This window comes from Mus musculus, chromosome 16 (genome assembly GCF_000001635.26).
Source record: "Mus musculus strain C57BL/6J chromosome 16, GRCm38.p6 C57BL/6J".
Classification (NCBI taxonomy): domain Eukaryota; kingdom Metazoa; phylum Chordata; class Mammalia; order Rodentia; family Muridae; genus Mus; species Mus musculus.
Genome location: NC_000082.6, coordinates 3,771,671 through 4,026,698, shown reverse-complemented (window position 1 = coordinate 4,026,698; position 255,028 = coordinate 3,771,671). Strand labels below are relative to the sequence as shown.

Genomic DNA, 255,028 nt, shown 5'->3' with positions numbered 1-255,028 from the left:
GGAAGTATAGCCTCTAAGGTCAGGATCTGCAGAGAACTGCCTTGGTGCCTACAGCTCAGATTTACCCATGCTTGGGATGTGGAAGTAGGAAAACATCAAAACAAGGATATCTATATATCTATATGTAGGTATATATATATATAGTGTGTGTGTGTGTGTGTGTATCAACAAATGAACAGTCTTCAGAGTTCAAAGCAGGATAAGAACACTTTGGATACCCACACTTACCAAATCACAAGTATTGGGTAGAATACCCAGAGGGCTATCACTTGATTTTATTTATTTATTTATTTATTTGTTTGTTTGTTTGTTTTTGGGTTTTTTTGAGACAGGGTTTCTCTGTGTAGCCCTGGCTGTACTGGAACTCAATTTGTCTGGCCTCGAACTCAGAAATCCGCCTGCCTCTGCCTCCCAAGTGCTGGGATTAAAAGCGTGTGCCACCACTGTCCGGCAGGGAATCACTTTAGAAATAGGCTAAGTTAACTTTAGAGCCAAGGCAGCTCTGGACTACTTGATCTGAGCTTAGAAGCTTCTGAACAACACACACACAGCTCCTGAAGGAACTCTGCCTGCCAAGGCAAAATCTAACATGATTTAAAGGGATACAACAAACTTCACCAACAGTTAAAACTCCTGACACCCAATGAAAGGAACAAAGCACCTGTGAGTGTTCTCTCAGGAAGATGGAAGTTGGGTAGGGTTTGAAGGAACAGAGCTTTCCTATAGAGGAAAATTAAATATCAACTAGGAGGAAGCAAAAGAAAATGCCATATACCACCTCAGGCTGGAAACAGGTGCCAAAGGAAGGATTCAGATCTGACAAAATGGATGGTCCTTACTCCCCACTGGATGGTAAAGATCCTCTGCTGTTCTAGGCTGTGGCTGGTGGCCAAGAACTACCTGCAAAGATGACAACAAAATGAGCTAGAATGCTGTCAGAAGGAGTTGTGGGAAGACAAAGGCACCCTGGTATGAGATGGAGGTCACTTATAGGGATCTAACTTGAGATGACCATAGCCATCTTGGCTGTAACTGTCATTATGCCTACTATGATGCTGCCCTTCAGTCTACCCCCTAAAGGACGAACACAGCTAAGATACCTAAGCTGTTCTCTTTTTTTCTTAACATTTATTTATTTATTTATACATTTTATGCATACATGTATTTGTATGTGGCCATGTACACCAGTGCATGCAAATGCCTTCAGAGGCCAAAAGAAGGCATCAAATCCCCTGCAGTTGGAATTTACAGGCAGATGTAAGCACCTAACATCACGCTGGTAAACAAATTTGGACCCTCTGGAAGCGGTGCTCTCTCTTAACTGCTGAACCATTTCCCTAACACCTTTTAAATTAAAAAAAACTTATTATTATTGGTGTATGACATATGTATGGATACAGGCATGGGTGTGTCTCAGTGAACATGTGGTGTCAGGCACAACTCATAGGAGCTGGTTCTCCCCTCTCATCAGGTGAATCCTAAGTGCTGAATCAAGATTAGACTTGTAGCAAGGACCTTTACCCACTCAACTGTCAGCTGGTGGCGCACACCTTTTAATCCTAGCACTCAGGAGGCAAAAGCAGGTGGATTTCTGAGTTTGAGGCCAGCCTGGTCTACAAAGTGAGTTCCAGGACAGCCAGGGCTAAACAGAGAAACCCTGTCTCGAAAAAAAAAAAAAAAAAAAAGAAAAACCAAAAAACAAACAAACAAAAAAACCTGTCAGCTGGCCCTAACCATTTAACTGGGCTTTGACTCTATCAAGAATGGAGAAAAGCTGAAGGCATTTTAGTTGACTGCAGCTCCTTTGTCTAGATTGGTATATATGCTCCTCTCCTTGCCTTAGGATGTGGGGACACTGGTCTTTCCAATATCCAGGATATACTTCTACTTAAAGTCCCTGATAAACTGGACTTTGTAAGTTGGATATGGTGGTACAAACCTATAATCCCAGCACCTAAGGGGGTGACATAGAAGGATTGCCTCAAGTTTGAGGCCAGCCTGGGCTGCATAGTGAGTATCAGGCCAGCCATAGCTCCAAATCCAGACCCTATCTCAATTAAATGAAATAGTAAATAAGACTTTGCACAATCCTGAATCCATCTGCCTCTGTTTGGTTTTCCAGCCTCTTACACCTTTAGCAGGCTAGTTCTTACAGACTAAGATCTGGTTTTCCAAAACACTGAACTTACCAAGACATTGCCTAAGGTAATCCTTAATCCCTTGTGCCAGGCTGAATCAGAGGGCAGTACCAGCAAAGCACACAGAACCATCCTTGATAAAGATTAGCATCAGCAAGGGAGAAAGGCTTGTGTGCCCAGCCTTTCCCTGGCAGGGAGCATTCAAAGCTGAAAGGTCACTAGGAGTCACTATTATAAATTTTCAGAAGACACAACCAAGAATCATAAAATACTTTAAAAAAAAAAAAAAAAAAAAAAACACCTCGAGCTGGAGAGATGGTTTAGTGGTTAAGAGCCCTGGCTGCTCTCCCAGAGGTCCTGAGTTCAATTCCCAGCAACTACATGGTGGCTCACAACCATCTGTAATGGGATCCCATGCATCCTTCTGGAGTGTGTCTGAAGACAACTACAGTGTACTCATATAAATAATAAATAAATATTTTTAAAAGTAGCAAGTAAAATTTAAAAAAAAAGAAAACAAAAAAACAACAACAACAAACCTCACAGAAAGCTGATCCAGAAACAAGTGTTAAAGGAAGTGGCCAATAAAGGCATAGCCAGGGACTGTAACTACACTTCATACAGTCAAGAAGTTATGCGAGACCGGGCGTGGTGGCTCACGCCTTTAATCCCAGCACTCGGGAGACAGAGGCAGGCGGATTTCTGAGTTCAAGGCCAGCCTGGTCTACAAAGTGAGCTCCAGGACAGCCAGGGCTATGCAGAGAAACCCTGTCTCGAAAAACCAAAAAAAAAAAAAAAAAGAAGTTATGCGAGTACAAGGAAGGAACAGGGAGAATAAAAAGACTCTGAGTCCTTCAGAGGAAAAATATCTGAAATGAAAAAAAAAAAAAAAAGGTACAGGGGCTGGAAAGATGGGTCAGAGGCTAAGAGCACTGGTTGCTCTTGCAGAAGACCAGGGTTCAATTCCCAGCACCCATATTGGTGCTCACAGGCACCTGTAACTCCTGTTCCAGGAGATTTGATGCCCTCGTCTGATCTCCACAGGGACCAGGTACACATGTGGTAAAAATGCATGTGGGCAAAACATTTGTACAATGAAAATATAGATATAAAAATTTTTAACCAGTATGCTAGGTGAGTTAACAGCAGATAAACATGGAAAAACAAGAGATCGGTGATTTGAAGACCCAGCAATATAAACCATTCAAATAGGCACAGAAAGAACGTGTCAGACCCACCAAGCAGCATAATGTGTGTATGACTGACAACCCCACACAAAGGAAGCTAAATACATCTAAAGAAGCAACAGAAAACTTTAATAGCTGGGTGGTGGTGGCTCACGCCTTTAATCCCAGCACTTGGGAGGCAGAGACAGGCGGATTTATGAGTTCGAGGCCAGCCTGATCTACAGAGTGAGTTCCAGGACAGCCAGGGCTATACAGAGAAACCCTGTCTTGAAAAACAAAAAACAAAAAAAGAAAAAGAAAAGAAAACTTTAAACTATAAACTTACAGACCTGAGGTCAACTGTACCAGATAAACTCTAAGAAACCTGTAGCCTACCCCAGCCTTGAGCAGGCTGGTTCAGACCTGTTCCACCATTGAGAACGAGACCACCTAGGGTGGAGTCTTCCAATTTAGATAGGTCTGCCACCTCTGCCATTTTCTCCGGGACTCCGCTACCTGCTGAGAGGCTGAACCTGTTCTCCTGACACTATCCTGATGATATGAGATCCTGGCGTGGTGGGGGATGGGATCCCCCCCCCACACACTTTATAAGCTCAGACTCTCAAGTAAACTTTGGGCCTTGATCAGTATCCTTGTCTTGGTCTCATTATTTCTCTCCCCATTTTCTCCCATGCAGCCCCAGCCTCGCTATCAGGAACCTGGTTCGTGTAGCTGCGAGCGGCTACAGAAACCTGTTCTATTCTAGTCCTTACACGTAGAAACGTCTGCAAAGAGACAGATGGGAAAATCAAGTGTGCACACCAGACCCAGGAACACAGTGAGACAGAGGCAAGATAAGCTAAGAAGCCCATGTACCAGAACAGGCCGCGCAGGGCAGAAATAAAGGCCACTGAGGCAGGGGTGTGGACAGAGCTGCTCTCTCAGTGAAGCTCCATCTCCCATCACCACACTTTAGCTCAGACTCCCTTCAGAGGCCCATCACTCCCATACCAGAACCAGGTATGTGCACATGTAATAAATAAATCATCTTTCTACTGTCATCACTGAGGAATCAAACCTTCAGCCGACATCATACTAAATGGGGAAAAATTGCAAGTGTGTCTTCTAAAATTATTAACAAAACAGGCTATTTACTCTATCTGCTGTTTTTCAATATAATGGCTGAGTTCTTTCTTTTCTTTTCTCTTCTCTTCTTTTCTTTCTTTAACTAATTTATTCTTCTCTTATATTTTACATTCTGACCACTGTTTCCCCTCTCTCTTCTCTTCCCAGCCCTCCCCCCACCCTCCAGATCCACTCTTTCTCCATTTCCCTTCAGAAAAGAGCAGGCCTCCCAGGGATATCAACTCAACATGGCATAACAAGTTATTATACAACTGGGCACAAACCCTCATATCAAGACTGGATGAGGTAACCCAGTAGGAGGAAAAGGGTCCCAAGAGCAGGCAAGAGTCAAAGACAACCCCACTCCCATTGTTAGGAGTCCCACAAGAACAGCAAGCTACACAACCATAGCATATATGTAGAGGAACTAGCATAGACCATGCAGGGTCTGTGATTGTCACTTCAGTCTCTGTGAGTCCCCGTGAGTCCTGCTCAGTTGATTCTGTGGGCTGTGTTCTTGTGATGCCCTTGATCTCTCTGACCTCTGCAATCCTTCCTCTCTTCCTTGTGATTCCCCAAGCTCCACCTAATGTTTGGCTGTGGGTCTCTGCATCTGCTCTTAGCAGTTGTTGGATGCTGCCTCTCTCGTGAGGATTATGCTAGACTCCAGTCTATGCATATAGCAGAGTATCATTAGGAATCATTTCATTGACTTTTTTTTTTTTTCTTGCTTGCTTGCTTGTGTTTGGCTGTATCCCAGGTCTCTGGGCTCTCCTGCCTCTGCTTCCTGCCATCCAGGCAGTGCCAGGGGTGGGCTCCCTCTTGTGGCAGGGGTCTCAAGTTCCAGCTGTCATTGGTTGGCTATTCCCATAAGTTCTGCATGCACCACCTGCACACTGTGCAGGCAGGACAAATTGTAGGCTGAAGGTTTGTGGCTGTGTTCTTGTCCCAATCCCCACACTAGAATCCTTGTCTGGTTACAGCAGGTGGTTGATTCAGAATTAGTAGGCAGAACAACAAGGTAAGAGGAATACAAATAGGAAGACAAAACAAAACAAATCCATGACCTCAACTTGCACAAGAAGATGGGCTCTCAAAGGACCCTAAACACTGCAGAAGAAAGCACTTAATCTGGAAAATCTTTTCAGTCAAGTAGTGGGATACAACCACAGTGTAGAACCGCCAGTAACCTTGTTTTATTTGTTTTGTTTTGTTTTGTTTTGTTTTGTTTTGTTTTGTTTTTTGAGACAGGGTTTCTCTGTGTAGCCCTGTCTGTCCAGGAACTCACTCTGTGGACTAGGCTGGCCTCGAACTCAGAAATCTGCCTGCTTCTGCCTCCCAAGTGCTGGGATTAAAGGCATGCATTATAATACACAGCAAAAGACCAAATCTCAACAGGCATAAAACAAGAGCCAAGTAGTGGTGACGCATGCCTTTAATCCCAGCACTTGGGAGGCAGAAGCAGGCGGATTTCTGAGTTCGAGGCCAGCCTAGTCCACAGAGTGAGTTCCAGGACTGCCAGGGCTACACAGAGAAACCCTGTCTCGAAAAACAACAACAACCAAAAAATAATAATAATAATAATAATGCTAAGTGTGGGCCCCAAGACCTGGTTAACCCAGAGACTGCAACTATGTGACCCTGGCCCCAAGTTATTTCTGATTGGTAAATAAAGATACCGACAGCCAATAGCTGGGCAGAAGACACTTAGGTGGGTTTTAGGGTTCCCAGGCTTGGGGGAGGGGGTCGGAGGGAACCACAAGAAAGAGAGAAGGAGGGGAGTGGGGGTGGGTGGGTATGGGGGACTTTTGGTATAGCATTGGAAATGTAAATGAGCTAAATACCTAATAAAAAATGGAAAAAAAAAAAAAAAGAAAGAGAGAAGGAGTGGAGAAGAAGCGGCCATGGGTTAGGTGAGTCATGAGTTGGAGTTAAGAGCAGCCCACATGAAACATAGTAAGTAATTACTCAGGGTTATTGATAGGAAAGTTGGTTCTAATAGCATAGAGAGTAGATATCTACCCAGCTCTTGTGCTGATAATTGTAAATAATAAAAGTTGTGTGTCTTTTATCTGGGAACTAAATGGTCAAAGACAGGGTAGAAACCCCAATAGGGATTAGGGGTTATCCCCAGTCATTATCAAAGCCAAATAAAATAAACATAGTCTGAGTCTCATTTATTTGTAAGCTAGTCAGGGATAAGCTTAAATTGCTTGTACTACATATGCCAGTAACAAATATGCTGAGAAAGAAATCAGGAAAACAATGGGGTGGTGGTGGTGGTGCATTCCTTTAATCCCAGCACTCAGAGACAAAAGTCTTGTGTTCAAGACCAGCCTGGCCTTCAGAGTGAGGTCCAGGACAGCCAGGGCTACACAGAGAAACCCAGGCTCAACACCCCCCCACACACACACAAAAAAAAAAAAAAAAAAAAAAAAAAACAGAGCAAAACAAACAAAGAAACAAAAAGAAAAAAGAAAAAAAAAAAAAAAAGAAAGAAAGAAAAGAAGCCAAGAAAACAATTCCATTAACCAGAGCCTCAAACATAAAATGCCCAGGAACAAACTAAGACTCAATAAGCTACAGGGGGGAAACCTCTATAGTGAGAACTTTCAAACACTCAAGAAATCTAAGACCTGCCATTCTGATGGATCACAAAACCAATGTTGTGAAAATGGCTGTATTCCTGAAAGTGATCTATAAAGTCATTGTAGGTCTCTTGGAAATTCTAATGATATTCTTCACAGAAATAGGAAAAACAATCTCAGTTTCATACAGAAGGTCCTGAACTGTTGATGCAGTCCTTATATCCTGCGATGACAGAGTCCTTTTCAGAAAGTCCTTGTCTCAAAAAACCAAAAGAAAAAAAAAAAAAAAAAAGAAAAAAAAAGAAAAGAAAAAAAGAAAGAAAGAAATGGAATACATGGAATTAAAAACTTCTGCACGAGCTGGAAACTGGGAGAAGGCTCAGTGGATGAAAGTATTTGCCACAAATCATGAGGACCTGACTTTGAACCCTCAGGACCCACATAAGAGCCAGTCATGAAAGCACCCTGAATGCCAGTGTCCTTCAGGACAATGGTCAGCAGGAACAGAGGACTCCCCAGAAGTCCTAACTAGCTTAACACATTCAGGAGAAAATCAATGAAGAAATTCTGCTTCAATGTGGAAGACAAGACCAACGCTTGAGAGTATCTGATTTCTATAAATGGGGCTTTAGCACATGCTTGCATTTGTGAACACACACACACACACACACACACACACACACACACCTCTACACAGTAAATGAAACCATTAAGAGAATGAAGAGAGAATACAGAATGGGAGAAAATCTGTGCCACTGACATATGTAGTTAATATCTAGAATATATAAAGGACTAAAAATTAAATAATATAAAAACCCACCCACCTCAAATCAGTCACTAGATGGGTAAATGAATTAAACAGAAAGATCTTAGAAGTACAAACGACCCTACCCACTATACTACTTCAGGGCCATGTGGAGACCTATGACCACAACCTCAGTAGGGTTCCCCATTCTGGCTTCTACCTCCATCTGAGCACAGTACTGGGTCTTGTGCCTCACCTCCACAGAGCAGCACCATTCCTAATGTGACCCCAGCCTCTGCCACCTAAGGATCACCCGCAGAGACATCGGCCCCTGCATGGACTTGGGAAGCTCAGCAGCAAGCGTCATCTGTGCCCACAATAGGCTTGCTCCTGAGCTGCATCTGTCCCTAGCTGAGCTGAGCTGAGCTCACTTATGAAAACACACTAGGACACCAACAGAGTGGTGCCAATACTGAACCCCAAGCAACATCCAACTGGTCCACACCCCAACAAGCTGGGGTAAAGCAAATAAGGATCTAAACACCCACTCAACAAAGGCTAGATCAAGTCTCATACCAAGAAAACAACTGATGGCCAAATCCTATCACAAAACACAACATGAACAACCAAAACAGTATCTCTTCTCCAGAAATTAGCACCTCCTACACCACAATGTTCCCCGAGGAAAGCAATTAATCCATTTCTTTTAGATTTTCTAGCTTAGTGGAATATAGGTTTTTAAAGTCCCTTCTCTTTCTCAGCCTTTGTCTTAGTCAGGGTTTCTATTCCTGCACAAACATCATGACCAAGAAGCAAGTTGAGGAGGAAAGGGTTTTATTCATCTTACACTTCCACATTGCTGTTCATCACCAAAGGAAGTCAGGACTGGAACTCAAGCAGGTCAGGAAGCAGGAGCTGATGCAGAGGCCATGGAGGGATGTTCTTTTTTTTTTTTTTAATTTTAATTTTTTTGAATTTTATTTATTCATTATATGTAAGTACACTGTAGCTGTCTTCAGACACTCCAGAAGAGGGCGTCAGATCCCGTTACGGATGGTTGTGAGCCACCATGTGGTTGCTGGGATTTGAACTCCTGACCTTCGGAAGAGCAGTCGGGTGCTCTTACCCGCTGAGCCATCTCACCAGCCCCCGAGGGATGTTCTTTACTGGTTTGCTTCCCCTGGCTTGTTCAGTTTGCTTTCTTATAGAACGCAGGACCACCAGCCCAGGGTTGATCCCACCCACAATGGGCTGGGCTCTCTTGGCCCTCCCCCCTTGACACTAATTGAGAAAATGCCTTACAGCTGGATCTCATGGAGGCATTTCCTCACGGTAGGCTCCTTTCTCTGTGATAACTCCAGCTTGTGTCAAGTTGACACACAAAACCAGCCAGCACAGCCCTGATTTTGGTTAGGTCTTAAGGTGCATCCTAAGTTACTAATATGAGATCCCTCCAGTCTTTAGATGTGGTCACTTAGTGACCTCTTGGGACTGCCTTCGTGTCCCATAGATGCTTGGTATTACTTAATGATGCACCTAGAGACCTTGGAAAAACAAACAATACCCCCAAAAAGTAGACAAGAAAAGAAAATATAAGTCAGGGATAAGATTAATAAAGTAGAAATTTAGAAAGAAATAAAGAATGCAGGGAGTTGGTTCTTTAAAAACATTAACAAGGCCGGGCGTGGTGGCACACACCTTTGATCCCAGCACTCTGGAGGCAAAGGCAGGCAGATTTCTGAGTTCAAGGCCAGCCTGGTCTACAAAGTGAGTTCCAGGACAGCCAGGGCTACACAGAGAAACCCTGTCTGGAAAAAAACAAAAAACAAACAAAAAAACCGCTCGGTCTTAGCGCCATCTTCCTTGAGACTCCTGCGCCATGAGAGCGAAGTGGCGGAAGAAGAGAATGCGCAGGCTGAAGCGCAAGTGAAGAAAGATGAGGCAGAGGTCCAAGTAAGCCAACCCGTGCACCCATGACGCCTGCAGGAGAAGAAGTGAGGGATGCTGAGGGCTGGAACAAGCTATCCGACTGTGTGCTGCCATCGGTAATGAATCTCAGTAGACCTGAAACGTCACCTCGCCGTGATCGCCTGGAGAAATGACTGCATTTCTTACAACCAGAACAGTCCCTCTGCCCTGGACCCCCGGCACTCTGGACTAGCTCTGTTCTCTTGTGGCCAAGTGTAGCTCGTGTACAATAAACCCTCTTGCAGTCAGCTGGAAAAAAAAAAAAAAACATTAACAAGACCAACAAATCTTTAAAGGTGTGACCCAGCAATGCTGCTTTGAGGTCTCAAAGAGGTATTTCATATTCATAGAAACATCATTCACAGTAGCTAAGATGCAAAGTCAATCCATAGATATATGGATTACTAAAATACAAGTATGATATATAGGTACATCATGAAATTAAATCAGAATTACAAAGAGTCTTTTGATACATGCTATAATATGTATGCACATGCTCTGTGCATGGGGGCACAGGTGGGCATTTATGTGCTTGTCTAGCAGGTGGAGGTCAGGGAACAACTTTCAGGAGACAGTTTTCTCCTTCCACCCTGGGTTGCAGGAGCTCAGACTCAGGCTTGGCAGCAAGCACCTTCACCCACTGAGCCATCCTGCTGGCCCTCACATGGATGAAACTTGAGGTTATTGTGCTCAATAAAATAAGACAGTCACAGAGAATCACTACATGATTCCACTTCTAGGAGGCACTTACAATGTAGAATGGTCAAGCTGTCTAGACCATAATTCCTGTATCCACTGGTACTGCCAAGGCTAAAGGGAAAGTCAAACCTGAAATGTAGAGGAAGCTCACTGGAAAAGCTAGTATCTACCTGAAATGTGTCCATTGTGGATCTGACCTGCCACCTGGGAAAAGCTGTCAAATGTGATGAATCTCTTAGTTAGGGTTTCTATTGCTATGAAGAGACACCATGGCCACAGCAACTCTTATACAGGAAAACTTTTAACTGGGACTGGCTTACAGTTCAGAGGTTTAGTCCACTATTGTCAAGTCAGGAAACATGTTAGTGTACAGGCAGGCATGGTGCTGGAGAAGGAGTTGAGAGTTCTCCATTTGGATAGGCAGGCAGCAGGAAGAGAGAGACACTCTGGGCCTGGCTTGAACATCCAAGACCTCAAAGCCCACCCACAGTGACACACTTCCTCCAACAAGGCCACATCCCCTAATAGTGCCACTCCTTAGGAGCCTATGTGAACCATTTTCATTTAAACCACCACAATGACATCAAGGAGGTAGTGCTGCAGGCATCAGAGGGTGAGGTTGTCTCCTGTGACACCCACTGGTAACCTTTGATGCTGGGGCTGGCATTGCCGTCAGTAGCCACTTTGTCAAACTAATTTCCTGGCATGACAAAAAATTCTGCTAGAGTAGTAGTATAGTAGAACCTCATGATCCACATGGACTCCAAGGAGTGAGAATCCCTGAAACGCTCATCCCAGCATGAACACACCGAGTAGTTTCCATCCCAGACCTGTAGAAGAAGGGGAAAGACTTCAGAGGGCCCTGCTGTCTACAACCATCAATACAGTTCAGAGTGTGTAGTAATGTATGCCTGAGGTGGCAGTATTATCAAGAAAACAAGCAAAGCAGACTACATTAACAAAGAAAATTACCAGTAATAAAGGAATATTACAAGGTAATAGATGGGACATTTCTTCATTAAAAAAAAAAAAAAGGTAAAGGGCTAGTGAGATGGCTCATCGAGTAAGAACACTGACTGCTCTTCCAAAGGTCCTGAGTTCAAATCCCAGCAACCACATGGTGGCTCACAACCATCCATAATGAGATCTGGCACCCTCTTCTGGTGTGTCTGAAGACAACTACAGTGTACTTATATATAAAACAATAAATAAAATCTTAGAAAGAAGGAAAGAAAGAAGGAAAGAAAGAAAGAAAGAAAGAAAGAAAGAAAGAAAGAAAGAAAAGAAAGAAAGAAAGGAAGGAAGGAAGGTAAAATAAAGCCAGGCAGTGGTGGCACACACCTTTAATTCCAGCACTTGGGAGGCAGAGGCAGAGAGATTTCTGAGTTCGAGGCCAGCCTGGTCTACAAAGTGAGTTCCAGAACAGCCAGGGCTATACAGAGAAACCCTGTCTCGAAAACCAAAAAAAAAAAAAAAAAAAAAAAAAAACCCCACACCCAAAAAAAAGAAGAAGAAGAGAAGAAGTAGAATTCTCAGCTTCTCCAGAGAGCCATGCCTGCCTGGATGCTGGCATGCTTCCCTCAAGAATGATAATGGACTGAACCTTCCAACATGTACGCAAGCCCCAATTAAATATCCTGTATAAGACTTGTCATGGTCATGGTGTCTTTTCACAGCAATGAAACACTAAGACAGCTGGTTAGGTTTTTGTCAACTTGACACAAGTCATTTGGAAAGAGATAACCTCAATTGAGAAAATGCTTCTATCAGGTTGTCCTGTAGGAAAGTCTGTGGGTCACTGTCTTGATTAATGATTGATGTGTAGGCGGCAAGCCTAAGTCCTGGGTTGTAAAAGAAAGCAAACTGAATAAGTCATGGGGGAAAAGCCAGTAAGCAGCACCCCTTGGAGCCCCTGCTTCAGTTCCTGCCTCCAGGTTCCTGCCTTGACTTTCCTTCTGTTGAACTGTAAGCTGTTTTTAGCCATGGTGTTTATCACAACAATGTAGGGGGTTGTTCTGAGGCTTTGATCGGGAATCTGCATGTGAACACTGAAGGTCTTGTTCCCCAAATGGTTCTTGATCGGTCAATAAAGATGTTAGTGGCTAATGGCTGGGAGGAAGAGGCAGGACTTCCAGGTTCCCTCAGGCAAGCTGGGGGACACCGGAGGAGGAAAGAGAATTCATCATGTTTTGGAGGCAGAGAGAGCATGTGAGATCTCAGGTGGAGTGGCCATTGGCCGCTTCTCTGACTGAGCCTGGGGTAGCAGTAGAAAGATTAGAAATGTAACTAAGCTGAGGGCAGATTTAGAGGTGTTCAGCTGGGAGTGAAGGTGAGGGCACATTAGCTGCAGGAGGCTTAGAAGTGTCTGGCCATTGAGACCATTATTAAAAATAAGTTTGTGTGTGTGTGTGTGTGTGTGTGTGTGTGTGTGTGTGTGTGTGTGTGTGTGTGTTTTATCCAGGCTGATGGCTGGTAGAGTGGTACACCCAGAGCTTAGAAACGACACTACACAGCAACGGAAAGCACACCAAGACAACCTCTTGGCCATCACATACACACTTTCTCTTTCAAATAACTTAAAACAACCCAATAATTACCTAACCATAATATTATATGACTTTTTTGTATCCTTACTCATGGCATTAATATTGTTTTCAATTTTCAGATTTTGTTTCTGAACAAAGAATAAGGCCACAATCAATATACTTGGTATATATGTCAAGTCCAAAGAAAACTCCATTTCACCAAATTCTGATAACTAGGCAAAAGCCAGCATTCTTCAGGAACTTGTGAAGCCTAAAGGAGCCATTTCCCTTATCACTGGTAGAAGGGGCAAGTGTCTGGCTGTGGCACCTCTTAGCATTGCCTCCAGGCTCCCTCAGCGCAACAACTGCTCCTTACATGGTTCAGAGTCCAGCCTTCTAGATCTTCCCACCTTGTTCCCTGACTGTAAACTCCCCTTGGTCACAGGCTTCCCTCCCCACAGCTACTCATTCTCAGGATAGCCCTGCTATTTTGGCTATGCTCTCTCTTTTTCTTCATCTCTCACCCCACTTCTCCTACTCTGTTCCTGCTTGTCTCTTGGCCAGATCCAGTCTACTACTGGCCATGTTCAGTCTGCTGCTTTCTCTCTCTGCCCTGGATCCTCCCAGATGCCTCTGCCTGTCCTCTATCTCATATCTACATTAAAAACTCCGCCCTAACCACACCATAGAGCACTCGTGCTATCAGTTTCTATATATATATCTTAATGAACGTATATCTGTGAAAGACTCCAAGAAAACTTTCTGGGTCAAAGGGTAAAGTTTTTCTTTTTACCTTTGCTCTTTTCTAGTGTGTGTGTGGTATATGTGTAAGTGGGGGATGGGTGTAAATGCATATTCCTGCATGTTTGGAGGCCAGAGAACAGTGGGTGTCTTAATTACTTTGACATAGGATCTCTCATTGAATCTGGAGCTAGGCTGAAGGCCACACAGCCCCAGCAATCCTCCTGTCTTTCTCGGATGTGCTAGGGTTATAAGCACACATAGTTACACCTGGCTTTTTACATGTGTGCTGAGGATTCAAATTCAAGTTCTTATGCTTGTGCCAAACACTCTGACCCACTTTCCCATCGCCCTAGTGCGACAACGAAGAGTATTTCCAGTTATAATTCTTTCCTTTACAGCTTCTCCTGATGAATATCAAGTGGCATTTGTGGGTTTGATTTCAACTTTCCTAATGATTAATAAAGTTGATCATGTACACTTTAGCCATCTGTATTTTGTATTTCTTTGACAAATTCATTTAAATCTTAGGACTGCTTTCTAGTTGGATTGCCTTTTGTTGAGTTACATAGATTCTTTTAGGGGATGGGTATGAACATATTTCTGTAGATGTGTGCACATGTGTGCAAATACATGTGTGTGCTTGAGGAGGGCGTGTAAAATTTGTTTTAGTAAAAGAAGACTCAGGGCTGGAGAGATGGCTCAGTGAGTAAGAGCACCCAACTGCTCTTCCGAAGGTCCTTAGTTCAAATCCCAACAACCACATGCTGGCTCACAACCATCCATAAGGAGATCTGACTCCCTCTTCTGGAGTGTCTAAAGACAGCTACAGTGTACTTACATTTAATAAATAAATAAATCTTTGAGCCGGGAGTGGTAGCGCATGCCTTTAATCCCAGCACTTGGGAGGCAGAGGCAGGCAGATTTCTGAGTTCGAGGCCTGCCTGGTCTACAGAGTGAGTTCCAGGACAGCCAGGGCTATGCAGAGAAACCCTGTCTCAAAAAAAGAAAAAAAAAAGGACTCGTATATGAAGATTAAGATGGATGTGTGTTTCCAGAATAGAAGGGGGAAAAAAAAACCCACCTAGAAAGCATTTGCAAGTTATAAAAAGCTGAGTAAATTTTTTATTTTTTAATTTTAAATTTTTTTTTATTTTTTGGTTTTTTGGGTTTTGGCTGGGATTAAAGGCGTAAGCCACCACTGCCCGGCTGAGTAAGTTATTTAAAGAACACAGAAGATGAAACTTAAAGTTAATACATATGGTTTTAGATCAACAATTACAAAAACTGGCAAAAATGTATGTCAAATGAAAATTTATTTAGAAATATTTGGCTATTAAATATCATACCGTAGTTAAAGTCCAGATGAGTGCAGCCGGTCCTCTGCTTCTTAACCATGCTTGGAGGCGGTTATCACACTGTCAGAAGGACTAAAGGGGAGATTTCCCCTTGCTCTCCAAGGTCAATGAGGTCTCAAAGAACTGTGGGCCATCTGTACAACTGTGAAGTCACCTCAGTGGACACTAACCAGCAAGCAGTGTACACAGAAAGTCACTACACAGTAAAGATTTCTTCTACACACCCATTTGGTTTTTCGAGACAGGGTAACCCTGGCTGTCCTGAAACTCACTCTGTAGACCAGGCTGGCCTTGAACTCAGAGATCCACCTGCTAAATTAAAGGTGTGTGCCACTACAGCTAAATTTACACCACCCCTTTTAATCAGCTTTAGAGCTGATTAAAAGTTAAGATAGGAGCTGGGCATGGTGGTGGGAGGCAGAGGCAGGCAGATTTCTGAGTTCAAGGCCAGCCTGGTCTACAAAGTGAGTTCCAGGACAGTCAGGGCTATACAGAGAAACCCTGTCTTGAAAAAACAAACAAACAAACAAACAAACAAACAAACATAAAAGTTAAGATAGAACTGAGCCCCCAGACCTCTAAAGCAGCTTGGTAACCTCTGAAAAGGGGACTAATGAGCCACCCAAGTATCCCTCATCTTGCCACTGGACCATTTCTCAGGACTCACAGCTGAAATTGCTAGACTGAGGGCTTGATTGCAGAGTATTTGACCACATTGTGAATTGTGGACTTAGATTTTTCAAAACCTACTTTAATAAGGGTTCTTAAACACTTTGACCTCCATTCTAGCCCACCGTCCAAAGGTAGGTGAGAAAAAATGGTAAACAGGACAAGTGGATGTGTGTTGGGACCTAGGTAAATTAATGCCTAAATAAAATGTTAAGGCCTAAGTAACTTACCTGAATAGCCTGCCATTATAACAAACTTTTCCTACATGTCTGCTGTTACTAAGAAACTTCTTTCGTTCTTTTCTTTTTCTTTCTTTCTTTCTTTCTTTCTTTCTTTCTTTCTTTCTTTCTTTCTTTTTGCTTCCTTTTTTTTTAAATTGGAAACGGGGAAACTTTCTAATGCCAAGACTGATTCCATATTCTTTCATGTTCTGTGCCCCTGGAAACCAATAATGATAGAAGTCAGTAGACCTGCTTTGTATAGTTACCCACAATAAGCTTGGACCTAAACCAACCACCCAGCAGCACTTCCTGCACCTGCATATGAGCTTTTATGATATAAGCTGCCCCTGGGATGGACCCCAACATAAGAGAGCACCTGCACCAATATAAGAAACTATTTGGAATAAGACTTCCATTTCGAGTAGTGGTCTAGTAGAGTTTAAGTTCCCAAGACCTCCTTAGGAACTGACATCCTACTTGGCAGAAAAAGACATCCTGGTTGGCAAGTAAAGACATGAATGTTAGACAAAGCCCATCCTGGTTGACAAGTTAGGACATGAATATTATTAGACAAGGCAAGTCCCCTGCCACAGCCGAATACCCCAACTAATGGAAGCAGGATAAGTATACAACAAAGACCTATTCCTAAGGAAGTCCCCTATCCCTAAATCCTAATTGTGAAGTAAACTGATACAGATGTCCATGGAATTCACAGATGTTTTGGGCTTGAAACCCCCATAGGATCTTAACTCAGGGTCATGGTTCAGATCCTGAGTCTGGACTATGTCCCTGGTTGACCAGTCCTGGGGTGTGGGCTCAACAGCTTATCCCTGTCTGACTGAGATCTGTGTCCATGTGGTTTGTGAGGTGATTCCTGAATTCCAACAATGTGGACCTGTTTAGAAGTAATTCTTTGGTGTGACTCCAATCTCCATTGTCAGGACACCAGCAGTCCAGTTCAGTAGTTCAGGATACCAAACAGAAACCAGCAGCTGTGGCACAATCCAGCAGAAACCACCAGACCTCTGCTGAATTGGCAGGAGTTGGTGGTGAAAGAAAATAAAAACTTGAGATCTGTGATTCATGTAATTTATGTCAAATAGCCCAAAGAGTTGTTTGTGAGCTTTGAAACCTGGGGCTGAGAACATAGCAGAACAGGCTAGGACATGCCTGGGCAGGACCGTAGTTAAGACAGTCCTGAGGCTGCTTGGCCATAAAGATAAAGAGAGATAAAGATAATGACTGGCCTGGCGCCTCCCTATCTCCCACCCTTCTGATCTAAGTTAAATGTTAACAGGCTGCTGATGTTTAAATGGACCAATCATGTGAAACCACGCCAATTCCTCCCCCCAGCCCCAGCCCCTTTTCTATAAAAACCACTAGCTTCCAAGCCTTGTGGTCAAAACCACTGTCTCCTGTGTGAGATACGTTTCGACCTGGAGCTCCGCCATTATGGCTCCACCATGTGATCGACACCTCTGTCTCCTGCGGAGATGTGTGTTGGCCTGGAGCTCCGTCATTAAACTACCTCATGCTTTTACATCAAGATGGTCGTCTGTTCATGATTCTTGGGTGCGTGCCGAATTGGGAATTGAGAGGGGGTTTCCCCACTAGGTTCTTTCAGTGGGAGCCACCAGGTCCAGCCGGAATGCCTTGAGTTCTCTGCTGTGCCTTTCTCAATGAAGTGAAGATCAGTGAAGATTTGGGACCAACCAAGCATTGAAAGGCTAGATATGCAAGCACCCCCATCACTGTCTGTTGAGTCCTATTTATACTCCCTTCAAACATCACATGTCCTCTCACGGGTCTCGCCTCAGTAAGACATCACATGAGTCTGCATCACGTGACACAACCAGAAACTTCCACTTGAGTGAATCCTGAGATTGTGTTATTTACTGGAAAAAACAAAACAAACCAAACAAACAAACAAAAATCCCTGTTACTAGTTGTGTTGTGGCTCAGCCCTTTCATCCCAAACAATGAAGGTAAAGTTAGTTGGTAGAAGGAAGCACAGTGTTTTAAAGTGATGTCTAAGCCAGGCAGTGGTGGCATGTGGGACTGTGATAGGCAGCCTATTTTGGTTGAATGGGGCTTGTTCTGGTGACCCAGTAGAGAACTCTACAAGGGATGGAAAAGCGAGCCATGTTCCCACAATCAGATGCCTGAAACCACAGAGCCTCCGACTCCATAATTCTGTGACTATCAGTCATGCAGACAATGTCCCAAGCTTCTGACATTCTGGCTAGACTCCACCCCCACAGTTACCTGACTATAGCCAGGTATGCTCCTCCCCACAGTTACCTTGGCAACAGCAAGATAGCCCAGCCCACTATAAGAGGGGCTGTTTGGCCCTTCCTCACTCTCTTTAAGCTCTCACCTTTCTTCTAGCCCTCCTTCTCTCTCCCTTCCCCCCTCTCTCCACATGGCCATGGCTAGCCTCTCTCTTTCTACCTTCTCTCCTTTCTCCCTGCCTTTCTACAATAAAGCTCTAAAATCATAGACTGTCTCTGATCAAGGCTTGCCGTGCTTGAACGATGGGATAGGCTTTCTCCTAATGAGCCGCGTCTAACCTCCTGCCAGAAGGCCATCCTGTGCTCCAGCCACAGACCTGACCAAGGACTCTAGCCCACAAGGGAGCCATCCTGCGCCCTCTTCTCCCTTTGGCCCTGGGGCTCAGTGCAACCCCAGGGGACCCCCCATTCTGTTCTCAGCTCTGCTGCGGTATCCAGCGTGGGATGCCAGAGGCTAGGAACCTGGTGCCTAGGACTGCCCCTTGTCCACCACCCGCCGAGCTGGGGCCAGTGGCTTAACACAGCATCTTGGGGCATGTGGAAAGTATACGCAGCAGTCCTCTCCTGTCTGCCTGCCCAGAGCACCAGAACTCTGGCAGGATGCGGAGTCTTTCCCATTTTCCCCCACATGCCACTCCCTCTTTCCCCCACATGAACTGCCTTGCAGTGGCACATGCCTTTTATCCCAGCACTTGGGAGGCAGAAGCAGGCAGATTTCTGAGTTCAAGGCCAGCCTCGTCTACAGAGTGAGTTCCAGGACAGAGAAACCCTGTCTCGAACTCTCCCTCCCCTCCCCAAAAAAAGAGGGATGTCTAATTGAGTGGCAGACAAAGTGATGAATCATAGAAAGATTTGACAAAATAGGATGTGGCCAACTCTCAAGAGGAGGGGAAAACAAAGCTACTTGAGGGGCAGTGCAGAGATAGGAGGCAGTTTTATTGGGATAGCTGTGTAGAGACAGGTGGCAGGCAGAGAGAGAGAGAGAGAGAGAGAGAGAGAGAGAGAGAGAGAGAGAGAGAGATGGAGACAAAATAACAGACAATGAGAGGGAGCCAGATTGCCACAGTAGTTTGAGACCAAGCAGAGAGAAGCTGGATTGAATTAGGCAGTGTGGAGAGGAGTTTGAGCCAGAATAGCTGAGTTGTACCAGCCAGCCAGATCTCAGAAAGAATAAAACGGGTGAGCTTATTCAGCAGTAAATCTGAGAGACTGAAAACATTCTAGGCCTAGATAAGATTGTACAGAGGTTGAAGTTTCCAGGACCAGGTCTAGGTCAGCAGAGTGAGACAGGAAGCCTGCAAGAGGACATTTACATCAGGAGAACAAAAGTTACTTTTACAAGACTTTTTATCAAATAACCTCTGTTTCACCAGCTCTTGGAAATTCAGATCAGGACAGTTATCTTTTGGGACCAACTTGATTTCTTGGCTGCTGTAGTATTCCATTCTTGAAAGGATTATCTCTGACCCCTGCTAAAGATGAGATTTGTGCCCTCCTCTAAGAACAGTGTTGCTTCCATACCAATAGATCCAGATGGTTCTGAGCGACCAAACCTACTCTATCTTGAGATCAGACTCCATCAAAAAAAAAAAAAAAAGCCTAAAAAGTTGGTCTACAGCTAAACCCAAGTTACACCCAAGTATCAGAAAGGACCCCATGACTTGTCCTTGACCCATACCCCAGAGTTACTCCTTAACTACTTCCTAACAACAGCCAATCAAAGGTCAGTCTGATTGTTTCAGATGTTTACTTTCAGACCATTTATGATTGTTCATAGTCTTGTTTCAGAACACCCACCTGTCTGCTTACAATAGTTATTTTATTAGATGCTTGCCAGACTAGACACTCACCACCCCACTTACTCTCACTTCCTATCCCAATGAAGGTGAGAGACCAAATCTTTTGGGTTCAGACTCCATCTTAGAGAACCTGACCTAAGGTTGAACTCAAGTGAACCAACAGGTGGGTCGGTACCTAGCACCAGCTTCCAGGCTACCTCCTAACAAAACCTGCATCCAGTTTCCAGATTATTCCCCAATAAATTTACACCCCCAGGTTACAAGCCTGCCCCTGGTACTTCACTTCCTAACCACAACCAATCAGGAGGAAGACAAAAGTTTATGGTTTGGCTCCCAGCACAGCCAATTATGTTAAAGGCCAAAATGTACCCCACCCCCATCAGATGTGTACGGGGCTAGATACTGCTAGCCTCTATAAATGCTTGCCTAAAACTAGGCTCAGGGATCCACCTTCCTGCCTTGTCAGGGTTGGCAGGAGCCCAAGCTTGAGCTTGAATAAAGAGACCCCAATGCAGTAGCATCGAAATCGGCTCCTTGGTCAATTGAGGCTCATGAATGTTTTTTGGCAGTACAAAGGTTTGGGGCGTCACTAAACCATTGTCCTGCTGCATCAGCAGCAGGGATGGTGGTGAGTAGGCCTAAACTCGAGTTTATAATAAAGAGACCCTAATGTGATTACATTAGGTTGGTCTCTTGGGGCTCGCAAACAGCTACAACTATTCCAGATGGTGCCTAAAGACCTAGGAACCAGACAAAAATTCAGTAACAAGGACATGGCCCTTATCCTCACACTCTGGCTCCTTCCTTTGGTCTTTCCTTTCTTCCCTCTTATCCTCATCCTTACGTTTTCACTCTGCCTTTTAAATGTTTTACTTAGCACACCTTCTTTCCTTATATCTGAACAAGGATGCTCTGATGTAAGCGCTCTCTCCACCGCAGCCCCATTTGTTCCTGATACATCTGCCAGAAGACCTTTTGGACACTGTGGAGTTCTGGGTGCAAGGAACCTTCATCCCTTTCACCCCAGAGCAGATACCATTCTTACATGTAGTGTATGCTACAACAGATTACTCAGCCATAGGAAAAATGAAATATTCACTTATGCAAGCCAAACAATTTTATGATCCTGTTTATATAAACACACAAACTTAGAAGATTACCAAGGGGCTGGGGTGTGGGGAGGGACTAGGGCTGACTGCTAATGAGAACAAGAAGTTTCTATTTGAGACTATAAAGTTTTCTAGAATTTGATATTGATGATAGTTGTAGAGTCTTGTGGATAAGGATCTATTGAAACATATATATATATTTTAAAAGATTTACTTATTATTATATGTAAGTACACTGTAGCTGTCTTCAGACACTCCAGAAGAGGGAGTCAGATCTTGTTACAGATGGTTGTGAGCCACCATGTGGTTGCTGGGATTTGAACTCTGGACCTTCAGAAGAGCAGTCGGGTGCTCTTACCCACTGAGCCATCTCACCAGCCCCGAAACATATTTTAAAAGGATTTCACAATTGTTGGCATTCCTTCTAGGCTCTGCCCAACAGTTACCTGGCAATACCAGGTAGGACTAGCTTGCTATAAAAGGGACTGTTTGGCCAGGCAGTGGTGGCACACTCCTTTAATCCCAGTACTTGGGAGGGAAAGGCAGGTGGATTTCTGAGTTTGAGGCCAGCCTGGTCTACAGAATGAGTTCCAGGACAGCCAGGGCTATACAGAGAAACCCTGTCTCCAAAAACCAAACCAAACCAAACCAAACCAAACCCCTCCTTGATCTCTCTGCCCCTTCTCTCTCTCTGACTCTCTTCTCTCCCTGATCCCTTTATCCCCCCTCTCCCCTCTTTCTCCATGTATTCCTGGCTGGCCTCTCTCCTCGATTCCTTGTTCCTCTCCTCACCTACCCTTTTTCAATTCCCCCTCCCATGCCCCCAAATAAACTCTATTCTATATTATACCTGTTATATTATATACTATACCCGTACCTCAGGGGGAAGGGATGCCTCAGAGTGGGCAGGCCTCAACATACTGCATCCTATAATTTATCCTTGGCTTAAAAAAAAAAAAAAAACCCAAACCACAGCAATATCTTACTTTATATCTCTAAGAATACAAAAGTGTGGTCTTCTTTCCAGATCTACTCCTTCAAATGTTCCCAGTGTTCTGTGACTCATCAAACGCTCAGATCCCAACTGTGTCATCGTACAAGGTCCTCACTCTCTTTACTAGTCATTTTCTTCCTGACTCCTAGATTAGAGTGTTGCCTCTTGCTCTTTTAACATGAGATTAGAAGTCAGCTACTACCTAGGACCTCCGGGTGACGCTGAAACCCATAATATGAGCCCACTGGGGCCTCCCGCCCTTAGGGCTGCACTAGCCAGGCACTAAGCCTGTGCCTGATGCTTTTTCCACACACATACCATGAGGGGATGCCACCACACGGTTTCTCATTTATTTATGCATATGTCTACATGTACATTTACACACCAGAAGGGGGCATCAGATACCCACGGGACTCAGTTAGAGATGGTTGTGAACTGGGAACTGAACTCAGGACCTCTGGACAAGCAGCCACTGCTCTTAATCGCCGAGCCACTCCCCGTTACCACACTTCATTAAACGCGACCATCAGTACCCTCACCCCGAAGCTCCTCAGCACTTAACAGAATTCATGGAGCGAGCGCTATCACCGCGCAGCCAGCAAGACTACACTGCTAGCTCGTGTGACCTCACACTGCCCGGAAACGTTGTAGTTGCTTTGAGAGACCGGAAGCCGACCCTCATCCCGCTTCCCCAACTCGGACCACGTACATAGTCTTGCGCACGCGCAGATCATGCGCCTGCGCACTCGTCATTCTCTGCTCGCAAGCCTCAGGGCGCAAGCGCAGCCCCGCGCGGTTCTCCGTTAAGAAGGTGCGGCTGAAGCGCGGGAGGTAGGAGGAGCTCGGCATCGGCCTAGAGTGTCCCGGTGCGGGGGAGTAGTGGTGGGGGTTGTCACTTCCCGCGGTTTCCCCTCTTCTGCGAGGCCTGAAGCCGTCTGTCTTGTCAGCCTTCCCCGGACGCCCGATCTTGACCGGTCCGCGGTGGAGTGACAGGAGCTGCACCGGGTAGACGGGGGCAGCGCCTGCCGGGAGGGAGGTAGGGACAGCCCAGCGATCAGAACCTTCTGTCTGGTTTTAGGGCCGTCAGGACGTTTCCCAAGGCAGGCCCAGTCCTTTTCCGTGGGTCACCCGTAAGGGTAGGCGGGAGGGTCCACCCTGCCCGAATCCATTCATTCCCTTAATTCCTGCTAGGAGCTGGTAGGCAGGTAGGATGCTGAGGAGGCAGGATTCCCCTACCTGGAAGCTGGCAGCCTGGTGGAATCCGTTATGTCGTTCAGCAGATATTGGTGGAGCACCTCCCAGAGAGGACAGACTTATGACTTGATTGTCAGGAGAGATGTGGGGACTCAACGCTAATGTGTCGTAGAGATTTGCACATCTAGCACAATCAAATTCAGTTTGTTTTTGCCTAACGTTCCAGGTCCCTGAGAACTGAATTGACCTCTCTGTCACTGCAGGCCTCTCCTTGCTACCATTTCTCTTCACTGTCTTCCCCCTGTATCAAACTCTTTGCAGTTTATGAATTCAACAGATCGTTGCCTAGCATTTGTTATAAGTTGGGTACCAGATAGCCCAAAGAAAATACAAGGTAAATAAATGTCTATCTAACTGATATGCTGAACTTCACTAACAGATAATTGAGTGAGTAGAAACATAGGCTCTGATACCCTGGAGCCACACTGCCCTGCTACTTCAGAACGGTTCCTTACACTGCTTGTGGCTGATTCCTCACCATAAGGAAAAGCTGACAGTAGATTGTATTATATAGTATTGCTGTAAGGATTAAATGGGCTAAAGATTTGAAAAGCAATTAGCATAGCATTGGGCATATAAGCTTTCAATGAATGTTATGCCCTGCAAATGATTATAAGCTGTGACAGGTGTCACTGTGGCAACCATGTGTGACAACATGGAGTGAGGTGGGGGAAAGAGCCCATGTGAAGGAGTAGGGGAGACGTCTATAAGATTATTGCACTATGTATTTGGAATGAATAGATTTCTGTCATTGGGTTATATAGGGAGGTGTGAGAGTGTGTGTGTGTGTGTATTCTCATCTGTTAGCCAGATGAGAATGTTGGGTATACTATTTTATCACTGTTGGCTTTCTTGAGACAGGGTCTCTCAGGAGCTTGCAAATTTTCAAGTAGTCTGGCCAACCTTCAAGGTTCAACAATACTCCTGTCTCTATCTCCCCTCCCATCCTCAGCACTGGGGCTACAATAGTGCCTCCACACCTGGTTTTGTTTTTTTTTTAAACATGGGTGCTGGCTATCTAAACTCAGGTTCCTGTCCTTTTCAGTAAGCACACTTACCCTTACTCACCAAGCTGTTTCCCCAGACCCAGATTATTCAGTTTTGATTTTGAACTAGAATATACTGTTTGCCCTAATAAACATTCATGCCTGTAAGAGCCAGCCTTTCTCTGCAGGCAGCTTAGAGAGCTCTTATGGACTCAGAATAGAAAAAAGGTGGCCTTTCTGTCTCCTGAATGTACAAGGATATATATATCCTTTTTCTCCTTATTTCAATCATTTTGCAGCATCTGCTGACTGTCCCATAAGCTGATCAGGTGACAGCTGGAGTCCTGAGGCCACTCGAGATAAGCTCCCTGTATTTGGGGAGCATATATCTGTGTGGCAGCTGCTCTTCATATTTTTCTCCAATTTCAGTAAAAACCACGTGTGTGCGTGCTTATGTGGTGTGTGATATGTCTTGTGTGTGATGTGCTCTGCACTGGGACATCCTGTGGAACAAGTGTACTTGTAACCAGACTGTATTTGGAGACTTTCCTCATACCTGACATCCTCTTGTACACCGTGGGAAAAAATGACATAAAATGGCAGTAGCTGTCTAATTATACTTAGATGCTTTTGGTTTTCCACAGATATAAAATTAGATGAACCTACGCCCTTTATCACTGTGGAGATCTTGGAGAATCACCTGATCACAGAGTTCACATGTGTTCTATCTCAGAGGCAGCTGTTGGACAACAAAATGCTCTCTCACTTGTGAAGTTTTTAAACAACTTATTTAGCTACGGGTCCAAATTGAAGGAAGATATAAAAGTCACATGGAGAGGAGGTCAGTACAAAGTCTCCGAGTAAATCAGAGAGAAGAGTTGCTGAGCTGCAGTGAGGTCAGAGGCGTGGGAAGGCCTGAGTGGGCTCACACACGAGTTCCTCATCTGTGGACATGGTTCCAGGTCGGTCCTCACTCCCCTAAAGACAAACCGGAAACCTTAAAACAGGTCAAGTGATGGAGGAGTCAGATGACGATTTCAAAGAACTCTGTGCCAGCTTTTTCCAAAGGGTGAAAAGAAATGGGACCAAAGAAGCATCAGGAGAGAGGACGAGGCAGAAGGCCTCTGGCCACACTCAGAACCGAGGCAAACGGAAAGAAGGCCGCCAAGTTGCCGCCAGGAGCAAAGCTCTTCAAGGCCCTTCAGAGAAGAAACCTCGATTAGGCAGCCAGACCCCTAGGACTACAAAGCAAGGGGCACCCAAGTCTCAAGAAGGGGGCCCAGCTCTCCCTGCGAATGGGAAGGGAGACGTTCTTGCTCCTACCCCAGATCAGCCAGTGTTGTGTGAGAGAGCACAGAGCATTCAGACAGGTAACCAGGCAGGACTCACTGCCAGATTTGGTTCCAGAAAGGAACCAAACTGATCAATGCTGTTGTTAACCAGGGCTCAGAAAATCTACTATGAAAGCAGATAGCTGGGTGTGGTGGTGCACACATCTAGTCCTAGCACTTGGGAGGCAGAAGGAGGGGAATCTCTGGGAGTTTGTGTCAGCTTAGTGTCTACATACTGAGTGTGGGATAGCCATGGCTATGCAGAGAGAGATCCTATCTCAAAAACAAAAAGGCCAGACAGCAAATATTTTGTTGTTGTTACAGTTCACATGTTTATGTTGCAACAACAATTGACTCTCTTTATCTATGCGATTCCAACTCTGTCCGAAGGTAAACATTTGATAAAAGAAATAATTTGTACTTAATATGTCCAGACTTTTTTTCTCGTTTTCATTCCCTAACAACACCTTGTAGCAACTATTTATATAGCTTTTGCTTTATATTGGATATCACATTAATATATAGGTGAATTAAAGTACACTAGGTATGCACAAGTTAAATGTAGATAGGTAGTAATTTTCAGGGGCACCGAGAACTGATCCCCCCTCGATACAAAGGGTCAACTCTTCCTAATGGCAGCTGTGGTGAGGAAGCAGCCCAGGACGATGTGGAGGTGAATGGGGGCCGCCGTGTGCTGATGAAACTTAATTTACAGAAATAAGCCTAGCCCTACAAGCAGTTTGCCCAGTCCTCTGTGTGCTCCCATGAGTGTGTTTAGAGCTTTGTGCTCCATGAGCTTTTTGTCACTGTTTATGTAGTTGACAGTAGTCATGTCAGCATAGAAATAATGGCACCTTTAGTATATGTGTGAATTGATTTTAAGGTAGGTACATTGGAATGGTCCAGCCAGTTTGCTCAGACTGAGGAGGCTCTCAGAGGATGGGCTGACAGCTTCCTCAGCTATCTATATGCTTCATCTAACCCTTCACACAGAACTGAAAACCAGACTTACATGTAAGATGGGCTCTGCCGGCTCCTGCTTTCTGTTTCCTCACTTTCTCTTCCTTACTGTAAAAAACATTTCTAGTGTGGGTGCAGAGTCTTTCATCGATGGTCTTAAAGTCTGACCTCCTGGAGACTGCTGAAGGACTCTACAGCCCTGCCCAGGCATGCTGGCCATTCAGTCTCTCTCTCTGCAGCCGGTGAAAGGCCTCAGTGATTTGCACATGCAAACCTGCACAGTTAGCCTGTAGCTTCCTGGGCTCCTAGATCTCCACTGAAGGCTGTAGGTGTATCTCAGGTTAAAACATGGGTCTAGGAAGAGATAAACACTTGTCATTAGTATTTCTTTATTAATAACATTATTGAGATATTGCTCATTACATAATTTTAAAGTATACAGTTGAGTGTGTTTAGTACATTCAGCATTATGAATCCATCACCACCACTACATAACTCGAGAGCATATTCGTCACCCCCTGCAGAACCCCAAGCTCAGCAGCAGGCACTGCATCCAGTGCCTTCTGCCGTTGTGTGTTTGCATAGCTGCAGTGAGTGGATGAACAGGTCCATGACTAGTAAAGAACTTTTGGAAATTTGAGTCTAAGCTATACAACAAAACCTGTGAATATTTTCTTCCTTGTCAGAGAGTGCTCCCAATGGCAACTCCCAGCCTCTTCCTTCCTGTTTCACGACAACTGGTGTACCAAGTCCCTCCAAACCCAGAGTCTCAGAGCTGGTTCTGCAACGGATGAAGCAGTTCAAGAGAGCAGACCCTGAGCGCCTGAGACACGCCTCAGAAGAATCCCCCCAAAAGACTGCACTGGGAGACGATGTCCCAAGGAGCCCTCCAGAGGAGACAGTGGGAGAAAATGGTACGGTGAGCATGCTCTGCCTTCTAAGATAAGTTACATTGTGTAGGAGAGGCAGTGCAAGAAGCCGCTGCCTTTATTTCTGTATACAGCTTTCTGTCTGCTCTTTACCTCACCACCTCATTGGAGCTAGCCAAAGAATGGAGTGTCCCTATAAAAACTATTTATGTTTTATTTTTAATTCTGTATACATTATGTATCTGTGTGGGTATGTACATGGGAGCATGGCTACCTGTGGAGGCTGGGAGAGGGTCCTGGCTCCCCTTGAGCTGGAGTTGCAGGCAGTTGTGAGCTGTCTGACATGGGTCCTGGAAACCAAACTCTGGTCCCCTGTAAGAGCACTGTACACTGAGAACCACCAAGCTGCCTCTTTACTCCTGGTTTCTTCCTGGACTTCCTCACACAGCCTCGTTCTTCTTTTCCTTTCTCCCTTTTCATTCCCCTCCACACTGCTTATTATGAAGCTAAGCTTTTATAGAGAGTTGGGTTTGTGTTTGTTGTGTGTTTGTGTTTTAAACCACAGTAAGGACTGAGGAAATTGTTTAGTGAGCAAAGTGTTTTCTGTGCAAGCATGAGAATTTGAGTTCAAATCCCCAGCATCTATAGCTGGGTACACACTGTGATTCTAACCCTGGACAGACAGACAGAACAGATATCCTGCATATCAGATATTTACATTATGATACAGAACAGTGGGAAAATTACAGCTATGAAATAACAACAAAATTATTTGATGGTTGGGGGTCACCACAGCATGAGGGACTGTATTAAAGAGTCACAGCATTAGGAAAGTTAAAAGCTGAACTGCTCTGGGCTAAACATCTTGGCAACCATTCTTTTTTTTTTTAATTTTTTATTAGATATTTTCTTCATTTACATTTCAAATGCTATCCCAAAAGTCCCCTATACCCCACCTTCCCTTCCTGCTCCCCTACACCCCCACTCCCACTTCTTGGCCCTGGCATTTCCCTGTACTGGGGCATATAAAGTTCGCAAGACGAAGAGGCCTCTCTTCCCAGTGATGGCCAACTAGGCCATCTTCTGCTACATATGCAGCTAGAGATATGAGCTCTGGGGGTACTGGTTAGTTCATATTGTTGTTCCACCTATAGGGTTGCAGACCTCTTCAGCTCCTTGGGTGCTTTCTCTAGCTTCTCCATTGGGGGCCCTGTGTTCCATCTTATAGATGACTGTGAGCATCCACTTCTGTATTTGCCAGGCAGTAGGATAGCCTCACAAGAGACAGCTATATCAGGGTCCTTTCAGCATAATCTTCCTGGCATATGCAATAGTGTCTGCGTTTGGTGGCTGATTATGGGGTGGACTCCCGGGTGGGGCAGTTTCTGGATGCTTTCTCTCGTCTTAGCTCCAAACTTTGTTTCTGTAACTCCTTCCATGAGTGTTTTGTTCCCTATTCCAAGGAGGAATGAAGTATCCACGCGTTAGTCTTCCTTCTTCTTGACTTTCTTGTGTTTTGCAAATTGTATCTTGGGTATTCTAGGTTTCTGGGCTAATACCCACTTATCAGTGAGTGCATATCAAGTGACTTCTTTTGTGATTGGGTTACCCCACTTAGGATGATATCCTCCAGATCCATCCATTTGCGGCAACCATTCTTAAAATGGTCTGTGTGTGCCTAGAGGGTATAATGACCTTGTAAGCAAGAAGGATCTCCCTCTCAGAATGTGTACAACAGGAAGAGAGGGGCTTTCTACACAAGCCTGAGAGCCCACCTAAGACTGAGCAGGTATGAAGAGCTCCTGGAATCCCAGGGGAGACAGATACAGGAGATCTCTAGGGCCGACTGGCTAGTGACATTTAGCAGGATTGATGCGCTCCAGGTTCAGAAGAAACCTTGCCCCGTGAGTTAAGTGGAAAGTGACCAACAAAGACACTGTGTTAGTTAGGATTTTCCTTTTGTGAACGGACACCATGACCAAGGCAAGTCTTGTAAAGGACAACATTTTTTTTTTTTTTTTTTTTTGGTTTTTCGAGACAGGGTTTCTCTGTATAGCTCTGGCTGTCCTTGGAACTCACTCTGTAGACCAGGCTGGCCTCAAACTCAGAAATCCACCTGCCTCTGCCTCCCGAGTGCTGGGATTAAAGGTGTATGCCACCACACCCGGCTAAAGGACAACATTTAATTGTGGCTAGTTTACAGGTTCAGAGGTTCAGCCCATTATCATCAAGGTGGGAACATGGTGGCATCTAAGCAGGCATGGTGTAGGAGAAGCTGAGAGTTCTACATCTTCTCTGGAGGCTGCTAGCAGAATACTGGCTTCTAGGCAGCTAGGATAAGGGTATTAAAGCCCACACCCACAGTGACACGCCTACTCCAACAAGGTTGCATCTCTTTTTTTTTTTTTTTAAGATTTATTTATTTATTATATGTAAGTACATTGTAGCTGTCTTCAGACACTCCAGAAGAGGGAGTCAGATCTCGTTACGGATGGTTGTGAGCCACCATGTGGTTGCTGGGATTTGAACTCTGGACCTTCAGAAGAGCAGTCGGGTGCTCTAACCCACTGAGCCATCTCACCAGCCCAAGGTTGCATCTCTTAATAGTGGCACACTCCCTGTGCCAAGCATATACAAACCATCACTACACCCAGTATCAACCTGTGGTCTACACACACACACATACACACACACACACACACACACACACACACACACACACGTATGTACATACATATGTCCTGGGTTTGAGCTCCAATACCACAAAAGAAATAAGGCACCAAAATGAAGTTGTGCTGTTTTTTTGAGCTCATGACAAGAGTTATAGACTGAAGTAATATTTGAGAACTTGGGAGTCATAAAGTCCCCATGGCAGGTATATCCTGTGTGTATCCTGAGTCTGTTCAGAGAGCCAGAACCACTCTATCCTTTGGACTGATGCTGACTCGATTGCCAAAGGCATTTTACACTATCCTGACTCAGTAGGAGGTCAGCATTAGAAGAGGCTAAGCTAGAGATGCAGAGTCCCAGACTGGGCTCCACAAAGCTTTTCAGGTACTGTGCGTACACACTGACATGTGGAAAGAGCTGTCCTCAGAGTCTTCCCTGCCCAGTGCTCACTCTGCCTACTCAGTGCCTATGAGCAGGCTGCAGAGTGCTGCTGGTTTTAGTTTGCCTGTGCTCTTCCCAGTGTCCATGATGCAAGAGCTATAGACATGACAGAGAGGCATAAGATGGTGGAGGCTGTCTGTTCTCATGGATCTTGGATGCTTCTCCACTCCGCAGAGTATAAACTTGATGCCACAGACAGTGATGCTGCAATGGCCCTGGCCTTACAGCAGGAGTTTAGAAGGGAGGAAGCATCCTCACACCATGACAGCCTGGAGGAGAAGGGGTTGTTCTTCTGTCAAATGTGTCAGAAAAACCTCTCAGCAATGAATGTAACCCGGAGGGAGCAACATGTGAACAGGTAGGGGCAGCACTGTGGGCGTCTTGCTGTCTTGCACGGTGATAGCATCTTAGCATCATCAGTGTACCAGCTTTCCAAACAGCCCACTGAGGTGGAACTCTCACGGTGGAGCCCGTCCACTTACAGGGTTCTAGGCCTCTGTGGCCCTGTCACCACACCAGTTTTGGATTCCTTTTACACCTCCAAAGGGAACACGGTACCCCTTGGAAGTCACTGTTGCCCTACTCACTGCAGACCATGACTTGCCAACTATCTCTCTGAGATATGCACTCACATGTGTGCAGTCACACGGTATTTGTCCTTTTGTGTCCATCTTCCATGGAACCGTGTCCCCAGAGCTCATCTATATGTGTGTCAGTGTGTCATCTCCCTACCTCACTCTTTTTAATGGCTAAAATCAGAGCCCATTGAACGGATAGAATGCATACTCTTACTTGCATAGCCAGACACTTGGGTTCCAACCGTGTGGGTTTTGTGGTACAGCTGCTGTGAACATGTGTTTCATGTTTGAACACTTGCTTTCATTTCTCTGGGGTCTTATACTTAGTGGGATTGCTGGATTGTAAGGTAACTGTTATTCTGTCCTGGATTTCTTTAGCCACCTTTGCCAACACAAACCTAAATTTAGTGTCTGAGGCTGACTGCTAGGAGACTTCAGGTAGTATGAGGGGGTCAGCGTTTAGGGAACATGTTTACATGTCGATGTGGATCAAGTATTTGCTATAGTTCTTGTTTCCTGAGAGGGTGGTTGTGTGTTTACTGACTTCCTGCAGATGCCTAGATGAGGCAGAGAAGGCACAGAGACCTGCTTCACCTCGGATCCCTGATTGCCCAATATGTGGGAAACCGTTCCTCACCACCAAGAGCCGAATCAGTCACTTGAAGCAGTGTGCGGTGAGGATGGAAGTGGGTCCCCAACTCCTGCTTCAGGCTGTGAGGCTACAGACAGCTCAGCCAGAGGTGGATGGCAGCCCTCAGGTACCCAGGTAAGACAATGAAGGGGACCACAGAATGGTGTTTCCACTCCAGTTAGGCATTCCTTAGACAGTTCTTAAGGAGTTGGCAAGAACAAGCTCTCTGGGATTCTGACATGAGACATTCCAGGAAATTGGACGCAGTCGAGAAAGGATTTAGGAGCACGAGGAGTCTGCATGCAGATGGGGCCATCCATGCAGAGAGTTGCTATGCTTCCTTGAATCCTTTCTGAGATGTTGCCAGTCCATAATCCTGCAGTGGCCGCTCTAGCACATCCAAGAACTTGGTATTTGCTTTACTTTGTGTCTTAGCTGTGCATTGTGTTTCCACTTTAGAGTAGCTTCATTTTCATGCTATTAATGTCAGATTGTTGAGCACAGTTGAAAGAATTGACTAAGCAGAACTATATAGGAGTGTATATTATTGTCTGAGAATCTTGTACAATGGTTTTTTCCTTCATATTCATCCTCCTTCCTCCCAAGAATGTATTTTTGTTTTTTTGGTTTTTTTGGTTTTTTGTTTTTTTGAGAAGGGTTTCTCTGTGTAGCCCTGGCTATCCTGGAACTCACTCTGTAGACCAGGCTGGCCTCGAATTCAGAAATCCACCTGCCTCTGCCTCCCAAAAAGTGCTGGGATTAAAGGCGAGTGCCACCACTGCCCGGCCAAGAATGTATTTTTTCATTTGCACAAATTAATGCCTGTATATTAAACTAGGAGGCTCCCCTAAGAGCTGGGAAGTGGTCCTCAGCATGCAGATGCCAGGTGGGCAAGCAGCAGAGGGTCAGCTCTGTTCACTGTCCCTGATCTGAGAACAACTAAGTTGACTCCAGCTTTCAGGGAGCAAAGTTAACAGCAGCAGCAGCAGCAGACGTGTGTGCTAACCACTACCTGCACATGGGTTCTAAGCCACTGGGCTGAGCCGTAGCTGTGGTCACAGAGGGCAGAGGAGGTTCTTCAAGCCAGGGAGTCTGTGTATACTTAAGACGTCTGTGTATACGTAACACTGTAGGGCAGGGCAGGAAGCCTAAGGCCTTCAAATAGACATTTAGTCTATTGCTTGTCTCACAGATGAAGCATGTATACCTTAAAAATACCTCCAAAGATGGTGGGGAGAGAGTCCCATAAGGAAAGGACTTTGAATTTTCTCTCAGTGGGCTTTAAACATTCCTCTACTAAGACCACACCTTGGCATTTGGGCTTCGGGATATTGAGGATTTCCTGGGCAGAGCACACATGCCAACCTGACTTGAGTGCCTCCTTGCCCGCCTTCTCCTTACTTACTTACTTACCTGCTTGCTTCCTCACTGCCCAAGTCTTGCCATGGCTCATCACACATGGCTCCTGGCTACTGACAGCTCCCTGCCTGTATTACTCAGGGTTTTCTAGAGTCACAGAACTTATGGATAGTCTCTATATAGTAAAGGAATTTACTAATGACTTAGAGTCTACAGCCCAATTCCCAACAATGGTTCAGTAGTAGCTGTGAATGGAAGTCTAAGGATCTAGCAGTTACTCAGTCCCACACGGCAAGCAGGCGAAGGAGCAAGAGCTAGACTCCCTTCTTCCAATGTCCTTATATTGTCTCCAGCAGAAGGTGTAGCCCAGATTAAAGGTGTGTTCCACCACACCTTTAATCCCAGATGAAAAGTGTAGCCCAAATTAAAGGTGTGCTTTACCACACCTTTAATCCTAGATGACCTTGAACTCGGAGATTTAATCATCTGGAATCCATAGCCACTATGCCTCAAGATCTCCATACCAAGATCCAGATCAGAAACTTCTATCTCCCAGCCTCCAGATAAGGGTCACTGGTGAGCCTTCCAATTCTGGATTGTAGTTCATTCAAATATAGTCAAGTTGACAACCAGGAATAGCCACTACACCGCCCCCTCCCCCATACAGTTAGCTGAGGGATTGTTTACATCTTCAAAAGTGACACAAAAATATCTCCAACTTTCCCTGTCTTGAAGGGGAGTGTGAGCTTTTGTAGAAGCCTGAATTAAGACAACAGCTGCAGGGCAGGCTCTCAGAATTGCTTCCTACCACGCATCTATTTGTCCAGCTGCTGGGACTAACTCAGAAAATAGATTTCTTTCTTGCCAGAGAGCCCTTTACGTACACCTCTGTAAGGCAGTGGCAGGCCAGCTTAGGGAGGCTGGTTGGTGGTAACAGAGTCTGGGAGACCTTGTCTTTCAGCCTTATATAGAGGTGCTGCTGTAGTCCTCCTAGAGGAGGGAGAGGATCCTTTGTGGCCAGGACTGCCTTGTAGTGGTTAGGGGTGGTTCTGAAGTTTCAGTGGGCAGAACTCGTTGGCTACAGAGAGCCTACTTGGAGCTATAGACTACTAGGGTTTGGCCACATCTAGGTATACAGGTTCCACCGATGGCAAGAAAGCACCTAGGCCCTCTGGTGTCTGCCTTGTGCTAGATTTCTAGGTTTGGATTGAGCTCACAAGGAATCAGGTCAGCACAGGGAAAGCCCAGGCAACTGTTGGTTCATTGCAATGGTTCTCTCCCTCTTGTTTCTTGCAAGATTTCTATCAAGAGAGGCCCAAATTCAGAGGCACTCACTGACCTTTCTCTATGGCTACCCTTTAGTTTCAGCAACAACGTTGGAGGTTTGAAACGGAAAGGAGTCACCACCAAAAGGGAGCCAAGGAGGAGGAAAGTCAATAAGCCTGAGGCTCCGTCTGAAGATCTGTTGGTGGCCATGGCTCTGTCTCGCTCTGAGGTGGAGCACTGTCCAGTTGTGCCCCCGCTCAGACTGGAAAATGCTTTTTCTGAGAAGATAAGGCTAGGAGCAGGTACATGTGGCTGAAGCCAGGGCCTGGGGAGGGCTTGGTGGCCAGTGCTGTCTGAGAGTTACCATGGCCACTCCTGGGATAAGCGGTCAGAGCCATTTCTGACTGAGTCACTTCTGTTTATCTCTAGAGAAGAAAAGTCGCAAGAAGAGACCCCCGGTGTGTCCCCCACAGTTGGTAACCCAAGACTCTGAGACCACAGGTAGACAGATTGAAGATCGTGTTGCCCAGCTTCTGTCAGAGGAAGCAGAACTATCTTGCACCCCACCACTTCTTGCCAGCAAGATTTCTAAGGAAGAATTGGAACCTGCAGGCTGGCGAGCACGGCTGCCTGAAGGGAAGCGGAACTTTCTGTGGGAACTCAGCGCTCTCACAGGAGCCTGGGCTGAGGAGTCCTTCTACACAGTGGGACTGTTTCCTCCAATTGTGTCCCAATGCCCTTCCAAGGTGAACCCTGCTCCTTAAAGTACATAAGTGGATGGGCTTTGGGTAATCTAGAAATGCAAGCAGATACCAGGGCTGAGTAAGGAGTCTAGTGAGTGGGACATGGAGGAAGCAACAGAGGCACATTATGCACCGCATTGTCTCTGTGGCAACTTAGTAGCACTTCTAAGAAAATGACTTTGGTCCCCAACTCAACACAGTCCTCATTTAAAATGCAAAGTCCAGGCTTAGCCGACCCTGCATAGATCCTAAATTCTGTCTGAGATAGAGCCTTGGAACCTGCATCCTGCATACAAACTACATACAACTGCTAGATGTAAGTTGATATTCACCTAAATGGGCGACTGATTCCAGGGGACCCTTCTGATAACTGGCCCTCCTGTACACTTGAGGGCATCAGGTAGACCTGAGCTATAACAGAAGCTGCCAACACAGTTTCCCAGGCTGCTCCTGGTTGTGAGCTTAGCCCTGTCCTAGCTGTGCATGTGTAGGATGGTTTGGGAGATTATGTGTCGGTGACAATAACCACCCAGTCACTAGCTATTCAACTTCTTTCAGGAACCCCAGCTACCATTGGAGCTGCCCAAGCAAGGAGAGCCGAGTCCACGGCGGCCACCTGCTTCCCAGAGCAGCCTTCCTGTGAGCCACAGCCCCAAGATCCGGCTGCTGTCCTCCAGCCAGAGGGAGCGTCAAGCCCTTCAGGACCTTGTGGACTTGGCAGTGGAAGGGCTGAGCTCTAGCCCACAGCCCGGGAGTCGGGGCGTACCCACAGGTGGGACACTGGGCAGGTTGTTGGGCCTGCCCCGTGGAATCTGAGGCCAGTGACACTAGAGCATGGTCCGCTGGGAGGCTCTGCTCTCCGTTCAGTGGAGAGTGTGCTAAGGCACTTTTATACTTTGCCTCAGGGATGAAGATGATGCAGAACATTTGAGTCTTAACGATTTCACATTCCTAAAGTTAGCCCAGGACAGAGCTTCCTAGGCTAATCTGGCTGTTTTATAATCCTCCTACTTCCCTGTGATGGAGATGGGTAAAAACAATTGGGGGAGAGTTGCTTTAAGTAAAGATGTCCTTAAATAACATGTGTACAGCCAAACCTAGGTTCATCCTGCCTGCTTGGGAGATGATATCCTTTTGATCTACAAATCCTTCTCTTAGGGTTGGACCTGGTACCTAGCAGCCTTCCGCTGACGGGGTTTGTCCTTCCATGTAAGAAGACCCTGAAGAAGGATGACAGTGCCTCAGTAAGTACAAAGGCTGCTGGGCCACAGTGACTTGGTGGCTCTGCCCTGGCTCTGTGGTGTTTGTCAGATGTATACTTTGACACACGTGATGGAGCTGAGAGCCCCAGGACGTCTGTCTCTTTTCTTGGGTCATTGCCACAACGTCTTCTGCCATTGCTGTGCCTGGATAATTTAGGTTTTCTCAGTACTCAGTACTCAGAGCCTCTCCAAGTGACTGCCTCATCCAGGCTTCTGGGTTTTTGGGTTGTTTTGTTTTTTGTTTTTTGTTTTTTTTCAAGACAGGTTTTTCTAAGTAGCTCTGGCTGTCCTGGAGCTCACTTTGTAGACCAGACTGGCCTTGAACTCAGAAATCCACCTGCCTCCATCTTCCAAGTGCTGGGATTAAAGGTGTGTGCCACCACAGCCTGGCTGTTTTTTGTTATTTTTAAAGATTTATTTATTTTATTTATATGAGTACATTTTAACTGTCTTCAGACACACCAGAAGAGGGCATCGGATCCCATTACAGATGGTTGTGAGCCACCATGTGTTTGCTGGGAATTGATCTCAGGACCTTTGGAAGATCAGCCAGCGCTCTTACCTACTCTGTTTTGCGTACTTGTTTCTTAGTGATTTTCTTCACTCACTAAGGACTCACTGTGCCCCTTCTGTGTGTGGATTATGGGGTGAGCTCTAGCTACCAATCTAGTGTACTGTGTGACCTTGAAAGATGGGTATTTCATAAAGTTGGTGTATTTCCATAAGGACCCTCTTATGCAAAGGGCCATTTGGTGATGTTCTTGCATGTAGCTTAGAAGTACTGGGTTCCTGAACATCTCAGGCTCCAAGTCCTGTGCATGCAGAGTGTAGGAGGTGGGAGGGTGTCTTTATCCACCACTGTCCCTCTCTGTAGGCCGGGGGATACACTGTAAGAGAGAACCTGGGAAAGGAAATAGCATTTGCCATTCTGGCTCGATGATTGATGTCTTCAATGTAACCCAGAGGTATAACCTTGTGCCTCTGTGTACATCCTGGAAAGGAAAGCTTAGTCCTGGCTCTTGGTCTGCCCAGTCATGAGAAGTTAGCAAAGTGTTGGAGGGAGCTCACAAATCTCTTCCTCCTCCTCTTACAGCTCTCTCTTGGGTTATTGGTGACAGACTTTGGGGCCATGGTCAATAATCCACACCTGAGTGATGTCCAGTTCCAGCTTGACAGTGGAGAGGTGCTTTATGCACACAAGTTTGTTCTTTATGCGAGATGCCCACTTCTTATTCAGTATGTAAGTACGCAGGCCTGGGAGCCCACCACCTCCCCTCCCTCTCCCTTTGCTTTTCCCTCCCTCCATTTGTATTTGCATCACTGTGAGACTCCTGATCACCCTCTCTCTGTATTGGAGCATCACATTCTTGCTTCAGTCTCACATTATAGGCTTGAGCCACCACACAGGAATCCAGCACACTGCTTGATCTGCGTCAGGAAGTCCCAGACACAAGAGTGTCTGATCTTTTAGTACTGCAGGGTGATATTATCATCTGCAAATGTATTGGGCCATATTCATGTCTATCTTGCACTCGTGTGCAACTAAACTTTTTATCTACTTTGTGGGTTCTTTCTTCCACCCACCTAACACTGGGTAGGAGAGAAAAAAGGGTAGAGGGGAAAAGGGGTGACAATATCGTTAGTCTACTTCCTACTGATTGAGGCAAGTTTGATCTTCTCTGTCAGCATGTCTCATTTCTTCTTTCCATATCTTCACACATGACTATCTGACAAACCACAACCACCAGCCGGCCAGCCCCTTGTATTGTGGCTCTAGCATTTATAGATCCTCTAAAAAGTCCTCAGCACTCCAAACGCCACTGCAGAACACAAGGCAAATCACAGCCAGCTGCTGTGGACAGTCTGAAGCAGCCCCACATCCCACAGCTGGGATTAAAACAAAAACATCCTTATATTTCTGTGTTTTAAAGAAACCAAAATTCTCACTATACTCATGCAATCCATAGACCCAAGTCAGATATGCTTAGAGTCCATGATACCTCTGTCAGGTGGAAGCTGACCTTAAACATCCATCCAGACTACAGAAACTGGCCAAGACTGCTTCCTACCCCTCAGGTAGGATCTCAGGCTGTCAGAGGCTAAAGCCAGACTCTTGTTTCTCCACCTTCAGGTAAGCACTGAAAGCTTTTCTTCTGAAGAGGACGGGGATCTGACCCAGCGTGCTCTGCTGAGTGATGTGAGCTCGGAGGCCGCCCATGCATTTCTGAACTACCTCTACATGGCAGACACTGACATGCCTCCCAGCCTGGTTCCGGATCTGCGTTCCCTGGCCCTAAGGTGGGATTGTACTTTCCATCCACTCCACAGCCTTTAGAGCTGGTGACATGGACTGGGAGATTGGTATCTCAAGTCAGGTTGTGCTGCCTAAAGGCCAGGGCTAAGCCCGCCAAAACTTCTTTATATTTTTTAGTCCCAGATTTATACCAGCAGCCCTGAATGGTATGTGGTAGTTGGCTAGAATGGTTGCTTGCAGAGTGCTGAGAGCTGGGTGGGGGGTTATACTTGGCATGGTGGGATGGTAGCCCATGGCTTCAGTGCCCTGAGACAGACACCTAATGCAGCCCCTCGACTGCCCCCCTCCCCCAAGAGCTACCCTACATCAGGTTCCCAGGATGTGTGCATCCTTGTGCCTCTTTGAAAAGCTCAGTGATGGTGACTTGTGATACACCAACTGGGTTTCAGAGCCTTCTGATAGGTGGTCAGCCGGGCCTGCCAACAGTTTTTTCTGCTGTTGTTTTTCTCAGGTACAGTGTCTTGAGGGACTCTCAGGGCAGCATGTGCTGCCTGGTTTTGTAGCCCTACCTGCTCCTGTGATTGCCAGCTGAGTCTGACGCACCTTCAGTCTATTAGCACCAAAGTTAAAGCACCATGGGTGCTGGCCAGAGTGATGACCAAGTACATTCTGGGACAAGGGGAAAGGCCACAGGGGATATCCCTGTTCCTCTTCCTGAGCTCTGCTCTGGCCACCTGTCCCCAGTGTAAGCAGTGATGACCCATGTCTCCCTCCCAGCGCAGGTTTGGTGTGAGTGACCTTGTTCAGCTGTGTGAACAAGTGCCCGCCGTGGTGGACTTAGAGGGAGAACAGCCAGAAGAGACCAGTGAGGACTGTGAAAGCCGAGCAGAGACTTTCCTGGAACTCCTGAGGTCGGTGTGGGTAGACAATGAGGAGGAAGTGGAGACTCTGCTGAAACCTGAGCTCTGTGAAGAAGAGAGAGAAAGAGTGAATGAAGCAGAAATGGAAGAGATATATGAATTTGCTGCTACGCAGAGGAAGCTTCTCCAGTGGGGGAGAGCAGCAGACCCAGATGGGAGCACTAACCCGCATGGGGAAGACGGTGCAGTTTCTGAGCCTTCCCTGGCAGGTGTCCAGAGTAACAGACAGCTAGAAAATACAGAGCACATGGAGTCATCTGGGTTAGAAAAAGAAGAGGCACTAGCCAGCTGGGAACAAGAAGGACATTCCACTCCACTGCAGGACCAGTGCCCAGACTGGGCAGGGAAAGCAGAGGCCCAGGATGCATTGGGGGAGGCAACTGACGACCCCAGCTTCTGCAGCCGCCACAGGAGGGGGAAAGAGTGCTTGCCTTTGCACCCAAACAAGGCCCATGGCTGCAAACAGCCCCTTCCATCAAATCCAAGAGTGTCATCTGAACTGTCACAAATAACAGTTGATCATGAAGAGCAGAGTGACCATGTCAGGGAGACGCAGGCAGACATGGCCCAGGCACCTACTCCACACTCCTGCAGCCTTGTGTCACAGTCTTCTGTGGATGGAAGTCCCAGCCAGTCATGGCTTCACCTATACCACACAAGTCATTTGTCCCCCTCAGTGTCCCAGTCACACAGTAGCATTTCCAGGGTGGCATCCCCAAGATCACTGTCTCCAACTACACCAACTAAGCAGAGGAGGGGCAGTAACATTGTCACATTACGGAAAGATGCTGGCCACCACAGAGGCCAACAAAGTAGCCCCATAGCGGGACACAGAAATAGGGGCATCCTGATTTCCCCAGCAAAGTCTCCACCCATTGACCTCACACAGTCAGTACCCGAGCCCCTGAGCCCCAGGGCCCAGGATCCTCTGCATTTCGTGAAAAAGGAGGATGAGGTCATCCTGTTACTGGACTCAGATGAGGAGCTGGAGCACACCAAGACAGAGTCAGTTTCTAAAGATTCCCCAGAAGGAAGGAAAGTTCCAGAATTTAGCCCCAGGTCCTCTGAACTGTTTTCAGTCATTGATGTTGAAGAAGATCATGAACATTTCCAAAGCCCACTGAAGAGAGAGGCCGGGCTACAGCACGGGGAGGAAGGACAGCTGGGAAACCAGTCTGCGCTGGGCTGCAGAGACATCCCCTGGCTGCTCTGCAGCCAGAAAACCAGCCTGGATGAGGACAGTGCTACAGACACCTCTTGGCTGGTGCCTGCCACTCCAGGGGTCAGCAGGAGTCGTGATTGCTCATCACAGACCCAAATCAAAAGCCTTAAGACCAGGATTCCGTCAGATGAGACTGCTCAGCAAACACCTAGACCTAACTTAGAACGCAGGACCATGCTGGAAACAGCCCAGCAGTTCTCTGTGATCATGCCACACACACAGCCTATTACTCTAGGAGCCTTTGACAGCGGAAGACAGGCCTACAGAAGCCCTTCCCATCCCTACCCCAGGCACCACAGACTCTCTTCTTCACAGCCATCATGTCCTGGCCCTGATTTTACCAGGTGGTCCCAGAAATCTTCCGCACCTAGACCATGCCTGCCAAATCTGCCTGCAGCTGATGATGTGGTAGAAGTTGGGGACAGTGATGATGAGGTGGCTTCCCATCAAGGAAACAGCAGCCCCGTGCTAGATGGTGACCCCCCAGGTCCCATGGGTGACTACTGTTGGAATGAGCCTCTCTCACCAATTCCAATTGACCACTTGAATCTGGAGCGGACCGGCCCCCTGACCACAAGCAGTCCCAGCAGTCAGGTCCTGGAGGCTTTGCACAGTGATGACTGCCACTCCCCGGGACTTGGTACCACCCCCATCCGAGGAAGCTGTGGTACGCTGAGAGAGTCTCAGGAACGGTCCTCACTGGCTGGCTCTCCAGAGGCTCTGTGGGACGACTGGAATGAGGAGGAAGGACAGTCTCCAGAGGCCCCACCTGTGGCTCAAATGCTGAGTACCAGAACTCGGAAGCCAGACAGGCCAGAGACACCAAGTGAGTGGCTATGAGGCCTGAGAGAGGTCTTGACCTGTACTGTGGAGGTGGGGGTGGGAAGATGAAGGGCTTACTCATCCAGGCAAGACCCTGCCTTTGGTGTCCCCCCCCACCTCCATAAAGTAGGAAACTTGGCTGTCTCCCTAGGATATACTAGTAAGTATATAAGCAGCAAGTCAGCCTGTCCTAAGCCTGCCTGGATCTCAGCGCATGCATCTATTCAGAGCCCCTTTCAGAACACTGATGCGACACCTAGAGCTTAGAGCTGTCAGCAGACATCACCTTAAGACGCGCACAGTGAAGCTGCTTGAAAAGTTAAGTAATGTGATAAAGCTCTGGCACAGTGGTAGAGTACTTACCTAGCATTCACGAGGGCCTTAAGTTCAGTCCCTGCACCACGTGAACACAGAAGTTCAATACACACACCTGGGGGTGCTAACACATGCATGTAACTCTCACACACAGGAGGTGGAGGCAGGGGGAGCACAAGGCCAAGGTCACTGGCAGCAGTGAGTGTAGCCTGAGTTTCATGCAAACACTTGCTGTCTTTAAAAATAGTTGACTGTACTGACTGGCATATGCTTTTTAATCCCAGCACTCTGGAGGCAGAGGCAGGCATATTTCTGTAAATTCAGGACCAGCCTGGTGTTCAGAGTGAGTTCTAGGATACCCATGCCTACACAGAGAAACCCTACCCTCACCCAAATTAAGTATAGAATTACCATAATTGGTCTAGGTAGGGTGATGTACATCTGTAATCCCAGGAAGGAAGACAACAGAACATGTGTAGGGAGGAAGTTCAGTCCATAAAGTGCAAACATGAGGGCTAGCATCCAATCTCCAGACCCCACATTAGAAGCTGGGCCTGGTCACACACGGTTGTGATCCCCACACAGGGAGGTGAAGACAGGGACATCCATGGGGCTCACTGGGCAGCCAGCGTCGGAGCTTCTCATGATTGTACACACACTCATACACACAACACAAGTAACACCACAGAACCCAGAAACTCCAGTCTCACCCAAACTAGTTGAAAACTGGGATTCAAATAGATAATCATTCATTCCTAAGAACACTAGTCACAGCAGCCAGAAGATGAAAAAACCCAACACAGTGGGATGTTGCAGATTGATACGTGCTGCCTGTGTAAGACTTAAGTGTGACTTACGGTCACAGGAGCTAATCACACTGCTCACTCATTTCTTTCCATAAAATACATAAAATAAAGAGGGCTGCAACAGACTGGAGCTTTCCCAAGGTGGAGGCGGGACAGACTGCTCACCACATACAAGGTTCTCTTTGGATTCAGAACTAGGTTGCCCAGTAATGTAAACACTAAATGGTAGGTAGTTCACTTTCAACTTTTTATTTCAATCTCTTGTTTTTTAAAGAAATGGGACAGTGTACCGTGTACAGCACAGTGAGTACTTAGCAGGCATGGTGGACTCCACCCAGCACCCAGACACAGCTCAAGCGAGGAAGGTGTAGGGGAGTGTGACCCCTGGCCCCACCGCAGACAGAAGGATGTTACTTCCCATGCATTCCAGTCTTTCAGAAAAGCACAAAAGCCACAGCCCCTGGCAGGGAGGACAGGACACTAGCTCTACTAGACCACCATGCGGTCACAGCCATGCTGAAAGGGAGTGAAAGCAGCCACCTGCTGCTTCCTTCTCAAATCCCCAAGGGCACTGGGCCGCTGACAGTGGTTTGAGAACCCAGCACCGCACTGAATCTCCATTTCTCACCAGGTCCCAGGCAATACACAGAACCACTGCAGGAGACTGAAGCAGACTTCCAGGCCTTCCAGGCAAACACGGAAAAATGACAGGAGCCATGTTCAACCTCTGCAGACAAAAGGAGAGGAGAGGGCTGGCTAGCTCTTCCCATCAGTCTTTTTTTTTTCTTAGGGTTTTTGTTGTTGTTTTGCGGCAGGGTCTCCCTCTGGGTTCCAGGGTAGTATGAATATTTTGGAAGTCCCAAGTCTCAGCTTCCAAAGTCCCGGAGTTACAAATGTGAGCTTCAACCCCCAGCTTGTGGTTATAAGCAGGTGGAGTTTTGTTGTGTGTTTGGCTCAGGCTTTCCTAGACATTGAGGAAATTCTTTTGCCTAAACTCAGTTTTGAACTAGACCTGGCATCTCCATTAATCTTTTGTTTTTCCAGACAGCCCTAACTGTCCTGGAACAGTTTCTGTAGGCCAGGCTGGCCTTGGATTTAGGTATCCCCTGCCTCTGGCCCCTGAGTGCTGGGATTAAAGGCGTGCGCCACCCTGCCCTGCATGCCCTACCCCCACCCCAAGCATTTTTAAGAGGATATACATACAATGTATGATCTTTTGCAACTGACTTCTTAGTACAAGATTTCAAGATTCACCTCTTTCCTTCTTTATTATATCTAAATACTGTATCCATTCATCCATTAGTAGGCAATTGGGTTGGGTTGTGGTAATTAATCCTGTTTTGTGTGGACATAAATTTCACTTCTGATACAATTAGGTCCAGGATTGAGGGTCATGCTGTAACTGTGGTTAACATTTTGAGGAACTACCACACTTTCCCCACAAGATACTGCTTCATATTAGGTCCCTACCAAGACGTGTGTGAGGTGAAAGTTCCAGTCCCCCCACCACCTCCTGCCAACACATTTCATGTTTCCGGTCTCGTGGCTATGAAGTGTTACTGTAGTGTGTTTGATACCTGACGGCTCCTGCTGAGTGCCTTTTATATATCTTTTATGTAGTTTAGTGGCCATTTGGAGAAATGCTTGCCCTGTCCTTTGTTTATTTATAATTATATTGTTTTTTTCTTTCATTTACTTATTGTGTGTGCGCATGTGCATATGCCACAGTGTACATGCAGAGGTCAGGAGACAGCAGTGGGCGTTGGTTCTTTCCTTTCCCTGTGTGGTTCCCAGGAACTGAACTGAAGTTATCAGCCTTGGGGGTTGGCACCACTGCTCACTCACCTACATCTCCCTAGCTTACACTGTCTCTATTGTTGAGGTAGGAAATTGAGATGAGTATGCTAGCTTGAGCATACTCTGGGCTGCCAGTTGTCTCCGCTGTCACTACATGCCAGGATAGGAGCCTGCTCACTGGCATTACTGTTGTGTACATGATGTGGTTCTTGATAACTGTTGTATATTGCCTTCCAAACGGAAAGAACAGCTCAAACGGTGAAGGTGGTCTCCTTGGGCACAGTGTTGGTAACCGTCTGTTCTTTTCCATGGTGACACTTCCAGGGCAAGAGGTGGTAGCAGACCCATGCCTCTTACACTAAGTCATGTGCTTCTCATGTTTTATCCAGAAGGTGCTAACCAGAAAAAGAACTTGCCTCCCAAAGTGCCTATAACTCCAATGCCAAGGTATTCGATCATGGAGACCCCGGTGCTGAAGAAAGAACTGGACAGGTTGGTAGTGTTTCTCCAGACTTCCTTTTAGGTGGGCTCCTGTGATGAATAATGAGGCCCAGGAAGTAGAATGACCCAGCACTTGGTCCTTCAGGGCTGGGAGACGCAGCTGGGCCTTAGCTTGGGAGGGAAGTTCTGCAGTTTGATCTGCCCAGGCTTGACTAGAGTAAGTGGCTGGGCTTTTCTTAACCCTTATCAGATGTGAGCTTCAGAAAGCTAACAAACAAGATGCCTGTAGGTCTTCCTGCTCCATGCTGGTAGAGATGGAACCCTAGCCATGCCAGCCAAGTAAGGAGACTTCATTTTGTAAAGCAGTGTGAAAACTGTCCCATCCCAAGCAGTGCTGCTCCTCAGTCTCCGGTACTCAGTGACATCAGTGCTCTCACTGTCCCCAGGACACTGTGGGGACATCTCTGGCACGGGTAGCCTTTAGGGAGGCTCAGTTGGCATGTGGCCACATGGTTGGTTTTGCATGCCCCAGAGAGTCAGGCTTGTAAGATTTCTATCCACTCAAGCCCGTTACTCGGCAGCAGAGTGTGGTGACAGGGCTGCACTGTTGGCTGCTGGAGTTCATCTGTTTCTACACACAGGTTTGGAGTCCGTGCTCTGCCCAAACGCCAGATGGTTCTAAAACTGAAGGAGATTTTCCAGTACACTCACCAGACTCTGGAGTCGGACTCTGAGGATGAGGTCCAGTCCCCCCAGATACCCGCAGAACTACCTTGTCGCCAGGCATCTACCACTGAGACCTGCAACCCTTCAAGGTCAGGAAGTTACACCCAGCTCAAGGCCACTGCAGGTCTTAGGACTCAAAGATCCAAGGGCCCTACTAAAAGCAAGAGTCTTCAACATCAAGAGAAGCAGCTCAATGAAAGTATTTCTCACCCAAACAGGTTGCCAACTGGGGAGCCTTCACATCCTGATGGTGACGCCCAGCTCCCAGCCTCCCAGGAATCCATGGCTACCTCTGTGGACGGCAGTGACAACTCCTTTAGCTCTAAAAGGTAATGGAGGCAGCAGGGTCAGTCACATCATGTGTCCTTTGAGTGGTGGGTCTGAAAGGGCGTTAGGGAAGCATAATGGCCAGTGTCCAAAAGTACATTGATGTCTGGGCTTCTCTAGGAAGCCCACGTGGCTTAAACGTCCATTCCCTGAGTCTCCACTACAGCCTAAGGAGCCCTGTAGTTTCCTTATATGCCTGAGCTTTCTGGAAGGGTCTGGAGGAGGCAAGTCCCACCTATACTGGCCTGGCCAGGGAACCAGGAACCACAGAGACCTTAGAATACCATCAAAGAGTCCTGTCACATGTCAGGCTCAACAGAACCATGAAAACAGTCGTTCCCTCCGAGGGTTCCTGGTCTTGGGGGCTGTAGAAAAGGGTGTCACACACACAACACCCTTGTTCTTTTCAGCTCCTCTGCTGAGTTTGGAGCTGCGTTTGAGTATTCAGATGAAGACAAGGATGAGGAGGTCGGGGTCACTGCATCACAGGCCGCAATCCAGGCCGCAGACACAGAGGAGGCAGTGAGGCGCTATATCCGCTCTAAGCCTGCCCTGCACAGGCAGGTCCTGAGGTACCAGCCTGTGGAGCTGGCCGAGCTGCAGGCTGAGCTGAAACAGAATGGCATCCCTGTGGCCATGGGCAAGCTGTCGGACATCCTGGACGCTCAGTGCATCACCTTCACCACTGCTGCAGCCCGAAAGGAGAAACTCAAACACAAGAGACGGCAGCCCTCAGGCCGAAAGAAAAAGGATCAGAAATGACAGGCCTCCACCCAGTAGACCTGCCAGAGGACCTGGGCACCTAGCATAAGTCAGGCCTCTGCAGTATGTCGTAGGATATGGGCCTATGTCTGTGTAAAGGACAAGAACTCGAGCGTACTTTCCTGCACTCCAGCTCCGTTGTCCCCTTTGGACTCAGAGCACACCCTTCCCCCCTCAGTCAGTGCCAGTTTTCCCCCTTTGGCCCAACCAGGGTCCCCATCCTGTGTGTTCCTGAAAGGCAGTGGGCCACACCAGCGACCAGAGCAAGACCTGAGCCTTCTTCACTTGCCTCTCTGTGTCCAGCACACCCAAGCACAGCTGCCCTATATTCTGGGACAGGCAACTGGGTCCAGCCTTCTCAGCATTGAAACCAGCCCAGCCGCCATGGCAGACCAGACACCGACGGGCGGCCTGCACCCTGTGCTTGCCCAGATACTTGCCACTGTCACCAGCATCCTACAAGTAGGGCCCAGCACAGCTATGAAGACCCCCAAAGTAAGCATGTTTGTGGGCTCCACCCATTTGTGTTAAGCCTCCTTGACCCAGTGTGGACTCTGGGACCAGAAAAAAACAGAAGTTTGGGTTTTCACAGCCTGTGAGTGTCCTTGTGTGTTTTAAATACAGTGAAGTTGTTTTATATAATGTGCAATAAAAACAAAGAAGACTTTATTTAAAAATAAATAAATAAATAAACTAGACACTCCTCTCTGAGAAAACCACCGGGAACACACAGTGAGCTTGGGCCCCCTGCTCTGCTGCCTACAACACCTTTGCGCGTGTTCTTTTCTTGGGGTGCCAGGACTGCTTACTGTCCACTGACCAACGGTTCCTCGAGAACATTGTCTCTGTGTTCATCACACTAATGGGGTCCTCACGGGCACTAACTGCTGCTGCTGCTGCTGCTCAGGGAAGCAGGCCAGGGACAGTCTCAGTCAACTGGAGTGTCACAAGTACCAGGCTGGGCCTGTTGGGCCTGCTGAGTCAGCTTGCCTTGTTAACACCGACCTAGATCTGTTTCCAGGCTATGTGGAAAGAAAGGTCAGCCAGCCATTCTTTTAGGAGCTAGAGTGCAGTTTGATGATAGAGCACCTGCCTCGTATACCTAAGGCTCTGGGTTAAGTTTCTAGCACTATAATAAGAAAGCTACGACATCAAGAACAGATTCCTGGGAAAGAGTTATGAGGTGATCTCAGAGGCCAGCAGTGCTTAGGGAGGTGAGAACACAGCTTGGTGTTTGTGGAATGTGTCCTGGTTGTGGTCAACCAGAAAGAAACCATTCCTGCGTTTGATGGCCAGGCAGGCAATTGGAAGCCAAGTGCCATGGGTAGTCCAGTGATAGATTTCTGAACCCCTGAACCTATGTATCCAGCATCATTCACTTACTTTAAAACAGCCAGTTGCTGCCTCTGGAGGAGGTAGGTTAAAGTGAACGTAGGCAATGAAGGCGTGGCCATCAGCCAGAGCAGCGGCCAGCAAGCAGGGACCTTCCCACAAAACACCCTGGCTCCAGCATCACAGCACTGGGCCAGCTGATTGAAATCAAGGTGCATGGCTGCCTCATCCTTCGGTGATGCTGAAGCTACATGGGCACTGGGACTACTCATTGATTAAAGTGAGGAGGAGTCCTCTTCCAGAAACCACACTGCCTTCATATGGTTAGCACAAGAAGTACTTAGCCCCAACACAGAATGTGTGCTGGACACAAGTACATCATACATATCACCAGATGTGGTCTGGGTGGACAGGGAGGTCTGGGTAATATGAACAGACCTCTAGCCTGTTCACTTCTGTGGTCCAGCCCTTGCCATGGGCTAGGCTTGTCTGTGTTGAACCACAGCCTAGCTTGGATAAACAACTACTAGCTCAGGTAAGGAAACCATAGGAAAAGGCCCCTGACTGCAGGCTGGAAGCCTTACACTCCCCAAGTTAAGAAGAACTGAGCCTACTAACTGCCTTGCTGTTTGCTCTCAGGTAACAAAGTCTCAGAGTGAAGAAGACCCTGGAGAAATGTGTATATTTGGGCATGTGTGTATGCATGTGCGTGCACACACACACACATCAGAATAGCCCATGTATGGGGCTGGTGGCCATTACTGGGAGGAGAGGAAGGAGCTAGCACTAGGATGTTCCCCAAGATCCTCAGGAAGAAGGCTGTTTCCTCTCCTGCTAGATCTCTGGAGGAGGCAGGCTGAGCCTCTTGGGCCTCGTGTGACTGGCCCACAAAGCACCTTTGCTGCACCCCTTGGCCAGGACTATAGCTCTCTGCTTCCCCTGCTTAGAGCCTCCTCAGGCTTCCCATGGTCTGCCACGGTGTCCACAAGTTCCCAGCCTGCTCCTCTGTGCTCAGTAGGGAAAGAGATGGGTGGCAGACGTTCCAAAACAGCATTTCTAACCTAGCACCAAAGTCCTACCTCTCCATGGGAAACAAAGGTCTGCCACATGCCTCCTGCACCCCTGCATGCAGGCTGCTCTCAACATCGGAACTCAACAGATGCCTGAGAACTCTGTGTGCTTGCTGAAGAGCCCAAGGCCCCTTGGTCACTTGGCTACCACGTCTCCTAAGTCAGTCAGAGCTGTCACAGTAAATGGCTTCCTTCCCCCCTCCCTACTCCCCCATCAGTAGAAGACATTCTAAATGGTCCATTTATTGCAAGCTTTTTTTTTTCTCTTTTGATCGCTCTCAGCCACGTCCTTGTCCTTATCCTTTCTTCTGCATCTGAGCAGGACACCTACCTTCCTGCTGTGAATAGCTGTGTGCTGCATTCCAGGGTCCACTGACTCACAGGGATAGGGCTAGGTCAGAAGCACCTCTAGGGTGAAAGACGTGCTTTAATAAGAGGAAGGTCACTGGGTATCAAAGCCTGGAGGCATGCAGGCATTCCGGCCCCACTGACTATCTCTCAGCAGTGTGACCTAAACCCAGGTGCTGACCTCCTCCCTGCCCCCTGCTTCCCCACCCCCCACCTTCTGACAGTCTGTTGGAGGATGGAGAATGAATGTCAACAATTTTGGCACTGTACCCATCCCGAGCACATGCTGTGAGGATGCTCAGTCCCAGAATGGAGATCCAACATAACTTCCCTACTCTGGGGGATGTGACAGAACCAAAGAGGTGAGCCTGGGGCCAAGCAGCTCACTGATTTGTCAGCGAGGCTGTTAGCTTTTAAAACTAGACAGGAAGGAAGGTTGAGGTGGAGGACAGGAAGAGCTGAGGGGCTGCAGTGACAGTGGGTGGGCTCCTGGGGACTACAGGATGTGGTAGGTCTGTCACTCCCAGCCCTGGCGTGATCAGTGTGATAAACTCCCCTGATCTCTTCAGAGAAGGTTTCCTCAGCTCTGGACAGACCAAGGTCTCAGCCTCAGCTGACCTGCCACTGACTACCCAAGGCATTCAGCCATAAACATGGCCTCCCGCTCACTGGAGCAGAGCTGTGCCCAGGAGCATGCAGGCGGAGCCCTTTAGCACCCTGGAGCAGCCACCATGGCAGGAAGGTAAGTAGCACCCAGAGCACATCGGTGCAAGGGAGGACTCAGGAAAAGCTGCTAGGGAGGGTAGAGGCTCTGAAGGCCTGAGGGCACGAGGAGGCTACGGAGTGCTGAGCCCTGGGTGTTGGAGCTGCTGGGTCTGGATGCGTCAGTGTCTGGTAGACTCACTTGTGCCCAGGGTGATGATCCACAAGTTCTAGGGGAGAAGACCCAGCTCTGTGTTCTTGGTGATGGCATGGGCGGAGCAGGATGCATTGCAGGTTGCAAGTAAGCAGCACCACGATTGGAACCCGGTTCCTCCAAGGCTGTGATCCCAAGCAGGTGACCCTCTTCTTGTGTTCATTTGCCACCTGTAAGTGGAGTCACAACTCCAGCACCTACCCCAAAGGTCAAGGGGCGTGCTACATACAACTCCCAGCTTTCCCATAATACCCCTCCCCCAGGGCCACTCCTAGCCACACCCTGGCGTTAGTTAAAACTTGTCATTCTGAGACTGCTAACCAAGGGAGGCCTCTGTAAGAGGTGTGGCTGCAAAGCCTAGTGAATGTTAAACACAGGGAGTGTTAGCTATGGTGTCCACCCATGGACAGGCTTCTAGGCCCTGGGGCTCCTCCCGGCTCCCCTCCTTATCACAGGCTCACTTTGGCCATCCCGCAACGGTTGTATCTACTTTGCTGCTGGGAGGGCTAGATCTACCTGCTTGCTGGTACTCCAGGTCAATGCTGTGGTGTATCCTTAGGGCAGAAGTTACTTCTTTCAGGATGCTGATCTCAGAAACCAGATAGTTGCTATGGTTGCTAAGTCAGGCCTGGGGAGGGAGATGAGGGTAAAGAGTAGGTCATACAAAAAAACCCAAGGTACTATGTGTGTGGCCAGAGATATGAACAGTGCCGCCTCCCCCTGCCCCCCCCTTCCCCGTCCCCACCCTAGCTAAGCTAGGTGGGGCAAGGCCGGCATTTGGAAGGGACTCACCTGGCTCAGGCCGGGTCTGTGGCCCTGGCAGAGAAGCATGGCACAGAATAGGCTCCACCAGACATAATGCTTTGCCAGAGTCAAGAAGCACTGATCTAAGTCCTTTGAAAACATGGTTGCCTCATCCTCTTGTTTACAACAACCTTATTGTTTAGCAGTAATAAGATTATCTGGTGGGCATCCAATTACAGAAGGCAATAGCTAGCCTTGTTCCATGCCCTGACAATATCCTACTAGAAAGCATCCTGACCTTTGCCATGGACAGGCTGACAGTGATCTACTTCAGTTGGTCCAACTACATTTGTATTTCTGCACAGTTGCCAACTTCAAAAGTCAAGATGTACCTTACAGGTAGTGTTTAATCAATGTGTAGAAACTGGCACCCAGAGGTCTCTTGTGCTGCCTCTCAGGCAGAAGCAACCCCAAAAGTGACTATTTGACATCTCTTGTTTCAGATTGGTTTGTCCAGATTTTAAGTTCCCTGGAAATGGAATCCCAAAGCATATTCTTTAGTGGCCAACTGTGCAGGCATCCGTGTGATAGGCTGGGCCAACTGTGCGGGCATCTGCGTGATAGGCTGGGCCAACTGTGCGGGCATCCGCGTGATAGGCTGGGCCAACTGTGCGGGCATCTGTGTGATAGGTTGGGCCAACTGTGCGGGCATCTGCGTGATAGGTTGGGCCAACTGTGCAGGCATCTGCGTGATAGACTGGGCCAACTGTGCGGGCATCCGTGTGATAAGCTAGGCCAACTGTGCAGGCATCCGTGTGATAGGCTGGGCCAACTGTGCGGGCATCTGCGTGATAGGCTGGGCCAACTGTGCGGGCATCTGCGTGATAGGCTGGGCCAACTGTGCGGGCATCCGTGTGATAGGCTAGGCCAGTGGTTTGTGCCCTTTTCATGTTTCCCATGCTACTGTTGATGGGTATTGGTTGATTTTACTACTTTGGCTAATTCTGAGTAAAGCTGTCAAGAACATTCTAGAATCTGTGTCTTGGTGGAAATACATGCTTATGATCCTAGATCTATCGTTTTCATCTCCTTCAGTGATGTTTTTAGTGTAGAGGTTGCAAACTTTTTGCTAAGTTCATTCCCAGTATTTGATTTTTTTAATGATATCAGTTTTGATTTGGTTGTCGTTAGCACGTGGACTGTTTATGAGCACTAACCCTGGGTCCAGAACCCTACCAAACTAAGTCATCAGTTTTAATCATTTGTTTATATACAATTTTGAATTTTCTGTGTCTAACTATAGCTGTGAATGTCTTATTTTTTATCATTGTGATACTTTCTTCTGTGTCTCCAAGTGTCTGTATCTCAGGTTTTAGTTGTTTATTACTGTTGTTGTTGTTATTATTAATTAGTGTGTGTGTACACACATGCACATGTGTTTCACTGCATGCATGTGGAGATCAGAGGACAATTTCAGGAATCAGTTCTCTCCTATAATCTAGGACCAGCACTCTGGTTGTCATATTTGTGCAGCAAGCACTCTAAGCTACTTTGCCAGCCCCATCCTAATTTTTAAAAAACTAAACCATCAAACAAAACATTATGCTTAGTGAATAGAACTAAGGATAATACTCTATATTATTTAAATATTTTATTAAAAATTTATTTATTTATTTATTTATTTATTTATTTATTATATGTAAGTACACTGTCTGTGTCTTCAGACATGCCAGAAGAGGGCATTTGATCTCATTACAGATGGTTGTGAGTCACCATGTGATTGCTGGGATTTGAACTTAGGACCTTCAGAAGAGCAGTCAGTGCTCTTACCCGCTGAGCCATCTCACCAGCCCCATGTTATTTAAATATTTTAACGAATATGTATTACTTTCATAATTCTATAAGCAATCTAGTGAAGTATAAATGAGAAGCAATGTTTGTTATTGAAATTTGAGCAATTAAAATTTATACAATAAGAAATAATTCCTTAACTCCATTACTATATACTTCCAGCTTTTTCCTGTAGAGAGACAAAATGGCATCCTGTTTTATTGTATTGTTATTTTTAATTTTTAAAAAGTAGCTTAAGTTTTATATGTGTGTGCACATATGTGTCTGTGTACATATATGCACATGTGCTTGCAGGTGTCCAGAGAGGCCTAGAGAGGGGAATGGATTTCCTGAAGCTGGAGTTACATTGGCTGTAAGCCACTTGATGTAGGCGCTGGGGACTGAACTTGGGTCTTCTGAAAGAGCAGCAAGCACTCTTAACCACTGAGCCATCCATCCAGGCTCTGTATTCTATACTTTAACTTTTTCAGTATAAAAATGTAAATATGCTGTAGATCTGGGGCTATAGCTTACTGGTTGACTGCTTGCCTACCACAACTGAGACTCAGGTTTAACTCCCAGCACCACACAAAAGGGGTCAGCATTTAACTTAACTACACTCAAAATTATACATTTTGTATAAATTATGCCTTCAAAAAGGTGTTTTGAACCTTTATGACATTAAAAGATAAAAAGTATGCCATGAAGCCTGGTGTGGTGGTAAACCTTTAAGCCAGCATTTGTAAGGCAGAGGCAGGCAGATCCCTGTGAGCTGAGGGTTGGCTTGTCCTGCATAGTTCTAAGACATCCAGGGTTATATAATGAGACCCTAGCTCAAAATAAAGAGTACACTACATGCATTATTCCAGTTAGAAACACTGAAGGCCTTACTTTACATTATGACCTCATAGAATTGCAACATAGAATTGGACCAAATTTATTTTTATCAATCTCTTGTAGAAAAGAAATTTACACTTTCATTCCTTCAACTTCTTCCTGTTGCCAATGTGAGTTCTTTTAGTTCTTGTAGTTCATTTTTGAGTATCTGTCTAATTATTTATTTAAGATAAATTCACACAAGTGGGGGCTAGGGAGAAGGCTCAGTATGGGCACTTGATGAGAACATGAATTCAGATTCCTAGCCACTCGGTAAAAAACTAGGAGTGTCTGTCCTGTGGTGGATGGAGAGAGGATGATGTCTGTGGCTGGCAGGCCACTAGCCCAGTTCTGGATTCAGTGAGAGACCCTGTCTCAAAGTAGTAAGGTGGAGGGAGAGAGATGGAGCGGGACATCTGATGTCCTCTTTTGGTCTGGGCACATGCTAAGGCATTTGCACTCATGCGTCTGTGCATGTATCATGTGGAGCAGTGAATTAGTTAAATTGCTTTGGCTCTCAGTGGGTCATGCATGCTGCACCTTCCCAAGAGCTCTCTGGATTCAAGAAGACACACACACACACACACACACACACACACACACACACACACACACACACACGTGCACACCTTCCCAAGAGCTCTCTGGATTCAAGAAGACACACACACACACACACACACACACACACACACGTGCACACCTTCCCAAGAGCTCTCTGGATTCAAGAAGACACACACACACACGCACACGCACACACACACACACACACACACACACGTGCACACCTTCCCAAGAGCTCTCTGGATTCAAGAAGACACACACACACACACACCTTCCCAAGAGCTCTCTGGATTCAAGAAGACACACACGCACATGCACATGCGCACGCATCCATGGTGCATTAGCATGCCAGCTAATTTTTATATACTTTGACTAGTTCAATGACTGAGCATTTCTAAACCTCCTCATAGCTAGCACATACTTCTCTCTGGTATTCCTGGCTCAACACCTTCTGAATCTATATTTTACCTTTTCTGTCCTGTTGCCTTCTGGGAAGCTCCCCCATAGGGTCCATTCCCTTTCCACTTACATTGCTGGATGGTTTCTTTCCTGCAGCTCTTAAATCTGATCCCTCTGCCTTTGAATCATGGCAATTCTCCTCTTCTACCCCTCTCTCTTGGTCTCTTGCTCGTGCAATCTAAAAGTGCTGCCGTTTCCCTGCCCAGCCATTGGCTGTATGGCAGTTCTTTATTATCAACTGAAGTCAATTGTGAAGAGGGACCCTCATGTCTGGAAGTATGGCTTTTGGGAGCCAAAATAAGACAAAGCATTAGAACCAATGCCCAATATCTCACCCTTTCTGTCCAAATAAAGAGAGGGCTCTTCTGTCAGATATAAATTGAGCATAACCATAAAAATTATGTAAATTACAAAGCATGATATATAATTAACACCCAGTGTATCATAGTTGTCAATTAGATAAAGTACTCTACTATTTATTCCAACTTAAAGAGTTTACAATTCTTTATCTGAATTATGTTCTGATTTTAGTTTGTATTACCATCTGAAAACCATCTTTTTAATATAATCTTCCTCAATGTTAAACAACTTGAGTTTGATTATGAGACTATAATTAGTTTTCAACCCTGTCAGAAATCCAAGAATGAATTAAATGTTACCTGAAGATATAGGAAGCACAAAACATAGCTTCCAAAACATAACCAATCTGTAGAGACAGCTGACTACCTGGACAGTCCCTCATTCCTCAAAGCATTGGAGCATCTGTCTTCAGCCTTCTGCCCAGAACCATCGCACAGACCTTGAAATGAAGCAGGAATTGTGAAGGGTTTGTTTATGCTGTCTTGGCAGAGCTAAACTGTCAACTATCCTGTATCATGTGTCCTTTCCTGGACAGATTTTTTTGTCTGTAATTTTTGTCCAGTAGCTATTTTGCTATAACTGGAGCAATTCCATATGGAGGTTTTGATGCTCATTTTTTTTTCTTTGAGCCAACAAGGGGGCGGGGCGCTATCAGGAGCAGACATGTCTCTAGTCAAATGATCTTTAATAATGAATTAATATTAAATCTCATATTCCGTGGCTTTCTGATTTTTGAAGACTACCTGTCTATATAAAGTGTATCTGAATTGTTGAACCTTGACTACTATCATGCACACATAGAACACTCACGCCCACACATAAAAATTTAACTCTCATGTGTAGATTCTTTAAAAGTACAATCTGTTATTGATTCTTTGGTGTAACTTTTTCTATCCTTATTTTTTTGTTTCTTTTTTATTTTTATTCATTTATTTGTTTATTTCTTATTAGATATTTTCTTTATATACATTTCAAATGCTATCCCGAAAGTTCCCTATACCCTCCCTCCACCCTGCTCCCCTACCCACCCACTCCCACTTCTTGGCCCTGGCGTTCCCCTGTACTGGGGCATATAAAGTTTGCAATACCAAGGGGCCTCTCTTCCCAGTGATGGCCGACTAGGCCATCTTCTGCTACATATGCAGCTAGAGACACGAGCTGCGGGGGGGTGGGTACTGGTTAGTTCATATTGTTGTTCCACCTATAGGGTTGCAGACCCCTTCTGCTCCTTGGGTACTTTCTCTAGCTCCTACATTGGGGGCCCTGTGTTCCATTTTATAAATGACTGTGAGCATCCACTTCTGTATTTGTCAGGCACTGGCATAGCCTCATACGAGACAGCTATATCAGGGTCCCTTCAGCAAAATCTTTCTGGCATATGCAATAGTATCTGGGTTTTTATCCTTATTTTTAATGATGGTTCTTAAACACTTTAAGCTCCCTTGTAGCTCAAATACCAGAGGTAGTAGAAAAGAAAGGATACAGGGTGTGGGAGTGGACCTGTTTAAAAATGTTTCTTTGAAGCAACTACTGTCTGTGTCTGGAAATTGGCAATTCAGTTCACAGGGCAGCAGCAGCAGCTCAATCCATTAGTAAACACTTCATGGATGCACCAGCATTCCAGTTTGGTCGTCTCAGATTATCAAAAGCGGTGACACGACCTAGCAAAGACAGCCAGGCCTCAGCCTTTGCTTGAGTCAGCAAGAGGGACCTGTAGGGACACCAGGAGAAGTTCTTGTCTGTGTCTCTCTCAGGGAAGCAAAGATCAGCAAAGACAAGAAATTCACAAAAAATATTGCATCGTTTTTATACTAACTTGTATTTCAACCACCTATGTGTTAAGACTGCTTGGTCTGGAGAGATGGCTCAGATGTTAAGAAGAGCACTTGCTGTTCATGCTGAGGTCGCACGACTTGTTCCCAGCTCCCACGCGGTATCAACTCACATGCACTTATAACTCCAGTTGCAGGGCACCTGACACCTTCTTCTGGCCCCCACAGGTAGTGCACAGACATGGTGAACATATGCAGGAAAAGTACTCATAACACATAAAGTGAAAATAAATAAATCTTAAGAAACAGATCCTTAACCCTGCCACATCCTCATCACGGCCATGGCGTGGTTTTCATATTTACCAATTAAAAACTCCTATCTCAGCATTTTTCCTTCTGGATTTACAGACTTTTTTTCAACATTTTAGCCACTTATTCCTATGAATTATACCCTCTTTGTTTCTTTGTTTTGTTTGTTTGTTTGTTTGTTTGTTTTTGAGACAGGGTTTCTCTGTGTAGCCCCAGTTGTCCTGGAACTCACTTTGTAGACCAGGCTGGCCTTGAACTGAGAGATCTGCCTGCCTCTGCCTCCCGAGTGCCGGGTTTTAAAGGCATGCGCCACCACTGCTGACTGCTTGTATTTTTCAAAAAGATTTATTTGGGGGGCTGGAGGAATGGTTCGGTAGTTAAGAGGACCCCAGCACTGAGCGAGCAGTTCAGTGCTGTCTGTAACTCTGGTTCCAGAGAATCCGAAGCTGTCTTCTTGTCTCCCTGTACACCAGACATACACATGGTGTACATATGCAGGGAAACCCTTACATCCATAAAAATAAATACATCTATACTTCCAGCACTGTGGGGCACAGAGGCAGAAGGATCTCTGGGGTTTTCTGGCTGCCAGTGTATGTCAGGTTCAGTGAGAGAGCTTGTGCCAGTGAGTAGTGCAGAATGTAATGCAGCAAGGCACCTGGAGACACCTGGCACCCTTGCTTGGCCTCTCCAGGTGTGTGTATCACACAGACCCATGAGCATATACCACACACTAGCTATCAAACATTCACATACTTTCACATTTTACTAGTTGAATGAATGGATGAATAAAAAAATATATAGTCTAAATAACAGATAATCCTCCATTTCTTTTAAGGAAAGGTCTTGCTATATAGTCCAGGTTCTTTTCAAGTTTGTGTTCCTTCTGCCTCCACCTCTAAAGTGCCAGGATAAAAGCCATCTACCACCACACCTAGTGACCCAGTTTTCAAACCATGGTCTCCATCTTAGATCAGCATCCATGCTCCCAGCCATGCGACCTTAGGAAAGCCACCTAACCTTGGCTTCTGTCTACGAAATAGCAGAAGTAAAGGGAAGGAGGGTCTTTATTATAAGTAAATTGAATGATGCAGATATGGAGCTCAGCCGAGTGGGTGGGATGTAGTATGCCTGTGGGAAACATCACACAACATTAGCTGAATGGTGATAGGAACGGGGCATTGTCCGCAAGAGGAAAAGAAAACTAACGAGAAAACTGACCAAATATTATACCTAACCATTCTATACAGAGCCACTCCCAGTATACACACAGCAAAGGCTGCTGGCTGGCACTGCTAAAGGGAAAGGAAGACCAGTCACTAATGCAGGGACATTGTTCAAAGCAAGTGACAGTTCAGAAATAAGAAGATAAAATGTGGGGCTGAAGAGATGGCTCAGCAGTCAAGGGCACAAATGGGTACAAGCTATTCTCGCAGAGGACCAATGTTTAGTCCCGAGCACCTGCCATAACTACCTATAATGCTAGCTCCAGCAGATCTGGCACTTTTCTTCTGGTCTCTGTGGGCACATACATGCTTGTGCACAAACTCACAGAGACACAAACCCACACAGACACACATACACATACAGACCACACACACACACACACACACACACACACACACACACACACACAAATATAGCTCTTATTTTAAAATATTTATTTATTCCTATTGAAAAGCCACACGCTTGAAGAAAACTAACATAGGAGTGATGTACCAACAAAATGCTTAGCTCTCTAAAATACAATGAAATACAAAAATTCTTTTATACCAACAATTTTCAGAGTGACAAAACTATTTTGTAAGTGCTTAGATGCAAGTAAGAATTTCCAAGCTCTAGATGAGAGAAACAAACAAACAAACAGGGTTTTACTAGTGACACTATAAAAAGATCTATGTATTAGCACAAATCCAAACACGTAGGTGCGGCATCGGCCCTGATCCACCTCCCCTCACACCCCTACTTCCAGACTTTCCCCTCCCACACCCACCCCTGGCTCTCCCCCTTGGTTGAACACTTAGCAAAAGCCAGTGGATTTTGGAGGAGGAGAGAGTGGTGCCATCTTCTGCCAGCCTTACATTCCCAGGTTAGTCCATCCTCTGCCAGCCTTACATTCCCAGGTTAGTCCATCCTCTGCCAGCCTTACATTCCCAGGTTAGTCCATCCTCTGCCAGCCTTACATTCCCAGGTTAGTCCATCCTCTGCCAGCCTTACATTCCCAGGTTAGTCCATCCTCTGCCAGCCTTACATTCCCAGGTTAGTCCATCCTCTGCCAGCCTTACATTCCCAGGTTAGTCCATCCTCTGCCAGCCTTACATTCCCAGGTTAGTCCATCCTCTGCCAGCCTTACATTCCCAGGTTAGTCCATCCTCTGCCAGCCTTACATTCCCAGGTTAGTCCATCCTCTGCCAGCCTTACATTCCCAGGTTAGTCCAGCTCATTGGACTTAAACCTTAAACACAAACACTGTGCATTTATTGACTCTCCAACACATGTATTGAATGGTCATCCTCTTACTGATGAACTTGTAGCATCTTCTTTATGAAAATGTTCCTGCTGAGTTAAACTGACACCAATCCCTAGAGTTAGTCCAAAACCAGGGGTCTGTGACCACAATCACCTTTTCAGCTAATCACTGAGAACCCCGGGGCAGCCAGCACTGGCCAGATTGTTGGCAGTTAAGACAACCATTCCCAGGTCGTCTTAGGCAGGGCCACTGCCAGCAGTGTGCAACTGTGATGTCTGCTTACCCCGTCTCCACCCGTGTGTGGGTGACTGGTTTCTGCCTACGAGTCCCTCAGGGGCTGCTGTGGCACCCTGTACCTGCTGAGGAGGAACATAGATGGGACAGGCTGTGGGAGAGCTTTAAACAGGCAAGCTGGCTGTGGCGGAAGAGTGTGAGCAGGTGGGATATGCATGGCTTTACCTCGTGCCAGCTCCGTATCACTGTCCTTAGCAGTGAATGGTGCTTCCTGCAGGCTGAGAGCCAGGGAAGCTGAGAGAAGTAGCTATACTGCTGCTCTGTTTTTTTGCTTTTGTTTTTTGTTGGTTGTTTTGTTTTTTAAAAAAACCTTAAACGACTCCTTTTTAGAGCAGTTTTAGGCTTACAGAAGAATGGAAATGGGTACAGAGTTCCATACACTGCTGCCTGAGTACCATACTTCCCATACAGGGCTGCATTTGTTACATGAAGACCCTCAGGTTGTTAGCTTAGCTGACACAACATGATTACACAAGTCCAGGTGACTCTAGGGCCCTCACTTGCATAATGCAGTGACACCCACCCACCCACCACTGCAGAGTCACCCAGAGCGCCCCTGCTCCCCGCCCCCCACCTTGTCACTGCCCCTTCCATTCTCTGCCTTTCCCAGGATGCTTATTAGACCAACTCTGCATTGTCCCCTTCCCAGACTGCTTACTTATTCCTCCCAAGAGTGTCATCATTGCCAGGTCACAAATGAGGAAACCCAGGTGTAGAGTGGGGTGACACAGCCTATCTGAGGCCACCCAGCTAGCAGGTGTTAGAGCCAAAGTCCAAGTCCAGAACTCCAAGTCCTGTTCACTTGACCCTGGCATCTTTATGATTATTTTCCCTGGCCAGGAGACAACATAGGTTCCCCAGGGTCAGTCCTGGCTCTGTATTCACAACTTCTGGCTGCAAACACAGACTCCACGAGGAAGCAAGAGGTGTGGACAGACAGAGAGACATGCCTGGCCTACAGTGTTGGCTCCCCAGCTGAGCAGGTGAAAGCCCTTGTGGATCTGCTGGCTGGGAAGGGCAGTCAGCTGCTACAAGTCCGGGACAAAATGCCAGACTCCCCACTAGGATCCCAGAGCAATGGTAAGTCTTCCATGAAGCGAGCATAGGCAATACGGGAGGTACCTGAACCCTCTCCCCTTGCCCTGGCACCTTACCTTTCTTGTCCTGTGTCCTGCAGAGTCAAGGATACCGAAGCACTCTGAGGCTCTGCTGAGCAGGGTGGGAAATGACCCAGAACTGGGCAGCCCCTCACACCGGCTGGCCAGCCTCATGCTGGTCGAGGGCCTGACAGACCTGCAGCTAAAGGAGCATGACTTCACACAGGTGGAGGCCACGCGTGGGGTCTGGCACCCTGCCAGAGTTATCACCCTGGACAGGCTCTTCCTGCCTCTGTCCCGGGTATCCATCCCACCTCGAGTCTCTCTCACCATTGGAGTGGCTGGTGTGGGCAAGACCACGCTAGTGAGGCATTTTGTTCATTGCTGGGCCAGAGGACAGGTGGGCAAGGGCTTCTCACGGGTTCTGCCCTTGACCTTTCGGGATCTCAACACCTATGAGAAACTGTCTGCAGACAGACTCATCCAATCCATCTTCTCAAGCATTGGGGAAGCTAGTCTGGTGGCCACAGCCCCAGACAGAGTCCTCCTGGTCCTGGATGGCTTGGATGAGTGTAAGACACCCCTGGAATTCTCCAATACCATGGCCTGCTCAGACCCAAAGAAGGAGATCCAGGTAGACCACCTGATCACTAACATCATCCGAGGCAACCTCTTTCCAGAAATTTCTGTCTGGATCACCTCCCGGCCCAGTGCTGCTGGTCAGATCCCTGGGGGCCTAGTGGACCGGATGACTGAGATTCGGGGCCTTACTGAGGAAGAGATCAAAGTGTGTCTGGAGCAGATGTTTCCTGAGGAGCAGAACCTCTTAGGTCAGGTCCTTAGTCAAGTGCAGGCCAACAGGGCTCTGTATCTGATGTGCACTGTACCAGCCTTTTGTAGGCTCACGGGGCTGGCTCTGGGTCACTTGTATCGCACCAGGCTGGCCGTCCAAGACATAGAGCTGCCATTGCCTCAGACCCTGTGTGAGCTCTACTCTTGGTACTTTAGGATGGCTCTTGGTGGGGAGGGCCAGGATAAGGAAAAGGTAAGTCCTAGGATCAAGCAGGTGACCCAGGGAGCTCGCAAAATGGTGGGGACATTGGGCCGCCTGGCCTTCCATGGGCTGGTCAAGAAGAAATACGTGTTTTATGAACAAGACATGAAGGCATTTGGAGTGGACCTCGCTCTGTTGCAGAACACTCTGTGCAGCTGTCTCCTGCAGCGGGAAGAGACCCTGGCCTCCTCTGTAGCTTACTGCTTCATTCACCTGTCTCTGCAAGAATTTGTGGCAGCTACATATTACTATAGTGCATCCAAGAGGGCCATCTTTGACCTCTTCACCGAGAGTGGCATGTCCTGGCCCAGACTGGGTTTCCTCGCCCATTTCAGGTGTGCAGCCCAGCGGGCCACACAAGCTAAGGATGGAAGGCTGGATGTGTTTCTGCGCTTCCTCTCTGGCCTCTTGTCCCCAAGGGTCAATACTCTGCTGGCCGGCTCCCTGTTGTCCCAAGGCGAGCATCAGAGCTACCGGGACCAGGTGGCTGAGGTCCTACAAGGCTTCCTTCATCCTGACGCTGCAGTCTGTGCACGTGCCATCAATGTCTTGTACTGCCTAAGTGAGCTGCGGCACACAGAACTGGCCTGCAGTGTGGAGGAGGCCATGCGGAGTGGGACCTTGGCTGGGATGACCAGCCCCTCACACCGCACTGCTCTGGCCTACCTCCTGCAGATGTCTGACATCTGCTCCCCAGAGGCTGACTTCTCCCTGTGTCTCAGCCAGCATGTCCTCCAGAGCCTGCTGCCCCAGCTGCTCTATTGTCAAAGCCTCAGGTGGGTATGGGGTCCATGCAGGGAAAGAGCAAAGGAGAAAGAGCCACTGGAATGGTTCCTTGCTTCATCGCACCCCTTTCCCTGTAGTCTGCTGAGATTGCTAGAGTTCCACAGCTGGGTGCTAAGCCATCATAGCAACTGATTTCGTTCTAGAAGCCACAAGTCTGAGGTCAAGGCATGGGCGGTACTCCCATGAAACCATGTCAGAAGGGTTCTTCCTGCCTCTAGAGCTCCCGTGGGCCAGCAGTCTTTGCTGCTCCCTATCCTCCTGTCACATGACCATCTGCTCCTGTGTCTCTGTCTTCACAGGACACTCACTTTTCCTAAAAGGCCATTATCATACTGGAGTATAGGTCTGCCCTATGTCAGTGTGATATTCTTTCAGCTATTGCATCTGTAGTGAGCTTACATCCATATAAAGGTACATTCTTGAGACAGCAAGGTTAGAATTTTAACATGGAAATACAACCCAACTGGGACCAGGCACTGTGACTCATATGGCAGTCCCAGCAGTCAAGAGGCTGAGGTAGAAAGACTGCTGAGATCCAGGGCTACATAGCAAGATTGTGTGTGTGTGTGTGTGTGTGTGTGTGTGTGCATATATAAAACAAAGACTGTGTAAGCAGTGTTGGCAGAAGCTTCACCCTCAGCCATACTCTGAACCAAGCAAGGAGAGAGGAAAAGATGTAGAAAGGTCAGGACCTGAGAGTGGTTTTGGCACCTTCAGAAGGAAAGCTAGCCACAGTGTTCTACATAGGTACATGGTATACAGAGCTGCTGTGACAACACACTGCAAGATGCCACCTAAGTGGAACAGCACAGTTCGCAGGAACCGCCTCAGGTCACCTCAGGTTACATTAGGTTACCCCACAGAGAAGTCTGAGCCCAGTGAAGACGTGAGGCTAGACGTTTGCTCTGAAGCAGTAGAACCACAGTAAGACTGAGAGGCGGCACAGGCCTCACCCTGCTCGTGGGCTGTAGGACTACTCACTGTCATGGCTCCCCTGCCCAGGCTGGACAACAACCAGTTCCAGGACCCTGTGATGGAGTTGCTGGGCAGCGTGCTGAGTGGGAAGGACTGTCGCATTCGAAAGATCAGGTAACACAGCCCCTAGTGAACCTGCCTGTTGCATGGTCCCTTTCTGCTCAGTTAACCAGTGGCACCCTAGGAATAGTTATCTTTTTAATGTGTGGCTTAGAACACAGTCTGCTTTTTCTCCCCTTTTGAAAGTGCCAATGGATCAGGTACCTGGTCTGTAAGAAGAGGGAAATGACCAGGGAAGGCTTGGACTCTGCCAAGTCCTCATGCTGCCCTGACTTGAGCATTACCTTCTGGATGCTTCTCTCAATATTTACTCTCTGATAATAATATTCTGAGTACAGGATTACATCTTAGGTAAAAGTTTAAAAGCTTAACATTTAACTTTTAATTTAAATAATTTTTAAGGTGACATTTGAGAAATGTTTTTAGGTTTATGTGTATGAATGCTTTGCTTGCTTGCTTCTTGTGTCCACAGATGTCAGAAGACAGTGTCAGATCTCCTGGATGGGAGTTAAGGATGGTTGTGGGCAGCCATGTGGATGCTGGGAATTGAACCCAGAACCTCTGCAGGAATAAATGCTCTTAATAGCCGAACCTTCTCTCTAGCCTCAAAATCTTTTTTCTTTTTTGACATGGAGTCTCATGTAGTCCAGTTTTGCCTCAAACTCACTATATAGGTGAGGTGAGCCTGAGCTTCCATCCTCCCAGTGCTGGGGTGACAGGAGTGAGTGTGCCAGCAGAGCCAGCTTACGCCATGCTGGGGTGGAACTCCGGTGTCATGCATGCAAGGCAAGCATGTCACCTACTTGAGCTAATCCTCAGTCTGTTTTCAAACATTTAAATTTAAAGTCTTTATCTGGGTGCGATGTACATGCCTATGATCCCAGCACTCTTGAGGCTGAGACAGGAGGATTGCCTGGGCTACACATAATGAGGTCCTATCTCAAATAAAATAAAATCACATTGCTTACGTTGCAATTAGAGAAAAGTATGTATGCTGACTTAAATGCTTACAAAATGTCACACTTTCAGATGTAAGCAACGCTTGGGGTCATGGAGAGATCATGGAGATGGTAGGCAGGCTCCGGAGAACTGTGGAGGAACTGTAGAGGAGAGGAGATCAGTGTGGAGATGGTAGGCAGGCTCCGGAGAACTGTGGAGGAATTGTAGAGGAGAGATCAGTGTGGAGATGGTAGGCAGGCTCCGGAGAACTGTGGAGGAACTGTGGAGGAGAGGCTTAGGGAGGAAGTGGGTGCTGGCTGCGCCTTGCTAAGGAAGGGTGAAAATGTATCTGCTCTGAGAGAGATGGTCTTGACAGCTTCTCATGTCTGTTATGTCTCACAGGCAGTTCTCGGCCTTCGGCTCATGACAAAATACCCACCATTAGTGTTGCTGAAACTGAGGTTCAGCAATGATTCTGAAGACAGCCATGTCTTCCACGCTCATGCTTTCCCTTCTGGTCCTCAGTGACACTAGTTTACAATGTCCACACCACTGCAGAAAAACACACACGGCTGTTTATGAGATATTATTTATACATAAGTCCTGGGCCAACAAAAGTGGGCTGGTCTTCAATCGTTTTGACACTGGAGGGCAGGGAACAAAGTCTTCTGTAGTCCAGGCAGGCCTTGAACTCAGGATCCCCAACCTTCCAAGTTCTAGAAAACAGGTGTGTATCACTATACCTGGCTAGTATTCCGATTTGTTTATTTGTTTATTTTTGGTATCACTATGCAGTCCTGGCTGGCCTTGAACTCACAGGTAAACAGGGCTAGTCTCTGGCCCACAGAGACAGGCCTGCCTCTGCTTCCCTAGTGTTGAGATTAAAGGTGTGCACACTACACCTGGCTCAGACTTATTTTTAAGTGATGGAGCTCATTTGAAAAGCACCAAATAAAAGGCACAAAGGGAGAACTGTTGGCATTGAAGGGCCTGGTCCACTTAGCTTCCCTTCACCTTCCTGGTGGCCCTGGTACCAGGATCCTGAACTCCTTGGAAGACACTCCACTCAAACATTGCAGGGATTCTCGTGATGAGCTCCATCCTAAGCTGTTGGCTACAGAACTAAATAGTTCTCAACTCAGGAAGCAAAACTGAGTGGACCCACTGTATGCCTCTGGAACTCCTTTCCAGGCACAGAAAGGCAAGCCTTTTTTAAACTTAAAAGTTAATTTTGTGGTAATTTTCTGCCATTTGTTGTTTTGTACTAGAGGAAGGCTAGTATCCATGCTCTGCTCAGAGTAGTTTGTACTCGTTTCTGAGCACTATCTCTTTTTCAGGAATTTCATAAGCTAAGGGTACTTGGAATTCACCATGGTTTGGGGCATTTGAACCACAGAAACCAGCAGCAGCATTTGATATTTTGCTTTTCCTTGAGAGCCACGTGAATATTATGCCACTGGTTAGAGTCTATATGGAAGAACTCTTTAATATCAGCAAATCTACTGGATTTGCTTTTTACTGTAATTCAGACTTTTACTGCATTTATTGTATTTGTGCTAGTCTCCTACTCTCCCTCCTCCCTCCCCCTCCTTTTCCCCCTCTCCCTCCCCTCCTCTCTCTCTCTCTCTCTGTTGTAAAAATGCACACACCACAGGACCATATGTGGAGGTCAGAGAACAACCATAAGAGTCAGTTTTATCCTTCCTTTATTTGAGTTCTGGAGATCAAATTTAGGTTTCAGGCTTGGTAGCAAGTTCTTTTACCCACTCAGCCATCTTCCTGGCCCCAAATGCAAGACTTCTAACATCATGACTGCACATTTGTAAAGTATGTATTGTGCAAGGTGCTAGATGAATTTCCTTGGGCCCTTTTGTCAGGATGAAGACTGTCTGGCCCACTCTGACTCTATCTTCCCAGGCTCAGGGGTCTTCCTAATCCTGACTTTCTGCTCCGCAGTCACTTTGTCTCTGCTCATATCCATGTGAGTGATGTTGGGAAAGCAAGGGTTAATCATGAGCCTAATATCAAAGAGGAAGCAATGAGTCACAAGCTTGAAATAAGCACTCTCTCCTTTTTCTCCCTTCCCTCTGGCAGCCTGGCTGAGAATCAGATTGGTAACAAAGGAGCCAAAGCCCTGGCCAGATCCCTCCTGGTTAACAGAAGCCTCATCACACTGGAGTAAGTAGGACACTCTGGGCCCCTGGAATAAGAGAAATTTAAGCTGTTTTCTGTCTTTGACATATCTTGACTTTCTCCATCCCTTCTCCCACTCTCAGACTCAGCCCGTTTAGAATAGTCAGTGGCTGAGATCTTGCAGACCACATGTCCTTCCAGGAAAGCTGGGAAAGCAAACTCACTGATTGTCTCTTGAACTTCATTTCACAAACACTTAATTTTTGACCCTGACCTGGAACTGTCTTTGTCATCACCACACTTAGCTCACTAGACCATCACATCCTGTTCTCTTCCCTCATTATGTGGGGAACATAAAATGTTGGTGTCATTTTTACCCCTCTTCCCACCTCAGTAGTATTTCCTTCACTTGTTTCTACTAGCCTCCGGAGTAACAGCATTGGACCACCGGGGGCTAAGGCTTTGGCCGATGCTCTGAAGATAAACCGAACGCTAACTTCTCTAAGGTATGTGGTCCCACTTCTGGCCAGGAAAGGGCCCAGAGGACAAAATCCTGGCTACAGGAGATACTGTAAAGTGGGGAGGATTAAACATGGAGGCTTTGGGATATGTCATCAAGCTTCACGTCCCAGATTCTTCCAATTCTGTGTGCTGCTCTAAGTCCCCAAGGTTTCTCAGGACAGTGAAAAGCCTACAGAAGCATCCAGAAGATGACATTTGGTATAGTTTGCTATGTCCCTTTTAGGAGCCTGTGGATGTATCTGTCTAGTTGAGGGTATACTACTGTTCTGTTTTCTTTTGTTTTTCTACTTATTCAAAGGAAAATTTTGTTGTTCTTGTTCTAAAATAGGGTCTGGCTAGGTAGCCTTGGCTGACCTGGAGCTTGCTATGTAGGCCAGACTACAGTTCCACCTGTCTCTGCCTCCTAAGTAATGGAATTAAAGGAATTAAAGGTGTGCACTACCACACCCAGCACCAGGAGAGTGTTTCTGTCTGTTTTTTTTTTTTTTTTTTTTTTTTTTAAAGACAAGGTTTCTCTGTGTAGCCCTGGCTGTCCTGGAACTCACGATGTAGATCAGGCTGACCTTGAACTCAGAGATCCACTGTCTCTGTCTCTCAAATTCTGGAATTAAAGGTGTGGGCTACCACTGCTTGGCAAGGTTGATTTAAATTTTTTTATTGAAATTTAATTCTATGCAATTTTATCATTTTGAAGTTTATTGTTCATTGGCATTTTGTACATTCACAATATTGTGCAACTACTACCTCTGTCTAGTTTCAAAATGTTTTTGACTGTTAGTATTTGCTTTCTTTCTCCTTTTCTCCCAGCCCTTAGCAAGTTTTCTACTGATTTATTGATTCTGGACATTTCATATAAATAGAGTTATACAGTAAGAGTTTTGTGTCCGTCTTCCTCAACTAGCATATTGTTTTCAAGTTCATCAGCACTGCAGCATATTGGTATTTTCTTGCATTTTATAGCTGAATAATATTCTACTGTATGGGCAGAGCACCGTTTGCTTATCCATTCATGTGCAGACAGACATGTAGTGTGTCTTTTTTCACACTTTTATCCAGCTTCTATCTTTTGACTATTGTGAATAATGCTGCCTGCGACATTTGTGTAGAAGTATTCAAGTACCTGTCCTTTGTCCTTTAATCCTTTGGAGAATATACTTAGAAACAGAATTGCTGGGGCACATGCAAGTCTAAGTTAAGAACTGCCAGACTATTCCACAGAGGCTGGACCAGTTGACATTCTCATCAGCAGTATGAAGCTTCCAGTTTTGCCACATCTTCACTGTTACTTGGGTGCTATGGCTCTTGATTGTAATGGGAACTACCTTGACCTCACTTTATTACACCAGTAGGTAGCATGGGCACTTTGTTTCTAGTTGTCGGGCAGCTACTTAGGGGTGATGGTCCTTGAAAATGTCACATCGTCATTGGTAAATCTTTTCACAGAAGTCAGTTGCCTCCTGTCTTGGGCCTCTAAGGCAGGTATGCCCACTGCAATATGGGTTCAGGCCACTGCTGGGCATCTCTTGCTCTGCTGGTAACACACTCCTTCTTGCCTCTTTAGCCTCCAAAGCAACGTGATCAAGGATGACGGTGTCATGTGCGTGGCTGAGGCCCTGGTCTCCAACCAGACCATCTCCATGCTACAGTGAGTGGACATGACTCCCACTGCCCCCTCCCTTCTGCTGGCCTCTGCCTTGCTCCTGACAGAGAGAACAGGAGACAATCTCGAGGCTTTCTGACCTACCTGTATAGACCCTGGAAGGCATGATGTTACCTGCTTTTGCAGAGAATAGGTTTAGCTTTGGTTTTTAAAAACCTACTTTTAATGATGGTTTTGAAATGCTTTAACTTCCCTTCTAGCCCACCACCCACCAGAGGTAGTGGAAAAGAAAGATTACTAGGATACGGGGAAAGTGGGCCTGTTTAGAAATTGTTCTTTGGAGCAAATCCCATCTGTGTTGTCAGGTCAGAAGGTCAGTTCACAGGATTCAGCAGTAGCAGCTTGAGCCACTTGCAAATACTTTACCAATACACCAGCAGTCCAGTTCAGTGGTGTCTGGATAGCAAACAGGAATCAGCGGCATTGGCATAGCCTAGCACAAACAGCCAGGCCTCAGCAGAATCCGCACAAGTCAGCAGGAGGAACCAGCAGGGATGCCAGGAACAGTTCTTTGCTATGCCTCTCTCAAGGATGTGAAGATCAGTGAAAATGTGAGACTAAGAAGCATTGCAAAGCTAGTTATGCAAGTCCCTGTCACTGTCCACTGAGTCCTATTTATATACTCTCTCCAAATATCACGTGTCCTTCACGTGTCTTGCCTAAGCATGTGTCTGTCTTAGCAAACTTGAGTCTGTCTCAACTGACATCACTCTGCCAATTGGCCAGAGTCCGAGGGAGTGGCAAGAAGCTGCCCGGAAATTTTTGGTGCATTTCTTTCTATGGAGTCATGAGAAACAGAGCTCAGCTATGCAGTGTAAGGTGAACCAATACATGCTTTTCATTAGCGAAGAGTCCTTTATCACGCTGTGTTGTGACCCAAATATACCCCTCAATGAAAACACAACTCAATTAATGAATACACGCTGTGCGCCTAGATTGGGCAGGTCTACTGCTACACTACCATCTCCTCCATCTATCTCCCTTAGAACTTGCGGTTTCTCCAGGCTATGTGCTTCTTCTTCCTCCTCCTCTGTGTCCTCTCCCTCTTCCATTTTCTTCTTCTCTCCTCCCCCTTCCACTCCACCTTCCCTTTTTTCTGCCCAATCATTAGCTCTCCTTTATTTTACAGATTGAGGTGGGAACAGGTTTAAGTTGTCCTTTTGCATGCTTGCCTTGGCAAAACACCATTCAACACAACTGACTTTCCAAAGGAACCATAAATTTCCACTTCAAATAGGTATGAAGAACTACTGAAAGCAAAACAAAACAAAACAAAACTTCTGCCAACCCCGAAAATCATCTCCACAGATGTAGGAAAAGAACACTGTACTCTTTTATTGAAAAAGCTCTAAGCTGGGAGTAGTGGCACACACCTTTAATCCCAGCACTTGGGAGGCAGAGGCAGGCGGATTTCTGAGTTCGAGGCCAGCCTGGTCTACAGAGTGAGTTCCAGGACAGCCAGGGCTATACAGAGAAACCCTGTCTCAAAAAACAAAAAAAACAAAACAAAAAAAGAAAAAGCACTAATGTGACGGTAAAAGCAGCATCATGACAATTGCCAGTGAGGTTGCAAAGACAGAGCTCCTGCCCTTCCACAGCCCAGCAGAGGTGACTCCTTCCATGCATGTTCTCAAGGGCAAGCACAGTCACTTGCTGAGCCATCTCATGGGTCCCTGTCTCTTTCCATTGTATGGAGGGTGTTCTAACTTTACACAGGAGAGGTCCTTTCCCATCTGTCCTGTACCTCTTCCCTGGGAAGTTTCTTGAGGTGGGAGGCAGATGGGATCTAGTCTACCTTGCTAGCTGGCAGACTTGTGCATGAAGTCTCTCATACAGGAGGCTGTCGATCACTCTCAGCCTCCTGCTCCCAGCTGCACCTTCACCTTAACTCTGTCAATGACCCTTTGAGTGTAAATGGAGATGGTTCCCTATTTGTCTTTGATCTCACACCTGCAACCCAGACTGGCTTTGGCCTGGGTGTGATTGTGGCTGGCTTTGCTGACAGACCCTTCTCATCTCTCACAGGCTACAGAAGAACTTAATTGGGCTCATAGGAGCCCAGCAGATGGCAGATGCCCTGAAGCAGAACAGGAGCCTGAAAGCACTCATGTGAGAAAGGTCGAAAGGCCAAATTGGTATTCTTGGGGTCAAGCACAAGGCCATCCCTCCCTACGTACTTGTGGGTAGGGGATGGATGATGGAATAGATGGGTGGATGGATGAGGGGATGTGAAGGAGGAGTAGATGGATGGGAGGTAGGTGGATATAAGAGTGGATAGATTGATGGCTAACTGGGTACAAAGAGAGATGTCTGAGGGGTTTAGAGAAGGACAGGGTAGGCCTCAAACCTCACAGGCATACTTTCATTACTGCTTCCCTGCTCTCAGAAGGAAACATCATCTCTTGGCCATCTTCATATAAAGTCTCAGACATACCTCTAAGGGCTAACCTTTAGTTCCTTCCAAAGAGTTACAATAGGGGGGTCACCTGATCACCTGTAGCAACTACAGATGAGGACAACTGAGGCTCAATTGCACTGGACACCCTTGAGACAGAGGTGGTCTCCTCTGAGCTCTGACACCTAGGCACAACCCACCACCATGTGTCTCTTGCAGGTTTTCCAGTAATACCATTGGCGACAGAGGTGCCATAGCCCTGGCTGAGGCCCTGAAGGTGAACCAGATCCTGGAGAACTTAGAGTGAGTCTGCCTGGGAAGAACTCTCCATGGTTGATAATCACCCTTGCCTGAGCCCATTTCCATGAGGAAAGCCCTACCAACCCTAGCCCTGTGCTCTCTGCCCCACTGTCCATCTTTTGTCCTGTTCTGCCCACAGTTCCACTTCTCTGCAGTTTTAAGAATGACAGTGTCCTATGTGAGCACCAGTGGCTGAAGAAAAGCTTTGGAAGGTGTGGCAGGGCTGGCTGCATTCTGCTGCCACGTTAGGATGGCTTTGCCACTTCATTTTCTCTGGAGTGGACCTAACATGTTTGCAGCCCTATGTCAAGGCTGCAAACCTCAGGGCTTATCTCCTTAAGGAGATAGGACAGGCTAAGTCTCCTGGCCTCGAGCTGGAAGGAGCTTGAAAGTGGTGTGGGAGAGGAAAGGGGGATGAGGAGAGTAGGTCCTAGGGCCCCAGCTCCATGCTGAATCCCATGGGCACGGCTCCAGGCTGGGTCAGACAGCTCCCTCCAGGTCTCAGGACAGTCACATCAATAGTCCCTTGTCCTGTGTCTGCAGCCTACAGAGCAATTCCATCAGTGACATGGGAGTGACGGTGCTGATGCGAGCCCTCTGCAGTAACCAGACACTCTCCAGTCTCAAGTAAGCCCTGACCCCCAACCCCACAGCCAGGATGCTGTCCCTTTGACCAGTGGGAATATAAGGCCTCTGGGACTGGAGAAATCTGTAGTTGGTACAATGGTTCTAGAATGTGGCACCATCCCTTTCCTTACTTTGTCAGTTGTGGCACCAGGGGGCTGCTCCCCTAAGTATAAGTCCTTCAGGTGCCATTTGTTCCTCTTAACTCAGAGCCCGTCCTTTTCCTCTGCTGTGTTCTAGACTGTCGGCAGTGCAGAGTAGGATACCGATTAGAACCCTGGCTAGCTGGAAGAGGCTCCTTCACATTTTGTCCTAGGAGTCCAAGGGCCTGTGGTTTCTTGGGGTTTGAAAAGCCTAAAACCTGGACTTGCTCTGTCAGAAGCCTCATTACATGATTGAATGCCCAGTCTTATGTCTCCTCAGCCTGCGAGAAAACTCCATCAGCCCAGAGGGAGCCCAGGCCCTCACTCAAGCTCTCTGCAGGAACAACACTCTGAAGCACTTGGAGTACGTGGTAGATAGATATGGTCTGGGGGGATGGAGGTCAAAGGGGGATTCACTTCTTCCCCTGCTCAGGTCACCATTATGGTGGGTTAGACCTTGGCATCATCACAGCGTACAAGGTTGGACAAGGGCTTGACTTGGGAAGGGTCAGCAAGGACACCTGGGATCTATCAGCAACCCTGACATAAGAACTCTCCAGCCTTATCCCTGGAGATGGATAAGCACATGGGAGAGAACCCTAAGGAGTTGGCATGGAACCATGCTGATAGGCATTAAGTCCTGTTCTTGGTTCTAGCGTCCTGGTGGCACACCCTGTAACGACACTGAGCATTCTTGGCACACCAGAGTTCTCTGTTAATCACGAGCCATATAAACTCAGTATCAGTGCTGAGCATGTTTTGGGGAGGATGGGAACTGGATCCCTAGTGACCAGGATGGAGGCTTCATGGTAGTGCCTTACTAGCTCTTGTTCCCTTTCTGTTAGCCTGACAGCTAATCTCCTCCATGACCGAGGTGCCCAGGCCATTGCAGTAGCTGTGGGAGAAAACCACTCCCTCACACACCTTCAGTAAGTCTCCCCTCCCCAGCCTCCCTTCTCCTCAGCTGCAGGGCCACTCACAAACCAAGCATGGTAGCTGGAACCTGGATTTGGGACAGGCATTCCTATCCTGGGTTTGTATTCCTGAGGTTATCCTCAGATAGACCTAGATTATGAGGCAGGAGTCATGGCTGTGACTCATGGTGACCTGTGCTTCATGGAGAATATCTGAGCTGAGGCCCTCTGGGTCCCCAGCTATACTTGGTAAAACACTGGCCCTCTGGGGGCTGAGCCTGAAGGGAACTACAGGAATCCCGCTGCCAGATCCTACACAGACTCACCCAGCCACTAGACCTCCTGGATCCCTAGAGCCTCTCCAGTCTATTCTTGTGCCATGTGGTTATGGGTCTGTATCTTTCCAGCCTGCAGTGGAACTTCATCCAAGCTGGTGCGGCCAGGGCCCTGGGACAAGCACTCCAGCTGAACAGAACCCTGACAACCTTAGAGTAAGCTGGCCTGTGGGGATGAGGGGTAGTTTTCAGGCACAGGGACGGTCTGATGATCTTTAAAAATAGTTTCCTCTACAGCTGGGCATGGTGGCACATGCCTTTAATCCCAGCACTTGGGAGGCAGAAGCAGGCGGATTTCTGAGTTTGAGGCCAGCCTGGTCTACAAAATGAGTTCCAGGACAGCCAGGGCTACACAGAGAAACCCTGTCTCGAAAAACCAAAAAAAAAAAAAACCAAAAAAAAAAAAAATCTCCTTTATCATAAGGTTTCAGTCCTCATCTGGAGGCCTGGAGGGAGGGAGGGAGGGAGGGAGGGAGGGAGGGAGGAGACAGACAGACACAGACAGACAGACAGACAGACAGAGCTGGGATATGGTGATTCAGTTTTAATTCCAGCACTTGGGAGGCAGAGGCAAGTGGATCTGTGAATTTGAGGCCAGCCTCATCTACAGAGTGACCAGGACATCTAGGGCTACACAGAAAATATTTGTGTTTGTGTATGTGTTAAGTTTGTGAATGTGGGTGTGCATGTGAAGGTGGACCTGAGTGGACAACCTCAGGTGTTGGTCCTTGCCTTTAACCTTGAGACAGTATTTTTTCCCCCTTTCTATATATGCCAGGCAATCTGGCTGTGAGCCTCTGGGGTTTCTCATTTGCTCCCAGTCTCCCTGGAGGAGACCTAGAGTTACAGACATGCTACTGCATCTAGCTTTATGTGGGCTTGGGCATCTTAACTCTGGACCTTCTGCTTACAAGGCAAGCCTTTACCCACTGAGCCGCCTCCACAGCCCAAGGCTTAGATGTGTGAGCCTCCTTTGCATCACTTTGTACTTTCTTCTCCATCTTTCATACATCTCTAGCTGGCACTTCTCACTCTCTTGCTGCTTTAAGACACTGGTGTTCCTCAGGGTTCCAGTTGCTCAACTTCTGATGACTCCCACATCATTACCTGGGTGATTTGAATGAGAACAGCCCCCATGGGCTCATATATTTGAAGATGGTGGCCAGTTGGTGGAACTGTGTGGTTAGAATGAGGAGGTGTGGCTATGTTGGAGGAAGTGAGATACTGGGGATGGACTGTGGAGGCTTCAAAAACACAAGCTATTCCCAGTTAGCTCTCCCTGTCTTATGCCTGTGGATCCAGATGTAAGCTCTTAGCTACTGTTTCAGCACCATGTCTGTCAGCTGCCCGCTGCCACATTCTCCACTATGATGATGATGGTCCTAGACTCTCATCCTCTGAAACTGTAAGCCTCCAACAAACTCTTTCTTCTCTAAGTTACCTTGGCCATGGTGTGTTATCAAAGCAATAGAAAAGTAACTCAGAAACTAACCCAGTAGTGTCCCTTCTAGCACAGCAGTCCACAGCCATGTTGCCTCGTACCCTAAGTGTCTCAGGTATTGCAAGTTGCTGCATCCTTTTGCATGTAGGCCTGCTTTTAGTTCTCCCTCTGACCACTGGGACCAATCATTGTGCAAGCTTGGGGCTGGGCTCCCACCACTCCCAGCTCATCTGCAAGTCCTTCTGACTTCTCCACTGCCCCTCCTACAGCTTCTGTCAACTGCCACCATCCAAGCCATTGTGTGACCTTCATCCACAGCTAGGCCATCCTCTTCAAGCTGCTAACCAGAGAGCTTTCTAAAACATCCATCTATCTTATAAGTGACTGCACATGTAACCCTGAAGCCTGGATTCCAAGGTCCCTAAAGCTCTGCCTCTTCATACTTCAAAGCTTCTGCTCTCATCATTCCATGAACTCAGCTGTCTCCCAGGTTTCTTTAGATGTTCCAGTTTTTTCTGTCTCTCAGTACCTGGTTTGGCTTAGTTTATTTCCTCTGGGTACCACACTGGGGTAGGGACTTCGCTGGTCTTCCCTGTAGCTTAGACCTGGCCTATCAATTTGCTCATTTAATTGTGCCTTCCTAGCTGAGTTCTGAGAGGGCATTAATAAGTTGTCTATTGTGGTAATAAAACATATAACCAACACCAACTTGGAAAGGAAAGGATTTATTTCCCCTTACAGCTTGTAAGCCAGTCCATCTCTGAGGGAAGCCAGGACAGGAATTTAGAGATAGAAGGGGTAGAGGCCACCAAGGGGTGCTGCTCACTGGCTTGCTCAGTTCATTTTCTTATATATCCCAGGACTACCTACCCAGGGTTAGCACTACCCACAGTTTGATGGACCATCCCACTTCAATAAATAATACATAAATTGGCCACAGGCTGTTCCTGTTCACTTGTCTCAGATGACTCTAGTTTGGGTCAACTTGACAAACACTAGCAGTACAGGGCAGAATGGTGCTTGTTGCTTTGGCCCTCAGTACCTGGGACATGCTCAGATGCTTGCTAATGAACACAAAGTGTTTCCTGACACATGGCAATGTCCATTTGTCCCAAACCCATTTATTGTCCCAGAATTTGCTTTTGTCTTCCAACTGGAAGTAGGAGAAAAGATGCATAAAGCCTAGCCAGCAAGAACGGCAGAGCAGGGCGGTGCTGGCACATGTCTTTGATCCCTGCATTCAGGGGGAGAGGGAGGAAGATTTCTGGATTTGAGGAAGCCAGGGGTACACAGAAAACTATCAAAAAACAGCCTCCCTCCCCACCTAGAAGAGTGGTGCCGAGAGGACTTCAGGTAAATCTTCCTGTTGGTTTTGAAAAGCACACTTTTGGTCTCAAACCTTGTTGATAGCAATTTCTATGTCTCTTTTCTTGTCTGCCTTGGACAGTTTGTTGAGATAAACACAGACTTTCTAGGTTCCTGTGTGCTTAATGCTTATGAGGCCAAGGGCACAATGGCTGCCCAACAAAGACAATTATCTAAGGTGACTTGATGTAGGTCTGGTGTGTGTAAAGGGACCAACCCCATAGACCTTTCCCAGAGAGTTGGCTAGAACTCTGTTTATACCAATGGGTCACACTGTGTTCAGCTTACAGGAGAATGCCATAGGGGATGAAGGAGCTTCCTCAGTGGCTGGCGCACTGAAGGTGAACACAACCCTCATTGCTCTCTAGTAAGTCCTGTGGGCGTGGGAGCCAAGTAGATCACCCCCTTCGCCACCCCCTCATGCCACAGCCATCTTTGTTTATTAGTCTGGGAAAGCTGTTTGGCTTTTCTAATATTAGTGATTGGGTAATCAAACATGTAGGAAGGATTGCAGGTATAGACAGCATTTGCCCCAAGTCCTTCCAGAAGACTACCCTATCTCCATCCATATCATATGTTCTCAGGTGTCAAAATAGAGGTGGGAGATGCAGTGTTCTTGGAAGAGTCACAGGAAAACAGTCCTTAGTGCCATTTCTCTACAGAACAGGGAGGGAATTCCGGTGCAGGGCAGGGAGAGGCCTGGAGCACAGGAGGCCAATTACCCACTGATTGCATTAACTCTTGTATAGCCTACAGGTGGCCTCCATTGGTAGCCAAGGGGCCCAGGCACTTGGGGAGGCCCTCACTGTGAACAGAACCTTGGAGATTCTTGAGTGAGTATTCCTGGTGACGTTGACAGATGTTTGCTGAAAAAAAAAAAAACCCTGAAGCTACAGATTCAAAAGGAATAACTATGAAGACAGACATCTATACAGACAGATAATTTCATGATCTTGTGGGTTTTATGCTCCATCTTGTCTGTCCCCACTTTGTCTTCCCCTGTAGTCACTATGGCACTATGGGTTGGGCCTGTTCCAGATAAACAGGTCCAAAGACTCTATTTAGTGGTATCTCCCCAACCCCACACCCCAGGAATCAGCAGCCAACTCCTGGTGTTGGTGGGGCTCCCCACATGCCCATGTCCCTTCTGCTCACCAGGGTCCTGAACCACAGTGCACTGTGTACCGTGGGATGGAGAGTTACTGCTCCTATCTCAGCCTAGGTTTTCCTTCTCTGGAGTAGAAAAGGACAGGCTTCCTCTAAGTGCATAGGAAGAAGCCATCCCAATTCCTGTGATTGGTAATGTCCAGATAAGCCCATACCCATCCGGAGGGACATTAGTGTCACCCCACAGCCTATCTCTGCACCTTAGGCTTCTCACTTGCCCTGACAGCTTACGAGGAAACGACGTTGGGGCAGCTGGAGCCAAGGCCTTGGCAAATGCTTTAAAGTTAAACTCCAGTCTCCGAAGACTCAAGTAAGTGATGTGTGACCCACATGCAAGCCAAAGCAGCCAACTTCTGCCAGCACTTTTCAGATAAGTACACAATTTCCTCTGGTTAACTGCAGTGTTCTGACTATTACTGACCACATCCACCGAAGGTAGCTTTGCTCGTTCTCCTTAAATAATTTACTTATAATTTACTTACAATACAAAGTTCTGGTCTTGAGTAGAGTACCTGGTTACAGCTTAGAGGTCAAATGTCAGTCTAGCAGTTGCTATGGTGCCTGTGGACAATCAATCAGAACTGCTCATGCCATCCTCATCTCCTTATGTCTTTTCTGTCCTGAAGACTCACCATGGTTCTCCATTTCTTCTCTGTCTAGTCTCCAGGAGAACTCACTGGGGATGGATGGGGCCATATTTGTTGCCTCTGCACTGTCTGAGAACCACGGTCTGCACCATATTAAGTGAGTACTGAGTGGCACCCATCTTTTCCAGCGACTTTGGCTGAGCCCCAAAACTGCTCCCAGACCAGGTTCTGCCTTTAGTCCAGTTCTGGGAGTGAGGTGATCTGAAGACACTCTGACAACTCCACGGGGAGACTAGGTCTAAGAAGGAATGTGCCAGAGTGGTGTGTGTAGGAGGGATCCTAGAAGGGCAAATTCAGTAGGGTCCTGAATTCATTATAGTGACAATCACTCTATTAAAGACAACCTGAAGATGCTGAGGTCTGCCCTAACTCTTCTGTCCTAGTCTCCAGGGGAATCCCATTGGGGAGTCTGCTGCCAGGATGATCTCAGAGGCCATCAAGACAAACGCTCCCACATGCACTGTGGAAATATAAGGAAAGTTCCTGGAGGACCATGCAGACTCAGCCAGAAGCTTCTTCTCAGAGACCTCTGCTCTCTGCAAGTCTTCCTGGAGTCGGAGATGCTGCTGGGCCAGCTCTAAAGCTGCTCTCAACAGGAGGGGAAGGCGCTCCAGCAGAGTTCACAGGCATCTTGCCTGCCCAGGGTCAGCCAAAGGAAAATGGCTATTGTTTTGGGATGAAGAAGGGAAGGGTCTGCCACCAGGGTCTGGCACTCAGGAGCAAAGTCTCAAAGCTCCACAAAGTAGGAGGTTGGTCCTGGCTTACTCATCCCCAGGGTCTCCACATGACCCAACTCAAAAGAACATAAGACAAGATAATGACAGTGTTCCTGCCCTGCACACTCACATGGCTGGCACCATCAGTCTCTGCAGTGTTCCTGCCCTGCACACTCACACGGATGTTACCATCAGTCTCTGTAGTGTTCCTGCCCTGCACACTCCCATGGCTGGCACCATGAGTCTCTGCAGTGTTCCTGCCCTGCACACTCACATGGCTGGCACCATCAGTCTCTGTAGTGTTCCTGCCCTGCACACTCCCATGGCTGGCACCATCAGTCTCTGCAGTGTTCCTGCCCTGCACACTCACACGGTTGGCACCATCAGTCTCTGCAGTGTTCCTGCCCTGCACACTCACATGGATGTCACCATCAGTCTCTGTAGTGTTCCTGCCCTGCACACTCCCATGGCTGGCACCATCAGTCTCTGTAGTGTTCCTGCCCTGCACACTCCCATGGCTGGCACCATCAGTCTCTGCAGTGTTCCTGCCCTGCACACTCACACGGTTGGCACCATCAGTCTCTGCAGTGTTCCTGCCCTGCACACTCCCATGGCTGGCACCATCAGTCTCTGCAGTGTTCCTGCCCTGCACACTCCCATGGCTGGCACCATCAGTCTCTGTAGTGTTCCTGCCCTGCACACTCCCATGGCTGGCACCATCAGTCTCTGTAGTGTTCCTGCCCTGCACACTCCCATGGCTGGCACCATCAGTCTCTGTAGTGTTCCTGCCCTGCACACTCATACAGCTGGCACCAGTCTCTGCAGACTTCAAGCCCACTAAGCACATTAACTTGCCCAAAGGTGACAATGGGTTCATTTTTTCAAGAGAAGAAGAAAGTTTTGGGGTGTGATCCTTAGATACATATGGAGAAGATATGAGAAATCTGGGAAGATGAACGAAAGGTTAATGCTAAGACTCTGGAGTAAGGGTTCAGTCTCCAAGGCTCCGCACTCTTTATAAGATCTCTCAAACATCTACCATGCCTGCCATAGTTGGCGTCCAGCACACTGGTTGTCCATAGCGAATTACATGTTGATACCTTGATGCCATTACCCTGATTTTAAGCTTTCAAAACCTCTCCAGTGGCTGTAGCTTTCCCCATGGAGGAAATAAGCTGTGCTTCCCTGTGGCAAATTTCTTCCATTGTCTGACTGAAACAAGAAAACCTAGGCGAACTAAGGCACTAAGATAAATGCTTATAAAGACCACAAAGTACAGGCGTGGTGGCACACACCTTTGATCCCAGCACCTGGGAGGCAGAGGCAGAGGAATCTGTGAGTTTGAGGCCAACCTGGTCTACTTAGTAAATTCCGGGACAGCAGAAACTACATAGTGAGACCCTGTCTTAAAAAAAATGAGGGGGCTGGTGAGATGGCTCAGTGGGTAAGAGCACCCGACTGCTCTTCCGAAGGTCAGGAGTTCAAATCCCAGCAACCACATGGTGGCTCACAACCATCCATAACGAGATCTGACTCCCTCTTCTGGAGTGTCTGAGGACAGCTACAGTGTACTTTAAATAAATAAATAAATAAGTCTAAAAAAAATGAGTATGCAGGAGCTGGACATGTGGAACACACTTGTAATTCTAGTGCTTGAGAGGACAAGAAAGGAGAAGCATAAATTTGAGGCTAGCTAAAACTAAAAAGTGAGTTTCAAAACAAAAACCTAAAACTTGAGTATTCAGAAGACTTATCATGGCAGTTGACAGTTGATAGTGAGAGGTGATGCTGTATATGTAGGAAAAAAGGCAACACAGCAAGTAACGAGACAAATGCAGCCTTGACAAAGAGATTAGATTTAAGCCAAGAATAGCCTGTAATCCCAGCACTTGGTGGAGGCAGGAGGATCAGTAGTTCAAGGTTGTCTTTGGACACATAGTGAATTCAAGACCAGTTTGTGCTACATAAAATCCCATCTCAAGAAAACAAAGGAAAACAAGTGACTAAGTTGGGACAAGTGAACAAACATCACGTGTGACCAAGAGACACAGCGCTGATGGAGTAGTTCTGCCTAAAATGTTTACCCAAGCCTAACTGTAGCGGTATGGCCACACAAGACCCAAACAGGAACTGTTGACTAGGCAGCTCTGCCTGCAGAAAGATGTTATAGCAGCCTGGAGATTGTTTTAAATTAAACAGGAAAAAAAAAAAAAAAAAAAAAAGACCTAACAATGAAATACATGATCCTTAATTGTCTCTCAGGCTGGAGCAAAAATACAACCTTCAAAGAATATTACTTGGAAAGGGAAAGTGTACTCCCTTGGTTTGAAGGGTAGTGTTCCTGGGTACAGAATGCTAGCTTTCTTTGGTACTTTTATGATGTTGCTCTCTGACTGGGGTTCCATCCAGCTCTCGGAAGTGGTCCTGGGCTCCTTCTCTTGCACTGCCAGCAGCAGCAGCAGCAGCAGAACCACCACCACCACCACCACCACCACCACCACCACCACCACCACCACCACCACCACCACCACCATGCTGCTCTGTCCTTCTGACTTACCTTGTTTCTGGCCAAAGCTTTCTGGACAGCAGTCAGTCAGCAAACGAAACCTGGGAAAGCTCTAACCTATAGAAGCCTAGTGTGTGGGGTGAGGGCCTAGTGTATGTGGTGAGGGCCTAGTGTATGTGGTGAGGGCCTAGTGTATGGTGTGAGAGCCTAGTGTATGGTGTGAGAGCCTAGTGTATGGTTTGAGGGCCAAACATTGTAAGGAAATAGGGTGCTCTCCAGAGATTCCCAGAGCAAGTTCCACCAGACCTACAAGGCTTCCCTTTCCAGAGTCTACTCTTGAGGCTTCCCAGCTGTCTGGCTTGCAAGGTCTCGAAGCCAAACTATGGGTCTAGAACTGAGATAAACCGCTAACTGGACAGTGGTTTGGCTTTCTCCCTACTTGTTCTTTGTTTAATTTTGGACAGTTTCTGCTGCTGTCTTCTGCATTCTCTCCACAGCACATCTTCTGCTGTTAAGTGCAGCCTGCTCCTTTCCGTCTCAGACCTTAATTCTGTTAGGATGAGGCATCACCTTGGCTCCTCCAGCTTTAACGCTTCCCTCTGTTTTCCACATCACTGAACAGTGGTTGTCATTCACTCTGGTCTCTGCTGTGGTCCTTGTGTATTTACTCCCTATGAAAATTTCATCCTCCTCTTCCTCCCTGCTTCTCTCTCTTTTGCTTCATTCTTCCTTTTGTCTCCCTTCACCCCTCTGTTTTTGCTGGAATTCTGGGAGAGTACAGAGATAAGTGTGTTCTGTCCATAGGTTTATCTGGAGCTCTCTCCTGACTGTGCATTTGTCAGTCATGACTAGACACACATACTATATGTGTGTTAGTGTATTTCCAAAGTGTCCCTGAAACTTGCTCTTTGTACCTCCTGACTGCTCTCAGTTAACAAATACTCAATTAGGACGCCACAACTCGAAGCACTTTTCAATACAACTTTCCCATAAGGAGTAGTCCCCAAAGCCTTTTTATCCTCTCAGCATCCCTTTAGACACTTGGATCTAGTTTAAGGCCATCACCTGAGCTCGTCCTACAACACTAAGCCTTGGCTGGCTCAGAACTTTCTATATTGATCAGACTAGCCTTGAGCTCACAGAGATCCACCTGCCCTGTCTTCAGAGTGCTGGGATTAAAGATATGAGTATTATGCTCAGCCCACAGTGATCTTTTCCTTTCTTTCTTTCTTCGGGAGTTTGAATATGCTTGGCCCAGGGAGTGGCACTATTAGGAGGTGTGGCCTTGTTGAAGGAAGTGTATCACTGTAGGTGTGGGCTTTCAGACCCTCCTCCTAGCTATCTGAAAACAGTCTCCTTTGGCTGTATTTAGACGAAGATGGAGAACTCTCAGCTCCTTCTCCAGCGCCATGCTTGTCTGTACACTGCCATGCTTGCTGCTGTGACTGAACCTCTGAAACTGTAAGCCTGCCCTAGGAAAAAGTTTGCCTTTGTAAGAGTTGCTTTGGTGTCTCTATACAGCAATAAAACCCTAAGATATTCTCTTCCTCTTCTCTTCTCTTCCTCTTCTCTTCTCTTCCTCTCCTCTTCCTCTCCCTCTCTCCTTCTCTTCTCTTCTCTTCTCTTCTCTTCTCTTCTCTCCTCTCTCCTCTCCCCTCCCCCCTCCTCCCCCCTTCTCCCCTCCCCTCCCCTCCCCTGCTCTTTAGGAAAGTTCATGACAGAGGCAGGTGGATCTCTTTGCGTTTAAGGCCAACTTGGTCTATATAGTGAGTTCCAAAACAGTTAGGGCTACACAATGAGACCCTGCCTCAAAAAAAAAAAAAAAAAAAGTTCAACAATGACAAACGCTAGTTTCTATATGTAATAGGTAGAATTTAAAAATAATGCTTTCAAGTAATGTTTAATTATATAAAAATGCAGTGTTGAATACATATTAAATCACACCTATTTGTGTGAGGAGTCGTGTGTGGGTACTAACATGCCTGTGCTGTTGTCAGAGGATAATTGGTGGGAGCGAGTTCCCTCTATGTACCATGTGAGCTCCTTTCCCACTAAGTCATGTCACATTTCACATTTTGTACATTTTTTTTTTTTTTTTTTTTGAGACAGGGTTTCTCTGTGTAGCCCTGGCTGTCCTGGAACTCACTCTGTAGACTAGGCTGTCCTCGAACTCAGAAATCCACTTGCCTCTGCCTCCCGAGTGCTGGGATTAAAGGTGTGCGCCACCACGCCTGGCCATTTTCCACATTTTAAGGAGAGGTAAGTAGCTTTTGAAATCTTCTATATGTGGTATATGCACGGGCTTAGGGAGATGGCCTAGTGCGGATGGCCACCTTCTATACAAGCATGAGAACTTAAGTTTGGATCCCAGAACCTACATAAAAAAGATGGAGTGACAGAGTGGGATGCGTGCGCCTTTAATCACAGCAGTGTAAGGCAGAGTGATGCACATCTCTTCGAGTTCAAAGCCAGCCTGATCTGCATAGGAAGTTCCAAATCAACCAGGGGTACACAGTAAGACCCTGACTCAAAAACAAAACAATAACAAACAGCAAAAATATGGGCGTGGCTACACATACCTTTAACTCCAGCACTGTGTACCAAGAGCTTGTTGGCTATCCAGCCTAGATGAAAAACAGCAAGCTTCAGTTCAGGGAGTGACTGTTTCAAGCACTAAGGCAGAAAGTAATTGGGAAGACACCTGATGTCCTCCTCTGACTTCTACATGCATGGGCAGGGGAGCCTCTGAACTCACAAATGAACCTCTGTGAGTTCAAGGCCAGCCTGGTCTGCATAGGAGTTCTAGACTAGGCCCTGTCTCATAAATGAAATAAGAAATGCCAGTTGGGCTGAGGATATAATTCAGCTGATACCAGTCTGTCATGCAAGCATGAGGGGCTGAGTGCAGTCCCCCAAGCCCTTAGTGTGCGCTTGTAATCCCTGGGAAGCGGGAGATAAGACGAGCCGATTGTCTAGTCAGTCTCGGATAATCGATGAGCTCCCAGGCCCTAGTAAAAGATCCATCCCTACACCCTCCAAAAGGTGGACAGCTCCTGAGGAACAAGTACAGTGCTTGTCCTTTGGCCTTCACACATACATGCCTCCTAGCACAAGCACACATGATTGCTAGCATGAGTAGGTAGCAGTAGAAGTTGGAGCTACACTTGTTGAGGGAGCCAGGCTGGGGAACTATATGATGGTGGCATGTAATTTGAAGTGAATCTGCCTCCCAGAAGGACACTGGTCCTCTGAGAGAAAACAAAAGAGTCATAATCTGGAGCCTTGATGATCAGCCTGTGACCTGATCATCAAGGAAAACTTATTTAATAATAATAGGGCTGGTGAGATGGCTCAGTGGGTAAGAGCACCCAACTGTTCTTCCGAAGGTCAGGAGTTCAAATCCCAGCAACCACATGTTGGCTCGCAACCATCCATAACGAGATCTGACTCCCTCTTCTGGAGTGTCTGAGGACAGCTACAGTGTACTTACATATAATAAATAAATAAATAAATAAATCTTTAAAAAAAAAAAAATAATAATAGCAGCCAAGACTTATATGGTATCAGTCTGTATTTCTCCTCAAAGGATTTTCTTGTAGATTTGAATGACTTAGAACACAGGTATGGGGATCCCAAGTGTTAGGAGATAGACAAAAGAACATCTTTGTTGGGGTTAAGCCCAGATGGTGTAGTGAACAAAACACATGTTACCTTTCCAGCCTGCCGAGTCCCTGTGTACCTATACATCTGAGGCTCTTAATCTGCCTGGGCCCCTTGGCAAGGTCAGAAGTCATTGTCACTTTCATCCAAGGGCTCCGGTTTACGGATCCTTCGACTGGGCTTAGCTGGTGAGAGAGCAATGCTTTCATCTTCCAAATCGTCATCATCTTCTTCATCATCTTCCATGTCAATTTCACTGTCCTCCGAGTCTTCCTGAAACAAAGAGATGGCAAATATAACTGAGGTGCTAGCTCACACTGATAGCTTGTCCTTAGAGACCCCACTTTATCCTCCAAAGTGCAATGACCAGCAATACCCATGTGGTGGAGGTTTGTGGGGACACAGCACATTGCTAGCTGAACAAATCCACTAGCCTGAGGCTATATAACTAGTAACTCTTTATCAGGGTTGTTGAGCAGGGGTTGGCTTTCTGTGGATGTCCCTTAACTCATGCTCAGGAACCTCGATGCTGCATGGCTCCTGCAGTCCAGAGACCCAGTGCAGGAGAAAAGGAGGCCTATTCCAGGTGGAGGTGGAAAGCAGTACAGATGTGGGTAAGAGGGCAAGGTGAAGGGTGTGCAGCTCCTTCATGGTCTGGATCCAGGGAGTACCAATTCGGGCTTTCATTCTTACAACAAGTCCTGTGTTCCATGTATATAGACTAAGATGGCTGGTCACCCAATCTAGACTATTCCTGAATATTCATACACGTTAGAATTCTCTTCTTTAAAGAACTGTCACTTCCTCCAGCTACTCTACTCTGTTTCCTTTCTAGCAGAAATTCTTGAGAAGGCCAGACCTATTGTGGTACAAGCCTACAATTTCAGCATTCCAGAAGCTAAGGCAGGAGGATGACTATTAATTTAAGGCCAGCCTGAGCGACATAGAAAGACCATGTCTCACAGTGAAAAAAAGAAAGGACATTCTCTGGGTAAACTACTGTTCTCAAGCATCCCCATGTACTTCCCCTCCATTGCCTAAGCACAGCAATCTACCCCATATCCCCAAACCACTCTTATGAAGACCCAAAAGACTCTGATCCAGTGGGGACACAGTCCTGTTTCTTTTCTTTTCTTTTCTTTTCTTTTCTTTTCTTTTTTTTTTTTTTTTTTTTTTTTTTTTTTTCCGAGACAGGGTTTCTCTGTGTAGCCCTGGCTGACCTGGAACTCACTCTGTAGACCAGGCTGGCCTTGAACTCAGAAATCTGCCTGCCTCTGCCTCCCAAGTGTTGGGATTAAAGGTGTGCGCCACCACCGCCCGGCTCACAGTCCTGTTTCTTAAATTCCAAACTTTAATTTCAACTGTCTACTCCATACCGCATGATGTCTAATAGGCCACACACCCGAGAATGTCTAAAACCAAATTCCTGATCCACCTTTTCAGCCCCTCCTCAACTCATCTCTGTTTCAGGAAGTTAAAGCCCTGTGCGTTTAGTCAGTTACACAACCGAAGCAGTGTGTATGTTCTCCTCTTCATCACACTGGTGCAGTCAGCTAAGAAAACAAGATGGGTCCGACTTTGGAAACATTCAGACTCGCAGCACTTCTCAACAGCAATGTCCTCACGTTCTCAGGATACAAGGCCCTCCCCTCCAGTCTACACAATTGCAGTCGCTGCCTGCCTCTCCTGGGCTTACAACTGCAACATTCCCTATCTTATGAGGTGCTCATCAACCCCACACAGGTCCACACTGCCTGTGCTGTCTCTCATCACTCTCAACTTAGTTCCTCCATTCTGCCACTGCCTAGGCACTGGAAGTGTTCACACTCCCTGGGCCCAGGGGCTCTATCCACCCCAAAATGGCTCACCCTGTCCCTTATTCAGGCCTCCAATTTCTCATTAGAGGCCTTGCCTGATCATGGAGAAATAAAATCCCTTGTCTCTGTCATTTCTTACCTTCTTGAACTATTTCTTCCCTAACAACCATGACTATAGTATGTCTGCTAGACTGTTCCTAGAACATATGTGTCCCAAAGGCAAGGACTGTTTTTGTTCCCTGCTGCATTCAGGACCTGGCACTGATAGGACTCAACAGATTCATGCTGAGCAAACACATAGAAGCCCTGTGACAGAGGGGCTGTGTGAATACAGCTTCCATGAAATAAACAAATGGGAACACCTGAGCCATTAAGGATGCATGAATTCTGAAAAGCATGCAAGCAGATACAACAGAAGCCAGACACACTCTCCAGGGAGCACGAGCTCTTTAGGCCAGATCCTCTGCGCTCAGCCTTGGGTGGACAGGAGTAGATGCAGCTACCTTATCATGTGCATCCTTGCTGTTAAAAAGAAAGCTATAGCTGAGTGATTTTCCTGCCTCTCTAGTGACTGCCCTAAGAATTCAAGGTACACGTGTCTCTGTGTCCTGCTAGGCAAGGCTAGGCACTAGCTTGCTCCTGTGAATCTAAGTAATACCGCACTGTGGTACTTAGTAAGTCAAGCGCCATACAAGAGTATAAGGTCCTGTTTGTCCCTGTCAAGGTGCTAGTGCCAGACCCCAGACATAGTCCTGTGCCTTATGAACTGACCTTGGACACCAATCCAGTGTCTTTCCAGTACCTTTGCTACATGGGCCAAGTAGCACGGACAGGGACTGTAACAGAACAGGGCTCAGAGAGCCCGGCAGTGCATACCTAGCCTGCCATTTTGAGAACCCAGATTTCCCTTTTTGGTTAAGTTCTCAAGCCATTTATCTATCCTGATCTCAGCCCCCTACCAGGTGCCTCCGAGGCCCTGGTCTAGGAAAATATCTTTTCTGTGTTCCTGCTCCAGAACTGTAGAAGGGTACTGAAGACAGGCGGTGCTGGAACATGCCCTTGCTATCAATACTTCGTTTCTAGGTTATAATTCAGGGCCTGATGACCGCAGCCACCTTTCTCATCTTTGGTCTTGGTGTTTGGGCCTGCTTAGTATGGTAATGCAAGAGATCACCCTGCTTCTCTCACAATGGGATCTGTTCTGAGGGCTTCCTGCCCAAGAGAGGAGGCATTACCCTGGAGGAGAGGACCTGCTAGCCCTGAGCAGGCCAACACACAGCAACGAACAGATGAGGCAAGCAAAGTAAACCAACCTGCTTCCTGGAGCTGGGAGTCCTGCATTTACCTAAGAGGGCTGGTGCTGCTTGCATCTTTGGAAAGTGAGAATGGAAAGAATCGTGAGAAGGTGGCGAAGCAAAGAAGGGCAAAGGGTGTGCATATTTGTGTGTAACAAGAAACAAGCTCCTAACAAGCAAGGGAGAGCCAGCCCTTCACAGGCAAACCATGTGCTGGAATAGGCAGCTCCCTGACAGCGGGCAGCACCTAAACTAAGCTATGAGCACAGCCCCAGACCAGGGGCACAGGAGTGTTGGGAGGGCGATGGACTCACGTCTTCATCCGAGTCTCCACCTTGCATTGCACCCACGATCCGTTTGCTGGGCCTTCCTGAGAAAACAAACCACAAAATGATGAGATCCTTGGAAAATATGGCAGAAAATGGCATCTAAGACCTTGGAAAACTGGGGAAATACCAGCATACACAATAATTTATGTACTTAAGTGAGCTCCAACAAACAGTAGTCACGTTCCTGTATCCCCTTCCCTCTATTCTGAGAAACTCACTCTATAGTCGAGGCTGACCTTGAACTCTTGATCTTGCCTCAGCATCTAGAGTGCTGGGACTATAGCTGTGCATCACCATGCTGGAGCTCTGCACTTCTACTTTGAAAGATGAGACAAAGGCAGTAAAATATTAACATATCAGGGTGATAACAAACACTTGCAATCTCAGCACTCAGGAGGAGAATCATTGGGAGCTCAAAGCTAGCTTGCGCTTCACAGTGAGAATGTCACAACAACAACAATAACAACAACAACCAAAACAATAAAATTAACATGGGCTGGCCACTAAGCCTAATTATCTGAGTTCAGTCTCCAGAATTTACATGTTAGAAGGAAAAAACCGAGTCTCACAAGTTACCTTTGGATATGTGTCCAAGTGTGCACATGAATGTGTGTACACACATAACTGAATATAATAAAAATATATAAACATTTTATACGAAGGCTGGGGGTATAGATCAGTGGTGGAGCATTTATCTATATACTTAAAGTCATGGATTTAATTTCCAGCACCACAAAACAACCACGAAAAGAATCATGAGTATTTGAAAAACATATCCTTTGTTCCCCTGGCGATGGGCAAAGAGACCCCTTGTTGTTGTTGGTGTTCTTATATCAGTCAGGGGCAGAGCAGATGGCAGTCCTTTGTTCATCCTAGCTTCATGCCTGGCTTGGTGGGCAAAACTGTTGTGTGCCTAGGACTCATAAAAATCAAATCAAATCCTGTAGTACAGTATGGAAGGAGGAAGGCAGGCCTGTGGACTGCATTGCCACCCACAGACCTGCCCTCCAGTGCGTGACACTGGTGGGCCATAGACACTTGCTTGCCACCATGCCACACAGCATGGATGGAGGATGTCGCCCAGGGGCCCACCAGCCATGCGGCCAGCCTGCAGTGGGAGCCTCCACAATGAACAACTATGTGCTGGTCAGATGGAAGGAGAAGTGGAGCAGCTTGAGCATGATGAAGAGATGGAACTGGGGTGGAGAGGGTAGCTTGTTAGGAGTGGCCAGACTCACCACCTGGGGCCATGATGAGGTCCTAGCCTAGCTGCCACTCAGGGCCATGTGTGAGTTTTTGGCTACACTGTGGCAGAGGTTGGTGTTGGTGTCCGTGGCTCATACTTCCACTAGAGAACATGGGGATGTCCTGGCCAGGGCAGCTGATGGAGGCCATGCAGATGTCCAGGGGCTGAGCATAACTGGCCTGCCTCTCACTGGATGTCCTGCTCTGGAGAACTGTCCCCCGCCCCCCAGAGGCAGCACTTGGGAGAGGTGGTCTACACCTTGCCCAGGTAGCACAGTGGAGCTGGACCTGCTGGCAGAAGTGAGTGAGCCTGCCCTGAGGGCATGAGTGTAGAAGAGCTGATCTCGTCACTCATCTGCCATGGGGTGGCACAGACACAGAAGTGATATACCCCACCCCACAAAGCTGCCTTCAGGGTCATGAGCTTGGGAGAGCTGGCCCTGACTCTACCAACTACAGCACTGAGGAGAGCAGGCCCTGCACTTCGCCTGAGCAGCACAGCAGAGCTGACCCTGGTGGCATGAGTGGGTGTGGGGTATTGGGGTGGGGGCAGTGCATGTGAGCCAGCCCAGAGGTCGAGAACTCGGGAGAGCGCCTTACCATTTGTCTACCATGAGGCAGCATAGGTGCAGGGTGAAGCCTTGCCTCCTTTGCAGCACACCGAGTGTGGCAGTCAGGAGAGCTGGCCCTGCCCCTGGTCAGGCGAAGCACTCGGGAAAGTGGGCCCTGTACCTCACCTAATCAGCACAGTAGTGCTGGCACTGGCTGAGGGGCAGTGGGTGAGCAAGCCCCAAGGACAGAGTGAGGAAAAGCTAGCCCTGCTACTAGCCCTCTGCCCCTTTTCCCCTTGTCACCTAAGGCAGTCAGGAATGCCAACCCTGGAATCACAAGGGAGAGTGAGCTGGCCCTGCCCCTTGCTGGCTGCAGCATTCTATAGAATGGGTCCTGTATCTTGCCTGGGCAATACAGTGGAGCTGGCACTTACGGTGAAGGCACAGGTGAGCCTGTCCCGGGGGTGTGAGTACTGGCCCAGCCCTCGCAGGCTGCAGCACTTAGGAGACTGGGCCCTGCTCCTTGCTGGGCAGCACAGTGGAGCTGGCTCTGGAGGCATGGGTACAGGTGAGCTGGCCCCTAGGGCACAAGAGCAGGAGGGCTGACCCTGCCTCCTGTTGTTAGCCTAGCCGGAGCAGTGCTGGAGAGCTAGCTAGCCCTGGTGGTGGGGATAAGGGAGAGCCAGTTTCCACCCAGGCCCAGATTTAGGACTCTGAATTGGTCCATTCCAAAATCTCTATCATTAGTGAATGGTTGGGAGGCGTGAAAGGGTCAGTCTACAGGATCTCCATGACACGGGGCAACAATAGGATAACCAGGAGAAGTTCTAATGACGATCCAATGTTGACGGTGTCACAGAAGTCAGAGATCTTGAACCAGATGAGTGACTCATTGCAATGACTCATTGCAAGAGATGTGTGGACAGAGGGGTAGACTGTGGGACACACTGTGACACACTACAGCTTCCATGATGAGATGTTTCCTGTGCTTTGTTTGTGTGTGTTTTATTGGGGGTGGGGTAGTTGCAAGGGTGGATATGAGGGGACTGGGGTGCATGATGTGAAACCCACAAAGAACCAATAAAAAGTTAAAAAAGAAAAACATATCTCCTTAGTATTTGGGGAGGAAACATCACTGAACTCCACTGTTAGGTCACATTCAGTAGAACTTTGTTGCTATCTATGGAAAAAGAAAAAACATTCCTCTTTTGTGAACCAGTGTCACTTGTACTTGGATCGAGGTGGAAGCTTCAGAATGAAAATGTGACTAGGCTCCAGACAGTGCAGGAGGAGAGGGGCGCTGCTGGGGGGGGGGGCCCAGAACTGTTAGACAAGTGCAAAGTCTTATGGCATTTGCAGATCCTAGCCATAGGTTCTGGAACTGTGCTACCTGATTTTACTCTGCAAGTACTTAAGCAGAATTTGGAACAAAACTAACATTGAGCAAGTTACAGTTTCTCTAGTGTTGGCTCCCATCCATCAAATGAGGTTTGTAAGAGGCTCTTATGTAACACCTTTTCTGTGTTAATTCCTTGGCCACAAGGGATAGACCTGCACTGACCAAAACAAATAGTGCAGAGAGCTCAGATACAGAGGCCATTTCTGAGATATCTGTGGGAAATCTGAAACCACAAATGTGAACCAGCTCTTCCCAGGGACAGAGATAAGAATATTACATGCGCAGGGCATAGTGCTGCATCCTGTATCTCAATGCTTAGGAGGCCGAAGCAGGAGTATCAGGTTGAAGGTCATCTTGAGGTACATTGTGAATTCAAGATCAGCTTAGCTACATGAATCAAACAAAAGGACTATTAGAGGCAATGCAGTTTGAGAGACAGATCCTGAAGAACAGATTGGGACAGGAAGTGTTTCCAGGGACCCTTCTCAGCACACTGTGGTTTGCAGTTCTAAGCAGCACTCACCCAAGCTTGCCCTTGGAGTTCTGAGAAACAGGCACGAGGAACTGGGTGACAGAAGGAGTTACATTACCTTGCATGAGCACCTCCATCGCTGTCCGAGGCTTAGACATCCGTCTGTCCTCCAACTCGCTGTCTGATTCATCATCCTCTTGGATGTCTATGTCTGAGTCATCATTGCCTAGCAGAAAGACCACAAGGCAGAGTAAGAGAGCAGGTCTTCCATTACAGTGTAACCTCTTCTGCCTCCTATGGCTCCAGTGCAAAATCATCTGCCTTTCTTAGTTCTCTTTTCATCCATTAGATTTTATGAGACTCCCTGGATTTATTCACAGGTACTTCGTGAAATGTTAATGTAGACAATAATATGCTGTATTTGCTTTGAGCAATTTTTCAAAGTGAAAAGAACATGGACCAGGTGTTTTCAAAGCATTATGACAGTCTGAAATTTTTACAAAATCGAGTAGCTGGCTGTCAAAGTGGAAGTCCTGGTTAACGGGGGAGAAATCCACTCTGTTCTTTGTCAGGCCATATTGCTAATTTAAGAGCCTTGATCCTAACAAAGATAGAAGTGGATGTGAAAGAACAAGGCGGGTGGGATGGAGGTGAGGGGAGAGCCAGGCCTGGGCTTCAGAGGAAGCTGTTCTGAGACAGCGCTGAAGTGACATTCTTACTGGGGAAAATTCTAGAATAAAGGCATACATACGTTGATGGGGTTGTGGCTCAGGGCTAACACATGTGCTTATTTATTTCATTATTTTTCCTGCAAAGCTCTGAGTCTAATCCCTAATACCACATACACAGACAATCAATACTTTTCTTCTAGAAAAAAAAAATTTTTTTTTTAAGTAAATTGTATCTATTCATTAGGGGAGGCATTCAGGCATACACTGCATAAAAGGCTATTTTTAGTGCCATCATTTTAAATATATTTATTTTAAATATATGACACACTGTTGCTTTCTTCAGACACACCAGAAGAGGGCATCAGATCCCATTACAGATGGTTGTGAGCCACCATGTGGTTGCTGGGAATTGAACTCAGGACTGCTGAGCCATCTCTCCAGTGCTCAATCTCCCAGAGTTGGAACTGAAAGCAGCTGTGGGCTACCTGATGTGGGTGCTGGAAACCTAACTAGGTTGTTCTAGAAGAGCAGCAGTGTTCTTAATCATGGAGTCATCATCTCCAGCCCCCAAATCACTCTATATACATTTTCTAAATACTTGTTCATTGTCTTTTGTGTCTGTAAGCTGAACATTTCCAAGACAGAACTAACAGAGACTATAACAGGAAGATAAAGCTCTCTGCCTAGTGCCTTACTGTACTCAGGGAGTGATGGTTTGGGAAGGAGGGTCTTGGAGGGGTTTGCAGTTGCTGGCCTGACACTGACTTAGAAGTCAGCCTAGAAATCCAGCAGTTGTTGGTCTTCCAAAAGGCTTTGCTTGGTACCTGCATGTGAAAGTAATGGCAAGGTAGCTGGATCCACCTGGATATTAAGGGAAGGTAACCTGCTTTCTAAGAGCTGTGTTCTTAGCTCAGGAGGAAAGCCTGGGCATTGCAGCAGTGTCACTGAGAACATCCTTCAAGACTACCAACACAGTTTGAAAACCACATCTTCTACAAGTCTATACAGAAAACAAATCCATATTAAAGTAATTTAACACCACTCATTTTAGTTTCCCTCCTACTCCATCCATAAAAATTACGATATTAAATGCTTACTCCACGCAACAGAGAGGCCACTGCATCAGTTGGTCTCTGCCTTGACTGACCTAGCACTAAATCAGCAGGAGCCTGCTTTGCTACAGACTCGGTTCAGGTTTTCTAAAGGATTCCCAGAAGTCCCTGCTCTTCCTAGACTCTCTGAGAACAGGTACAACAGGAAACAGATACAGGGAACAGGCAGGTTGGAGAAAAGCTGGGTGCCCAGGTATATTGTTCTGACCACAAGAATAAAGACATTTCATCAAGAGAACAGAACTGAGCAAGAGAAGCGAGTCAGTGCAACAGAACTGCTGTAGCAGGAAGAACACACACTGCCATTGTTCCTTCTGTGGAACTGTTGCCCTGGTGTCATCCTGGTGAGCAATGCTGGCTCATTACGGAGAAGACTCCCTCTCAGAGTCGAGGCCTCATGTTTAGTACACTCTTCTACAGGTTAGGGCCTTGGTAAGCACTCCTGGATGACTATGGTTGGGATTTGCAAACAGGCAAGTGAGGTCTTTCACTGACACTGCATGCAACAGCACCCTTTCAGCCTGCCCTAAAATATGGGACCATTCACACTAGTAGGCATAATTTTCATTCATAACTATTTATTACATAGAGTTCAAGCTAACTGTAGCATTTAAACAAACACAAATGTCATGAGTATCATAAGAAATGAATATTAAAGCCAGGGGTGGTGGCACACGCCTTTAATCCCAGCACTTGGGAGGCAGAGGCAGGCGGATTTCTGAGTTCGAGGCCAGCCTGGTCTACAAAGTGAGTTCCAGGACAGCCAGGGCTATACAGGGAAACCCTGTCTCGAAAAACCAAAAAGAAAAAAAAAAAAAAAAAGAAAAGAAAAGAAAAAGAAATGAATATTAGCTAGATGCTGTATAACTGGAAGCAAACTTTATTATCATTGAAAATAGATTCTTCTCTCATACACTCCATCGCAACCAATTTCCCTTCCCTCCATTTCTCCTAGCTCCTATTACCTTCCCTGTGCTCTAGATCCATTCCCACTGTTTCCTCTTCAGAAAGGAGCAGGCCTCTAAGAGAGGACAGCCAAACAGGACAAAACAAGATTCAGTAAAACAAAGCAAAAGCCCTTAGACTGGGGCTGGACAAGGCAACTCAATAGGGGGAAAAGAGTCTCAAGAGTAGACAAAGAGTCTTAGGTAGACCTTTTACCACGATTAGGGGTCCAAGCTAACAGCCATCCATACACATAGAAGACCTCTGCAGACCCATGCAGGCCCTGTGCTTACCATCACAGTCTTTATGAGAAGCAAGCTGTCTGAGTAAATTCAAATGTCACTTAATATAAATCTGTGAGAAAATTGCCATCTGAAAATATTCTAGTCAACAATGACAGATATCATCTATTGTTCTTACCACAATTAAAAATGAGAGAAAAGAGTTTAATAAAAATAAATATCGAAACGCTGACACCATTGCATACACTAGCAAGATTTTGCTGAAATGATCCAGAGAGAGCTGTCTCTTGTGAGTGTATGCCAGGGCCTAGCAAACACAGAAGTGGATGCTCACAGTCAGCTATTGGATGGATCATAGGACCCCCAATGGAGGAGCTAGAGAAAGTACCCAAGGAGCTAAAGGGATCTGCAATCCTATAGGTGGAACAACAATAAGAAGTAACCAATACCCGGAGCTCATGTCTCTAGCTGCATATGTATGAGAAGATGGCCTAGTCGGCCATTAGTGGAAAGAGAGGCCCATTGGTCGTGCAAACTTTATATGCCTCAGTACAGGGGAACGCCAGGGCCAAGAAGTGGGAGTGGGTGGGTAGGGGAGTGTGTTGGGGACTTTTGGGATAGCATTGGAAATGTAAATGAAATAAATACCCAATAAAAAAAACAAAAAACAAAAAACCCTAAAAAACAAACAAACAAAATAAAACAAAAAAACCCTGTAAGTAACTCTGCTAGAGAAATGTACATAACTCATTGTGTGCCTGTCCTGCAAAGCTGATAGCCCGAGTTGATCTCAGGAACTCGTGTAAACATGGAAGGAGAGAGGACCAACTACAAAGTTGTCTTCTGACTTTGACGTCTGAATCACGACACACTCACACCACCACTTGCACACTTGGCATGTGTGCACATGCGTGTCCAGCAAACACACACATTCTCGAGTGTGTGCGGGCGTGCGGGCGTGCGTGCGTGCGTGCGTACTCTGAATGAAAATCTTAAACACTTAAGTAACTTCACAGCTGAAAGCACTAGTCAGGCAGGGCAGGGCCTTACTTCCACTCTTGAGCAGTCGCTTCTCTTCTTCCTTTAACTTATTTTGCATCAGACGGAGAGTATTTTCAGCTTCCTGTGGAGGAAAGAAACAGACTCAGAATAATGAACTTTTGTGGATGATCTGATTCTTCACCACTGTGTGAATACTGAAGGGCTTGTCATATCAAGCAAAAAACCCACGACAAAACAAAAGAAAACAAGGAAGTTGTTTATGGGAAAATGGCTCAGTGGTTTGGGTCACTGGCTGCTCTTCCAGAGGATCCTGGTTCAATTCCTTGTATCCACATGGTAGCTCACAACCATCTAAACACCAATTCAGGAGGTCTGATGCCCAGTTTTGGCCTCTGAGGGCACTGCATGCACACGGCACACAGACATAGTTTCAGGCAAAATACAAGTATACAAAATAGACATGTATATATCTTTTCAAAAAGTTAAAGAGAATTTGCTTGAGCAACCTATGAGGTCCCTAAACCCGTGCTCTTCCTCTTTCCAGCAGCCTGTGGGAGTGGCCTAGAAAGTTGATGCTCTGGCTTCATACCCTCCTCCCGCTCCACACCACTCGAAAGGAAATGAGGGACACAAGAGAAGCCCAGCATGTGTGCTGCAAGGACAGTGGACACAGGAAATGTGTGCAGACAGCCACAGCTCTCAGGCTCACAACAAAAGAAAGCAGAAGTGTTTCTTTGTTTCTGCCATTCTGCTTCACCACTCCAGTGTAGGACGGTAAGAGAAAGGAGGAGATCGCCGGGTGGTGGTAGCGCACACCTTTAATCCCAGCACTTGGGAGGCAGAGGCAGGTGGATTTCTGAGTTTGAGGCCAGCCTGATCTACAAAGTGAGTTCCAGGACAGCCAGGGCTATACAGAGAAACCCTGTCTCAAAAAACAAAAACAAAACAAAACAAAACAAAAAAAAAAAAAAAAAAAAAAGAGAAAGGAGGAGATCCTGATCACAGTGCCTGGTGTAGAACCAGAAGGGGGTAGTATGGCAGGAGTGTTGGCAAATGGAGCCCTGATTAAGCTGGGCATGGTGGTATGTATCTTATCATCTCTGCATGTAGGAAGCTGAAGCTAGAGGCTGGTCTGGATACCATTGTGAGACACTGGCCCTCTCACTCCCTAAAATAAACAGGAAACAGCCCTGACTATTGTCAAGAAGCTGCAGTGAGGTCTGGGGAGGTGTCAGGTGTTTGCTGCTCAGTCACTAGTGCACATGCAAACGCTGAGGACACATGCAGCTCTCTGTCATCTCTGCAGGGGTGACCAGGCCAAGGACTTACTTCAAACCTCTCCTGCTCCATCCTGTGGTGATCCTCAAGCTGCTGCTCCAGGTAAGCCAGGTTCCGGAACTTCTCTAGATAGACGTCATACTGCTTCTGCAGGTCTTCCTCAACCTTCTCATATTCATCCATAAAGGCCGGCCTAGAGTGAGCAGATGGCATAGAAAGGTGAAGCCAGTCAGTGTGCAGGCGTTTGATTTATATTTAAGACTCCCAACTTCCATCATAATGAATTTCTCCCAAATACATCATGAAACCTCTAATTACACAAGGTCTTCACTCTGAAAACTGCTTAAAAATAATTCACCTCTACCTGTCTCTACCCACCAAAAGAACATAGTTTTGGTTTTTGTTTGTTTGTTTCCCCCCCCCCCCCCAATATATAATAAGTCTTTTATTGTCCAAAGAGCCCAACTCATACTTGTAGTCAGGATGTTGTTTCTGGAGCTAGGTCCTTGGGTCTCACTTGTCAGCCTGCTTCATGGTTCCCTTTTCAGACACGTAGATGCCATCCTAAAACTCTGAGATCCTTGTTTTTAAGTGTATGGCTTGCCGAATCAGAGCCAATGAATTTGAAACAAGTTCAATATCATCTCCTTCAAGGATCAATTCATTCCTCTGGGCTCGAGAGACAGAACAAGCAACACCTGTCCTTACCAGAACCCTGTGGATGGATTTTTCACCCAAGAAGTTTCAGATTTCCACCACAGAAACATTCTCCTGGATAACGACATTGCTGAGGACGTGAGCCTACACAAACCTCATCTTGTGACAAGAGCCCAGCGCGACATCCTTGATCGAGTTCTGAGCATGACTGCACATGCTTCTGACAGTGGCCAGCCAGGTCCTCTGTTACCCCACCATTTGTCAACCCAGAGCCTCTCTTTGTTTTCAAGGAGACTCAGCTCTATATCAATGTGATTGAAGTCCCTCTGCAGTGTCCCCCTGGGGCCCTTCACACTGATTGTGAACCCCTTCAGAGTGATGCTGACATTTTAATGTTGACAGTCTGAGAATTGTCTTCATTCTCACAGTAGATGGGACAAAAAGTGAACATGTATTCTTTATAAATCACTGAAAAAAAAACACTGAAAGTAGGAGAATTAAGTGAAAAATTCCGTATAAATCACCAACAACATCCACCGAACATAGCCTACATACTCCCAGAATTTTTTTTTAGAACAACTCAGCAAAATAAAATTCTGGTTTATTGTTGGACATTGTTTCACACATACATCAAACAGGCCAAACCAAAACCAAAACCAAAACAACAACAAAAAACCCCCAGCAACTTCATAGACAAAAAAAAAAAAAAAAAAGAAAAAAACCTTTTTATCTTTGGCCTTTTTAACCATCTCATACAAACCAACTACTTATAGTACAGTACGCTAGTTACATACGTAAAAAAGTTACTGGAATGGTCAAAATAAGATTTTTTTTTTGTTGTTGTTGTTTTTGCTTTTTTTACAAGTTTTTTTTCTCCTTTGAGATTTGAATGAACATGGTCACACCCCACGTGAAGTCTGAAGTAGGACAGAAAATGCTCTGAAGGCTGGTTTGTTCACCTGTTATCTTTAAAAATGGCAGACCCCTAACAATATGTACAAAAATATAAAATGTAAATAAAAAATGCAAACAAATTTTCCTTTTAAAGTATTTTTAAGAAAACAAGCAGGGCCTGGAAAGTTCTGGTTTCTTTTTGCCACTCATGTTGCCAATTCATGTTGTAGTTTTGGTGGGGTGGTGGAGAGAGCATGTCATTTGTGGGTGGCACGCCCCGCTGAGGGCGGGTGGGCGGGGCCTGCTTCTTGACCACGTTTAAGTTCTGAGATGGGAAGTGGAGGTGACTAGGTCACGGTGCAGTGTGTAAGGTTACTTTTCCTTTTGCTGTCTAGTCATCCTCTTCGGTCTTCTGCTTCTGGTGTCGACATCGTCATCCTCCTCATCCTCCGCTATCCGCTTGCCTGTAGGAGCCTCAGCTTCCTCACCTTCATCTCCATCTTCTTCCTCACCCATACCTTCTTCCTCCTCCTCCTCTTCCTCCCCACCTTCTTCCTCTTCTTCATCTACCTCATTGTCAGCCTCCTGCTTGACATTTTCTTCATTTTGACTGTTCCATTCCCTGCCTCCTCCACAACTTTTTTCTTCTCCTTCAAGTCCTCGGTGCTGATCTTGGAGCTGGTGTCCACTGCCCAGTCTGACATGGTGGGGCACGTGGGTGGTCCGATGCTTCGAGTGAGGAATTAGTTGAGTTCGAGGACTCAGGCGAGAAAGCTGTCTGCTGGAGTCCGTGTTGGAGGCGGTGGGCGGTGAAGGTGGCTGTAGTGAGCGGGAGCATGGCCCGGGAACAATGCAAAGATGGCTTTTCAGAGCAGCCAGTGGGGGCCAGATTTTTTTTTTAGTAGGGTCTAGTGCAGCCTAGACTGTCCTTGGTGAATTCCTGACCAGCCCCCTGAGTGCTGGGTTTCATATGTGTGCCATCATGCTAATCCCCTAAATATAGGTACAGATAGAAATAAGTGTGTACGTGTATATTTCTTTTAAAGATTTATTTATTTATTTTATTTATATAAGTACACCAGAAGAGGGCACGGGATCCCCATTACAGATGGTTGTGAGCCACCATGTGGTTGCTGGGAATTGAACTCAGAACCTCTGGAAGAGCCATCTCTCAAGCTTGTATGTGTATTTTTTTGAGACAGAGTATTATTATGCAGCCCTGATTGGTCTAGAACTCACTATGTAGGCCAAGCTGGCCTTGAACTCAAAGATTTGTCTACCTCTGTCTTCCAAGTACTGTATTAAAGGTGTATATCAGTATATCCAACCAAGAATGTATATTTTTAATAAAAATTAAATCACGTGGGACACACTGTGATACACTACAGCTTCCGTAATAAGATTTTTAAAAATGCTATCTTAATTTCCTTTCTTTGAGGGGGAGGTTGCAAGGTGAAGGTGGATATGAAGGGATGGGTGAGTAGCTTGGGATGTATGTGAAAGTCAGAAAGAACTTGTTACTACAAGTTAAGAAAAATTAAATCTATTAGCACATAATTCTGTGGATTTCACTTCAATGAATCACAGCCTCCCATAGGGTTAACATAGTGTTAACATATGTTCACTGAAATATTAGTTCTGGCTTCTGAGATGCTTGTCCATGGCATCAAGAGACCACATGTCAAAATACGGAATGCTTCACAAATCTGCATGACACCCCCACAGGCCCACACCACTCTGTCATTCCAGTCGTAGTGTATGTGCTGGTAAGCAAGCACCTGAGACAGTTTTTAAAATGACACAAGGAGTTGGGAATGTGGTATTTGAATGAGAACAGAGACACAGCCTCATAGATTTGAATGCTTGTCCCTCAGTTTGTGAGAGTATTTGGGAAGGATTAGGAGGTGTGGCCTAGTTGGAGAAGGTGTGCCATTGGGGGCGGGGCTTTGAGGTTTCAAAAGACTTGTTCTATTTCCAGTGTGCTCTTTCTCCTGCTTCTGGATCAAGACGTGAATTCCCAGCTGTTCATGTCTTTGTTCCAGCATGGACTCTAACCTCTGAAACTGTAATCCCAGCTAAATGCATTCTTTCATAAATTACCTTGGTAATGGTAACTTTTGCTACAGCAATAGAAAGTAAGACAGAGGATGAAACAGATGGGAAGAGAACACTAATCTTTTAAAATTAGAAAAGAGCAACTTTTCTATTTAAAAGATTTGGGGCTTGCTGGGGGTAGTAGCACATGCTTTGAGTACCAGCATTTGGGAGGCAGAGGCAGGCAGATCACTGTGAGTTCTAGGCAAGCCTAATTTACATAGTGATTTCCAGGACAGCTAGAGCTACATAGTGAGATCCTGTTTTGAAACAAACAAACAAACAAACAAACAAACAAACTTACTTTGGGTGCTTTGGGGCTGAACTAGAGTGAGTTCTGCTTTAAGGCTGACTTTGTTAGTGAGTCCAAGGACTCTCGTGGCAGTGATTTCAGCAGAGGAACAAGCGAGGCCCTGGGGTGGGGGTGGTATGTGAGGCCCTTTGGTGACTTGCTCTTGATGCCTGTGGTTTGCCAATGCTCACTCCCAACATTGTAAAAAGAAAAGTCAAAAAATATTGAGACCAAGGAGGGAAAGCATAAACGAGTAAAGAGAAGACACAAAGAAAATCTGAGGAATAGACAAAAGGTTCCACTGACATAGGCAATGTTCTGGCCACTAACACACTGCTCAGTGGAGCTGTTTTTTCCACGGAGCCAAAGTTATAAGGAACATGAATTGCTGACAGGTGAGTAGTTATCAAAATGAAAAGTCTAAAATCTATTCAACCCAGAAGATGAGAGTTTGTTCTGTTTCAATATAACATATGGTAAGATTTTAGACGGCCTAACTTAGTAGAACTCCCTCCATCTGGATTTACTTTGTCTCATGTTACAAGAAACCACAAAACTTTCAAGAGGGCTCTAGAGTTCGGCCACGTTGCAGACATATTAGCAGCAGTGCAGAGAGTGGGAGAGCACAGCAGTCTCCTCTTAGGACAGGAAGCAAGGAAACTGTGGCATGGGGTCTCTGTGCATGCTGCTGCTTTTTGATGGCTGAACAGCTTATGCCACGTCCCTTCCTCCAACCTAATGTCCTCACCCACAGATACTCTAGTCACTCTACCTGACACTCTGCAGGGTCTGCAGTCGCTTCCGATTTCTTTCCAGTTCTAATTTTCTCTTTTCAATTTTGGCTTCTAAGTTTGCTTCATCAGAGGCCACATTATTAAGCAGGTCTTTAGTCTTCTGAACCTGGGCCTACATTGAATAGGAAATAGTGAGATAAGGTGCCACGGAGTGCTGTCCCCTGACTCTGAGCACAGAGTTCCTTAACACTTTGTGCAAAGCAACATCACACAAACCAACAAAGCCCACCCCTCCTCCACTGTAACTTATTAACAAACTATTTCCAGTGACAGGAGTGAAAGGAGGACACGGGGACAGGAGAGCACCACTCTTGTCATGAAAAGTGCATGTTTCTTCCATGGAAGCAAGCAAACATGGCGAGAAGAATGACAGAGACATTCTAGTAAAGACAGAGAGGTCACAGGATCTGTGTCCAGCCTGCTTGCTTAGCACTGGGCACTGGTGGATCACTGCACTGTCAGCCTTCACTTGGGCTGCTCCCTGGTTACAAAATACCAACCGAGGAATTGGAGACACACACACACACACACACACAGAGTTTGGACACACAGTTACATACATGGACACACACAGTCACAGATACACAGACACATACACAGACAGGCAGACACATCGATATAGATACTCACATAGACACAAGACAGACAGACACAGACATACACAGTTGGCTCAGGAGGGGACCAAACCCAAAACCCTCATGAACTAGCCTCAGCTCTGACCCTTTGTCTGCTTTGATGGACAAAGAAGATTCCTTTTTCTTCTATGGTAAAAGCTCAACTAAAAACTAAAATAAATGGAGAAACTCCTTTATTGGTAAAGTCAAGGCAGAAATGGATCCGACAGCAGCAACTAGCCATTCTGATGAGATGCAGCTTTATAACAAGGTCTAGGCACAATGGGGCCGAAGCTCTGGGCTGTTGGCACTACCGGGGGTCAAAGACCACTGGCTACATCCGCAGACACCCCTATATTTCTAAGAGCACATTTACTTGAAGGGCATGGTAAAAAGCAAATGTGCTGGCTTCATATTCAGACTATGTGAAGCTGGCTGTTGGGCGCCTCGTGTTTCAGAGTACCAAATGAGCTACACCAGAATCGGGAGCACAACTTGGGGGTGAATGAACCTCCTCCCCATGTTGTGACTGTCTAACCCTGCATGAAATTCTTCTTCTTTTTTTTTTTAATGGTTTTTTTCTAGACAGGGTTTCTCTGTATAGTCCTGGCTGTCCTGGAACTCACTTTGTAGACCAGGCTGGCTTCGAACTCAGAAATCTACCTGCCTCTGCCTCCCAAGTGCTGGGATTAAAGGTGTGCGCCACCACGCCCGGCTCTGCATGAAATTCTTGATGGCAAGGTAGGATTCCCCTCTGGTACTCTGCATGTATGTTACTATACTATAAATGTTTTTCTGGCTGTTTACCTGCTGGTCTTTGCAAAGCCATGGGATCCACAAAGAAATGACTTTGGAAGAGTAGACACTTGTCAAGATTCTCAGAGACAGGGCATCTTTTGAAAGTACAATTATTGTCATTGGATTTATGGCTTAACTGTTTTGTGTAAGTAAAACCAATCATTTCTGTGGCATTTCTGTATATGTGCTGAGGGACCAATCCTAAAGCTTTACATATGCCAGACAAGTAATGATCACTGAGCTGTAGCTCCAGTGCAGCACACAATTTCTTTGATTCTTCCTTTAAAAACCACTAGAGAGCCAGGCATGGTGGTGCTTGTATTTAATCTTAGCACAAAGAAGGCAAAGGTAGGCAGATCTCCTGAGTTTGAGACTAAATTGTTCTACATAGTGAGTTCCAGGCCAGCTAGAGCTACAAAGTAAGCGCTATCTTAGAAAGCAAACAACAAAACAACAGCAACAACAACAACAAACCCAAGTGGCACGAGCAAACACACATAAAAATCTTTAAAACGAAATATATGTATATATATATATATATATATATATATATATATATATATATATATATATATATATATATTCATTGATTGCAAATGCATTACAAATTCTAATGCAAGTGCAAACTCATTCCAGCAGGAAGGTGGTGGGTACTTGCTCAACAACTTTTTTTTAAATTGTACAAGTATAAGTCTATGCACATGTGTGCAGTGCCCACGGAGGCTAGAACAGAGCCTCAGATACCCTGTAATTGGAGTTTCAGAAGGTTGTAACCTAGCTAATGGGTGCTGGGAACTAAACTTAGGTCTCTGGAAGAGCAGCATGTGCTCCTAACTATGAAGCCATATTTCTAGTACCCTTAATCAATAATCCTTGCTGACAATGAATACTTTCTGATTAAGTCACACAATAGCTTAGGGAATTATCTGACATTAAAGTCTTTTCTGTAAGCTGGGTGTGGTGGCGCACGCCTTTAATCCCAGCAGAGGCAGGTGGATTTCTGAGTTCCAGGCCAGCCTGGTCTATAAAGTGAGTTGCAGGACAGCCAGGGCTACACAGAGAAACCCTGTCTCGAAAAACCAAAAACCAAAAAAAGCAAAAAGTCTTTTCTGTATCCTTTAAGGAAGAAAGATCAATGTATAGACAAGGATCTCCAGCTTCTCAAATAGCTGACCTGTACTCTGCAGCTCCTCTAGAACCCATGCCATCATTTTGCTTTTGCTTTCAGAATTATGAAACATCGGAGGTGAATATTTTTTGACAATGAAGAGTTCACAGGAGCTGTCCATCAAGAAACTAACTGTGTCCCTTCGGGAGGACCAGCTTTTAACATTCAGTGTTCAAACTGTATTTGGCCATGCTCACTTGATTCAGTTAGAATATTGGTGTGCATAAAATATGGCTATTTACACACTTTTAAGTGTAGACACCATCCTGCAATTACAGAACAGACAGAATACAAATACAAAGCACTTGCCCTGACTAGGTGAGCAGAGACTGTGGTGAAACCCAGTCACATTCCTCCTTTTGTGCTTCCTGTTACACAGAAAACAGGAAGCCTACAACCAGGCAGAAGCATAGTATGTGGCCACTCTTATGTATTCTCAGGGTCATTGCTGTCTCCCTGTGTGTCTAGGGACACTTCTGTAGCTGGCAGGAGCAGCAGGCAGCTGTCATGGTTCTGGGTGTTCTTCAGTACTGAACGCTCTCCAGCTCTCCTTGTGTTGCGTGACCTCATGTTTTGTTAAGTGTCAGCCAGCTAATTGATAGAATGCTTCTAGATTGTCTGATTGGTTAAGATTATGCATCTCTGGCAGGAATACCACAGAGAGACTTCATCCTATAAGCTGTCATAATTTAAATTATTTAATAATGACACTTTAGTCCCTCCCTTGATTGAGGGGTGATGCTACAACTCTACTTGCTCTCTTGCTTTGTAATAAGTATCGTATTGGTAATGTCCTTGATGAATTTTTTTCATTTGAGAAGTGATTGTTTGCTATTTCATTGATCTATACTATAAAAATCAACTATTGTAATTCATTTATTTTGATGTGTAAACAGTCCCTGGTTTGGTCAGGGGAAGCCCATCAAGTTGGCACATGTCTCTCCTACAGACCTCTGGTAACCTTTGAACACCTTTATTCCTCTTAGTACAGTAAGAGGCTGTACTACCTAACCAGTTCTGGACTGAGCTATTTTTCCTGGGTGTCCTGGCTCCTATTAGTAGAGAATGGCGTTTAAAAGCCAAGATCCAGGAGCTTGCTATACTCAGAGCTTAAGAAAGCATGGTGGAGTTATGTACATGTGGACATACATGAATAAACAAAACTTAGCCGACAGTGGGGGAGTGGGAAAAGATGGCCACTGTACTACCTGTTACAGGGCAGCTTAGAATTAAGGGTTGGGGTGTAGCTCAGTGGTAAAGTATCTGTCTAGCATGTACAAGGTTCTGAGTTCTAAACCCTTCTTTATACAGAGACAAAAAGAAAGCCTGGAATTATTTAAATGCCCAGTAGTGAGGAATTGGCTAAACAAAATAGGATAATACTCACCAAAATATCAAAATAAGAATGGCTACATTACTTTAAAACTGGTGAATTTTTGGGGGGTGGGAGTGGGGTTGTTTTGAGACAGGGTTTCTCAGTGTAGCCCTTGCTGTCCTGGAACTGACTTTGTAGACCAGGTTGGCCTTGAATTCAGAGATCCACCTGTGTCTGCCTCCTGAGTCCTGGGATCAAAGGCGCGTGCTATCACTGCCTGGCAAAAACTGGTGAATGTTTAATAACTTGAGAAACTGCTTTTACCTAGGAAGGGAAAAGTAGTAGTCCTAAGGTAGTAATCCTAAACTATCCTCTAAGTTTTCTGAAGTACTCCTTGTTTCTGGCCCCTCTTACTCTGTCTAGTGCACACAGAAAATCACATATTTGAGTCCTGGGTATTAAACACAACGAATAGAAGCAATACAATCTTACCAAAAGATCTTTGATTGCAATCCTCATCACCTTTTCAGTCTCATTGATCTCTAGAGGTCTAGCAATGGCTTCTGTCCTCAGTTCCTAGAAGAAACAAAATCACTTATACACTTTGAGTTTAGTTTTTAATTTCTATTAGTCGCCAATTTTTTCCTTAAGAACCTGGTTGTTTCCTATAATGTGCTTGACCTTGTAGCCATGCCCCAGCCTTAGACTCCCCAGACTGCTGGGATTGTACATGCTCACCTTCACGCCCAGCGATGTTCCCTCAAAGTATGTGCTATATATGTCACACGAATTCTCCAAAGTTTAACTCAGTGGTAGAGACTATGGCTCAGAATGTGCAATGCCTGCAATTCAATCACTGATACCATTAGAAATTAAAAAGCAACATTTACAATAGAGAATATTTCTGTGCAGAACATCTATAAATGTTCTTCAATGCCTACCTAGCCTCTCCTGAGACTTCAAGTTTTCATTTCAGCTCGGGGCCCCATATGCTCCTGGCAAACCTTAAATTAATATCCATTAATATCCAATAGCTAATAATTTAATTTTTCTCCTAAATTCCATGGGTGACCCACATGACCACTAAACACAGGTCAGTCTGCTGTCTGTGTATGTCCACAGACCCTATAACCAAGCCTTGTGTTTCTGCTTGTCCCTGGATTAGAATAGAAGTTATTCTATTCTAATGGTGCAACATCATCTTCCAACTACCTGGAAGTTGGTCACAAACATTTATGTTATAATCATCTGGGAAAAGTTTGAAATTCCTAATGCCTAGATCATATTCCATATCAGTGACATTAACATGACAGCTGGCTAAAGATGTCTGGGTAAGTCTGGGGTAGTGGTGGCAGTGAGTTCTGGGAGCCATGAACTGAGAGATACACTACTGAAAGCAATGCAGAGAAGAGGCCAGGAAGAAAGTCACAGCCTCAGGCCCGCCGTATATTTGCCAATCCTGACCTAGAAGTTAATGATATTAACCAGCACAGATGCAAAGCCCTACTCTTAACCAAGGAGCCATTTGCAAGTGATAGCTGCTAGAGAAGGAAACTCAGTTTTCTTCATGGCGTGACACCCAAAGCATTAGTCACACTCCTGGCAAGTTCATGCTCACGAGTGGCTCGCCAACACAAAATGGACTCCATGCCTTTTTCTTTTGATTGTTTTTTTTTGTTTGTTTGTTTGTTTTTTGGTTTTTCGAGACAGGGTTTCTCTGTATAGCCCTGGCTGGCCTGGACCTCACTTTGTAGACCAGGCTGGCCTCGAACTCAGAAATCCGACTGCCTCTGCCTCCCGAGTGCTGGGATTAAAGGCGTGCGCCACCACGCCCGGCTCTTTTGATTGTTTTTAAGAGAGAGAAAAAACCATGGAGTTGGGAATGTAAGGGAGGAGGAATTTGGGAGAAGCTGGAGGAAGGGAAAGAAGAGGATTAAAATATATTGTATGAAAAGTATTTTTAATTAAAAACAACTAACACCAGTGGGCAATGCCCACTAGGATCAGAAGAGGATTCATGCCCTCTACCAGTTTCCCACATATTAGCCCACTCAATCAGGAATGAGTATAAGCTGGAAGATGTACAGGGCAAGAAGTAAGAGAGACTCTTCATTCCTAAATGGAACACTACTCACCCTCAGCTCAACCTCTTTGCCCAGCAAGTCATACAGAGAGGCTCCTTTGGCAGTGATTTCAGACGCAAGCTGTCTGGCTGCTTTCAAATCTGCAATCTGGACAGAAAATTCCACATACAGAACCCACAGTTTTCAACAGGCACTCAGCTGCTACCCTGCTAGGCTCCAGGCAGGCATGTAACTACAGAGCACGTTTCAGCAGCCCTTCTTACTGATGTAGGATAGAGCTCCTGGACACCAACGTGGGAAACTGACAACACGTAAATGGGACCAAATCCAGGACACCTGCTCTCTCAGAAACCCATCTGTAACATCAAACTGAATTCACAACTAGAAGTATGTACAACAGAAAGGTGAAATGCTTCCTATTTAGACTAGTAGAATGACCACAGGGGCAACCCGAAGGCCATGCATCTCACGGCCAGTACCTTAGACTTTCCTCCTAAGACCTTCTATGAAGCTCAGGGAGACCAGCCCCACCAAGCACTTAGACTCTCCTGGCTCCCATAGGCTGTGCTGACAGCTCTGATGACGAGTCAGACTTTCTTAGGCTGTGCCCATCCCCTTCTTCCTTCAATGCTAAATCCCCAAGGAGCCCAGACAGACATAGGCACCCTTGCTCCCTCTCCACTTGAAGTAACACTACCTTCTCTCTTTACTTCCAACCTACCAGCAACAACGTAGCTTCTTAATTCTCAGCAGATTATCCCTCCCTCCTTCCTTCCTCTCTCTGCCCATGCTGTGACCCTGTTACAGTTCTAGCTTCTCCTCTTAAGGCCCAGGGCAGCACTCTGCATTTCTATAGGCTTTGCCTGCCTGCCTGGTAGCAAGTACTCCCATTTCTCTCTCAGATTCACCTCCCTGTTCCCACATCGCCACAGTGGTATAGGCCACAGCTCAGCCTCTAGCAGACTCTTCCTTCTCACCCATGGGTTTAACCCCCTGCATGCTGATGCCTTCTACCTCAGCTTTAGTATCACAGACAGACTCTTCCTAGGCATCTCCACTTGGACATCCAAAAAGTTAACAATATCTGCAATGGGACACAGAACAAATATTTCACTAGCCATGGTGGCTATTTTTATCTTTAGATTACTTAAAATTTAAATAATATTAGAGCCTACTTCCTTGATTATGCTAGCCACTTTAGCCAGTGGCTTCTGAAAAATATGACCAGATGCAGCCCTTGCACACCATTAATCAAGTCTGGCAACACAACTTGAGGATCTCATGTCGTCTCACCTTCCTCAATCATAACCAAACCCATAAAATCTGCCATTGAAATACAACTGAAACTGGACGAGGACCTACACGGTGGAAACCAATTCCCACAATGGCCTCACATAAATTAACTTTTAACAATGTCTGAATCTCAACTTACGAGATTCTCTGGCTCCGGTATGTGTCTCTCAGGCAAGCATGATAATCATGATGCTTTCTCCGGGTTCTGGGAGAAAAGAGCTGTCCCGGCACCAGGTTAATGTGTGTTCTTACCTGGGAGCTTTTCATTCCTCAGTTCTGCATCTGAGCCTTGGGCTGAGAACCTCTTCAGTTGCTTCCGCTGAGACCCTTTTACGGCAATATCTGAGAAGGCCCTGATGATACCTTTTCTACCCTAACACAGTAACTGGGAAATTCTTCATTCTTTTGTTTGTTTGTTTTTCAATACAGGGTTTCTCTGTGTGGCGCTGGCTGTTCTGGAACACACTCTGCTGAAAACTCCATTTTCCACCCCAGAGTAAGGCTTTCTTTTTTGAGGCCAGAGGGTTTACTGAATTTACCCTCTAGCTTCCTCTGCTTTTCTCAAATGAACAAAACAGTTATCTTGGGACCAGTCCTGACTCTCACCTCATGGCCTAATGGCCTGTCCCTTCCCTCTCACTTCTGCTAAGAAGTCATGTATACCTGAAGTCCTTGATGGCCCTGATTATGATAACAGCCCCGACCCTCAGTGTGCTCCATTCCTACACTGCTCTGCTGGTCCCCAGGACACTGACTGCATTAGATCTTCCACACCTCTGCCACTGTTGTTCACATTCTGATTCCTCCAATTAAGCAGCAGGAAGTCAGGATTTCTGTCCTGTGTTTATACCTGTATCCTCAGTGCCTGAACATAATATGATAAAATTAGGCTGTAAACCAATTGGATTTCTCGTGATTTGCTTTCATCCCAACACTAACGAGAACAAAACTGTTACCACAGACTGAAGAACCAGCCTCAGTCAGCCAGCAAGGAAAGACAGTGCTGCAGGTTAGACATCTTCTACTGCCACGTTTGAGACACAGACATCTGCTAGCCACAGACTTCATCATCTTTACCTTGGAGCCGAGATCAAACTTGAATTTGCTGATGTCTTCCTCTCCTACATTGGAGCCCTCCATCCCTTTGGTCTTCATTGCATTATAGAGAACAGATGTGATCTTCAGCAGCTCTTTCACTGCATACCCGTCAGCTTGATAGAGCTTCTTGGTATTGAGTTTTATATGTGCCTTTGTGGCCTGTTTTGAGACAGAAAGTTTTGCTTTGCTTTCTTTCTTCAGACAGGGTCTTACTATGTCACTCAGGCTAGCCTGACACTAACTATGCATCTGTTTAGGCTGGATTCAAGCTCTCAGTTCTCCTGTCTTATCCTTCTAAGTACTGTAATCTGAAGCATACCCTGAAGCAGGATATTTATACTATAGCTATACTATAGTACAAATCCCATGCAGGGAATTTGAGAATGTCTCTGCCAGCAACTGTGATACAATTCTTACTGAGTTGGGGTTTTTTTGTTTTTGTTTTTTCAAGACAGGATAAAACACATTGTAAGTGTCTCATACTGTGATAAAGAGCAGCCTGGGAAAAGACCCCGAAACTACAGATGCATGCATCTTTGACCCAATAATTCCAGTTCTAAAAACTACTCTAAGCATAGACTCACATACAAAATGAAAGCCACAGGCTATTCATTTCAGCATTATTTCAAATAACAAAAGTTATAAAATACCTAAATACCTATATAAATAACACAATTGTGTGAAACTTATGTAAACAATATTAACTCAAGTGTAAGAGGAAATTCTATATGCATTTGAGAAGTTCTCCAAAATATATCATTAAGAGATGATAGCAAGATGTTACACAACATGTATAAAAGGGAATATGTGTGTGTGTATGTGTATATATATATGGATGGCACACCCACTCCAGTGTGTGTATATATATATATATATGGATGGCACACCCACTCCAGTGGAGTATGCGTGACAAGTCCAAAAGCTTGGCCGCAGTTCTGAGGCAAAAACTTTCACGGAAACTGGTCTCCTGGAGTCTTTGGTGCCCCATAACACAGATGTGTTTCAGATTTGTCCTTGCAATAGTTGTTGAAGGGTTCTGTGTGCTTTCCTTCAGTATTGTTTTATTATAGGTGCCCCCAAGGAATGATTTGACAAATAGCTAGTTAGACTGAACATTGCTTCCTGGCCTTTACCAGTGTTCCAATGTCCTACCTAGGCAGTCTTTGATTCCAACACTGAGCTTGGAATTTCATAAGAATGTTACTTATTCAGATGAAAGGCCTCCACTATTGAAAGAGAGAGAGTGAAAGAAATCAGGCATTACTATCTACTCCATAGAGTTAGAAATTTCAGGGCAAGTTTAACAAAGTAAGTTTAGAATTCTTATTATAGTCATGTATGACAGACTACATCACCTAATAGAGGAAAGTTGGTGGGCTCCTCTGGTAAATGGAGGTCCCTCACAAAACACTTAGAATGACAGCTGAGTCACTCCCATATGCAGGAATTTACAATGGTTTAGGAAGATTGGGCTGTGGTTTAGGAAGAACTAGAGTATTGCATTATTCATGAAAAAGTTAGCAAGAGCAGAACCCTCCCTAGTACATACTTCCACTAGCCAAGAAGAATAGCTTAGTTAGGTATTTACTAAGAGCTGGCTGGTGGTGGGTTAAACAATAAATTATGAGAACTACGGCTTGGGCGTGAGAGCCCTTGCCCCTGGAACATAAAGACCTCACACCTGGCTTCTAAGAATAAGCTGGCCGTAGATAGGGCTGACTCCCAGTTGTTACACTGCCTGGTTCCTGCCAGTCTTTATGCATGCATTTTTCTGTTTTGTATAAAGAGTCATTATGCATCAGGTAACCGCAATGTACCTTAGCTGACGTGTCACCTAATTTCCTTATTTGCTTCTGTAATATAAGTCTGATACTTGCTTTGAGAAATTACATTCAGATCCAACACTCTCTGGTGTCCGTGTCTGTTTGTCACTTGCTGACTCCTTGCCCACCTGAGTACCGGGACCCTGATTTCTCCTGAGTGTTGAGGGACTCCGAAAGAGCCAGCTTGCAGCATGTGTGTTTTATTACTTATCCAAAAATAAACAAATTAAACTATACATGTAATGAGTCAAAAACCAAATAAACACTTTGGTAACACAGTTCCAGAGAAGCCTCAAGTGGTTTTAGAAAGTAACAAGTCTAACAGTCCCAACCAGGAGTCATCTTTTCCTAATTTATGTTTTGGTGCCGTAAAATAACTGTGAACTAACCATGAACTGGGCAATTGCCTTAATGAAGAAAACTCTGTCTTGTTCAGTCTCAATGTCAGAAGGGATGTCAGTCTGCGGCTCATACCTATTAGAAAGAGAACATGCGTGAGCCAGTCCCACAGAAAGTCCCTTGAATTCAGGTGTGGTGGTGCATAACTATGATCTCAGCACTCAGAAAACAGAGGCAGGCAGATCTTGGTGAGTTCCAGGGCAGCCTGGTCTAAATAGTGAAACCCTGCCCAAACAAACAAACAAACAAAAGCAAAAAAAAAAAAAAAGTGTCCATTAAAGAGAAAGTGGATGATTGACTGTTGCTAAGGTGAGGTTCTCCAGGCTCCATCCAAAGAAATATGATTAAGCAGAAACTTCAAAAGCAAACAAAATAACCAGGGAGCAAATTCCAACCCACACCTGAGATTCCGTGTCTTGGAGCACAGGGTGGCTCAGTGGGTGAATGGGTCGCCTACCAGGCCTGGCACTCAGGATTCACAGAGTGCAAGAGGAGAACCAACTACAAGCTGTCCTTGAACCTTCACGTGTATGCTGTAGCTAGCATTAATCCATACATGTATGTGTATACACACATGCCTAGAGGGTAAAGGGGCTTGCTCTATAAGCCTTGAGACCTGAGTTCAATCCCCAGAACCTGTGTAAAGATAGAGGGAAAGAATCAACTCAATACTGTCCTCTGATCTCCACATGTGTGCATATGAACACCCGAAAAGGAATAGTAAAGTGTAAACAAACCAAGTATGGGACCCAGGCCACAAACTAAATCTAGCTCAGATGTTTAGCTTTTGTGAAAATAACCAAGACCGTGACTCAAGCTGATAGTCCTTGGCCCAAGATAGACACGAGGGCTAAATAATTCACTTTAAGGAGTGGCAGAGCTGTGGAAATTACTTGGATTTACTAACAATTCGCCAAGGCTCAGAAGACTGAGACTCTCACCCTTGTATTTGTACAGTTTGAAAGACAAGAATACTTTTTACACTTTAAAAGCAAAGAAAATGGGCTGCAGAGGCAGCTCACTGGTTTAAGAGCATATATTGTTCTTCCAGAGGACCTGTGTCCAGTTCCTAGCATCAATGTCAGATGGCTCCCAACTGCCTGTAACTGAAGAATATTCAACAGATATCTCATGTAGACTGAATTTTAAGTGTAGCAACTCATACAATATTTACTATCTGGTTCTTAACCCAAAAGGTTGTCAATCCTAATACAAGGCTTTTAACACAATGAAAAATCTCCATTATGTCTTGTTTTGGATTTTTAGTTTATTTTAAATTATGTGTACGTGTGTAGGTCTGTGTGTAAGGATGTGTGCGTGACTACCAGTGCCCAATGAGGTCCGGTGCTCTGCCAGAGCAGTACATGCTCTTAACCTCTGAGCCAGTTCTCCAGCCATATTTATAATACATCTACTACAGTATATCCTGAGTGTGCGAGCAGGCCCCTGAGATTCTGTGTGAGGGTTGAAGTGGAGGCTGTACCAACACTCTCATGATGACAGTCACCTCCTCAACGTTCTTCAAACGCTCGTCATTTCTTTCATCTCTTAAAAATGAAAGAGACAGGGTCTCTCACTACGCAGCCCTGGCTTTCCTGGAACTTGTTATGTAGGCCAGGCTGACCTTGAACTAACAGACATCTACTTGCACCATCGTGCGTGGCAGCTCTTTATAAGTTACAGCTAAGTCCATCCTATGCAAACCTCACTGTAGCCTTCCTTTGCATTAGAAGTTCCAGTTAGCTACTGAATGAAACCAACTATCCACACCAAGGTGTGAATAAAATGCATTCTAACCTTTTCACAAGCCACAGAAGCACTTCAGAGACAAGCCCAAAGTTGGGTGTGCGGAAATTCTCCATAGAAATATGGCGTGGGTACCCCAAGGCTCTCATCATCTCGGTGAAATCTGTGCAATATAAAACACAGTTCAGTCAGTCCTTGTCAAATAGCATCTCCTTTTGGAAAACAGTTAATCTAATGCTTTCCTTTCTTATCAGGTCTTCTCAACTCCAGGTGCTGAATTCATCAATTCTAGAATGGGGAAAGGAAAGGGGAGATTTGAAACAATATCTAATCCATCACCTGAAAAACACCCAAGTTCAACGATAGTAGATTTCCTTTGGAGAAATGGGGCGTAGGTATTAGCTGGGGCTTTAATTTCTCTCTGGTAGCTGCCTCTTTGCTATCCAAAATAAAAATTACCTAGCCTCATAAAACATGAGAAAAACACGTTGTTAGAACAAGATTATACATTGTTTTTTTTCCTCCAGTGACCATATATGATTTTCATGACATAAATTTTAAAGATCAATTACTTTATAGTCAGAGAAAATTTAATAAGAGAATGGCTGAACTATCTGCAGTATTTAGATTTACTGTAAAAAAAAAGATTAGTAAACAAGCTGGGCGTGGTGGTGCACGCCTTTAATCCCAGCACTTGGGAGGCAGAGGCAGGCGGATTTCTGAGTTCGAGGCCAGCCTGGTCTACAGAGTGAGGTCCAGGCCAGCCAGGGCTACACAGAGAAACCCTGTCTCGAAAAACCAAAGATTAGTAAACAGTAATATTTTAAGTTGGGAGCAACTAAAACAAAGCCACACTGCTTGAAAGAAAGGAGAAAACAATGATGAAGAAAGCGAGGCTTACAGATGAGCAACCAAGCCTGGCGTGGTGCTGCATACCTTTAATCCCAGTGCTCATAGGCAGAGGCAGATGGACCTCTGTGAACCTGATGCTAACCTGGTCTATGAAACAAGTTCTAGGTCATCCAGGGCTGTTGTTCAAGACAGGAAAAAACCTTGTCTTGAAAAACAAGTAAAAGAGAGCAAGAAAGCAAGAAAACAACCAACATTTCTGAGTTCTTACAATATGCTGAGATCTTGACCATGGTTCCTGGCAATGTAATGTCTACTCATGCTTACGGGTATTCAAAATGTACATTCAGCATTCCAAACAATCTATCTGGGCAACAAAGCAGGGCAGGCAGACTCTGCTAGGTCACGAAGAGATGGTAGAAAGATAGGAAGCATCCTTCCCTTATTTCTTTCCCTTATATCACACACACACATATATCCCATATATGTATACCCTTTATATTGCAGCTTTTCCTTATACCTCTATGAAAAAAGTCAGGTTTTGCCTAAACACTCCTTTTAGCTAAGTAGTAGCTATCAAGTTCTCCACTGTTATAAATGGTGACAGTCTCATAGATTACACACTATACAGCATTTATTTAAGGTAAAAAAATATAAATCAGTATAAATTCTGAAATACTCCTTTTAAATATTCTTTCCAGTACAATGATCACTATTCAATGATCCCAGTAAAGTGCCAGCCTCATCAAAAACTACGTGGGACAGTCATAATTACACTGTTTCAAATACCCTCAAACCCTAGACAACACGACCCTAATAGCTGCTACTCTTCTGTAAGTGAAGTAAGATTTTTTAGGTCACACAGTCCCATCACTCTAGCTGTGTGAACCAGGGGTAGCTATACTACTTAACTTGCAGTTAAAACTAGGAACAATAAGGGTGAAATATAATCACCTGCCACAAAAAGGATGTTTCCCCCAAAGAGTATAACGAGTAAGAGTAGTCTGCTTCCCCACTCTCTAGCCAAGTTCTCTGCCCAGTATTTGGCATTCAGGCAAGCTGGATTCAAACTCTAAAGCAACTCGTTCAATTACTTTGACCTCTTGCTGCCTGTTTCATCTCTAACCAGGGCACAAACCTGCTAGGAGTAAATGAAATATTGCCCACATAGAGGACAGCATGTGACAGATTGTAACATACAAACAAACAAAACAAACCCTCAAAAATGAACAAAACAACCTAGCAGCACTAGCCATCCATTCATCCGGCCACTTCCTCGGCTTTACTGGTTCTTTCTACAAACTAAATGCAGAAGAAGTCTCCATTTCCGCAAGACCTTTCTAATGCGGCTGCAAATGTGGCCGTGACAACCAGAGATAAAATGAGGTGAAATTAAACATTCAGTTCTTCAGCGGCTCGAGACACATTCCCAGTGTTCTAGCTACACGTGGCCAGTGACGGACCGAACTTTCCAAAGGTGCTGTAAAGTTCTGTCAGCCCCTGGCTGGCCCAGGGACCCACGGCCTGCCTGGGCCCACGGCTCTGGCAGGGGTCCGGCAGGGGAGTCTCGAGATCCTGGGAAGCCCACGGGAAAGCCGGGTGCAGCCTTACTGCGGAGGTCGCGGAAAGACATGGCGCTCTGGTCCCCAAGAGTCCACTGGGGCGCCGCTGCCCGTCTCTGTAGAGTTCGCAGGCCCAGCGCTCTCCGGTCTCTATAGCAACGCTCAGAGGCCTTGGACAGCGTGCGGACCAGGCCAAACAGGACAGGAAGCGAAGAGGGGTGGTGAGCGCAAGCGCAGGACACAGACCAACAGGTGGCGCCAAGCACCTTGCGAGCTGCGCAACGTCATAGTCTTTCAGAGAGCGCTTTTGGCTCTGGTCCCGTTGGAACTCTCATTACCTCACTGATATATGGAGCACATTATAACCTTTTGTGACCGAGTCTCCTTTGTATTTGTAAAAGCATAGCTAAACCCCGCAGTCGAAGCCTCATAAAGTATCCACAGAATGACAGGAACGAAGATACCCTACCCTGGGCAGAATTCGAGACCTGTACCCGGAAGGCTTTTGTGCACGCACAGCTAGTCAGTATTCCCGACAAGCCGGAAATTGGCGCCCAGACTCGCGCGCCAGAGGTTGCCCTGGAAACTGTGGAGCGAGGTAGTGCTGGTGTACCACGCCTAGGGTGTCAGGGTCAGCACAGGCTCTACAGAGAACTCTCCTTGGTGACTGCTACGAGTCGAGGACAACCGCGACAAAAGCAGGGCTGGAGAGAGGAGAGCTGTGCCAGGAAGGGTGGGCGATAAGGAAAATGGGTAGGTGCAAGAAGTAAAGGTGCCCTTGGCTAGAACACGGTGGTACTGACCAAGAGTAGATACTTAAGGACAAAAATATGTGGGGTAGGGCCATACATTCGTGGCTAGTCTAACATGGGGGACAATGCATTTGAACAGTCTTTGCAACAAATGGTTTTGAAACAATGAGCAATCCATAGCAAATTAATATCTATGTAAAAAACAATGGTTCATACACCTAGATGTAAAACCTAGAACTAAATTTTCTATAATGAAACAGAGTTGTGGTGGAGTTAAGATTCTAAAGAACCTGTAGTTTTATATTTCTACCAGCAGAATAATTGTTCCAGTTTGTCAGAATGCACAGGAAAAAAATTGGCATTATCTACATACTGCTTAACCTATGAGAAAATGGATAATTAGACAAGTGTCACCCAGAACCATCTTCTCAGCATGATTCAGATCTCTACAGGTTTGTTCTCCAAATCCTCGTTCTCCCTGCCACAAATGAGGAAGCCTAGCGAATGACTTTCCAGCATACCAAAGCCAATTTGTCTTATGTGGCTTGCTCTGAATCTAACATCAACAAATTTACCCTAGGTTTCTGGTCTCTTCCCTTGCCCGCCTCCCTCCTTGCCCCTGACATACCATACTCTCCCAAACTAGGAGGTCCAGGAAGACTAGTCTTTACTGTGACATCATAAGGACCAGTTGCTATGGGAGACCTGCAGATCCACCCCCTAGACAGGGGAGAGCAGGCCCTACTGCACAGAAGGCCTGGCCACTCCTCCCCCACCATACTGGCCCTCCATGGAAGCCTTGGTCTGTGCATTCTCTGAGCTTCGAATAAGAGAAGGTGCCTGGCTGCAGGGAGGAGCAGCAGCAGAGATGCCACACTGTCCCAACCTGGGCCCAAAGCTACTGGGGAGAGCCCAGGGATGTGCATGCTTGGGAAGGGAGTAACTCCTGATCTAGGCTATATGACTGGGCCAGGCATGCCCTCTTGTACCCACTGTGCTTATATACACTGGTGCCAGCATACTCTTTTTAGAGTAGAGAGCACAAAACGAGCTTGAAGTGCTCAACGGGATCTCAGTGCCAAAGTCCTGGGCTGCTTGGGCGCCTCTGTTAGGGGAGCAGCGGAGTAGTGGGAATAGACAGGAACTAAGACTGGATAGCCAGGGAGTAGAAGCTACGTATGAGTTGGTACTTGCATTTCCCCCAGATGCTGTTCCCACTGGCCATCACCCTCCTGCTCTCTCTCTCTCTCTTGCAGATGCAGTGAGCTGGGCCCCAGGACGCCCCAGCCACCCTGACACACCACCCAACATCTATGAGGGAGGATTGGGGGCCCAGCAGCAGCAGGGCCCCAGTGCTCAGGGAAGCAAGCCCAAGAACTTCCGACTGCGACACCTCCGGAGCCTGGCTCTCTACCTGCCAGGCCACATGCAGCCTGCTGGCCAATGTGGAAGCCACTGGCTAGGCCGGCTCATGGCTGGGGGCAGCCTGACACGGCCTGAAGGCTCACCCTGGCCCCTGGACCTGCCACAGGGGACCCTGGGTCCAGGTAACAGCCATTGCTCAGCCCTTCTGGAAGCCCACTTGCCCAGGGACAGCCTGGGAAATACAGGTAAGCTCTGTTAAGGCAGGACTAAAGACACGAAAGAAAGACTGAAGGGAACTCAAATGGGCCTTTTCATTTCCTAGCCTTCTGCCAAGAACTAGGAAAGGATGCAGTGGCCAGGACACACTAAAATAATGTCATGCTCCAGGGGCCAAGATCTTGTTTAATTTTTTTTTTAATCCGTGTGCCCCACTATTGATTCAGAACATCAATGTACACAATAAGTCCTTTGAAGTCTCAGGACCACAGCAAAAGCCTTTTGGGATGTGTAAGGCAGAGGAGACAATCTGGGATAGGAGTTCTAGGTTCCTATTCTCTCTATTTTGATGGACCTTGGACAACTTTGCCTCAGTTCCTTCATTTTATAAATGAAGGATTCATGACATTTCAGGTTTGACCCACTGACATCCCTTCCTCACCCTCACTAGTTCTTTCAAGGAAGTAGTGCCAAGGAGGCACTGCCTTGAAGGTTGTAAGGGCCGAGGACCCCAAGGTAATGTTTTAGATTGGGCCCCTCTGAGTGACTTTTCTTTCCTCTTTCCTCAGCTTCCAGTTCCAGCATGGACCCAGCCAAGGGTGTCCCCTCCCAGTCTGGTCCCCCCGAGGGCTTGGGACTCAGGCCCAAGAGGTCCTGGAGAGCCTTGGAGGAGACCATGTGTCCCTTGTGCAAGAGAACCCGCTCTGGGGCCTTGGAGAGGACATAGGAGCCAAAGTGCCAGGGCTGGGGAACAAGAGGGGAAGGATGGCCGAGGAGGAGGAGGCCAGTGTTACTGAGGAAGGGTTCGTCCCAGCGGCAGTCCTCCCCATTGAGATGGCCCCCAGAGTTGCCCAGCAGGAGACCTGGGCTAGTCTGGGGAAAGCATGAGGGAGGGAGGGAGGAAGGAAGAAGAACCATGAGAGGGACAGAAGAAATGGAATGCCCATGCCCTTGCAGCCTGCCCAAACTCCGGTCAGCCACTTGTACCTGGGAGGTCAGGCCGAGCAGAGAATCGGGTTCCTGAGAGGCCAGGAGTCCTCAGGTCTAATCTCAGTAAAAGCCAAGGCCTGCACCTTCTTGTTTGTTTGTCATTAAGCCAATCCAGTTAACATAGTCCTGCATCCATTCCAGGGGTTACATGGAGAGTCAGAGCCAGGTCCAGGGAAGCTTTGTGGATGAGAGGCTGCTGAAAGTGACAGCTCTGGCAGGCAAGCAGGGTCTCAATAGGCCTAAACAGGACATGGCATTCCGGGGCAAAGGACGAAATGGGGGTCGAGTTTAAAGAAGGAACCAGGACACCAACCAATGCAGATGTGTTGGCCTGGACCCCGCACTGTCCCCATCAAGGTTTTAGATGAGTCTATGGCCCCACAGGAGCCCATCAGGACTGGCACAAGTTTCTTTCAGCTGGACTAGATTTCAGGTACTTGGACCAAGTCTTTCTTGTGATGTTCTGTAGCCTCCCAGTAATGCCTTCTCCCAGGCTGTGACCACCTAAATTAATTGTCTCCAGATAACATCAACATCCACCAGGGACATTCCCACACAGGTTGTTAACATGACCAAGGCCTCTGCTGACCATGTGACTTAATTACCCTTGGAGCCTTGTCTAAGCTATGATGCAGGTGGAGGACAGGAAGACTGGAGAAAACTATAAAGTTGCCCACATGGCCCAGGTCCTACCTCCAAGCTGAGAGCTGACAGTGCTGGTATGAGCTGGCAGACAGCTGCTAAGGACCTGTAAGAAACAGGCCAGTGAAGCCGTGTGTGGTGGCACATACCTTTAATCCCAGCACTCAGGAGGCAGAGGCAGGTGGATTTCTGAGTTTGAGGCCAGCCTGGTCTACAAAGTGAGTTCCAGGACAGCCAGGGCTACACAGAGAAACCCTGTCTGGAACACCCCCCCCCCAAAAAAAAAAAAAAAAAACCCAAACAGGCCAGTGATTGCTTTCAGCAGTGGAAGCCTTCAAGTTCACAGCTTCTGCAGGACAGCTGCCTGCATGCTGAGCCATCAAGACGACGGCAGCAAGCTCCCCAACCCTCAGCCCTAGCCCACAAGGGCAAAGCACAGATATGGGAGCCAATAACTAGAGACAGGATGAGACTAATGAAAGTCTATTTATTTGTAATGAGACTACACGCTACAATTTGTTCAACACTGGGCTGAACACTGCAATGATTATGGGACTAAAGGGAGACAGGTAGAGGCCTTTGAGATGGATTTATGAATGCCCAAGTGAGAACCTTCTGGAAGACTCTTCCTTGACTACACAGGGCAGAAATGAAAATCACATGATCAGCACTGACTGAAAAGGGAGAGGATGCAGGGCTGGGGCCTCAGCACACAACCAAAACTAGTCAGGACTGGCTACCTGCTGGCTAGTTCTGTTGAGGGAGGGGGATACTTTACTGCCTTGCTATTCCTTTGTGGGGACCCTTCCCCCTCTGAGGCCAGGCAGCCTTTGGCTGGCTCTACAGCCTGAGAGCCCTGAGCCAGGAGATGCTGAGGGAGGACGCTGAGGGAGGAAGCACTCAGTAATGAGGCCTGTCAATAAAGCTGTTTTTCATCAGCCTGGCACAGTGAGGGGCTGTGGACACCCTGAAGGGCTCCTGTCATACTGCAGCAATTCTGGGCAGGACTGTGACAGCAAACACTTGAGGGCACAAGGGAAGGGATGCTGGAAACTTGAGATGTCTGCTGCAAGCACAATTCATGGTACTGACAGAAGCCTCTGCCGCAGAGGCTGAAGGACCACAGGCACCAGCTGCTACTCCCAAGGCCAGGTCCCATGGGTCCACAGTAGCAAAGATGTCAACACAGAGCTCAGCCACCTCCTGTCTGCATTAGCCCAGGCCTTGAAGTTTCAGCTTCTAGAGGATAAGCATGGAAGGAATCCAGAAGCCAACAGCTACCTGTCCTTGGCCCAGCTCCCAGTGTGGTCGCTATGTGGAGCATGCCAGGATTCAACAGGCAGGATGGTCCTTCTGGACGGAAGAAGTGGGCAGAACACTGGGAACAGGGAACTGTCCATCTAACTGTCTATGCAGAGGACTGATTCCTGAAGCTTTAAATTCTTGTGAAGGGCCAGCCCCTCTTTCTCTTCCCCGTTTCCAGCCTTTCATGGAGGAGTAAGAACGCTTCCATCTATACTTCTTTAGGGCATTCCTAAACAAAAACTGACATTCTCCTTGCTGTGCCTCTTTATTCTAAGGTTCCTGTGTCTTCAGGGTCAAAATGTCCACGTTTTCAGCAAAATTCAGTCCATCTTGTAGGAAGGAGCTGAAGGAGCAGGAGCAGAGAAGCCTGGCAAGCCCTTTCCCAGTGAATGTAGACACACCTGCCAGGCCATTGGGTGGTGCCAGGGCATGGAGGCAGGGCAAGGACTCCAGGTAAAAAGGAGAGCCTGAGGGGAAGAGAGTATGGCATGTGAAGGCACTTTAGGATGCTTACCTACCTCACTATCTGGCCTATGGGATTTAGCTGAGCCAGGGTATACCAAAACATGAGGTCTTCTCCAGCCCAGTTTTATCAGTGGCTACCAAGCTCTCCTGGGACTTTATACAAATATAAACACTGTCAAGATTCACATCTGGATGTGTATCAAGCCTCTATGTGGATGCTGCAGCATCCAAGTCTCTTCCAGATCTGCAATTCTCTGTTCTCTCGGCCTGGGATCCCAGCTCTCAGCAATCAAAATTGTTGCATCAAAGCAGAATCTTATCTTCCTGTAAAAGTTGTCAGCATGGAAAGTCCATGTAGGACTTTGGAGAATGCCACATAGAGATGCACTGGTGACAGTACTGGTGTCAGAGTGGCAGGCATGGACCACAGATCACTTGGTGCCTCTTGTAAAGTGAAGCTGAGTAACTGGAGCCCCGAGTAGGAGTTACTTGATCTTCCTGTAACTTTCCAATATTCAAATCATGTAAATCCATCATTTTAACAAAAAACAAGAAAGGAAAAAGAAAAAACTTTGTTCAGGGCCTTGGGAGGTAGCTCACTGGTTACGACCATTTGTTGCTCTTTCCAAAGGACATGGGTCAAATTCTCTGCATATACATGGCACAACTGCCTGCTCCTCTAGTACTAGAGGATCCAATGCCCTCAAATTCTCAAGATACTTAAAAACATTAAAAAGAAAAAAAGCCACTCAGGGGCTGGAGAGATTGCTTGGTTGGAAAAATGATTGCTATACAAACATGAACCCGTACAAAAAACCTGGTTTGCAGTTGGGGAGACAGAGACAAGAGGATCTCTGAGGCTCACTAGTTGGTCCAGTTAAATCAATGAGCTGCAAGTTCCACAAGAAACTCTGTCTCATGCCGGGTGTGGTGGCACACGCCTTTAATCCCAGCACTCAAGGAGGCAGAGGCAGGTGGATTTCTAAGTTCGAGGCCAGTCTGGTCTACAAAGTGAGTTCCAGGACAGCCAGGGCTATACAGAGAAACCCTGTCTCAAAAAACAAAACAAAAAACATAGAGAAATCCTGTCTCAAAATTAAGGAATAACTGAAGAAAATGCACAATGTTGAACTCTATGCTCCACAAATGTACACATGTGTATGCATATGTACATGAACACACAAAGCCCAAGGAGTAAAGGGTTCTGGCAAGTGGTTTGAGGTCTCTGGTCACTTGCTCTTCAAAAAGCTTCTGGACCCCCTATGAACTGTTCACGAGTAACCTGCCTAGAGACTTCTTGTTGCTGCAAGCATCAGACTCCCCAGGTCCTACCTGTTCCTACCTGTTGATGACCAGTATATATTCTGCTCCTGAGCCAGCATAGCACCGGGCCTGCAGCTGGGGCAGGCTGATGGGCCGGCAGGTGGCCACCAGCTCCTCGAAAAGGACAGCAAAAGTCAGACAGACAGGAAAACAGGTTCCACAAAGTGCTGAGGACAGAGGCCTGGTGGAGGCTGCCCCAATGGCATTACATGGTACGGCTGTACTCTATGCCACCTTTGGTGGAAATGCTGGACCATGGCAGAAAGCTGCAGAGCAGGCTGTGGGCCTGGCGGTAGATCCTGTGTGGGATGGAGCAGGGGCTCAGGTTGGCTAGTGCTGAGCCCAGGTGCTGGATGTAGTCTGTGGGCTCTGTCAAGGAAGATATTCCATGTGCCCCCATCTGCCTTGCCATTGTACCCATATGGCACACTGCATTCAACTGGAAGCCAAGGGCCTATTAAACCCTAGAGAATACTAGAAAGGCTCTTTAAATAGACCATTAATTTGGGAATTAGTGTAGTGGAGCCACATAGGACAATCATCATAAGGAAATGAATAAAGAATAGGGGTAGGATCTACATGACAAGTATTCCTAGTTCTGCAGAGGGGCAGAGCCCACCCCAACAAGATGTTTTAGTAGTGCTAACCCCTGGTTGACTGTTCCTGCCTGACTTCATGTGAACTAGGCCTATGGAGTTTTGGATCACCTCTTTCCTGTTTTATTTTCCTCTAAAATGAATCATTTCTATAACGCGCACACATACACACACAGGCACATGTGGTATATCTTGCCCTATGACTGTTGGAACATCTGATTTCCTTCCCACCAAACAAGGACATCATTAGTGGGGAGAACTGGGGGTGAGTGAATACACCTTGGAGAAAACAACTCCAAGGCCTGAACTCAAGTGTTGCTCTGCCATTGTTTCCTTCCTTCTCTGCACCACAGGCTGCACAGGCTTGTATCTCCTATGTCTACTGCTAACCTCTAGAACAGGGTATTTTCCATACTGAATGGATGAATTAATCCTGGGCCCAGAGTTAAAACTTAACCTCCTTGCTGGGCTGTAGTTGCCAGGGAGTGCCAGCTTTCCTAATGTATGCAACCAATCAGGTACACCCAACCTGCCCATACTATGAGCTAATCAAGGAACAATGCTGCAAGCTAAGCCACTGACTGTCACCCAAAGGTGGCCACAGTTTCTCTAGCCCTCTAGCCAGGAAATCATAAAGCCTTCTCCTGATCCCTTCCAGCAGTAAAGGATATAAAATGGTCCAGGGAGGGTGGCCGCCATTGATGTAGAGGACATAGGTGAAGCCATCTTTGAGGACCCCTCGAATGGAGTAGTAGTAGGGCAGATAGTGATGCTGCCTAAAGTCTCTGTTTTCATAGAAGTTTATTGCTGTATTGTTGGTGGTGAGAACATGCAGGTAGATGGCTTTGCAGTGGTCCTGGGCGGTGGTTGAAATATGATCCTTTAAACTTTCTAGTAAAAGGGAACCTGGGAAAGGAGATGAAGGTTTCCCACAGCAGGGCAGTTAAGAGAACATAGAAGCAAGCATGGCTTCTGCAGGAGTCTAGAGGGTTACACTCCCAGATCTGTAACCAACCTCTGGTTACCTTCCACTATTAAAGCCCCTAAAAGATCCTAGCTACACAGAGCCCATGAAGTGCATGCCACTGTGGGCCAGAGATGTATCCTGGAGGAGCTCTGGGACCACAGTGGACATTTGCCAACCTTTCAAACAGCAAAAAGTGTAAACCAGAACCCAGAGAGTGTGGGAAAGGCAGGCCTGGGTAAAAAAGAGGACTGCTACTCCCTGCTGTGTGCTCTATAGAGTAGATAGGAATTTGATAACAAAGGGTCTGATAAATGCTGCAGAGTGCCATGACTTCATTTATGTTTCTTATTCTGAACTGAGAATATCTTGCCAATAGATCACGACTATGTCTGGCAACAGGAGAGGTAAGGGAGGTCTGTTCTTCCCTGAGATTGTCCTAGGGAGACACACTGGGAGGACAGGAAGACAGGATTTGTCCCCAAATAGGGATAAGGAAGAAGAGACTAAGGGTCCTCTAAGATGAAGACCTCAGAAGAAGTGACTAGTTTGGGTTACAAGGGTGTTAACTGGCTAGGGGAGGGGTGGTTTAAACCATGAACTCTCTGCTTCTTACCTATGCCGTGTTTCCTGAACTCTTTCACCACTCCCAGACTGAGGATGTATGCAACTTGTGTATCCACAGAGAAGCTGGAGGCTAGAATATCTCCATCCTAAAGAGAGAGTTAGAGAAAATTAGGGCAACTCGGGTGCACAGGCTCAAGACAGACCCCATCTGCATATCTACAAGTCCACTCTGCATATCCTGAGGTGGGAAGCCACAAGGTGGGCAGGGGGATAACAAAGAGGCAAGGAGAGCCCCACTGACACACAAACGATTAAGTTCAGGCCCTGTTGGCAGAAGGCTGCTACAGTTCGGGCACTTATGAGGAACATCTCAGAGATGGTGGACTGGGACTTTATGGCAGAACCAGTCATTACAACAGGCTAAAAGCCAATGGCTGGGAGCAGGGATGTAGCTTAACAGTAGATTGCATGTCTGGCATACATAAGGTCATCGGTCTGATCCTAGCACCCTAAGAGAGAAACAAAAAAAAAAAAATGACTGTCAAGAGTGGTCATATCTAGGCTGTCAACAAGCAGTGACAGCCACCATGCTGTGAGATGGTGGATTAGTGGAAAGCTGTGTGACGTTTATTTGTGAGTCAGGGGAGAGGGCACATGCGAAGCACAGCTCAGAAGACATCCACGGAAGTTGGTTCTCTTCCTCCTCCACGTGGGTGCTAGGAATTAAACTCAGCCTGTCTGGTTTGTACTGCTGAACCATCCTGCCAGACCAGGTGCAAAGCTTTAAAGGCTTATAAAGGAAACCATGCTGTGCCGGTGACCACAGAGCAATTTAGACGACAGCTCTCCCCTGCTCTGCTGCATGCTGAGCAGAGCAGCACACTGAGATATACTATAGCATGCTGCTCCACCAATCTATCTGATTACGGACAAAAATGCCTCATGAGAAAGTCCCGACTCTGACCATGAGTTTCTCATGATAGTCCCACCTCTTAAGAATAAGAGAGCTGTAGCATGTGTAAGGCTTCCCTTCCAAGAAAGGACACTGGGCAACTTGGCTCTTCTGCTTCTCATTTATCAAGTAGCTCCTATATGTTAGGCATGGGCTGAGCCAGGACTTGCTCCTTGCTCCCTGCCTAGAACTCAATACTACAGTGAACCTGGACAAAGCAAATGTGGGGAGGGGATAAATTTACTTCTCTAGTTAACAGAAGCCCTGGCTGATGATGGTAGCCCAAAAAATAGACAGGGAAGGGCCCCCAAGTCTATGGAAAGAGTAAACATAATCATGAGGCCCTCAGACAGCATGCATGGTGGAAGAAGACAGTCACTAGGAAAAAGTCCCAGGGAGGGATCATCAAGAAACAAGGTATGGGCAGGTGAAACAGATTCAATACAAGGAATATCCAAGGGATGCTGGCCCGAGTACCCTCTCTCTGCCTAAGCAATGAACACTGTGAGGTGGTGGATCAGGAAAAGGCTGGGCTAGACAAGAAAAAAACAAAAGACCACCCCCACAAAAAAAAATCAGAACTAAAATATCTGTTACCCCACCTCCCCCAAATAATGTGCTAAGATATAAAGTTTGTGCACACAGTGGTCTGGGATCTTAGGAAGACATGTTTCTTCCTCTTCCTCTGGGAATGGGACTCAGGGTCTCCTTTATATTAGACAAGCACTCTACCACCAGGGTGCTGCTCCAAACTCACTTCCCTCACTTCCAAAGAAACAACCTCAAGCAGGCTGGGTGTAGGGTGTACATCTTGGATTCCAGCACTTGAGATGGAAAGGCAGGTGGATCTGAGTCTCAGGCTAACTAATGAATCCCTGTCTAGAAAGGAACTAACAAACAAACAAAGAGAAAGAGGGAGGAAGGGGAAAAAGAAAAAGAAACAAAAATAACCTTAAGCCAAACAAAACCATTTGCTGGTTGGTAGGAGTTCCTTTCCTGAATGTGGTAAACTAAATTCTGTTCCATTGCTACAACCAAAATTAACAGGAGAAACCCCACTGTAATCAACCACAAAGATCTTTTTAGCTGCACTTAAAGTCTTCCAGTCTGCACTTAGTAATTGCTCAAATCCTTGAGGGTTCTGAGGTAGTTCTTTAAGTAGTCCACAAAATTGAGTAAAAAGAAAATACATTTTCACTAATCCCTAACTGAAACCTAGCATATTCCTCAACAGATTACAGCATTATTGGGGCTCCTGTAACAGTGCCAAAAGCACAAATCACAGGCATCTGCGTGTCACACAGCAATGGGTCAGATTCCCAACGTGTCATTTCTGCTTGTTCTTACTTCAAAATGCTCACCTTATTAGGTCCACTAGTGGACTTATTCATTATATTATTCCATGAACAAAAATACAGGCTGGAGAAAGAGTTCAGCAGTTAAGAGCATTCTCTTGCAGACATGAGTTTAATAGTGGCATCTTACAACCACTTACAATTCTAGCTCCAGGGGGATCCTCTTTGGTTTTTGTAAGTATATACCCCCACATACAGACATATTTGACTTGCTACTCTGACCCCTCTGGTCACAAGCTGCTGAGAACAGAGGCCAGCGCTGGCAATGTGACCCCATTGAAACATCCCTTTCAGCCATCACAAGGCCAAGCTTTTGGAGCACAGACTTACCTCTTTATGGATTTTGGTCCTATTCTTTATTTCAGCTACTATCATTCCCACAATGGCACCTCTGTAGGTTGCAGCAAGGGAGAAGAACTTCTTGTTGGATGTGATATCACGATACCATGAGTCTGGGTACCTGAGGGAGAGAGCATACTCAGGTGAGTCAGAGGGACCCAGGCTACCTGGCCTATCACTTACAGTCTCAAAGAAGCTACCTGCCCATGTGGGAATTTTTTATGTAAAAGATGTGTGAAAGGGTGGAACCCTCCAACGAAATCGTCTCCACAGAATAGTTCCTGGAGGGATAGCACACGGCAGCCTGCTCCTCAGTATGAGCTGAGACCTTAGAGCCCTTAGTGACCTGTGAATACTTAGGTGGTCTGTGAGGAATTCTATGAGGGCTGGTAAAATGGTTCAGCAGGTACAGGTGTTTGCAGCCAAGCTTCAAAACTTGAGTTCAATACCCAGGACCTGTATGGTGGTTGGAGAGAAATGACTACTGAAAATGGTCCTCTTTGAGTCTTTCTGGCCCTGAAGACTAGGCAAGGTGATTCAAGGAAGAGCCAAAGTTCATGGGTATGTAGACTAGGGTTTACAATTCCTTACTAGACATGGGTGGGGACACGACACATGACTAAGTGATAGAGAGGCTGACAGCCAGGCACCTGAGAGGTGTACAGGCCTCTAACTCAATGTAGATCTATACAACCTTAAGCCATCCCTCAGCAGGGCCTTGTTTCTGTGCTTGCTGCACTCTTAGGATTACTTTTTAGTAGTGGGTTTGCTAACTTTTTTTTTAAAAAAAAGAAATACACACACACACACAGACACACACACACAGAGACACACACACACAGTAGCTGTCTTCAGACACTCCAGAAGAGGGCTGTGAGCCACCATGTGGTTGCTGGGAATTGAACTCAGGACCTCTGGAAGAGCAGTCGGTGCTCTTAACCACTGAACTCTCTCTCCAGCCCAGGATTGCTAACTTGGATAGTTTGTTTCATCTTATAAAACATAATAAGCACTGTTAGCCCACATTCCTAAGAAGTTGGCAGTTTATATTTCAACACGGATGCAGAGTGGGGAGTGCCCCTACTTCTCTGCCGGCATGGAGCAACAGATGTGAGATGAGTACTCAGGAAATACCGACGACTTAAATACAGCACCTTGCTTAGCCTTGAGGCTTTAAAGTTCATGTCTATTTCCTCACAAACAAAACAAAAAACCCCAAACCTGTTTTTTCATTATCATAAAATAATCTAAAAATAAGGCAAGGAAAAACGGAGGAGCCCACAGGTACTAATAATTCACTCCAATAAAACTGCTGACAGTAATTATTTGGTAGTATTTTGGGGAGGTAATAAATGATCCCCACCCAAAGTGAAGGTCTACGGGTAAATCTCTCAGACCTCCTACCTCTTATTTCTCATTCTCACTTGTAACCTAGAATTCTTCTACTCCAGTATGGACCACAGAAACCAGAAGAATTCCTTTCCTCTAAAGCCATCCTGATTTTCTGCATAGGTAGCCATGAAAAACTTCTCTGTCCAGTCTTGTCTGACAATAGATCTATTACCACTCACTGTTAATCTTGAGGGTCAGGTTGATTAGACTAGGAAGTACAGTACATTTCTGGGTGTGTCTGTGAAGACATTGACAGTTTCACAATCTGCATTGGGAACTGCAGGCTCGCCGGAAGTGTAGAATCAGGAAAGGTGGGGCTTGGCTGGAGGAAGTGGTTCACTGAGGGAGTGCCCTTAGGGGAAACAGCTTGCTTGTAGCCTTCTCGGTTACTACTCCCCTTGACTTCCTGTCCACTGGACTGTGAGCTGCCGTCTCAAACCCTCTCTGCCACAATGTCCTGAAACCTCTGAAACAACGTGGAAAATAACCCTGATCATTCTTAAGTTGTTTCCCTCAGGTATTTTAGCCATAGCAATGACAAGACTAACACAATCCTCTCCTCCAGAAGAGTCCTATCCAGTGCCAGAAGAGGAACTGCTGCAGAGGCAACGAGGAGTCTACGCAGATGGGCCTCACTGTGTCTTCCACCTTCACTCCATTAGAAGAAGAGAATACGCTTTGTTTGTCTGACTATCTCTACACCACAGCCCATGCTTTGATGAACGGAATTCACCATGGGTATTTCCATCCTCAATCTGAAGGCCCAGGTCAAATAAATCTGTTATTCTCTTCTCCTGCTAACCCTGGCTTTTATTAAAGCGTATCAGCCACGGTTCTCACGAAGGGCACGGTCCTTCCCCTTCTTGTACAGTATATAGAGGGTTTTATCCTCTAGATATTTTATCCTTTTTTATATTTTTAAACGAAAGCAGAATCTGGAATGCACTGCTCTCTAGTCAGCTTTCACTGCATATTGGGTAAATGAAAGAGGAAGGAAAGGGAGGAACCTTCTGTCAGTAAATATGCTTCTTTAACAGATTTTTGTTCTTGGATAACTAACAACCCTTTTTAAAGACAGGCTCTCTCTCGCACAACCCAAGCTGGCTTCAGAGCTCAGGCTGGCCTTGAACCCCTGACCTTTTCCTGCTTCCACTTCCTGAATTCTGTATTTCAGACATATGCCGCCTTAGTAGCAGCACTGCATTTTTATATGTACATATCCTAACACAGCTAACCAACTTCTTACACTGGAGTTGCTCCTCAGTTTCCTGATTACAAGCAGCCGTAGACATCTTTGTAAGTAAAATTTCCCATAGACCCTCTTAAGGAAGGTGAGCAGCAGACACAGAGACCTGAGGGTCACTGCCTAGTTGGTCAACTTTACATAGCAACTTGGGACCATTATGGTCCTGCCAGACCCAGTCTTGCCTCTTCCAGACTCAGGAATTACAGATCTGTGCATGCAGCCACTGGAAATACAGAGCCCAACACTCACTCAATGGGAAACCAGTCGCCACACAGGTGCTTCACAGTGTCTATGTCATCGTGGCAGAGGAGGCGCAGGCTGACCTCGCTGAGGGCGCTGGAAGGCACCACCTCTGTCATTCACACCTGTGGGGAGAGGAAACAGCATCACCTGAAGGCCTGCTTACCTGTTCCTCTACACCAACCCAGGAGCTGAGTGACGAGAGACGGCTAGTGGCTTCCCAGCACAGAGATCTTCTTGTGGTTGCCCTCACTGCAGATGGAGAGGAGCTGACTGCCTCTGGTCCATGTCTCTCTCCTCTCCACTGGAGCAGCACCCCACTCTTTAGCTTTCCCCCAGGAGTGACCACAGCTCTTGCCTGGCTGGTCTTTTATCTAACTGCTGTTCCTTCACTTGCAGGAGGCAAAGTGATTCAAAGAAAGACCTGGACTCAGCAGCCTGGTGGGTGGAAGCCAGTAAATGGTCAGATACTCGTGGCAAATAGCACTGGCAGAGGGCAGGTCACATACTGCTTCTCCTCCCTGCCTAGCAAGAGAAAAACTCTGTGACACTGAAAATAACCAGATGCTAACGACTGTGCGGGGAAGGGAGGGCTGAGGCTCACATCCATTGGCCTCATGCCTAGGCAAACACACTACCTACCACCAAGCTATGCTCCCAGCCACTTTAGTTTGAGACAGGGTCTCCCTAATTTGTTCAGGCTGGTCTGGAACTCACTCTTGTAGGTCAGGTCTGGGAAGTCAAGTGCTGAGCTCTACCAAAAGGGCAAACCGCCATTCTTTTTCTCTAAGTTGGAAGCAGGTAATTCAAAGGAAAAGGACTTTACATCTATCCTAGCTTTTTGGGAGGAACTGTGCTGTCAACCTCCCATGGCCAAGGTGAAGGATTTTTTTTACAGGGCCACCACTAGGTAAAAGTAAAAATGTTGACAGACTCAGTGTCATCACTGTGGAATCTCAAGAGGAAATCTCCAAGTCCAAAAAGACTCCTCAAAGAGTAAGAGACCAGCAGGAGAGGGCTGCTGTGGGGCAGGTGAAAGGCATGGACACAAAGTACTTAGCCTGTACAAACAAGGAGACCCATACCATCAAGCCAATTTCTCCAGTGTCTGTACCTCCAGTGGGATATGGCCCAAACTTTTGGGGGTTCTTACAAAAATTGCTAGGCCTGGACCTAACCATAGCCTTTAGACCCAACTTTCTGGTTGCAGAGGGTCCTAAACATACAGCAATAAGGGAAGTGACATCTGACAGATAGACATGTAACCTTTTACATCTGGGCTCTCCAAATGAGAGAAAAAAGACAAACAAACAAAATGAAGAGAGGCAAGGAGATCCTAAGGCCAAATGTAGTGCCTAAACCTATATCATGAAAAAAATAAATGGAAAAAAATTAGTGAAACTAAACCACAGGCTGGCTAGTATACGGAAGTTATTATGAAACAGCTGTTAATTTCCTTAGAGAAGGCAGAGGCCCCACAGGTCAAGGAGATACATGCTGGAACATTTTGGAGTGAGCTATCCTGGTGTGTACTGTAAATGGGGAAGGTTTGTTTTGTTTGAAGTGTAGTGGAGTTACAGCAACCCTAGCTAATACAGCATCCCTGGGCCTCAGGGCAGCGGCTTCTCAGCCTTAGCTTCTCAGCCATGACTGCCAAGAGTCACGGGAAGCATCTACAAGGTCAGCTTCACATCCTTCTCCTGGCCTAGGCAAGCTCCTCTCAGACAGGCTGAAAACACAATGTGTGGCATCCCTTCTCTTCAAGAGTACCTCACTCTACCAACACCTGTGTGAGGCATCCCATACATCTGCCTCTCTATTCCTCCAGCGTCCCTTTCCTACTCTGGGTCTAAGTTCTACCTTGCTTGTAAGAGTACTATCCGCTGCGTCCTTCCTCCTCAGACTCCACACTGCTCCCTGCAATACTTTCTCATCTCTCTTCTGTCTATAGTAGAGGCAGGTATTATCATAAGCCTTCCCTCAATCAAAGTATGAGCAAGATTATCAAAAGCTTCCCCATGTGCAAGGTAGGAATCACAAGCCCAAAGGCTCTTGAGAATGTGAGATTTCACAGACACAAAGTTTATTGTTTTGAAAAGCCAATAAAGATGAATTCTAAGCTCCTTCCTTTAGGAGACGGAGAAAAGGAAACACACTAGTGACTGATACAGGACACTGTCTAGTACATCAGCAAACTGGACTCAGGGCCTGAAGTGTGTGTGCGCGTGTGCATGTGCATGCACATGTGTGTGAGTGCGTGCACGTGCGTGTGGTGAAGGCAGCAGCAAATACTATTCACAGCTTGTTTGTTCAAATGAGCAGCTGCCTGTGGGTGAGAAGCCATCTTCATGGCTGCCTGTCTGCTTCCAAAACTTCAGAGTAGGAAAATGAATAATTTGCAGAGTGACAAGAAACAAACACCCACCTCTCTGTTTCCAAACAGCATTCCTCTGAAACACGAAGTCTCTGTGCTTTGAAGGGAGCCCATAACATATATATTGAGCATATATGATTTGAGACACATTTACACACACCCCACACACACCCACGCACGCACGCATGCACGCACGGACGAGCGGATGATATTTGCAATCAAAAAGTGGTTATGGAGGAGGGACTGAAGAAGGGTTTAAGAAAACCATATAGGATGGAGGAGGAGAATATGGCTGAGTCAGCAGAATTCTTGCCTATCCAGTACAAAGCCTGGGTACAATCTTTAGTGGTGTACACTAACTATAATCAAGGCATTCAGGTGTTCAAAGCATTCTTGGCTACGGGGTGAGTTTGAGACCAGCATGAAATATATGAGAATGTTTCAAAAACATCATACACACATATGGAAGTCAGACAGGGTCATGCACATCATGAGCCCAGGACTTGAGAGGCTCAGGCAGGATAATAATGAGTTTGAAACCAGAAGTGATACATAGCCAGACCTACCTCAATATATCAAATAGTATAAACCAGCCTTCCACGACACCAACTTCATATAGATCTAGCTTAGTAAGCTGTATATTTGGCCACATATTCATCTCAGGTAAAACCAGTGTCAGATGGTGAAGTCCCAAGTCCAGACCTAATCTTTTATCTCTAAATCAAAAATTCTCTCCATTTCATACTAAAAACCTATTTAATCATTAATTTCTCAAATTTGTGTGGCAAAGTCAGGCTTTGTTCAGGAGGCTGGAGCAGAGGTCAGAGGAGGGCAGCACACTGTGGTGCCATTTCTATACACTAAACAAGCTTCTAGAGAATACAGAGATGGAGCCCTACAGTCCTGTCACTGAAGCTCTTCGGACAAGTCTCCTGTCTTAGTTGGTTTTCTATTGCTGTAATCAGACTTTATGACTAGAAGTGATCTGGAGGAGAAAAGGCTTATTTGGCTGATACTCTGTTTCAAAAGAGCCCAGCACTTGGGTTAGAGACAGCGCAGAAGTTCAAGACCATCCTCGGTGGCACAGGAAGTCTGACACCAGCCTGGACTACCAAGACCCTGTCTGAAACAAACAAAAAGATAGGGAAATGTCTGCTTGGCATACTTCACTAACATCAAAGCTAGACTTCCTTGAAGGGTTCATGCAGCCCAAGAACTCTTCTGCTACTGTACAGAGAACAGCTACAAGATCCCCTCCTGGTGGTAGAGTGCCATGCCCTCCTGTGAAGTCTGTTTGACAGGCTGAGAAGCCTAGAAGCCACTCATGAGGCAAAGAGTTTCATGGAAACTCACCTCCTGGAGTTTTGACGTTCTCATTAACCCATATACTCATACCCTATTCCCGAGTTAGTCTGGTGTATGGATCCACGTGCTCTCTTTTAGTATTATATTATTATAAGTGCCTCTTAAGACTGAATTCTGACATACGTAAGCCCTCGCCAGTGTTCCAAGGTTCCAGAAGCCAACTAGCTTGGAATCCAGTAGAAATGCAGTAAGGAAGTTACCTACTCAGTAAGTAATTAAGCATTACAAAAGATGGAGCCAATAGCTCAGAGCTGGTCTGCAAAGTATTTACTAAGGACAGTAGCAAATCTCACCCAAACAAGGAATCCCACTGAGATAAAAATCTTCAATACAGGCTATATTGCATATTAGAAGCAAGTTGGTGAATTCTTCTGACAAATGAAGATTCTCCAGATACTTAAAAGTTACACTCATATAAGAATTTAGCAAGGCCTAGGAAATAGGGGGGCATTCTGCTAAGAGCAGAACCCCCTGGTGCTAGCCTTCACAAGGCTCAAAGGAGTAGCATTAGGGTGTGAAATCCTTACCTGTCATTAGCTGACCCTAGGCAGGACTGCTTTATCTTTACTGTAAACATTTACCTGGTTCCTGTAAGTCCTTTTGAAGTCATTCCTTTGTTTTGTCAGGCAACTTCAATGTACTTTGCCTGCTGTGACTTCCTACCCCTTTTATTTTCTGTACTATATAAGACTGGTGTTCACTTTGTGACAATACATCCAGATTCTACACAATCTCTCGTGTTGGTCTGTCTGTCACCCCCCCCCCAACTCCTTGCCCATCTGCACCCAGAGAAGCGTTCCACGCAGACAAAGGGATCCAGAGGGTCTGCAGCAGTAGAGGACCCAAGAAGGAAAGAAAGCAGGCTACCCAGTTCAAGGGAGACCTCTCAGGGACAGAGGGATTTGGTTTCAGCATCTCACCTGTACCCTCCCTGTGGCAGACCTGCCCCCCTGCCTCACCAACCTTTCCATTCTTAATGGGGATTGCTTTTAAAAAGTGTTTTATCTCTATATTGCTTCCATTTATGTTTCTCCAGAAATTAGAAATTAAAAAAAAAAAAAAAAAAAGCCGGGTGTGGTGGAGCACGCCTTTAATCCCAGCACTTGGGAGGCAGAGGCAGGCGGATTTCTGAGTTGGAGGCCAGCCTGGTTTACAAAGTGAGTTCCAGGACAGCCAGGGCTACACAGAGAAACCCTGTCTTGAAAAACCAAAAACAAACAAACAAGCAAACAAAAAAACCAAACCTATGGAAGCGTAAAATTTCGTATAAATATCCACCTGATCATGAAGTCCCCTTTTTGGCGCTCAGGCCCCACAGGTACCCCTCCACTGCACAGCAGTAGGGGACTGTCACTGAGCAGAACCACTCCTGTCTGAACCCTCCTCAGTAACTATGGCAGGTGTTTATGTTCTCCACAACTAGCTTGCATATTGTTTGAACCTTCTGCAATGAGCTTGGCTTATTTTATTATTAAAAATAAAGACTCTGAATATAAAAATTCCTAACACATTTTGTACTAAAATAATCTCACAGGTTGTTTTAACTAATAATGACAAGGAAACTTTACAAAATCCAAAATTAAAAACTTTGTAAGTCTTAAGGTAACTATTTCATGAAAGCAAATAAAACCGTCTATATTTAGAAAGAGAGGTGTGAAGATGCATGGGTTGCAGACGCTGCTCACTGCTGAAGCACTCGCCTGGTGTGCTGCACAAGACCCTGGTTCCATCCCTACCACTGCAAAAGACAAAAGAAAGCAAGGGTAGGGGCTGGAGAGCTGGTTCAGTGGTTAGGAACACTGACTGCTCTTCCAGAGGACCCAGGTTCAGTTCCCAGCATCTACACACTAGCTCAAAACCACCCTTAATTCCAGTTCTAGAGGATTTGATGCTCTCTTCTGCCCTCTGCCTGAGCTTGAACAGTGATGGAATTATAGGCACAAGCATCACACCAGCTTCACTGTATTTATTGTAAAGATTTATTTATTATTGTGTGAATGCCTGCATTTTTTTTTTTTGCTCTCTATTGGGGTGCCTGGTGACCAAAGGGGCCAGAAGAGGGTGTCAGATCCCCTGAGGCTGGAGTTTTAGGTGGTTGTGAGTAGCCCATGTAGATTAGGAACCAAATCCAAGCCTCTGAAAGAAAAGCAAACATTCTTAACTGCAAGCATCTCTCCAGTCCCATAATTTCATTTTTTTTCTTTCTTATTATTTTTTTTAGTAACAATAACTATTCCACAGCAATCAATCAAGCAAGCAAGCAAGCTGGGAGCTTTGAAAACTAGTTATTTGCTTGGGCCTTGCCCTCGCTTACTTGAAAATTCATTATATATCTCAGGTTGCTTTCAGATTTGTGACAATCCTCCTGCCTCTGCCTCCTGAGTGCTGGGATTAGAAGTGTGTGTGGTTATGCTCTAAAAATAGTGTTTTAAAGTAACAAGCTTTTCGTCTTCTTATGGAACAAAGGGAACAAGGCCTTTTCCCATTATTTGTTCTTTGTCTCTATTCACAGCCACCTCCCCCTCTTGGAACTCTGAATTTGTGTTTGACATTTATTTCTAGCATCAGTGCCTGAAATGCCATGCTATTCCTAGGCTGCTGGGTTTAAAAGGCAATGTTACAAGTCTATTTAGGGTAAAATAGGTAGTCGTCTACTTATAATTCGAAGAAACATTTGAAAATCTTGATACTGTAACACAATTGATTCTTATATTTTGTCTCTAAGACAAGGTCTCTCTATGTAGCCTTCACCTTCCTCAAACTCACTACATAGACTAGGTTGGTTTCAAACTCACAGAGCTCCACTAGCTTCTGCTCCTCAAATCGTGGGACCAAGGTGTGCACTGGCACACCTGGCTGAATCTCACCATCATTTTGAGGGTGCATGGTCTCTCCTGGCCAGGTGGACACTGACTGAGGTAAAGACATGAAAAGGGGCCTGAGCTGAGACATGGGACAGTTAACCATCACTTGCTGTCACATTCCTAGCCACTGCAGCTTGGAGCTGTGGCTACGTTAGAGTTACTGCTATGACCCTGCCACCTCTGGACTGAGATACTCTAGCTATTTAACTGCTCAGCATTACTCGAGATCCTAAACCACTTCCTGCAGAAGTACTAGCTCCCAGGTTAGATACCTTTTCTTGTCACCCCATAAACACTGAGCAACCCCCTGGTGCTCAGAGAAGAGAATAAACTCTTATGCATTTAAACACATGGGCCAATTAACAGCATGAGTTATCTGGGCTTCAGGCAGACCCTCAACCATCCAGCCAGTCAGCCTCCAGAGACCAGGATGATATACAGGGAAAGGCAGTCTGCCCTGAAGTTATGAAAGTTACAACCGTTTGCTGAATCAAATTCAATGTCTGAACTGGCCTGCACCAGACCCATCACCACTTTGCAGACAGCATTTTACCTGAAAGCATTTCATACCACATAAGCAGAACTTGCTCCAATACAGTCCATACCCTGGCCTTGCCTGCTGCAGAGGATGTACTGAGGTGTCAGACCCTTTCAGGAGGCGGTAAAGATGAGATGTAGATACAGAGGAGCCATCACTTCTGAGAAGACATGTTGGTTAAGCTACTCAGGTACATGGGACCTCCATCTTATTTGAGCCCAGCAAACAGACATTCCTTGCCTAGAACTCAAGTTTTTTGTTTTTTTTTTGTTTGTTTGTTTTTTGTTTTTGACACGGTTTCTCTGTGTAACCCTGGCTGTCCTGGAACTTTTTCTGTAGACCAGGCTGGCCTCGAACTCAGAAATCTGCCTGCCTCTGCCTCCCAAGTGCCAGGATTAAAGGTATGCGCCACCAAGCCTGGCCTAGAACTCAAGTTCTAACAACTCCTGTCTTCATCTGTCTGTTCCCTGTGCCGTCAATGCAGGACTCTATGCACCTGAGCTTCTCCACACTGCACTAAGAGGCACGCTGAGGCACCACAATCTCTCCTCTCAAGCACTCCTGAGCTTCTCCACACTGCACTAAGAGGCACGCTGAGGCACCACAATCTCTCCTGTCAAGCACTCCTGAGCTTCTCCACACTGCACTAAGAGGCACGCTGAGGCACCACAATCTCTCCTCTCAAGCACTCCTGAGCTTCTCCACACTGCACTAAGAGGCACGCTGAGGCACCACAATCTCTCCTGTCAAGCACTCCTGAGCTTCTCCACACTGCACTAAGAGGCACGCTGAGGCACCACAATCTCTCCTCTCAAGCACTCCTGAGCTTCTCCACACTGCACTAAGAGGCACGCTGAGGCACCACAATCTCTCCTCTCTCAAGCACTCCTTGGTTATAGATAACCTTTGGTCTTGGTTCAGGACTATCTTTAATCCCTCAGATCTGACATCCAGAAATCTTCCATTCTGGTCAGAAGCTTGTTGTTGCTATGCAACTTGGACAAGTCAAATCTAAAGATACTCTCCACACGGGTGTGTGGGTGTGGTTAAACAAACACTGACAAAATCTCTTCAAGTTACAACTTAAAGAGGTTAAAGATAGTAAGGACAAGACACATTGAGACTTAAAAAAACCAACAACCCGAAATTGTATGTTTTATGCTGGTGCTGGTGTGCTGACACCAGACCAGACTTAATTCTGTGACAAGATGTAACAATTTTCATGGAAACCCAGCCCAGGAAGCCTGATGTGGGGTTGTCTAGGTCTGTAAGATGAAAATCTAGCAAACTACAACCTTTTTAAAGAGTCAATGCAAACCCCACTCTCAGGGGGCTTACATCTGGCATATTATTCTTGTTGTATACAAAAACCCTAAAAGGAGGTGTGTAGACTTATGTTCCCTGCCATGAGCAGTGTACTACTTTGGCACGATGGCCCTTCGGCATCCTCTAGTTTTTAATCACATTGTACTAACTCGCAGTTCACTGGTGTGTGCATCTCTCTCTGTGTGTACTTATATGCTGTTTTTGTCCCAGACCTTCCTCTTCCTGACATTTCGGCTGGTAACAAGGTCACAGGCCTTCTAAAACTCTCCTCCATGTCACATGGTTTTGTGGACTCAAGTCTTTGCATAGATGATTTCGGGAGTAACATGACTTTGCCTGCTGGGTCACACAAGCCAGCAGACAAGCCAAGACTAATTCAGGGATTTTATGTTTCTAGTACTTTGAAAAAGGAAAAGCTCTTTGGCAACTTCCTTAATTAGCACTCCAGACACCACAGGAGCCACAGAGTTAGGCTGTGAGTCTCTTCTTTCAAGACCAAAGGGTGACAAGAATGACCCAAAAGCACATGGCTCTGGGACTTGGCAGAGTTAAGAGATCAATAAAGGAGCCAAAGTTTATGTTTATTGCAGCCTGGCTCCCCAAGCCTTGGGTTTTGACACCAGCAAGGCAGGCATTTGCTGGAGGTTCAGAAGGCCCAGAGTACCCTCTCCACAGCCCCAGCCCAAGACAGCAGCACTGGTCATAGATCCCCTTTTCTCCTTGGCAAATGTTTTCTCCAATTCAGAAGAAATAAGTCAGAGGCGATTATGGAGGGTCCGCTTAGCTTCCATGTGCCGGAATACCAAAAGTACTGCTGGAATGAAAAGACGCGACAGACCTAAAGCAGGGTCCTCGGCTTTCACGCGTGCAAAAAGTCGACAATTACCCCCAGCTCAACAAGTCCCTTAAGGGAGGCAGGCTGGAGCTAGAAGAGTCGACCAGACCCTTCACCTCCAAAACCAGAGGATGCCGCCTTTCCATCTCCCAATTCCTGCAATTACTGGCTGAGGGTCCCCAGAAAGGCCAATTCCCGACGCCCCACCGCGCCCCTCGCCGCCGTCACGGAAACAAACTGGGCGCTAAGAAGCGCCCCGCGCAGGGGTGGGTAAGGGGCTCTCCGGAAAACCCGGCCTCCCACGGGCGGGCAGTGCCCTCGGTGTCGCGACAGCGACCTCCTCACCGCCCCGATTTGCACCCGCCGAGGCCCCCGGCTGCCTCACCTCGGACGGGAGCCGGCGGCAGCGGACGGTGTCTCAAGGCTCAGCGCATCCTGGGGGAGCCGGGAAGCCGGACGTGGGACTGCGCGGTCCCCCGCGACAGATTATGTAACCGGCAGGGGCCGCAGCCGGGACAGGGAAGGCGGCCCCGCGGCACTTCCGCCTCTCCTGTGCTGCCGGCGGCGCAGCCCGGAAGATCATTGGCTGCTACGCCATGTGGCACCGCCCTCCCTGACGCCGCCGCCACCATGTTGGGAGCTGGCAAGCCTCTGGCCGCTGGCGGGACCTGCTCCCGAAGCCTCCCGCACTGGCGGCGGAAGCTCAAGACAGCTGCGAGCCGCCCAGCTGCCCTTGCGTGCATGCGTGGACACCGGCGGCGGCGGGCCGGGGTTTCCGCGCCTTTCCTCAATCAAGCGGGTCAGAGGGCGCCTTTCCTCGATCAAGCGGGTCAGAGGAGCTCCGAGGCCTCCCTAGTCCTGAGACGCACGGCTCCGCCGCTGGCCTGCTCTTCCCCCACTGGAGGTTAGTATTAATAGATGCTGGCGCTGGTGATTGCTAGAAGCCCTGACTCAAAAGGCACCGCCCCGCGCTCGCGCTGACAGCCACAGAAGGGTGGTCGTGAGCTATCATTGCAGTGGACAAGTGACATTGGCCTTCAGGGCTGGGTGGGGGTGGGAGTTCTATATCCAGATGTAATTCAGAGATAATTCAGTTCGTGTAACCAGAGAAAAGCTTGCTGACCAACAGTTTATTCTTTGCTTTTAGATAACTAAAATGGTATGTAGTCAAAGGCTCAACCAACCTTAAAAAAATATTAATATCCAAGAAATACATCAGTGCTACATCCACTCCAGTAGTGACTCGCATTACAGGTTTAGAAACCTGGAAGCAGTCATGAGGTGAAGACTTTCACGGAAACTTCGCCTCCTGGAGCCTTGGCATTCCAATAGCACGTATACTCAAACCCTGTCCCAGCGTTAGTCTGGTGTATGGATTCGTGTGCTCTCTTTCAGTATTGTTTTATTATAAGTGCCTTTAAGGATTGATTTTGACATATAGCTAAGCCTTTGTCAGTGTTCCAATGTCCTGACCCTGAGCTTGGAATTCAGTAAGAATGTTACCTATTCAGTAACATTCAAATTCACTTCTAGTAGAGACAGTGAAAATAATCAGACATTACAATTTACTAGAACAGAGCTAGAAAAGCTCAGGGCCAGTCTGCATAGTAATTACTTAGAACAATAGCTGAGTTTCACCCAAACACAGGAATACACAATGGCCTAGGAAATAGGTGGGTTGGAGTATTACTCATGAAAGGGTTAGTAGAATGGAATTCCCCTGGTGCAGGTTTTTCACTAGGCCCAGAGGAATAGCATAATCAGGTATTTACTAAAGGACCACTGTAGGTGGGTTTAACAATAGACTAGCATTGCATCAGAGCATTCACCTGGCTCCTGTGTTTGGCTGATCTTAATTAAGGATTGTTTCTATTCTCAGTTGTAAACAAGGCCTGGCTCCCATTATCTTTTTATGTATGCATTTTCTTTGTTTTGTGTAAGAACCAATGTACCTTGGCAAATGTATTCGCCTAGCCTTCTTGTTTTTCGTCTGTAATATAAGACTGGTGCTCAATTTGACAAATTACATCCAGATACAGCACTCCCTTGTGTCTGTGTCTGTTTGTCACCTTTTTCGTCCCAACTCCATGCCTGCCTGCAACGGGAACCCTGAAATTTTTTTCCGCGGATTGAGGGAGGCTGACTGAGGCTGGTCCAAGGCACATCAATACATTTTTGTGTCTCAAACTGTGTAAAACATCACGATCTTAGAAACATAAAAAGCCATAGTCTTTAAACATCTTGGAAAGTAAGGTGTACCTCAATTGTAGAATTTTGTGGTTTCATATGTCACTAAATGGTAGAAGGCTGCCAGCCTTGTACACTTCCATCCCCGGATAGATACAAATCAACCATAAATAGCTAACAGTCTTGCCTGTTAAGTATGATATATATGGCTAGCAAAATCTATGTAGAGCAACCTTTATATTTTCCTTTTATGTCAGTATTAGTTTTTAATTTTTAAAATATTATTTATTTTTATTTATACTGTTACACTGTAGCTGTCTTCAGACATGCCAGAAGAGTATATCAGATCCCATTACAGATGGTTGTGAGCCACTTTGTGGTTGCTGGGACTTGAACTCAGGACCTCTGGAAGAGCAGTCAGTGCTCTTAATCACTGAGTCATCTCCCCAGCCCTAGTTGTTAATTTTTAAGGAGGAATGGAAAATCACTGTGACAAAATGAAGACTTATATAATTTACAACTCTAGACTAATGTATTTATTCGTGCTACTGTATGCAAGCAGCTGTGAGAAGCAGGGTTAGACCCATTCAGGCACTTTGAGCATTCAATACAATTATACTTTGTGTGTCATTACTGAAATTATTTCTAATTAAACTTACTGAAGATTGGTCTTGGTGTGTTGGCACAGGAGAGGCTGAAGCAAGAGGGCATGTGATAAGTGCAACTTGTGACACAGCCTTGAAATAACATTGCTAACACATCAACGAGAAAACTATGTTAAGTGTATTCTCCATTATCCAAATGTTCAGATTTGAAACTTCAAAGTAAAAAGGTGAGGCTATGAAAAGAAAATAGCTTGTTTTCCATTCCCCTGCATCTACATGCTGCAACATAGTGATAAACCTATTCAGTGACAGAGGAGAAGCCAACCCCAACCTGCATCCTCATTCTATCATATGAGCTGGGGTTCAGTATCAGCATCCCCTTGGGGCTTGTCAGACTCTCAGTCAGAATTAGCATTTAACTCAGAACAACATCCAACAGGGTCCCACGTGAATGGAAACGGCAGTAATGATTGAGAAGCACATTCTGGGTGATGACAAAGTAAAGACATTCCCGGGGTTCTAAAAGAACCTGGCAAAGCCTTGGTGCACCGATTTGAAGAATTCAGAACTGCCTGATGAGAACCTGTCTCGTGTGCATGCGGGCCCAAATTTGTATGGGTACATATGTATGCAGGTGCATGTGCACGTGTGTAGGCGCAGAGTTGATGTCAGATGTCTTCCTTGATGGCTCGCCATGTTCTTTACTGAAGCAGAGTTCCCCAATCCCAACTGAGCCACCTAGCTGGCTTGCCACAGGGATTCCCTGTCTCTGCTTCCCATGTGCTGGGATTACAGGAGACCACCACGTCTGCCCAGCTTTTATGTGAGCTCCAGGGACCCGAGTTCCACTCTTCACACTTCGCAGCAAGTGTTTGATTCACTAGGCCTTCTCTTAGCTCTAAAACCACCATCTTAAATACAAATGAGGAAACGGTTGCTATGTTCCTGGAGCTTCCTGTGCATTAGATATTGCATTAATTAAGCAAATCTCACTTGTCCTCAGGACAAGGTCAGCACTATGATATTACAGTGACAGGAGAGGTAGCTGACCCCTAAAAGACAAAACAAAGAGCCTTGGTTCCAAAGTCATCCCTACAAGGGTTATTCCATTAATGTCACCTTGCTCTGCCCTGACACACTGATGAGTTCAGCTAACCCTAGCCCAAACAGGACAGGGTTGGGGGACAGGCATCTTCTGGTCACTGAGACTGGTCTGAATCAGCACGGTGCAGTACTAAGCATCTAAGACTCTTCTGCCTTCTAGTTTCATTATCGTTTGATGTATTTTATCATGTTTCCTCCACTTTACTTAAAGGCTATAGCTTTCTAATGACCATTCATTCCCTGCCTCAGTTACTGAATTAAGTTTGCTATAGCTTGAACAAAGCTGCCCCCTCTCCCCTTTGGTTTGTTTCATCTGGAGCCACTGTGCTGAGTTCTGCTTCTTTTCCCTTTGGCTCCTAAGTACTTTACCAGGCATATGAATTGTCTTCCTCTGGCTTACTCATGGCCCCTTTTACCTTCTGGCTTTTGGTCAAACAGATTGCTAAAGGTACTGCAGTGGGGGCAAGCTGGCAAACTGGAGAAACCAAGCTGCCGAGCATGGCCCTCAAAGAGAAATTCTGCCTCAGCTCCCAGCAGTTTCCTAGCTATGGAGACGAGGATGTAATCAGGCTTCTCTGACCCAGAGTCAGCAGTAAGCTTTCAACAACGTGCCAGGCTCTTTACTTCTTCTCTGAAGTCCTAAGAATCTCCAAAGTCAGGAATTGAGGCGTGTTAATATTCCCCCTGGTCCTCTTCTTCATGGTCTTCCTGCTCTATCTGGCCTGTAGGAGAACAAAGTCTAGCACCGATCCCTAACTCCAACCCTAAGTGATACTAAACACCCACTGTCTGGAAGGCACCAGCCCATGGCCTTACCTCTGATCTGTCTGAGGAAGGCAGTAGATAGATGGTTTACATCTTACCTCTGATCTGTCTGAGGAAGGCAGTAGATAGATGGTTTGGGGAAAAGAACAGAGACTGGTATCATGTTATTCTAACAATATTTAGGCATTGATGAGGAATACTGAAAGTTAGAAGACACACTTTGTTCACAGAGGTTGTTCCATTCACAATGAGGCTTATGTTCTGCTAAACCTACCATAAGATTAAAAATATCATGGGCCATTGTAGTGGCTACTCCTGGTTGTCAACTTGACTATATATATATTTGGAATGAACTACAATCCAGAATTGGAAGGCTCACCAGTGACCCTAATCTGGAGGCTGGGAGATAGAAGTTTCTGACCTGGATCTTGGTATGGAGATCCTGAGGCATAGTGGCTATGGATTCCAGAAGATTAAGACAGGGAGATCTCCGAGTTCAAGGTCATCAGGGATTAAAGGTTCACGCTCGCTCCTTCGCCTGCTTGCCGTGTGGGACTGAGTAACTGCCAGATCCTTGGACTTCCATTCACAGCTACTACTGAACCATTGTTGGGAATTGGACTGCAGACTGTAAGTCATCAATAAATTCCTTTACTATCTAGAGACTATCCATAAGTTCTGTGACTCTAGAGAACCCTGAGTAGTACAGCCATAAATGCATTAAGGGCTGGAGAGAAGGCTCAGTCAGTAAAACATTTGCTGTGTAAGGATGAAGACCTTGCAGACTCCCGGCACCCACATAAACATGTGTAGTGTGTGGGGTTCCAAGACAGGCAGACAGCTTAGCCAATGTGACAAGTGTTCAGTGAGAGACCCTGTCTCAAACCAAAACCAAAACCACAATAAGTCACTAACATGTATTTCTAGCCTCCACAGCATGTACATAATAATATGTGTATTTGCACAAGTGCTTGAGTGTGTGCACGTGTGAGCACACACACACACACACACACACACACACACACAACATTAAAAGTTGGATATAGGGGCTGGTGAGATGGCTCAGCAGTTAGGAGCGCCGACTGCTCTTCCAACGGTCCTGAGTTCAAATCCCAGCAACCACATGGTGGCTCACAACCATCCGTAACAAGATCTGATGCCCTCTTCTGGTGTCTGAAGACAGCTACAGTGTACTTACATATAATAAATAAATAAATCTTAAAAAAAAAAAGTTGGACATAGTGGTACATGTCCATACTCCCAACACTTTGGGAATTGGAAGCAGAAGGATCAGGAATTTAAGGTATTCCTTAGCTACATAACTAATTTGAGGCTAGCTTGTGTTACATGGAATCTCCTAAACATTGAATTTATTACATTTAACCTACCAAACATCATTGCTTTGCCTAATTTAATATGCTTAGAACACTTATATAAGTCTCTAGTTTGGCAAGAAAATGTCTAAGACAAAGCCTGGGTTAAAAGAGAATATCAGCATCTCATGTAATCTCTTGACTACCTATATCCAAACAATCCAGGCAACATAGTGCACTGCAGAGTGCTGGATGATTATTCTGCTCAAATGGTTGACCCCACACCTCAGGAAAGTATCGTACCATAAAAAGATCAAAAGTTGAGATATGGTTTCTACTAAATGGGTAATGATCCACCATTGAAAGGATGTTGTTATGTGGAGGAATACTAAATTGGGGAAGTTTCTTTAGGAAAAGTTCCTAGAATGTCGGTTAAAATTGGTTTTAATTAAGCACATTTTAACTTTGGAAACCAACCCATTTGCCTGCCAGCAAGGTTTTTACTGGTGCTCTCTCATTCCAAGAGTGAGAAGACCACCTGTTACAGCAGTGCACATGGCCAGTGCCCTGCTTGAACAACTGAGGCAGAGAGCACCATACTGCTTTCTGCTTTTTTTTTCCCTCTCTCTCGCAATTTCTTCTTGAGACAGCGTCTCACGCAACCCAGGCTAGCCTTGAACATGTCATCTAGCTGCGGCTGGCTCTGAATGACTGATCTTCCTGCCTCTACCTCCCTAGAGGTACTTGTATTGTACAGATAGTTGCTAACAGGCCCTGTTCCATTTTTGGTTTTGTTTTTTGTTTTAATTTAAAAGAACCATCTACATTTAAACTTTACATGATTTTTACAAATGTGCCCAAGATGTTTTGAGTCTGATTTCACAAAAAGTGATTTTCTGACATGAAACCATTTTTTAAAAAGAAGGATAGCATGTCTGTGGCAGACACTTTAGACAGAATAAAAGGATGCCCAGGGGAAATCTTTCCTGGTTGATTCTAGTCCTAGACGTCTCAGAAAATCAGTTACCAGTTTCCTGGTATCTCTTTAGGGATTTTATTCTCATGGTGAAACACTCTCATCAGAAATAAAATCCAAGTGTGTACTTGACTGGGGTGACACACATGCCTGTAATTCCCGGACTTCTGAGACAGAAAAATCAGGAATTTGAGGCCAGGCTCCAGCTTAATAACATGTTCTAGCCTAGCCTGGAGGACCCTGAGGCCCTGTTTCAAAAACAAAGTGGGGCTAGGGAAATGACCTAATGCATAAAAGTACTTGCTATGCAAGCAGAACCCACATTTGATCCATAGAACCCATATAAAACCAATAAGAAAACCACCAGGTGTGGTGTGCCTATAATACCAGCACTGGAGATGCAGGGAAAAGGAGGTCTCTGGAACTCAACAGCCAGCCAGCGAGCTAATGAGCTATGAGTTCTAGGCCAGTGACAGATCCTGTCTTAAAAAAACCAGACCAAACCAAAATGTGGACAGCACTTGAGCAGTGACATCTGAGGCTGTCCTCCACATGCACAGGTAGTCGAACATGAAAGTCTACACACACACACACACACACACACACAGTACAAGGGTCAAGCTTTGAAGTTCAATTCTTCATTTATTTACAAGGCATTGTGGATTCAGAGCACACACTGCTTTGGAGATCTGTGATATTACACTGTGTGTGTTTATGTGTGTTGTGTGATTATTGTGGAAACAGAATTTGTAGAACTGAGTATGAGAGAATATATATTTGCCATGTTAAGTACTGTGGGAATCCTTCAAATATATTCTTTTATTTTTTTCAACAACCCTGAAAGGTGTCCTTAACTTTGCAGTGAAACACCCACCTAAGACCTTTACAGTATGCCCACTGTCAAGGACAAAAGCGTGATGACATGTGATCCCTCAATAGAAACAAGTCCTTTACTTGAATCACAATTTTCCTGACATACCTGGATACAAACTCAGTTTCCAAAACTAGCCTTTCCACAATGACATCTGAACACATCTTCTCCAGGATCTTGTTTTAAAAAACAACCTTTAAAAATAAGCCTCTTCATAGTGAGCATAGCAGCACTCATTGTCCAACATCTGCTTCTGTCTTGGGAGTCCTCAGGAGAAGAATGGCTCCATGAGACAGTCATGAGAGAGGAGATTATCCAGGCATGTGTTTCCAAAGGCTTTATTATTATTTGCATGGATCAAAACCAGGACAGGTCTGGGAAAACAGCTCAGTACAGTGTTTGTAAGCACGGTATTAGTTCAATCCCTGAACCCATACGAAAATGTTAGGCACTTGTCACCCAGTAGGGAGGTAAAGGCAGGATCCCTGGGCATCCCTGATTGGCCAGTCTAGCCTAATTTGTGAGTCCCAGCCAGTAAAAGACCATCTCAAAAACTATCCTCTGGCCCCCAAAGGCGTGTGCATTCATGCAATGAGCATGTTCATGACCATGTACACACACATCCAATCCAGGAAAAGCAGGAGCCACACATTTTACTTCTAAAATCCAAAGAATTTTTTCTATTATGAACTAACACAAGTAGGGCTGAGGAGATGGCTCAGCAGTACAGGACACTTGTTGCTCTTCTCGAGGACCCATGCTGCTCCCAGCATCCTCATGGTGGTTCACAACTACCCGTAACTCCATTTGGGGGATATGACACTTTCGTATGACCTCCTTGAACACCAGGCATACATGTAGTGTACAGACATACATGCAGGAAAAACATTCATACACATAAGATGGATCACCGTAGATCATACCACTTCAGAGTCAGGTCCAACACAGGTAGACTAAGTTAAGCATGTGACCACAGAGTATCTAGTGTCAGAATGTTAGGGGAGTACCATGGAGGGCCTGGTTCTCTATTAACATTGAGACTGGGCCTGGCAATGGGACAAGAGATGATGCACATACTAAATATAAATACTTGCTTATTTCTTTATGGTCAGAGTCACTAGAATAGTCAGACACTTATAACAAAGAGTATACCTACTAACTTCTGAGTCTTTAAAACGCCCTCTATCTTTTCAGTATTGACAATTTAAAAATTAACACTATTTGTTTATTTGGTTGTTTTTTGAGACAGGATATTTCTGTGTAATAGCCTTGGCTGTCCTGGTCCTTTGTAGGCCAGGCTGACCTCACACTCAGAGCTCCATCTGCTTCTGCCTCTCAAGTGCACCTCTTAAAGGTGTGTGCCACCATGCCCTGGTCACATGAACTACTTTTAGAATTGAAAAACTGTATCTGCATTTTGAAGGACAGGGAGAGAGAGATTTGCTCTTGCTATGTGTGGTTTGCCTCAAACTTATCTATCCTGTTGCTTCAACCTTCCGAATGCAGGGATTGTGGGTCTATACCATGACACTGGTCTCTATCACTCTTTCTGATGTATTTCACTATGCAGCACTGACTAGCCTGGAACTCAGTATGAAAACCAGGTTGACCTTGAATTCACAGATATCTGCCTGTCTCTACCTCTTGAATGCTGGGATTAAAGGCCAGAACCACTACACCAGACCACACCAGTCTTATGTTATTTTAATTCTATAACATCTTATTAATATAAACATATATATTAATTCTATATTATACATCATATATTTATATACAATATAAATACTATATTGATACATAATTTATATATAATAAAAATATAACATTGGCCGGGCAGTGGTGGCACATGCCTTTAATCCCAGCATTTGGGAGGCAGAGGCAGGCGGATTTCTGAGTTTGAGGCCAGCCTGGTCTACAGAGTGAGTTCCAAGACAGCCAGGGCTACACAGAAAAACCCTGTTTCAAAAAATCTATCTATCTATCTATCTATCTATCTATCTATCTATCTATCTATCTATCTATCTATCTATCTATCTATATCTCCTTGATTAGTATCATCAGAGCTTCACAAAAGACACCTGGCTAGAGAGAGAGAGCTTCCATTCACACAGATTTTACTGCTTTACTGCCATGGATATGATAAAGGTGAAAATGGAAAAATCTTGCAAATCATGGACTTTTTTAGCTTTTGTGTCTGTGTAAGTGTTTATGTATGTACATGGAAGGATATTTAAATGTTTTTTGTTTCAGAAATAGGCTTGTGTTTATGCTTATGTCAGTGTTACTTAATACATTAACAAACAATATAATCATATATTAATAGAGAAAATTCCTCCATTTATAGTAAAAGCTCAGCAGAATGAGAGTGTTTTGCTATTACAATGTTTTGGGCATCTCAAGGGAAATACAGTGTCATAGGAAGTAGATTTGGATTAATTTAAACTGCATATATTAGGTAGCCAGGAAAAAGTTCAAAAAGGAAACATAATTGATAATGGGGAAAGGAGAAAATGATTTATATATTCAGTTAATACAAACGAGACAAAGATGGTGGTAGAAAATAGACAATAATAAACTGTGCTACAAATATCAGGAAGTGGTGTGAAAAGTGTCAACAAGTAATGTTTGTTTTGATTTAGACACATTTCATGGTAGCTCAGGATGTCCTCAAACTATGGAATTGAGGCTGACCTTGAGCTCTTAGTTTTTCTATCTCCACCTCTGTCTGGAACGCTTCAGTCAGCAGAGGGCATGCATCACTACCATGTACTTGGTGCTAGGTACCACAAAAGCTCAAGCTTTCATGTTTATTTCTTAGTCCACTTGTTGGGCTTGGTAGTTAACGACTACAAGAGGTGAGGGGAATGTTGACTCCACCCATCTCAGGGCTAACCTCTTCTCTGGTTAGATACTAAAGTGTTACTCTAGGCTTAGGTTCTGGACACTGGAATTGGCTCATCTTTTTGTAATAACTGAAACAGGGTTCAAAGTACAGAACCTTACATCTCTATCAGAAGATTCTTAGTTCAAATGAGACATCTATGAAAAAAAATGGCAAGCACAAAACAAGAGAAAGATGATCATGAGTTGTATCAAGATGAGATGAACATGCCTTTGCTGTAGGATTACATACCACTCTTCTTCAGTATTTTGAAGTGGTCTAGGTCTGTAGGGAAGTTTGTTCTCATTTTTTCATCTGTCAGTGAAGCATTTGGGTTTTTTACCCTGGGGTCTTTAGTGATCATTCCCAGACAATTTAGATAATAATGGATAGCTTGTCCTTGTGAGAATGTTACTGACTTTCTACTTGCATTTTTCCTTTACCCAGAGTTTTTACTTTGTAGTTAGATGGCTAGAGTGTGTCAGACTCTTCTCCCAGTGACAGAGCACTTGCATTGATAGGCCAAACCCTAATGAATCTTTATTCTTGAAAAACTTGGGATGGGTCCATTAAACAAAAAAAGTTAGCATGCAGTAGCTGTGTTCCATTGGCATTATCAACATATTTAATAGGAAACACGGGCCTGTATGCTGCCACTGAGCCCCAGAATGAACACAACTGCTTTAATTGTTTCGTTAGATTCTGTTGTTGGCAGTTGAAACTATCCTGACATTCTGTCAAATCCCACTACTCTTCACCTCAAATGTTTTAATAACCATGCAGCCAATCCCTGAGTAACCTGACATTAGCATAACAGATTATGTTGGCACTGGGTGGGGTGGCCTCATCTCTAATCCCAGCACTTGGGTGGCAGAAGCAAATGGATGTGTTCGATGTTGGAGGCCAGGCTGGTCTACAGAGCAAGTTCTGAGCAGCCAAGGGCATAGAGTAAGACTCCATCTCTAACGAAAGAGACAAGAGACCTGGGGTTTATTTGGAATTTTCAAGGTACTAATCTTGTTTGTTGACCCCCAAACTCTTTCTCATAATCTGGCGAATCTTTTCACTTAACATCTTATAATAGTTTAAATTGCCCTCTGTATTATCAAAGAGAGGCACTATGGGCTCTTTGCAGCTGAGGAAAGCAAAGTTAAAAGGTGTCCAGATGTGGGTTTGGATCTAGCTACTAAGGGGTACTGAGGCAAGACCTTAATTGCAGGTCTACTGGGGCTATACAGTGATTTCAGAGTTAGCTTGGGTCAACCTCATTTCAAAATAAAGTTTAAAACAAGGATAGGGGTCTGAGCTCAGTGGTAGAAAGTCTACTATGCGTGAAACCGTAGTTTCACCCTCAGTACCAAAGGGGGGAAAATTGGCACGATCATCTAATTAGTGACAGTTCTAGAAAGAGCTCGACTTTATGATTTTGAATCTTCAATTCGCTGCTCAATGTTGGTTACAAGAACATTTGCCACTAGGGCAGGTCCAGACATCCTGCGAAGGAAATCCGCGGTCTATTCCCGCTCGATGTCCGCTATGGGCCCCAATCATTTGGTTGGACTACACCTGTCGGGTACAATGGTTCATGTCCCTAGAATACTTCGGGAACGGACACGAGCAACAAGGCTAACCTGACCTGAATTTGTGATTGCACAAAGATAACCTCTTACACACCGTAGCCCCACAATCCATCTGAGACTGGGCTTGGGCCCAAGCTAAGCCTGGATCTCGGGGCCTCTCATTCACCTCACCCCCTCCTACCGAAAGCTCCGGCCCCCCCAGCGTCTGTGTGTTCCCGCCATCCGTGATCGACTCCAGAGTGGTCCGGTCTCTGCTTTCGGAATCACCGTGTCCCTCAGGGACCATTCTACTGCTCCGACTGAACATATCAACAGGCGGGGCACTCACCACCGAGACCCAGCCAGAGGAACCGGAAACGGCTGCTTGTAGAAGCTCAGGAATAGCCTCTCAGTTGCCAGGTGCGATTCAGGTCCTCGGGAAGCTGCTCAATTGGTCCATTAAGGAGGGACCGCCGCCTCGGGAGTACGCTGGCCAATCAGGATGCAGGATGGATGGGGGGGGTCGCTTCCGGCGGTTTCCCTGCAGCTACTGCGTGGGGAGCATGGGAGCGTGGGAGTGTTGTGGTGGCCTCCGCCTCCTTTGTCGCGTCTCGGCTGGGCGTGGCTTCACGCTGCTTCTGCCGGGTTGGGCGAGGTTGTCGGTACTCCGGGGCTGGTGAGTGTGGCTGTTTCAGAGCTGTTTTGGAGAAAGAAGCCGTCAGCTCAGATTCTCAAAGGAGCTTGAGGGCGAAGTGGAAAGGCCTGGCAGCGGAGTTGGAGACTCTCCACTCGAAGTGTTGTCCAAACGTGGGGACTTAAGGAGCCCTTCCTTTCCCCAGATGGCGTCCACGCTCCCCACATCGGATGAGCAGGTGAATTGTGTCGCTATTTTCCTACAGGTGTCCTGACCTGGCGGCAGTTAGACGCGCAGGTCCTGAGGCGCCTCCTCAGATAGCCCTTTGACCAAGCTGTCTTACGTTTCTTGGCTTACCGACTTCCTCATTTCAGAATCATCAGGTGGAGGAGAGCCCTAGCAGGGGTCTATAACAATTTCTCAAAGTTATCTTGCTGAAATGCGTCTCCAAATGGCAGATTCCTGGGCTTCACACCTGTTGAATAATGATAATTAAAACCCAGGTGAATTTTACACCAAAAGCTCTATGGGTTTACAGGAACAGTAAACTTAGGAGAGAACTAGAGCTTTAGGTGGTGGTGGTCGTGATGTGTGTGTGTGTGTGTGTAGCTGAGCAATCACTGATGAAAAAGAAACACAAACTAGCAAAGAATGATGTTAGGAAACTCCTAAAAACTATTTCTCAGGATTCTTACTGGGCTGGCCAGTGTCGTCCCCCCCCCCTTCCCCTCCCTTCTTAGAGAATCCGAAATAATTTCTCTCCCCAAGAATTGTTCACTTATCTTTTCAGGAAAGACTACGTTCTCACGGTGTACTTCTTGATTCTCACACCACTGTTTGAAAATTTATGTTTATGCTCTCTCCCCCACCCTATTCAAGCCATAGAGTTCCCCCAGGGAGGAATATTTTACACCAAGCCTTTTCGCCTTAGAATGCGGAGGGGTTTAGCTCTTTTCAGCCTTCCAGGACACTCAACTGACCTGCTAGCTTTTTATACTAACAACAGTGCTTCTGTTTCAGAGACCACTGCTATTTGAAGATCTGGATGTGTATTTTTCTCAAGAGGAATGTGTGAGTCTGCACCCTGCTCAGAAGACCCTCAGCAGAGAAGCCCCATTGAAGAGTTTTGAGAATTTGGACTCGATAGGTAAGACAGTTGTTTCTCCTGCATTATGGAACTTTCATCAGTTCTAGGATGAACATTGTATGCCTTGTCCACACTGGTGGTGGATTGAGACCTATCTGTGACACACACACACACACACATATTGTGTATTATGTATACGTATCTATCTATCTATCTATCTATCAAAATCACATGTATATGTGGATTTCTATAGCTATAGCAAGAACTTGTAGGAGAGAACAAGTGTCAGAGTCAGATAATGTTTTCCCTTGTGTGAGCATGAGGGCCAGTGCACATGCATTAGTGTGCAGGCCAGTGGTGATGTCAGGTGACTTTCTCATTTGTTCTCCACTCTACTTACTGAAGTCTAGTTAGCTAGCTTGCCTTGGGATCCCCTGTCTCCATATCCTGAGTGCCAGGATAACAAGGTGGGCCACAACATCTACCTGGCTTTTTCTGGGTGTTGGGGATCCAAATTCCTGTTCTTAGCTTACACTGTAAACATTTTATATGCTGAGCCATCTTCCTAGCCCTGAAATGATTTCTTAAAAGAAATTCAGTCAACAATAGTGACCATGGTTTCATATATGTGCCAGTACCTTGTAATTTCCTTAAATAATTGTTGGAGTCAAATTAATTTTACTCAGAAAACTTCATTAACATAGAGACTTGTCATTTGCTAAAGATTAGAAACAGATTTTCTCTTAAGGGGGTATTTTGCCTTTCTAACGTAAGAGTAACCATATGCAGTATCCCTATGCCTGCATAGACATCTAAACTATTTTTCAAAATTCATGACTTATATTTTCCACTTCTGCCATGTTCATGTTATCCTCTATCTTCTTGAATATATGTGTGTATGTATGTATGTATGTATGTGTGTATGTATGTATGTATGTATATTATATATGTGTGTGTATGTGTATGTATGTGTATATATATGTGTGCGTGTATGTATGTGTGTGTATATTATATGTGTGTGTATGTGTGTGTATGTATGTAAGTGTATGTGTGTATATTATATATGTGTGTGTATGTATGTGTGTGTGTGTATGTGTGTGTGTATATATATGTGTGTGTATGTGTGTGTATATATGTATGTATGTGTGTATGTGTATATATGTGTATATATATGTGTGTGTATGTATGTTTGTGTGTATATTATATATGTGTGTGTGTATGTAGTGTATATATGTGTGTGTGTATGTGTGTGTGTATGTGTATGTATGTATGTGTGTATGTGTGTATATATATGTGTGTGTGTGTATGTTTATACTTAACAACCCAGGGTCCCCTTGGTTCTTTTTTGCCAACTTTCTCAGCATATCCTTTCAGCTCATCTCTGTTTCTTTTTGTCATACGTGAACTCACAGAAACACTTTGTACCAGGAACCCCAAGTGGCCACACTTGGCTGAGATGCTGGTGGATGATTTTAACACTCCTTCCTATCCTTCATTCGAGTCTCTCCAGAATTATTCTTATCTTCAATAGCCAGCCTACAGGAGCCCCTCCCCCGTCCTACTTCTGCTCCCTCAGCACTCTGCCTTCCTGATGCTCACCCTTGTCCACCTGGCTCTTACCTGCTGCCCTCATCAGTCTCAGTGTCACCTACTGACCTGCAGAAGAACTCTCCACCAGGGAACCCACAGTCACTGCACCTGCATAGGCTTCAGCGTAGACAACAGTAACCAAACACATGTTTATGAACATAATATAAATAATAGGACATTTATATATATTTATAAATATATATAATAGCTCTTTTGCTACTTTCTTTGCTGATTTTATTTATTTGGTTTTATGAGGCAGGATCTACGTAGTCTTGGCTATCCTGGAACTCCCTAATGTAGACCAGGCTGGTCTTGAAACCACACAGATCTACCATCTCTGCCTCCCAAGTGCTAGGATTATAAGCATATGGACACACTAATTTTAAATATATGTGTCATTTCTGGGTCTATTTGTATTGATTGGCTTTTCTTCTTTTTTTATTTTTATTTTTTATTTTAATTAGGTATTTTCTTCATTTACATTTCAAATGCTACCCCAAAAGTCCCCCATACCCTCCCCCCCACTCCCCTACCCACCCACTTCCACTTCTTGGCCCTCGAGTTCCCCTGTACTGAGGCGTATAAAGTTTGCAAGACCAATGGGCCTCTCTTTCCACTGATGGCTGACTAGGCCATCTTCTGATACATATGTAGCTAGAGACACGAGGTCTGGTGGGTACTGGTTAGTTCATATTATTGTTCCACCTATTGGGTTGCAGACCCCTTTGGCTCCTTGGGTACTTTCTCTAGCTCCTCCATTGGGGGCCCTGTGATCCATCCAATAGCTGACTGTGAGCATCCACTTCTGTGTTTGCTAGGCCCCGGCGTAGTCTCACAAGAGACAGCTATATCAGGGTCCTTTCAGCAAAATCTTGCTAGCGTGTGTAATGGTGTCAGCGTTTGGAAGCTGATTATGGGATCGATCACCAGGTATGGCAGTCTCTAGATGGTCCATCCTTTTGTCTCAGCTCCAAACTTTGTCTCTGTAACTCCTTCCATGGCTGTTTTGTTCCCAATTCTAAGAAGGGGCAAAGTGTCCACACTTCGTCTTTGTTCTTCTTGAGTTTCATGTGTTTTGCAAATTGTATCTTGTATCTTGGGTAGGCTTTTCTTCTCATTATATGAGTTGTGATTACTATTCTTTACATGCCTGGCAAAGTTTGACTGGATTTTTAGATATTAGTTATTTTATATTTTTTTCTTGTTTTTTTTTTAAAGATTTATTTGTATTTGTGTGTACATGCGTGTTTTGCCTTAATGTATGTCTGTGTCTGTGCACGATGTGTAAGCCTGGTGCCCTAGGAGGTCCCATGGAACTAAAGTTAGAAACGATTGTGAATTGCCATGTGGTTGGGAATTGAACCCAGATCCTCTGGAAGAACAGCTGGTACTCTTAATAGCCAAGCCATCTTTCCAGCCTGTACAGATGTGATTTAAAAAGAATTTTTTTTTAACCTGCAATTAATTGAATCTGCAGCCATACATACACCTGTGGGTATTTAGGGATGGCTATATTTGAAAAAAATATTTAAAAGGAGTTGTCTATACTAGGTTTAGGCTTAGTTGGCCCTCCTTGAGCTAAGACAGTATTTGCAGTCTACACATACACAGCAGCTCTATTGTGATCGTTTTCCGTGAAGCATGTAAAAGTGATTCTGTTCGGAGGAAGAGTAGCCTGGGACTCTGAAGCTAGGAATCATAGAGCTCTGAGAGGAGAAGGTGTCCCAATGGAAGGGGGTGCTGAGACACAGGGGCCCAAGGAACCACACAGCTCTGAGAGGAAGCCTCCTCAGCAGAGGGGTTGTAGCTCCCTGGGGAGGCGATCCTCAGCTGAGCTCTGCCCTGCTCCTTCTCTTTGCCTCTTCATTGGTTCTTTTCTTTGTAGCTTCTTCTAATGAAAGAGTCCCACTAGGCAGAAAGTATGGTGAAAGAAGTTTATTGGATGGCCCAGGGTATAGAGGGATGAATCCAGGGATGGCTGCCCCTTGTTCCTGGGAGCAGACAGCAAGGAATTAGACAAAGGGGCAGGGCTTATATAGGATTTCTGAGGGGGTGGAGCTTCTCAGGGCAGAGATTGCTAGAATGAGGATTGGTAGGATTGCAAGTTCTGAACTTGGGGGCTAGAGAGGAAGTGCTGACACTGTGGGACACCCCTTGTGGGATACTCTCTACAGTGGTGTTTCACGGAAGCAGGCGGCTGAGGCAGGAAAGAAGGTGTTGCTTCTGTGGACAGCTTCTCATGAAGGCAGTAGGCTGAGACAGGAAAAGAGTCTCCATCAAGCTCCTGCTGAGGCAGGAAAGATGAGCCACCGTGGACGAGCCCTAAGCGTCCACTGCTGGCCGAGATGTGCCATTTTGACAGGAACCACCGTTTTTTGACAACTGCCAGGGCATTTTACCAAGGCCAAGGCTTCTGCCAAACGCTGCTTAGGAACTTCAAGATAAAATTCTAGAGACCTTCTAGGGATATAGAACTATTTTTGATAATTTGTTTATTAAAGTAGTTGTCTTCTCTTTTCAGATAAATATATCTAATTTCTATTCCAGTTTTGACTACTCAACTCTCACTTGAGATAATAAAAAAATCCTAAGGACCTAATTAGACTAAGCAGAAAAACTACATTTCTGGGCACTGCCTTCCAAGGTCCTTACTACCTATCCCACTGAAGCCTGTTTTAGAGACATTCTCCATTCCTTCGTGCAGATTGACCTGGAACCTTGCAGTGCACCCGTATGGATAGACTTTGATATGGGGAAGTTGAGAGCCTGCTGGCTCCTAATTTTGTTTATGTGATAGCATTCAGTTTCCTGGTCTTCTGTGTAACTACTTGAACATGTTCTTTCTCTAGCGTTACTTAAAGGTGGTGTCTGTTTTGTTTTTATGAACAGGAGGGGAAGACCAGACTGAAAGCAGTCAGGAGTTGAGCCTCGAGCCTGTGGAACTTGAAGAGCTGTCTCTAGAAAAGGACTCCATTGCTGCACCCGTTGTTCACTACTCTGAGCAATCTGAGCAGGATGATGAAATACTTGAAGACAAAATGTCAGGTGGAACGTTGACTTGCAAGACCAAACTTATAAGCCTCTTGGTTACCATTGACAACCAAACCCCATTAGTAGAATTATCTCAATGTTTAGGAGTTAAAACACTTTCAGATATTATTGAAGTTCCTTGGGAAGAAGCCAAAAATGTGTACAAGTGTCCTGACTGTGACCAAAGCTTCAGTGATAATACATACCTTGTTTTGCATCAGAAAATTCATTTAAGAGAGAAAAAGTATAAATGTAGTACCTGTGAGAAGACCTTCAGTCACCGAACCAACCTGAGGACACATAAGCGAATCCACACTGGTGAGAAGCCTTACAAGTGTACCGAGTGTGCTGCCAGCTTCCGACAGCAGTCACACCTGTCTAGGCACATGAATAGCCATTTAAAGGAGAAACTATATACATGTAGTGTATGTGGGAGAGGTTTTATGTGGCTCCCAGGATTGGCAGAACATCAGAAGAGTCATACTGATAAGAAATCTTATGAATGTGCTGACCACAATCGGGAAGCAAATCTGGCTTTGCCTGAAGAGAGAGGTTCATCAGACACACTGCCCCAGCACACACACTGTGTGAAGACCTTGGAGCAGCCCTCAGACCCTACTCTCCCTGAGAAAGACCATAAGGAGGACTCGAAAAACTGCAGTATTGATGATGAGGACTTTTTTTCATTCTCCAGATTCAAACCCTTACAGTGTCTTGATTGTGACATGACTTTTCCTTGTTTCTCGGAGCTTGTCTCTCACCAAACCATTCATGACCTGGAAAAACCTCATAAGTGCAAAACATGTACAAAAACTTTTGCTTTCGAGTCAGAGCTTGTATCCCATGAGAAGAGCCACAGAAGAGAAGAGCCTTTTAAATGCACAGTGTGTGGGAAGAGTTTCAGTGTGAGTATGCAGCTCGTCACTCATAAACGAGCCCATAGGAGAAACAGCAAGTAAATACAAGCCTTTGCTCGAATTGGGCTCTTCAGTGTCTGTGTGGTGGTAAACACTGCAGTGCACAGGGCACTGTGCTAAGCAAGCACTTTACACACATTCCATGGAATGTTTCAGTATTATCACATCTGATTAGATCTGAGGAGATAAATCAGTGTTACATAGATAGTATGTGAAGTCAGGATTTGAACCCAGTTACTGATCAAATTCCATTTATATGAGCCAGGGAAGCATAAAACTGTAAAATTCAGTTTTTGACTGCTGGGTATGGTGGCTCACACCTTTAATCCCAGCATTTAGGCAGCAGAGACAGGATTTCTGTGATGTAAAGACCAGCCTAGTCTACATAGTGTGTGCCAATCAAACCAAGGCTACATAGAGGGACTCTTTCAAAAACCAAAATAATTCAGTTTTTGTTAAGATGAAGGTTGTTTTACAATTCATTCTTTAAAAATGTTATTTCTAAGAATATTTTAGGAAGGGGAAATTTATTTTTTGCCAGTCCTATTACATGATATATCTAGAAAAATAAATGTTTTTATATTTGTTTTTATGCTTTTTTTGTTAAAGCTATTTCAGTGTAATGTTTGGTTTTTTTTTTTTTAAATGTGAATTTCTAGTTTAGGATTCCATATAAAGTTACCAAATTTGCCAACTTTTTAAAAGTGTGTGTAGGGAGCAGGGAGGCACTTTTTTAAAGTGTGTGGGGAGAGAGTCTCCCTGCTCAGGGAGCCCAGGCTGGCCTCAAAATCATCATTTTCCTGTATTCATCTTCCACGTGCTAACATTACTGGTATATGCCACCATGTCCAGGTAGTTAACAGCTTGATGGCAGTCCACTTTCAGACTTGATGGCAGGGATAGGTCCTGACACTGTCAACGTTAGACTTTACAGGGAGTACCTGTTCCTTTCTAAGGGGGTTTTCCTCCAGATCCCACTGAAGCACATTCCAGGCTGGTTATGAATAGTTAGAACTACTTCTTAGAGAACATGCTAAATACTGTGGTTATATTATTTTTTTTAATCTTCAAAAAAAAATCTGCGACTGTCCATGTTTTATAGATGAACGGAAGCTTTCAGAGGGTAAAGTCCATCCTTTGCTAAGCACATTGCAATGAGGCTGACATCTAAATTCAGTGACATTGCACTACTCGCTGTTGGTGTTTGTGCCACATGTTAATCCTACTAAGAGACAAGGAAGTGGGGAGAGGGAGAAGGAGACAGTCCTTATGGAGGCTGCCCTGGGACTTACTGCCTGGAGCCCATTGTGGCCTTTGTTTTATCCAGAGCTTTATTTCATTGCTCTTAAAAAGCCACAGAAGATTCTACGGCTTCATGCTTGAATTCCTTGTCAGTATATTAAATCAGATTTGTTTTCATTAAATTATAACTCCTCTTCTCCATCTCCAAAGAAAAAAACATATAACATTGTTGAGTTTTTAATCAAAATAATAACATATATGTCTTTAGGTACTGGTATTACAGATAAATATTAGAACAAAATATTGTCATACAGTGTGGTTATTAAAAGAACCAAGAATGTAAGTCTACATTCATATAGAACTACACTTTACAGCAAAATGGATTATATACCTATTAGTAAAACTTAACTCTTTTTTTGGTTAGTATGCAAGGATGATTTCATTCTGTTTAAGTGGACTATAAAAGCAACAGTATTTATTAAAATAGAATTACTGCTGGGAAATTTCATGAACAAAAAGCCCTCTTGAAGGCCAGTGGCTGCAACGTAGTAAGTAACTGGGCAGTGTCTCTTCTATAGAAGTACAAATGGAGAACTTCATGTACAAAAAGACACCAGCCGTGCAACTAAGTTCTTAATATTTACTAGAGACAGGAAGATCACTGTTGCTGAGTGAGATAAACTGAAGTCGACAGCCTTGCCTCATCTGTCATCCTGTCCTGGCTGTTGCCCCCTCCTAGAGGCCACTGTTTCAGCTGATCCACAGTTGAGACTGTATGCCCTGTATGTCAAGGTCAGATTTGGCTGGTTTCTCCACATTTAGGATGTAAAGCATCATTCTGTCAGGGAGTTGGGCGTCTTAATGGCTTTCAGGGCTCTTCAGCCCTCTGTCAGAGATGCTTTGAATTGTATAGAAAGGTAGTCTCGAGTTTTCACCTAACCCTGGGATATAGTGGTTGATAGACAGCAGTAAGAGCATTAGCTTCCTACTCTTGCTTCTCAAGGGAGGAACTGCTATGGTGCCTCATGGGCTCTAATGTTTGGGTGAAGGCTGAAGAGTTGAAGGACAGGGAGTAAAACTGGAAAAGAGCCCCCTTACTCATGAGAGTTGGCACCAAAAGAAATGAGAAAATGGCTGATAGAAAGGTTGGAAGTTGTTACCTTTTTTATTTGTTTTTGCCTCTAAAGAAATACCAAAGAAGTTGAGTTTATGCTTCGGGTCCTGCTGTACATCTTTTTGTTTTGTTTTTCAGGACAGGGTTTTTCTGTGGAGCTCTAGCTGTCCTGGGCCTGGCTCTGTAGACCAGGCTAGCCTCAACTCAAGACATCTGCCTGCCTCTGCCTTGAGTTGCTGGGATTAAAAGTGTGCGCCACCACTGCCCAGCCTTGCTGTACATCTTAACATGGAATTCACAATTTACCTCTCAGTGTTTGTGGTTTTCTGCATTCTCCAGACTTTGAAAGACCACTCACAAAAGATTAGGGAAAAAGAGGACTTTTACAAAAACTATTACTACATGTGCGAGTAGTTAAATAGCCTTTGATATTGGTATTGGTGATTGGTATGCAGAAAAAATGAAAAACTGTTATGTCAGTTACTGTGAAATATTTTTAGTTATTTCCTTATCGTGTGCTTGTTCCTAAAAACATTGGTTGTATGTTATTTTCAAGCTGTTCTGCCTCTAAGACGTTGAAGAAAAAGCTGTGGTGTTTGGGCTACCTTTATTGTGATGGCCTTCTTATCCTCCTAATAATATTGCCAAGTAGGGTAGATTCCACACGATTGCTCTTAACCCTTGGTATTAGCAAATCATATAGGTGCTAATAACGAATATTGGATACAGTCAATACAGGAATATAAAATGGAATGTAAAAGCCTGTTGCTATGAATGGTTAGCCATCTACATGTTGTACAAGGAATGTTGATGTTATGAAGTGTGGAAACTTGGTATTGAAGATGTGAACTCAAAGCTTTGTGGATTTTTTGATGCCATGATAAAAATGTGAATAAAACTGTTCCTTACCATGACGGTGGGGATACCAGTTTCTGTTAAACTGTTATTTCTGATGCCAACAGCATTTCCCAGTGGGATTTAGATGCTAGCTAGTACTTGCACTTTGTATTTAAGAGCTGTTCGATTTTGTTGTTGAAGGAGTAGAACACAAATTAGTTTTGTGCTGCCAAAAATAATTTGTCCATCTGTCTCTATAACACTGAAGACAGCCAGCACAAGAGCTCAGGCACTTCAAGGACATTTTTGTCTTTGAAGCCTAAAGTTCTATAAAATTAAGTAGCACTGTTCTGGTGACTATAAGATGTCAAACAATCTAAAAATACAGATTTTGCTTTAAATCTGTAATTTACTGTATACAAAGGGAGGGGTAGGTTACAGCTTTTATAAAAAAAAAAAGAACCTATTTTAAATGTTTCTTGAGGTCAGGGGATCTCAGTAGGAAACTGCTTTTGCTTTGACTATTTGTTTAAAAGGTAAAGATGTTTATTAAATATATATTTAACTGGTTTAGTCTTGTTTATTAGAACTATTTAAGTGATATTAAAAAAAATGGCTATTGCTTATCTTACCAAGACCTGTCTAACTACAGATGTTTTGTCTCTTCAAATTGAGACCCTTGTCTACAAGCGCAGTTTAGAGAGGAAGAAGATACAGCATATTCATTTAAATAAATACCTAAGAGTATTCTACCATGTCTAGTTATCTTAATGCCTAATTAGGTTTCTGTATGCATTTCTGTTTAACGTTTCAGCTTTACTGCTTTGTTTTTGTTTTGTTTTTTGTTTTTGATGGATTTTCACTGGTCTTAGCTCAACTGTGAATGTGTGCCTCTGATGTGCAATTTATCATCCAATAAATGTTGTGATGACAGCAGGTGGTGAACTTTTAAAATATATACTTCAAGAATTTTCTGTTGCAGTAATGTAAATTTGAAACAGCTGGTTGGATAATACTTTAGAGAATATGAAAGAGTGAATGAATATACTTCACATGATAAAGGAAATAGCGTATCCTGTTTCCCGGAATTCAGTATAAAGTTTCAGCATTATTCCAAGACTGCAATAGATGTCTACCCACCTTCACAGTCTTAGTTGCACGGTAGCGGTACAGGAAAGGTATCGCTGCCGCCTCTGAGCAACTGTTGTCAAACAGACAGGTTCAGCTGGGAAGAAGTATGGTAAATAGTTATCTCTTACGGTTTCCTGTAGCTTTGGAGCAATCCTGGTGTATAGGCTGGCGCTAACAGATTCCATTTGCCCCGGAGCCAGTTGGGAAGCCGAATGTTGAGGCCACTTCCGGTGTTTCCTTCTATCAGCACGTGTACACTGCTCTGGCTATTGAAGCTGGACATGCAGCAGTGCAGTTTGGTGAGGTAGGTGTGGTCTGTCCCATGGCCACCCCACACCTCTAAGGTCTCAGCAGGAAACGGCTATAGACAGAAGACATCTGCCCTGAGGTTACTCTGGACTGAGTGAGCATGTCTGTGTGAGAGTAACGTGTTGAGGCTACAGAGACCTTTGTTTCTATAGCATGATGGGAAGCACTGACCAATGTTGCACCAGAGGAAGCCGCGCTGGTGTGCTCTTACGCCTGATTGGCTTTGAGACTGTCTCTATATGTTGCCTACATTAACCATTACCATAGGTGCTCAAGCAGGCTTGGTCCTCGCACATACCCCCTCCGCACAGCTCGACCCTTGGGAGCAGCATTCTATCTAATGTGCTTCCGATTAGTCAGTGTGTTCTTGGCTCACCTTGGGTAAATGGTTTCTCCTGAATGATTTTAGCCATATTTATGACTGCACAGATTTATCTGATGTCAGCCCAGGTTTCTCCTCTGTTGCAATTCCTGTACCTAAAACATTCTCCTTTGAACATTTTTGAGAAATCCAAATACCTATCTGACACTGCATACATTTAGCTTGTTTGCTTCCAGGTCATGGTACTCTATCCATACAATTGAACCTCCTCTTCTTCCTTCACACTGTGATTTCAATGTTTGTCTCCCAAAATTCATGTTAAAATCCTAGCTCCCAGGGGATAGTTTTAGAAGGTGGGGGACTTTGGAAAGTGATTAGGTCATGAATGTGAACCCCTTATTTAGTTACCTTATAAAAGAAACTTGAGAGAACTAGCCAGAACTCTCCATCATGTGAGGACCCATCAAGATCACACTATCTATAAAAGGGCCCTTTCCAGATACGGGGGTCTGCCAGCACATGAGTCTTGGACTTCTCCACCTCTAGGAATATGAGAAGCCAATTTCTTATCTATAAATTTTCCCAACTCCTTATCCATTCTTCCATGAATTTCTGTGAATGATATCTTACTATTTCTCAAACATGCTGGGGATATAATTCAGTGAAAGGGTTCTTATTTAGTATCTGGGAAGCCCTGTATGGGTCCTAGCATTACAAAACAAAAACCAAACCAAAGAAAGCCCAAACCTGCTTCTCTACTTAATTGTCCTCATCCAAGAGTAAACTTTATCCAGCCAGTTAAGTAAAATAGTCAAGTATGGTGTGATTGGGTCACCATTCAAAGACACTTTCTACTGACATTCTGTTGTCCTTAGGATAACAGTGAAGTCTACAATGAGACCATTTCTGTTATGTCTTCTCCAGCCATACTATCTAGCTACATGTGGACTTCCAGTTCAATACACCAACTTCTTCCTTGAGAAGTTGTGCATATATCCAGGGAACAGAGGTTGTGCAATGTTAGGGGTTGACCTTAGGGCTTCATACATTGCTAGGCTAGGTACTCAGTTCAGGCACTATTTTTTAAGGAAACCACATGTCACAAAAGGAAAGGTAAGACTGTCCCCATAAATTCATATATTTGAATGTTTGGTGTCTGGTTGGTAAACTGTTAAGGAAGGATGTGGTTCTCCTAGAAGGTGTCTAGGGGCTTTGAGGTTTCAAAAGCCCACACCAGCCGCCCCACCCCCACCCCGGCCAATGCCTTTGGGTTAGATGAAAACCCTCAGCTTCTGCCCCAGACCATGTCTGCCTATCTGCCACCATGCTTCCTACCGCAATGGAAATGGCCTAACCCTCTGAAACTCTAAGTAAACCCCCAATTAAACATTTTCTTTTTGAAATTGCCTTGGTCACGGTATCTCCTTACAGTAATAGAACAATAACTAAGACAGAAATCCATGAAAAAAATAAAACAGTAATTGTGTCATGTGTTTTGTTGTCCTAGAAACTCAGGAGGCTGGGGCAGGAGGACTGCCTGAGTCCAAGAATTTGAGGCCATCCTAGGCAACACAGTGAAATCCCATCAACCCATACCAACCAAAGACCCAGTTAGTAAACTAAGAAACAACAACCTGGAACTCAGATCTGCTCTTAATTGTCTGTCTGGCTATGTGATGTGGTCTAGAGTATGTGGATTCTGAACATTTGTGGGGGTTTTCTTCCTAAAATAGTAATAACAATAGAAAAATAGTCTCTCAAGTCTGCTGCATGAGATGAGTTCAGTCCCCATAATTGGAAAAAAGTCTTGTATGTCAAGTACTTACCAACATCTGTTGCTTATGAAGTAATCAATACCATCTTTATTTCAGTGGGAAAATGTTTATTCCAAAGACTAATAGAACTATTTTAATAGATATTTAAATTTTCCTTAGGAACCACAAGCCATGCATGACTGGCACAGGGAAGTCTGTGGGTGATGTGACCCAACAGGCTTGGAGGAATGATAGAAATTGTGCTCCAAGGGTCCTTAATTTCATTAAATCACAGGGATGTCAGGCTACTTTACACTGGCAATTTAGAAACAGAGAATTTGGTTCCTTGTATTTTGACAAGTAACAGCTGTTTTCATTACAGATATGTACCGCTGGGCACGCGTGTACATCTGTCATCCCATCCTGGTTAGGACAGGAGGATTGCAAGTTTGAGGCTAGCCTGAGTTATGCTGGAGATTGTATCAACCCTCACTGCAAAAACAAAACAATTACACAAGAATGTATTTCCAAAGAATGGGAGAAACTGTTTTCAAGGACTTCATCATAAGGACTTCATCCCAGAATATTTAAAGAATTCTTAAAACCCAGCAATAAAAAATGATAGCCCATTTTAAAAGGGCCACAGAGATAGTTATGGTGGCTCACATTTGTAAACCCAGGACTCAAGGCTGAGGCAAGAAGACTGCTGTAAGCCCAGCCAGCCTAAGCTACAGAGCAAAGACTCCTGCTGGAAAACAACAGAGAGCAAAAGATTTGACAAACAGGCAGGAGCAGTATTTCAAACTCATGGCCAGCCTGATCTATGTAGTGAGTTCTAGGCCAGCCAGGGCTATACAGCAAGATCCTGGCTCAAAACACCAGAGGGGAGGGGAATTTTAAATAGCCATTTCTTCAAAGCAAATATAAAGACAAGAAACAAATACATCATTAGTCATCAGGAAAAAGAAAATCAAGACCATAAAAGAGACCACTTTACTCTGGGATAACAATAATCACAAAGACAGATTCCATGAAAACTGTACATGGTGACACATGCCTGTAACCTTGATACTTGGGAGGTGGAGGCAGGAAGGTCACGGTCAGCTAGGATTGTGAGTTCTATGCCAGACATGAAAGCCTGCTTCAGAAAGCCAAAATCTGAAACAAGACAGTAATTATGTTAAAGGTGTGCAGAAACTGGCAAGTGTAAAGTGTAGTGTAAGCACGTTGGAGACAGTTTGATCAGCAGGATTATCACATGGCCTAGCAGGGAGCTTTGCTCGGCCCCTAGGCATGTACCCATGAGAAGTGAAACATAAAAACCTGGATATAACGTTAGAACAACATTACTCTATTCACAATAACCAGGGTGCAATTACACAATTCCATCAACCAATAGAGGGACTGAAAGCCCCTTCACACAACACAACAGGACTAGGGAAGAAAGTGTTGACGTATGACACAGTGCACACCTGGTGTGCACAGAAGATATTTTCCAGAGGCATAAGCTGTGACAGGAGCAGGCAATGACTGCTAATGTTTAAGCTTCACTTCTCTGTGACACTGACAGTATCTTAAAACAAGACTGGAGTGACAGAGGCACAGCTCTAAATGCTGTATGGTAAACACTGAACCGTATACTATAAGTGCACAAGTTTTCTGGTACGTGTAATACTTCAATGAAGCAATAACGGAAACATTTTAGTTTGAGGAGCAGTCTTGCACTGTGAGGAGTCACTGCCAGTCTTACTGGAGTGACAGTTGTACTGTGGGATTGATTGGCACCTTACCTGCTGGATATGAAAAAGGGTTCTTTTGGTGTACAGACCTCCACTACCTGGGGATGTTTCCCTTCTCCTTGGGTCTCCCTGGGGCTAACTCGGGGAATCAAACACTGAAAGCAGGAGTCACCCCTAAGCTGACACCAGTATGTGCTAGGCAGGACCCAGAAATATGGCAGAGCCAATGGGATGGGTAGGAGCCAGAGCTGCATGATAGGTTATTTTCTTAGGTTGGGGTCCAGGAAAGGGAAGCTGGCCGCAAGGAAAGTAGGTAGGTCAAGACTGTGCGGAGGCTCTGGGGAAGCATGAATGGATGAAGGAGATGAGGGAACCCCTATATCTGAATGCAGTACCCAAGAGCCTTCTGTGCCATTGGACCCTCATGCCATCCGTTGTTGGGAGGTGAGCCTCATACAAAGGAAAACTGGGCTGGGGACAAGCAGGCAAGGCAGCAGCATGGCCTTGACACTGTTTGGAAAAGAAAAATGTTAACTGTGAGTTTGTCACATAAATTAAAGGTTTGAACAGGTGCCCAAAGACGCCGAACGATTACTGCTGTGTAATCCGAAGACAGGAAACATACTATGAAAGATTCCAGGTAGCAAAACTCTAGCCATTGCCCCCGTGCCAACCCTTACAAACAATCCTATGTTCCATCTCTTTTGGAGATCCCCTTTTAGTGACCAAGTTGACATACATGGATGGAAGGTAGGCCAAATGATGGTCCTCCACGTATATCCTAATCCTTGGAACCAGCAGATGATCCCTTAAATGGCAAAATGAACATTTTGTAAGTATTACTGAAGATCTTGAGATGTGGAGATTATCCTGCTATACCCAATATAAGCATCCAAGAATGGAGTGGGCTGCTAGAAGCTGAAAAAGTCAAGGAAACCAATTTACCTCTCAGAGTCTCCAATGGGAAACCCTGCTCAAGGAGATTATGGCTGAGGCTGATTTCAGACCTTTAACTTGCAGTATAAGCGAAGTTTTGTGTTAAACCACCAAGTTTGCATTCAGTTGTTATAGCACCAGTAGAAAACAAATTCAGACATGACTAAGAAGTTATTACAAGACAGCAGTGAAGGTGGCTTAGAGGAAAGTTGTGTGTGTGTATGTGTCTATGTGTATAAACTATAAAGGCTCTGGCTAGCAGTGGTGTGTGGGCTGGGGAAGAGGTAAGGCCCAGCTGAATATTGAAGATAAAGGCAGTGACTTGGCATTGATGCCTTCAGAAGAATGGCCACCACATCCTACTTACACATATCTGCCGAAATGGAGGAAGAGGGTGCCTTCCCTAGGGTGATTACTGATTGGGCTCTACTTTCTACTTTAAGAAAACAAGAGTTTGGCATGGGAAGGTTCCTAGACCCACTTCTGGAACTCTTAACATTTTATATAAATATTCTGTTATTTTAAAAGGCTATGGAGGTACAATTTACCTATCATAAATTAATCTATTTCAATAATTTTCCTGGAGTCACTTAATTGTATAACCCTTCCCATAATCCAATTGTAAACACCGTGAACACACTAGTCACAGTTTTAAAGCTAATGGCTTATTTAAGAACAGGCAGAATTCCCCTGTCCACCAGAGCAGTACTTACTTCTCTTGGGAGCTTTCCCTTATATCGTGGGCTGGAGGTGGAACACCTTTTGTAAATCAAAAGTGCTTTGACATAAAAAGTTCCCTCAAATATAATTCAAATAAAAGTACTGTCTACTTACTTAGAAACTTTTAATCAGACACACACACACACACACACACACACATTCTCAATTTGTCTTTAGTTATAGCAGGGTTTGGGGTCACATACCTTTTTACCAGCACTTGGGAGGCAGAGGCAGGTGGATTTCTGAGTTCCAGGCCAGCCTGGTCTACAGAGTTGAGTTCCAGCACTGCTAGGGCTATATAGAGAGACCGGTCTTAAAAATAAATAAAAGTAATTAAAAACTACCACTACCAAAAAAGTCAGTTGCAGAAAGACTCTTAGAGGACTCTCCGGTGAATGCTTTCTTTGCATTCTCATCAACTGCTCAAGTGTACACATGAAAACAACTGTATTTTAGAAGATGAAGATTAATTAATTAAAGTCACTTGCAGCTCATTCTGACTATTCTTCAGTAACTAGTCCTCACTCTGCCGAGACTGCAGCTCTCTGTGCTCCAAGACCCAGATCAGCTTTCCTTATAGTCAGGCCCCATCAGCCTCTTTCTGACCTCCTTACAAGTTGATTATTGACCCATCACTTCCCAAAGGCCACTTGCTCTGTTTGTAAGTCACAAAAGATACTTTGCGATTTACAGGCAAGTAAGAGAAGGGAGAGACCAAAAGCCTTTCCCTAGGACTCTACAACACACAGCATGGCTTCAGTTCCCGTGGTGGAGCCTGTGGTGCTGGTGGAGGTTGGAGCTTTGGCGAAAGCATTTGCCACAGTGGCTGCACTGGTATGGTTTCTCCCCAGTGTGGATTCTCTGGTGCAGTTTCAGAGTTGACTGCCTCCCAAAGCAGTTTCCACACTCCCCGCAGATGTAGGGTCTCTCCCCGGTGTGCACTCTCCTGTGTCGCTTCAGCTCTGAATTCCACGTGAAGTTTTTCCCACAATCTTCACAGCTGTAAGGTTTCTTGGCTGGGTGGGCTGCCTGGTGACCAAGACACTGCAGGAGGCCACTCAGGCTTCTTCTTCGGCCTCCTCTGCTTCTCTTTAACTCTCTCAGCGGGTGACCTCTGAGGGGATTACTGATATATTCCAGCTCTCTGCAATGTTTCTGGTAGTGGGCAAGTGACTTGGGAGATTGTGGGGGTCTGACCTGCCATTGCAACAATCGGGCATCACTTGCAGTCACCCCTCTTGGCTCAGGGCTGTGCAGGGTACCCCCTTTAGGTCTTCCATGTAAGACTGTGCATGCCTTTGCTCCTCTTGCCTCCTCCTGTTTCGGGTTTTCCTTGTCACCTCTCATTCTGGAGGACTCTATAATTAGAAATAATATGCTTTGTTTTCTGCACTTAGAAGAAAGAACTCCAGGAATAGAAGTTTAAATATGTTGTGAGGTTTGTCAGCCTCTGCTGGTGGCATGTGTGCATTAGCCTCCTATGGACCCATCAACACAAGGTTCCCCACCCTTCATGTGATGAGCCAGAATCTCTGAGGCTTAGCCCTGGGAATCTGCACAGTTAATTAGTTCCTGGAGTGTCCCTAATTTATAGTAAAGCTAGGAACCAAATTATCCTTCTGTCCTTCCAATCTTTAAGAAAAGGTCAAAAGGAGCTGGAGAGATGGCTCAGTGGTTAAGAGCACTGACTGCTCTTCCAGAGGTCCTGAGTTCAAATCCCAGCAACCACATGGTGGCTCACAACCATCTATAATGGGATCCGATGCCCTCTTCTGGTGTATCTGAAGACAGCTATAGTATACTCATAAATAAAATTTATTTATTTATTTATTTATTTATTTATTTATTTATTTATTTATTTATTTTGTTTTTCGAGACAGGGTTTCTCTGTGTAGCCCTGGCTGTCCTGGAACTCACTCTGTAGACCAGGCTGGTCTTGAACTCAGAAATCCACCTGCCTCTGCCTCCCAAGTGCTGGGATTAAAGGCATGCACCACCACTGCCCAGCATTTTTTTTTTTAAAGGTATAGGAAAACAGACAGAAAAAAATCAGAACTAAGTACCAACAATGATGAAGGATAACAATTGAAGGGTTATTATTCATTGACAGGGCCAATTGTATCACCTAGGTTGACTAAGTGATCCTCTTAAGTAGCTGGGACCACAGACATGTCCTACTGTACCTTGAATTAATATCCCTTTCTTACATGGACAAAGACTAACAGCCTCCTTCACTTCAAAGGATGATAAATCCAAGGACTATGTTGTTTTTCTCACTGCACTGTTGACAGCCTAAGTATTTAGAGAATGGAATACAAATTAGATGTGTATCCTAGTTAAAGGAACTGTCCACCTTCTGACAGAGCTGAGGATCAAGATGGATCTGAGCTAGACTGGGCCAGGGAAATGGAGACTTGGGAAAAGTTTGTTCTCATGTGCTGAATACACACTCACCATGACATCTGGAGACAGATGTGACTGCTGAGCATTGGAAACGCCTAATGTGGCTGGGGAGCTGAGTTTTGGATTTTAATTAATCTTACATGTAATGAGGAGCTCAGACAGTTATTGCCAAGTGATTTCATCAAGGTTTTGCTTCGTTCACTGAGACAGGGTCTCACATAGCCCAGGCTGGTCTCAAACTCACTACAGAACTGAAGGTGATGGTAAGCGCCTGACCTTCTGCCTCCACCTCCTAAGTGCTGAGATCCCAGGCATTCATCACCACGCCTGCTGCCTGCCTGCCTGCCTGCCTGCACGCCCGCCCGCCTGCCTGCCTGCTGCCTGCCTGCCTGCCTGCCTGCACGCCCGCCCGCCCGCCTGCCTGCCTGCCTGCTGCCTGCCTGCCTGCTGCCTGCACGCCCGCCTGCCTGCCTGCCTGCCTTCATCAAGGATATTAAGAACAATTCAAATGGGAAAGAAATCATTTTCTGGCAAGTGGCCCTGGAATCACTGGATTTTTCTCTTCTTCTTTTTCTTTTTTAAATTTAATTTTAATTTGTAATTCATTTTTTACACTCCATATTCCATTCCCCACCCCTCCCTATCCACCCTCCGACTGCTCTACATTCCACACTTCTTTTCCATCCCACCCCTTCTCCTTGTGGATGCCCCCATCCCCCACCCCACCTGACCTCCAAACTCCCTGGGGCCTCCAGTCTCTTGAAGGTTAGGTGCATCGTCTCTGAATGAACACAGACCTGGAAGTCCTTTACTACATGTGTGTTGGGGACCTCATATCAGCTGGTGTGTGCTGTCTGTTTGGTGGTCCGGTGTTTGAAAGATCTTGGGGGTCCAGATTAACTGAGACTGCTGGTCCTCCTACAGAATCACCCTCTTCTTCAGCTTCTCTCCGCCTTCCCTAGTTTAACAACAGGGGTCAGCTGCTTCTGTCCATTGGTTGGGTGCAAATAACTGCATCTGACTCTCAGCTCACAAGCTTCAAAGAGTACCAAAGAATCCCATTCTGTCTAAACATCTACCTAAATTTATGGGTAGTGTAGTATCTGGGAGTGGGGGTGGGGGGTGGGATGACGGGGTCATAAAGATGAAGCCCTTATGAATGGAATTAGTGCCTTGTCAAAAAGATGAAAAGCCTCATCTTTTCATCATTTGCTGTTTTGTTTTGTTTTGAGTCACATGGGACACATGGCAGGTACTACTGTGTGGTCCTCAGACACTGCACCTGGTGGTACCAACTTTGGACTTCTTTTTGTTTGTGTGTGTGTTACAGTATGGCAGTATGGTGCATTTGCTTGTGTGTGCCTCTCTAAAGCATAAGAGACCAGAAACAGATGTTGAATGTCCTGTCACTCTGCTTTATTCTCTTGAGACAGGGTCTTTCACTGACCCTGAGCTAGATCTCTCGCCACGCCCATGCCCAGCACTGACCCTGAGCTAGATCTCTCGCCACGCCCATGCCCAGCACTGGCCCTGAGCTAGATCTCTCGCCACGCCCATGCCCAGCACTGGCCCTGAGCTAGATCTCTCGCCACGCCCATGCCCAGCACTGACCCTGAGCTAGATCTCTCGCCACGCCCATGCCCAGCACTGACCCTGAGCTAGATCCCTCGCCACGCCCATGCCCAGCACTGGCCCTGAGCTAGATCTCTCGCCACGCCCCTCCCCAGCACTGGCATTACAGGAGCCAGGCCTGTGTATTTGGCTTCTAGGGATTTGAACTCAGCAAACACTCTTACCCACTAAGCCAACTCCCCAGCTGATTTTAGGCTTAACTTTTAAAACTGTTAATAATAAATTTGTTGCCCAGTCTAAGGGGCTTTTGTTATAGTAACCTTAGTGACACACACAAAATTATCATATACAAAAAAGACTAACTCAAAATGAATGGAAGAACTAAACAACTCTTTAGAGAACATAAATGTGACTCTGAATCATTTGATTGGGCAATGGTATTTTAGCTAGGACTCCAAAAGCCAAAGCAAAGAAAAAAACCTCAGAGACTATCAATAAGAAAACCTTGGGCTGATGAGGCTCTGAGGGTAAAGGCAACTCTGGCCAAGCCTGATGACACGATTTGACCCCCAGGACCCACATAGTGGAAAAAGAGAACTGTATCTCTGACTTTCACATATGCACATGGAATGTGCATGCCCACACATACAGGTACACTGAAAATAAATAAAAATGTAGTACAAAAATTTTAAAACATAAAAACAGTTGTGATTCTTGGAATACCATCAAAATACTAAAGATAATTCACAGAATGAGAGAAAACATTCATGAGTTATCATCTGTGAGGTCTAGGATCCAGACCCCTCCCCCTTTTAACTCTTAAACCTCAACAATAAAAATACAAACCTTCCAAGTTAAAAATGGGCAAAGCATATGACTAGCATTCTTCTATAAACTGGGAGTGATGGCAAAGGCCTCTCGTCACAGGATTTAGGAGATAAAGGCTAGAGGAGCAGGAGTTCAAGATCACCCTCAGCTCTGTAGTGGCTTTGAAGCCAGCCTAGGCTACATGAGACCCAATAACCAAAGACAAAATATCAGATTTCCTTTTCACAATGTCTTACTATATTTACTCTCTCTCTCTCTGTGTGTCTGTGTGTGTGTTTTAGGGATAGTTGTTTGTAAGATTGTGTGTGTGTGTTAGGGATGGTTGTATGGTTGTGTGTATGTGTATTAGGTATGATTGTGTGTGTGTGTTAGGGATGGTTGTTTGTATGATTGTGTGTGTGTTAGGGATGATTGTTTGTATGATTGTGTGTGTGTGAAGGTCAGAGAACACACCTTACAGGAGTGATTCCCTCCTTCCATCATGTGGACCTCAGGGATTGAAGTCAGGTTTCAGGCTTGGTGGCAAGTACCTTTACCCACAGAGCCATCTCACTGACCAGGATATATAATTTAATAAACATATGAAATAATGGCAAACACAACTCATTAGGGGAATGAAAATCAAAACCTCAAGGGATATTACATCATAATAAAACAGCCCAAAGGAAGTGCTGGCAAGGATATGGACAAGCACCCTCTGCTTTGTGGATAGGGCTCTCAGACAGGGCAGCCACTTTACAAATGAATCCAGTGATTCTTCAACAGACAAAGAAACACCCAAACAGGCTGGGTATGGTAATGTGGACCTTTAATCCCAGCACTTGGGAAGCAGAGGCAGGTGGGTCTCGGTGAGTTCAGGTCTACAGAGTGAATTTCAGACCAGCTGGGGCTGCATAGTGAGACACTGTCTCAAAAATAATATCAGTTATCATGTGTAATTTTATAAGGCCAGGAAACTGGATTAGTAAGTAAGGGTTACTCAAGCCAGAGACCAGAGTTTGATCTCTATAACCCAAATAAAGGTAACAGGAAAGAAATGATTCCACAAAGTTGTCCTCTGACCTCCATAAGTGCCCTTTGGCACCCCCCCCCATAAATAATAAATTTTAAAGGGGGTATATGTAACACAACTGCATTTGCAGAGCCATGGGAGGCTGTGATGGAAAGAGGCTGGTGAGAGAGCCAGAGTGGTTACCTGTCTCAGTCAATCTGAGGACTGGTTCCTGGAGGACAGTCTTCTCCCAGTGGTGAGGACTCAGCTGCTCGTGAGATCCTTCGCAGGAAGGCTCTTCCAGAGAGTCCTCCTGAATGTCTCTGCTGGGAGTTTGGGGTTGAAAGTCTCGAAGTTCTTGTTCTACAAGCTGAGCTCCTGTTTTCTCCAAGAGCACCTTTTGCCCTTGCATACAAACAGTCACCTAGGAAAAGGGCTATCCATTAATTCTCCATTCCTTGATGAACTGAGAGCAACATGCCACTCACTGCTATAGAGTGACCCCCTTACCCTGGGAAGAACTGGTAAGGACCTAGAGGCCACCAAAAGGAGGCAAAGGGAAAGCAGGCAGAGCAAAAAGAATGAGGTTGCCTCACAATCAGCCAGCCTTCCCAGGTAGTGCCCACAGCTTGGGCCAAGATCATCAAAAGAGAGCTGCAAAACTACTGAATCATCATGAACAATGCTCCCCTCTCTACTTCTGCTAGAGACAGGCCCCGTGAGAATGGTAAGGGGCCACTGAAAGCCATTCCAACTTGGTAAGTTTTCCTGCCAAAGAGGACCAGGACACTCAGATCCAGCAAAGCTGCCCCACCTGTCACTTGCTTCCTTTTGTGGCTCCAGCTGGGCTTTCACTTGGGGAAGGGGGTGGGGCAAGACACCTGAGAACTGAGTTGAGACTTTCCCATTCAAAGGCAATATGGTAGACACTTCACTGGAACAAAGTCCACAGAGCTTCACCAAAATTAGTTTCCTATGGAACAGGCTAGACCTGTTGGCTAAGAATTCTGATTGTAGCAAAGCTTCAAGATGTGGGTCAGGGAAGACCTGACAGTAGAGATTCCTTAAAACTACTCTTATGGGGGCTGGAGAGATGGCTCAGAGGTTAAGAGCACTGACTGCTCTTCCAAAGGTCCTGAGTTCAAATCCCAGCTCACAAACATCCGTAATGAGATCTGACGCCCTCTGCTGGTGTATCTGAAGACAGCTACAGTGTACTTAGATATAATAAATAAAAATCTTAAAAAACAAACAAACAAAACCTACTCTTACAAGGTTGGAGTCTCTGAAGGAATAGCTTAGTTCTCTGCTTCCTCACTGGGTGCCAGTGGCTCGGTTTTCTGAAACCCTGGTTATGGCTTTGGGGGATAAGGGGATTCCTCCAGGCTGGAAGCAACTTTTGAAGCCTGGAATCTCTAACTAGGGATCATGAGACAAAACACTACCTCAAAAGACAACAAAAACATTACCTAGGACCCACAGAAATAGGACCCTCCTTACCCACTGCTTTGGTTTTTTGGATGTTCTGTGCAAATCTTCCACCAGAGTCACAATCTCCCTGCTGCTCTTTGGATACCGATGCCAGACCTGTGCCTGGATCTCTGGAGGTAGGATGACCAGAAACTGCTCCATCACCAGGAGCTCCAAAATCTGCTCTTTAGTGTGTAGTTCAGGCTGCAGCCACTGTCTGCAGAGCTGTTGAAGGCAGGAGAGCGCTTCCTGGGGCCCAGACACTTCTTGATAGCAAAAGTGTCTGAAGCCCTGGCGGGAAAGCTCAGGGTCAGGATAGGCTTTTTGCTGAGGGGGGCCACGGTTTTCTTCCAGCTTCATTATTATGTGTCTCTCTTGCTTGTCAGAATCCTCAGTGTGGGTGCTCAAAGTTATCTCCATTCTAGCTGCCATTTTGGGGGCTCTGGGAACAATGTGTCACTCTAATGGTAAACTGATTATGTCTTCTGGGTCCTTGCTCTGGAGAAATCTGAAGGCTAGAAAAATGTTAGGAACGAAGCCTCCCTGGAAGGACTGCAAAGACATAGCTTTCTCATTTGCTAGTCTTTATCCCAGACTCTGAAAACAAAATAGTTCCCGGTCTTTTCGTCAGTTTTTAAGGAGAAAAGTCATAATACCCCAGAAGGGCACTGGAGAGAATATTTTATTTTTGTATCTGGCGAAATTCACAACGCGTTAGGGCCGGTAGAGGAATCCCCAGGGAAAGTTTAAGCTATCATCTTGTGGGTAGCTCGCACCAACTCTCCGGCATCTGGCAGACACCGACCTGATCCAGCACCTCTGAGCGAAGCAGAGCCAAGGCCACAGCGCGACCAATGCGTGGTTAAGGATAGGGAGTGCGGCTCCGCGGCCCAGTCAGCTCGGACACGCAGCTCCACAGCAGTGTTGGGTGTCAGTTCCAGTAGCCACCTGCGACACCACGTTCTGAGGCAGCTCAGAAGCCAGTGCCCGCCTGCAGGTGACCCACCTTGCCAGAGACTGGACACCGGGAACCCTAGAGCACAGTCTAGGGGAGGAGCCGGAGCCCCGCCACGGAGACGCCCACTGGCTCCAAGAGCTACCCACGGGAAGGCCCGCCTCTCCTCTACAGGACTGGGTCTCCAGGACACTGCTAATCTTTTATTGGCTGTTTGATTTATCAATCAGTCGCAGTGCCTCTTGGGAGTCGTAGTTCAGTGGCTAGTCCCGGAGCGTTCGCAATGTACTGCCTAATACCAGATAGTTGGCAGTCACTCGGTTGGCTGAGGGAATTTGGGGCAGCAGAAAGTGCGAGGGGTCCAGCGAGTCCTCCGTATGGGGGGCTTCAGGTCAGGTCTCATATTGGCCGGGAGGGCCTCCCTCTTAGGACATGTCTGTGGTGTACTTGAAACAGGACCCAGGGGTTGGACGAACCCGCTGAAACTCATTCTCCATAGCAGGATCTTAACTTTCTTCGACCTCGCCTCTAGGCTTTTTCCTATTCTTGCGTGGTCTAACCTTCGCAAATGACTCAACGAATGCAAACACGTAGGAAACAAAGTAGTTTGCCCACTGCATGGGCTATCTTCAGAGTCTGAGGTAAAGCCTGACAACCTGGTACCATCTACGATGTGCAATGGTGAGAGATCAGTCTCTGTCTTCACAATCAATGAAGCAATAATTATGTGATGAATGGAACTTACGAGGTCAGTGTGGGGGTCATTAAACCAGGAGAGCATCTATTAGACTTTCTTGAGTTTCACGAAGTACGGGATATGAGAGAAAGTGTAAGGCAACTACAACTTCTCTTACTTGAAGACCAACCTTAACTTTTTCCGTACACATCTTCGTATGCTTGAAGACTTTGGACCCTCTCCCCACATACTAACAGCTTAACATTTCCAAAAATAGTTTCTCCTATGATTTTTGCCTTTCTTTCACAGCTCTCGTTTATTTTAAAATTTATTTATTTAAAGGTGTATGGTGTTTTGCCTGCCTGTCTGTCTGTGTATCACATGTGCCTGCTGCCCATGAAAGCCAGAAGAGAATGTTGGAATCCCCTGAAACTGGAGAGTTGTGAGCTCTGGTGTGGGTGCTGGGAATCAAACCCAGACCCTCTGGAAGAGCAGCCAGTGCTATATACAGTGAACTGCCTCTCCAGCTCCTTTTATTTTTATTCGTTATATATAATCTTTTTGTTGTTCTGAGACTTCTCACAATGTAGCCCAGTGTATAATCCTTCAACCTCTGCTTCCTCAGTGTGGATGAAAGGCATGTGCAAGCATGCTCTAGAAAACTTTCAATTTTTTTCCCTTAAGGCTGGGAGATAGCTCAGTTGATATAGTGCTTGCCAAACAAGCATGTGAAAAATCTGGATGTGATGATGAGCTCTTGTAATTCCCATACTGGGGAGGTGGAGGGAGAGCAGGTGGATCATTGGAACTCCCTGCCCTCCTACACTAGCCTAGGAGCTAATTTCTAGGCCAATGAGAGATCCTGCCTTAAAATAGGAAGATGGAAAAAAGAAAAACACACAAACAAACAAACAAACCCCATGAGGCAGGCCTCTAGAGGCCTTCTAGAGGGTTTGGGTTGTATTCTAAGCACTGTGTCAGGCAGCTCACAATCATATATAACTCCAAATTCAGGGGATCTAACGCCTCTGACCTCCACTGCCACCTCACACGTACATGCCCAGATATAGGCTCATACACCTACATATAATTAAAAATAATAAATAAATCTTTAAAAAGTTCAAAAAGCAACCGGGCATAGTGGCGCATGTCTTTAATCCCAGCACTCAGGAGGCAGAGGCAGGCTGATATCTGTGAGTTCAAGGCCAGCCTAGTCTACATAGTCCTAGAACAATCACAGCTACATAGTAAGACTCTGTCTTGAGAAAAACAAAAGTTTTAAAGGCAAGTAACAAACTGCAGAGTTTGGCATGACCCTTGTAGGGACAGAGTGACATGGTGCCTGCCCCTGGTCTATCATTAGTGCTTAGCAAAGACAGACAGATCTCTGAATTCTTTTGCACTGTTAAAAAAAAAGTATGCTTGCTGTCTCTTGAGAATCAAAGGTCATGGGATGCTGATTCATAAGATAATCTAAAGGAAACCTGAAGTAAATCATTGAATTAATGTGAAAAATAAAAGACTGGACCTGTGTTCTGCAGAAGATGAGCTCTCCAGAGAATTTTTAGGATAAAAAGAGAGAACTGCTATGATTCTGCATTCCGTGTCACCACTGGGGTGTGTGAACCCCACTAGGGCAGACAAAATGTGTGGGGTTAGGCTGCACTTCACCCTATGCCCCATCAGTGTTGGGCTTGCAGGAACCTAATCAAGATGTCTGCTAAGAGAGTGTTCAAAAATAATTCAGGGGTGGGAGAGTGCAATCTAAAATGGGGACCCCAACTTGTGTGAGAAATGAGGCAGACTGAGCCCAAGGAGACAGGGATTCCCAAACTCCCTGGTGTCCAGTTGCTGGTATCAGAAGAAGGAGGCCACATGGGCCTGCTAGGATGAGACCTGGAGGGAGAGGGGGAAACTCTGGCCTTGCTTAGCAGTGAATGTCCAGGGAGCACAGAGTGGCAGCACAGCTCTATGTGAGGAAGGCTTTCACCCATGGCAGTTCTTCATGAGAGAGACATTCCTCAGTTCCAAATTGTTTTTTAATTGTTCATCATACAGAATAGGCGTATACCACTTCCTCAGGGTGGACCAGAGATTAAATATCTTTTGTAGGAAGGAATGTCTGGGAAGAGAAGCTTATTGGCTAAACCCTCAGAGTACATCTAGATACCTCATTAACACAAAGAACTCTGTGTTGTGTGCTATGTGACTAGTGGTCATGTTCGTTATGTGGAGAGTTGTGGTCACTTGTTCCAGGTCAGGAATCAGGTTGGGAGTAGGTGAAGCACTTACTGTCCTCAGATATGAGGGTATACCAGGGTTTCTGAACCAACTCAACCTTACCAAGTTTTCTGGCATGGTCCACTGCCCCACAAACTGTTTGGAGAACACACACACACACACACACACACACACACACACACACACAAGCAGGACATGGACAGAGAAATCTCTTAGAATAGCAAGTAGAACACAGGTCGTGAGCTTGGATCCATGATTTGACTTCAAGTTGTTCTTTTTGTCACTCTCAGACACTGTCTCTCAGAACCTCTCTTCAGGCTGAGAGTTTGATCTTTGGCAACAAACAAAAACCTAATCAAGATGTCTGCTAAGAAAATGTTTAAAAATAATTTTTGACCTTTTCCCCCAGCACCAGGAGTGAGAGATGGGGAGGGGAGCAACACAAGGTCACAGGGTATGTGTGGGGAGGGGATGACACAAGGTAAACAGCTCTTGAGAAATGACCTGCACAGGTGACCTTTGGCCTATAAAAGTATAAACAAATAGAAACACATAGAAAAATTTTTTTAGGTAAAATTAATATAACATAAAATTAACCATTATAGAGTGAGCAATTATGGTGTTATTTACAATGTTGTCTAGCCACTCTATCTAGTTATAAAACCTTCTCATTAGCCTAAAGGAAAACCTTGCGCCTGTAGCGGACTCACATTCTGTCTGAACTTAGCTGTCCTCACATACCATTCCGTTGTATTGATAGTACAAAGTTCCATGTTCCTACACTTTTTGATCTTTTTCCAGGAAGCAATTTGACTGATGTATTTCTAGACAGCCTTAAAGTCTATTTCTGACTTATCCATTTACTTGAAAATGGTCCTGCCGCTTGCTAATTGAATCCTGTGTTCAGGTGTGGCAGAATAAGAGCAGGTCCTTCCCACCTTGCAGAAAAAAATCAACTCCGAATGGACCAAAGACCTTAACATAAGAATGGAAACTGAAAATGCTAGAGGAGAAGGAAGGGACACACTCCAAGCTGTGAGCACAGGCACAATGCTTTCTGGGAACACTCCAGTTGCTCAGGAAATACATTGTTGGCAAATCGAACCTCATGAAATTAAAAAACCAGTCAGCTGCCAATCAAACAGCTACTCCTTCCTATTGCAAACATGATAGCCGTGGTTGTCTTGACAACAACCCCTCACAGGTGCTTGGAAACCTCCAATCCCTCTTGGATAGTCCATGGAAACTTCAGCTGCGGTTCAGATGCCCAGAGAACACTTCATTACAGCTCAGAGAGCACCCAGCTGTCACCACCACAGACAACTGCAACTTTGTCCTGGGGTGGGGGGAGGGGAGACTCTGCTTTCCTCAGGGCTGCTCCAGAGAGGCTATGCTTCTGTAAGGCGCTCCTTCCAAGTAGGGGTTCCTGGGTGGGGTCATCTAAAAGTCTCCTAATGCAGGCTGCACCACTTTCTGTTGTTAGATTTTTAAAGGGGAAGATAGTGGTGCTGGGGTTGCAGCTGATGCAAGATCTTCAGGGGCTGCTGGAATAATGTTTACAGCCCCCTCGCAACTCACCCCTACCTGGCAGTTGCTGGGGTCTATTCCTGGCAGGAAGCCACTGAGGCTGTGTTAGAGAGATCTGATGGTTGTCAATCAAACACTCTAGCCCTCAAGACACCTACAGATTTATTTATTTATTTATTTATTTATTTATTTATTTATTTAATTTTCTTATTTATTGCAATAGTAGAGATTGAATGGAGAGCCTCATGCATCCCAAGCAAGCATCTGTCATATCACTGAGTTGTAACCCCAGCTTCAGCCATTTTATTTTATTTTATTTTATTTTATTTTTGGTTTTTCAAGACAGGGTTTCTCTGTGTAGCCCTGGCTGTCCTGGAACTTACTTTGTAGACCAGGCTGGCTTCGAACTCAGAAATCCTTCTGCTTCTGCCTCCCGAGTGCTGGGATTAAAGGCATATTTTATTTTTTATAATATTTTTTCTTGAGAATTTCTTTTTTAATTTAATTAACTACTTTTTATGTATTTGGGTGTTTTGTCTGCATGCCTGGTGCCTTTGGAGGACAGAAGAAGGCACTGCATTCCCTGGGACTGGAGTTAAAGACAGTTGTGACCCACCACGTGGGTGCTGGGAATCAAACCCGGGACCTCTGGAAGAACAGCTTTTTAGCTCTCCAGCCTCCATTGTTGATAATTTCATACTGTGGCCATTAAGACGTGATCATATTCATCCCTTCGTTTTAAAGGGAGAACTTCTAATTCCTGCACTTTGAATCTCAGGCAGGAGGATAGCCATGAGCTGAAGGCCATCTTGACCTACAGTGTGAGTCTCAAAACAGCAAAAAGTACAAAATCATTAGGGATTCCTTGCAGCAGAGACCCATGATGCCCTTACTTCCCCTTATAACTGGTGAAGTTTTTCTCCCCTTCCTCTGTGGTTTTCCACTCCCCTAACTCCTAGTCAGTTTTACGGTGTTCTTTACTTTCCAGAAGGAAGTTCTGCCGAACTCCAAAGTGTTTAAAGAATAATTCTATTTCTCCCTGCATTTCTTGTAGTTATTTCAAAACTCAAATGAATTGAACAGAGGACATGACTGCCCTGTCTCCTTGTAATTACGACTCCCACAAGTCAGCCACACTCTGCTCCCAGATAACTGTAGGAACTTGGGTGCCATAGCTTGTCTTTGAGAAGCTGACCTGATCTGACCTGACCTGATCGAGTGTGCTGACTGGTATTTTGTGCCTTCAAGATGATACACTTTGATGAGATCCAGGATGATGGCTCATCCTGGAAACTATTGCTATGGACACGATTGGAAAACTAAGTTGTGGCTTTGATCTGAACTGGAGAAACAAATTCAGGCTAGGATAGTGTTGTTAGATTTTTAAAGGGGAATTATGAAAATTTGGAAGGGAAAATGTATCTGTGCTCGTTCCATTCTATTCAAGGGACGAGATAACCCAAACCAGCAAATGTGAAAATGGTCTGCATGGAGCATTTAGTTCTTACCATAAGAAGGTGATCCATAACACTTAATATAATTTCATTCACTAGCACTTATCCAGCATATACTTTGTAATAGGCAGGCAAATACAATAACAGAAATGGAAGCAAAGCGGCAGATCCTTTGAAACTACTTCTAAAACCTATTAATTTTCTCTTTTCTAATAATGTAGCTGCTAAACAATTGTCCCATATTAATATAGCTTCTGTCTAGGCATAGGGTGTGTAAACTGTGGTGGCGGATGAGCGGTTTTTTTGTTTTGTTTTGTTTTGCCATTCTAGCAATGAGCAAAGTCATTTAAGAAAATAAAAGAAATACTTGAAGATACAAGAAAAGGAAAATAATAAAAATTGGAGAGGAGTCTCAGAAGAAAATTTACAAGAGCTTATAAGTAAATTTGAAGTATATACTAAGGTAAGGACAGAGGAGGAAGTACGCGAGAGAAGAGGAAGCCACCACGAGGGGCGATAGACCATGAGTACATGGCCAGGAGAAAGAGCAAGTATCTGGGGTACATTGCTGGGGAGGTAGCCAGGCCAGCAGTTAGAAAAATAGATTAAAAATAACCAAAGTCTGAGTCCCATTTATTTGTGAGCTAGTCAGGGATAAGCTTAAATTGCTTGTACTACATACAATATAGGTGTTATTGTTCCAACACACAAGTTTCTTGAGATAAGTTTTGTTCTAAACCAGTTGCTGGATTTCTGGGACAGTAGTGCTGGAAGATTAAAACTTGAAACAGAGGACATGCTTAATGGACAGACTACCCTCCTAAACTTGCTTAAGGAACCATAGCATATCCCATAGTCCACTGACTCATAGCAAACCCGATGGCTCTGGCTGTCAGCTGCAATGATTTAAACAAAGCCAGATGGAGACATTTTAGGCTAGTATTGAAAGGCAAATGGTCTTGCCTATCTTTTCTTATTAATTATCACATTGGATAGAAGGTAAATTTGGATGCAGACATACAGAAAAGGATAATCAGGTGAGAAGGAGATGGGAAGCATGAATAGTTAGCCTGTATGTAGTACTAAGAAGAGACAGAGAACCGGAACACGATGGTGGATGGCTAAGATACCAAGATGAATTCTATTTTCATCTGAAGTTGATAACGTGTGGTGTCAATTCATGGAATTACAGAAAATTATACAAGAAACTTCACGTTTCTTTCCTTAGGAAGTAAAAAAAATTCATCAGAATTATGCTATAACACATAATGTGGACCTCAGAGTCAGGGACACTGAAATGGATCTGTTGTAGGTCAATAGTCTCTGGACCTACAACGATACATATCTGCCCTGTTACCTGTGGTCCACAGTCGTATTTCTGGAAAATAAACAAAGAATGTCTCAAGTAACACTAACCATCTTCCAAATGTGTAGAATTGTCAGGAATATGCATTGGCTTTACTGAAGACAGAACTTCTCATAAGAAAACAGAATGCAAGGTGGAGAGGCAATAAGAAATGAAGACGATTGTGCTGTCCTCAGCTGGCTCCTCTTCCTTTCCCCAGCAATCTTCCCAGGGCCCCCTTCACTTCTTTGTTTCTTAGAGTATAGATGAGCGGATTCACCATGGGTGTGACCACAGAGTAGAAGAGAGAAATGAATTTTCCTTGGCTTTGATTACTGCTCTTAGCTGGAAGCAGATACCCATAGATCGCAGAGCCATAGAAGAGAAACACTACCACCAAGTGGGAGACACACGTATTGAAAGCCTTTCGACGTCCCTCCACAGAGCGGATCTTCATCACTGCCTGAGCAATGAAGCAGTAAGAGACCAGGATGACGCTTACTGGGACCACAGTGAAGAAGGTACAAACACCATTGAGCACCGCCTCATTGAGACTTGTGTCTCCACAGGCCAATTTAATCATGGCGGGTACCTCACACAGGAAGTTGTCCACTTTTCGGTGTCCGCAAAATGGGAGCTGGAGAGTGAATGTTGACTGAATCACGGAGTTGCCTAAGCCACCCAACCAGCTAATAGCAGCCAGCCCCCAGCAGAGGCGAGGATTCATGACGGTCATGTAGTGCAGGGGCCGACAAACTGCCACATACCGATCAAATGCCATCACCACGAGCAGTATGCACTCAGTAGCCCCCAGCCAAAGGAAAACATAGAGTTGAGTTACACACCCACCATAGCTGATTGTCTTGTCTGGCCCCCATAAATTTTTCAGCATCTGAGGGACTGAACTGGTAGTAAAGGCAAGGTCTAGAGAGGAGAGGTTGCTGAGGAAGAAGTACATGGGTGTGTGGAGCCGAGCATCAAGGCGCGAAAGCAGGATGATGGTCAAGTTCCCAACCAGCGTCAACAAGTAAGAGGCCAGGATGACAGCAAAAAAGATGATCTCCAGATGGGGATGGTCAGAGACACCCATCAGAATGAAGCTCCCAGAGGAGCTGTTGCTGTCCACCTCCATCACCGGCTGCCTCAGTCACTGAAGTTTGCTCAGGCAAGGGAAGAGGCAGCTACTGCTAAACCTGCATCCAAAGTGCACCTCAGGCTCCGCAGCTAAAGCCCAGTCCACCCTTCCTGGCCACGAGCTTTCATGCAAGCCCTGGTTGTCAGTTGAGCTGGGATGTCAAAAGGGACCTAGCACAGAGATGAAGGGAGTGCCTTGTGAGGACAGACAACAGCTAGGGCAACAGGTCAGAGGGGCAGGTTAGATCAGATACCTTCTCAAAACACCAATTTCCTCAGCCAAGTTTTCTTTTGCTCTAAGAGGGAAACACACAGTGAATTTGGAAAATCTCCCCGGAAGTTACTGATAGATTTCTTTCTCAGGCTTGAAAGGATGGCTCAACATTTAAGAGCACAGAATGCTCTTGCAGAGATTCCAACTTTGGATTTCAGCGCCCTTATCTCACAATAGCCTATAAGTCCAGTTCCAGGGAATCTGACATGCACTTCTGGCAACTGCACATATGTGAACATACCACCCAAAATTCATGCCTACATGATTTAAAATAAAGTCTTTTTTTTTTTTTTTTGGACAGTCTGTCATTATACAGCCCTAGGCAGACTGGAAGTTGCTGTGTAGACCAAGCTAGCCTTAACAGAGATCCCACCTGCTCTGTTTTCTGAGTATTGAGATTAAAGCCATGTGGCACCATGACCATCAAAATAAATAATCTTTAAAATAAATAATCTTTAAAGAAATTCCTTTTCTCTGTCTTTTATAGTCCTCTCTTCTCAAATTAAAACTCCTGGTCTGGAAAGATCATCATGTGTCTATCGGATCTCAAAAAAAAAAAAAAAAAAAAGAGAGATGGTAGGAGCTGGAGAGATGTTCAGCCATTGAGAGCATTGGTTGCTCTTCCAGAGGACCAAGGTCCAGTTCCCAGCAGCCACCTGGAGGCTCACAACTGTCTGCAACTCAAACTCTGATAGATCTGATGCTTTCTTCTGCCCTCCATGGGCACTGCATACATGCAGCACACATATATACACGCAGGTAAAACATACACACCCAAAATAATTTAAAAAACTAACGAGAATACTGAATATTCACCATACACAAAAAGCATGAATTTGTCAGTGAAGAAGGTGAATATAGAACAAATAAACACATGCCAAAAAAGCTTAAGTCAAATGTGTGAAATATATAAGTGGATTTTCTGTAAGGAAGTTAAATCAATCTACATGTGTCCATAGTAAGGGAAATTAAAATATACCTGATAATTTGAAGTCTACTGTGTTTACTGCTAAACCAAGGAATCATTCTTAACATTCTCAAAGCAGCAAACACACTCTTGTCAATAACAGCCAATTAACATCTCCTTGGGCAGTGTGTGTGTGCACAGAAGTCAGCCTTAAGTGTTATTCCTCAGAAGTGGTACTCTTTGCTTTTTTAATCAGGGTCTCTTATGGTAACCTAGGGTTTCTTGGTTAGCCCCACATGTTTTCCCTGTCCAGTCTTGGGATGACAAGGTGTACTGTCACATCTAACTTCTTCATACCACCACAGCTGCCTTTTTATGTAGGTGCCGTGGATTGAACTCAGGTCCTCAGACTTGTGTGACAAGCACTTTACCCACAAGACTGCTATTTCTAAATATAAGAAAACCAAGATCTTTTCTCTTCTTTTGCCTACTAATTAAAAGGATCTAAACAGTAAATAATTCATGGGTCACCTAGAAACCAACAGTTGGGAGAGAATTCTGTCGTTTCTCTGAACTGTGGCCTGTCTGTTCCATGGGAACTTCAGCTACTGGCCTAACCAGGGAAGTGTGTAGGTGAGCTTAGGGGCTTTTATTGCAACTGTCAAGGGCCACTTGACTAAAGATTGAAACTGTCCTTTTTAATCCACATATAGCAAAATATTGGTAATCCTGATGCTAGAATCCACACAGAACTTCAAGAGGATTTTATGTATATGAGTGTATGTGCAGGTGCATGTGTGCACGTATCTGGAGGCTAGAGGACAACTTTTGGGTGTCATTTCTTCTCAGTCACACTACCATATTTTCTGAGACCTGCGGCTTACTCTTGGATACAACTAGCCCCAAGGATGAAGCACACAACAAAGAGAAAACAATGGACCCAGACCCAGAGTCTGAGGACTTGGCAGTTGATGGCAAGAGTTCAGTTAAGCCGGGTGTGGTGGTGCACGCCTTTAATCCCAGCACTTGGGAGGGAGAGGCAGGTGGATTTTTGAGTTCAAGGCCAGCCTGGTCTACATAGTCCAGGACAGCCAGGGCTACACAGAGAAACCCTGTCAAAAGAAGAAGAAGAAGAAGAAGAAGAAGAAGAAGAAGAAGAAGAAGAAGAAGAAGAAGAAGTCAGTTAATAAGTATAGAACAGTGCCCACAACCACAATTAACTCCCTGGGTACAAGACTTACAGGATGAATGGCAAGATCTGGTGTGCCCCATGAGGAGCAGATTCTATTAAGTTAGACTGGTTTGATCCCCTCTGCCATACACAGGAACATACATTGAAGGAATTAGGATGGTACGGCATACTGGAAAAAGAGTAATATGTCCAGACCTCCCCTTGGGGAAGTGTATGAGGAGAACAGACCCATATTGTAAGACTAAGGCACATGGGAAAAGAGTAAGATATAAGGACCTTCCTTTGGGGAGTATATGAGGAGAACAGGCCCATATTGTAAGACTAAGGCACATGGGAACACAACTAGGAAACAGCTCAAGGCTTATTGTGCTGCACGGTGCAAACCTGCATTGTGCCCCTTGAGGAATGAAAATTGCTTTTATAGGATTTTTTTTTTCTCAGAACTTAATGTCTGGCACTCTTGACCACAAAGGCTGAGAACATGCAGGAAGAAATGTAAACGGGCACCTGGTGGGGTTACTGAACCTTAGAAAATAATAAGGAGTTAGATGCCTATTGAACTTACTGCTTTTGCTTCAGAAAAAACAAAACAAAACAGTGTAGTAAAGTTGATTACCTCTTTCATTCTGAATGTTGAAAAATAGGGCTAAAATGGGTTAACAATCTATGAAGAAATTATACATCTCTTGAAATCACTAAGCCTGATTTCAACATTACCTATGATTAAGCTACTATGCAATCACAGAGCATTTTTTTCAATAAACACATGAGTTATTGATTCACTCTCAGATTCTGTCAGTTTCCTTTCCTCTCTAACTCCGCACCTCCTCTTTGGGACCTGTACCCTGCTGGAGCTGAACTCTGGCACTAGGGATCTGCCTGTCTTGACTCCTGGTTATCATCAGCACATTTGGCTCTATTCACTGGGGCTTGAGCACAGGTCCCTGTACTTGTGGGGTAAGCACTAACTGAGCTATTTCTCCAGCCTCAAGGATGAAATTTTTAAAAACTGCCTTTGTGGTGAGCAGAAGAGTCCTACTGCATCAGGAGTGACAGGCTGTTGGAGCAGCTCCCAGGTCATCTTTGCATGTAACATTGGCGAAGTGAGGGGCTCAGTTATTCTGACTGTTTGGAAGTCCCCTTTGATGCATCCCTTCCTATTCTCTTCTATTAAAGTGTGTTCAGCTCTCCACAGAAGATGAGCAGACGGCCCATTCTCTGCCATTGATGAGCTGCTCAGTTTGTGGAAGACCACAGGCCTGTGGCTGCTCGGGAGTGTCCGATCTCCTCCAGGCTCTCCTCTGCTCCTAACTGAGCAGTTTCAGCCTAGAGGTAATGAGCAGAAAAATGAAAGGCTGTTGGTAGAGTGAAGAAGCTACTCCAGTGCAAGAGGAAATACGAGACTGACCCTATGCCTAGCCAGAGTTTGAGAAAGCCTCAAGCTTGGTTAAGTATACCTGCACAGCTGCATCTGGTGGCTTGGTTGTTCCTCAGGGCCCCTTCCTCTCCCTTATAGGGTCTTTTCTTTTAGTTCCTAGTTTCCTTACAATTTGGGAGCATGCTATTTTGTTTATTTTTGAGATGGTTTTATGTAGCACAAGCTGTCCACAGCCTATCATGTAGCCAAGTCTGGCCTTGAAGTCTAAAAATCCTTCTGTTTCTATGTCCCAGGACTGGGATTAAAAGGCACGGACTCTAATCTGGAAGTACTAAACTAATCCAGACTTATTTACATTTTAGGGAGAGCATAAAGGGAGCAAAATTGAGCTTTCCATTCTGAAAATGATGCACTATGGGTGTTTTTTTTTTTTTTGGCTTTTTTTTTTTTTTATTTGAGACACAGTCTTACAAAGCCCAGTTTGGCCTAAAACTCTGTATAATCAAGGATAGCCTTGAACTCAGGTCTCTGCCTCCAGAGTACTGGAATCACACGCTTGTACCACCACATGTGGATTTATACTGTGCTAAGGCTTGAACCCAGAACTTCATGCATGCTTACATGAAACATAGATGGTCCTCACCTTTGCCTGTCTGTAAACCTAATTTGAAAATGCCACATACATTATGTGAGCTGGGGGTAGCTCACAAGTGTTTCCAACTCCAGCTCCAGGGAGTCCAATGGCTTCATCTGGCCTCTGAGGGCACCTGTGCAGATATGCACATATCTGCTACATTAACATAATTAAAAATAAATCTAAAAAATGTGTCACATGCTGAGAGAAGCAACCAAGATGTGCTTCTTCAGGAGACTCCTGGGGCTAGGATGTAGCTCAGTGGTAGAGTACTTGCCTGACCTGCCCAAAGTGCTGGCTTCAATCTCCAGCATGGTGAGGAGCAAGGAGGAGCAGCATGAGAGCTTGTAGTTTTGCTCTTTCCCTCCTTCCCTAGTGCCTTGCCATGTTCTTTCCCTAAATGTCACACCTTTCTTTTGCCTCAAGTCTGACAGTTGGTCTTAGCTTTCTCCTATGCAGAGGTAATTCCTGCTCTGTTGTCACTTCACGAGTCTGGGTGCCTGGCATTCAAGTCCAAATGTTGCACTGACATTATCCTGAGCAAAAAGATAATGGAATCATTAGAAATAATTAAAAAACAACAAACAACAACAACAACAGCCCTAGGCAGACCTGTTGGCAAATGTCTATAACTCTAGGATTTGCGAGGTGGAGGTAGGAAGATCAACAGTTAAAGGTCAAGACCAGACTAGGCTATAGAGACACTGTATCAGAGAGGAAAACCAAAGGCAACTAACCAACTAACCTAATTCTCCCAGGGTTGCCAGAGTTTTAAAATATATCTTATTTTTATTTATTCAAGAAATGGAAAAAAATTAATTAAAAAGAAGAAATGGATGATGGTGATATTTCCAAAGAGCTTATTCTGCCTGACTATTTTGAATAAAATAATCTAAATTAATATTGTTTCTGATTGATCAGAACAAATACGTTTTTCAAAAATACATTACTACTATTATAGACAAGCAGGCAAGATTCACCAAACCAAATAAAATCTTTTCTGAGAAGGGACAAAATCTGCATTAGACTGTAGCCGGTTGAATTGCAGGTCCAAAGGAGAAATGGCTAATTGTGTTGCCTATTAGCATACAGAGCGCTTGCTGGCCTCCAGGCTCCCTCAGTACCTGCGGCTCCTCTCAGCTCCTCTCACCCTATCCCCTTCCCTTAACTTCTCCAGCTCCTGGGCTTCCTTCTCTTCCTCCAGCTTCTCATTCCTATATAATCCTGACATTTTTGGCCATACACTCTTTCTCTTTGCCCTCTTGCCCTCATCTTGGCTCTTTCTCCTCTTTGCTTTCTCTTTTCTGTTATTCTTTCCTTCTCCCTGTCTTCTCTTCCTGATCCACTCTGCTGGCCATATTTAGTCTGCTGCTTTTCCCCCCCTGTCTAGACCCTTCCGATGCCTCTGGCTGTACACTCCCTCATGTCTATAATAAAAACCTCAGCTATACATGCAACTGTCAGGGCCTCACATTATATACCAATCACTCTATAAATAAAACGATTTAAGGCATTAAACAGAGTAAGCATGAATTTTTTTCCTTAAATTTCAGAGTAGGGAAAGTTAGGGTCCTAAAAGAGATCTGGTTAAGACCAATAAGAGAAAAAAATGTTTGTTATTAATAATATACTCATAGAAAGGAATCTTTCCAAGCAACGATTCCAATTCAATTATTTAAATGTAGGCAACAATTACAATGGGGAGTTAAAGGAGGCAGCCTGTTTGGAGGGGAAGATTAGTGAGGCTTCATTAAAATGTATATTTTTATTCTACTGCTGATGATAAGTCCTTGGCTCAGTGGGTAACAATGCTTGCTGCTGATCCGGATGACCTGAGTTTGACCCTTAAGATCCATGTGGTAGAAAGAGAACCTATTCCCACAAGTTGTCCTCTGACTTATGTATGGACACAGTAGAATGTACTCCTCCAAAGAAAGGGGGATGGGGAGGGAAGAAGGAAGAAAGAAAGGAAGAAGGAAGGGGCTGGAGAGATGGCTCAGTAGTTAAGAGAACTGATATTCCAAAGGAACTGGGTTCAATTCCCTGCACTGACATAGTGGCTCACAACTATTATCTGTAACTCTTGTTCCAGAGGATCTAGCACCCTTAACTGGTCTCTGCAGGCACCAGGCATGCATGTGGTATACATACTTACATTTACATGCAAGTATAACACCCATATACATAACATAAGGTTTTAAAAGTCATAGTTGAAGGGCCTATGAGCTAGCCCACAAGTTATAAAGAACACTGGGTTTTAAAAACATAAAAGCAGTAGTGGATCAGATAAGTAGGAACGTTCAGCCAACTCAGGGTACAGACAGCAGGGTAAGCCCTGCGTTCTCAGGAACGGGTCTTCAGGTTAAACCATAAGCAATTTGCAAAGGGTGTCTCCAAAGAGAAACAACCATGAGGATTGCTCCGGGAATGAGTCTGCTGTGCGTTGCTTTAGCACTTCCTCCTTCAGAGGGTCATGTCTGATTTGCCACTGGGAAAGGGACAGGGAGACTCCACCCTTAGAGAGGAGAGAGTGGGACAAAGAGTCCTGGAAGGAAGGGCAGATGGTACAGTTCTGTTAGGAGGTTAAAGTGGGAGTTTGTTTTCTATTTTTCCTATGAATGTCTTCACTATTATGATAGGATTTTAAAGATCCAAGCTTGTCGAGCAGTGCATTCTTGCTTTATAAAATCAAAACAATAGACCAAAAATTAGGAGAGGCTATGACTGGACTTTCTGAGATTTCAGTAGATAACACAGCAGAAATTCTCTTTGCTCAGCCACAGGCCTGCCCGGACGTGCTGTATTCGCCCAGTTTGCTCCATAACTGGGCAGGCTTTTCCAGTCAAAGGGGGCTTTGATAACTACTAGGTTTTGTTTTGTTTTTGTTTGTTTTTATAGCTATTGTTTTCAATTTCTTTCCTAGGTTAAGATTTTCCTAGTTGTCTACAGATGATTTTTGCTAAAGGGTTCTGAATAGTGCTATGTGAAAATTTCCCTTATTGGGCTTTTAACCTCGTGGTCAAATACTAATATTATATTTGCTGAGACAAGATTTGAAATTGTATCAAGAGTTTTATTTTCCTGACATTTAAAGTTCTACATAATAAAGGTAAACTTAAGTTAAAAAAAAATCCCTTTTTAGTTCAAATATTTTTCTTTCTTGTCTCTCCTTTTTGTTGCTAGAGAGAAACTTCGACAACTCTGGCCTTCCTCCTAAAGAAGTACAAAACAGCCTGGAAACCTTTAACCCCTTTGCTTTCTCTCTTCTTCCAGGCCCTACCCCACCCCATCTATCTACTCTCTCTCTCTCTCTCTCTCTCTCTCTCTCTCTCTCTCTCTCTCTCTCGCTCCCTCCCTCCCTCCCTCCCTCCTTCCCTCCTTCCCTCCTTCCCTCCTTCCTTCCTTCCTTCCTTCCTTCCTTCCTTCCTTCCTTCCTTCCTTCCTTCCTTCTTTCCTTCTCCCTTTCTTTCACTCTGGATTCTCCAGTAATAAACATCAAGGGATTATGTGCAGAACTATACCTGAGCTTTCAGGATCCCCCATTCTTCTGCCTGGTGCTCAGTGGATGGAGAGGACCAGAGCATGAGTCCAGAATGATGTGTAGTTGTCCACTGGGCTCCTACACTGACTGAGCCATTAGCTTTTAAACTGATGCTTTTGACCTTTGAGCAGCTCACATCTGCCACCCAGAGGCCTGACTCATGGGGCTGATACTGAAAGACCCAAGAGGGAGGGTACCTCAGTCCCCTCTTATCCACAGCAAACCCCCAGCCCAGGCAATTAGCACATAGGGCCTGTGTGGCCAGAACACAGGAAAGAGGTGTCCCTGAAGAACCAACTTAGTCTTTCATCTGACCTCTCTCCCTAAACACAGAGAACTAATTGAACTTGAAAGAAGAGTAAATTGTGTCCCCCATTAGTGATCACATGTGGTTTGATTTTCTTTCTTTCTTTCTTTCTTTCTTTCTTTCTTTCTTTCTTTCTTTCTTTCTTTCTTTCTTTCTTTCTCTCTCTCTCTCTCTCTCTCTCTCTCTCTCTCTCTCTCTCTCTCTTTCTTTCTTTTTCTCTTTATGCTATTTCTTAGGGAGGAAGCTCCCCAACCCCACTGGCAGAGAAACAAATAAGGAATAAGGTAGTTATGTGTCTTGGCTGTTGTTGGGTAGCTGCTGCCCAATGAAGGCTTTTTAAAGTAGGTACCAACCAGCTTTCCTATCTGTAAAATGTGCTTCTGAGATTTTGGTCTGGGATTTTTTTTTTTGCCCACTTATATTATGCTATGGAAAAGCAATAATTTATAACCATCACTACAAAACATTTGGGATGTAACTGGGAACATGGTTAGGTCATTAGATGTCTTAGAAATTGAATTACTTCAGAAACAGTTGAGAAATCATATTCATTCAAAAAATGGACACGGGGCTGAAGATGCAACTCAGTGACATAGACTGCCAGGAAGGTCTTGGATTCAATTGTCAACACTAGAGTGAAAAAAATGTTAAAAGAGTGCAGTTGAGGAGTTATAGCCTAGGCAGGGTTAGCCTGCCCCTGCCCAGTGGATCACTGTCCTGTGGGCAGACTCCATCATCTCAGAATCCTAAGCAGCATCTGCCAGCCTCCAGATGTCATTTATGTGCTCAGTTGTTGACAAACAGGAGAATGACCGCACATCAACAGATAAGCACCATTCTGACTTTTGTACAAAAGAGGAACTAAATCTGGGAGGTTTTATGTAACCCACTGAGTTACTAAATGAAGGTCTGTAGGGCTGGGGGCTTGGTTCATTTGGAAAGTGCCAGCCATGCAAGCGTGAGGATCTGAGTTCATATCCCCAGGACCCATATTAAAAGCCAAGAGTGGAGACTGGAGACATGCATGGTTCAACAGTTAAGAGCACTTGTTCTTGCAAAAAAAAAAAAATCCAGTTTCCAGTTCCCAGCATGCACCTACACTGTGGCCCACTACTGTCTATAACTCCAGTTCCAAGAGATCTGATGCCTTCTTCTAGACTTTATGGGTACCAGGCACACATGTGGTACATGTATACACATGCAGACAAAATACTCATACAGATGAAAAATAAAATATAAATCTAAAAGTTCATTAAAAAATTCAAGCTGGGAATGATGGTGCCTTTAATCCCAGCACTCAGGAAGCAGAGGCAGGTGGATCCCTATTAATTCAAGGCCAGCCTGGTGTCAAGTTCTAGGACAGCCAGGGCTCCAGAGAGAGCACTTGTCTCAAAACTAAAAAATAATTAAGTTTTAAAGTTAAAAAAATTCAAGTGTGATCACATTCAACTATAACCTGGGGAAAGTGTTGCAGAGACAGGTAGATCCCGCAAGTAGTCTGGCCATTCAGTGAGTGCCAGAGTTAGTGAAAGACCCTGTCTCAAAGGCTAAGGTAAAGGTCAATCAAGAAAGATACCCGATGTCAACTTCACCCCCACCACACTTACATATGCATGGACCTGCATGCACATATGAACACACGTATATGCTCTATATGCGTGCGCGCGCGCGCGCACACACACACACACACACACACACACACACTGGTGGTTCACATTATAATCCCAGCATCCAGGAGGCCGAGGTAGGAAGATTAAGGTCAGCCTGGGCTTCATAGTGAGACTCTGGTGGAAAAACAATTAGTCACCTTGATTCTAAAGTCCATACAAAGAAGAAATTGGCAAATGTCTATATCCATCATCAGGAAATTAAAAAATATGACATCCACACAGAATCCTGTGCACACTGCCAACATTCTCAAGAAGGGCCTTCTATCAGTCACTCAGTATGTCATTTTCTTTTTCAACCTTATTCCCAATTCCTACCCTCATTCTTCTGCACTCCTTCTTAGGTACCAACCCCATGACTGTGCCTCAGCATCCAAATACACATGTACCTGTGTAAAATGTACAATGTTTTGTGTTTGTAAGTGTTGTTATTTATCACAAGGGCACTGTGTCTTCTCACCCTTGAACACCTTTAGCAGCACTGTTTCAATTTTAAAAGAAAGACATGCTGTTGTAATGGTTAATGTTTTCCTCTTAAAAGATTTTGTGTGTACATAAGATGTTTTTGTACTGTGTGCACTGTGAGTGCAGGTTCCCATGGAGTCCAGGAGAGGATATCAGATCCCCAGAGCTGGAGTTAAATGCTTGTGAAACACCTGATGTAGATGCTGGGAACAAACTCAGATCCTTTGAAAGAGCAGATGCTCTTAACCGCTGAGCCCCTAATCTTAACTTCAGCCCCTAGTCTTTTCTTTTACATTTTATTATTTATCTACGGGGGGTGGGAGGGGCAGTCTGTGTATAATGTTGCAAGTGTGGAGGTCAAAGGACAACTTGGCAAAGTCAGTTCTCACCTTCTACCACGTGGGTTCCAGGGACTGAACTCAGTTCATTCAGGTTGGGCAGCAGGTGCTGTGATCCAGAGCCACCTCAGAAGACCATGGTGGTCAGTGTTAATTGTCAACTTGACAAGATTCACAATGATTCCTGGGTGAATCATCTATGACTGTGTTTCCAGAAAGGTTTAAGTGAACAAGGAGGATTCTTTCTGAATGTGGGAGGAGCATCCGGTGTGGTAGAGTTCTAGGAAAGTAAAAATAATGAGATCTGAACACCAACATTGCTAGATTCCCGTGCTCCTGCTGGTGAGCTCCCTACCCATGATGCATTGTACCCTCAAGCTGTGAACCAAAACAGACCCTTTCTTCCTCAAGCCTTAAGAAATGTAGTGGTAAAACATCATTAGGTGTAAGACTTTGTATGTCAAGATAGTTCTCTGCTCCTTCAACACGTTAATCTTCTTTCACATTTGTTGGTTTCTGGGTGGAAGCCGAGAAACTCACTTCAGGTACAGAAGCTTAAAAATGAAAGCTTCATCTCTGAGCAATCAGGGAGGCGGCCAGTTTTGGATCGGAACCATGTTCCTGATGTGAGATTGTACAATATTAAAGTATGGGAACACAAAGTGAGGCAAGTGCTGAGGTGAACTGCAGTGGTATCCAATTGTATTTTGACATTATGGGTTAAGCAAGGGAGAACCTGTTGGAGACTGTTGGAACTCAGACAACTGTTTACAATAGAAGCTCTTCAGCTCCAGGGAAGTCCCCAGCTCCCCTAGGGCCTGGGACCTTGAATTTAGTTTCTCCTTTTGATTAAATGGAGTCTGAAAACAAAATGATAGCACTGAGAATACGTTTCCTTTGCTTGTTCCCAACAGTGTCAGCAGAGTTTTACAAATTCTCTTTCAAGGCGAAGATGCTTCTCAGAGGTAGAAGTGATGAGTTCAGTCTCTAGCACCTAAAAGTGATGATGATGTCTCCTAGTGTCTTCTTTCCTGGGTTAATTTCTAGACATTGCTGTAACTCTGGCAGTCTGGTTCATTTATAACTGTGAATGGTATCTTACTTTCTTCCATTTTTAGTTGCCTATTAATGTAGCAAAAGAATATTATGATTTTTTTGTTGCATGAGAAATATCTGACAAAATCATCTTAAAGGGGAAAAGATATTTACTTATTAATTTATTTATCTATTTATTTATTGGCTCAAGGGTCAGACATTTCAGCCCATGGCTACTTGTCTGTATTTCTTCTAGTCTCTTAATGAAGCAGAACATCATGGCAGAAGGGCAGTGCAGAGAAAGGCAAAGTTGCACGCATGTGTGTGTATATGCATGAGTATCCATGGAGCCAAGAAGAAAGCACTCACTGAATCCCCTGAGGTTCAAGTTACAAGTAGTTGTGAACCACTTGCCTTGGGTGCTGGGCACTGAACTCAGGTCCTCTGAAAAACAGCACATGCTCTGAATCGCTGAGCCATCTCTCCAGCCCAGGCCACATTCACTGGCACACTTCTCCTAACCTACTTCTTCCAATCAGGCCTTATATCCTAACAGCCCATTCAGCTATGAAGAAATTTGTGTGTTAACCCACTGATGAGTTTAGCATCCTCAAGTTCCAATCATTCCCTCAAAACTTATTAACTGGCAAAAATCCTTTAACATAAAGGCCTTTTAGGTTCCTACCATGTTAAACAGTTGTGATCACAGCAGGTGTATTCTTCACTTTACAGGAGACTTGATAATCTGTTTTCTACAAGGGCCACATCATTCTACATCCTGCCAGAGATGAACAGTGGTTCCAATTGTTCTGCATCTTCCCTACTGTCTGGTAGGCATAAAATTTTCTCAAACCTATTTTAACAAGGCTTCAACCTCTCGTGTAGCCCACTACCCATTAGAGGCAGTGGAAGAGAAAAGCTATTAGTATATAGGAGAAATAGACTTGTTCAGCAAGAGTTCTTTGGGGGTGAGCTCAATCTTCTTTGTCAGTCCTATAGCAAACACCAAATCCGAATCAGCAGCTTCAGTCCAGTCCTCTCGGCAGGCAGACACCATGCATGAACCAGCAGCTATATTTCAGTCTTGAAAAACACCACAAGGCTCACCAACAGGCCCAAGGCGAGGCTATGGAAGTGGCAAGATGCCACAGGAAACTCACGAGCAGTTCTTGGGCAAGTTTCTCTTAATGGTACATTTCCACAAGTGGACCTCAACAACGCTATGTAAGGTGAACCAATACATGATGCATGCATTAGTGAAGAATAGCTAGGTGGAGCAAACCAAATCCATGCTCAGTGCTTATCTCCCACTGTCTGTGGGGTCATATCTTCATCATGCATTCTTTCATGTGTCTGATATAACAAAACATCCTTTCACTTGTGTATCCCAGCAAAACATCAACTTTCCAAACAAACCAGAAGTTTCCACTTCAGGTGTTGCAGTTGCTCATCTTAGATCATTATAAGAAATAGTTCATCCTGTTTTAAGTTTACGTTTGCCCAGTAACTAATGATACAGTACAATCTACCTGTGCCTGTTTGCTATCACACTTGTTTTTGTGAATCTCCTGTCATAACTTTCATCTTGTTTTAGTTTTGACTAGGTCTTATGTATCTTACTCATACTTAGCATGTAGCCGAAGTTGGCTTTGAACTCCCAATCATTCTGCTTCTACTAGGTTAATAGTCACTTCTAAGTGTTTTCATTTCATTAATTATATAAGTAGAGCCACATACTTTATGTCCTTTTATCAGTATAATTCATTGTGTGGTAATCTAACCAACTTGTTTCATGTATCAATTATTTGTTCTTTTTATTGCTAAGCATTATCCCATAGAATAGATGTACCAGTGTGCTTAAATATTCATCTATTAGATGACACCTAGGACGTGTTCCACCTTTGATTATTATTAATACAATTAGTATGGACATTAACATTCTAGTTTTTGTGTGAATATGTTTTTAATTCTCTGGAATAAAGGCTCAATTTACAATGGATAATCTGCATGAAAAGTGTATGATTTGAGTGAGAATGGCTCCCAGAGACTGATATATTTGAATGTTTGGTGCCCAGGTGGTGGACTGTTTAGGAAGGATTGGGAGGTGTGGCCTTATTGGAGGAGGTGTGTCACTGATCATGGGAGTGAGGTGTCAAAATCCCACTCCTGACCCAGTATCATTCTCTCTGCCTATAATTTTTGTATCAGATGTGGATTATCAGCTACTGCTCCAGGACTGTGCATGCTTGCCTACCACCATAGTTCCTTTTGAAACTGTAAGCAAGATTCCAACGAAATACTTTTATAAGTTGCCTTGGTCATGATGCCTCTTCATGGCAATAGAAAGAGATTAAGACAAAAAAGAAAGGCTAAGCCTTTAATTAGAAATGTAAAACAGGGCTGGAGAGATGGCTCAGTGGTTAAGAGCACTGACTGCTCTTCCAAAGGTCCTGAGTTCATATCCCAGCAACCACATGGTGGCTCACAGCCATCTTAATGAGATCTGGTGCCCTCTTCTGGGGTGTCTGAAGACAGCTACAGCTATATATAATAAATGAATAAATCTTCAACAACAACAACAAAAAATTAAAAAAAAAAAAAAAGAAATGTAAAACATAGTTCTGTTGACACACACTTTTCATTGTAATTACTTGGAGGATAAGTCAGGAAGATCAAAAGTTCAAGACCAGCTGGAACCTTAGAGACAGTTTAAAATCAGTCTGAATAACTTAGTGAGACTCTTTCTACTTAAAAAAACAAAAACAAAACAAAACAAAAAACTAAGGATTTACCTCTGTGGTATGGTGCTTGCCTAGCATATGTGAAGCTCTGGGCACAAAATATATTTAAAATAGAGAAAGAATAAGAAAGGGGGGCAGCAACAATAGCTTGGAAATATCATCTCTACCTCAAACTCTTGGGAAAGAGGAGCTGAAGATTAAATTACCAATTGATCATGCCTATCTGAAGGAACCTAGGTGACAATACAGTAAGGGTGGGGTCAGTGAGTATATCTATAATTTAGGATGTTGGGCATCTCTAGCTCCATGGCAAAACATCTCTGATGCTCATGAACTTCCCAGATTCCCCATGTGTGCATCTTCATCTAGTTGTTCACATGAAGCTTCTTAAGATCCTTATAAACCAATAAATGTAAGCTAGTGCTTTATTGAGTTCTGTGAGATATCCTAGCATACTTCTATATCCAAGAGGGTTGCAGTTGGTTGGCTAGAAGTCTAAACAATCTCTGCCTAAATTCAGGAAAATAATACTGAAGTCCATTTCCCAACTGGCATTCAGCATTATGCTGCAAGCTCTATCAAGTAATTAGGGGAAAAGGCCGTAAGATGGCTAATCAGTGAAGAGATATAGAAAACTCTTGCGCGCGCTCAACTGGCCAGGAAGAACGATGCTGCTACAGGATCCTTCTGCACACGTTTATTCAGTCCTATTTCTTCTTTCTCTATATCTCCCTTGTTTATATATCTCCCTTGTTTATATCTCCCCCGAACCCTGGGCCTCTCACTCTTTTATACTCTCAGTTCCCATCCACGCACAGCAGGCCACGCCACCTCACCAGGCACGCAGCTTCAGCTAATCAGGGCAGCAGGGGCATATCTCCATCAAACTGGATTCACCGGTATCCTGGTGCACCTGCGCAGCTCTCAAGATGTTTGTGGCTTATATGAGGAAGTCAGGTGCAAGTCATACGACTTAGCTACAGTCCCTGGCGCCTTTGGGACTGCCGCCACACCCGCTCCCCACAATTCCCCCTTTTTTCTTTTTTGGCAGAGAGAATGTCTGTAGATAGCCCCCTGCAGCCATGCCCCTTACCCGTCCTTGGGTGACAAACAGCATTGGTTTGATCCCTGTCTTAGGTTGGTGACATGCCCAGGGAGTCTTATCACTGACTACCTCTCTATCATGCCAAGCCACACCTGGGGAGATTGTGTTTTGCTTGCGGCAGGTGCATCAAAAGGCCAGGATGTTAATTAACCTATGGCCAGATCTTAATTGCTGCAAGCAAGCCTCATGGGTGAAGGTAGAGGTCTGATCCCCAGTGTGCAAGCATAGGGGCCCTACACAAAACCATCCCTTAGGCTCATCACCCAGAGAGGTCTTGGCCAGCTCCCGTGTCGTTTTTCCTGGGGGAAGGGAACTAGGACACTGAACCTTCATGCAATCAGACGTGCCTTCCACAGGATGCCAACAGCAAGCTATCCTCTGTGCAGTGCTTAGCCTTGCACCCCACGGCATAACGCAGCATAATTTCTTCTAGAGCGGCAAACTGAATCTGAGGAGATTGTCCCGCCTCCACTGCAGCAAAAGCCTATGCTACCATGACAAAAGTGCGGGCCGCACACTCTGCACCTAACACATGTGCCAAACACAAAACACACTATAACAAGCATACATCCCAGGGCTCTCATCCCCGCTCATCTTCCCTGAAGCAAGGGATAGATAGCCAGAGGGGCTATCTCTTTAAGGGGAATTCAGGGATCAAAAAGGTATAGAAAAATTTGAACATCATGTCGAGCTCGTATCGGCTTCTGGAACACCGAAAGGATCTCCCATCTCTGCTCCATCGTTTGTGCTTGTGGGAATATCCACCACATCCACAGGGGCAACTGGATCAGGAGCCTCATTCTTGCAGCGTCTCACCAATCTCTCCGGCACCCAAAGAGGTTCCGTCTGGTCCTGTGGAAACACACAAACAGACCCTCTCGCCCATGTCAACACCTGATCTGGTCGATCCCCAGTGGAGATGGACACAATACCTCGTGGTAATGAGACCATAACCTCAATCACCTGTGTGTCCATCTGGGGAGTCAATATGAGAGTCAAGTTTTCACTAACTTCCCCTCTGTTAGGCAATGATTTCCACGCCCTTATAGGAATCTGATTCACCTGCTCAAACACCTGCACTGGATATCCTGTCTGTTGTTGTGCAAATCTACCTTGATCAAGCAGCATATCTCTATCCCATGCAAATTTAGCTTGATCAGTGAAAATAGGACATCCCAGCAAGGAGAATCTATCCTCTTTCCAGACCTCCGGACAGAAGGTCTGCCCATAGATGGCTGACGAGGAGGCATAGGGAGGGGGAGCAGAAGCTAATTCACCTTCCTCCTCCGCCTCAACTCTGTTGTCCTGTCCTTTCTGTCCACCTGATAACACTGTGTCTCCTTTCTTTTTCCTTTTTCTTTTTAAGCCCTTTTCCTCTTCCGACATACTTTCTTGTTGCTCTGTAAGGATTTTCTGACCTGTCTTGACTGCCTCTACACACAAACAGTAACAGAGTCCATATATCAGAACAAACAAGACCAAAACTATCAGACCTACCCACAAAGGGTCAATGGGAGAAAAAAGCATAACTACACAGCGAGGATCTATTGATCACTACACTGAGGTTATCATAGTTCCTTAACTTGTCCCCAAACCAGGAACCTTAACTTGTCCCAAAGCCGGGAACCTTTCGTTACCTTGTGCCTACTTCCTGGCAACTTTATGCTTGCCTCTATTTTATCCGAGGTCCTTCCCAAACTCCTGGGGTCGCAAGTTTCACTCACCGTGAACTTACCCTGCCGGCAAACACTGACTGCTGAAAGTTCTGAACTCGGTGGGGGAGTCGGTTCCCCGTACGGGCCACCAATTGTCTCGCCCGCTCTCAACCAGCAAGAACGACACGACCACCAGTCCTTCTAACAGCAGTTTATTCAGTCCTCATCTTTCTTCTTTCTCTTCATCAGTACCGTTCCCCAGCTGAAGAGTTCTGAATCCACGCCGGATCCTTCTCAACAGTCTGTTTTACAGGAACACTTTATTAACCACTCCTTCCCAGTGATGCAGTTCTGAATCCTTCCTGTAGCAGGGGGTCTTCACTCGTGCCTGAAGATGTTTCTTGTCCCGGGTTTCGGCACCACTTCTTGCGCGCGCTCAACTGGCCAGGAAGAACGACGCTGCTACAGGATCCTTCTGCACACGTTTATTCAGTCCTATTTCTTCTTTCTCTATATCTCCCTTGTTTATATATCTCCCTTGTTTATATCTCCCCCGAACCCTGGGCCTCTCACTCTTTTATACTCTCAGTTCCCATCCACGCACAGCAGGCCACGCCACCTCACCAGGCACGCAGCTTCAGCTAATCAGGGCAGCAGGGGCATATCTCCATCAAACTGGATTCACCGGTATCCTGGTGCACCTGCGCAGCTCTCAAGATGTTTGTGGCTTATATGAGGAAGTCAGGTGCAAGTCATACGACTTAGCTACAGTCCCTGGCGCCTTTGGGACTGCCGCCACACCCGCTCCCCACAGAAAACAGGATTTCTGTTCTCAGCTTTTACATCAAGAGGTTTACAATTAGCAGTAACTCCAGATACAGGAGATCCAGCAGCCATGAATAACTGTAACACACACACACACACACACACACACACACACACACACACGGCAGGGCGATGGTTTGGGGGTAAAAGCTTTACAATGTGAGTTTTATACCCCACACCTTCATGGTGGAAGGAGACAGCCAGCTCCTGCAAGCTGTCCTATGACTTCCACATGCGCTTCACAGTTCACAGATACATAAATAAATTCAACAAAAAATAAAGATGACATGATTATGAAAGCACCTGCTTATATATTCATGTGCAAGTTAGTGTTTAATGTTGTGGGAAATATTTAAAAAATGACTGGCAAGCTTCCTGTACTACTGCTGGTTATCAGCAACTCTCTGCCCTGTGGGGCTGGCTGGCTATGCACTGGCAGGCAATGGCTGACCTGTTTTTATCTCATGGAGATTCTGACTCAGAACTCAACAATCTCTCCTCCCTGCTTGCTAGGTTCCCACTGGCAGATTGTTACCATGTTAACCCCATGCTTCAAATTCCCCATGGCCTTTGTGGTGTACCTCAGGCAAACCCATGCTTTGCTGCCGTACCTTTTTCTCTTGAACTTGGACAAGCCGCCACATGAAGGAAAACACAACATAAACTTAGTTCAGAAACAATGATAACTCAATCACTGGATGCAGCAACTAAAATCCTAATCTTGTAAGACTTATTAAATCTAAATCCTCCAGTGGCAAATCCTGATGGATCTGCCATTGAAACTGGGAGACACTAGTAGCTACAGCTTGTCCTCATATTATCCCCATCTAAACTAAAGCAGAAATCAGCAGAAACTGTTCACACAGATGCCTAGAAGCTTGGCTAACTAAGAAGCTAGCCAAAGTCTATTATATACACTCAAACAAGTAGAGGATCATGGGCAGGGGATTAAAGAGAGAGAACTAGAGCCTCAACAAACAAAGTATCACAGAAGAGACAGAAGAGAGAAGGATGGCTTCAAAGAAAACCAAGTTGAAAGTGTAGACTTGAAAATTATGGTGACTAAGATAAAAACATCCTCAGCCCTCAGCATTCTACCTTAGAAGGGATCACAGAAGAGAGTGAGGAAAGCCGAAGGTGAGTCGTTCTAGAAGCAGAAAGAGTGAGGAGAAATGAACAAGTGATCAAACCTTCATCACCATCATGGTACTAAGTATACAAAATGAGATTTCCAGAGCAGAAAAAGGAACAGAGGGACACCGGAGTAAATAGAGGCCACTTACATCTCAAATTTGATGAAAGATATAAACTTACATATTCAATTGTCTCTGTGAAGTCTATGCAGGATAACTGCAAAAAGACCTGTACCAAGAGACATTAGAGCCAAACTTTCAAAGATAACCTTGAAAGCAGCTAGTGAAGAGCTCTCTAGCAGGCCAGGCATTGCAGACAGGGTTTCCTCTCCTCCCTCTCCCTCTCCCCTTCCCCCTCCCTCTCTCCCCCGCCCCCTATAAAGGCCTAACTTTCTCCTGCTTCCTTTCTTTCTTTGTCCAACCCAGAAGTCCTACTTACTCGCCTAGTGATTGGCTCATTTATTCATTAGGGGATGGTTCACAAAAAGTCACCTGAGTACATGACTCATTCCTCATTTGCAGTACCTCCCAGGAAAGCAGAATTAGCACCAAAATACAAGCAACCCCAGGGCTATCCACAACAGTTTAATATCCAGAAAACATCCCCCTTAAGATGTAAAATGACAATTCAACTTCAGAATTAGCAAAGGGACTGGGATGTAGCCCAGTTTTATCCCTTTACTTGGGAGGTTGAAATGGGAGGATCAAATGTTCAAGGCCATCCTCAGCTATTGTGATGGTTTGCATACACTTAGCCTAGGGAGTAGCACTATTAAAAGGTATGGCCTTGTTGGAACAGATGTGTCACTGTGGGCATGGACTTAAGACCCTCATCCTAGCTGCCTGGAAGTGAGTATTCTGCTAGCAGCCTTCAGATGAAGAGGTAGAACTCTCAGCTCCTTCTGCATCATGCCTACCAAGACGTTACTGCCTTGATGATACTGGACTGAACCTCTGAACCTGTGAGTCAGCCCCAATTAAATGTTGTCCTTTATAAGACATGCCTTGGTCATGGTGTCTGTTCACAGCAGTAAAACCTTAACTAAGACAGCGATGTAGTGATTCCAAGGCCAGCCTGGAGTACAAGAGGTTTTGTTTTGTTTTGTTTGTAATCAAAGTGTGAGTTGGAGAGACAATGGTTATGTGTGCTTGCTGTGCTTGCAGAGGGTCCAGGTTTGGTTTCCATCATCCACATAATAGCTTATAACCACCTGTAACTCCAGTACTAGGGGATCCAGTGCTCATTCCTGGCCTCCAAGGACACTAGGTCTGTAAGTGACTCACAGACATACATGGAGGAAAAACAGTAATGAACACAAAAAAATTAAAACATAGGCAAATGATTTCGATAGAAATTTCTTCAAAATCAGAGAAACAGCTAACATGTTCTGGGAAGACATTTACCATCATAACAAATGAGGAAATAAAACTGGGCACCAGAATAAAATGCTATAAGAAATAACACAAAATAAGAAAACAGTAATTACCGGGAATACAGAGAAATCTGAACTCTCATGCATTGCTGGGGAGACTATAAAACAGCTCAGCAGTTCTTCACAGGCAATTGTTACATGTAGCAAAAAGAATAAACAGGCACTCAAAGAACTACTACCACAGGCACAGTTATATAAACACTATATGTAATAGCTAAAAGATGGAGACAACCCAGAACATATCAATAGATGAAGGAAGAACAAATTATGTTACATCAATATGCTGGAATACTACTGACACATCCTACAATGCAGACGAACCTCACAAACACAGTACTAAGGGAAAGAAGCTGGAACAAGAAAAATCACACACTGCCAGTGGGAATAATAGGAGGTTTCTAGTCACCAACTATGGGTTGCAGGTATGGAAATAACACTCTAGTGAGTATGGAATTTTCTTTACAGATGTTTAAGATGCATGGGAACTATATGGTTACATAATATTGTGAACATGAGGTCGCTGAATTGATTACGTAGAAACAGTTTTGTCTTATGTCAATATCACAGAAAAAGTTACTTATAAAAAAATTAACTGACCATGTGGGTCTGTTTCTAGACCCTTTATCCAGATTATTCTACTGTTCTATGTGCCAAAACAATGCCACATTATTTTGATTAAGATAGCTTTAGAGAAAAAAGGTATAATCAAGTAATGTGATTCCTTACAATAAATTCTTATTTATCAAAACTATTTAGGCCATTTATGTTACTTCTATTTTTCACCTTGTCTTAACTATACTGACTTGTCTTGGACAGCTGACATACTCCATGCTGAGCCTTCCCAGTTTCTGAACATGGTGTATGAATCTGACTCTTCACAGCTTCTTGTATTTCCTGACCAGTATTTCATAGTTCTTACTGGACCTATATTCCTGTAATATTTGTACCTCTTTCATTTTGAAAACAATTATACAGCTATAGATAGTGCTACTTCCAGGACACAGAAATATAACTGCATTTATTATCCATTATTCTATATTCTGGCTAAGATGACTAATGATATTAATCTTTGCAAGCTCTGAGGATTTTCTATGTTGACAATAATGCCATTTGTAAAAAGAGACATTCTAAGTTTTTCCCTTTCCAATTTGCGTTTTTATTTCTCCTTGCATTATCTCACTAAGACTTCTAGCATTGTGTTGAGTAAGAATAAGACATGGTTTGGGTTTCGGAGGTTTGGGTTTGGTTAAGGTCTTTGGCCTTAAGTCTATCAGCTACAGCCTTTTCATAGAAGATCTTTTGACAAGTGGAAATGTTACATTCTACTTCAGGTTTGCTTAAAGATTTAATTTTAGATGCAGTTATTTTTCTGTGTGTGAAGGCTTGCTACATGTATGCACATGTATGTACTTGCACTATGTACATTTAGTTCACATGGAAGTGAGAAGAAGGTATTGGGTCCTCTGGAACTAGAGTTAAAGATGGTTATAATTCACCAAGTCGGTGGTGGGAATTCAATCTGGGTCTTCTGAAAGAACAGTCTGTGCTCTGAACCTCCGAGCCACCTTTAGGCTCTTGCTTAAAGTTTTAATCAATTTAATTTAAATACATGCTTACTTTTCTCTCCACCTTCACTACAGCCTACATTCTGAGTTTTGAGTTGTGTTAAGATGAGGTGAACAAGCCAGGCTGTGGTGGTGCACGCCTTTAATCCCAGCACTTGGGAGGCAGAGGCAGGAGGATTTCTGAGTTTGAGGCCAGCCTGGTCTACAGAGTGAGTTCCAGGACAGCCAGGGCTACATGGAGAAACCCTGTCTCAAAAAACAAACAAGCAAAAAACCCCCCAACCAACAAACAAACAAACAAACAAAATCCCCAAAACCAAATCCAAACCAAACCAAACCAAACCAAACCAAACCAAACCAAAAAGATGAGGTGAAGAGACACCAGAAGAAAATAAAGAAAAATTGAATCCATTCAGTCATATTTTGAGTTCTGATTTTTTCCCATAATCACCTACTGGCTCCAAAGATCTATCCTACAGATGTTACATGCTGCAGGCTGTCTGCATTTTATAGCCATTTTCAGTGTAAGGGCAAAGGCAATGAGAGCGAGTACACTCTCTCATCCAGAACTTTAATTTCAATAGCATTAGTCTTTCTTTCCTGCCTTTTGATTCTTTACACATTGTATTTCCTTTCATGTTTTTGCATATTACTTAGGACATCCAATAACATTTATTAATAATCTACAATGAGCAGGAAATTGTGCCATACATCTCTAATACCACCATTGTCAACGTTGAAGTGGGAGGGCTAAGAACTTGAGCCTTGCTTAGGGTGCACAACAAGAGGCTGTTAAAAAAAACAAAACAAAAAAAAGGACAGGGCTTAGTAGAAGGAAGTTAAGGGGTTGGCAAGAAGACTTATTGGGCTTGTCACCATTCCTGATGACCCGAGTTGATTCCCAGAGTCCACAGAGTATAAGGAGAGAGATGACTCCAAAACGTTGTCCTTTGGCCTCCACATGTGCACAGTGCACACTCCACTACCTCCGTAGTAGTTACTTTTCTATTGCTGTGATAAAACTAAGGCAACTTGGACAAGAAAGCATGTGGAGGGTTAGAATTCAAGACCATCACAGTGGGGAGCATGGTGGCAGGCAGGAAGGGATAGCACTGGAGCAGTAGCTGACAGCTCACATCTTAAGACAAAACCAACAGGCAGAGAGATATAGAAATACTGGGAAAGGTGTGGGCTTTTAAAACCTCAAAACCCACACCCTGGTAACACACCTCCTCTATCAAGACCATACCTCCTAATCTTTCCCCCAAATACCCACCAACTAGAAGCCAAGTATTCAAATACAGGAGTGTATTGGGGCCATTCTTATTCAAACCACCACACCCCAAAATAAATAAAAGGTGATAAAGAGGAAGTGAGGACATTGGGGTGTTCTTTTAAAGAGAATATTAGGGGGAATATTGGGACTCCAGCCTGTTCCTTTAACTCTCTGCTTCCTGTCCACTACAAGATCAGCAACATTGCTTCCTTGAATGCTTGTCACCATGATGTTCTGCTTCACTGTAGATCCAAAATGACATCTCATATCACCATAGGTAGACACCTCTGAAAACATGACACAAAATGGAAATTTTTCTTTATGAGTTGATTCACTAAAGTATTTTGTCACAGCAATGGTTATAGTTTGAATTTGAGATGTCCTCCTCAAAACTCAGGTGAAGGGTTTTTAAGAAGTGAACATATCCCTGTTGGAGACCGACACTGAGCCATAAGCCAAAGTTCCCCTCCCTTCTTGAGAAACTTCTGACCTTTTGAAATGACAGCTGACAGAACATCAATATCAGATAATAGTTTCTACAAACTTCCTGAGAAAAGCCACAGAATGTCCCCTGGGCTAAGAGTAGATAGCACCTTCCTGGGCACTTATGCAGAACCACCCCTGCCCCCAGGCTGAGGCACAGGCAAGTTTCTCCCTCTTTACTTCCTCCTTCTTACCGCTTATATTCTGTAACCTTGCTCACAATAAACAGACCTTGACAATCATTGCTTGGTCTCACTCCTTCTTTCCCGCCCGTTTTTCTTTCAGGCATGGTCCCCCTCAGACCCCCCAAATAACTGAGTCCTGCGAGTCGGGACAGATTCCAAGGGCTCTGTGCTAATCAATGTATTAATCCTTTGATGAGTTTATTGGAAGGTTCCAGACAATAGGAGTGGAGCCTGGTTGGAGTAAACATGTCAGGTTTTAATTGTCCCTGCCTTTCCTGTTGCTCTGTTTCCTATTTGGTGTCCCTCAGTTCTCCACTACTGGCTTCTGCTACTCCCCACCTCAACCCCTGCCTCTTATCCACAGCAACAGTGACATCTATGCCTCTTGGGAATGAGTGTCTCCAACTGGCTGGCACCCAACCTGAAGGGCCCAAAATTTATTAGCTTTGGCAATTGAATCTAGCCCCAACATTCCTTAGGTAATCAATCCAAACAGCCACCCAGTGGCACCCTAGATCCTAATATCATTTGGGACCTTTATAACTATTATGGCTGAGGAAATGCAAAGAGATTTCTCTTTCTTTCTTTCTTTCTTTCTTTCTTTCTTTCTTTCTTTCTTTCTTTCTTTCTTTCTTTCTTCCTTCCTTCCTTCCTTCCTTCCTTCCTTCCTTCCTTCCTTTCTTTCTTTCTTTCTTTCTTTCTTTCTTTCTTTCTTTCTTTCTTTCTTTCTTTCTTTCTTTCGTTCTCTCTCTCTCTCTCTCTCTCTCCTCCCTCCCTCCCTCCCTCTTTCTTCCTTCCTTCCTTTCTTTCTTCCTTTCTTTCTTTCTTTCTTTCTTTCTTTCTTTCTTTCTTTCTTAATGAGACAGGGTTTCTCTGTGTAGCCCTGACTGTCCTGGAACTCACTCTGTAGAACTCAGAGATCCACCTGCCTCTGCCTCCCCAGTGCTGGGATTAAAGGCGTGCGCCACCATGCTCGGCTGCAAAGAGATTTCTTATGTCCAAGCTTTCTTTATTTCCACTCCAAGCCCTATCTCTGTTCTGTTCCTCCTGCTCCCCAGCCCAGCTCCTCCTAGCCACGAAGCTTGAACCATATGATTTCTCCACTACTTTCAAGCCAGCTAAGGAGCCTACCTTCTGTCACTTCAACCCACTGCTCCTTTTCCTCTGATTCCTCTTGCCTCCCCTTTTCCCTCTCTAGTGACACCCCTCCCCCAAATCAAATCTCTCCTGGCACCTACCATACCCACCAGCAGCCCTGGGAACATCTTCACCCCATTCTCCCCAAACTGGCCTAACCCAATAAGAGATCACTGGGGTGTATGGCTTGGTCAGGGGACATGTCTCCTTCTCACTAAGTGAACTTTCTCCCATAGAAAAGAGATTGGGGTCCCACACTGCTAATTCTTCCACCTTAAGGATTGCAATGCTCAGTCTTATAAGCTTACCTTCCCTGATGTTTGTGGTGGCCTTTCAGGTATAAAATGGGAGAGATGAAAAAGCCCCTGGTGTTGGCTAAGGCCTTTCAACTGGCCATAGCCCAGGCTCCCTGACCTCTAGATCTCTACTTCAAAGTGATCAGAAAGGGCACTGGGCATCCCCAAACCCTCACAAACCACCTCAACCATGTCCAAGGTACCACCAAAAGGGACATTGCACTGTTGATTGCCCCCATGGCTCTCACAGTGTGGGGATGTCAAGCCCAGAGTGTTCTCTAGCTGATCTCTTAGGCCTAGCGATGGACAACTGAGGGGGCATGGTCTTCCTTGGCCTGACCACTCTTACATGGAGCTCTGGGGCATCATCATGGTATCAGGGCAACCCATCTCCTTCCTTCCTGAAAAACAGGGCCACCTACCTGGTCCTAATGGAGTTTTGGGAACACATGTCTCCTCATCCCCTAGTGTCAGAATAAGGGGACAGCCTTACCAACCTTATCAAATCCCACTACTCAGCTGTATCTTTAATAATCACCCTACCCACTCCTTCCTACTGGTAGCAACTTGTCCTGTCCCCTTGCTGGGAAGGGACTGCTTTGTCAAAATGGGAGCTTGTGTGTCCTTTGCTCTCCCGGGTCACTTGGCTCCAGGCTCACCAGCCATTCCACTCCTCCAAATCACACAACTGGACATACCTTTTCCTTGCCAGCCTCCCTGGTGCATCCCCAAGGAAGAACACCCCCAAACTCCTTCAGAGATAAGCATAAAGTCCACTGCCCTCTCATCATCCAGCTAAAAGACTCTGTCACTCACATCCAGGGCAAAAAGCAAGATGTCACCCACTGGCCTGGTTCTGGTTGGTTGGGAAGTTTTGTTGTCTCTGTGTGTGTGTGTCTCTCTGTGTGTGTCTGTGTGTGTGTGTGTGTTTTAAAATATTTATTTATTTATTTATTTATTTATTTATTTATATGTGTAAGTACACTGTAGCTGTCTTCAGACACTCCAGAAGAGGGAGTGTCAGATCTCATTACGGATGGTTGTAAGCTACCATGTGGTTGCTGGGATTTGAACTCAGGACCTTTGGAAGAGCAGTCAGCTCTCTTAACCATCTCACCAGCTTGTGTGTGTGTGTTTTAAGACAGGTCTGTGTTGCCTGGTGTGTCTTTAAGCCCTGTGGTAAAAGTGGGGACTGAGATGGAAGTGAGTCAGGCTCAGCTGAATGTATGGATGATGGCGGCCACTGCATGTTTTGTTACTGACTCTTCTCCTTTGAGTGTGTGAGCTTTCTTTGTTTTGGGGTCTTGCTTCTTTTCTACCACCAAGCAATCAGTCATCATCGGTAATGCTGCATGCCATGGTTGCTCTGATGGCCAGGGCTCTGGATTTATCTCTGGGCCTTCTGGTCACTGGGCTCAGTTTACCAGGGATCCAGAGGTCTTTTAAGTGTGGATAATATTAAAGTTTTTTTATGCTATTCGCTTTGTTGGAAAGCTGGCTCTGGAGTTGGGTTATGATCCATACTCTTCGAAACCTGAGCATGTTTGTTTAAAAGTTTCCTTCAAAATCCCTGTCCCATGGGTCACTTGCCTGTAACCGAGAAAGGAGAACAACACAAGACAAAGGACTTAAAGGAACTTGCTTTGCAATGACTGCTCTCAGAAATAACTACTCATGTCTCTGGTAAAAATGTTAGATAGAAAATATGAAAACTTAGTAAGTTCTGAGGGTCTAGGAAAGTGTCTGAGGGCATGAGAGCTGCTGCTTTAAGGTGTGTAAATGCAAGTTGTAAAGTTACAAGAAAGTCTTCTGAGGTAATGAAAATTCAGATTTCTTTCCCCCTCAACTGTGGAGGTTCCAACTTTTAATATTGATCAATAGGGTTTTAATAAGCTGATAAAAAACTGATTACTATTATCAGTCACAAACTCAAGATTTTAAATTTCCTCTGCTTGTCTCCTGTCCTCTTCCTTCTCTTCTTTCTCCTCCTTCTCCTCTTCCTCCTCCTCTCTTCCTCCTCCTTCTTTTTGTGTTTTTGAGACAGCCCTGGCTGTCCTGGAACTCACTTTGTAGACCGGGCTGGCCTAGAACTCAGAAATCTGCCTGCCTCTGCATCCAAGTGCTGGGATTAAAGGCGTGCGCCACCACTGCCCGGCCTCTGCTTGTCTTCTAAGTATAGACTTAATGTGCTTCTCATTCTGCTAAAAAACATCTCTGTCAAAGATCTGTATGATACGAACTTCAAGTTTCTGAAGAAAGAAATTAAAGAAGATCTCAGAAGATGGAAAGATCTCCCATACTCATGGATTGGCAGGATCAGCATTGTAAAAATGGCTATCTTGCCAAAAGCAATCTACAGATTTCAATGCAATCCCCATCAAAATTCCAACTCAATTCTTCAACGAATTAGAAAGAGCAATCTGCAAATTCATCAGGAATAACAAAAAACCTAGGATAGCAAAAACTCTTCTCAAGGATAAAAGAACCTCTGGTGGAATCACCATGCCTGACCTAAAGCTTTACTACAGAGCAAATGTGATAAAAACTGCATGGTACTGGTATAGTGACAGACAAGTAGACCAATGGAATAGAATTGAAGACCCAGAAATGAACCCACACACCTATGGCCACTTGATCTTTGACAAGGGAGCTAAAACCATCTAGTGGAAGAAACACAGCATTTTCAACAAATGGTGCTGGCACAACTGGCGGTTATCATGTAGAAGAATGCGAATTGATCCATTCCTATCTCCTTGTACTAAGGTCAAATCTAAGTGGATCAAGGAACTTCACATAAAACCAGAGACACTGAAACTTATAGAGGAGAAAGTGGGGAAAAGCCTTGAAGATATGGGTACAGGGTAAAAAATTCCTGAATAGAACAGCAATGGCTTGTGCTGTAAGATCAAGAATCGATAAATGGGACCTCATAAAGTTGCAAAGCTCTGCAAGGCAAAACACACTGTCAATAAGACAAAAAGACCACCAACAGATTGGGAAAGGATCTTTACCTATCCCAAATCGGATAGGGGACTAATATCCAATATATAAAAAGAACTCAAGAAGGTGGACTCCAGAAAATCAAATAACCCCCTTAAAAGATGGGGCTCAGAGCTGAACAAAGAATTCTCACCTGAGGAATACCAAATGGCAGAGAAGCACCTGAAAAAATGTTCAACATCCTTAATCACCAGGGAAATGCAAATCAAAACAACCCTGAGATTCCACCTCACACTAGTCAGAATGGCTAAGATCAAAAATTCAGGTGACAGCAGATGCTGGTGAAGATGTGGAGAAAGAGGAACACTCCTCCATTGTTGGTGGGATTGCAAGCTTGTACAACCACTCTGGAAGTCAGTCTGGCGGTTTCTCAGAAAATTGGACATAGTACTACCGGAGGATCCCGCAATACCTCTCCTTGGCATATATCCAGAAGATGTTCCAACCGGTAAGAAGGACACATGCTCCACTATGTTCATAGCAGCCTTATTTATAATAGCCAGAGTCTGGAAAGAACCCAGATGCCCCTCAACAAAGGAATGGATACAGAAAATGTGGTACATTTACACAATGGAGTACTACTCAGCTATTAAAAAGAATGAATTTATGAAATTCCTAGCCAAATGGATGGACCTGGAGGGCATCATCCTGAGTGAGGTAACCCAATCACAAAGGAACTCACACAATATGTACTCACTGATAAGTGGATATTAGCCCAGAAACTTAGGATACCCAAGATATAAGATACAACTTGCCAAACACATGAAATTCAAGAAGAACAAAGACCAAAGTGTGGACACTACCCTTTTGTAGAAATGGGAACAAAACACCCATGGAAAGAGTTACAGAGATAAAGTTTGGAGCTGTGACGAAAGGATGGACCATCTAGAGACTGCCATATCCAGGGATCCATCCCATAATCAGCTTCTAAACGTTGACACCATTGCATACACTAGCAAGATTTTGCTGAAAAGACCCAGATAGAGCTGTCTCTTGTGAGACTATGCCGGGGCCTAGCAAACACAGAAGTGGATGCTCACAGTCAGCTATTGGATGGATCACAGGGCCCCCAATGGAGGAGCTAGAGAAAGTACCCAAGGAGCTAAAGGGATCTGCAACCCTATAGGTGGAACAACAATATGAACTAACCAGTACCTCGGAGCTCTTGTCTCTAGCTGCATATGTATCAAGAGATGGCCTAGTTGGCCATCACTGGAAAGAGAGGCCCATTGGACTTGCAAACTTTATATGCCCCAGTACAGGAAAACGCCAGGGCCAAAAGGGGGGAGTGGTTGGTTAGGGGAGTGGGTGTGGATGGGTATGGGGGACTTTTGGGATAGCATTGGAAATGTAAATGAGGAAGATACCTAATAAAAATTAAAAAAAATCTCTGTCCAATCTATATGCCCAGCCCTCTAGACAAAGGAAAATTTTTCAAGCTTTTTGACCCAAAGCTTCTGCTATGACTCAAAGCAAGATACCTGCTAGCTGCTTTTTCTATAATGTGGATTTCCATACACATTATAAATAGTGGTAATAATAATATATCTAAAACTTTTATCTCTTCTTGTAAACAGAATATTCATATATGCTTTAGATCCAAGGGAGTCATAGACTTGGGTCTACCTCTTACTGTCAAATAAGTACTGCTTGTGTTCCCTGCCCCGCTGCTTACCTCTGAGCCTGTGGTCTCTCTCTCCCCTGGTCTCTGGACTCCTCCCCTCTCACAAATACCAGGACTATGGGCCTGAAAGGTCCAAATGTATAATTTTCCTTTAAGTTCCTAAACTTAACCTTCTGCTCCTAGTCTAGAGACTGGCAGACACCATCCAGAAACCAGCTACAGACTACAAACTTCCAAATGGCTGTGTGCCCTGGACATACTGAAAGCTGATGTAAACCAGTCCAGCCAATGCGATTGTGCCCTGTCTCCAGCTGGGTCAGCAAACAGATGCTTCTGCTGAACCCCCATTGCTTGATCCCTCTCCCCAGCTTTTGGCTAGCATTCCAGCTTTCTTAGGCCCTGACAGCCACACCTTCATTTCAGTAGGAAGCAGTTATGGAAGAGAGCATGTTGCTTTTATCTTCTACAAAACCCGGTTAGTTATCAATAATTAACACAAAAGGGAAAAATGAAGGGAACAGGGAACCAGGGCAAGAAAACCCTGCCCCTGACTTGACCAAGACTGAGATCATGGCCGAAGGACCTGACTCTGTCTTGACCCAAACACAGCTTGAGACTTGGAAATCCCTGCCCCTATGACTCAGCTTTCATGGCCAAACAATACTTCTGTCTGTGCTGTACTTCTGCCCTGGCTCACTGTGAATGCCTCCCCACCCCTCTACCCCCACAAAATCTTATTCCTCCCACAACCCTCTGCTGTCTCTCTTCCCATTTAGATGTGGTTGCAACCTCGTGATTCTCCTCAACCAATCTCTTGTGTGAGGTTTGTTGTGTGGTGTGACTTTGTGGTACTTCTTGGTTCCTAATCACCAAGACACCTTTGTAAATCTTATGGCTCTGAAGGGGGAAAAGACTTCCCCAAATGAGGCTTTTGCAGCTCTAAGGGAAACGCTTCCCAGATGGAAGTGTTACAGCTCTAAGGGAGAAGGTTTTCCCAATGGAGGTTTTGTAGATCCGAGGGAAAGGTTTCCCCAGTGGAGGTACTGCAGCTCTGAGATGGGAGAATTCCCCAGTTACAGTTCTAAAAGGAAATGTATCCTGGTACATTGGAGCCAAGGAAAGCCACAAGGTCACACCACACAACAACCCTAACACAAGAGATTTTTTGGGAAAGACACAAGGAGATAGCTGCTCCTGCTTGGTCAAGCAGCAGAGAACTGGGGAGAAGATAGGTGTACATGGGGGTTTTCAGGGGAGGAGTGTTTGGGATGAAGATTTCTAGGGTGGGGATTAGTGATATTTCAGCTCCTGAGCTTGGAGCAAGCTCAGGGATTGGTGGGTGGAGTGTTCTGAGTGAAAATGGCCCCCATAGACTCAGAGGAAGTGATATTATTGGAGGTGTGCCCTTTTGGAGGAAGTGTGTCACTGGGGGTAGGCTTTGAGGTTTCAGAAGCTCCAGCCAGGCCTAGTTTGACTCTTTTCCTGCTGTCTTTGGATCCAGATGTAGAAGTCTCAGCCACTTCTCCAGTACCATGATGACATAGACTGCTGTAGGCCTAACCCTGGCATCTGTTGTTTTGCTCTTAAACCTGTGTGTGTGTGTGTGTGTGTGTGTACGCACGCTACTTTGTGTATAAACCTACAAAGTAACAGGTCTCCTTGTGCCTTTTTTTTTAATAGCTCTGAGTTTTTCGTTGGTGCCTACTCCTCCTCTCCTTAATCTTCCTGTTCTCCCTCCCTACCTAAGCCCTTCCACCTTAGCTTTGCCCTTTTCGCTGTTACCCATGTTTTGGTACTGTCCCTAATGTTCTCCCCATAGCTTCTTTCTCCCCCTCACATCTGGGTTGGTTCTAGTTTCTTGGCATCTATACTCCATCACCTTCATGTAGGTGCTATCTATAAAAAGGAGAAGCTAAGCCGGGTATGGTGGCGCACGCCTTTAATCCCAGCACTTGGGAGGCAGAGGCAGGTAGATTTCTGAGTTCGAGGCCAGCCTGATCTTCAGGGTGAGTTCCAGGACAGCCAGGGCTATACAGAGAAACCCTGTCTTGAAAAAACAAAAAAGCAAAACAAAACAAAACAAAAAAAGAAGATAAGATTCACAGGAAAGACAACCTGTGCTGCTTATCTTTCTGAACCTCAGTTACTTTACTGGTACAATATTTCTCAGTTCCATGCATTTTTCTGCATATTGAATTTCAGTTTTTTTCACTCTTGAATAAAATTGCATTGTGAATATGTACTATGTCTATATTATCCATCCTCAGTTGATAGACTTCTAGGCTGATTCTATTTCCTAACTATTGAACAGCAATGACCGCAGATGTGAAGTATCTCTGTTGTAGCTTATGAAGTCCTTTGAGTGTATATCCAGGGATGACATAGCTGAGTCATACAATAGTTATAGTGTTAGTTTTTTGGGAAATCTCTATAGTGATTTTCATAATGACCACACCAGTTTATACTCCCACCAAGATGACCTGTCCAACAGGTCCAGTTATTCGAGGGTCTCGAGGGGACCTTCTCCTAAGAACCAAATGGGAGGAGAGAAAGACAGACACCAAGTGCAAGGAACGACACAGAACCAGTCTGATTAGCATCAAGGTGTCACTGTATTCAGCAAGGCTCAAAGCTTAAATGCACAAGTGTGGAGAGCCATGCCGTGAGCAATCGCGAGCCGTGAGCAATCGCCATTATAAGATGGCGCTGGCTTCCACTGTGCCTAACTAGTAAACAAGCCTTATGCGCAAGTGCAAGAGTGAATTCACGCCCAGTCACTGCCCATTTCTGGGCGTAGTAATGGGGTGATGGGTGAGCAACGAATCAGGAGCTGTCACGCCACATCAGGTGCTGAAACGTCACGCTGCGGGCTATATAAGCAGCGCCATTTTCTGGGTTCGGGGTCTTCCTGAGAAGTAAGCAATAAAGCTTTGCCGCAGAAGATTCTGGTTGTCCTGAGTGTGTTCTTGCCGGCGGGGACAAAAGCTCAGGATACACAAGCAAAAGGGAAAGTACTTCTCAGCAGGAGGAATGGGGCAGCGGAAATGCATAAGCAAAGGAGGAAGTACTTCTCAGCAGGAGGAATGGGGCAGCGGAAATGCATAAGCAAAGGAGGAAGTACTTCTCAGCAGGAGGGATGGGGCAGCGGAAATGCATAAGCAAAGGAGGAAGTACTTCTCAGCAGGAGGAATGGGGCAGCAGAAATGCATAAGCAAAGGAGGAAGCACTTCTCAGCAGGAGGGATGGGGCAGCGGAAATTTTTTCTTTTGGTGACTACATGGGGAAGCAGGAACTTGGTGGTATCAGGGTACATCTTGTAGTCAGGACATCTGGCACTGATTTAGGGCTGGAACATTTTGTGGTTGTTCTCGGAGCAGTGCGTCGGTGGCCCGCTTTTGACCCCCTTTTCTTCTTGGGGGGAGAGACCCAATTCAGAGATCAGCACAATAGTGTTGTCTTAATAGCTCCCAACATCTCCCCTGTTTTAGTGTTTTTATAAAGGCATATTGTATAATAAATTTGTAGCCACGTTTTTAATGACCGCCTAAACGTCTGTTTGCTCACCGGGTGATCCTCTAAAACCACAAGGGACACAAGGACAAGTCATCTATGAGGCTTGAATTAACGGTTCCAGTCTGTTGGGTGTAACCTGGGCTAGCTAAGGGATTTAGGAACGAAGCAAGCTCCATGGGTAGAGGTAGAGGTCTGATCCCCAGTGTGCAATGTTAGGGGCCATGTACAGGATTTACTCTCAGGCCCACAGATTTTTACCCAGAGTAACCCTGACTTGCTCCCATGCCGTTTTTCCTGGGGGAAGGACCCTAGGGCACTCAACCTTCATGCAATCAGACATGCTTCTCAGAGACTGTCTAACAGCTTCCAGACTAATCTCTGTGTAGTGCTTAGTCTTACAACTCTCACGGGCGATGGCTTCAAGTTCCAATTTTTCGATGTGTCTAGCCTGGGATGACTGTTTAGTTTCCAATGTGGTAAGAATGCACATCACCATGTCTGAAGCACAGACTACGGCAATCTATAAATGATTCGTGGCATGAGACTGATGGCTGAATTTAGAGGGAGGGGAATGATCTTACTTAAGCAGTTTATGGAAATTGAGTCTCTCTCCCCGAGACGAGGGTGATAAAGCGGTATCCATGTCTGACTCTTCTCCAGTAACCTGCTTGTTATCGCCAATGTTCAGCTGATGGTAATGAACTGAAACAGATGCACTTGAAAGAGATGAATCAATTTGAGATTTAACACATCGGGTCAATTTCTGAAATGCCCAAGGACCGAAGGAAATCAATAATAGAAGTCCCAATAGGGGCCCCAAAAGGGAGGCCAACAAGGTCGAAAGCCAGGGGGAGGTTGAAAACCAATTTTGGTACCATGACTCTTGTTGTTCTCTCTCTTTCTTTTTTGCTAAACTGGCAGTAACCTTGGCAATGCTATCTTTAACTAATCCAGTTTTATCAACACATACGCAGCATTCTTCCTTAAGTGCAGCGCATAAGCCTCCTTGTTGTAGAAAGAACAAATCTAATCCCCTTCTATTTTGAAGGGCAACTTCTAAAAGGGAGACCAAGGAATCAGTAAGATCATCTAGGCCCCTTTTTATATTCTCTATATCTTAGCTAATAGCCTCATTGAGCAGATGGTAATTGCACGCATTCTGCTGAGACAACACAAGGGCTGCGATTCCAGTCTCGGTCCCAGCAGCACCCAGGCCAAGAAGGACTATAAGGGTCACCGCCGAGATAGGCTTTCTTTTGTGGCGGATGGCAAGGAGGCAACTTGATCCCAAAACTTCAGTAAGTCATCTGACCCATGAATACTAAAATTTGCAAAAAGCTGAACCAAGACACAATAATCTCTATTATTTATAAAATCTTGTATAGTAATGTACCATGTAAGGCCCGTGGAACATGCCAAAAAGGTATCATTTGGGGCAAGAAGATAAGAATACCTATTTTTATTTACTCTAAACGTGTTATTGTAAATCTCTAGCAAGGGCCGTGGCGGAAGCATACTTGGGCCCAACACACAACTTCCTATTCCAGAGAGTTCTGTCAAGGTATGCTGAACTGACTCGAAAGGAAGCTGCCTAGCATCTGAAAGCAGGGTAAAATTTCCAAATAAGGCTATGCCCTCATAAAAGGGCGGGGAAGCAGAAAAGCACATCTAACAGTCTTCAAATTCTGACGCATTATCTCTTTGTGTCTTATCCAACAAGGCTAAAGCAGAAGCATTCAATATAGACCACAGTAAATCAGTGGAAGAGGGGGGCCCCCCGCAGGGAGAGTGGGCTGAAATAGGGTCGTAGCATGCCCTGGGGCAGGAACAGGGGGGTGGGTACCTGGAAGTCGGGGATTGTTTGGGGGTTTAGGGTGATGTAATTGGGGATTAGGTCCTATGGATGCTTTATGATTGTTAGGGATGGTTTTAAGAAGCTGAACCTTAAAGGTCAGGCCATTATCATAGTTATCTTGATATAATCTTAGGCCCCAGGTGAGAGGGTGAGAACTTTTCCAAGCCTCTAAGTTCCTCCCCTTAGCAGTAAATTTTAGGATCAGTGGATTACACCATCCCTTAGTGGGCTGTAAGGGCCAGGCTGCAGGCCAATGTGTTGAGGAAATTACTGTCGCATCTGCCCCGGTATCCAGGAGCCCTTGAAACTGTTTGCCCTCTAGAAACAAAGTCAGCATGGGCCGTGAATCGGTTATTTTCTGTGCCCAGTAGACTTCTGAGTATCCTGGGGAGGTTGTTCCTCGTTCCTCTTTCATATAAGGGAAATGGCCGAATAGTGGGAGTGGTAGGGATTGGGCTATGAGCTCTCCAGTCCTAAGGGTAAGTGATCCCTGGGTGGCGGTGACTAAGATTTTTATCTCCCCATGGTAGTCGGTGTCAATCACTGTAGGAGTCACCATTAGGCCTTGTAAAAGTCTGGACACTCTGCCGATGACAAGAAAAAATGTCTTTTGGGGAGGGGGCCCAAATTCACCTGTTTCAATGACCACTGTTCGCTCCTCAGGAGTTATAATCCTGGTGGTGGAGGAACACAGGTCCAATCCTGAGTTTCCTGCCATGGCCCTGCACAATCTCCCGTGGGGGCCAGGGGGTTGTCTGCAGTTGTCATCAGGGGAGACGGGCCCCACAGGGGGGCCCTCTGGCCGTTTCCCTGGACCGCAGGGAGTGGGTGGCTGTTGATGTTAGTCTTAGATCGGCAATCTCGTGCCCAATGGCGGCCTCTCTTGCACTTAGGGCACAGACGGGGCGGGGGGATTTTTGTTGGGTAACAGGCATGGTTGAGACTAGGGTGCTCTGTCCTTTTGTAGGGCATCCTCTAGCAAAATGTCCAGGTTGGTTGCATCTATAGCAAGTTTTTTTCTCCTTTATTTAGTTGTAAGGCGCCCCAATAGCCAGGTTGATAGACTTAGAAACTTGTTGGGAAAACACATCTACCTCATTACAAAGCTTGATCATACCATTTATATCTAGACTCTTGGTTTTACCTCTCAGGGCAGCCCTACATGCCGAATTGGCATTTTCAAGAGCAAGTTGTCAGACTAACAGACCCTCACTTTCCTCAGGTCCCAAAATTCTCTCAGCTGCTTCCTGCAATCTGGAAACGAACTATGCATAGGACTCTTGGGGCCCTTGTATAATCTTGGTTAGGGGTGTAGTCAGCGCCCTTGCAGCAGGGACAGCATGCCAAGCTCCCAGGGCTGCCTGTGCTGTCTGGGTGAGGACACCAGGGGAGAGCCCTAACTGCTTTTTGTCTGCAGCGAAATTGCCTTTACTGCAGATTTTATCAGCAGTCCAGGAGGCTGTCTTACTAGTAGGATTTTTTCTATTATTTCCAGCCAAATTTTCTCCTCTGTCCACAAACTCTGACTTTCAAGTTAAATATTGGCCTCTAGTGAGGACAGACTGAACAACTTTATTCCATTCATTGGGTATCAAGTAGCCTTCTCCTGCTAAACCTTCTAATATAGATTCTGTGAATGGGGCATTAACCCCATAATTTTTGACTGCTGAATGAAGATCTTTTACATGTCTCAGTTTTAGCTTTTTGTAGACTGGTTGGCTGTTTGTGTCCAACCCTTCATCGGGGGACATGCCACCCTCATCGGAATCAGAGTTTGCTTGATCCTCCTCCTCATCACTCTCTGGTTCCCCCTGATCTTTATCGGAGGAGCCAGTGGGGGGGGGTGTCCTCATGACCTGGGGCAGCCTGACGGGCTTGAGCTCGAGTGAGGACAGGAAAAGCCAATTTTTTATTCCCTTGTTTCTGAGAGGGACCTTTGCGGCCAGTTTGAGGATTTTTTGAGATGGGACCTTGAAGGTTCCCCATGAGGGCCCCTTGTAGACTCTGAGTCTCTAGACTGAGGTCTTGTAGCTCCTTTTGAAGCCCTAGAACATCATTAAGATTGGTGATCTGAGTCTGAAGTTCTCTTTTAGTTTGAAGTAATTGTGGGAAGCCACATGTGCTGTTGCAGGGTGGCGCTGGCTACCGCTGGCCACCACACATACATAGGCAGTAAAGTTTTTTTTGCCAAGATGAAGTTTTGAGAATTAACCAATCAGACAAGAGACATGTTAATCAATCAGATGTAAGACATGCAAATGAGGTAGTAAACATAACCCCTGCATAACCAATCCGGGTGTGAGACACGCCTCTCCTAGGCCTATATAAGCAGCACCAGTTCTGGGCTTAGGGTCTCTTCGCCTCTGTAATCGAGCTCTCCCAATAAACGTGTGCAGAAGGATCCTGTTGCAGCGTCGTTCTTGCTGTCGAGTCTGGTGCGCGCAAGAAGTGGTGCCGAAAACCCGGGAAAAGAAACATCTTCAGGCACGAGCAAAGACCCCCTGCTACAGGGAGGATTCAGAACTCTTCAGCTGAGGAACGGTGGTACCGGTAAGTCTTTCAAATTGATCCCCAGGTTAAAGGGGGATATGCTTTTTAAGAAAAAGGAAAAGAAAAGGGAGGAAAAATAAAAGTAATCAGTGATAAAGAAAAGGAAATAGTGAAGGGAAGGAAAAGGGAAAGGAAAGGAAGGGAAGGGAAAGAAAGGAAAGGAAAGAAAGAAAGGAAAGGTAAGAAAGGAAGGAGAGAAGGGAAAGAGAGAAGAGAAGGAAAGAAAGGATTGAGACGATAAGGTTCCCGGCTTTGGGACAAGTTACGGTTCATGAGTTATGCTTTTTTCTCCCATTGACCCTTTGTGGGTAGGTCTGATAGTTTTGGTCTTGTTTGTTCTGATATATGGACTCTGTTACTGTTTGAAACTGTGTGTAGAGGCAGTCAAGACAGGTCAGAAAATCCTTACAGAGCAACAAGAGAGTATGTCGGAAGAGGAGAAGGGCTTAAAAAGAAAGAAGAAAAAGAAAGGAGACACGGTGTTATCAGGTGGACAGAAAGGACAAAATAAAAGAGCCGAGGTGGAGGAGGAAGGCGAATTAGATTCTGTGCCCCCTCCCTATGCCTCCTCGGCAGCCACCTATAGGCGGACTTTCTGTCCAGAGTTTTGGAGAGAGGTTAGATTCTCCTTGCTGGGATGTCCTATTTTCACCCACCAAGCAGGGCAGAGATATCATGAGCCTCTAGATTTCAAAGTAATCAGGAATTTGGCTGAGTCTGTGCGGACATACGGCTTAACTGCCTCCTATACTGTGGCTCAAATAGAGGCCTTGAATAGACACTGCATGATGCCATCCGATTGGGTAGTCTTGGTGAAGGCATGCCTTTCACCTGGGCAGTATTTAGATTGGAAAGCCTTCCTTATTGAATTTGCAAATGAACAGGCAGCGGCTAACTCTGCTGCAGGAAATCCAGCATGGGATAGGGATATGCTGCTTGGTCAAGGTCGCTTTGCACAACAACAGACAGGATATCCAGTGCAGGTGTTTGAGCAGGTGAATCAGATTGCCATAAGGGCGTGGAAATCATTGCCCACCGGTGTTACTGGTGTTGACGATGTTGACGTGGGCGAGAGGGTCTGTTTGTGTGTTTCCCCAGGATCACCGACAACAGCTGTGGGTCCCAGAACGGCTGACCAGAGCAATTCAAAACAAGCAGAGCTATGAGGACGTGGATGTTCCTGTGGCTGGGAGTGCTCCCACTAGTGAGAACTGAAGAGCTCTGTGTTCCTGAAACCATGCATTCGGGTGTTTCCTCAATTCTTTACATCTAATGCCAGATTTTAAGCCTTAATGGAACTCGAATAGAACCCATCATTGTTGGCAATTTTACCTCTTGGCTTACCTCTGCTTTTTCTTTAAAGAATGGGTGGGAGTGATTTTGTTTGGTGCTGCCATATGCTGTGGACTGGTGTTCATGCTCTGGTTGGTATGCAAATTCAGAACCCAACAAAAACGTGACAAGGTGATTATAACTCAGGCACTTTTAGCTATTGAAAACGGCGCCTCCCCTGAAGTTTGGTTATCTATGCTCAAGAATTAGTCAGCATCTGAGTTCTCTGCTCTTGCACCCCACGGATTTATGAATCCATTGCACTGGGATGAGAGAGACTCAACGATCATTGATCAGCCCTTGCACATCGCTGAGGTTTCCTCATTGCACGCGATAGGGTGATCATGATTTCCCCACTAATTCATTTTTTGGCTGGCCTCTTTTGTAGAGTTCACCCTAGGTCATTTAGCAGTTACTGTCACACATCACTGCGGTTTCCAGAGACGGGCAACTTTCCTTGTGCACAGACCAACCTAAGACATGGGGCCCAGTGGCGATAGGGTTACCCTATGACGGGTAAGGCTGTGACTAATATTAGAGGAACGACCTAAAACAGGAGCCACGGCGGATGGACATAATTGCACAGGCCTAGTCCAGCCTCATTTTATTAAAACAAAAAGGGGGAGATGTGGGAAGCCACATGTGCCATTGCAGGGTGGTGCTGGCTACCGCTGGCCACCATACATACATAGGCAGTAAAGGTTTTTTTTGCCAAGATGAGGTTTTGAGAATTAACCAATCAGACGAGAGACATGTTAATCAATCAGATGTAAGACATGCAAATGAGGTAGTAAACATAACCCCTGCATAACCAATCTGGGTGTGAGACATGCCTCTCCTAGGCCTATATAAGCAGCACCAGTTCTGGGCTTAGGGTCTCTTCGCCTCTGTAATCAAGCTATCCTAATAAACGTGTGCAGAAGGATCCTGTTGCAGCGTTGTTCTTGCTGGCGAGTCAGGCACGTGCAAGAAGTAATCGCTGAATGGACGAAGGGGCCAGCGTTACAGGCCGAGGATTAGGTTGAGGATTAGGGGGAAAGGGGGGCAAATAAGGAGGAGGGTGGAAATTGAAGGGCTCAATGGTAAGATAGGCACTGGGCCCAGGACCATAGTGGTCTTGTTCATATTTAAAGGCTTCCTCATCCAATTCTGCCTCTGAGGCAGGATTGAGGGGTTCATCTGACAACTCCTTATACAAAATGGGGTAAATCCTTTTTGGTATAACAGGGGGTCGAGCAGTAGCCCCTTTTCTAGAATCTAATGTAATTTGGGGAGAAAGAGGGGAAGGCAGGGAGTCCTTAGGGACCGGGGCATAGATAATTGATGACGGCCGAGACTGATGATTCGCCGGCGGCTTAGTTTCGCTTTTGCGAGAAGGCGATCAGGAGTTTTCTAAAAAATCTTCAGTAAGGGCTAGGAGGCGGGCGCCTTCTCTACCCTCTTCTGCCTTGTTTAAGGAGATCTCTGACGATTCCCCAATTGCTAAAAAAGGACTCAGGGACATCTTCTCCTTGTTTTATCAAAGCATCGATATCTTTGTCTACTTTATTCCAAGTTAAAGGGTATATTTCAGGACCATTCAATACCAGCCATGGACATCTCTCGTCCACAAAACAAAAATTTTATTAAATCCTTTTTCTTAACTCTTATCCCTCTCTCCTAAAGAGATCCCTTCATCTCTTGAATAAAAACTGTCTCTTTGGACAGAACATTCCCCATGGTGAATGGGACAACAATTTTATGCTCAGGCTTACCTCTCGACGTCTGCGACACTTGAGCTAAGTGGTGGGGAACTGTCTCACTGTCTTTATGGTACTTCTTGAATCCGTTGTCTGGAGGGAGGTCATACCTCGTGCCCCACATCTGGCACCACTTGACCCGTCCAGCAGGTCCAGTTATTTGAGGGTCTCGAGGGGACCTTCTCCTAAGAACCAAATGGGGGGAGAGAAAGACAGACACCAAGTGTGAGGAACGACACGGAACCAGTCTGATTAGCATCAAGGTCTCACTGTATTCAGCAAGGCTCAAGGCTTAAATGCACAAGCAAAAGGGGAAGTACTTCTCAGCAGGAGGGATGGGGCAGCGAAAATTTTTCTTTTGGTGACTACATGGGGAAGCAGGAACCCATTTTTGACTCCCTTTTCTTCTTGGAGGGAGAGGCCCAATTCAGAGATCAGGACAATATTGTTGTCTTAATAGCTCCCAACACCAAGAGTGAATAGGAGCCGGGGCGTAGTGGCGCATGCCTTTAATCCCAGCACTCAGGAGGCAGATGGATTTCTGAGTTCGAGGCCAGCCTGGTCTACAAAGTGAGTTCCAGGACAGCCAGAGCTATACAGAGAAACCCTGTTTCAAAAAACAAAAAAAAAAAAAAAAACAAAAAAACAAAAAAAAAAAGAGTGAATAGGGTTGCTTTTACCCACATCCTCACCAGAATCTGTTTTCATTTTAGTGTTGTTTTTGTTTTGAGACAGGATCTACATTGCATAGCCCTGACTTCATTGGAACATACTCTGTAGACCAGGCTAGCCTTGAACTCACAGAGATCTACTTGCCTCTACTTCCCCATTGTTGGGATTAAAGGCATGTACACCTAGGTAGTCATTTACAATTTTTAAAAATAATTATGTGTATATGTGTGTGTGACTGTGTAGATACATGAACATGTGAGTCCAAGTGGCCATGGGGTCCAGGAGAGGGTACTGTATCTCTGGAAGCCAGAGTTACACACAGTAACACACCATCTCTGTGGGTTCTGAGAGTCACCCCTCGGCACTACCTCTGTGTGTTCTGAGAATTACCCCTAGGTCCTCTGGAAGAGCAGCCTGTGCTTCAGGCTGTCAATGGTTTTTCTGATAATTGTCATTCTAGGATGACTGAGAGAGTCGTAAAGCAGTTTTAATTTCAATTTTCCAATGGCTAAAGAGGTTGAACACTTTTTTTTTTTTTTTTGGCCTTCCTGGAGTTCAGCCCCACCCAGCAGGGTTCAGATCTCAAAGAGGAAAAAGTGTGGAGTCAGGAGAGGAGTCTGAATTGATATGTGAGTCAAGATAACTGGTTTGTTGAAAGAAGGCTACACCTTTAATATTCTATATTTGCATAATCGCTTAGCTGCAGATAACATTGAAACAATACTTAATGATTTCAAGAGATGTATAATTTCTCCACAGATTGTTGTTCATCTATTTTAGCCATATTTTCAACATCCAGAATGAAAGAGATCATCAACTTCATTACAGTTTTTTTTTTTTCAGTTTTCACCCTTTATTTGGAAAACAGGGCAACATTTAAGTTTTAGATTTTTTAAACGAATTAACATGGTAGTAAAAAGTATGGCCTGAATTTGGAGAGTAAGTGGTTTTCCAATTTGGGGTGCAAGATCATCTCCAAAGGAGAAGAGAACACATACTCAGTGAGCCACCAAGAGTTTGGCTTCCACTCACTGAGGACAAGCAGTTCAGTCCAGGCTAACCATCTTTGTCACAGCAATCAGAGTGTCCTATTGTTCAAAGTAATTGTAGGTACTAGAGAAAAAGCAACTCCAGACTGACTTATTAATTGATCTGGATGACTATGAAGTGTCCCCCGTTCCTGAGGTGGCAGAAATCTTCAGAGTGACTGTTGGAGAAGGGAACCTTTCATGTGCTCCCAGTTGTATACAGTGTATAGAGACTGGTGAGTGTCAGTCCTGCCAGGTCACCGAGTGCTACTCCTCAGAGACCACCTGTACATTTATACAACATTCCTGTCATGGATCCAGCTGCTAATGTGGTGAGGTCATCTGCACCCCGTGTTTTCTCAGTAACACCAAAAGCACTATAGAGCAATACTACGTCACTCTAGTGCAGTCTTCTTGGTAGGCCTAAGGGCCTGAAAGCAGTCATGAGGTTTCACGGAAACTTAGCCTCCTGGAACCTTGGCATTCCAATAGCACGTATACTCAAACCCTGTCCCAGCGTTAGTCTGGTGTATGGATGCGTGTGCTCTCTTTCAGTATTGTTTTATTATAAGTGCCTTTAAGGATTGATTTTGACATATAGCTAAGCCTTTGTCAGTGTTCCAATGTCCTGACCCTGAGCTTGGAATTCAGTAAGAATGTTACCTATTCAGTAACATTCAAATTCACTTCTAGTAGAGACAGTGAAAATAATCAGACATTACAATTTACTAGAACAGAGCTAGAAAAGCTCAGGGCCAGTCTGCATAGTAATTACTTAGAACAATAGCTGAGTTTCACCCAAACACAAGAATACACAATGGCCTAGCAAATAGGTGAGCTGTCACATGAAAGAGTTAGTGGAAGGGAATTCCCCTGGTGCAGGTTTTTCACTAGGCCCAGAGGAATACCATAATCAGGTATTTACTAAAGAACCCCTTGTGGTGGGTTTAACAATAGACTAGCATTGCATAAGAGCATTCACCTGGCTCCTGTGTTTAGCTGATTTTTTTTTTTTTTAGGTATTTTCCTCCTTTACATTTTCAATGCTATCCCAAAGGTCCCCATACCAACCCCCCCATCCCCTACCCACCCACTCCCCCTTTTTGGCCCTGGCGTTCCCCTGTACTGGGGCATATAAAGTTTGCAAGTCCAATGGGCCTCTCTTTGCAGTGATGGCCAACTAGGCCATCTTTTGATACATATGCAGCTAGAGACAAGAGCTCCGGGGTACTGGTTAGTTCATATTGTTGTTCCACCTATAGGGTTGCAGTTCCCTTTAGCTCCTTGGGTAATTTCTCTAGCTCCTCCATTGGGGGCCATGTGATCCATCCAATAGCTGACTGTGATCATCCACTTCTGTGTTTGCTAGGCCCCGGCATAGTCTCACAAGAGAGAGCTCTATCTGGGTCCTTTCAGCAAAATCTTGCTAGTGTATGCAATGGTGTCAGCATTTGGAAGCTGATTATGGGATGGATCCCTGCATATGGCAATCACTAGGTGGTCCATCCTTTCGTCACAGCTCCAAATTTTGTCTCTGTAACTCCTTCCATGGGTGTTTTGTTCCCATTTCTACAAAAGGGTAGTGTCCACACTTTGGTCTTTGTTCTTCTTGAATTTCATGTGTTTGGCAAGTTGTATCTTATATCTTGGGTATCCTAAGTTTCTGGGCTAATATCCACTTATCAGTAAGTACATATTGTGTGAGTTCCTTTGTGATTGGGTTACCTCACTCAGGATGATACCCTCCAGGTCCATCCATTTGCCTAGGAATTTCATAAATTCATTTTTTTAATAGCTGAGTAGTACTCCATTGTGTAAATGTACCACATTTTCTGTATCCATTCCTCTGTTGAGGGGCATCTGGGTTCTTTCCAGCTTCTAGCTATTATAAACAAGGCTGCTATGAACATAGTGGAGCATGTGTTCTTCTTACCGGTTGGGACATCTTCTGGATATATGCCCAGGAGAGGTATTGCGGGATCCTCCGGTAGTACTATGTCCAATTTTCTGAGGAACCACCAGACTGATTTCCAGAGTGGTTGTACAAGCTTGCAATCCCACCAACAATGGAGGAGTGTTCCCCTTTCTCCACATCCTCGCCAGCATCTGCTGTCACCTGAGTTTTTGATCTTAGCCATTCTGACTGGAGTGAAGTGGAATCTCAGGGTTGTTTTGATTTGCATTTCCCTGATGATTAAGGATGTTGAACATTTTTTCAGGTGTTTCTCTGCCATTCGGTATTCCTCAGATGAGAATTCTTTGTTCAGCTCTGAGCCCCATCTTTTAAGGGGGTTATTTGATTTTCTGGAGTCCACCTTCTTGAGTTCTTTATATATATTGGATATTAGTCCCCTATCCGATTTGGGATAGGTAAAGATCCTTTCCCAATCTGTTGGTGGTCTTTTTGTCTTATTGACGGTGTCTTTTGCTTTGCAGAAGCTTTGCAATTTTATGAGGTCCCATTTATCGATTCTTGATCTTACAGCACAAGCCATTGTTGTTCTATTCAGGAATTTTTCCCCTGTACCCATATCTTCGAGGCTTTTCCCTACTTTCTCCTCTATAAGTTTCAGTGTCACTGGTTTTATGTGGAGTTCCTTAATCCACTTAGATTTGACCTTAGTACAAGGAGATAGAAATGGATCAATTCGCACTCTTCTACATGATAACCGCCAGTTGTGCCAGCACCATTTGTTGAAAATGCTGTCTTTTTTCCACTGGATGGTTTTAGCTCCCTTGTCAAAGATCAAGTGACCATAGGTGTGTGGATTCATCTCTGGGTCTTTAATTCTGTTCCATTGGTCTAGTTGTCTGTCACTATACCAGTACCATGCAGTTTTGATCACAATTGCTCTGTAGTACAGTTTTAGGTCAGGCATGGTGATTCCACCAGAGGTTCTTTTATCCTTGAGAAGAGTTTTTTGCTATCCTCGGTTTTTTGTTATTCCAGATGAATCTGCCGATTGTCCTTTCTAATTCGTTGAAGAATTGAGTTGGAATTTTGATGGGGATTGCATTGAATCTGTAGATTGCTTTTGGCAAGATAGCCATTTTTACAATGTTGATCCTGCCAATCCATGAGCATGGGAGATCTTTCCATCTTCTGAGATCTTTTTTAATTTCTTTCTTCAGAGACTTGAAGTTCTTATCATACAGATCTTTCACTTCTTTAGTTAGAGCTGATCTTTTTAATTAAGTGGTAAACACGGCCTGGCTCCCGTCATCTTTTTATGTATGCATTCTTTTTGTTTTTTGTCAATGTAACTTGGTGGATGTATTCACCTGGATTTCTTGTTTTTTCTTCTGTATTAAAAGTCTGGTGTTTGTTTGGAAAAAAATAATAAATAAATAAAAAAATACATTCAGATTCAGCTCTCTCTCTCTTTATCTGTGGGGAATCAGGGGTTACAGCAGGTGTGCAAAAATTGACAGACACGGAAGAGAGAGTCCCCATTCCAGAGTTCTTCACCCCATCCTCCTCCCTTTTGCCTCTGAGAAGGTGCTCCCCCCCACCGCCCTCAGGCATCTACCCATCCCCACAGGGGTTTTTTTTTTGTTTTTTGTTTTTTGTTTTTTTTTTTTTTTTTTTTTTTGAAGCAAAAGCAGTAAGTTCAGCAAGCATCTAGTTTACATTAAGGTCTTTGGATCATTTAGAGCTGATTTTTGTGCAAGAAGACAAGATCCTAGTCTAGTATTTGTGGCATATTTATTAAAGAATCTTTTTTTCTCCAGTGAATATTTTTTTGTTTCATTGTCAAATCATGTGGCTACAGGTGTGTAGGTTTGTGTCTGCGTCTTATATTGTGTCCCATTGATCAATGCGCCTCTTTTTATGTGGGTATAAGGCTATTATTTTTTATTACTAGGGTTTTATACAGAGCTTGAATAGAGTATAGTGACATCTCCAGCATTAGTCTTTTTGCTCAGTATTGCTTTGGCTATTCAAGATCTTCTGCCCTTCCAAATGAAGATTGTTTTCTCGATGTATGTGAAAATGATGTTAAGATTTTGATGGATATTGCATTTAATCTGTAGATTTTATTTTTGGTAAGATAACTATTTTCACAAAATTGATTCTTCCAAAGTCTCTTTGGTTTTTTGTTTTGTTTTGTTTTTTAAGTTTTCATTATAGAAGCTGTTTATTTCTTTGATTAGGATTATTCCGAAGACTTTTTTCTTCAGTCAATATTGAATGTGTTTTCTCAGTTTCTAACTCAGGATGTTTATTACTGGTAACAGGAATGAAGACTATAGTTTTTGCACATTGATTTTCTATATTGCCATTTTGCTTAAAGTGCTTATCAGGTCTAAGAGTTTTCTTATGGAGTCTTTAGCTTTCTTTCTTTAAATGATTTATTTATTTTTATTTTATGTGCACCGTAGTTTTGCCTGCCTGCATGTCTGTGTGAGGGCATCAGATCTCCTGGAACTGGACTTACAGAGAGTTGTGAGCAGCCATGTGGATGCCAGGAATTGAACCCAGGTTCTCTGAAAGAGCAGCCAGTGCTCTTAATCACTAAGCCTCTCTCCAGCCCAAGACTTTATTTATTTTTTGAGACAGGGTCTCTCTATATAGTCCTGGCTATCCTGGAACTCACTCTGTAGCCCAGGCTGGTCTCAAATTCATAGCGATTTATCTGCCTCTGCTTCCCGAGTGTTGGGATCAGAGGTGTGTCCCGGTACACCCAGCTGATTCTTCATGTGTGCTTTCCTTTTATGTACAGAATCATATAATCTATAACATAGGATGACTAGTCTCTTTTTTTATTTGTATCTATTTCATTTGCTTCTCTGGTCAGACTCTCAGAATTACATTGCAAAAGACTGGGGACATTTTACACTTGCTCCTGATTTCAGGGCTTTCTTTCTTTCTTTTTTTTTTTTTTGCCTTTTTTCTCACTTAGTATAATAGTGACTCTAGGTTGTCACACAGGGATTTTTTTTTTTCCAGAGACAGGGTTTCTCTGTATAGCCCTGGCTGTCCTGGAACTCACTTTGTAGATCAGGCTGGCCTCGAACTCAGAAATCCGCCTGCCTCTGCCTCCCAAGTGCTGGGATTAAAGGCGTGGGCCACCATGCCTGGCCACACAGAGATTTTGTTATTCCAAGTCTCTTCAGGACCTTTATCTCAAAGGGATGCTAGATTTTGTTACAATCCTTTTCTTCGTTTTTAACAAAAGGAGCATGTGGGTTTTGTCCTTGGGTCCATTTATTTGTGTGGGTGGAACAATCCTTGCATCCCTGAAATGAAGCTTAATTGATTATGATGAACCTTGTATTTTCTTGACTTCATTTATAAACATTTTGTTGAGAATTTTGTATCTGTGTCTTAGTTCACTTTCTAGAAGAAAGGGTTTGTTTGTCTTACATATCCCAGGGCCCAGTTCCTGCCTTGATAAGGAACTGTAAACCATAAGATAAAAACAACCCCTTGTTCCTCAAGTTGCTTTTGGTCATTGTGTTTATCATAGCAATGAAAAGCAAATTGGCAGTTTCTGTGAGGAAGTCTGTTGTTCTGTGGGCCTGCTTCTGTGCACTGGTGTTTCTCTTGTCTACTTTCAGTGTGTTTTCTTTCTTCTGGATGCTTGCCAGTTTAATTATGATGCTTTTTTTTGGTTGTTGTTTTGTTTTGTTTTTCCTGGTCTTGTCTACCTGGTGTTTCAAATGGCTTCTGCATCTAGATAGTCTCCTTTCCTAGGTTAAGGAAACTTTCTGCTATGATTTCCACTAAAAATGTTTTCTATCCCTTTGGAGTGATATTATAAACCTTCTTTATGCCTAGAAATATTCAATTTGGCCTTCTCTTAGTGTTCCAACCATCATGAAAGTCTAGCCCATGCTTTATTAATTCATCTTTGCCTTTGTTATAATGACCCAGTTCCTCCAAATCATTTCCAAGATCAAATAGTTTGTCTTCCCTGTCATTCATTCTATTGGTGAGGTTATCCATGGATTCTTTTTTTTTTTTTAAGGAAATTTTTTTTTAAAGACTTTATTTTATTATTATAGTAAGTACACTGTAGCTATCTTCAGACACACCAGAAGAGGGAGTCAGATCTTGTTACGGATGGTTGTGAGCCACCATGTGGTTGCTGGGATTTGAACCCTGGACCTTCGGAAGAACAGTCGGGTGCTCTTACCCACTGAGCCATCTCACCAGCCCCGGATTCTTTTTTTAAACAATAGTCCTAGTGGGGACTATAGCTGCTCATCTCATACTTTTTTGTTTGTTTTTAAAGATTTATTTATTTATTTATTTAACTTATATGAAAACACTGTAGCTGTCTTCAGACACACCAGAAGAGGGCATCAGATCTCTTTACAGATGGTTATGAGCCACCATGTGGTTGCTGGGAATTGAACTCTGGACCTCTGGAAGAGCAGTCAGTGCTCTTAACTGTTGAGCCATCTCACCAGCCCGGAATTTTTTTTTTTTAATCTGACTTATGTTTTTCATTTCCGGTAGTTAACACAGGTTTTTCTTTGGTATTACTATCTCTTTATTGGATTCTTATTTCATATCTTATATCAATATCTTAACTTCATTCAGTTGTTTGTACTCTCTTGAGAGTTGAGATAATTCTTATTTGGGTTCTTTGAACATGTTTATAATGATTAATTTTGGTTTATTTTCTGGAGTTTCACCTAATTCACTCTCACTAGAATTAAATAAATTACTGCTGGGTTAGTAATTTTTGGTGTTTCATATTATTTGTGTTTTTACACTGGGGAATGGACATCCTGAGTTATATCATTAGTTATATTTTCTCTTGTTTGGGGTTCAGGAATCACCACTCAAATAAAACAAATGGTAAATAATTAAAAGTCTGCTCTATGTTCCTGGCAGGTGCACACTTGGCTCTGCACCTGCCCAAGAGCTCTGGAGTCATGGATGAAATGCATGCACATGCAACCTTTATATTTTAATATATCATAGCTAGTGCAACAGCTGAATGCTTCCAAACCTCCCTCTAGTTGACACACTCAATATTCCTGAGTTAATTCTTTCTAAATCTGTATTTTAACAGGGCAGCACTCCCACGGGTGCTCCTTTCCCTTTGTACCTGCATTTCAGCTGACTCTCCCTCTTGCTCCTTTATGGCTTGGTCTGTCCTATGCCCCTCTCATGATGGACTCCCTCCTCTTCTTTCTCCTGTGTTTCTTGCTTGGGAATCCTAAAAGTCCTGCCTTTGTCTCTCTGCCCAACCATTGGCTGCTGGCAACTTTATTTCACAATCAAAACCTATTGGGGGCAGGGACCTGCAGATGTGTGTGCGGATTCCCATGTAATTTGGGAATCCATTAAATCAAATCCCCAACAAAGCAAGAATAGTTTATTGAATGCATGCCACAATACTAGACATCCAGGACCACAAAAAGGACTGTGGTGCCAGCCTGATCTCAAGACTGTTTTATAGGGAAAACTAGGTTCAAAAGTTTAAAGTGCAAGGAGGGAAGCAGTTGGCTCACTAGGCAAAGTATTATCAGCTAACCTTTAAGCTCTGACTCAAGACCTTTTAAAACATAACAGTTCATATTGACCTTTGATTTGATGGGTCCTGCATAAAGCTTTGTGGAATTTACAGAACATTCAGAACAGACAGAAGAAAACAGGGTATGTTCTTGAGCCAAGTCACTTCTCTGTGTCAGTGACTAGCAGGTGTGTTACAGCAACATATGAAATCTCTGGCAGGTATGGAACAAATGGCTAAGCTATTTTGGGACAGGGAGTCAGACTATAACATCTTTCTTATTTATTTATTTATTTATTTATTTATTTATTTATTTATTTATTTATTTATTTTTGAGACAAAGTTTCCCTGTGTAGCCTTGGCTGTCCTGGAACTCTCTCTGTAGATCAGAGCTGGCCTCAAACTCATGGGGATCCTCGTGCTTCTGCCTCTTGAGTGCTGGGATGCTCTACCAATACCTGCCGAATTGATTTATTTCCTATTTCTTCTCACCTAGAAGGAAAGGTGTGGCTAGAACCTCATTGTATACACTGATGACGCATGCCTCCATATCCTCTGTATTAGGAGGAGCTGGAGCCTCTTGGACACAGAATCTTCACCAGGTGACAGGTGGGGTTGGAATTTCCAAGACTTACTGTTATCATGGGGCTTATGACAGGACTAGAGTCTCCTGGGCCCAATGTTCCCACCAAGATGCGTGGTACTAAAAGCCATGGAGGGTCAGTGACCTGGCTGGGTAAAAGCACCTGAGAACAAAGCCTGGGGCGCACAGTGTAAGGAAAGAATCAGCTGCCACTTGTCCTCTGGTCTTCATGTGAGCATATCTGCACTTACACACCACACACACACACACACAGGTAAATGGTTTGTAAATAGTAAGGACATTTAACTCTGCTGGACAGTGTTGAACTAGGTGGGGAAAGAGAATGAATTGCAGAGCACAAAGGCGAATGTGTGAATGTTGAATCCTGGCACTTGCTCTTTTTTAGTTCAGTGAGTGATGTCCATTATGTGGCCTCCTCTTGCTTAGTTCATTGAGTGACGTCTGTTATAGAACATCAGTATGTCACTGTTCATCCCTGAAGTCAGGGTTGACATAATGGGCTTGGAACATGAATTCATTAAAATTTTTTTTTCCAGTAGCAAATAACCTAAAACCCAACTCAGATTAGCTTAAACCCTAAAGAAGTACATTTGCTCCAGGTGTGGTGATTAATGCCTTTAATCCCAGTACTGGGGAGGCAGAGGCAGAGGCCAGAGGCCAGAGGCCAGAGGCCAGAGGGCAGAGGGCAGACGGCAGAGGGCAGAGGCAGGAGGATCTTTGTGAGTTCAAGGTCAGCCTGGTCTACAAAGAGAGTTCTGAGACAGCCAGAACTACACAGAGAAATCATGTCTTGAAAAACAAAACAGCAATAACAAAAGAAAAAGAAAGAAAGGAAGAAAGAAAGAAAAAAAGAAAGAAAGAAAGGAAGAAAGAAAGAAAGAAAGGAAGGAAGAAAGAAAGAAAGAAAGAAAGAAAAAGAAAGGACAATAGCTTATTGTTGGGAGCCATTAAGACAACACAATTATCCTGATCTCTGAATTGGGCCTCTCCCCTCAAGAAGAAAAGGGGGTCAAAAGCGGGCCACCAACACACCGATTCCGAGAACAACCACAGAATGTTCCAGTCCTAAGTCATCGCCGATGTCCTGACCACACCCTGATACCAAGTTCCTGCTTCCCCATGTAACTGCCAAAAGAAAAAATTTCTATTGCCCCCCTCCCACTGGTAAGTACCTGTACTTCCCCTTTTGCTTGTACATTTAAACCTTGGGCCTGGCTAATACATTGGAACCTTGATGCTACTCAGACTGCTTCCGTGTGTCGTTATTCGCACAAGGTTCTCGTCTCTCTCTACCCCCCAATTTGGTTCTTAGAAGGTCCCCTCAAGACCCTCGAATAACTGGACCTGCTGGACGGGTCAGCTTACATGATTGGAGACCTGGAGAGAATAAAGCTTTGTGGCTTCAGGACCTCTGTCCAGTGGCCACTGTTTTCTAACTCTGTGGCTCATCTCCATCCTCTCATAGCAGTGCTGGGGCTGCAGCAATCCCAGACTCTCAGAGGGGCATGCTCATGGGTGAATGAGACGGAGTGTGTTTTCCTTACCTTTGCCTTTGAGAAAGAAATTTCTCTCCATGTTTTTGTGCACTTTTACTTGAGTGATATTGGTCCAGCTGGCATAAAACACAGACTCCTGCATAACTAATAATTATATAGTTAGTTCTTTCTAAGGAACTTAGGAAGTGAGATATGCCTGAAAAGAATCAGGGTTCTACTAAGAAGCAGGCAAGGAAAAAAGTAGATATTAGATAGGTAGTGAAGTAGTGTACACTATAAATGATGGTGACCATTCAAAACAGCCATAGATTTAATGTCATAATAAGACGTTAAAAGCATGACTTCTTACTCACTGTATTTTAAAAAATGGTTAGTGTGGTGGTTGAATGAAAATAGGCCCATAGCGAAAGGCACTATTAGGTGGTGTGGCCTTGAGGCCAGGAAATGTGTCTCTGGAAATAGACTTTGAGGTTTTAGAAGCTCAACACAAGCTTAGAGACTCATTCTCTATTCCTGCCACCTTTGGGTTAGGTGTAGAAGTATCAGAATCCCAGCCAGCATCGTGTTTGCCTGCGTGTTGCCATGCTTCCCACCATGACAACAATGGACTGAACCTCTGAACATGTAAGCCAGCCCCAATTAAATATTTTCTAAGAGTTACCATGGTCATTGTGTCTCTTCCCAGTAATAGAGACCCTAAGAAAGTTTTTTTTTTCTTTCTGAAAAATAGTATTTACAAGGCAGAGAAAAGTCAAAGGCAAGGCTGATACACCACAAGTTTTCACTGACACAGGATGAGACAAGTTTATTGAAAACAATTAGAAATTTTATACCCATGTCAGAAACAGAATACCATAGTGGTTGCTAGGAAGAATACAGTTATAATTGTCAGGATACAATCACATTTGCAAGTTCTACAGGGTACACAAGATTAAGGTCTAAGACTAATTGCCCAACCAAGCTTCTACATGCTTTGCTGACTTCTAGGGAACACAGAGATACACAGGTGGCCTGAATGCTCCACTGCCCGAGGGAATGCCTCAGTTTCTCAGGAACTGAAAGGCATACGGTGCTCCAGGAGCCAAGAACTCTAATCTGAAGAATGTATGACAGGTGCCTCTCAAGGATTCAAGACCAGGCCAATTCTATGATTTCCTGCAAAGCCCCCCATCCAGTTGACCTGTAAGCATGCCTGCAGGGCATTTTCTTCATTGACAATTGATGTAGGATCATCCCTGTGAGTGATGCCACACCTGGAAAGGGGTTCCCGAGGTATATAAGAAAGCAGGCTGACAAGCCAATAAAGAGCTTTCCTCTATGGTTTCAAAGGGCATCAGAGTCTTGGCTCACAAACTGATTTAGGTTCTAGACAAACCTTGTTTGAAACAAATAGAAAAGAAATGTTTTTGGAAGAATAGATAGTTTGCTCACTAATGGAAATCTGAATTAGAAAAGAAACAGGACAAAGGAATGGAGGATGCAGAGAGCCCAACTACAGTCAAATTTCAGGGCATCCTAGCATCAGGAGCCCTGCTCTCTGCAATACCACAGGTGTCTGTCCGTACCACAGCAGCAGACTCTGGATTCTTTCCTGCAGGATTCCAGTCTTGAAGGCAACAGGAGACTCACATGGTTGTAACTCTGGGGTGGAAGGGTCATAAGTATTTCAGCAGTTCTGGAAGCTTCTATTGGAGGAACTGGAGTATCACATCAGTGAAACAGCAAATGCAGAAGGGAGGACAGTAATGAGAGGAAGGACGTGAGTTCAATAGCAGAGACACAAGAGGGCAAGGGTAGCCAATGTCTCTGTTAGAAGCTTGCACGTGGGGCTTGAGAGGTATATTAGGGTCCTCTGAGTATGAGCTAAAATAAATGCCTAACTGTCATAAATCTAACTTAAGGCTTATAAGGAATACATGAAGTGCTTCATATATGTTGTATACCATTTATGATGTACTCCTCATCTTGCTACTGAGGAAACTGGCATCCAGAGTTTAAACATCACCTGAATTCACTCCGTTCACTTTTGTCAAAGAAGCGCCTTTAGATCTGCATGGAGGGTCTGGGGAAACATCACTGCACTGCTATAAAGAAAACTGTTACAATGGCTGGGAGGCTGAGGCAGGAGGATCATGGAGGAAAAAGAGGCAGATCAAAGCTACATAGTCTCAAAAAATAAAACACAAAAGGAGAAACAATCAATTTAATGGGAAATGAGTGAGTTGTAGCATATAAATATTCTGTCATTAGTAACATTTGTAGACATCAGTATGACTAAAAAGGTAACAGTAGAAACAGTTTCAGAATGTGATATATAGTATATCATTTATGGGACCTTATATGGGATGCAAAGAGTAATAGCATTTGTGAATTAGAAAACACTGTATGCAATTCAAATCCATGGTAGAAGTTGCTGAATAATATTTCACCATATGTGATATACCGCATTTTATTTACTCATTCAGCAATCAGTAAACATTTGAGCTGTACTTGGTTTTGGCTTACTGTGAATAATACTGCTTATACTTTGGGGCAAGATGGTTTTGTATCTTCTTTGAGACACACTATTACCCATTCTGGGCTTGAAATCACAGCAGGTGTCTGCCTCAATCTCCTGAGCCCTGGGGTCATAAGTGTGCGCCACCATGACCAAATGTGGAGGCCCATTTTTATATAGACCTGTTTTCACTTTGGAAAGCAATGGGATAGTTGGGCTAGCAAACAAGCATGTTCTCTACCTACATGTCTTTATCCCTAGTGCTAGGGATGGAGCCCAGGGGCTCACATACAATAGACAAGGGTTCCACATTGAAGCCACACATCCCTCAGTATTTAGCCTTTTTAAGCCCCTTGACTGTTTACTACCATATTTATCCCATTAGTACTCTATCAGTGTTCTGATTTCTCCAATATTTTATCTTTTTAAAATTATTATTATTACAACTACACTAGTTTGTGTGAAGTTTCAATGACTGGTTTGCACTTTCCTGGTGGCTACTGAGTCTGAGGCTTTCTGTATGCTGATAAACCATTTTATATATTTTTTGAATCATTTTAGAATTTGGTTCTGTTGAAAATTGGCTTGCCTATTATTATTGGGTATCTTTAATATGGTTTTCATTTTTTTGTGGTACTAGGGCCTTCACCACACTAGGCAGGTGCTCTTCCTGTCTTCCTCCCATTTCCAGCCCCACTTAGAGGAAAGGTATTTTCAGGTTATCCAAGGTGGAATGAATTTTGTAGCCCAGGCAGGACTTGAGCTTGTGATTCTGCTGCCACAGCTTCTCAAGCAGTTGAGAATATCGGCGAGCACTACCGTGAGCACTACCGTGAGCACTACCGTGAGCACTACCCAGACTAACTCATTGCTTGCTTGCTTGCTTGCTTGTTTAAGATGGAAGCAACTGGACTCAGGCCCTTGCACATTCTAAGCAGCTATTTCACCAATGCACTGCATCCTCTTCCCATCATACAGTTTTAAATATTGCTGCTTGTGACAACCTTTCTGCTTTCTGGGGACCAATCATAGTGTAGAGAGAACAGTCATGCAGCATGTGAAACTTCAGCCAATCACAGAACACTTGCAGGACTGTGTCCCAATAAAATTATATAATCTAAGCACACTTTGCTACCTTAGTTTACGTACATTTTGATGCTTGCACAAGGACAAAGTCACCGAACAACACTTTTTTTTTTTTTTCCGGATCCATCTCCATTATTGGAGGATGTGGTAACTACATATAGGCCAAGTGACTACAGTTTTGTTAAGAGTTTGGTTTGTGTCTCTGTGTCTTACTAAGATCTTAATAATCTAATTGTGTGCATCTGTGTCTGCAAGATTTTTTTTGAAAAAATCTGTAAATATTTTGGTATGTCTTACAGACATGAATACTTAAGTCTACTTTTAAAAAGGTAGAATCTAAGCCAATCCAATCAATATTCTTTTAAAAAACTGAATATATATTATATATATATATATATGGAGATGTTTTCCTTATTCCATTTGGGGAAACTGGAAATAAAGATAAGGCACCATTTGAAATTGACTGGAAAAGCAGATCAACGAGCCAAATGAAAGACTTACAATTATCAGACTTATTATTTAATCAAGCAACACAAAGAAGCTTAGATAATGTTCTCTTTTTGTTAAATCAAAACATATTTCTTTAGAAGCCAAAACAAACAAAAAATAAAAAACAAAACCCACTGACACCAACCAACAACTAACCAGCGAAAGCCCCAAACCTATGTTTGCAAATATAAAATATGTCTAGCCTGTAGAAAGTGCTCAGTAAAATTTTAAAATATTGAATGACTGAATCGACATACAGAGTTAGATCTTTCAGGAAGCTTTAGAAAGCAAATATCCTCTGGCAGAGAAAAGAAAAAACAACAATGAAAAACAACCCCCCCCCCAAAATAGTCGGGCAAAAGTAAGTGCATAATAATTTGGGAATTATGGAAGGTAATAAATGCTAGCTTATAGCACTAGGGATTCAAGTTGCAATGAACTCTTAGTTAGATAAGTATGTTTTCCTAAATGATAAATCATAAGCTATGGTAAGTATTAGCTGGTTGGAAAGAGCCTTTCAGAGACGTTTGTATGAAGCCTTTTGGCTGGTGGCACACTGGGTGTTGCTCTAAGTGACTACTTTAGAATAATCCCAGGAAGAGGAATAAGGGCTGGAATGCACATTCACCCTAAAGGATAGGTGAGTTCTTCATTAAGGATGAAATATTAAATTTACAGGTCATCTTTTTCTTAGTAGTCACACAAACATGACAGACAAATGTAAACTATGAAGTATAATGGTGTATGAGCACAAAGAGAGAAGTAAATTACATTGAAAGTTTAATGTTTAATCATTTATACATTATTTTTAAAAAGATACTTACAGTCAATATAAGTGGATAATGAGAAATTATTCTAAGTATATACTGAGCTCCTGGGGACTTGTTCTATGTACACTGGAGAGTGAATGTCATTATTTTGTTCTTTAGGCTTCCAGGAAACCAGCAATTAACCAAGGGTACTGAATTCTTAATGAATGAGTCACTATGGGGCTCATTAAAAGTGCAACAGTAGATCATGTAGTTTCAAGTTACTAATAAGTTGCTTTGGTGATCATTACAGACAGCTAGTATCCCTTCTGGAAATCCCTCATTATGAGACATTTGGGATAGCTGGTGTTCTCATAAATGAATACCCCAGGCAGGAGACCAAGAGGGTCCTCTTACAAAGCCATCTAGAAAAGAGAAAGGCTGCCTTTGTCCTCAATCTTGTCCTTGTGGGAAAGGGGGCTCTGCCTAGTGAGAATTCCTTCTCAAAAAACCATTTAAGGCTTGAGTTGTCAATACTACATTCTCACTTTTAAATGGAAGTATTGACAAGTCAGAATGTAATGTCTGGGGTTTGTTTTAAATACTACAAAGCAAACAACACCCTCACAACAAATTAAAACCATAACCCTGAGGGAATAGATTGAATAAGATTGAGAAATATTGCTAATCTTAAATCAAGTTTCCATGTCAATGTAACATTTGAGGCATACAGAGCATTCATTACACTACCTGTATGTATGCTTGATAATTCCTTTTAAAAACCTTTTAGATAGGTATAGAAATGGGATTTTCATCTATAAGTTAGTTATTATTCTATGTTTTATGGGTTCTTTCAGTTATAATTAACAGATCTTTCCAATACACATTAGCTTTAACAATAAATGGAGTGCATAGAACCCATGGAGCTAGAAAGTCCAGGGCAGGCATAGGCCTCAAGTGATACTTGATTTTACAGTTCAGTGATGTAGCTAAGGAATAAATTCTGTCATTGGCTCTTCTTTCTACACAAGAAGTTTCATGGTAAAGCTTCTACCCCCAGCTTTAAGAACAATGTCACTGGTTGCTAGGCTATGCGTGTGTAGTATCCGGCATGGGCTGGATTTGTTCTAGAATTTGTAATGAAAGCCTGGAAGGCAACATTACAAATTACAAAGGCAAAGACAGAATCCTGAAGACTCTACTGAAGGGAGTTAGAAAACTGACACCATCTGACCTTACACCCTTTGAAGAAGTTAACTCAAATGTCACAGGCATATAAATGACAAGATGCCTAGAAGGCATGAGAAAAATCTAGATTTAATAAAAAAAATTGTTCTCTTCAGGCTGAGAAATGGCTCGTTGGTACAACACTTGCTATAGAAGCATGAGTTTGATTCCTAGTACCCATGCAAACAGTCAGGAGCAACAGCATATGTTTTGTTGTTGTTCTTGGGTTTTGGTTTTATTTTGTTTTTGTTTTTGTTTTTGTTTCCACAGGGTTTCTCTATGTAGCCCTGGCCCTGGCTGTCCTGGAACTCCCTATGTAGACCAGGCTGGCCTTGAACTCAGAGATCTGTCTGTTTCTGCCCTCCTCTGCCCTCCAGGCTGGGATTAGAGGCATGTACCACTACTATGGTAGTGCTTGTTTTTAACCCCGGAACTAGGGAGGCAGAGATAGGATCTCTGGGGCTTGCTGGTCAGTCAGCCTAGCTCAATTGATTCAAGTTCAGTGAGAGACCCTATCTCAAAAAGCAAGGTGGAGAGTGACTGAGGAAGACACTTGAAACTGACTTTTAGTCGGGTGTGGTGGCGCACGCCTTTAATCCCAGCACTCAGGAGGCAGAGGCAGGCGGATTTCTGAGTTCAAGGCCAGCCTGGTCTACAAAGTGAGCTCCAGGACAGCCAGGGCTACACAGAGAAACCCTGTCTCGAAAAACAAACAAACAAACAAACAAACAAACAAGCAAACAACATAAAAAGAAACTGACTTCTAACCTATACAAAGCACACAAAAGAAAATGAAAGCAAAGCAAAGCAAAACAACAACAACAACAACCACAGACTACCTTTGTTGACCTGCCCCAGCCATTGAGAGTAAGTCTCCTTGAATTAATGGAAATAAGTGGAGTTACCAGGGTGCTCCAGGTGTCTGAGGTCAGTACGAACAAAGCACATCTCATTTTTAGTTACTCAAATAAAACATAAGTGACATTTACAGTTAGCTTAAGCAAACACAAGTAAAGCGAGGGAATACACCTGGTGTTGTGTGTCGTCATCTTTGCTCATGTGAAAAGGTCCACATATATTTCTTGTCAGGCCTCTGCCTTTCCCACAGAGACCATGTGCCCTTGCCCAGGCTCCTCAGTGCTCCATGGCATCCCCTTCATGTCCCTGCTCTCAATTGCATTCACTTGTCAAAGTATACCATTCTTTCTGGAAGGCCACCTTGTGGTACAACATCTGCATCCTTCCCCATCCTAGTTCACAGCTTTCTTACACAGGCTCCCTCAATCTCCTTTTGAGCTGTTGGTAAGGGTCTAAGAGACTCCCCAGAACAATACAGGTTCCTGCCAATGAATGCCCTTGGCTGCCTCCTAGAAGCTAAAGGTACGAAATATTGCTGAAGACACCAGAGACTTTAGATACAGGACTAGGAGGAACTGAGCTGGACCTGACTAGGGACCAGGGACCAGGCTCTCATAGCACCTGAAGGTGCTATGAGAGCTGCCAGGAAAGACAAGCAACCGATAGTCCTCCCCAGCTGTGAAGCAGCAGAGAATCAACTCAGTAGGCTGCATGCACATATAACAATACGAATGCTAGAAGCCATGATATGAACATAGTGTTCATGCTCAAAAAGGTTTTGCATTTTTAAAAATGCTCTGGAAAAAAAAAAAAAAAGGTCCAGACAATGAGAATACAAGGCACAGATTAAGAAAACATGCTGGGGCTGGAGAGGTGGCTCATTAGTTAAGAGCACTGGCTGTTCTTCCAAAGGTCCTGAGTTCAAGTTTCAACAACCACATGGTGGCTCACAACCATCTGTAAGGGGATCTGGCGCTGTAAGATTTGTGGTAGCTCAAAATGACCACTGTTGTAAAAAGTTAAGTAAATGTGTTCTTTACCTAGAATTTGCCTCACTGCAAGGTGTACTAAGAGATAGTTCTCTGATTGTATAGGAAAGCTCACACAATGTCTCCAGTCCTTAAGTTTACCCACCAAGAGATAGTCATCTGTTTAGAAAAGCTCACACAATGTCTCCAGTCCTTAAGTCTGCCCCTTAATGCAGTTAAAGGTTAACCAATGATAAACTGCCAAAACTTAGAAACAACCAACATATTCTCAAAGAAGTGAATAGATCTACTGCTACATTCAGACAAAAAAAATTATTCCACACTTAAGTAAGCTATTAAGAAATTAAAAGACACAGGAAGACGGTTCAGGAGCGGTTCAGCTGGTAGAGCCCCTGCTGAGCCTGCACAGGGGCGTGGGTCCATTCTCAGCACCACAGAGACTGGGAGTGGCATCTCATGCACATTTGTAGTCCTTGTAGTCCTAAGGTGGGAAGGGCAGGAAAGATTTAGGCAGTTTCTGCCAAGCCTGAAAACCTCTGGACCTACATGGTAGAAGGAGAACACACACACACAATCCTACACCCCTGTTGTTCTTTTTTTTTTTTTCTCTACTTGTGCACTGTGTCTTAGGGTGGCAGGATAGGAAGGGCACACACACACATACTCAATGTTTTTTGTTTTTTAAATATACTAACCAGAACTGGTTGTATTGACCTTGGAGAAGGGAATCCTTCTGAATCAGTCTTTGACGGAGAAGTCTTCATGTCATCTTCTAAAGGATGGATCCACAGCTTCCAGTTATCTGTCAACGATATCTAGTCAGGAGATCTGAGGCTTCTCCTGTGAATCTGTGTGCTGCTGATACCTTTGCCCACTAAGCTGTTGTGAACATTGGACCAACACTTTATTGCCAGGTGACATTGGATCCAATTTTACTCAATTCCTTTGATTCCTTGTAATTATCAAGAAGGATGAATTGGATCAGCATCACCCCAGGTGGTACTCACAGAGAACTGTTTTGTGGCAGTAGGTGAAACACACACACACACACACACACACACACACACACACACACACACATCAGCATTATCATGGATAAACAAGGCCAGCAAACAGCACGGTTAAACTCCTCCTTTGACCCCACTCCTTAGGGTCACATAATGTTTAAATATAAATGTTCCAAATTAGTTATGGTGCACACCTATTCCAGTACCTGGGTGGCTGAGGCAGGAGGCTGGTGAGTTCAAGGCCAAATTGGGATACAGAGTGAGGCTTTATCATACAAATTAATAATTGATCTGAGAATTAATTTCACAGTGAAACATTGACATTAAATTCATTGCTATGATTCATTACCATGGTTTCCACAAAAACATAAATACATGTTAATACTTTTTTTCTTAGAAGTCTATGCTCCAAATGCTTCTAGTCTGTATGTTCCAAAACTAATACTTAGTACTGTGACTAAAGACTACAGATTGGGTGCATTTGATATACAAAATTGAAATAAGTATTTCCTAGATACAATCTCCAAATTGCTCTTTCCCTTATTTAGAATGCTCTTAAAACTCTTGCTAAGCATTTCTGAGATGTCTAACTAAAAATGGCAGCTAGCACAAGTAACAGAGTTTCCCTGCAGAGCAAACCCTGATTACTCTCTGTGGAGCGTGTTTTCATTTCCAAAATATCTGATGAAATGTTCTTCGTGCCTCATAATTTAGAATTTCTCAACTTCAGATCCAAGCTCTATTGGGTGAATTTCTTCAGAGGATACCAACACGTTTCTCTTTCTTGGTGGTATTTCTGGAGTCTGAGAGGGCATGACCATCTGCAAAAGCTTCTCTTGCACATATTGCATGTCTAAGGCTGCTCACCTGTGTGTGCTCTCTGATGTTTAACAAGGTGGGAATTCTGGCTGTTTTCCTGAACTCATAACAGGGAAAAGCCCTCTCTCTCCCGAGTCCTGTGCTGTGTGTGAGGATTTGTATTCTGACTGAAGCTTTTCCCATGCCATGAACACTTAGCTGTTGTTATTACCTTGGTGTGTGGTTAGGTGCTTATTAAGATCGAAACTCCATTGGAACCTCTTACCACACTGCTGACACTTAAAAGGTTCCTCTTTGCTGTGAGTTCTTTGGTGGTTAATAAGGTCCGAGCTTTCCCCCACATTTCTGGCATTTAAATGGGTACTCTCTTGTGTAGATCCAGAAGTCTCAGCAGCACTTGTTTCCATGTTGATAATTTTTTCCTTTTTTTAAGTGGACAGTCTCATTGCTGTTTCCCCACCCTGCGTGCTTTGCTAAGACTTTGACTATTACTTTCTGAGAAACTTCCATTTGGGCTGTTTTTGTTTTTGTTTTGTTTTTCAAGACAGTATTTCTCTGTGTAGCCCTGGCTGTCCTGGAACTCACTCTGTAGACCAGGCTGGCCTCGAACTCAGAAATCTGCCTGCCTCTGCTTCCCAAGTGCTGGGATTAAAGGCGTGCGTCACCACTGCCTGGCACTTGGGCTTTTTTTTTTTAAACACTGCACTCAGTGCTTGTATGTCTAGGTCAGAAAGAGGAACAGGCTGATGGCTTTCAGGTTTTTTTGTTTTTGTTTTTTCTCGATTTAGCTTTTTAGGAATGAATAAGCACAGGACTCACCTAGGAAAAGGAACATACAGGAGTAGAAATCAAAATTCAATAATTTTAAATGATTAAAATCATGAAACCAAGATACACACACACTAAAATAAAATAAAATAGAGGAGCAAAATATTAAAAGGTTAAGTCCCTGTAAAGGTTCACATCAAGGCATGCCCCTTTGCCCACTCTTGTCTGATTACCTGCAGGAGAATCTATGGGTCTGTCTTTGAAGTCTGAGAAGCCTGAACCCATGGCTCTTTTCCTTGCTCCAAATAGAAAATCACTTTAGGATTAGGGAATACAGATAACAATGTGACTAAAGAAGACTGAATATGGGCATGAATAAAGGAGAGGCCATACCACTAGAGATCCTTGTGCCCCAGAAAGGAATATAAATTATATTCTTTGTTTGTTTGTCTTTAGAGTTTTTTCAAGCCAGGGTTTCTCTGTGTAGCTTTAGCTGTCCTGGAACTCTCTCTGTAGACATGTCTGGTTTTGAACTCACAGAGATCCTCTTGTCTCTACCCCCTGAGTGTTGGAATTAAAGGCATGTACCACTACTGTCCGGCATAAATATTCTTTTTTTTTTTTTTTTTTTTTTTTTGGTTTTTCGAGACAGGGTTTCTCTGTGTGTAGCTCTGGCTGTCCTGGCACTCACTTTGTAGACCAAGCTGGCCTTGAACTCAGAAATCTGCCTGCCTCTGCCTCCCAAGTGCTGGGATTAAAGGCGTGCGCCACCACGCCTGGCAATACATTATATTCTTAATTTAAGTAATGGAGCAGGGCTGGAGAGATAGTATAGCGATAGAGAACTTGCTGCTCTCGGATAGAATACACGCTCACCTCCTGCATCAGGCAACTCCCTATCACCTGTAACTCCAGCTCCAGAAGATCCAACACCTTTTTCTGGACTCCAAGAGAACCCTCACTTATACATGCATACTCCCCCCGATGATTATAATATTTTTTATCTTTAAAAATTATTTACTTATTTTGTGTATATAAGTACACTGCAGCTATCTTCAGGCACACCAGAAGAGTGCATCAAATCCATTACAGGTGGTTGTGACCCAGACAGGTCACTGAACTCTGCAAAAGAAAGAAGATCCTCTCCTATAAAGATGACAGACTTGCAGTTTTCCTGCATTACATCATTGGAGAGGAGAGCCTCAAATGGGACCCAACAACTCCCATTTTTCCTTGGATAGTTTGCAAATATCAACAAGTTCTAAACTGAATGGACTTCATCTCCGTGCTTGCCATCACTGACTGGACATAAGAACTGTGTAGTAGGCCAAGCTTTATAGGAACTAACAGAAAAGCAGGAGGAGGGAATCAGTTCATAGCGTGGGAAGTGTCTGATTTCTTGAGCCAAGTTTAGTTGTCCATGGATGAATATCTACAGTAACATGCTGTGATAATGTGTGTACAAGTGCACATGGAGATCAGAGAACCACCTGGGTTGTTTTTGAGGAGACACCACCACGATGGCTCATTTTATGTGACATTTAACTTGACACAAGCTAGAGTCATCAAAAGGAGGGAGCCTCAACTGAGAAAAATGCTTCACTGAGATCAGACTGCAGGCAAGCCTATAGGACCTTTTTAAAATAGTGATTGATTGTGGAGAGCCTATCCCATTGTGGGTGGTACCACACTTGGCCTGATGGTCCTGGGTTCTGTAAGCAGGCAATCTGAGCAAGCCAGTAAGCAGCATCCCTCCATGGCTTCTGCATCAGCTCCTGTCTCCAGGTTCCTGTCTGGCTTGAGTTTCCGTCCTGACTTCTTTCGGTGAAAATGGCACTGTGGAAGTGTAAGCCAAGCAAACCCTTCCTCCCCAGCTTGCTTTGGGCCATGGTATCTCATTGCACCAACAGTAACCCTAACTAGGACCATCTCCACTTATTTATTTAATTTTTTTTTGTTTTTGTTTTTCAAGACAGGGTTTCTCTTTATAGCCCTGGCTGTCTTGGAACTCACTTTGTAGATCAGGCTGGCCTCGAACTCAGAAATCTGCCTGCCTCTGCCTCCCGAGTGCTGGGATTTTAAAGGTGTGCGGCACCACGCCCGGCTTTTTAATGTTTTTTGAGACAGTTTTTTTTACTAGCCAGGAGTTCACCAAGTAGGCTAGGCTGGCTGAGCAGAAAGCCCAAGCATCCTCCTTTCTCTGCTTCCCCAGCTCTGAAATCACAAACACATGATGCCCAACTTGAGTTCTTAGGTGGTTTCTGTGGGATCAGACTCAGGTCCTTGTACTTGCCTGACTGAATCATACCCCTGTCCTCTTTTTCTCTATTACTATTGTTGTCATCATTGTCATCGCTGTCACAGCCATAGCCACCGCCACTGTCGTCGTCATCATCATCATCATTGATGATGGGGTCTTACTATGTAGCTCTGACTGGCCTTGTACTCACTATGAAGCCCAACCAGGCTGATCCTAACCAGGCTGATAACTAACTCCCTTGAGATTGCATCATGCACTACCCACCACACCAGATTTAATGATTAATCTTGTTAATTTGGTCAGACTATGACATTGCTAGGAGAAGAAGCATAAGGCTGAGCCTGTCCAGACAAATCCAGGGAGGATTAATTAATCGGGAGAAGATTTGTCCTGAATGTGAGTGCTATCATCCCTGAGGCCAAGTGCTGGGATGGAATACAATGATAAGGAGAAGGCCTTCTGTCTTAGTTAGGGTTTCATTGCTGTGAAGAAACATGGTGACCAAGACAACTTTTATGAAGGCAAACATTTAATTGGGGCTGGCTTACAGTTTCAGAGGTTTAGTCCATTATCTTTATGAGGAGAAGCATGGCAGCATGCAGGCAGAAATAGTGTTGGAGAAAGAGCTGAGAGTTCTGCATCTTGATTCAAAGGCAAGGTGGAGAGACAGTCACCCTCAGGCAGCTAGGAGGAAGCCCTCTTTTGCAATGGTTGGAGCCTGAGCATAGGAGGAGACCTCCAAAGCTCACCCCACGTATTTTCTCCCACATGGCCATAACTCTTAACAGTACCCCCTATGGGCCAAACAATTCAAACCACTCTACCATCAACCACAGGTATTTTCTTAGTTTCCTAGTCATCCTGACATGACCCATTTCGCTATGCCACATTGCCCCTCCCCCACCATCCCCAACCCCTCCCCCCTTCATAAATGAAAATTTGAAACTGTAAACTCAAGTAAGTCCCTTCTCCCTACTTTTTTAAAAAAATTTATTTATTATATGTAAGTACACTGTAGCTGTCCTCAGATACTCCAGAAGAGGGCATCAGATTTCGTTATGGATGGTTGTGAGCCACCATGTGGTTGCTGAGATTTGAACTCGGGACCTTTGGAAGAGCAGTCGGTGGTCTTAACCACTGAGCCATCTTGCCAGTCCTTCTCCCTACTTTCTATCAGGTATTTTGCCCCAGCAAACTGACTTGCTCAGACATCTAAGGGTTCCTGCTGAGCAGAGTGGGTCTGAGAAAAGATAAGGTGAAGCTCAGGGAGCCCTAAATAACTGAAAAGTTCACCTGGGACTGGGCAATAAGAGCTAAGGGGCCATTCTCTAGTCTTTGGTGCATGTTAGTGCCACAACAGCCATGTTTGCTGAGTAGGCACAGGGAGTAAGAGAGCCAGGGGAAATTTCTCAGTTTTGTCTATAAACATCTCTAAAATATTGAATATGTGGATTCTCTCATTAGAGGAGGGACAACTTTGCAAGTATGCTCCCAGAAATAGTTTCCCCATTGTAAATAAGAACAGTGTCTACCAATCCCCAAGCTCATCTGTTTCTATGAATTGTCAATTGATAAACAGATATGGTTGCATTCTTCCCTTTGAGTGTTGCTCTGAACTCCGCAGAATTTAAGAGTTTGAAAGTGAGAAACCAGGATCCTAGAGAGCTGAGTAGAGGCTACAGGAGGGTGGCAATGAGCAGATCGAGTGCACGAAGAGACAGGACAGGAGGATGAAGAAACAGCAAGGCCAAAAGGAACAGAGGGGGACTGGCTTGTGCAGGGTGCGAAGGCTGTGGCAAAGGGCTGGCAGTTCATCTTGAATATGAAAAGCCATCACAGGATTTAAAAATATCAGTGGATAATATGGTACAGTTAAAATATTAAAGGGTACAATAGGGCAAGAATGGAGTTGTGAGTGCCATCCAGAAATGTACCTGGCTCCAGGAATTGCTGATGTCGGCCAAAATGTTCATAGTGCAAGAGGCTAAGACGTGGCGGGATTCTGAAGCTGCATTCTGAAGGCAGTCAAGAACATATCATTCAGTTGGCTATGATTGATGGAGGATGGCAGGGTGAAAGCAAAGGCCATATAAGGA

General features: G+C 44.9%; 8 protein-coding genes, 3 long non-coding RNA genes, 1 other non-coding gene and 1 pseudogene across 55 annotated transcripts; 7 read left to right on the top strand and 6 right to left on the bottom strand.

The window, feature by feature from the left end:
* Nucleotides 1-22,869: 22,869 nt before the first annotated feature.
* Slx4 (SLX4 structure-specific endonuclease subunit homolog (S. cerevisiae)) lies at nt 22,870-47,594 on the top strand. 19 transcript variants are annotated; one of them, XM_030249179.1, is made up of 16 exons: nt 22,916-23,172; nt 25,021-25,746; nt 27,354-27,581; nt 30,822-31,005; nt 31,779-31,991; nt 34,578-34,783; nt 34,911-35,227; nt 35,783-35,996; nt 36,383-36,468; nt 37,580-37,726; nt 38,618-38,784; nt 39,523-41,708; nt 45,012-45,114; nt 45,705-45,878; nt 46,008-46,118; nt 46,527-47,576. In XM_030249179.1, the coding sequence occupies exons 2-16, from the start codon at nt 25,392-25,394 to the stop codon at nt 46,876-46,878; spliced, it is 5,043 nt and encodes a 1,680-aa protein (XP_030105039.1). In that variant the 5' UTR covers nt 22,916-23,172; nt 25,021-25,391; the 3' UTR covers nt 46,879-47,576. The 19 variants fall into 19 exon arrangements, 18 of the variants coding, with proteins under 18 accessions (XP_006522415.1, XP_030105042.1, XP_006522417.1 ...); XM_006522352.1 differs by having other exon boundaries at nt 22,870-22,967; nt 25,021-25,217; nt 45,705-46,118; nt 46,527-47,573; XM_006522354.3 differs by having other exon boundaries at nt 22,882-22,947; nt 25,021-25,217; nt 45,705-46,118; nt 46,527-47,573.
* Nucleotides 47,595-47,681: 87 nt separating this feature from the next.
* Nlrc3 (NLR family, CARD domain containing 3) lies at nt 47,682-82,892 on the top strand. Of its 11 annotated transcripts, none has more exons than XR_875809.3 (18): nt 47,682-50,370; nt 61,060-61,299; nt 61,397-63,146; nt 64,159-64,245; nt 67,225-67,308; nt 67,686-67,769; nt 69,347-69,430; nt 71,471-71,554; nt 72,060-72,143; nt 72,684-72,767; nt 73,172-73,271; nt 73,753-73,836; nt 74,229-74,312; nt 77,246-77,329; nt 77,712-77,795; nt 78,356-78,439; nt 78,790-78,873; nt 79,160-82,892. XR_875809.3 is itself a non-coding variant. In XM_011245902.2 (18 exons), exons 1-18 carry the CDS (start codon nt 50,322-50,324, stop codon nt 79,248-79,250), a joined length of 3,330 nt encoding a protein of 1,109 aa, XP_011244204.1. In that variant the 5' UTR covers nt 47,682-50,321; the 3' UTR covers nt 79,251-82,892. The 11 variants fall into 11 exon arrangements, 9 of the variants coding, with proteins under 9 accessions (XP_011244204.1, XP_011244205.1, XP_030104979.1 ...); XM_011245902.2 differs by having other exon boundaries at nt 73,188-73,271; nt 78,335-78,439; NM_001081280.2 differs by having other exon boundaries at nt 50,067-50,370; nt 73,188-73,271; nt 79,160-81,692.
* A 1,507-nt stretch (nt 82,893-84,399) lies between these two features.
* On the bottom strand, nt 84,400-119,505 carry Cluap1 (clusterin associated protein 1). Of its 10 annotated transcripts, none has more exons than XM_017317157.2 (13): nt 118,877-119,505; nt 115,137-115,248; nt 113,330-113,414; nt 111,097-111,276; nt 108,778-108,873; nt 107,135-107,218; nt 102,726-102,859; nt 98,068-98,209; nt 96,787-96,859; nt 92,885-92,992; nt 89,085-89,140; nt 88,789-88,845; nt 84,400-85,931 (listed from the first exon to the last, which is right to left on the bottom strand). In XM_017317157.2, the coding sequence occupies exons 1-13, from the start codon at nt 119,172-119,174 to the stop codon at nt 85,782-85,784; spliced, it is 1,575 nt and encodes a 524-aa protein (XP_017172646.2). In that variant the 5' UTR covers nt 119,175-119,505; the 3' UTR covers nt 84,400-85,781. The 10 variants fall into 10 exon arrangements, with proteins under 10 accessions (XP_017172646.2, XP_006522767.1, XP_006522766.1 ...); XM_006522704.4 differs by lacking the exon at nt 118,877-119,505 and adding an exon at nt 117,398-118,072; XM_006522703.4 differs by lacking the exon at nt 118,877-119,505 and adding an exon at nt 117,546-118,072.
* On the top strand, nt 89,882-90,025 carry LOC115488700. The gene has a single exon (XR_003952001.1). It is a non-coding gene; the product is annotated as a small nucleolar RNA SNORA48 (small nucleolar RNA).
* Nucleotides 97,287-99,317, top strand: Gm15537. The gene is made up of 2 exons (XR_003951938.1): nt 97,287-97,512; nt 98,045-99,317. It is a non-coding gene; the product is annotated as a predicted gene 15537 (long non-coding RNA).
* Gm15539 (predicted gene 15539) lies at nt 98,533-99,062 on the bottom strand (annotated as a pseudogene).
* On the top strand, nt 118,010-120,901 carry 1700037C18Rik (RIKEN cDNA 1700037C18 gene). The gene is made up of 3 exons (NM_028484.2): nt 118,010-118,249; nt 119,505-119,858; nt 120,399-120,901. The coding sequence occupies exons 1-3, from the start codon at nt 118,246-118,248 to the stop codon at nt 120,554-120,556; spliced, it is 516 nt and encodes a 171-aa protein (NP_082760.2). The 5' UTR covers nt 118,010-118,245; the 3' UTR covers nt 120,557-120,901.
* On the top strand, nt 118,046-131,520 carry Gm41410 (predicted gene, 41410). Its single transcript, NR_153801.1, has 4 exons — nt 118,046-118,094; nt 119,505-119,795; nt 129,386-129,470; nt 131,285-131,520. It is a non-coding gene; the product is annotated as a predicted gene, 41410 (long non-coding RNA).
* Nucleotides 121,918-154,203, bottom strand: Naa60 (N(alpha)-acetyltransferase 60, NatF catalytic subunit). 5 transcript variants are annotated; one of them, NM_029090.3, is made up of 7 exons: nt 141,893-142,080; nt 132,215-132,330; nt 129,319-129,448; nt 126,731-126,827; nt 125,822-126,056; nt 124,574-124,916; nt 121,918-123,233 (listed from the first exon to the last, which is right to left on the bottom strand). In NM_029090.3, exons 2-6 carry the CDS (start codon nt 132,322-132,324, stop codon nt 124,760-124,762), a joined length of 729 nt encoding a protein of 242 aa, NP_083366.1. In that variant the 5' UTR covers nt 132,325-132,330; nt 141,893-142,080; the 3' UTR covers nt 121,918-123,233; nt 124,574-124,759. The 5 variants fall into 5 exon arrangements, with proteins under 5 accessions (NP_083366.1, NP_001277618.1, XP_006522743.1 ...); XM_006522680.3 differs by lacking the exon at nt 141,893-142,080 and adding an exon at nt 154,118-154,203 and having other exon boundaries at nt 121,929-123,233; XM_017317155.2 differs by having other exon boundaries at nt 121,929-123,233; nt 125,822-126,006; nt 141,893-142,484.
* Zfp597 (zinc finger protein 597) lies at nt 142,322-165,155 on the top strand. 2 transcript variants are annotated; one of them, XM_006522576.4, is made up of 3 exons: nt 142,322-142,411; nt 155,423-155,549; nt 159,969-165,155. In XM_006522576.4, exon 3 carries the CDS (start codon nt 160,118-160,120, stop codon nt 161,066-161,068), a length of 951 nt encoding a protein of 316 aa, XP_006522639.1. In that variant the 5' UTR covers nt 142,322-142,411; nt 155,423-155,549; nt 159,969-160,117; the 3' UTR covers nt 161,069-165,155. The 2 variants fall into 2 exon arrangements, with proteins under 2 accessions (XP_006522639.1, NP_001028331.2); NM_001033159.2 differs by lacking the exon at nt 142,322-142,411 and adding an exon at nt 154,325-154,640.
* Nucleotides 154,244-179,509, bottom strand: Zfp174 (zinc finger protein 174). Of its 2 annotated transcripts, none has more exons than XM_011245945.2 (3): nt 178,425-179,509; nt 177,129-177,348; nt 154,244-154,877 (listed from the first exon to the last, which is right to left on the bottom strand). In XM_011245945.2, exons 1-3 carry the CDS (start codon nt 178,824-178,826, stop codon nt 154,810-154,812), a joined length of 690 nt encoding a protein of 229 aa, XP_011244247.1. In that variant the 5' UTR covers nt 178,827-179,509; the 3' UTR covers nt 154,244-154,809. The 2 variants fall into 2 exon arrangements, with proteins under 2 accessions (XP_011244247.1, NP_001074686.1); NM_001081217.1 differs by lacking the exon at nt 154,244-154,877 and adding an exon at nt 167,819-172,488 and having other exon boundaries at nt 178,425-179,476.
* Nucleotides 179,510-186,785: 7,276 nt separating this feature from the next.
* Nucleotides 186,786-187,724, bottom strand: Olfr15 (olfactory receptor 15). The gene has a single exon (NM_008762.2). The coding sequence runs from the start codon at nt 187,722-187,724 to the stop codon at nt 186,786-186,788; it is 939 nt and encodes a 312-aa protein (NP_032788.2).
* A 60,617-nt stretch (nt 187,725-248,341) lies between these two features.
* On the bottom strand, nt 248,342-250,957 carry Gm41409. Its single transcript, XR_875859.2, has 3 exons — nt 250,906-250,957; nt 248,774-250,459; nt 248,342-248,559 (listed from the first exon to the last, which is right to left on the bottom strand). It is a non-coding gene; the product is annotated as a predicted gene, 41409 (long non-coding RNA).
* Nucleotides 250,958-255,028: the final 4,071 nt, after the last annotated feature.

Coding starts and splice junctions, on each gene's coding strand:
- Naa60 (XM_006522680.3), bottom strand. CDS start 132,324: ATGACAGAGGTGGTGCCTTCCAGCGCCCTCAGCGAGGTCAGCCTGCGC. Junction 126,057..126,730: donor GTTCAGGAAACACGGCATAG/GTAAGAAGCAGA, acceptor CTCCTTTCCCAG/GTTCCCTTTTACTAGAAAGT. Junction 124,917..125,821: donor CACCCTCCCTGGACCATTTT/ATATCCTTTACT, acceptor GACAGAGCCCAC/AGACTACATCCAGCACCTGG.
- Cluap1 (XM_017317157.2), bottom strand. CDS start 119,174: ATGCACATCCCTGGGCTCTCCCCAGTAGCTTTGGGCCCAGGTTGGGAC. Junction 92,993..96,786: donor GCGACTGCTCAAGAGTGGAA/GTAAGGCCCTGC, acceptor TCTTTCTGCTAG/GCAATGATGACTCAGACATA. Junction 88,846..89,084: donor GTGGAGACTCGGATGAAGAC/GTGAGTCCATCG, acceptor CACTTTCCAAAG/ATGCAAGCAGCACCAGCCCT.
- Slx4 (XM_030249178.1), top strand. CDS start 25,392: ATGGAGGAGTCAGATGACGATTTCAAAGAACTCTGTGCCAGCTTTTTC. Junction 25,747..27,353: donor AGCACAGAGCATTCAGACAG/GTAACCAGGCAG, acceptor CTTCCTTGTCAG/AGAGTGCTCCCAATGGCAAC. Junction 27,582..30,821: donor GGAGACAGTGGGAGAAAATG/GTACGGTGAGCA, acceptor TCCACTCCGCAG/AGTATAAACTTGATGCCACA.
- Zfp597 (NM_001033159.2), top strand. CDS start 154,608: ATGGCGTCCACGCTCCCCACATCGGATGAGCAG. Junction 154,641..155,422: donor TCCCCACATCGGATGAGCAG/GTGAATTGTGTC, acceptor CTTCTGTTTCAG/AGACCACTGCTATTTGAAGA. Junction 155,550..159,968: donor TGAGAATTTGGACTCGATAG/GTAAGACAGTTG, acceptor TTTTATGAACAG/GAGGGGAAGACCAGACTGAA.
- Zfp174 (NM_001081217.1), bottom strand. CDS start 178,826: ATGGCAGCTAGAATGGAGATAACTTTGAGCACCCACACTGAGGATTCT. Junction 177,349..178,424: donor CCAAAAAACCAAAGCAGTGG/GTAAGGAGGGTC, acceptor CCCTTTTCCTAG/GTGACTGTTTGTATGCAAGG. Junction 172,489..177,128: donor CCTCAGATTGACTGAGACAG/GTAACCACTCTG, acceptor TTCTAATTATAG/AGTCCTCCAGAATGAGAGGT.
- Nlrc3 (XM_011245902.2), top strand. CDS start 50,322: ATGCAGGCGGAGCCCTTTAGCACCCTGGAGCAGCCACCATGGCAGGAA. Junction 50,371..61,059: donor GCAGCCACCATGGCAGGAAG/GTAAGTAGCACC, acceptor TTCCCTGGCCAG/GAGACAACATAGGTTCCCCA. Junction 77,330..77,711: donor ACAACCCTCATTGCTCTCTA/GTAAGTCCTGTG, acceptor ACTCTTGTATAG/CCTACAGGTGGCCTCCATTG.
- Olfr15 (NM_008762.2), bottom strand. CDS start 187,724: ATGGAGGTGGACAGCAACAGCTCCTCTGGGAGCTTCATTCTGATGGGT.
- 1700037C18Rik (NM_028484.2), top strand. Junction 119,859..120,398: donor GGACAGCCTGGGAAATACAG/GTAAGCTCTGTT, acceptor CTCTTTCCTCAG/CTTCCAGTTCCAGCATGGAC.